Below are 288358 nucleotides of genomic sequence, written 5' to 3'. Positions count from 1 at the left end.
ACGCAGTTACCTACACATGGCAGATGCCGCACACCCTGATCGGAGGGTCTACCTTACTAAGGCTGCACCCGACTAAAAATAACCACACTAAATTAATTAATACTTGTTCAAAGAATCTCGTTGAGTTTCTCGCTGACGAGACACGAATTAATGAGATGAACTAATGCAATTGAAGGGTTTTCTCTCATTTGTAAGTTTCCTTTACATATCAGCAGGAAAAAATTTATGAGACACCAATAGGTTAGAATGCAAATTTATTTAACCAAGGCGCAAGGATCTTCTACCCACACAACGGTTCTGCACCAGATTTATATAAGTATTAGCGATCTGAACTATCAGAACCCCTAAAATGTATGCAACTCACCAAACGTAACTGTAAAGCGTCTAACTGATACTTGCGCCTTGTTCAAATACCTTTGCATCGTACATATTCTTGCCCAGAAATCCTGTCCCTGCATATCAGTTAAAGATAAGAAGCTATAATTTATTGCGTTGGAAACTGTATGTTCAGTAAGTGATTAAGATATAATAGAGAAATATAACTGTGTAAGAGAGGACCTCAACACTAACATCGTCTCTAATAAAGAGGTTATCTATCTATCTATCTATCTATCTATCTATCTATCTATCTATCTATCTATCTATCTATCTATCTATCTATCTATCTATCTATCTATCTATCTATCTATCTATCTATCTACCTTTCTTCCTTTCTTCTACTGGAGTTCATGAACGCGTGATGCAGCCCATAGCAAGAAAGGAATTGTCATTTTCTTTTGCATATCCGAAGAATTTCATTACCCTTCAATTGGAAACACCAGCCTTTGGACACGTAATTATGGGGTCTTAAGGTAGTTAGGGAACAAAAAACACAAAATACATATAAAAATATATATTTTAAATGCAGAATGTACAATGATGAAGAATGTCAAGATATGATTATGCAGTATGGTATGATGTAATGTGTAGGAAAGTGAAAGTTGTGATGCCTGTGTTGTGGACTAGTTGGACCCCTAAGGCCTCCTGTTAGAGGACTGCCGAGGGCTTCCAGAGGTTTCCATAACGGGTTAGTGGTGATATCCTCCATAGCTGCTCAGCTCCAGACCTCCACCATGACCTCCAAGACTGTAGCCACCGCTGTATGATCCTTCATGGCCTCCAAGACTCAGGCTGCTGCCATATGATCCTCCATGGCCGCCTAGACTGTAGCCACTACCGTATGATCCTCCATGGCCGCCTAGACTGTAACCACTACCGTATGATCCTCCAAGGCCGCCTAGACTCAGACCTTCATGGCCTCCAAGACTGTAGCCACCGCCGTAAGATCCTCCGTAGCTGCTACCGTAGTCGTGTCCCTTGACGTACACTGGTACGGGCTTCTTAACGATCACTGGATGTGGTACCGGTACTGGTACTGGTTTGTGAACAGGGACTGGGTATGGCTTGGGAACATGCACTGGGTATGGTGCTGGTACAGGGACCTTGACTGGAACCTTGACGGGGTAAGGCACTTTCTTTTCAACTGGGTAAGGTACTGGCTTCTCCACGGGAACTGGGTATGGTTTTGGTACATGAACTGGGTATGGCCTGTCTACGTGGACAGGTACGGGAACCTTGACAGGTACAGGGACTTTTTTCTCAACATGGACTGGGTAGGGATGAGGAACAGGGACTTTGACTTCCTTAGTAATGGTGATGGCCTTGATGTGACTCTCGTGGTGACCTCCAAGACCACCGCTTAACTCTAATCCTCCTCCATAACCTCCTCCGTAGCCTCCTCCATAACCTCCTCCATAGCTTCCTCCGTAACTTCCTCCATAGCTACCTCCAAGCTCGTGTCCGCCGCCAAGACCTCCGTATCCATAGCCACCACTCAGCTCCAAACCATGTCCTCCTCCTAATTCGAGTCCCCCTCCGTATCCAAGCCCATGGATACCTCTCTTTTCAGTCTTGGAGTCTTTCTTCTCTTCCGCTGCGCATAGCACCGCTCCCGATATCACCAGCACCACCTGTTGGAATGAAATCAGAATTAAGACATGGTTCTGGATCATTCTTATATTGATGTGCGTGTTAATAACATGTTTGATTATTTAAAGGAAATAAAAAATGATGCAAGGGAAAATAAAACTCTTTATTCATTAAGAGAATTAAAGTAAGCGTTTTACTTCCAGGTGCCGAGTTTTATTGGTGACACTAGGATCCAATGGGTCGTTATTGTAATAGGACAGAAAGTATCACAGATACATTTTATTAGGACACCAAGGATATTGGCAAGATTCGTCTAGGGGGGTCTTGATTATAACATTGAACCTTAAGACAGTCTTATCATCCGGGAGATAGTAGGTTCGAATCCCACTATCGGCAGCCCTGAAAATGGTTTTCCGTGGTTTCCCATTTTCACACCAGGCAAATGCTGGGGCTGTACCTTAATTAAGGCCACGGCCGCTTCCTTCCAACTCCTAGGCCTTTCCTATCCCATCGTCGCCATAAGACATATCTGTGTCGGTGCGACGTAAAGCCCCTAGCAAAAAAAAAAAGACAGTCTTATTGAAGCAAATAATGATAGTTTATAGCATAGCGAGAGCTCGTATTATTCACTTCTCGACAACTACACTGTGTATTTGTACTCCACGTTCACCATTCTTCTACTCAGACATATCTGTTCCTATCTCAGAGTGTATACCTACATAGATGTACATTAAACCTGCTTAATCCCTAGATAATCGAACAATCTCAGATTTGTAGCTTAAAGTCATATAACGGCGAGTATATTAAAATCCTAAAGGGATCTTTATTACATTTATTTAATTGCCAAATTATTTTCTGTGTTTTCGGCAAAGAATTTATACTAATATATACGATGTTTTTTTACTTCAGTTGATAAAAATGACCTGTAAAAAATGCGATTGATGCTATTGAATGCCGTGTGCATTTCCTTTTTCCAGATGTTGGACTTATATAGTTACTATAATTGTATGTTTGAATTATTTATTTTAGGTATGGATACCTTTTATATTATGGAGCACAAGGTGACTTATAAAATTAGTATTTTAAAATATAGTTTGTTAGAGGGAAAGTAAGTCATAAAAAAATCTGAAAAATTCAATATTAATCAGAAATGTTTCAATAATATTAAGAAGTAATATGAAGCGGGTGAAGTTTGATAGTCAACAGCGTATACGTGACAAGGTTTTGAAACTTATAAGGGTACTTTTTGACTTAATTAACTTGTATTTAATTATTTATGTAATATGACCCGAGCTGTTTTTTGCAACTGGCACAGAATAATTGACAGTATATTTGTTTACAGAATAATATTACACTTCCTACTTGTACGAAGGAGATTCCCATGCAATCCATAAACATTATTTATGAGTATGACTACGCGATATTTTATACTGTGATCACAATAAGACCGGCCCATTGGTCTATCAACAACGAGCCTTCCCTTTACTGAGGGAGCCGTGTTCTATTCCGGGTGAGAACAGGAATTCTTACCTGGTTTCAGATCCATTCAGCCTAATTTCCAGCTGACAGTGAAAAGCCAAGAATAATATCTGAGAGGGTTGGTTGCGCTGAACACGCATCTCCTTGTAATATGGAGCACTCTATCCATAGTACAAGGCCCATCATACCTGTAGCCCCATGGTTTTATGTATTGGTTACGATAATGTATTGGACATTTTCCCTAATTTATAGGATTATTTACAGTTAACAAAACAAACATATTTCTTTCCCTCGAGACAAAAATAGATCATTACTCAAAACCTCTGCGGAGGTTCGGACCTGCCTTCGGGCAGAATACACCCTTACCTTATTACTCAATAATATCTAGACTCCGGCAGTCATGCGTTAGAATGCAAACTTATTGGAGCGCGTAACAAGTATAGTCCACCCTACACAACGGCTGTGTTATGAGTCTTGCGGAAACGTTGGGGGTATGGCCCATCAGAACCCCAAGAATTTATGTTACTCCCGCTACTTAATGGAAGAATGGTCAAGACGACACTTCCTAATAAAAAAAAGTTTGCATTTTGACCTTTTACTGCCTAAAAATCCGGAGGTTATTAATATCTTTGATTTAATATTTATCTAAAAGTTATGTTATACTTGGATTATAAATCTTTGTCAACGTATTCTGCTTGAGCAATGATTTCTCTTACAAAAATAATGATCGAAAGGATTCGTCGAACTGACACGCGTCTAAAAGGAATGGCACAATCACACTACGTATTTATATTTGATCACGTCTGTGTAAAGAAAATGTGGACTAAATTGTAAGTATCGTCATCGTATTCTAGAGGTTAAATGTTTCTGCCATTTGATCGGCTTCTCTAGGCACAACATATTGTACCACCACGAATGTATACAATAAAACTATTTTTCATTGTTTCAAAATTCAAATTAGCATTTTATGCTAAAGATTTTACAGACGGCAGTTTCCCATAGCAAGATGTCCTTTGACTTGCGCGTAAATACACCGATACGCATTTGAGTGATTTAATTACTCTTATTCTCCAACAGGAATAACCGAGATTCGAACCCATATCCAAGGTTATAGAAGGCAATTTTAGATAGTTCCAGCTTAAAAATAGAAAGAAATGTGGATTTAGCTACAGAAGAATGCCACGATAATTCCTAATTAATGACTACAGCAGCTTGTTTATCAAACCTAATCTTAGTACATAAGTATATCTTTATTATAGAATATGCCTTTCAGCGTTCAGTCTGCAAGCCTCTGTGAATTAACTAAGCTCTTCCACAACCCTCTATTTGCAACTAACTCTATGTATTCAAACAGTTCAACCCTTCCTATAATTACATTTTGATAACCGAGTCTAACCATCATCGGGTTTGTCTTCCTCTACTTCTCTTATCATATGGTCGAGGAGATTATTCTCCTCCTCCATTCGCCTCACATGACTGCATAACCGATACTGATACTTGTGTTTGTGTACAACTTAGTTTTTATCTCTTCATTCCACACACGACCTGTTTGTGCCAGTAATCAATCATTCTCGCCACTTTCATGTATGTTAATTCTAACTTATGAATCCTGACTCCGCCCAAATTTCACTCCCGTACAGAAAAGTAGGTTTGAAGACAGGCCTATGTAAAGATAGCTTCATCTGAGAGCTAATTTCTTTCCTACAGAGTACTGTTTGTCGGAACTACAAGCTCACTTTATTAGTTTAGCTATATCCTCATGCAATTTCACTCAGTATAGTACCGTCTCCCCTAACGGCAGGGGCGGTAGAATAACACCCACAATATACCCAGCCTGTATAAGAGGTGACTAAAAGGGGCCCGTGGATGCGTACTGGTATTGCTTCCACTTACTTGTGCCAGGCACCTCACTTACATATATCCTATCCAGTCTTCCTTGATCAACTCTTGTTCTTTTCAGAGCCCGACAGTATTAGGTATCGAAGCCTAGGGAGTGTTTCATTTTCACGCCTTTCATGTCCCTTGTCTTTCTTTGGATGATAATTTCATTCTTCGAAGTGTCGGACACCTTCCATTTTTATCCTCTGATTTATGTTAATAGAGGATGGTTACCTAGTTGTCTTTCCTCTTAAGACAATAATCACCCCCAACACCACTATACTCGTACTACCATCCTGGAAGAGTAATCATTCAAAATACTAGGAATGATTCACCAGTTTCGTTTATTTATCCCTGACTTGATACTCAACCCTAAATATTGAAAGTAGTACACAAATTAGCAAACAGACTTTACTCGAAGGGAGCCTAGCGTTAGGTTAGTATGTCCTAAATCCTTGAGGAAGAATCTGTGTTATGTACTTACTAGGAACCTCATGTTGCCGAGAGAAGATTGGTCACAACACTGAGTGAGGTCTGCAAGTAGAGGAGCATTTTTATACTCTCACTCATGGCCCCCTCCAGGCGTGGGGGAACTGAAGCGTGTCGCCTTAATTAGGAGAGCACAGGTCCCGACCATTATTACATACCGTCTTCCTGATCACCGCCGTTGATTTATTGATTGACTAAAAGTGATGCTATTATATAGAGCTTAGTTTTAGGAATCCTCCTGACATTGTGCTCGATATATCTCGCAGTTAATGTGTATTATGGGGACATGGTAGCACGTGGAGTCTTGCAATTTAAATGATAATCATTTCCTAGTAACCTCAGATATAGCACAGGTTACGACAGTTATCAGTAGGGCTCGGATGTTTAAGACCTAAAATTAGCCCAAATAAGCAAGCAAATATGACCTCAAAAGTGACGAAATATGACGTCAAAATTACCAAATATGACCCAGAAAATCAATCTGAATATGGTAATTTAAAAATTAAGTAGATGTCTTTCGAAAGATTGTGGTAGGGTGGCGGGTGGTATTGAAGTGTACGACAAGATTCATCTTCAAAGCATCAGGCGCGAAAGACCTCCGATTATCACTTAACACATTGTTGTAAGAAGAGAAGCTCCTTTCTACGTCACAAGACGTTATTGGTGGATATTTAAATAATATTAAATCACTACTATAGAGTATGCACTCGTCTTGAAATGCACTGGTACCTTCTCCTCTACGAATATCATTTCTCTTGCACACACTGCGAAAACCGTCACTTCGATTAAGCACGTTTTAAAGTTTTCTTTTTACACTGACGCCACCTATTCCATGTGATTGTTGTGCTGAAAGTTCAACACTTCTCATAGTTTCAATACTTGCATGAATTTCTAAGCTAGCAGCTTCTAAAGGAGTAATTGCACTCGATATAATTCCAAAGTTCGACTTAATATATGCCAGACTTTCTAACAAACTGTTGGAAAGCAATTCCTGCGCAATCTTGATAGAAGAGGCCGAGTATTCCACTTGCATTAACTACAGATGTAATAAGGAAAAGCAGTTTTGTGAATACCAGTTCTCATTCGGAAAGTTTACGATGATTTTGCACAGCGACAGCTGTCGTCAAACCGCCGAAATATGACCGAAATATGACGTTTCAACGAATATAGTTCAAAATATGACCTTATGACAAAAAAAAATAGCCACAATATGTGTTTATATGACAAATAAAAATCACTTAATTGTGACGATAATCATCTGATTTGCACCAAAATCCACTCAGGCAAGAAAATAGAGACAAAGAAAAAATATGACTTTTCCTAAACATCCGAGCCCTAGTTATCAGTCACTAAGATTTCTCATCCATCTGATGAAATGCAAGTGACTAGTGTTTACGTAGTGGTTGAGACAATAGCAAGCCAGAGAACTCTACTCGAGGCATGCCCTAGACAACGTTCAATACAACCATGATCATCATCATCATCGCCATGTCCGGCTCCAAGGCTAAATGATTAGCGTGCTGGCCTTTGGTCACATGAGTCCCAGGTTTGATTCCCGACCTTCCCGGGAATTATTATCATTGTTGGTTAATTTCGCTGGAAAGGGAGCTGGGTGTATATGCCGTCTTCATAATCATGTCATCCCCATCAAGACGCGCAGGTCGCCTACGGGTGTCATATCAAAAGACCTGCATTTGGTGGGTCGAACATGTCCTCGGACACTTGCGACTCTAAAAGCTATACGACAATTTCATTTATCATCGCCATCATCATCTTCATCATCATCATCATCATCATCATCATCATCATCATCTTCATCAAGCCACGAAATTTTTCCATAACACCCAATCGATGACCTTTCTTTGCATAATTTCCTACTCCATACGCCATTTTCTTTATCATCATCATCACCATCATCATCATCATCATCATCATCATCATCATCATCAAGTCACGAAATTCTTCAATAACACCCAATCGATGACCATTCTTTGCATAATTTTCTACTGCATTGTCACATAAGAATTTCTTGTTGATGTTTATTGTTGCTAAAATGGATCTATCATGTGCGTCATCAGCCTTAGGTATGTTATATGAATGCATTCCTAGGTCTTCTCCGAGAAATTTCTCCAGAAATATTGCCTTCTATTTCAGAAAGTTCTAAAGAAAATATATACATCTCTTCACATGGTTACGAGGGAATTTAAGGTTTGTTGTAAGGTTTTAAAAAGAGGGGGCGTATGAATTCCAGCAAGGATATGATTCCAGTGTATGGGATCCTCACCAGAATACGAGAACTGGAAATTACCCGAAGGAAAGCAGCACGGTTTGTTCTGGATGATTCCCGACAAAAGAATAGTGTTAGGAAACTGTTGTAAACTTTGAACTGCGTGGACTTGGGAGTAAGAAGAGTTGGCGTGGAATGACATTAGTAGACGAACAAGCTTGAACGGAAAGATTAAAATATGAAGATAAAAGTTGGATTTGAAGAGGAAGAATTGAGAAAAGTATTCATTTGTAGGACGAGGAGTATGGCGTATGGATTTTTTGTGCCGGGAGTGTCCGAGGACATGTTCGGCTCGTCAAATGCAGGTCTTTTCTATTTGACACCCGTAGGCGTCCTGCGCATCGTGATGAGTATAAAATGATGTTGAAGACGACACATACACCCAGCCCACGTGCCAGTGAAATTATGGTTAAAATTCCCGACCCTGCCGGGAATCGAACCCGGGACCCGTGTGACCAAAGTCCAGCACGCTAACCATTCAGCCATGGAGCCGTACAGGACGAGGAGTATAAGACTGGAATAAATTATCAAGGGAAATGTTCGGAAAATTTCCAAGTTCTTTGACATAATTTAGGAAAAGGCTTGGCAAATAATTGATAAGAAATCTTCCACGTGTGTGATAGTCCTAAATACAGATCATTGATAACTGATTCAACAACTGACAATAGACGTTATCCCAGACTGGGATAATCTGCCCCAAACAAGACAGATACTAAAGCCTGTTGCACACGATCAAATGTTTGTCAAATTCAAGAATTCACAAAACTTTCAGTACTTCACAAGTTTACTTGAAAAATCGCTTGCAAAACTTGTCAAGTCTTCAAAAGTATTGAAAGTCAATTAGAACATGTTTTAATCAATCAAAAATCTGCCAAGTCTGTGAAATAATTGGCCAGTGGAATTCGAGTATTAACAGTGCGCGCTTTGCCGCAAGGCATGCTGGCATTTCCGCGATGAGAATGATCAAAACAACAAAAATGGCTTCATCTTTATGACCGAGGGATGTTGTGTGTCTATGAATTACTAAGTATGAGGCGTATCCCTTTCTATATTCAGTGGACTCTGTAGAGTAGCACAATAAAATGAATAAAACAGAAGCGTACGAGGAGATTGCAAGGGAAGTGGACATTTTTAATCTTTATTACTGTACGCTAAACTATAAGAAAACGCTATCAACAAAGATAGATTTATGACGATCGTCACATATTATTATTATTATTATTGTACCGGGCGGTACACCTCCACGCCGCTAATTTAAAAATTGCGCCAGGTGAAACTCCTCTGCTGGAGGAAGTCTGAACTTTATCTACGCTGTTAATTCTTTACCTTCTCAGAAGATGTCACCACGCGGAAAATTTTGAGTTTTTGAACTGTGTCATTTTTGATGTGTTTTTGGTTCGCTTGAAGTAAGAAGTGTAAACTTTCTCTCCTAGAGGACACTACTGAAGATCAACAATAGTGCAACCTAGTGCGGAGTCAAAGAACTATTTTGTTGGAGAAAATTTAATTTCAAGAGTTTGTTCTTTGTTAAATTTCTTTCAGTCATTGTTTAAGTTGGCAATATTCACCCCTTCTTTCCCCTTGTGTTGAACCTAACCAATCCCGAATTTCTTAAATTAATTTCTATCCAATCAGATGTATCTTCCCCCAACTTGAATATGTTGCTGTGTCCTACCCAATAAAGTGTTTGTGGGAGGGTGTTTTCATTCCCCTAACGCCTAGAAACTTCCGCGAGAGTATTTAAACTGCTGATTTTTGGGTCTCTCGGCCACTTCTGTTCCATCTTTCAGTGTATTAAGTACATAGCAGGAGGCGGGAAGCGCCTCTTTCCTCGGCAGCGGTCAGCAACAAGGTAATGGCCGATTAATAAATTCTTTCTTTGCTAGCTCAGCAGTTTAACTTTCGGGGCGGGTTCTAAGCGTTCCACTATGTAACCTTTTCCTAAAATGTAACTTCTCTTTTCATCTATTCTCTTGTAAAGCTACATACTGGGATAGAGAGTGCTAACCCTCTCGAGCTCCCACTCACATTGTCTGGAGGTGAACTTATTTTCTCAACCAATTCTTCCGTAATGTAATGTAAATTGTTATTTTCTTAAGTCACCTCTGTAGTATGGGATTAGCCCTTGCACTAACGGCCTAAGGCCAAGTAGGTCTTGAACAAAGTGTATTAGGAGTGCAAGTTCGCCTCCCCTCAAATCGTATTTTAGAGGTCATGTATTAACCTTCTTGTCATTTAATAGACCTCAGTAGGTTGGGTATTTTACCCCTGTGTATATGTCCTTTGAGGACAGCTTAAAAGTGGAGTTTGGTGTGGCCTGGGAGAGGCTTAAAATTGAGAGCGAGTGGCTCTTTTGAAAATGGTATATTGTATGCCTCGAGGAGGCTTTTCAGTGTAATTTGGAGCAAGGGCTCCTAGGTATGAATGGGGTTTTCTGCCCCTCTGTTAAAATTGTGTTTGAGGTAAAACTGAGCTGATTGCCCAAGAATTATGTTTCTGACTTTTGAAGCTCCAAATGGGGTACCTATGTAAATGTATTTTTCAATTGTGTTTCGGCTACTAAGTACCTGTTCTATTTGTTGTTACCTAATTTTGAAAAGAAAATATAACCTTGTTAAATTTTTAAAATTAATTTCACTTTAGTAGCTTGAGACCTATTCACCACCCAGCACCTTCTTTCATGCATAACTACCACCAAAACACGGTAACAATTATTATTATTATTATTATTATTATTATTATTATTATTATTATTATTATTCGTTGTGCCCAACTGTGGAGCGCGTTTGAACTTATTTTGCACAATGTTTCTTCTTCTTTTCTTCCCAATATCTCTTCATACTTTCACTGTGTTCCTTTCTGCGTGTTTCTGCCCAGCCTGTATTTTTTCTTGTTGGTTTCTCTGCAAATTTATGTTTGTTTACTAAGCTTCTAAATTTCATTCTATCTTGAATGGTTTCATCCTCAATACACATTTCTTGTAGATCTTCATGAATTTTTGCTAAACAATTGTTGCGGATTTTCAGGTTTAGAGCTAGATTTAGAATTTTCTTTGTCAGCCTGTTGTTATCCATTCTGTGTAGGTGTCCGTAGAATTTTAGTCGTCTCTTTCTGATGTCATCTGTGATTTTTTCTGTGAATTGAAAAATTTCGTGTGGTTTCTTTTTCATCCAAATTCCATTTTCTAACTTTGGTCCTAGGATTTTTTCTGAGAATTTTCCTCTCTTGTTTCTCAATGCTTTTCATTTGTGACCTGCCGCCAATGATCAGTGTTTCAGATGCATAAAGTGCCTCTGGTTTGATGACTGTATTGTAGTGTCGTAATTTTGCATTTTTTTTTATGTACCTTTTTCGTTGTATCTGCTCCATGTGATTTTGTAAGACCTTTGCAGTTTAGAAGTTCTTTCTTTGTTAGCTTCCTGATTTAACCCTGCTGCCTGAATAATTTCACCTAGATACTTGAATTTGTCTACTTGGGAAATTATTCCACATTTGGTGATTAATGGTTAATTGTCGAATCTTGATTTAGTTCCTTCCATAAACTGCGTCTTTTCAAATGAAATTTGAAGTCCGGTTTTTGCGGCTATTTCATGCAATTTTTCTATGGAGTGGATTGCTTCTTGTCTGTTGTTCGAAAGGATCGCAAGGTCATCTGCGAAAGCTAAGCAGTCAAGGTGAATTTTGTCTTTAAGAAGTCTGCCAATGTTTATACCTTTAGTTTCTTTTCTCCATTCACGAATCACTTTTTCGAAAACTAAATTGAATAGTAGTGGGGATATTATTATTATTATTATTATTATTATTGTTTAATTCCAATATGTTTTCATATAATAAGGTATGAATTTCCGTTGCATTGCTATAATTTTTATTCAGGTAATGTGAGTAAATGCAATGCAACATAACCACCGCAAAAATGTTGTGGCAGTTATGTAAAAGTTCCGTTGAAGATAACATCATCAATATTTACCCCCTGTAAATTGTGGCGCATTGTGCAATTCTCTTCTTTAGAAGAATATATTCCACGGCTAGTCCAACAATCGCAACTCCTGTTTGCCTTTATTTCATGTAAAAAAAAAAAAAGCTATCAAACTTTGCCAAATCTTTTCAAATCTTGTCAAAGCTTCAACAATGTTGAACAATCCTTGGCAAGATTTGACAAGTTTTCTTGTGAAGTGTTGAACAAAAAAGTTGATGGTGTACAACACGCTAAAGGTCCAGACTTTGCCTCGTCATATTCAAGCATACGTCAGAGCTATAGATGGCTGTACAATGTATTTTATTGTCACGCAATGAACGATAATATGTGCCCAAAATCCTACAAAAATAACATCGTGCTTTTGTTGTATATCTATTACGTTTGATCACCGAAATGCATGTTATTTATATTTGTATATACCCTTTGTAATGTATAAAGTGCACACATATATCTTTTAGGTAATCAGCCGAGAGGCCAGGCAGTTATAGGGAAATCGCAAATACTGATGACGGCGCCAAAATGAGGTCTACTGGGCAAGATGAGGGGAGAGGTAGTTTGCCATTGTTTTCTTCACTGGGCCATACAGTGCTATTGCAGCTTGACTGACCGATGAGCAACACCTTTCATGACACTCAGGTCCTTTAGTTATGCTCCGAATGTCATTACTCAGCACCACTCACATCCCAGCAGCTGTCATAGTGTCACAGACATGGATGAGACTGAGAATTCAGTGTAAGATACATTTTCCTCTGGCCTGTGCCAAGTGAAAGGTACAAAAGTACAGCAGCCATCAAGAAATGACAGTAGTTGCAACATACACTTACAGCAAAATATAAAGCGCACTAAACTAGAACGTGCAAAACATTTTTCAGCACTATACCTGAGCCACAATGATGAGTTCCTGATTTTACTGATTAGTTTTTTATGACATATGAATTCATATTAGTCCTTGCTTCAAGTGTTGGTCAGATTCCCATCGTATTTGTGTTTTAACATCATTTGGTGGGAAATCATATGCACTTGCAAAATACATAAAGACAATGAATTAAGAGAAAGATCCTTTTTTTTTTTTTTTTGCAAGTTGCTTTACGTCGCAACGAGACAGATAGGTCTTATTACGACGATGGGACAGGAAAGGACTTGGAGTGGGAAGGAAGCGGTCGTGGCCTTAATTAAGGTACAGCCCCAGCAGCATTTGCCTGGTATGAAATAGGGAAACCATGGAAAACCATCTTCAGGGCTGCCGACAGTGGGGTTCGAACCCACTATCTCTCGAATACTGGATACTGGCCGCACTTAAGCGACTGCAGCTATCGAGCTCGATAGAGATAGAATTGCAACAACTATCAAGGTGTCTCTTTGATCAGTATACCAGGCAAGGTGTTCACTGATATCTTGGAAGGGAGGGTGCGATCATTCGTTGAGGGGAAGTTGAATGAAAACCAGTGTGTTTACAGACCACAGCGAGGCTGTCAGGATTAGAGTTTCAGCATGCGCCAGGTTGAAGGTACCTACACTACATGGATCAGGCAAGGCTGTAATAGTTTAGCTTTGTTGTTTCTTGCTCATGGTTAACATGAATCATCTGACGAAACGTATAAAGTGGTAGGGAGGGATTCAGTTCAGTGGCAATGTAGTAACCAGTTTGGCCTTAATGGCGGACTGGGCTGAAAGACTCCAATTTAATAATTTGTAACTTGAAAGTAGGTACAATGAGTATGATGATATGAAAATTAGCCTGTCCAAGATTAATGTGATGTCAGTATGGAGAAATACGAATAGAAGAACGCGGATTCGATTTCCTTTCAGTAAATCAAAAGAAACGTGATTTTCAATAATGGAGACCGACATGGCTATGAGATATACTCAGCCTAGTGGAGCACGTGATCCCGGTAGGAAATCCCGAATTATCAGAAAACTTTCAGTCACGAATTATATCTAAGCGGGGTATCTTACATGGTTGGATGTCAAATAATCCTAAAGGCTTAAGAAATTCTTAATGACTGCCAGCGATGTTTGTAAATTTATGGCCATGCAAAATATCTGTGATTTGGTTAAACTATGATCAAGTGACATATCTCGTTGTGATTCAATTAGCTTGTAATATATCTTTGGTCTTATTGCGACGATGGGACAGGAAAGGGCTAGGAGTTGGAAGGAAGCGGCCGTGCTCTTAATTAAGGTACAGCCCCAGCATTTGCCTGGTGTGAGAATGGTAAACCACGGAAAAAATCTTCAGGGCTGCCGACAGTGGGGTTCGAACCCACTATCTCCCGGATGCAAGCTCACAGCCGCGCGCCCCTAACCGCACGGCCAACTGGTCCGGTTCTATTTTTTTTTTGCAAGTTGTTTGATGTCGTACGGACACAGATGGGTTTTGCTGCGACGATGGGATAGGAAAGGGCTAGGAGTGGGAACGAAGTGGCCATGGCCTTAATTAAGGTGTGAAAATGGGAGAAAACGGAAAACCATCTTCAGGGCTGCCAACAGTGGGGTTCGAACCCACTATCTCCCGAGTACTGTATACTGACCGCACTTAAGCGACTGCAGCAATCGATCTCAGTAACTTACAGTATTTACCGTTCTGTAATATAAAATGGCCTGCTAATGTTCTTACGTGTTTTACCATACTCTTAAGCTTTATCACATATTGTAAATGAGTTACATTCAAAGCAGAGAAAATATGCTCCAAAGTTTGCGGAATATCACGAAGCCATAACATCTCTGATCTCCTTAATTAATACATTTCTCAACTAAGTCACTTTTACGACGTTATTTGCTTCTGTTCTGCATACTTTCACTCGCAGTCTCTGAACACGTTGAATAAGATATCTAGCGCTTTTATTGTCCAGCACTTGAACTTCTCCAAGTTCACTTTCATTAAAGGACAATTAAGCATCAATTATCCCCGGTTTCAGTTTGTAAGATGCTACAAACAAGAAGTTAGTATAAATAACCACCTAATCGATGCAAAATTGAATATAAATTAGCACTTACAGGACATGTTTCGACCACTTAGTGGTCCTCTTCAGCTGTATAAAGAAAGAATTGAGAAGAAAAAACATTAGGACAATAAGCACAAATTTATTATTATTATTTTTATTATTTGTGATTATTGTCCTAATGTTTTTTCTTCTCAATTCTTTCTTTATACAGCTGAAGAGGACCACTAAGTGGTCGAAACATGTCCTGTAAGTGCTAATTTATATTCAATTTTGCCTGAGGCAATAATAAAGTATCGATTAGGTGGTTATTTATACTAACTTCTTGATTATACTCATCGATACAGTCATGAAATGGACAACTTGTAAGATGCTACAAACACAGTCTCTTACTTAAATTGTTTGCTCTAGGGAGGATGAAAGTGATCAACGGATTACAAAGAGATAAAATCGGACTGAATAAACCAGAATAAAGAGAAAATGGTCAAAGATTATCACTCAAGCCGCAAACTACACAATAAACAGAGCCAACGGCCGTAGCCGTGCTGAAACACCGGATCCCGTGATATCTCCGAAGTTAAGCAACAGTGGGCATGGCCAAGATTTGGACGGGTTGCCAAGCACTGTTGGTAGGGGTAAGGGAATGGAGGAGTGCGAAGGAACTGGCCACAATACCGTACGTAAACTCCGGCTCAGGCACACTTCTGCGGAGGTTCGGAGGACCTGTCTTCGGGCAGAATACACCCTTACCTTTAAAAAAAAACAGAAGGCATTCAGATAAATTTGAAAAATGAAATGGTTCATTCTGCCGTAAGGTGAAACTCCATAATTAAAAGCAGGCGCAAAGAGTAGGACTACAAGATGGAAGTAAATAAGTCCAAAACTAAAAAAATGGAGTGCAGTCAAATGACGTCCGTTGATGCAGGTAATATTATATTGGGAAATGAAGTCTTAAAGGAGGTAGATGAATATTGCTAGATGGGTAGTATATAGGTAACGATGGCAGAAGTAAGGAGGACTTAAAATGCAGACTAGCACAAGCAAGAAGACCTTTCTTTAGAAAAGAAATTTAGTCACTTCGAACATTGATATAGAAATTAGAAAGATGTTTTTGAAGACTTTCGTCGTGAGCGTGGCATTGTATGGTAGTGAAACGTGGACGATAACTAGCTCAGAATGACAGATAATAGAAGCTTTTGAAATGTGGTGTTACAGAAGAATGCTGAAGGTGAGATGGGTAAATCAAATCACGAAAGAAGAGATTCCGAATCGAATTGGTGAGAGGAAATCAATTCGGCTCACTTTGACGAAAAGAAGAGAAATAATGGTAAGACACATCTGAAGACACGCAGGACTTGTTCAGTACCTTCTTGAGGGATGTGTAGGGGTAAGGTCGGTAAGGGTCGACCTATGTATGAATATGACAAACAGATTAGAGCAGATGTAGGATGTAGCAGTTACTGCCCGTAGGAATGAAAATATTGGCAAAGAATAGGATTGCACAGAGGGCTGCATCAAACATGTCTATGGACTGATGATTCAAACAAAAAAACAATAACATCAATTAGATTTGAGTAGGTCCGCCTCTGTGGTGTAGTGGTCAGTGTGATTAGCTGTTACCTTCGTAGGCCCGGGTTCGATTCCCGGCTCTGCCACGAAATTTAAAAAGTGATACGTGGGCCGGAACGAGGTCCACTCAGCCTCGTGAGGTCAACTGAGTAGAGGTGGGTTCGATTCCCACCTCAGCCATCCTGGAAGTGTTTTATCGCGATTTACCACTTCTCCCCCAGACAAATGCCGGGATGGTACCTAACTTGAGGCTACGGTCGCTTCCTTCCCTCTTCCTTGTCTGCCCCTTCCAATCATCCCATCCCTCCGCAAGGCCCTTGTTCAGCCTAGCAGGTGAGGCCGCCTCCTCAGTTGTGTCCCCGACCCCGAGTCTGAAGCTCCAGGACACTACCCTTGAGGTGGTAGACGTGGGATCCCTCACTGAGTCCGAGGGAAAACCCGGCCCTGGGGGGTAAACAGATAAAGAAAAAGAAGAAGAGGAAGCAGAAGAAGAAGAAGAAGAAGATTTGAGTAGTCAACATGTTGAGGTATTATGATGAAACATCTGGACGTGGAAAGAAGAAACGTTAAAATGACTGTTTCCATTGAGCTGAAACATGCTTTTTGCAGAATTGTAATTTTTTTTGCTATGTGTTTTACGTCACCCCGGCGTAGATAGGTCTTATGGAGAGGATGGGACAGGAAAGCCCTAGGAATGAGAAGGAAGCGGCCGTGGCCTTAATTAAGGTACATCCCCAGCATTTGCCTGGTGTGAAAATTGGAAACCGCCGGGCTGAGTGGCTCAGACGGTTAAGGCGCTGGCCTTCTAACCCCAACTTGGCAGGTTCGATCCTGGCTCAGTCCGGTGGTATTTGAATGTGCTCAAATACGACAGCCTCGTGTCGGTAGATTTACTGGCACGTAAACGAACTCCTGTGGGACTAAATTCCGGCACCTCGGCGTCTCCGAAGACCTTAAAAAGTAGTTAGTGGGACGTAAAACAAATAACATTATTATTATTATTATTAAAATTGGAAGCCACGGAGAAATATCTGCAGGGCTGCCAACAGTGGGGTTCGAACCCACTATCTCCCGGATGCGAGCTCACAGCTGCGCACTCCTAACCGCACGGCCAAATTTCCCGGTAGAATTGTAATTAACTCTTGCACACCAAGTATTGTGACGCGAATACATGACATGAAATACTGACTCGGGGGGAAAATCCTATCCTTCGTCTCATCAAGTGGTACAGGATGAGCTGGGTAAATACTGTAGTTGATGATTAAGAGGAAAGAATACCTGCACAGTTAGTTAACTACCTAGCTGGAACGGATGTTTAGATAAATCAAGTGGTATGGAATGTTCGTGGTACGAAATGTCGGAATTCCAGCCCACCTGACACTTACCCGGACTTCGATTCCTGGCACAGATCAAGGATATACATGAGGACTGCTTCGAGGTACACACAGATTACGATTGAGCAGATATCTGAGAGTGAGGTAGTGGCCCCGGTTTAGACAGCCAAGATTAAATAACGGAGGGGATTTGTCGCGCTGGCCACACTTCACCTCGTAATCTGCAGACCTTCCAGCGGAGCAGTGATCTTGTAGTTGGCCAAGGCTCCTCACGGTTCTACTGTCATGGGGAAAGTGGGCGGAATTACCTGCATTAAAAGAATATATATATATATACTTTGTTTGCAACTAAGTAGTATTTCCTCTTATGCAGTACGATTCATTCAATAATACAGGATTATTTTCTTGAAAATATACCGGATGTTGGGAGTTATTGTAAACTTTTTGTGGCATCAATGGTTTAATAATATTTTCTCGCGCAAACGGCTGCTGACACTGTTGTTATATTTTACTGCCAATAGTGTTGACGATTTAGAAAGTCCATGTCGATTAAGTTTTTGAATAGTTAACTTGTTGAGGTATTATGATAAAAACATCTGGACGTGATTCTAGAACAGTTAAAGCTATATGTTTATGATGAGCGGAACATGAATGAAACCGGCTTTTTACCGAATTGTAATTAACTCCTGTATACCAAGTTTTGTGAGGCGAATACATGGCGTACACAGCTGACTGACTGCGAGGAATTCTTATCTTACGTTTTACATTAATCATCTGACATTAAGTTGTAGAAATTATTGTTCTGGCGAAAATATTTGGGGATTAAGAGAAATCCCCCCGCAGGTAATTAACGACCGGGTGGTTTGAGATGTTCAAATTGGTAGGGAATGTATGGACACCAGCCCGCCTGCTTGTAAACCGGAGGCTCCGGGTTGGATTTCCGGCCAACTCAGAGATTTTTCTAACACGTGAGGTTTAGTCCAATGTCCACTCAGTGTACTGTACATGATTACAACGGAGGAGCTATCTGACAGTGAGATAGTGGTCCCGGTCTAGAAATCCAAGAATAATGGCCGAGAGGGTTTGTCGCGTTGATCACACGTCGTCTCGTAACCTGCAGGTTTTTTCGCTGAACACTGGTAGCTTTGTTCGCGAAGGCCCGTCACGAAACTGTTCAATATATGTTTTAAATTTGTACATTCATTGTCTACAACTAAGTAGGATTTTCTCCTTAAGAAATACGATTCATTCAATATATACATTCATTACTTGGAAAGATGTCCGACTCGTTGGCTGAATGGTCAGCGTACTGCCCTTCGGTTCAGACGGTCCCGGGTTCGATTCCCGGCCGGGTCGGGGATTTTAACCTTCATTGGTTAATTCCAATGGCCCGGGGGTTGCGTGTTTGTGCTGTCCCCAACATCCCTGCAACTCACACACCACACATAACACTATCCTCCACCACAATAACACGCAGTTACCTACAAATGGCAGATGCCGCCTCCTCTCATCGGAGGGTCTATCTTACAAGGGCTACACTCAGCTAGAAATAGCCACACGAAATTAAATTAAACTTGAAAAGATATCGCATGTTCAGAGTAGACCGAATAAAAATGGAAGGACATTGAAAGGGAATCTCGCGGGAAGTAATTTGTAGGTAGGGGCCAGTGAGGTGCGAGCAAGACATACTTGGATATAGCGAAACATTGTTGTTTGGAGTGAATCTCTTGGGTATTTCTTTACGGGAAGGGAACTGACATTTTCAGTAATGAAAAGAAGCACTATGTAGGAGGTGAGAAGACAAACGAAAATATTAGGTTAGCGTTTGTAAATAATTATGAGTTAAATGATATAGATCCTGGATGTTCAGGCTCAGGTTAGAATGCAAACTTACTGAAGCGAGTAAGAAGCATACACTAGCCCCAACAACAGTTTGTTATGTGATTTGCATAAACATTGGGGGCCCGTTCTATTAGAACCCCTACAAGTTATGTTACCCTCGCTACACTACGGAACGGCGGGCTAGTCGACACTTCCTACTGACCACATTACTTTCCATTCCAACCTTTCACTGCATAAACATCCGGACTCTCACTGCAGCGTTCTTCTGCCCGATTTATCCGCAGTGAAGAACGTGGCAATTGATAATTTCATTTCTATCTTAATTATGCCTTTTTCAATGCAAGATTCCGCACCTTGGTTAAATTGTTAAATTGATCTGTCCTCTCTGACCAGCCTCTCTATCAACAGTGCAGCCTGGAACTTCTTCGATATTCGTTCAGAAAACCTACTGAATCTTCACCTTTCACCTCAATTTTTATGTGTCTTGGATTGATTATTTTTCATAATTTTATTTAAATTATCTGTTTCAAAGAAGCCTCCGTGGTTCACCGCTGGGTTCTGTGGTTTAAATCCCGGTCACTCCATGTGAGATTTGTGCTGGACAAAACGGAGGCGGGACAGGTTTTTCTCCGAGTACTCCGGTTTCCTCTGTCATCTTTCATTCCAGAAACACTCTCTAGTATCATTTCATTTCATCTGTCAGTCATTAATCATTGCCACAGTGGAGGGCGACAGGCTTCGGCAGCCGGCACAATTCCTATCCTCGCCGCAAGATGGGTTCATTCATTCCATCCCTGAACCGGTCAATGACTGGAAAACAGGTTGTAGGTGTACATTTTCGTCTGTATCAAAGGAGAGAGCGTAGAATATTTCGCTTCTGAAATAAAATCCACTATCATCAAAATCCCGTTACATTCAATAAGTTTGAAATTTGTGAAAAACCCATACAAAAATTCACAAACATGTATATTGAATTAATGAAGGATAAAAGTGGAAAATTGTAATTTTTGACCCATAGAAATGGACTTCGTCCCATGAATACTTCTCTAATGTGTGCCCAGTTCGACTTAGAGTGAAAGTGTAATGGCAGTTCCGTTACTACTATGACGCTAGATTACTCAAGTAACACACGACAGTAACGAGAAGCTGTAATGGAGTGTGAAAATCTGCATGAAAAAATTAATATATAATGCCTTCTCGTGCTCAGGATACTGTTAGTAACTGTCAAAGTGTCAAGAGCAACAGCTCTGTAAATTCTGCACGTTATCTCTTCAGCGCAGAAAGAAGAAATCTACACATACTCTCAACTTTCACTTTTCATCCTTTCCTTATATCTCGTTCTACCATGGTCATAACATACGATCTGTTTCCCGTTTTACTTCATCCATAAATCACAGTCTTTCTTACAATGGATCTCGCGTTATTACCGGATCCACATCATAGAATTCACTCCCTGAGAACGTTTGGGATGTTGCTTCTAAGTAAAAATTTAAGTGGCTTCCCATGATCACTTGTTAAAAGAATGCCGTTGACTTTCTCGATGATGATACACGAATTAATGAGGAGAACGAATGTACTTAGAGTGTTTTCTTTTCTTGTAGATTTTCATGAGATATCAGTTAAATTTAATGAAACTATGATTTTGTCTTATAGCTTTGGAAATCATATATAGTAAGTCATTAAATTACAATAAAGCAATGCAGCTGTGTAAGAGAGGAACTTCAGCACTAAAATCACAATTAAAAAGGACATTTTATATCTATTTATCATCTATCGATCTATCTATCTATCTATCTATCTATCTATCTATCTATCTATCTATCTATCTATCTATCTATCTATCTATCTATCTAACCAATTACCTACGTACCCACCTATCTATATTCCTCTCTTTCTTCCGCTAGAGTCAACGAACGCTTCATGCAACCAGTATCCAAAAGGTTGTTGGCGTATTCTTTTGCGTCTTCAAAAGAATTTATGACCCTTCAATTACTGGAAAAACTTATTCATTGGTCACGTTGTGATTTCTTAAGGTACTTAGGGAACAAAAAAAAAACAAAGAATACGTATAAAAATATATTTTATATGCAGAATATACAATGATGAAGAATGTTAAGATATGATTATGCAGTATGGTATGATGTAATGTGTAGGAAAATGAAAAGTTGTGATGCCGGTGTTGTGGACTAATTGGACCCCTAAGGCCTCCTGTTAGAGGACTGCCGAGGGCTTCCAGAGGTCTCCGGGACGGGTTAGTGGTGATATCCTCCATAGCTGCTCAGCTCCAGACCTCCACCATAACCTCCAAGACTGTAGCCACCGCCGTATGATCCTTCATGGCCTCCAAGACTGAGACTGCCGCCGTATGATCCTCCATGGCCGCCTAGACTGTAACCACTACCGTATGATCCTCCAAGGCTGCCTAGACTCAGACCTTCATGACCTCCAAGACTGTAGCCACCGCCGTAAGATCCTCCGTAGCTGCTACCATAGTCGTGTCCCTTGACGTACACTGGTACGGGCTTCTTGACGATCACTGGATGTGGTACCGGTACTGGTACTGGTTTGTGAACAGGGACTGGGTATGGCTTGGGGACATGCACTGGGTATGGTGCTGGTACAGGGACCTTGACTGGAACCTTGACAGGATAAGGTACTTTCTTCTCAACTGGGTAAGGTACTGGCTTCTCCACAGGAACTGGGTATGGTTTTGGTACATGAACTGGGTATGGCCTGTCTACATGGACGGGTACGGGAACCTTGACAGGTACAGGAACTTTCTTCTCAACATGGACTGGGTAGGGATGAGGAACAGGGACTTTGACTTCCTTAGTGATAGTGATGGCCTTGATGTGACTCTCGTGGTGACCTCCAAGACCACCGCTCAACTCCAGTCCTCCACCATAACCTCCTCCGTAGCCTCCTCCATAGCCTCCACCATAGCCTCCTCCATAACTTCCTCCATAGCTACCTCCAAGCTCGTGTCCGCCGCCAAGACCTCCGTATCCATAGCCACCACTCAGTTCCAAACCATGTCCTCCTCCTAATTCGAGTCCTCCTCCGTATCCAAGCCCATGGATACCTCTCTTTTCAGTCTTGGAGTCTTTCTTCTCTTCTGCTGCGCATAGCACCGCTCCCGATAACACCAGCACCACCTGTTGTATTGAAATCAGAGTTAGGACAGATTCTGGTTCGTTCTTATCTTGAAATACGTATCAATGACATGTTTGATTATTCCAAGAAAATCACCATTTGATGTACATTCATAACCAAAGTGCAAATAGGCCTACGATTTTTCATCTAACTCCCGGTTGTACATGTGACAAAAGGACGTAATTCATGATTAATGTAATAAGACAGCAAGTATCATAGATTCATTTTCTGAGGAATTCGAAGATATTGGTGAGACTCATTCATGTACAGTGGAGGATGGGTTTCATATAGGTCTCGATTATAACCTTAAATCTTAAGGCAGTCCTATTCAGGCAAATAATGATAGAGTGTAGCATAGTGAGAGCTCAGATTATTCACTTATCGACTGCTACGCTGTGTGCTTTTACACCACTTTCACGATCCTTCTACTCATACCTCAGAGTGTCTATCAACTTAGATGAACTTAAAACCTGTTTAGATAATTGAACAATCTCATCTTTGTTTAACGTCATATAATGTGGTGGTGACCGCATTATAAATCTAAAATGTGATTTATTATATTAATTTTATTCCAATGTATTTTAAAGTATTTTCGAAGAACTGATTAGTGTTTGTTCTTTATCGTCGATGATAAATTTATACTGATGAAGATTTTTTACATCGGATGGTGAAAATGGCCTGCAAAATATTGGGCTATTTACCGCTAATTCCTTTGATTGCAGTGTCTATTTCCTTTTCCTAATTTTGGACTTGTACTTAAATTTTAATTCTGGGGCTGGCTAACGTTTTAAATTAAGGCTCACAAAGAAGACTTATTATTATTAGCATTTTAAAATACGTTTTGTTAGAGAAAAAGCACCACATGAAAAATATCAAAAGGGTTCAGCATTAGTCATAAATGTATCGGTAAAGTCTAATATGAAATTAGTAAAATTTATTAGTGAAACAAAGTTTACTTGACAAGGTTTTGAAATTTGTAAGGGTACTGTTTGATTTAAGTAATTTGTAGTTACTTATTTATAGAAGATTACTCGAAGTGTGTTTTCCAAGTCACAGAATATAATCGACAGGATACTTGCTTTACACTTCCTACTATAGCAGTAATAAAAAATAAGAGTTCCATGGAGTCCATACAGAGATTTCTTAGGATGACTACGGGATATTTTAATGTGTGTTCACAATAATGGCGGCCCTTTGTATAGCAATAGCGAGCCCTCTTTACACTGAGGGATCCAGGTTCTATTTGGGGTGAAGACAAAGAATTTTACTTGGATCTCAAGGCTGGTTCCAAATCCACTCAGTCTAACTGCGAACGTTTAAGGAGCTACCTGACAGTGAGATAGTGACCCTCGTATAGGAAGCCAAGAATAATGATCGAGAAGGTTGGTTGTCCTGACCATGCATCGCCTCGTAATATGCATGCTTTCAGTTAAGTCTATCATACCTGTAACTCCGTGCTTTTGTGAACTAATTTCGATAATGTATTGAACACGTGTCCCTAATTTATACGATGTTTCCCTGTTAATGAAACAAATATATTTCCTCCCTTCGAGCCAAAAATAGATCATTACTCATTAATATCTAGAGTCCAGACTTCTATGCAGTAATTGGTTACAATGCAGCGGATAACAAGTATAGCCTACCCAATGTTTCAGTTATGTTATGAGTCCTGCATAAACATTAGGGGTACGGCCCATCAGAACCCCTAGAATTTATGTTACTCTTGCTACATAAAGGAAGAACGGGCTAGTCGATACTTTGCATTCGAACTTGTTACCGCATAAAAGACCTCAGTCTATTTATATTTTTGAATTAAGATGTATCTAAAATTTATGGTATTCTTGGATTATAAACATTTGTCAACGTCTTCTGGTTGAGCAATAATTTATCTCACAAAAATAATGATCGACAGGATTCGTCGGATGGTCCGCACGCTTAAAATGATTGTCATAATCACATGGAGTACTTATATTTGATCAATTCTGTTTAAATAAAATATGGATCAATTTGCAAGTATCGTCAATGAATTTTAAAGGTTAGATAAAGCTGTCATTCGATCAGTTTCTCTGCGCTCGGTTCATTGGTCCACCACGAATTAAGACAACTTTTTTACATTGCTTCGAAATTGAAATTAGCATTTAATGCTAAGTACTTTTAAGACGGCAGTTTGCCAGAATAAGATGTCCTTTGGACTTGCACTCCCTGTGGGTGGGGGCAGTAGAATAACACCCACGGGATTCCCTGCCTGTCGTAAGAGGCAAATAACCGGGATCTCAGGGGATATCAACTTGGGAGCGTGATTTGGCAACCACGAGACCCTTAGCTGAATCCTGGAATTGCTTTCACTTACTTGTGCCAGGCTTCTCACCTTCACCTATCCTATCCCACCCTCGTTGGACAACTCTTGTTCTTTTCCGACCCCGACGGTATTAGAGCACTTGATGTCTAGGGAGTTATTCTATTTCACGCCCTTCGTGGCCCTTGTATTCCTTTGGCCGAAGCCTTCATTCTTCGAAGAGTCCGATCCCATCCATTTTTTTTCTATCTGATTAGTGTTATATATAGGATGGTTGCCTAGTTGTAATTTCTCTAACAATAATCACCACCACCAAATCTGACTTGCTCGTAAACCCACTGATAGAGATTTGTGTTATGTAATTACTCTTATTTGTCAAACTAGAGCCCAGCTTATAGAAAGCAATTGCAGATAGTTCCAGTATAATAATAACTTAAAGTGTGGATTTAGCTGCATAAGAATGCTGTGATAATTCCTAATTCAAATCTAGAGAAACTAATCATAGTACACAAATACATCATTATAGACTATGCGTTTCAGTGTCAGTCTGCAAGCTTCTGTTAATTAACTAAGCTCTTCTACAACCTTCTATTTGTAACTAACTCTATGGATTCAAACAGTTCAACCCTTCCTATAATTAAATTTTAATAACTGAGTCTAACCACCATCGGTTTTTCTGCCTCTACCTCTCTTATCATCTACGGCCGAGGCCAATATTCTCCTACGTAACCTGCCCTCCTCCATTCGCCAAACATGGCTTCACAACCGATGGTGGTGTATGTGTACAAGTTAGCGTCTATCTCCTTACTCCCAGTTTCCTCTTCCCATTGTTCCCACTTGTTAGTACCAGCGATCAATAATTCTGGCCACTTTCAAGTGTGTTAATTGTAACTTAGGAATAAGATATCCTGACTCCACCCAGCCTTCACTTCTGTACAGTAAAGTCTATTTCAAAACTTGCCGATGTAAAGATCACTTCATCTGAGAACTGACTTGATCGCAACTCCAATCCCAATGCATTACCTTACTTAGTATATTACCATCCGGGGAGAATACTCATACAAAATACTAGGAATGATCCACCAGTTCCATTTTCGTATCTCTGACTTGATATTCAAGCCTAAATATTCACAGTAGTACAGAAATTAGAAAATATATTTTACTCAAGGGGAATCTAACTTTTGGTTAGTACGTCTTAAACCCTTCAATATTTATGCTATGTACTTACTAGAAACCTCATGTTGCCGAGAGAAGATTGGTCACAACACTGAGTGATGGCTGCAGGTAGAGGAGCACTTTTATACTCTCACTCATGGGCGCCTCCAGGCGTGGGAGAACTGAAGCGTGTCGCCTTAATTAGGAGAGCACAGGTCCCGACCATTATTACATACCGTCTTCCTGATCACCGCCGTTGATTTGTTCATTGACTAAAAGTGATGCTATTACATAGAGCTTAGTTTTAGGAGTCGTCCTGACATTGTGCTCGATATATCTCACAGATGATGTGTATTTGAGTGATTATCGCTTCCTGGCAACCTCATGTATTATACAGGCTCTACAACTCGTAGCAGATATTGCATCCAGTCGATGAAATTCAAGTGATTGGTGCGTACGAAGCAATTTAGAGAATATAACATTAGATAACTCTCCTCGTGTTGTGCCCTAGACAACATTCAATATCACTATAATCATTAGCAATATCAGCAAGTATTCGGTTTAATGACTGGTCTATTGCCACCAAATTTTCCATAACAAAGAACTGACGACTTTTCTCTCCACAGATGCATAGTTTTCTTCTCGAATGTCACTCAGGTCCGTTTGTTGATTATGATTAAAGCCCGGATTTTTTATGCAGTAACAGTTTAGACTGCAAACTAATTTGGTTAGTAGGAAGTGTCGGCCACCCGCTCTTCTATAATGTAGCAAGAGTTACATAAATTATAGGGGTTCTGATGGGCCGTACCCCTAATGTTTATACAAACCCCATATCAGAGAGGTTGTGAAAGTAGACTACACTTGCTACTCGCTTCAGTACGTTTGCATTCTAACCTATTAATGCACAAAAATCCGGGCTCTAATTATGATTGTTGCTTGAAAGGGCCTCGGCACTAAGGACTGTTTTATGAATATATTTCAAGATCTTCTTCGAGAAATTTCCCCAGTAATATTGCCTTCTACTTAACAAGGTTATTGTGGAAGGTTACAGATCTGTACACATGGTTATGGGGGTATTTAATGGTTGTAGTAAGGTTGTAAAGTAGAGAGCGTACAATATTGTTCCAGTGTACGTGACCCACACCAGATTACCTGACACGAGAACTGGAAACGATCCAACAAAGCAGCACGATTTGTTGTTGATGATTTCCGGAGATAAAGAGGAGATGAAGGTTAATTTAGGAATGAACTCAACTAACGAAGCTGTACAATTTTTTTTTGCTAGTTGCTTTACGTCGCACCGACACAGATAGGTCTTATGGCGACGATGGGACAGGAAAGGCCTAGAAATGGGAAGGAAGCGGCCGTGGCCTTAATTATGGTACAGGCCCAGCATTTGACTAGTGTGAAAATGGGAAACCACGGAGAACCATATTCAGGGCTGCCGACAGTGGGGTTAGAACCCACTATCTCCCGGATGCGAGCCCACAGCTGCGCGTCCATAACCGCACGGCCAACTCGCCCGGTGCTGTAGAAATTAACCGTCTTTGGTGGCGAGGTCATGTGAGGCGAATGAAGGATGATAGGTTACTTAGGGTATTAATGGACTAGGTCATGGTGGGTAAGAGAAGTAGAGGTGTGCCAAAATGTGCTTAGACTCAATTTCTAACGATAAAAAGACAAGAGGTATGGAAGTAAACGATCCAAAGAGCTAGTTACAAATAGAGGATTGTGGCGGCATTTAGTGAATTCAAAGATGCCTGCAGACTCAACGCTCGAAGGTGTATAGTTTTTGTTGTTTTTTCTGTCTGAACCATCAGTCCATAGACGGGTTTGATACAGCTGTCCATGCCACCTTATCTTATGCTAACCTTTTCATTTCTATCTATATGTTGCATCCTACATCTGCTCTAATCTGTTCGTCATATTCATACCTTGGTCTACCCCTACCGTTCTTACCACCTACACTTCCCTCAAAAACCTACTGCACCAGTCCTGGGTGTTTTAAGATGTGTCCTATAATTCTATCTCTTCTTCTAGTCAAATTTAGCCTAATCGATCACCTGTCACCAATTATTTTCAGTACCTCTTCATTCGTGATTTGATCCGTCCATATCATCTTCAGCATTCTTCTGTAACACCATATTTCGAAAGCTGCTATTGTCTTTCCTTCTGAGCTAGTTATAGTTCATGTTTCACTTCCATACAATGCCACACTATAGAAGAAACTCTTTAAAAATGTTTTCCTAATTCCTATATCAGTGTTCGAACTGAGCAAATTTCGTTTCTTAAGAAAGGCCTTCTTTGCTTGTGCTAGTCCGCATTTTATGTCTTCCTTACTTCTGTCACCGTTAGTTATTTTACTACCTTAGTAACAATATTCATCTACTTCCTTTAAGACTTCATTTCCTAATATAATGTTTCCTGCATCGCCTGACTTCGTTCGACTGCACTCCATTAATTTTGTTTTAGACTTATTTATTTTCATCTTGTACACTTTTCTCAAGACTCTGTCCATACCATTCAGCAATTTCTCCAAAACTTCTGCAGTCTCAGTTAAAATAACAAAATCATCACCAAATCTCAGGGTTTTGATTTCTTCTTCTTGGATTGTGATTCCCTTCCCAAATTCCTCTTTGATTTCCCTCAAAGGCATAACAGTCTACAATGAAGATGTATGATACATGTACATTAAAATGAAATACGGTAAATTTGAGAAACTTAGAATGTGACCACTACAAAACTAATAATACAGGCAGTCTGTCTTCTGACCTCGGTTGTCTACACCTAGGCGACCGGTGGACACCGACATTTCCCTTCAACTACTTCAAGGAGCTGAATTATGAAAATTAGAAATATATTCTCTCTCTTTTCTTTCCTTGTCCCAGAGGTAAATACTTTTGAAAACAGACAGCTGTTAAGACTTTCACTCCAGTACTCAGTAGTAAACTTGCAGTGACTAAGTTGGGACCATCATGCCAAAAAACAAGTTTTGTGAAAGTGAGGAACAGTTTGGAGAGAAATATTTCAGTACGGATGCAAAAATTCGCTTCTGAAAGTTAAGTGAAACTATGGTGACACGAACAAAGTGATTCAATGTACAACAGCACTGCGATATAATAATTGTATCTCATTATGCAGCTCCATAAAACAGAAGAAAACGATCGAGGAGAAGGAAAATAATTATCTAGCAGAAAGGAACTTTTACTAACTGATACATTCTTAATAGACGTCTTTTTTGCCACTAGAATATTATCCTCGAAGACACATAGGACTTTAACTGGTAATGACGATATATCAGTGTCCAAGATATTTAGAAGTGCATGCGCAAAATATCTGATTGAATGATACAAACTTTTTCTACATCCTCGTCCTCTTTTCTCTTAAATTCTCTTCCACCTGTCTACTTTATCCTTCACCTGTATCGTTCTTATCTTGGGTGGATAGTCACAGGACAAGAGTTATATTTCACAAATGATTCTATTTTGTTTAATAATCCTCTTTTTGTTTTATAACTTTATGGTTTATGTACATCTTAGAAACTAAACACTTTTTTTGTATTATTGTGCTCCATTCACTTGACATTTGTAATTTTAATATACAAGTAGTCAGCTATATTTCAATAGTTATACATACTTTAAGGTGGGGACCAACTGCTTTGACTGACCAAAAATGCTATATTTCAATTTTTTTTATTATTTTAAATTGAACTCTTCTCTTTATAACAGTGCAGAAGTTTTGTTAATATCTCCAATACTTTCGAAGTTATGACCAAATACACGAAGCTCTGTCACCCAAGCTAGCCCTTTATCAGTATGTTCGTTGCTCGTATCCGGCAATTTTTGTATTTCAGAACCGTTTCACTATTCAGGAAGCATTTAAGATATTAAGATGAAATTTTGCATGGATGTATATTTCATACATAAGAAGAAATTATGATAGAATTATTGAAATAGCTTCATTGGTTAAATTTTAAAAGCATTTTCAAGCGCAAATTAAGGAAAAATTGACTACTTGAAAATAATTTCATGAAAAAATATTTATACTTAATGGAATTCACTGATTCTAGTACAGGTTGTAGCTATAACATTACAAATCATAATAAAAAGGATCATAGAAAAATATTAATGTGTTTTAAAGTTATCAGGGAAACAGCAAAAGAGGGGCCATGATACACCGCCATTTTTATAATTAATTATGTATAATGGCATAGGCTTATATAATTTATAAATATGTAGGCATATTATTAAAGAATAATGTCTTTGTCATACATAGTTTCCTCTTATTATCCATTTCTATTGCTGCGGATTTTTATAACACACCCAATTCCTCTATGTTCAAAGGTGCAAGTCCCCCTTAAGTTTATGATAGGTTACTTTTTAATAATATGTAATTAGTTAGGTATCAACCTTATTTTGATACTGGTTAAGTGTAAAGCAGGGAAAGCTATCCCTAACTTTGCTAGGATAAATAAATAACCTATCTATCTATCTATCTATCTATCTATCTATCTATCTATCTATCTATCTATCTATCTATCTATCTATCTATCTATCTATCTATCTATCTATCTATCTATCTATCTATCTATCTATCTATCTATCTATCTATCTATCTACCTATCTATCTATCTATCTATCTATCTATCTATCTATCTATCTATCTATCTATCTATCTATCTATCTATCTATCTATCTATCTATCTATCTATCTACCAGTGATGAGTAACAGCACGTCCCTTTACGGATTCACGAGGAATTTGTCCGGTTAAACATCATATGTGCCACTAGAGATACTTTAAATGCCGACATCGTACGATATGCAGTGCCGAATGGAACTGTCTCGGTCCTTGCAAAATACGACTACGTGCCGGGTTTGAACGTGCGGAAATTTTGCCGCTGATCCTGATAGGAACTAGCTGATAAGATGTTATCCATCTCTCAATATCTCAAAAACCACAGATCAGGGCAGAGAGAATTGTTTATTGTAATAGTTTCTTTGGATACGTGCAAAGTAAAAAAGAAAACAAAGTCAGCTCTATACAGGCCATGAAGGGGAGGAAGGAAAAGGCTTCCACTATCCGTAACCTCGGTACTTGTTGGTGTAGAGTTGTTAGATCTACGCCAGAGCGCATTTTCCCCCAGGAATTAACCTGTACTTATTTTTGGTGTAGGCTGAGTAAACCTCCGAAGGTGGAAAACTCGTTTCTTAAATTTTTTTTACTCCCTGACGGGGAATCGAACCCACGTCCTTGCGGGTGAACCGAGCACACCTTTATTGCATCGGCCTCTCAGCGCTTTTTGATACATGCAGTTGTACCAAGATATCTACTCTATAACCTATAGCATAGTGGAATAACATGCAGGAGAAAAGCAATCAAAGTATAAAATGTAGGAAAAATGCTTTAGAGTTATAACCAAAACTCAACACTTGTGAGTTCTAAGATCGGTAATGTTTTGCTACGGAAGGGGTGGCAAGTGCACGAAGAAATCCTCAGATGGTTCTAGTAGAAGAGATATTGTTGCATATTCTAAAACCTCTAGGCATGGCATAATAATTGAACCTTCCGTTCTATTCGGTCTTCAACATGCTGAGGAGGTGAATAGTATATACTTGGAAGTGTATATAAATGGGGGGGGGGGGGGTTGACTGGCTTCAGGAGAGAGTGTTAAGACTGGTGCGTTCCTTCTGGTCGAGGCACGTTAGGAAATATTCTCTCCTAATTATCAGAGCTCTATATTGTGTTCTTGCACATATCGTGTAAACACAAGACTCACAGGTATAAATCCTTTCCTTAGCCTTTCTTAGTCAGTAATAATTACTGGTCAGTTTGCTTGTTTTTGAAAGATATTTAGCAATTTTAATCATTTGTAAGAAACATTTATAATTTGTGATGTTGTCACTTGAAGACTTGTATAAGTCTGGCAATACGGAATACGTGCATAAATTAAAAGGAACATTTTAAATTGATCAAACAATTCATCAAAATGCTATGTATTGAACTAAAAACCTTGTTGAAAGTAGAAATAATGACTGAGCATCCCTAATCGACAAAAGAAAGGCAAAAATAAAAATGTGTTATAATCCTTTGTTATATCGCGGAATGAATTTCTACACTACTGAGCAATATTCCAATGGGATGGGAAGAAATACATTACAACAATATCCGCCCCTTAGTTATTAGGAAGTGTCGTCTAGCCCGTTTTTCAGTTAATTAGTAAGAGTAACATAAATTCTATGGGGTTTTAATAGGCCGTACTCCTTATGTTTATGCAAATCCCATAGCATAACCATTATGCAGCATAGACTATACTTGTTTCTCCTTTCAATAAGATTGCATTCTAATCAAGTACTGCCTGAAAATCCGGAGTCTAGTGACTAGAAAGTGAACAGAAGAGGAATGGCCTGAAGAGAATATTAAGGGGAGTGTTGCGATTTTCGACCAAAATTCGAATATTCGATTTTAACCTTAAAACTACCAAGATTATTCCTCTTTAAAATCGCGTTATCAGTTTCCGTAACGGCATTTTTAAAGCACTAAATGCCGGATTTAAAAGGTAGCGCTACGGTACATACAGACCAAGCCCTCCCCGTTTCCTCTCCCGCTGTCAGACTACCTGCTATGTTCCTACGGACTTGTTTCAGAGTTTTTATCGGATTCATCTGAAATTTTCAGAGAATGCTTCAGTATATACAGGAATTAAAAGTAGTTCCGCATTTTATGATCTGTTGAATATTACCGTCATATTTTTTCTCCTAAAGCAGCACGGAACTAAAATTGTTTCTATTTAATGAATAATGAAGGATTTAAAAAATACGATATCTCCAATAGTTCACAACTGACTGCAAAACCTGGAGTTATTATTAAATATAGAAATATTTTTGGTAAGTCTGCCGAATTATAGCTCATAAAACTGAAAACTCTGCCTCATGGAGTACCTTCCATTCAATATACAAAATAAAATAGTTAATAATTTTATAACCAATAAATTAATCAATTCAAATTTTTGTGGGGTTTTACGTTATTAATATGTGAATATATTCTTAATATGGTTTTGATAAGTGTTAAATTGTAGATGTTCAAAATTTCGGTCAAGACTCCCCTTAAAGGATTATTGTAATGAAAACAAACTTATAGGACATAATATAGAGGTCCATCAGATACCAGGAAAAGTGAATGTCACCAGAGTAGCTATCATCAGCAGTGCGGGAGCTACTGTATTGATTGAGGCATTGGTATGGCAAAGGTAGTAAGTCATAAACAGTGAATTTTACAGCAAAAAAAACCCAGACTTTCCAGCATTGTGAATCAGGTAACATTGAAAAAATATAATGCAAAATGAAGGATTTTATATGTTTGACACACAATGTTATGCTAATTATGATTCCAGCACAAATCATGCGATGAAACACATTGTGAAAAATGTCTAATCAGTTCGTCAGTTGACGTGTATGATTCAAGCACAAATTTCACGGTAAAACGGAAGATACTTTTCATCGAAAAAATTCAGCGTGTTAGAAAGTCCTTTTCTTTCGGTTCGCTGATGGTTAGACTCCTTCCGAGAGGTTTTAAGGATTGCGTGTTGTTGAACGCGTGATAGGAGCGCCTTCTTTTGAAGATGTACTCCTTCCACGGTTCTCTTTCAATGATTTCCTTGTCTTGACTGATGGAAGTTCAGATTTTGAAATCCTTATCGAGCTCACAGTGTTAATCTTAATGTGGTGTGTATTTAAATATCTCTTACAGTCCATGAAGAAGTCACAAAAAACCCCAGGCGTCATCATGATTACAAGAAATAGTTGAAAATGTTTAGCTTCTCAGATCATTTTCGCCACTTCTTCTGGACGCACGTAATATCTATTTCTCAAAACAAAGAACTAGTATGAACGCCATGTCAGAATCCTGGCAATAACCATTTGGCAACTAAAATATAGCTATGACGAACTGTAATAGCTATAAAGAAGGTTTACAAGCGGTTGAGTTGCTGCCTGTAACGATTCACAAAATATTAGAAGAGTTCGCCTGCTCGTTCTTGCAACCTGGGCTGATGACTGCGATGTACGGCTCGTGACCGGTTTTGGACACTGAGCGCCGGAATATGCGGAAGAAAGGAAGGAAGTGGGTGAGCTGCGTCCACTTTTTGTGAAACTCCAACCTTGAGGGGTATCAACAAGCTGTGCACTCCGTTCAACAATAAACAGCTTTCTAAAGCAAATTATCGTCTCAAGTGTCCACTTTACTTCCCGATTCCACTCGCTTCTTAAGGAGGCAGTTTTGTGGTGACTGAGAGATTTAAACTGACAAACCAAAGTCTGTCTGCGCTTTCACAAAAGAGATTAAAGCATACCAGTTGCGAAATAATAAATATTTGCATTCGTATATGGATATGTTTAGGGTTTAGAAGTCAAGAGAGTGAATACCGATGTATCTATTTCCCCCTCGGCAGCTTCTTGCGACATGCAGGGGTACAGATAATGCATTTTTGTTATTATGATTAATTTGCGAATAAACCTATTATGACTATGCACAGTACTTTCAGGCTTGCGTTTGCCTTCTTTGTGCCCACATTTCTTTCCTTCTTTTACTGTGGACTTCATTTCTGTCTTCAGACAAAGTTGTTTCGGGATCAGTTTGGATTTCGCGAATCCATTTCATTGTGCCTGTTTTGGCTTTATTCCTCCTTTCATAGAATTCGACTATTTGTTTTGTAAGTCTGTCTGGGTGCATTCTTTCAATGTGTCCATAGAACATTAACCTGAGTTTTCAAACGCCACTGTGAGTATTTGTGTATTAATTGATTTCCTGTCTGCCTCTGAGTCGGTATTGTCGGTCGGCGAGTTTTGGACCTAGAATTTTTTCTTATGGTTTTGGGTCCCTTTCTCAGTGTTTTCAATATCTACTTTCCTGTTCAAAATTAGCATTCTGATCCATAAAGACATTCTAGTTTAAGGACTGTATTGTAATGTCATAGTTTTATGTGCTTGGAGATATAGAATTGTTGCAGATATTTTGGGGTTAGTTGAAATTCAGTTTCCTTCTTTTGGCATCTAATTTCATTGGCTTTTATTTAAAGTCTATTTTCATGAATTGTTACACCAATATATTTTGATATTCGTTTAATTTTGCCATATTTTGTCTTTATAAGTTTTAGTGCTTGTTTTCTCCAGGTCATGTATTCTTCCTTTTCAAAAGATATCTGGAGGCCGAATTTTTCCGCAGTGCCTTTCAGTTGTTCAATCTGATTTTGGGCTGTTGAAATGTCTCGGGTTAAGATTGCTAGGTCGCCTGCAAATACTAGACAATCTATTGGTAGTTCTCCTCTGGCTAAAGTAATTGGTTGGAGAATTTTGAGGATTAGTTTCTGTTTGCGCTTTTCTTCCATCATTTTTCAAGCACGCAGTTGAGGAGTAGGGCAGAGAGTCCACCTCCTTGTCTTACTCCGATTTTAATTTGAAAGGGATCTTAGATACCCCCCTCGAATTTAACCTTGAACTTTGTGTCTGTCAGTGTCTGTTTCATGATTTCAATGTTTTCATGTCTAAACCGCATTCCTTCAATATTTGGAAGAGTGATTAGGGAACAACTGACTCATAACCTTTTTTTGAAACCAACAACTGGGCAGACTAAATTTTTGCTGCAAATTCTCTAAAGTATTATTATTATTATTATTATTATTATTATTATTATTATTATTATTATTATTATTATTATTATTATTATTATTATTATTAGCCAGCCCTATGGCGTGGAGGTAGCTTTCCGGTCTCTCATTCTAAGTCCCTGGTTTCGTTTTCCGCCCACTTCAAAGATTTTAATTCTGGACTGAGAAGTAGAACGGGGTTCAATTGATACGAGATGTTCTCAAGCTCGTAGTTACAGGAAGAAAACGCACAGTGAGAAGATGGCGCCACTGACCTAGTATACATAGACGAACAGTGGTTACCATGGTTACAATGGTGTCGGAAAACTGATTACGCTAATTACAGATAGACACCCAAGACTATAAACATATTTACGTTAAAGGCCTATAGATGGCATTTGTCCTTAATATATCGATTGTATTGCTGGCCGTGGAGTCTTTCATGGTTTCCTGGCAGCGACAACTAATACAATAGACTATACGATCCATCCGATGTTTGTAGAGTAAAATCTGTCTTAAACGGAATCGCAAGGGACCAGGATATTTTCCCCTCAAAAATAGCTTTCATTCTGATGAAGTTTTATTTATTTATTTAATTAATTAATGAATTAATCAATTTATTTATTTATTTATTTATTTATTTATTTATTTATTTATTTATTTATTACGATCAACAGTATTCTGTAAGAAGGAAGTCAGCTCCCAGAAGAAACTATCTTTACATCGGTCTGTTTTCAGACCAACTTTGCTTTACGGGAGCGAAAGCTGGGTGGACTCAGGATATCTTATTCATAAGTTAGCAGTAACAGACATGAAAGTAGCAAGAATGATTGCTGGTACAAACAGGTGGGAACAATGTCAGGAGGGTAGTCGGAATGAGGAGATAAAGGCTAATTTAGGAATGAACTCGGTGGATGAAGCTGTACGCATAAACCGATTTCGGTGGTGGGGTCATGTGAGGCGAATGGAGGAGGATAGGTTTCCTAGGAGAATAATGGACTCTGTTATGGAGGGTAATAGAAGTAGAGGTAGACCAAGACGACGATGGTTAGACTCGGTTTCTATCGATTTAAAGATAAGTGGTATAGAACTAAATGAGGCCACAACACTAGTTGCAAATCGAGGATTGTGGCGTCATTTAGTAAATTCACAGAGGCTTGCAGACTGAACGCTGAAAAGCATAACAGTCTATAATGATAATGTATGTGTATGTATTATTTATTTATTTATTTATCTATCTATCTATCTATCTTTTTATTTATTTATTTATTTATTTATTTATTTATTTATTTATTTATTTATTTATTTATTTATTTATTTATTTATTTATTTATTTGAGCAGTGGTGAAGTTAGGGCTCGTGGCCCTCTCTCACACTTAATAATGAAAATTACAGGGTAATAAATACATACATACATACATTTATATATATACTATGCTATCATAAAATCAAAGATAACTAAGATAAATAACATATTTCTAAAACATATGACTAAGGAAGAAAGCGAAGATCAACAAATAAAATAGAATATAAAGACATTCGGAGCATAAAAGAAAAAAGGAAAAGTCATAATGAAAAATAACATACTCGTATAAACTGAAAAATAAAAGCCAATGCATAACGGAACACAGTACATAATAAGGTAATGGAAATACAAGTATGACAATAAACAGTGATCTATGTACACGAGTTAGACGCTAGATATTATGTACATGTGCACTATAAATATAATGACGACCTAATATTAGTCATAATAAACAACAGTGTTCTCCAGGTGTACAGTAAAATGATATTGTTACTAGCCTACCTACCACACTCTCACAACCTCCCATACGTCACTAGTCACACGAAATAATCAGCGGTATTCAACAGGTAATCTCTGCTTGCAGTCTTAAATTTAGATTTTAGAAACAAAAAAGTGTACATTCTCCATTGATTCTCATTAGACACGTCAAACATTATCAGAAATCATCTAGCTGATGAGAAATCTGATAACTTTTCTTACCTGTAGAGTAGACACCTGAATGCACGTTAAACAATATCAGAATAGTCTACATAACATCAGTAACTTTTCTTAGCGGTACAGAACAGCGTTTTCTCAATTGTGCAGTGGTCTTGCTTTTGATTGCCTGACGTTACACTGGACATTTCGCCTCGGAAATTACAATGAACATATCGGAATAATTCCGCCGTAGAGCGATTTTTTGTAACTTCTTTAAACATATAACGGCATCTTGATAAGTCTTCAATCTGAACTCAACCTTTCGCTTATTGAACCATAGGTGATGAATTCCAGATATGATAATTATTTATAAAGTACGGCATCTTAAGGAAGGTGGATTTTTTAGACGGCCCAGGTGGTCGAAGGAAATAGTATAGATTACTTTCTTTGTAGGTAATATTGGAGACGCGTGATAATTAGTAGAGCCTGGACTTTACACAGTATTAGGTTAGAATACAAAGTTACTGAAGTGAGTAATATGTGTACTCTATACCGCAAAACGGTTAAGCGACGACTTTTCCATAGTGTTCAGGAGTATGGGTTTTTAAACCCCCAGAATGTATGTTACTCTCGCTACACTGGGGAAGAGCAGGCTATACGACACTTCTTACTGGAAAAATTAGTTTGCATTCTAAGCTCTATTGTCTAAAAATCCGATGAATTATAATAATAATAATAATATTAATAATACTGTAATCAAGACTGTAGCATTATATGCATCTGAAACATTGATCGCTGGGGAAATTGAATAAATATGTATTAAAGCAAGAATAAAAAATCTTAAGGGAAATTTCTTGGCTAGATCATACAGCGATGGCAAGGAAATGTCATGACTTGTATCAACACTCAGAAAAAATCTCGGACCCATTTGGAAAAGGGCGTTTGAAATTTTACGGACATATCCTCAGAACGAGTTATTAGAGATTGAAGAAAATAATTCGGAACCTTGCCCTTCAATTAAAGTAAAAAATAAAACAAATTAGCCGCTCGAAGTTAGAAAAGATCTTCAGAAAATAGGCATCACAGATGACATTGTATCAGACAGATCTAAGTTCAGAAAATTAGTTTACAATCACAGCTTTGCAGACCATCCAAGAACTACCACTATCAAAATCTGGTCATAAGATTGTAAGAAAAGCCACAGAGAGAAGATGAAGAGATGTTGGGAGAAGGGAAAGGCAGCGACATCAGCTAAATGAGTTCAAACGCTCTCATTAGTCGGGCATAACGAATAATGAAGATAATAATAATCATAATCATATATTTGGAACACGGAGTCAACAACAACCTGCATTCATCAAGTAAATAAAGATTTGGAAACAAACTATATAGGAGAAGAAGCAACAGAGAGGAAAGTTTTTAGAAATAAAGTGTTAAAAATGGAAGTATTCTTGGTGAGACTGTCCAGATGGAAACTAATGAAAATCAAGGACAGTAGGCGAGAGAAGATGGTCACTGCCTTCCCTAGAAAACACATCCTGTACAAGGAACGTGCCAGTTCAACACATGATCAGCTCAGACATTACGACATAGTAATTAAAACGGAGTGTCCTTCATTTTTTAAACATCTTCTAATAGATTCCGCTATTAATAAAATGTTTTTCTCTGTCAGTAATACAATTTTGATTTTCGTCTATTTTATAATAGATTCTGTTATTAATACGTATCTTTTTCCTGGTACATTCTAGTCTGAACTAAATAGAAAATACCTTCCACTTCAGCAAGTATGTCGTTTTCCCTGGGTGGATCCGAACAGTTATAATTTAAATCCTAAGCAACACTCAAGTTTTCAGTTTCTTTTTTTTATCGAAATAGAACGTGCTATTACTTATACGTGTGTCGAACTCGCTGATATGCAAACACGAACCGACCACATGAGCGAAACCTCCATCACACCAATCGTAACACTGCCTGGCTGCATAAGGAGTGGCATTACTTGCATAGCTTTCACATAATGGAAGTCGTGAATGAGCATGATACAGATGAATCAAAGTAACAACAATTATAATTATATGAATCGTGTTTATAATTAAAACAACTATCACAAATGTTCTTTCTATACCGAAAAACATTTTAATTAAGCCATATACTGTAAAGAATTCTCAGATTTGCATGACACACCTTCTGTTTTCCTTCTATATTGACGCAAAAAGTACGTGCATTTTAAACCAAGTGAAAAACCACCATCAGTAAACAATATATAATCAAGCATACACAGTGAAATAGACATTACACATTCCTTTACAATAACTAGAAATTGCATTACATAATTTATGTTTTAACACTTTCTGAACCACTTTCACTATATCTATTAACACCCTTCATTGAGAACTTCAAGAGCAGTGCCTTCTAGTCTCAATGATTACATAATGTACTAGAAATATCCACATCCAAAAGTTGTTTCATGTAGAAAGGAACTCAGCCATTTCTCTCCGGAAACTAACGCTGTCCTACCAGAAGAATACAATCTCTCTGATTTGAACGGAATATGTAATTGTGGTGGAGACTAAAAGTAGAAATTCTAACTATCACGCCGAGAAAACATGATTATTTATATCCTGTCATGTGCAGAATGTTAATACAGGTCGTAAAAAGGCTTACTCTGTATTACAGCCTTGTTACAGTTTACACATTGCTGCCCGTAGCATGATGTATCATTCGCTTCAAGGAATATTCTATATTTCCCTTCCTCTTTCGTTTCACCCTCTTTGGGATACGGTGAGTCAATCCTTTATCTGTGTGTTGTTATTTTCTTGGTGCCCATTATTGACCTTTAATATAGAGTTCTCTTGGAACCTTATACTTTTATCTTTTGTTGTTACCTTAGCTGTTCGATCGAATAGTGAATTTTCTGTAAATTTTAATTCTACAAGTTCTTTTTCAGTTTCCTTAAACCAGTTGGGTTTTGTTTTGCGGTTACGAACAAAAGTCAAAGATTTGTTTGGTTAACCTATTAGAGGTCATTCTAAGAAAATGGCCGTGAAAATTTATCCTCCTTTTCCGCATAGCATCTGAGAGTTTTTGAATTTTCTTGTAGAGTGCTTCATTATTTATGTATATGATCCTTTTTCCTGAAATGTTGGTTCTATGATCTTTCTTAAAGTTTTTCTTTCTTTTAGCTCCAGGTTATCCGTCTGGCCTTCAAAATTCATGTTTAGTAATTCTGCTGCGTATAATTTTTCTAATGATATCAATTGCAAAGTTTTGACACCTTATGTGCTTACTTCTTTTCTGTTAGCTTTCAGCCTACAAAATCATTTCAATTGTTGCACGGAACTGTTGCATTAATTATTATACTGATATCAGTATTATTGTAATCTCCGATTTGTGTTGTAAAAACATGTATATTTCAAGGTTTTCAGTGCTCATATTCTAAATCTACGAACTCCGGCGTTTAGGCAGTAATACGTTAGAATACAAAACAATAAAGATTCGGAAATTTTTGTCATCCCGTATTCTCAGTACCTTTATGATAATTATTATATTTCACATTCTTATAGTCCATTAATATTTTTCTTTCAGCATATATTTTACCATAACATAGGCACTGCTGATATCACTTTATTTTCTCTTTCTAGGCTATTTGAGTTCACAGATTGTCCGCTTTCTTGGCTGGCTCTAACGTGGCCACGTTATAAAGTGTAAGCTCCTAAGAAATAATTAGTTGTCCGGATGGCATAATACATCACAACATAGAACGATTAGTAGCATTTCAAATGTCGCTGCACTTACTGTAGAAAATGTATTCAATTTTATTGCACTAAATCGGTCGACATCCTGATAAATGATTCCGGAAGATCCCTACAAAATGGGTTATACGTATATACGTGCTGTTTTCACGTTGCTGAAATCAGTGTTATTGTATTATCCGATTTGGGTTATGAAGAACATACGTGTATATTTCGAGGTTTTCAATGCCCATGTTCTGAATCTACGAGCTCGGACGTTTAGGCAGTAATAAGTTAAAATGTAAAATAAGAAATAAGAAGTGTCGTGACATAACTTCCAGGGGTTCTACTAGGCAGGGCCCCTAATATTTATGCAAATCTCCTAGCAGAGATATTGTCCGGGCAAGGCTATACTTGTTACTCACTTCATTATTCACCCTTTCGCTCTCAGGCTCTCAGCTGATGGATGTGTGAAAACTATGCACACATTTAAAAAATGCATGTAAGGCACACCAATAACGATATCAATATGAAAGTTTGTAAACATATAGAGTATATATCAATTATTATCACTGCATGTAAGTCATGTCCATAAAGCAGAAAGGTTCAATTTAAGAAGTAACAAATGCGTAAACAAAGTTACAAGTTTCAGATTTTGATAGATTTAGAAGTGATTCTGAAAAAAAGGTATTCAATGAACAAATTTGTCATTAGTGTTTGTGGAAAGGTCATATTATTGTTTACTAGGATGGTAAATATCAAGAGTCTATGTGCATCAGATTCAAGGATAGATTAAATTGTGTAAAGTGATGAATCAATTAAAAAGTCGGCAATTTTGTATAAAATACACATTTATTACTGAAGGTACTGGATTATTATCATCGTCATCTACACTTTTTGATGGTGACATAGAAACATCATCACTTGAATAATTGTTAAGATATTCAGTGATATCGTCAGCTAAATGAACTGTCTTCGCCATGTCGAACGCGATAAATAACTAGGCCTAACCCAAATGAACTATATTCGACTTGGCTATATCTAACACTCCGCTTACAATTTGCACCTAATTACCTATGAAATCTATTTAATTAATGAACTAGCAAGTAAACTAAATATAATGCATATGCTACTGCTTAATTCCACTATATAATCAGTATCATCAACAAAAAGAGAAATGCTCGCATGTTTGAAGTAAACCAGACACCGAACTCCAGTGAGCAGATGTTTTAAACTCTAAGAATATCGATAAATACTGATAGTTGGCAGTTCTCGTGGAGTATTTGTACAACATGAGGTAAAATTGTGCTCTTCTTATTCCATGCAAAACTGCTGCTATCTGGCGTGTAAATATTGAAATAATAATAATAAAGTTGGGTAACGACGGAGTTCCAAAGGGTTAATTTCAGTTTTATGTAATCTAAAATATACGATCACATTTTTCTCCCTGGGTATTCATTGGTAAATGTAATAATGTGAGCTTTTCAGTCAGAAAAATCTACTTTAATGTTTTACGAAACAACTTTGTATCTCGCTCTTTCTCGGTCATTTTCCTCGTTTTTTAGCGGAGTCGTATCACATCGCGAATGAAATGTGGCGAAAAGGAAAAGCAGCAGGAGTTGTTCTGGTTGATTTCCGGCAAGAGAGAAGTATTAGGAAAATGTTGCAAACTTTGGCTGTGAAGGCCTGGAAGAAAGAAGACGAGTTTCTCGACTAAGCGGCATCTTCCGAGCTGTCAGTGGAGAATATGGCGTGGAATGATATTAGTTACAAGTGATAAGCTTTAACAGCTTCATTTCAAGTAATACTAATCCCGTATTGACTATAATCAATCAATGAATATTCAAGATAAACTTAAATATTATAATTAAGTAAGTTTATTTATTTCCAACTTTAATAATATTTATTTCTGATATATTAATGTTAATTTATTATTAGCTGAAGATGTCCCTTAGGGGACGAAACATGTACTAGATATAATAAATTATATATTGTATTGAATAGGCGGACCACTTAATTATAATATTTAAGTTTATCTTGAGTATTCATTGAATGATATTAGTTGACAAAGAAGTTTCAGTATTGGTGTTTAAAAGTAGGAAGGATCACAATTTGAAGATACAGTTGCAATTAAACAAGATAAATACAGGCAAATATTCGTTTATAGGAAGAGGACTTAGGGATTGGAATTATTTACCAATAGGAATATACGATAATTTTCCTAATTTTTCGAAAGTACTTAAGAAAAGTCTAGGTCGACAACTGACAGAGCGATATGTCACCTGGGCGAAAATAAAAACCCATTCAGTCAACATCCCATTCCGTGAACTTGCGAAGATCACGGGTGTATTCGTAGATACGAAAGCGAATGAAGTGAACTTGCGTAAATAATGGAGTGACACAGAAAATGACAGTGCAGTGGTGGGAAAGAAATGGAAAAGAGAAGGTAAAAACTGGGAGGATGGTACTTTTCGAAATCAAATCAACGAGGTATTCGTATCAGTGGTCCAGTGTTGTAATTAAATTCTGAGGAATTTGCAATAAAATGGCTGATGAAGACTTTGGATTGTCAGCTCGGTAGAAAGGTAAGATATCAAGTTCAAGAAAGCACACGGATAAATGCGAGTGCCAATTTCACCGGAACGGAACAGTCAACAACAAGCAGAATTCCGAAATAGCTGGAGAGTTACGGTCTGGATGACATTTAATACGCAGAAGAGGCCGGATTATTTTTATCGAGCCTCTCCAGATGGATCGTTAGCCTGACAACGTGAAGAACCTCGCGCGCTCAAAGAAAGTCATGCATCCTGTCCACCGTTCTATGCTTCTTCTTCTTCTTATTCTTCTTCTTCCTCTCCATGTGCCATGTCCTCGCAGAACGTTGGTGATCACTAGAGGCCGGAATGTTATGCATTAGTAGGTTAGAATGCAAACCTACTGAAGCGAGTAGCAAATATAGTCTACCTTCACAACGATTATGCTATGGGGTTTGCATAAAAATTAGGGGTACGGCCCATCAGAACCCCTGTAATTTATGTTACTCTTGTTAGATTATGGAAGAGCGGGTGGCCGACACTTCTTACTAACCAAATTAGTTTGCAGTCTAGCGTGTTACTGCATACAAATCTGGGATTTAGTGATCACTACAATGATCTGTTATATGTTGACAGCTGTTCTGAATAGAATAAGCTTCGTCAGCCAAAACCACTGGCTCAAGTTCCTGAGCCACGATGTTCTACTTCGTCCCGAACCACGTTTTATATTAATTTTCCCTTGCAAACTTGTAGAAGGTGGTATTTGCTTTTCAGCATCATATATCTCAATATTTTCTTAATATATATATATATTTAAACTTTCCTTGAAGTAGTGTATCCAGTACTCATTATTCATATATTATTAATGTACTCTACGTACGAGGTGTATTATATAGATGATATGATTTGTTTTTTTATATGATATGATTCTTCCTTAATTTCACTACGCGTGATCAGTTTTGTTAATATTATTACTATTATTGTAATGTTTTTCATAATGTCATCAGTAGTTATTATTAACAGTGTTCTAGGTTACGTGTAATATAGGAAGTAAGTCCCTAACTTTACCAGAACAAATAAAACATATTGTAATAATTATTATAATAGCACCATATCATCAGCAAATCGAATACATTCTATCCTTCTACCACCAGCCCGTACTCCTCTTTTGCCCTCCGTACATTTCTGAATACGTGCTAAACAGTATTCGCTAGACAACGGCATATATCGCCTGGTATCTTTTAATTTTGAAAGAGACCAAGAGAACAAGAAGAAGAATAAGCTCTTCATGAAATTTGTTTACTTTGCAAAATTCTTTGTATTTTTGTATTTGTAAAACATTTCACTATGCCTTTGTTGGCGAGATGTAGTGTTTACCGTGCACTATGTCTTCAGGTATTGGTTAGAACAAATTTGTTACTCTCATTGACCTGTCTCAATCTCAGCCTTGGCTTTGACAATATGAAAGTGACAGAGGTATGAGCGATGCTAATAATGCCATACGTTATGCAGCGAGGCCCTGTTGTGAATGGTGTGAAAATATCGCTCATAGGGTCAGTTGGTGCATATATTTCAGTGGGCTTGGCAGACTAATATGCAACAGCAACTTCTGGCTCTGCGAGGAAAGACATGAATGAATGCTACGGGCTTTACGTCGCACCGACACAGATAGGTCTTATGGCGACTGCGAGGAAAGGAACGGGAAACTACTTCCGTCCTCATTTCCCTAGTATTCCTCTTCATAGACACATAGGCCACCTATGACAGCTATTAGTGGAGCTGTGGAGGATAAAACCAGCCTTCGGGCTGAATACCCAACATAAAAAACATCTTTTCACCGTCATAAATAAATTGTTCTTAGGAATAATTTTAATTTCATTAGGTTAATAAAGCTATCACGCGCTAAATTTCCTTTCCAACCCACTCACTGCCATGTTTTGATGAATTTTCGGGATTCTTTATTCGATGGGTTGAAGACGTACTCAGATGGTTGAGGCGCTGGCCTTCTGACCCCAAGTTAGCGGGTTCCATCCTGACTCAGTTCGGTGTTATTTGAAGGTATTCAAATATGTCAGCCTCGTATCGGTAAATTTTCTGGCACGCAAAGGAATTCCCATGGGAAAAAATTCCTGCACCTTGGCGTCTTCGAAAACCGTAAAAGTAGTTAATGGGACATAAACAAATAACAATATTATTATTATTACTTGTACATTTTCTAAAGTATTAATTGAAGAATGGTCATGAAATGGAACACTAATGAGTATTACATACGAAATGAGCTCTACTTCCTTTTCACATTTCACGTTCGTCCTTAGGAAGAAATGATTAGAGTAGGCGAAGATTTATCTGCCCCTGTAATAATTAAGAGGGGATTCGTCAAGGCAGTATTATTGGACCTTTATGTTTTCATATATACATAAATGATTTGAGTAAAGAAGTGAAAACAGAGGTAAGGCTTTTTGCGGATGATGTTATTCTGTATAGAGTAATAAATCAGTTACAAGATTGTAAGCAACTGCAACATGACCTCGATAATGTTGTGATATGGACAGTAGGCAATGGTACGATGATAAACGGGGCTAAAAGTCAGGTTGTGAGTTTCACAAATAGGAAACGTCCTCTCAGGTTTAATTACTGCGTTGATGGGGTGAAAGTTCCCTTTGAGGATCATTGTAAGTAAGTATCTAGGTGTAAATACAAAGGGTACAGATCTCTTCACATGGTTATGAGGACGTTTAGGGGTTGTAGTAAGGATGTAAAGGATAGGGCATGTAAGTCTCTGGTAAGACCCAACTAGAGCATGGTTCCAGTGTATGGGACCCTCGCCATAATTACTTGATTCAGGAAGTGGAACAAATACAAAGAAAAGCAGCTCGATTTGTTCTGGGCGATTTCCGACAAAAGAGTAGCGTTACAAAAATGTTGCATAGTTAGGGCTGGGATGAAATAGCAGAAAGAAGACGAGCTTCTCGACTAAGTAGTATGTTCCAAGCTGTCAGCGGAGGGATGGCATGGAATTACATTAGTAGACGGATAAGTATAAATGTCGTCTTTAAAAGTAGGAAAGATCACAATATGAAGATAAAGTTGGAAATCAATAGGACAAATTGGGGCAAATATTCATTTATACGAAGAGGAGTTAGGGATTGGAATAAATTACCAAGGGAGATGTTCAATAAATTTCCAATTTCTTTGAAATCGTTTAAGAACAGAATAGGAAAACAACAGATAGGGAATCTGCCACTTGGGCGTCTGCCCTAAATGCAGGTCAGTATTGATTGATTGATTGATTGATTGATTGATTGATTGATTGATTGATTGGTTGATTGATTTAATTTTTAGATGCTATACAGTAAAATAGGTTATTACAGTCCAGCAAAGGGTGAGTAATATCAGTTTCCATTTCAAACGTGGACAGAGGAGTAGTACATCTACAAATCTGAACATCTTTGAAAATTCACGTCTAAATTCAAATCAGGAAAGTTCTTCCCATCCTTACATGGCTTTCATAAAATGAGTGCTGTACCAAAAATATGTGTAAAGGTTTGTTGGTAATTATGTTATATGCGAAATCTCCTTCAGCTGGGATCATGTAGGACTGAAAAGGTTTGCACGCTTCAACAAACCGGTCCGTGAACTGATGACTTGAACAAACAAGTTCCATTTGGGCAACGAGACACTGTTTTCAGCCCAAGATAGGCGCGCCGCTACCGGACATAAGAGGAGGGAAAGGAGATCAAGGAATTAAAAAAAAAAGAAACAGCGCTTGAGTTAGCAGAAGTTGATCTGAAAGTTAAATGGTAAGTGCTGCAATTAACTTCTCGTCAAGACTAGACAGGAAGAGCAAGAGAAATGAGTCTTACGTAACTACTTTGGGATGTAAGGAACGTGCGTGCTTCCGCACGCTCCGGAGACTTTAATGACCGACATTCTTAGGCCACGAACATCGCCACAGCAGGAAGAAAATATTGCTTAGTTCCATTGTCAAAAATCCTTAAGCAAGTTGCAATCCTGCCCCAAGGCATGCTATTATGTACACCATAATACATTATGTGGTAACGAATACCAGTTACGATATGAATGTACGCTTACAAGACCACACTGTGAAGAATTTCTAGCCGCGGGACCTGTCCAATTGAAGACGTATAGTCTGTAGAGATGATATTGTTGTTTTCAGTAGAGTGAAGATTAAACGTAGAAAAGTGGTGGTCAAGAAAACGAGTTAAGATTTAAGAGAAAAATGAATGAAGTGAACAACGACTGCATAGATACTCATCGTTTCCAAGCACGCAAGACCAGCATTTGGGAAGACAGCACTCAAAGTAATTATCTCTAAAGTACATATGGCTCACGCAGTTCTGGTCATGTAGATGGCACCTTGCATTGAGTAAATACTGGATTCTAATAACTCTGTCGGCATTCCTGAGGATGATTTTCCGTGGTTTCCCTATTTTCACATAAGGCAAATGTACCTTAATTAAGGCCACGGGCGCCTTATTCCCAATCCTAACCCTTCCCTATTCTTCCCTATTCCATCGTCGCCGTACGACTTGCTTTGTATAGGCGCTACGTAATGTATCGAACAAACTAATACATGTAGTATAGTTCATAAGTTATGAACTTCATAAGTATGAACTCTGGTGTTGGTATCCGTACCAAGTGCGCGTAACTTACGAACAACATAGGGACATTCACCTCCAAATTAATTAAACAATAGATCACTACATTGATAATAAGGAAAACTTATTCAAAGTACCAATGTTCCCCTTAAAGCTACATAAGTCCTGACCCATTTTACTATGAACAAATCAAGTTGCTCGTCTACACAGAAAAGGATACCAACTCCCAGATCAACTAAAGAAATGGCTGTTGTAAAAACGGCAAAATAGTTCGCCATCAACCACAGCATTCTTGCTGTGTTATTTAGTTTAAAGTGTAGACATGTTATTTCAGACTTCATCAATAGTTTAAATTAAGACTATAAATTGTGTCATATCCGTGATTATATTATTAGTCGTTATATATGCTGCTTATGTCTTCTAATTGGAGTGTGGCTGAAGGTGACTCAATATATATGGGGTCGAAACTAGTCCCAGTTTTATAAGACAATATACAAACTAATAGTATTGAACAGGTGGACCCTTCCTACCCTTTGATAGTAGGCCACATAATAGGCCACAACATAATATAGTTGAAAATCCACAGCCTGTTTCCAGTCATTTGACTGGGTCAGGAATGGAATGAATGATGGCTCCATCTAGTGGTGAGGATAGGAACTGTGCCGGCTGCCGAAACCCGTCGCACTCCTCTCGGGCAGTGGTAAATGGCTGACAGGTGAAATGATACTGAAGAGTGTTGCTGGAATGAAAGATAAGAAGTAAATGTTGAGTACCAGGAAAAACCCTGTCCTGCCACCGCTTTGTCCAGCACAAATCACACATGGAGTAACCGGGATTTGAACCACGGAACCCAATGACTAGTGGAAGCCTGAGCCACGAAGTCTTAAACCAATCCATGTATTTATTTGTTAATGATACAAATAACTAAAGATGTTTCTACTAAGAAATTAATTATTCATTCCTTTGAAAACTGCCTTCCATTGGAGATAGTCGCATAAGACTCGGTGCACGCTGAAAAATAATTTACAGTAGATCATGTACAAGAAAAATGTACAAGGTGTGCTGCAACAAATTATTTCAAGAACCAAATGACGAACGTGTGTGTGAGTTGTGCTTGGAATTATGTGATAGATACCATGTAGTAAAATGCAGGAATAGACAGCAAATAAAAGTAATGTAAATGTAATGTAATGGTATTCTGCACGGCATGTGCGCGTTTTCAATAATAATAAATCATGTACAATCAATTCATTTACTATGTGTGTGGTACATTAATATTTGGCACGATTTTTTGTACACTACTGTGATCATTTCTTCTCGTAAAAATTGAGAGAATCCGATTTTTTTCGAATTAGGAATCACAAGGCGAAACTCTGTTAGAAGTGTATTACTCCTAAATGTTTCAGATGATGAATCATGGATTGATGTCTAGAGACTTGCAACATACAGGTTTGACACTAAGGTACATTCCTCACACACAGAAGAAGAAAATTTATTATATGTACATGGGTCCAGAAATGCTTCACGTCCATGTTAGAAGACATTTTCTACAACTCTACTTAGCACACTTGAGCAGTGTTATGCATCATGCGGCTATGCGTCAAACCTTAGATTTGAGGAAAATGCATTCTAAGGATTTCATACTCAAAACCATCCTAGAAGTGATATTTTATTCAAAATAAATCAATATTTGGTACGGTTGCGCAATGCGATTCTTCAAAAAATCCATAGTTCTATTCCTTCAGCCAAGCAACTCCAAGTTTAAAGCATCCTACGGATATGTGCTACGAATTTTAAGAAAATATAATGAAGTATGAGAATATATTCTTTATTTATTCCTAAAAAATACAGTCCTTTTAGTAATCATAGTTATGCGGTTGATTAGATTAGTAATTTGCCTTTTTCTACCATTACGAGCCCTAATGTGAGTCAATGCAGACTTTCACTTAAATCCTTATAAGTACATTCGGTTTGGATATTTTTTGAAAAATAAAAAAAACACCTGAGGGTATAGAACCAGGGAAAACATACAGAAATAATTATATAAATAAGTTAATTTGCCTAGGATTTGAATAAAACAGAAAGCGAGTAAATAAACAAGCGATTTAAGGCTGTTTTTCAGGAACTGCAATTTTTCCGGGAGTGAGTTTTAGTTTGATAGAGCTGTCCAAGACATAATTGAGAAAATTGCAAAATTTAACGTTTTTTATAGCATGGGAACCCCTACTTTGTCTGATAAGAAATGTTTTCAGTATTAAAAGGAAAACCTCATTCAGTGCAACATTTTCCTTGTTTTATTCAAATTTAACTTAGCCGTGTTTGTGGACCGAAGGTACGCATCGAGCGGCTAATCACCAAACTGTGGTTGTTGACTTCTTGATGCTCAAGGCTACGGAACATGTAGTTATGTAACAGCATGTTAAGCGCCACTACATTACATTTTCTAGTTAATATAGAGCCGGGAAGTTCAGGCATTTATTTTGGCTAAAATAGGCAGGGAAATAAGCACGTAAAATTCAGAAAATAGGTGATAAAATAATTTAAAAGTACCTTTATAATAAAATAGGCCTTATGAAGATGACTTAATGTAAGTTACGTCATGCACGTCTGCATTCCATTTTACTACTTAACCTTACGTCCTGCTGGGGTGGGGGTGATAGAATAACATCAACGGTATCCCCTGCTGTGGTAACAGGCGACTAGAAGGAGGACGAGTGGCTCTCAACTTGGGAGTGGGTTAGCGACCATTGTTCCCCTAGTCGAGTCTGGTTCCTCGCCCTTATCTTTCATACCCGAACTCCTTTGGTCATGTACTGTTCTTCTCCGACCCCGATGATATTAAGTTTTCGAGGCTTAGGGAGTTTTCATTTTCACGCCCTTCGTGGCCTCTCCCTTTCTTTAGCCGATATCTTCATTTTTCGAAGTGTCAGACCGCTTCCATTTTCCTTCCGATAACTGTTAATAGAAGGTACCAAGTTGTTGTTCCTCTTAAAAGAATAATCACCACAACTTAATCTTACGTACCAGGAACTGAACCTGAGAGCCCTCTCGACCATTTGGCTTGTGGAGTGAGTTTTGAGTAGATTTTTGTCTAATATTAAAATATTCTTTGTCTAGATGTTATTGTTTTACCTAATAAGTTAAAATTTATTATTAACACAGTACATTGGAACCATATTTCCTTTCCTTTCCATTGATTAATTTTAATATCCGACTCGTTGGCTGAATGGTCAGCGTACTGGCCTTCGGTTCGGAGGGTGCCGGGTTCGATTCCCGGCCGGGTCGGGGATTTTAACCTTCATTGGTTAATTCCAATGGCTCGGGGGCTGGGTGTTTGTGCTGTCCCCAACATCCCTGCAACTCACACACCACACGTAATACTATCCTGCACTAAAATAACACGCAGTTACCTACAGATCGGAGGGTCTGCCTTACAAGAGCTGCACTCGGCTAGAAATAGCCACACGAAATTATTATTATGATTAATTAAAATTAATTTTAATTAATTTTAAATTCTTAGAATTATGGATACAATAAATAACAGCAAAAAAAGTATCCATAACAACTCGAAGGGAAGCAAAAAAAGCATTACGATACAAATAGGCAATGAAAGCTAAGGCAACAAAGGCAAAATAAAACTGGTCCTACCATTCCCAGACGTACGGAAACATGTTTGTCTAAACTTCCGGGCTATGTTAATAACCAAGATCCGAAAAAAAACTGTTAAGTTGTCGATACCTAATACTATTTTATTGTAAAAGAATTCTGCAGAAACATACAGACAAATAAATGTCGAACTCGTAAAACAAAATTTCTTAATTCTGACTACCTGATGAGGAATCGAACCGACATCCTTCTAGGTACACCTTTACCACCTGTGCTAGCACACCTACTCAAAGGTCTTAGTGAATAACTAATTATTAAGTTTATGACCTTTCTAAACTAATAAATTACTTGGTGAAATTAAGTTACTTATATTCAAACAGGCAACTGTACACTTATAGTGTGATACAGTAAAAAAAGCATACACTAATGATAACGCACTGTAGCTCTATAGCAACAACTCGTACTAGATACCTGTGATAAATGGGACATGTCCCTTTCAGTTCTACTTTCTATCTCCTCCAGCTGTTCCACGGAAAATAACGCTACATTTTTTGCGATCTCATTGTTATCATGCGAGGTTAATAGAGCCGAGCCCACAACACGACAAACAGTGTATCCAACATTGTTGTTTAAGTTATCAGTCCATAGACTAGTTTGATGCAGCTCTACATATTACTCTATCCTGTGCTAACCTTTTCATTTCTACATAAATACTACAACCCATATCTGCTCTAATTTGCTTGTCATATTCGTACCTTGGTCTATCCTTACCGCTCTTGCAACATGCACTCCCCACAAAAACCAGCTGTACAAGTCCTGGGTGTCTTAAGAAGTGTCCTATCGTTCTATACCTTCTTCTGGTCAAATTTAGCCAAATCGATCTCCTCTCACCAATTCAGTTCAATATCTCTTCATTCGTCATTCCATCTACCCATTTCACCTTCAGGATTCTTCTGTAACACCACATTTCAAAAGCTTTTATTGCGGCCAGTATCCAGTAATCGGGAGATTGTGGGTTCGAGCCCCACTGTCGGCAGCCCTGAAGATGGTTTTCCGTTGTTTCCCATTTTCACACCAGGGAAATGCCGGGGCTGTACCTTACTTAAGGCCACGGCCGCTTACTTCCAATTCCTCGGCCTTTCCTATCCCATCGTCGCCGTAAGACATATCTGTGTCGGTGCGACGTAAAGCAAATAGCAAAAAAAAATGCTTTTATTATCTTTCTCTCTGAGCTATTTATCGTCCATATTTCAGTTTCATACAAGCCACAATCCAGACGAAAGTATTCAGAAATATCTTTATAATTCCTATATCAATTTTCGAGGTGAACAAATTTATTTTCTTAATAAAGGTCTTCTTTGTGTGTTAGTCCGCATTTTAATCCTCTTTACTTTTACCACTAGTTATTTTACTACCAAAATAATAAGATTCATATTATTCCTCTATGACTTCATTTCCTAATCTAATATTTTCTGTATCATTTGTCTTTGTTCAACCGCACTCCATTACTTTTGTTTTGGACTTAATTTATTTTCAACTTGTTTTCCTTCCCCAAGACTCTGTCCGTACCACTCAACAATTTATAGGGATCTTTTGCAGAGTGAGATAAAATAACAATATCATCGGCTGATCTCAAGGTTTTGATGTCTACTACTTGGATTGTGATTCCCTTTCCAAATTCTTCTTTAAATTCCTTTATCGCCTTTCCTATGTGAGTATAGGGTAGTAATCAGCTTGCAAGCTAACATTCAGGGACAGTAAAGCGGAGTGCGTGGCGCTTAGCCGGATGTTACAGAACGCCATATACCACTTGGCGAATCAATTCTTCGAAAAAGATGGATAGAAGGTCGATGCATAACTTGCAACCCCCGTCAAACCAAACCCCATGGCGCTACAGCCCTTGAAGGGCTTTGGCCTACCAAGCGACCGCTGCTCAGCTCGAAGGCCTGCAGATTACGAGGTGTCGTGTGGTCAGCACGATGAATCCTCTCGGCCGTTATTCTTGGCTTTCTAGACCGGGGCCGCTATCGCACCGTCAGATAGCTCCTCAATTCTAATCACGCGGGCTGAGTGGACCTCGAACCAGCCCTCAGGTCCAGGTAAAAATCCCTGACCTGGCCGGGAATCGAATCCGGGGCCTCCGGGTAAGAGGCACGCTACCCCTACCCCTTGTAACCCCGCATTATGAAATTGGAGTTTACGTTTTTTTCTTTCGTTACAGCTATTTATATTCAAATAGAGCTCCGTGAGTATTCGAGCAGTTAGATCAACTACTCCGATTTTCTTAAATTATCGCTAAGCCGGTTGATGCGTGACAACGTACAGAGACAGAACATACCAGCATACCACATCAAACACTTTCTACATGGAATGTTGAAAATACCCTCGGTTAGCACTATAATGCTCATAGTGCTGATTCAAGTTTAATAATTTGAGATCGGGGAAGATTTTTATTGTACTGTAGGACCATGTATCAATGCTAACGAAGGGTGTTTTGAAGAGTTTTATGTCGTATTCTGATACGTTATGTTCCTGTGTGTTTCCCATGATTAATTAACTATGCAGAGTTGTGTAAAATGAATTATAACATGGAAATGAAGCGTTTTCGGGATCCATATCCATAAAATATTTAGTTCATCCCAGGGAATAACATGATATGTAAAAAAAAAAAGTTTTCATGGAAAGCATTTTTATTTGTTTTTGAACAATAGAAAATAACATATTCGCTAAATGTAAAACAATTCTGCTGATAATCCTAACCGTAATAGGTATTCGTATTTGTTCCTGTTATGACTTGTCTAAACCTATTAAAAACCAGATGACAACCCGTTGTATAAACTTGCGTTTAATCATTTAAGGAAGAAAAGGAAAAAAACCGAAGAAACATTTTTTATATAAGTATTCTCATTCGACTACTATAAATTTTATGTAATGGAATGTGGACAGCCAGAAGAAGTCATCTTCAAACATGGACAAAACCAGCTGAATGCTTACAAACCGGACTCAACTTGGACTGGATCACATGGAGATCACTGAACAGGTTAAGAACAGGTGTTGGAAAGTCTAAGGACAACCTAGTGAAATGGGGATATTTGGATGTATCACCACTATGTAAATGCGGAAAGGTGCAGAGTACCAAGCATCTGTGTCAGTGCACGTGTTGCCCTGATTCTTGCAGTGAGAAGGATTTGCTCAAAGCACAAGGAAATGCTGTCGCAGTTGCTCGCTTATGGGCAAAAACTATTTAATACCATTTTGGTATATATGTGTATAATGAAGTTGCGTATGGCTTTTAGTGCCTGGAGTGTCCAAGGACATGTTCGGCTCGCCAGGTGCAGGTCTTTGGATTTGACGCCCGTAGGTGATGTGGGCTTCACGATGAGGATGAAATGATGATGAAGATGACACATACATCCAGTCCCCGTCCCAACGAAACTAACCAATGAAGGTTAAAATTCCCGACCCTGCCGGGAATCAAACCCGGGACCCTTGTGACCAAAGGCCAGCACGCTAACCATTTAGCCACGGAGTCGGCCGTATGTGTATAAATTTATTCTCTTTCATTGTTACAAAATTGTAATTTGAAAACGAAAACAAAATGAGTTCTATTGTATGCTTCTGACTCGAGTAAATAAATAATAGTTACTATAATAATACATCACTAATGTTTATTCATTGATATCGTGAATTATGATATAACGAAAGAAAATGTTATATTGTTTTTATTATTTTATTGGACTTCATTGATGAAGGAAATGTACTTTCTTCCTGAAAAATGAATGAGTAAATATTTAATTATAAAAGTGTATTGACTAGGTGGACAAGGCACAAACTATTTTAAACATTTTTAATAGCTTTAAACTATTCTGTGTTGCATGAAGGAGCTTATGAAATAACTAGCGAACCCATGCCAGAAATATCGCATGTTCGTAAACTCGTTTTCCCGAATATGTTTATAAAGAGAGACTTAAGGAAACTTGTGTTGATGTCTCTGATGAAGATGGTGGGGCAAGCTGTGCATGCGTTGGTGGTGCAGAAGGCTGTGACGATTGCTCTTCATAGATCTGAGTTCTCCTGTTTTGTCGCAAGGTGACCGTCTCCGCTGTCTGTCACATGACTCTTCATTCCTTGCGTCTTCTCTCAGTAATTGCACTGAGTGACTTCTTTCGGGGCATATTAACAAACCTGCAATGTAATAAATCCATTGTTTAGACGAATGAGTTTAAATCATTTGTGTTCTGTGTCCATTGAATGACAGTTAAGAATTAACACTCACCGATTATACGATTTGAGTACTCACACCATTGATTTACATTGTCTCAAATCCGTGTGAAATGACAGAAGAAAAACCTGTAAAAGAATTAACGTTTAATAGTTTAAAGGAATAGACGGCAACTGATAATTACAGCATGTTATAATGGCATAAAAAAAGACGTCCCAGCGGTAAAAATGTGAACTGGACATCAATGATGACGTGAATTTTCCTACAGCAGCCGTATTTGCAAATCGCACACTTCGTACAAGTTTTTAAAGAAATTATCGATATTTATGAAATTAGAGTACAATTCGTCACTGGTAATGTCTATTTTTCTTTTGAATGCTCATTTGTCACGGTCGGTTACTCGTGAGCGCCTCAAAAGGAATCTATACTGCTGAAACAATATATATGATGGTTTTGGTTGGATGTTTTTAAATTCAAATCTTCTTTGGATCGGCAATGAAACTGACTTTGTCCTATATTGATCAAGTATTATTTTCTTATGTGGACCAGTCAAAACGAAAGCGTGTAAGTCACGTTTGTGTACTGTTAGCAGTAAGATGCAATAGTTCTCTTTAACGGAAGCAGCTGTGTAAATTCACCGGCAATAATTCATTTACAAGACAATAATGTCCCCATCCACATTAATCACAGAAAGACAAGACAAACAAACTTATCTGGTTGAAGCCACTTTTATCAACAACATTCAGAATATTAACAAGATATCTCAATTTATCTGGTTCTTACCGGGGACTGTTTTGTGTTCTTAAATAATATGGAGGTAAAATTTACCTATTCTTTCAATACTATTGAGGAAAGCAACGGGAAACTACCTCACTCCTCATTTCCCTAGTACGCCTCTTCAGTGACGCCTAGGCTATTTATGACAGCTGTTGGCGGAGATGCAGAGGATCAAACCAGCCTTCGGGCTGAATACCCAACATACATCAATACTATGACGAAATGACTTATCTTGTTAGTGTCAAAGGAGAGAGAGCATTCACCTTAGTACGTTACTAAAAAAATAAAAAAACGAAGAACTTGACTTTTCTGTCTTGTTTCCAGATGAGCGGGCTTTTCTTCTCCTACCGGGTGAGCAACATAAAACGGAACCATTCCCGCAGCCGGCAGCGCAATCTGCATATGGGAGGTGCGCGCGTGACCTGAAGTCCGCAGTAAATACGTTACTTTGTGTATCAATATACCCGCTTATGTGAAGCCACGATTCGTAGGAAAAGAACAGTAGATTAGGATCAATTTCTCCGTCATGTATTTTTTTTTGTTTTTTGTATTTTATTTTTTGTTATTTTTATTTTTATTTTTGTATCGCATTCAAAACGCATTCAAAAAATAGCATTCGTAATGGAGGGTCACCCGGTTTAAGGTTTTGCACTGCAGTGACTTTATACGGCTTTAACTTCAGTAACTTTGTACCCGTTCGAACAGAACCATAGGAAATTACCATTCCCTGAGCAAGTCGTCGAAGTGATTTTGTAGGAGAAATTTCTAGAGCGTTACCAATATTACCTACAGTTTCATGTGTGAGTAATGTACGTGGTTTATTACGTTTCCAATCAAGAAAACTTCCTGTCTTCCGTGATTTATTTACTAATCTATGAATCGAAGTCCGACCTGGAATTTGAACATCAGGAAACTTCTCTTGAAACAATCTCCTTATGGCCCTCGCACTTTCTGGACGGGCGTATGAATCGTAAATGAATATTATTTGCGGAAAAGAATACCGATTCCCGACTCGAGCCACCTGAGCCATTTCAATGAATTCACACTCTGTACCAATGTCACCAACGAAACAGTTGCCAAGTTTACAAACGTTCAACAAAGACTGAAACCTGGTGCGGTAGCGCGGCCTTGAGTACATCCGGCACTGTATTTCGTCACCGGCCGACTCACTCACTCAGGGATTCCCGTGCACAGGATGGAGCGGTTCCGCTTTATTCTGCTCACCCCGTATATGTGAGGAATGTGTCCTGAAAGTTTGACCGTATATTTCTTTTACACGACCGGGAGGGAAGCGAGGGGGTTCAGTGCCCCCTCCACTTTGTGGAGAAAACATTAAACTGTTTTATTCCCTTTTAGCTTCTGAAATTAGGAATTCTTAAAGTAAGAGCAATTTGTAGAAGCTCTGTTGATTTATCAACTAATTCTTTTCTTTATTTTGTTTAATTATTAACAAATTTTTAGCGGAAATACGCAAAAAATGTCGTTCGTCGCGGCTAACCGATTTGTATAGCGCCACAGCAAGTAGTGGACACTTTTCGTGCGCTGTGAGGAAGGTAGCAGGGGAATATTTTCTGCCAAGGTCATGGACACTGGGGTAGGATTCACCCGCTTGCCGCACGCATTCGTCAGTTTGGCAGTCTCTTCAGAGTCTCTTAATTTCTTAGAGTGTGGTCAATTACTAAAAGATTTTTAATTGTGTAATCACGCCGTACGTGTGTATATTGTTCCTTTGGTGAAAGTTTTATTGTGGAGCAGTGGTATGTTCCGAGCTGTCAGTGGAAAGATGGCGTGGAGTTACAAGTAGACGAATAAGTTTGAGTGGTGTCTTCAAAAGTAGGAAAGATCACAATATGAAGATAAAGTTGGAACTGAAGAGGAAAAATTCGACAAATAGGAAGGGTGGTTAGGGATTGGAATAACTTAGCAAGGGAGATATTCAGTAAATTTCAAATTTCTTTGAAATCATTTAACAACAGGGAACAAAACCAAGTGATAGGGCATCTGGCTCCTGGCCGACTGCGCTAAATGCAGATCAGGAGGGAATGATTGATCGATACAGCAGTTTAAAATAAATGTTTCTATTCAAAATTCATACTTGTTTCAAATTCTCCGTACATACACGTGTTACGAACAATAACCTGACTTGGATAGATTAAAACCCGTTGAAGAAACATTGGGTGTGTCCAGGTTAGCTGGAGCAGCCAGTATTTAGTATCACAGATTTCTTTGCCGATTCGGGATATATAGGCCACCATTCTTCATTACAGCCATAAATAAATTTGGTCAACCTGTTGCAGATCTGATGCCATTGATCTGGCTAATTTGAAACCAGATCAGGAGAAAAGAACAGTCACGGATATCAGTTCCGTTGTCCTTTCGTCGAACCGGTTGCGGGACATTCTTCCTTCTCCTCTTGGGCGCAAACGCAAGCAAACTCTCCCCTACTTTCTAATAAATTATCTCTTTCGATCATCTTGTAAGTTTAGGCGACTCTCTGTAACGAAACATGATATTCTGTAATTATAGTTGACATTCTGAAGACAGTAAGAGGAAGGAGAAACGTCTTTATAGGTTAGTAACCTCGTCACTAGTTTCTTTACCAGGAAGGTCGGTGTTTGAATCCACTCCAATACATAAGAGATTTTTTTTCGAAATGAAAGTTATACCTCTGAAATTGCTTTCGCTCCTCCCCCAAACTGTATGTTGTATAGCTTCCGATCAGTCCTGTAGAGCTCGAAAGTTTTACTCCCGGGTTTAAAGTGACAGAAATGCGATTACACAACATTTAATACCATCATTTCCTAACAACTTACATGTATAAATAAGATACATACATACACACACACACACGCATACATACATACATACATACATACATACATACATACATACATACATACATACATACATACATACATACATACATACATACATACATACATACACTGACTGACAATGATAATGCAACACCAAGAAGGAGTGGTTCGAAAGGGATGAAAGTTGGGAAAAAAACAGAGACGGCGCGGACGAATAATTGATGTTTATTTCAAACCGATATGCAGGTTACACAATGCGCACGGCATCGACTCAGTAGGATGTAGGACCACCGCGAGCGGCGATGCACGCAGAAACACGTCGAGGTACAGAGTCAATAAGAGTGCGGATGGTGTCCTGAGGGATGGTTCTCCTTTCTCTGTCAACCATTTGCCACAGTTGGTCGTCCGTACGAGGCTGGGGCAGAGTTTGCAAACGGCGTCCAATGAGATCCCACACGTGTTCGATTGGTGAGAGATCCGGAGAGTACGCTGGCCACGGAAGCATCTGTACACCTCGTAGAGCCTGTTGGGAGATGAGAGCAGTGTGTGGGCGGGCATTATCCTGCTGAAACAGAGCATTGGGCAGCCCCTGAAGGTACGGGAGTGCCACCGGCCGCAGCACATGCTGCACGTAGCGGTGGGCATTTAACGTGCCTTGAATACGCACTAGAGGTGACGTGGAATCATACGCAATAGCGCCCCAAACCACGATGCCGCGTTTTGTAGCGGTAGGGCACTCCACAGTTACTGCCGGATTTGACCTTTCTCCACGCCGACGCCACACTCGTCTGCGGTGACTATCACTGACAGAACAGAAGCGTGACTCATCGGAGAACACGACGTTCCGCCATTCCCTCATCCAAGTCGCTCTAGCCCGGCACCATGCCAGGCGTGCACGTCTATGCTCTGGAGTCAATGGTAGTCTTCTGAGCGAACGCCGGGAGTGCAGGCCTCCTTCAACCAATCGACGGGAAATTGTTCTGGTCGATATTGGAACAGCCAGGGTGTCTTGCACATGCTGAAGAATGGCGGTTGACGTGGCGTGCGGGGCTGCCACCGCTTGGCGGCGGATGCGCCGATCCTCGCGTGCTGACGTCACTCGGGCTGCGCCTGGACCCCTCGCACGTGCCACATGTCCCTGCGCCAACCATCTTCGCCACAGGCGCTGCACCGTGGACACATCCCTATGGGTATCGGCTGCGATTTGACGAAACGACCAACGTGCCCTTCTCAGCCCGATCACCATACCCCTCGTAAAGTCGTCTGTCTGCTGGAAATGCCTCCGTTGACGGCGGCCTGGCATTCTTAGCTATACACGTGTCCTGTGGCACACGACAACACGTTCTACAATGACTGTCGGCTGAGAAATCACGGTACGAAGTGGGCCATTCGCCAACGCCGTGTCCCATTTATCGTTCGCTACGTGCGCAGCACAGCGGCGCATTTCATATCATGAGCATACCTCAGTGACGTCAGTCAACCCTGCAATTGGCATAAAGTTCTGACCACTCCTTCTTGGTGTTGCATTTGCTCTGTCAGTCAGTGTACATTCATACAACCTCATTATAGACTGTTACACATTTCAATGTTCAGTCTGCAATCCTCTATTAATTAACTAATCGCCGGCACAATCTTATTTTTGTAACTAGTTCTGTGACCTCGTTTCGTTCTATATCTCATATCTTTAAATCGTTAGAGACTAAGTCTAACTATCGTCGTCTTGGTCTCCCTAGACTTCTCTTACCCTCCATTAGAGAGTCCATTATTTTCCTAGATAACCTATTCTCCTCCATTCGCCTCATATGGCCCCACTACCTAAGCCGGTTTATGCGTACTTCATCCATCGAGTGCATTCCTAACTTAGCCTTTACCTCCTCATTCCGAGTATCATCCTGCCATTGTTCCCACCTGTTTCTACCAGCCATCATTCTCGCTGCTCTCATGTCTGTTACTTCTAACTCATGAATAAGATATCCTGAGTCCACCCAGCTTTCACTCCCGTAAAGCAAAAAACAAAACTGTTCTGAAAATACACCGATATAAGGATAGTTTCGCCTGGGAGCTGACTTCCTTCTTACAGAATACTGTTGATCGCAACTATGAGCTCAATGCTTTAGCCTTACTGCACCTTGTATAAATAAATAAATAAATAAATAAATAAATAAATAAATAAATAAATAAATAAATAAATAAATAAATAAATAAATAAATAAATAAATACATAAATACCTATACTGAGAAATCACGAAAATGGTCGAATCTTGGAGAAGAGTTGTAGCTTTCGGAACACTTCGGTGGTGCTTGCTATAAATAGCGTTTTACTTACTTATGCTGACTGCATGGTCTTGGGGCGTGGATCGATCCTCTTACCTGGGGATCCTAGGTTCGATTCCAGACCAGTTCAGGGTTTCTTACCTTGATCTGAGGGCTTTTTGGTACTCCTCTCAGTACACGTGGGAAAAAACATCGATGAACTACCTGACGAAGGTATAGAAACCGCGATCTAGAAAATCCAGAAAATACGACTAAAATATTCGTCACGGTGACCACGCATCACCACGTAATCTGCAGGCCTTCGGACTGAGCAGTGGCCATGAGATATGCTAAAAACCGATAGCTTCTCAATTGTAATCACGAAGGAAGTGTGGTCTACGAACCAGCCTTTGGATCCAGGTAAAAATCTCTTACCTGGTCAAGAATCGAACCAAAAGCCTCTGAGTGAGAGGCAGGAGCGCTACTTCTAGACCGCGGAGTCGGCGTATCTGTCAACGTCAGAAAAAACATAAACACAGAAGGCCGTTAACTTCAGAAATAAGACGTGAATACGTCTCCGAAATTTTTCGACTGTATTACAAGCAGCCCTGTATCACCTATGAATGATGAATTAATATATATTGCTAATTCTACCCTTTTATCACACCTTGTGGGGTCTCGGGTGCGTCTAACATATTGATTTGGCACTGTTTTTTGGGCAGATGCCCTTCCTGACGCCCACCCTGTATGTGGAGGAATGTAATCACTCTTGCGTGTTTCTGTGGTGATTGATAGTGCAGTGTGTTGTTTGAATATGAAGAGGCGAGAGTTGGAACAAACACAAACATCCAGTTCATGATCCAAAGCAATTAATCAAAAGTGATTCAAATACGAAATCAGGCCGGGAATCGAACCCAGGCCTTCCCTGAACCGAAGACCCCAACGCTGACCATTCAGCCAAGGAGTCGAACCATAATGTGTTTCATTTTATTATGTCGATGGATACGATTACAGCACATTAAATCAGTGGGCTTCTAAGATCTCCTCGCGCTGGTATTGCTAAATTCAATCCCACCTGACACGCGGGGTAGTTTTTTTCTTTAAAATCTGGTGCACTAATGAATATCTTTTGTCACGTCATCCCGCACTGCAATTTTTATGCGAGTGTTTGCAGGGTATTTTTACATTATTTCTAATACTGTAGTTACCCAGCAAGTGCCAGGTCAAGAATTTGTCGATGTAGAAGCGGAACCAAAACTCGGTGTGCAAAATTGTGATACCTATCTGTGCCTCCCGAAGGGAAATAACTGTCGTGTATAACGTTGACAAATCACCTATTAGTAACAGGTGTCTTTCATATAAATTCCTCCAAATGTGCTTTTAGAAAATACATGAATTCTATTGACTGGGAGATTCAGATTTCGTCCGCCTCTGTGGTGTAGTGGGTAGTGTGATTAGCTGCCACCCCCGGAGGTCCGAGTTCGATTCCCGGCTCTGCCACGAAATTTAAAAAGTGGTACGAGGGCTGGAAAGGGGTCCCACTCAGCCATCCTAGAAGTGGTTTTCCGTGGTCTCTCACTTCTCCTCCAGGCAAATGCCGGGATGGTACCTAACTTAAGGCTACGGCCGCTTCCTTCCCTCTTCCTTGTCTAACCCTTCCCATTTTCCCATCACCCACCAAGGCCCCTGCTCGTCATAGCAGGTGAGGCCGCCTGGGCGAGGTACTTGTCATCCTCCCTAGTTGTATCCCCGACGCAATGTCTCACGCTCCAGGAGGTGATAGAGGTGGGATCCCTCGCTGAGTCCGAGAGAAAAACCAACCCTGGAGGGTAAGCAGATTAAGAAAGAAGGAAAGAAAGAAAGAAAGAAAGAAAGAAAGAAAGAAAGAAAGAAGATTCAGATTTCTCGCAACATAAAGTAGTCGATAAAAGGAGGTAAGAGGAATTAAAAGTCATTCTAGGTTTTCATTGGTAGTTAATGCTCACATAATTAAAAAAGGAATGGATTAAGTGGACTGGGACAATAATAATAATAATAATAATAATAATAATAATAATAATAATAATAATAATAGTAATAAGTTTATTGTTTCTGCGTTCCACTAACTACTTTTTCGGTTTTTGGAGACACCGAGGTGCCGTAATTTTGTCCCTCAGGTGTTCCTTTACGTTGCACTAAATCTAGTGACACAAAGCTTCACCTTCACATACCATCGGACTGAGCCAGGATCGAACCTGGCAAGTTGTGCTCAGAAGGCCAGAGAGCTACCGTCTGAGCTACTCAGTCTGGCAAAAAGTTATGTTGAAAAGTGTATACTGCAGAAAATTGCGTTAAACGTTCCCTGCAGTACATTGCAAAGTATTGTCATTATCCGCTATTAGCCCCAAAGAATCATTTAAAATGCTTTTTTTTGTCGCTCCTTTGTATCAAATAATGGAAAATGTCGTTGAGTAAAAGTCTAACCAGGGCAGTTCTGTTGGTATATTTCCAGAACATGTACAACCTGTGACGATAAAGTTCGGTGAATAGTCCTGTACTATCAACATAGATAAACAATGCACGACAGTGACCTTACTGTACTTCGAAATAGTCCCCTCCCATAAGTATGCACTGCTGAGAACGGCGATACATGTCCTGGAAACTTTGCAAGAAGGCTTCCTTTCGGACGATTTTCAAAAGACCCGTCTCGTTTCGTTGGATGTCATGAATATAGTCAAATCTCTCTCCTTGACTGAGATCTGCCGTTTCGTTTCAGAGTCGTACCTAAGACACCAGGTTTCATCCTCAGTGACGACACAGTTCAAGAAATTTGGTGTCGCATCCGCCGTTTCGACAAAATCCTGTGAAGCTTCTAAACGTGCCTGCTCCTGATCGTCAGTCAAGTGATGTGGCACAAGACGAGAACACGGTTTCCTCTTCCCTAACTTCTGGGTAACGATTTGTCGCACGGATTCACGAGTAATCTGCAATTCATCGGCTATCATGCGCACAGTTAATCGCCGATCATTCGTGATTAATTTCCTCACCTTCTCAATGTTTTCGTCACCGACGGCGGTCACCAGTCTTCCGCTACGGCGGTTGTCGGAAACACTTTCCCGGCCTCCTCGAAAACGGCGAACCACTCGTACACACACTTCAAGGAGAGTGCTTGATCTTCATCGCATACGTTTCTTTCGGTGTGTTGCCAAGCTTAAAACAAGACTGTACGTTGATCTTTTGGTCGTTTATGTTCCAGTTCGCGGTTCAGAACCAGCGCACTAAACACGCACTGTGTCAAATAGGTCTTACACGGCACATACACGATGCTCAACTGAAGAATGTTGGGAGCAGGAGGTCAAAACCTGCTGCTACGCAGGTGCAGCTTTGTGTGTCGCCAGTGTTGCCGGATCGACCGTTCTGACTTCATTCACCGAACTTTATTGTCACAGGTTGTATGACAGAAAAAAAATTCTCTTTTCCTAATCTTATTCACATCCCAAAAATATATTTTTGAATACCAAAGAGTTTGAACAAGCTGAAAACCTACTACGCAACTTACGTGGAAAGCAGCGATGTACTGTGTGTTCTCCCAGTTATGGAGTGGGGACATAAATCCTTACCAAAGAGACAACTGGCGGAATTCAAGAGGAGAAATTGGGGCAAATATTGATTTATACGACGAGGGGAAGGGGATTGGAATAAATTATCAAGGGAAAGACAAGGTGGCCAAAATAAAACTGGCCGGGAAAATACCGTATTTACGCGAATAATCCCCGCCACCGAATAATCCCCGCATCCAATTTTAGGAAGGCTGATTTTGAAAAAATGCCAACATTGACTCAAATAAAACCGGCACCCCAGTTTCGTGCCTCAATTTTTTCAAAAATATGCGGGTATTATTCACGTAAATACGGCGTATTTACGCGAATAATACCAGCACCCTAACTTTAGGAAGGCTGATTTTGAAAAAAAATCCAACAATGACTCAAATAAAATCCGCACCCCAATTTTGTGTTTCAATTTTTTTTTAAATACGCGGGTATTATTCGCGTAAATACGGTATTTATAAGACTGACGCGGAACTGACCCTTGCTAATGAACAGGAGAACTTCCCAGCACAGGAAATGCTGGAAATCGTGATTTCGATGCACCAGTCGGTTGCTATCACATGTCTGAGCGTGCGCATCTCCCGAGTACGTCTGAGTGAGTGATTGAGAGGAACAGACCTGTTTAGTGACCAGCTGCACGCAATACAAAATGGTGCTCACTAAAAAACACCACGTGTTCATTTTCGAGTGTTACGCGAAGCACGAATCGTGGAAAACCTGTGCCCGACTGTTTGCACAAGAGTTTAACTGGAAGTGTTTTGGCAAAATCTCCAGCAAAGTCTGCAGTGCAAAACGTAGTAGCAAAATGACGTGAATAAAAATCGTAACCATGCGAAAAGAGTTTGAATACCAGTAAATGTTGCTCGAGTGAAGGAAAGCTTGGAACGAAGTCCAACGAAATCTCAACTCCGTTTATCTGTACAAGTGTGAATTAAGAGATTATCGTGTCTAAACGTTATCAAAAATGTCCTACAGCTGTATCCTTACATATTTTCTGTTTTACATGCGTTAAAGTGTTCAGATGACCCTTCAAGTGTTGAGTTCTGCCGGTGGTTTCTGTGTGACGTAGGGTCAGAACTTTATGAGACCATTTCCATCATCTCTGTGATGTTCATTAACAAGCTTCATTTTCACGTCAGTCCTATCGTAAATAATTTGCGGGAGAGTTTTGTCTCTCTCTCTCCTAGTGTTTGATAGATTCCGACGTTCGTTGAAAACGTTTAAGAAAAATCTAGGTAAAAAACTGCTAGGGAATCTGCCACCGAGGCGACAGCACTAAATGCAGATCATTGATGACTGACTGATTTATAGTGCCATCATTCCACGCTTCAAATATTATGGAAATTAAGTTTCTGGAATAGGACCATACTGTAATGTACGAACATAGTAAAGAATCTATACTAATGTAATAGAGAGAGTGAGAGTGCAAATTTTGTGATTTTGTGTATATCTGAAGTAATCTCAGGAACAACTGGTCCGATTCTAAAAATTCTTTCACTAATATACGGATACATTATCTCTGAGTGCTATAGGTTATATTTCATATTGTTAAATATAAGTTTTCACAGACTGCAAAAGGTGTTTAAGGTGTGTGACAGAAAAAAAACAATTCATTGATACATTAATCAGGGAAACTCCTCAACCATTAAACCTAAAGATTTGAAATTTGGAATGCATTTTACTTTTTCCGATTACAGATTTCCTAGGAACAGGTTTTTTTGGAAATTGTCCTCCAGGGGTTAGGGGGCAGGGTTAAAAATTGAAACTTAGGAAAAACGGCAGAGTGGGCTATCAAATGAATGAAAGAGCTTTATTTTTACATTACTAAATTAATGTGGAATTTCATTAGAATCGGAGATAGAATTACCGAGACAGGGGAGTATGATGGGGGAGATGAAAAATCGAAACTTAGGAAATATGGCCGAGTGGAATATCATACGAAGGAGATTCATTGATTAATTAATTAAAGTACTTCATCAATTTACCCATACGCATCATTGTTAATTAATATTATGTGTGCCGCGTATTATTACCACGGGCGAAGCTTTAACGGGTGTGCTAGTACTTAATAAAATAGTAGAAAAAGAAACGTCATTTTGAGCACATGATATAGCTTGAGAAACTCCTCTTGCTTAGCATTCGAGGGTAATTCCTAGGTGAAAGGGAACGCAAAAGAATGCGCACTTTAAGGCTTAGGAACGCACGACAGTGGTTTGACAAGATATCAGATGAGCTGCTTAGAACAAGTTCGGAGAAAGTTTTGTGGAGCAAGTTGTCCGCCAATATCAACTGAAAAAAAAAAATGTTGATATAAATCAGAGCGAAATGGATATTTCCTTTTTATGTCTATCAGTATGTGAGCAATCCACCCAATTAGCAAAACCTGAACCCTCCTTCCACTCACAAACAAGAAATGACTTCTTATGCAATTGTTTGTGTGGTAAAGTGAAAATATAAACATGTCTTGATAATGGCCAAAGTAATTAAAAAAGTAGTTTCGTTGCTGATATTTTGCGCTATCTAGACTCGTTTTATTAACAAACACAGGGAAAGAACCTTTCTTTATCGAATTGATTCTTGATTTATTGAAGGAAAATTTAAACCTACAGAACTTAATATATCGTTCTGTAATGTTCATATTTCTCTTTCCTTAGGAGCTATGCGTTCAGCTCAGATTCGTTTAGTGTGAGATCTAATATTTGCAATGCACTTTGTCTAATCCTTGACTTTCAGTTATCAAAGCGAGTGAGGCGTAACTAATGCTTAGAGTCCGAATTTTTAGGCAGTAACAGGTTAGATTTCAAACTTACTGAAGCGAGTAACAAGTGTAGTCTACCCTACACAACGGTTATGTTATGAGTCTTCAATAATCAATAGGGTTCGGCCCATCAGAACCACTAGAATGTATGTTACTCTCACCACATCACGGAAGAACAGGCTAGTCGACACTTCCTGATAATTAAATTAGTTTGAATTTTAACCTATTACCCCACCCCATGCTACAACAGCCCTTGAAGTGCCTTGGCCTATCAAGCGACCGCTGCTTAGCCCGAAGGCCTGCAGATTACGAGATGTCGTGTGGTCATCACGACGAATCCTCTCGGCCGTTATAGTTGGCTTTCTAGACCGGGCCGCTATCTCACCGTCAGATAGCTCCTCAATTCTAACCACGTAGGCTGAGCGGACCTCGAAACAGCCCAGAGGTCCAGGTAAAAATTCCCTGACCTGGCCGGGAATCGAACTCGGGGCCTCCGGAAAAGAGTCAAGCACGCTACCCCTACACCATGGGGCCGGCATTTTAACCTATTACTGCCTAAAAATCCGGGATCTAGTGATGTATGTAATGCCATTATCTACACAAGCAGTCCTTAATGTAAAATTGTTGCACTTTGAATCAGACTGGTATGCAATATCACATTTAGGGCAGTGACGAAAGGAACAGGGACTTTGTGAAATCGAATTTCTTCTTCTTCTTCTTCTTCTGCTCCTTTATCTGTTTACCCCTCCATGGTCGGTTTTTCCGTCGGACTCAGCGAGGGATCGCACCTCTACTGCCTCAAGGGCAGTGTCCTGGAGCTTCAGACTCTGGGTGGGGGATAAAACTGGGGAGGATGAACAGTATCTGGCCCAGGCGGCCTCACCTGCTATGCTGAACAGGGGCCTTGCGGGGGATGGGAAGATTGGAAGGGATAGACAAGGAAGAGGGAAGGAAGCGACCGTGGCCTTAAGTTAGGTACAATCCCGGCATTTGCCTGGAGGAGAAGTGGGGAAACCACGGAAAACCACTTTCAGAATGGCTGAGGTGGAATCGAACCCACCTCTACTCAGTTGACCTCCCGAGGCTGAATGGACCCCGTTCCAGGCCTCGTACCACTTTTCAAATTTCGTTGTAGAGCAGAGAATCGAACCCGGGCCTCCGGGGGTGGCAGCTAATCACACTAACCACTCCATCACAGAAGCGGACTAAATCGAATTTCAATTGTAACATTAAAAATTTGAGTTTCCTCCGAACTTGGCCCTTGAGCTCATCAGAAGCTAATCTTTATAAATTCAACTTATGTTTGAATGTTGAAGACATTTCTTAGCAGACAAAGTAGATGTCCCCCATATTACAAAAAACGTAAAATTAAGCAATTTCCTCAATTGTGCCGAAAGTTTAAGGGCTAAGGGGTCCGAAAATATTTCAAAGTGTGAGTCTGGATAGCTCTATCAAACTAAAAAAATATTCAAAAATCACTTGAAGTCTAAAAGCAGTTTCGGAAAAACAGCCTAAAATCGCTTATCTCTTTACTCCTTACTTTTTTTTATTCAAATCCTGGCCAAATTAACTTATTTAAATAATTATTTCTATAATGGTTTCCCTCAAGCAGTTTTTAAATTTTAGAAAAATATCTGCACCGAATGTAGTTATAAGGGCTTTAGTGAAACAATGCATTGACTGACATTAGGCTCGTAGAGGTAGAAAAGGCTAAATGATTATCTAATCAACCGGATAACAATGATTAAGAAAATGATTACAATTTTTAGCAATAAGTAAAGAATATTCCCAAATTTTATAATATTTTATTTACCTGAAATTTGTAGCTCATATCCCTAGGATGTTTTCAACACTGAGTTGTTTGCCTGAAGGGCTAGAACTGTGGTTTTTGTATTTACTTTATGAAAAATATATATTTGTTCGACTAATAAGGATCATAAGTGGCTCTGTTTTTATCTGTCGGTATATTCGCATGTACAGTCATTGGAAACAAGAACGAACGCATTGTATTGTATATGTTCCTCGCAGGTCAGAAGCAATTAAAACTATAAATATAACTTGAGTTGTGGATATCCACATGGTTTTAAAATCCGTACGAGATAAATTATATTTTGATAATAATTAAAATTATGTCTGATAAAGATTAAATGCGATCAACGTACAACACGTACGTTCATTAATTCTTGAGCAACTATATGTATGTATGCTATTTTCTGTGTTTGTTTGTTTGTTTCTTTGTTTGTTTGTTTCTTTGTTTGTTTGTTTGTTTGTTTGTTTTTTGTTTGTTTGTTTGAGTATTATATGAAACTGACTTGGGGTAATTTTACGAAACTCGGCATATACAATTATGTTACCGTACATTATGTATGGGCAAACATGGAACACTTGATAAATAATGCGCAAAATCTGCAAACAACACGCAGTTCGGAACAAAGCGATAGACTAAGGTGCAATCGGATAAAAAGCGCAGTGGTGGTTGTTGATTCTTAGACAAATACTGCTTATGGTTTACATGTATCTTAGAATAATGTAAACCATTACTAAATTAAATTATTCATGTTTGTGTTACGAAGGAGTGCCAGATGAATTAAAGTCTGCACTATTGATATCTTATATATATAAAACCACAAGGCTAACTGACTGACATAAATGTTTACATCTCTTGTAACAGAGCGAAGATCAAGAATCATGTATGTTTCGCGAAATAGTAAATGCTCGTTAATTACATACATCAAGGGCTAATTGGTATTGCGATGATCGAAGAAGGGCTAAAAAGTGGGCTTTGAAATGGTTTCTTGTTAATATTTCGAACAAACTTCAACTTAGTATTTTAAAAACGCTTCAGATAAATGTTACTTTAAATTTAATTTTGAAATTCCTTACAGCATGGTAGCAGAAGATACAGGTATACAGGCATTCTGCTATGGCAAAACTATAGAAGATCTGGAAATGTAGAGCAATTACATTGAATAACAAGAAGAGGCTATCCGTTCGTCTTCTCAGTATTTCTGTATGGATGCGGAACTTGGACCATAAGGACAAAATATAGAAACCAAATCAACGCCTTTGAAATGTGGTGGTGGAGAAGGATGTTTCGAATTCCATTGGACAGCCAGGCGAACAAATGATTCTGTCATCCAGGTAATTGAAATACGAAGCAAGTTGTGTACCAAAGAATCCTGTATTTCTTTGGTCACGTCATGGGTAGAAAGGATGAAAACTAACTTACCATGGCGAACTACTGTCCGGAAGATGAAAGATGGCACAGAATGGCATCAAATATGAGAGAAGCAACAAAGTCCTTGGTTCACGATACTTAGCCATGGGTGTAACCCTGGAAGGGTACACCGGGGTACTGATTGCCCCAGGGATATTTAATTCGCAGTAATTTGTTGCTCGCAACCCCTATAGACTCCTACCTGTATTAACTTTACTTTCATCTTCGTACTGTCTCAGCTCGTCCACTAATTCTAACGAGTGACGACTGCTTTGATATCAAAATTTATGTTTGGGTGCGTACAGTTCCCCGGTGTATCCTAAATGAAACTTTATTTCTTTGTAGCCAGTTTGGGTTTTCATAGATTTTTAACATGTACCTTTGTACTTTGTGTTAACGGTGTTTGAAATCCATTGCCTTGAAAGAGGTGAACAGATTTTATCAGAACCATAGAATTCTGAGCTTGATATTCTTGATGATTTCGTCGATGCTCTAGATGCTTAAATGTTGTTTAAGGTGATGATGTGATAGAATATATAGACCTATGCTTTCCGTACGTGCATTAGTTGAACTTATTTTCACGTTAACAGAATAATCAGTGAGATCCTGGGTATGACGAAGACTTTAAATCCCACCATTACGCCGAATAATCCGTCTTTCTATTGCGCAAACAATGTTTTTTCGATACTTTTGTCAGCCGAAACCAATCTGTCTCAGGTCTTGAATATGTAAGTAATATCCAAAGAGTCTAAAATCACTATTATTTGCAATGCACGAAAGCTATTCGTATGCAAAAACAATTTTCTGGAGTTGTTGCACAAGTATTGCAAAGTGAATCTTATAGTAGCACCAAAAACCAAAAGGTAGATTTTTAACTATGACCAATTCATTTTATTTCATTGCCAGCGATTACATAGCTATTGTAATTTGCAAATATATAATATTCGGGTTTGTAAATATTCCATTTAAGTAATTTCATGAGATTTAAAAATAAATCTCAAGCCTGAATGTATAAAATACATTTTTCTTTCGTGAGATGCCCCGTGCCACGGTGTACGGTAATATCTTAATGCTCTTCTGTAACTGTATAAACAGAAACTCGCCAAAGAATCGCTGTAATCATCTTAGGGTGTCAAAAGGTTCACAGGTGTCTGATCGTCAGGAAGTCTTTCCTTCAAGCCTTCTCTAATTTTATTTCAAAATAACTTATCAACATTTTATTTATAGTTAAGAGATTCTCACTCCAGTTGCTACATAAGGCCGTGGAGCTGTGAGTGTGTAATGAGGAAAGCAAGCAAAGGAGAGATATAATGAAGTAGGACCATGAAAAGAGAAGAGGGATCAAAAAATGTTTCAGTATTTTTTTGAAGGGTAATTGTTATAATAAATGACCACATACATATTAATTATAAAAATATATTTAACAATATAATACAACATGCTCTCAACATGACAAGCGAATGATGAAGTTTTCGTGATTATGGTGGTGTTGTGGACTAGTTGGATCCCTGAACCTCCTGTCAAGGACTGTGCAGGGTTTCCAGGTATGTCAGGAACTCAGTGATAACTGCTTCCATATCCATAGCCTCTTCCTAAGCTATACCCACTTCCATATCCGTGACTTCCTAGACTGATGCTGCTTCCGTATCCGTGGCCTCCTAGACTGATGCCGCTTCCATACCCGTAGCCTCCTCCTGAGCTATACCCACTTCCATATCCGTGGCCTCCTAGACTGATGCCGCTTCCATACCCATAGCCTCCTCCTGAGCTATACCCACTTCCATATCCATGTCCTCCTAGACTGATGCCGCTTCCATACCCATAGCCTCCTCCTGAGCTATACCCACTTCCATATCCATGTCCTCCTAGGCTGAGACCGCTTCCGTATCCGTAGCTTCCTAGGCCGCTGCTGTAAGATCCACCATAGCTGCCCCCGTAACCGTGTCCCTTGATGAACACCGGAACAGGTTTCTTGACGATTACGGGATGGGGAACTGGTACTGGCACAGGCTTGTGGACTGGCACAGGAACAGGTTTGGGAACGTGAACTGGGTATGGATGTGGTACTGGTACCTTAATGGGAATATGTACGGGGTAAGGAACCTTCTTCTCTACTGGGTATGGGACTGGTTTCTCTACGGGTACTGGTACAGGTTTTGGCACGTGCACTGGGTATGGTTTTTCCACGTGAACTGGTACAGGGACTTTTACTGGTACGGGGACAGGTTTCTCGACAGGAACAGGATAAGGATGAGGAACGGGGACCTTAACTTCTTTAGTGATAGTGACGGCCTTGATGTGACTTTCATGGTGACCTCCTCCATAGCTTGAAAGTCCATAACCACCACCAAGACTGAGAGATCCGAGGCCTCCTCCATAGCTCGAATAACCAAGGCCTCCTCCATAGCTTGAGTAACCATGGCCTCCTCCGTAACCCGAGTAACCAAGGCCTCCTCCATAGCTAGAAAGTCCATGACCTCCTCCGTAACCCGAGTAACCGAGGCCTCCTCCATAGCTCGAGTAACCAAGGCCTCCTCCGTAACCTGAGTAACCAAGGCCTCCTCCATAGCTAGAAAGTCCATGACCTCCTCCATAACCCGAGTAACCAAGGCCTCCTCCATAGCTCGAGTAACCAAGGCCGCCTCCATATCCTAGTCCATGGATACCTCGCTTCTCAGTTTTGGAATTCTTCTTCTCTTCCTCGGCGGAACATAACACTGCTCCAGTCACCAACAACACCACCTGAAAACATGTACATATTTACCTTATTATATAACTGATGGTCATTTCCTTTCCAATCAGAGAATTTGATATAAATGATTTTTATCAACCCTTTTTCCCTACTTGTTTAATGTCGCACTAACGCACCTAAAGTTTTCGGTGACGGAACAATGGTAAAGGGCTACATTTGGAAAGACAGTGGCCATGGCTTTAATTAAGGAACAGCCCAAGAAAATAGGAAACCAGAAAACAACTTCAGAGCTGCCGACGGTGGGATTAGAACCGGGTACAACGCGCAGCAATTAAAGAATTACGAATAATAAATAAAACTTGCTTTATTATTGGCATAATTTTCTACAGAATACGTAATTGTGAATTATTTAAAATTTTGCTTTCTGCTTCATTTTGATCATGGATTAAATATACACATGTCAAAATTAGACTCAGTTGAATTTTTGTCTGTCCGCCTGTTTATATATCAATCTGTTCGCTTGTTTGTTTGTTTGTTTGTTTGTTTGTTTGTTTGTTTGTTTGTTTGTGTGTGTGTTTGTTTGTTTGTTTGTTCGCTTCTTTGTTGAAGAAGGAACAGATTAGTGTACTAAGATACACACAGTAAAGAATCTATCACTTGAATTTTCTATATCCCGAATAAATTTTCGTTTCCGTATGAAATAAAACATACGTGTAAAATATTTTCCGTAACTCGAACTTCTGTTGCTCGAATTTTTCGATATATCCAAGGATATTTTCAAGCCCAGATATAAAACAGTTATCTGTAATTTATTAAGAAGAAACCTGTTCTTTTTTCAGTCTCGTCCCAGCTGACATAAGTTTAATGTTAACGAGCGAGTTAGTAGTGCGGTTTGGGTCACGTAGCTTGCATTCTATAGATAGTGGGTTCGAACCTCACTGTCAGAACCCGTGAATATCGTTTTCCGTAGTTTCCTATTTTCACACCAGGCAAATGCTCAGGCCATGGTTGCTTTTTCGCAACCCTAGCCCTTTCCTGTCCCACCGACACCATAAAACTTATCTGTGTCGGCGCAACGTAAAGCAGAGTGTAAAAAGAAAAAGGAAAGTTCCATGTTTTTAATTCTGTCAAAACACGAATTGTAATACTCATAACTGTATAACATTTGTGTAAAATAAATAATAATATCACCGATTTACAGTCAATGTAAAGCTTACGCATAGTTAAACGTGATTTAATGGATTTACTTGTAGAACGAAACAAGTCAGTTACAGATTAAGATGGTGCCTTACTAAACACAAGACAAGGCTGATCTTCTAGATAAAACGAATTAATTTTAAAACACGAAATAAGTAAACTCGTGTCCTCATACCGAGGTAGTGCAGCTCTTTTTAGGCACACCCCCGTTGGAGGTGAGCTGCAAGTACAATTTCAATCACATAGCAGCTCTCCTGCCATTTTTAAATTTATGGCAGTACCGGGAATCGAACCCAGGCCCCCAAGGACGGCAGCTAATAACAGTAACCGTTACGATACGGAGGCGGACAAAACACGAAATGAGAAGTACTGTATAACCAAACTGTCAATGCTGTTTGCAACACCATTCAGTGTTGTCAAACTGAGAAAAATTTCTCAGAGACAAGGGAAGAATAGACGTGTTTGAGGAATCGTGAGGAAGAAGAGGACATTGAAGACAAACTGAAAAACGTGCGGATTTTAATATCACGCGATCTAATTCCATAAAATATTATACAATGTGTTACATGTTCAGAGAAATGAACTGCTCTCTTAAAATGAGAGCTATATTTTCCTTTTGGATAGTATAATTTTTGATGCACTTGATTTTTACTCAAACCCTGACACTATCTAGTCCGATTTGTTGTAATTAAATGTTTAAAATGTTGAATGATTTTTTTATTATTCTACTTATAATATATTTTAAAGTAGCATGTTTAATAGCACAACGAATCCCAAATATGAGCAATAATAAAATTTTCAATTTTAGTGATGTTATCAACCAGAAACTTTGGGTATTAAAATAAAGATCATAGGGGCTGTTGGAGTGAAATGTCTCGTTAGTTAGTGATTCGTAATGTCAATTTTAGCAGTGTAAATGTTAAGAATGAAATTTTGTAACTAGTATAATTACTATTACGTATGAATTACTATTTCCGCTTAAGAAAGGAGAAAGGGGAAGGCGAGAACAATTGGTAAATTAGATAAATGTATAGCAGTCTCTTCAATCATCAGTGGTATGCATTAAGGAACATTGCCCAGGTGGCACATTCCCTATCAATTGTTTATCCAGCCCTTTCTTAAATGTTTTCTAAAAAGTTTGAAATTTATCGAACATTTACCTTGATAAATTATTCCAATCCCTTGCTCCTTGTCTTACGAAAGAATCTTTCCCCCGATTTGTCCTCGTGAATTCCAACTGTATCTTCATACTATGATCATTTCTGTTTTTAAAAGCTACTCTCAAGTTCATACTTTTACTAATGTTATTCCACGCCATCCCTTGACTGCTAGGTTGGAACATACCACTTAGTCGAGCATCTCTTCTCCCTACCCCCAAGTCTACCCAGCCCAACGTTTGCACTATTTTTGTAACCCTACTCCCTTGTCGCAAATCACACATAACAAATCGTGCTGATTTCCTTTGGATCTTTTCTAGTTTTCGCATCAATAATCCTGAAGTGGGCTCCATAAACTGGTAGCACACTCTATTTTATCGTACCAGACACTTATACGCCCTCTCCCTTAAATCCTTACTGCAACCCATAAGTACTCTTAAAACCATTTGAAAGTATCCGTAACCTCTCTTTACAACCTCCTTAATGTGCCATTTCTGTTTAGTTTTCATTGACATTTATCTTATCGCTACATTTTGTTTAAATGTGTTCCAACACTGTGAAGCTTGGTTTGATATTTTGGATTATAAACAGACTCAGGATTTTTAGTCGCTAGTAGTTTAGAATGCAAACCGGTAAGAAGTATATTCCACCCTACACAACGGAAGTGTTATTATTATTGCATAACCTTTAGGGGTACGGCATATCAGAACCCCTAGTATTTATATTACTCTTGCTACTTAACGGAAGAAAGGACTAGACGACACTTCCTATTAACCAAATTAGTTTGCTTTCTGACATATTATTGCCTAAGCAGCCGAAGTCTAATTATAAACATCAGACTTATAAGGAAAACAAGATAGCTGAGGGAAATTTGGGCAAGATAATTGGAATTTAAACTCTGAAAGGCTGACAACACCGCTTCAGCCAGTTCTGTATAAAGTATGAATATTCTAAGACACTACTATGTACTGAGTATGTTTTACTCACCAGAAACTTCATGTTGCTCTGTGAGATGAAGAGAGAATGCGCTGCACTGATTGATGTCGCAGTGTATCGCAGCCCCTTTATAGCAGCCTGCATCCTTTCTCTTCTTGCCTGTTAATTATGGGAGTAGCCAGTTCCGTTCGCCCCTCGTCCGCATTTCCTATGCAATTGTTACTTCACAACATTGTATTGCCTGTGGCATTAAAAATGCTAAAACTCGTCCGGGGACTTCACCCAGTAAGTGATGCATGCATTCGTTTTTATCTGCAAATGAAAATAAAAGTTTATACTAGTTTCTCCTCGCTGAAAGTTTCTAGTTCGCTGTCTTAAGATCAATCCCTTTCACGGTTATCTACCCATATTCCTATTTACTACCGAAACTTCATTACATGCCTTTCAGTGTTGAGTCTTCAAACGTCTGTATTTGGATTAAAATAATTAGTATTCTTATATTTGCAAGTGACATTGTTGCATTATACTTTTTGATATTAACCCTTTCACTCCCAAGTTAATTTAACTTTGTGCATTTCTCCTGTCAGGTTTTATTATTGTGTCTTTTGATTACTGCTGAAACAAGCTAACGAATTTTATATTTGGAAATATTTACAACGTTACTGGATAGATATGGGAAAAATCATTAACTTTAGTTGACTCTCGGTTCTTTTACCAGAATATAACAACTGTGCGCTTAATTGCCACAGATTCATTCACTGTAAAGTCATCGTCAAAAATGTCATACCCTCACTCACCCCTAAAACAATTAAAACATAACGCCCCTTTAAGGATTATCTGCACCCTGACTCGTACCTATTGGAAAACAAATGACAAAGATAAACATGAAGACAGGAGTCAAGTACGCCGCAGTGGTGTAACGAATTGCTTATCGCTTTCAAAGGAAATTGTCAAATCCCATCACAATGTGTTAACTCTTATGCAGTCGCTCAGGTTGTTAGGGACCCCTTTGCTCTTTCAGATTTTTCACTTGCTTTTAGTGATCTTGATTGGCTAGCTGTAAGCTGCAGTACCTTTCAAAGAGACGTTCATCTAGCGGTGTATCTGACTATGTTTGAATAGATCCATTGTTACTTTAAGAAAGAGCTTTCTTACCAGGTTGAGCGCCAGAGTAGCCCATCGGGACTGCCGGCCAAATTTCCCATCAGGCCATGATGATCCCTAGGGACCACTGACAATGAACTTATTGTTTCTTGGAGACCAGATGACCGCCGCTAAATGTAAATTACTTAAGTTAAGGACCACTGCAGAAAGCTCGGTACGTCTGGGGCGGGAATAAGAACATTGCGCGGACCACTGGTCCCAGTGGAACATTTTTTTTTGACGGATCCGTGGCGACCCCTATCCACACCTAGTAAAATTTCCTTTGCCATTAACTTTACCATTTCAACTATGCTCTTGTAACACTCAGACATTTTTACGATCACAATATCACTAAATACCTGCTATACACAGAAATTCCACCCTACAACAATGATGACCGGGCAAGTGGCCACCCAGCTTGGATCACGTAACTATCGACTTGCATTCGAGAGATAGTGGGTTCGAACTCCACTGTCGGCAGCCCTGAAGATGGTTTTCCCTGGTTTCCTATTTTAACACTAGACAAATGCTGAGGCTGTACCTTAATTAAGGCCACGACTGCTTCCTTCTCACTCCTAGGCCTTTCATATCCCATCGTCGCCTAAATTTATCTGTGTCGGTGCGACGTAAAGCAAATTCTTAAAAAAAATATGAAATAAAGGCACGCGGTTGTTTACGATATAAAATAATAACATCGATTTTATCCAGCGCGGATATTGACTTGGCAACTGTTCAAGCACGAATCAGCTCTGATCACTACGCGAGACCACTGGTCCCAGCGGAACTCATTTATTAGGGAAAGATGTCGGTCCCCACGGATTTCATTTGTACGTGTTTATATTTTAGCCCACGATTTCATCCATTTAAGAATAAATTAATACAAATATATGGTATGGTCCAACGGTAAGGTTCAAGAAACTCGTCTGGTGCTGAACGTCGAGGATGTTGCCACACTTCAACGCGATGACTAAAGTAAGTTCTAGTAACTTTTAGATTTCGCAACTCGGTTCTTGAAAGTAACATTTTCCTCCTTTGAATGATTTTATCAGAACCTTGAGAGCAGTGTACATTGTGGATGGGTAAAGTTATAGATATTTCTATTTGTCTAATTATTTTTAGTGTTCGTGAAAATAATTTAGTCCATTAATTTAATTTCCTTGATTTATTTAGTGTATTTGTTCAATGTTTTTTGTTCTTTATGGCGCAACAGCACCGAAGGGCCATGGCCTACCAAGTGGCCACCGCTCATCCCGAAGGCCTGCAGATTATGAGATGTCGTGTGTTATTCTTGGTTTCCTCACCGTCAAATGGCTCTTCAGCTGTAACAACCTAGGCTGAGTGGAGCTCGAACCAGCCCTCACTGAACTAGGCACTGTCAGAGAAATGATGTTTGAAAGCCTAGGTATCTTGGGTGCAAGATGGTACTAGAGAGAGACGCAAAAGGAAACCAAGGCTGCTAGCGATACGAGAACAATCTTTATGATTTGCAGTGCGTGGGATTCAATTTGTGCAAAATTTTCTTCAAAATTGTAACATTTAAAATGTTAATTTTTCAAAAATAGAGACATATTGTTCTTTGCTTTCTCCCTCCGTTACGATTTTTATTAGTAATGAACTGAGATTTCAAGACACTGTTTTTGTTATTATTATCAAAGACTAATACGGTGTTAGTGATATTGTTTATAAAAATACAACATTTAAGATTATTAATACATTAGTAAGAGCCTCCTTGGTTCAGAAGATTTCCGTGGTTGAAATCCCGGTCACTCGATGTGAGATTTGTGCTGGAAAAAGCGGTTTTCCTGTCATACTTCATTCCTGAAACACTCGCCAAAATCATTTCATTTCTTCTTTCATTCATTAATCATTGCCCCAGAGAAGTGCGACAAGCTTCGGCAGCCGGCACAATTCCTATCTTCGCCGCTAGATGGTGGCTCCATTCATTCCATTTCTGGCCCGGTCGAATGACTGGAAACAGGCTGTGGATTTCCATTTTCCAAACATTAGTAGAACAAAAAAACTGTATAAGAATATTCTCTAAGAAACGGATAAAAGCTGAAGTGCTGTTTCACAAATATATCAGAAACTGGCAGGAAAATTTACATTGCAGTAACTGAAGTGTCCTAACAAATTGTTTCTTTTGATAGCGTGTAGTGGAAAATATCTTCTAGAGTAGAAAAGCTACTGTTTGTTCTGATTAACACTCACAAAATTACACTTCTGGTGATTGTATTTCAAACCGTCAAAAATATATTCTAAATTTACCAAGTCCAGTCATAAACTGTGTAAGTATAATAGTAGGTTCGAACAATTTTGAGATTAAACGTAAATGAACGGTTGGAAAGAACAATTCTTGCGTGACATATTCCTTGCTATTTGTCCATTCAGAGTTCAAACTCTCTAAATATATTCTTCACATAAGATACGAGACACATGGAGAAGCTAAAATCTATATTCCATTGAGCTGAGGATCTTGCTAATGTGTCTACCCTCTCATTTGCAACACTTCGAGCATGAGCTTTCATCCAGTTAAAACAGATATGCAAGTCGCTGGATAAGATTAAATTCTTAATGTTTGAGGCCAGTGGATGTAGATCTAGTGGGCTGCAATCACTAAAAAATAATATGCTAACATTGTTCATATCTGCTTGTATAACCCACTTATATCAGTATTACATCCTGTTTATAAATAAAAAGGATATTTCGCGATAGATTTGAACATTTTTCAATAATTTATGGGTGCTTAAAGTGAATATGTTGTCAGTTCTTCGCCATCACTTCACATTGTTCTGAAAAATAAGTCCTGACTTCAGCTAAGATGGCCTGAAAATACTGCGACGTGAACAAAAATTAGCTCACAAACTCACTGCGAACTTACTTCATTAGCATTTCTACTACATATTTATTCCTGAATTGATTTTCTAATTTAAGGATATCATCGAAAAAATTCCCGTAGTCAGGATAAGCCAAAAAGCCGGCCCCGTGGTGTAGGAGCAGCGTGCTTGCCTCTTACCCGGAGGCCCCGGGTTCGATTCCCGGCCAGGTCAGGGATTTTTACCTGGACCTGAGGGCTGGTTTGAGGTCCACTCAGCCTACGTGATTAGAATTGAGGAGCTATCTGACGGTGAGATAGCGACCCCGGTCTCGAAAGCCAAGAATAATGGCCGAGAGAATTCGTCGTGCTGACCACACGACACCTCGCAATCTGCAGGCCTTCGGGCTGAGCAGCGGTCGCTTGGTAGGCCAAGGCTCTTCAAGGGCTGTAGTGCCATGGGTTTTTTGTTTAGGATAAGCCAATCTGCTCGATGATTTACAACATAATCCGGTCTTTTGCGTATCTTAACGAGGTTCGAACCCACTATATCCCGAATGTAAGCTCGCAGTTTTGTTACCCAAACCGCGTAGCCAACTCTCTCGGTCATTATTATAACAATATTACTAGCAAGTACGGTGAGTTCTTAACGTCCTGCTCCTTGCTGGATAGTCAAATATTGGCTTCGGTTCATAAGCCTCGGAATAGATCCCTAGGGTTTTTAACTCTATATGGCTAATTCCTCTGACGGGCTGTTCGTCCCTGATACAAGTCTCTTCATGTACACACAAGATACAGCACACTGCACACCACCACTACAGGAACACCTAATAGTGAACGCATCTCCCTAAATAGGAATGGTGTCAGAAAGGGCGCCAAATCCAGATCAAACGCCGACTCAAAACAATTGGAATCATCCAGAAAGAAGAATAAAATATAGAATTCTCACCCTAGCTCTACTCGTAAATTTAAGTATGATCAAATAAATTGAAGTATATTTATTAAAATATTACATTTTCTTACCTGGGTGTGTCCACAGTTATTTATTGCTGTCACTGAATATATCGCCTAATACCACGTTAAAGAACACCACCTTGATCACATTGGAATTTCTAAAACCAACCGGTCTGCAGATACTCTAAACCATTGTTGGGATAGGTTCAACCCATTCCTGGTGGGACTCGTTTGAGGTATGGGTAAAGGAAAGCAGAAGGCTGTTAACATCCACTTCATGTCCAAAATTTTCGGCGTAACTGCTCAGATCAGATCTCTAGCCTTGGCGGGAAGAGAAGATGTAATCGAATCGCCAAATGAGGCGTAGTGCGTACAACCTGTTCACTCAGGCTCAACTGAAGTAGATCCTGACAGCGACCACCAGTAGTGCGATGGAACGCAGTATAATCCAAATTTGACGTTTAAATATCGAATTTGACTTTAAATTTCCAAATTTGACTTCGGTTTGACCTTGAAGTAGCTCAGATGTTGGGGTAGATTGAAGTAAAATTTGGAACCTCAAAGTCAAATTTGAAAATTCGAAGTCTAATTTGAAAAATTCAAAAGTCAAATTTGGATTCTTCCCCTCGAAGACCCCATTCTAATACCTGTAAATAATCTGGAGTACATCAATAGTATCGGAGTTAGAGTACTCAGAACATGCAAAAGGGAGGCTTAATACATCGGAGGAAAGGGTTCAGTCCGAGTGCTGTACTACCCAGGAAGTACAGCAATTGTTAATCTGGCCTCTAATTGATCATTCTCATTTAAAGGGAGACATTCTGTTAGCTAATGATAAGGTCATCTCTGTTATAAGTCAATGGATATCAAATATAGGGAAAGATGTCCAAATAGAAAAGTAAGGGACAGTATCATCAGCCACATTCAGTTTCTGCCCGAGAAACATTCAACGAAATGAATTTAATTGTACCTTAAAGGAAGCGTATTTTTAACATAAATTGATTTATTATTTCTATATAAAAGAACTGTACAATATTAGTAATGCTCCTCTGTGGATTAAAACGTGTACTTTTCTAGAAAGAAATTCCTTAAAACTTTGGATTTTTATGTGTTTGCCGACCGGAGAGGCCGCTATGGAGCCAAGCTCTGCAGTCGGGAGCCTCGCCGCCAGCTGTCCTGAGAATAGTTTTCCGTGGTTCCCCATTTCCACTTCCACGCAAATTCCGCGATAGTTCCTATTCATAGGCCACAGTAGATTCCTTCCACCTTCTTACCCACTTCCATTCATCATCATTTATTTCATCTTCATTAGCTCCCCAACTGAGGTTGGCGATAGGAAGGAAATCCGGCCATAAAACCTGCAATAATAAAACCATCTCATCTCTTATCCGAGCCCGCATCAGGGAACGGGACCAAAGCCTAGAAATATATTGGATTTGTATGTTAATATACGAACTCGTGAAAGAAACTCTACGAATAAGATTCTCGCTCCCTTGGGCAAAGGTTGTGAAAGACAGACAAGAGAAGAGGGAAAAAATACGGCCGGAGTTTAACACCACAAATGCAACGCTATATCGGTCATGGGCAGGACCCAAACAAGACCTTCGTCATTTAACGACGGAATTACCGGTGCATGATTACCACCACAAAATATGTAAAAAACAAAACATTCGATGCTATATCGGTCATGACCAGGACCCGAACAAGACCTTCGTCATTTGACGACGGGATTACCGGTGCATGGTTACCACCACAAAGTATGTAAAAACAAAACATTCCATGAACCTCGCTGTGTATGTGATCTTTGCAATATGTAGTGTGAAAGTTACCGTATTTACAACCGTAAACAATAAATAATCTCCCATAGTACGATGTGACATTCACTCTTTATGCATACTTGTTCGCATTTCTTACATTATTATTGACTTTTCTTCTTTCTTTCTTTCTTTCTTTCTTTCTTGATCTCTTTACCTTCCAGGGTTGGTTTTTCCTTCGGGCTCAGCGAGCGATCGCACCTCTAACACCTTAAGGGCAGTGTCCTGGAGGGTGAGACATTGGGTCAGGAAGACAACTGGTGATGAGGACCAGTACCTCGACCATGCGGACTCACCTGCTATGCTCAACAGAGGCCTTGTAAGGGGATGGGAAGATTGTAAATGATAGACAAGGAAGAGGGAAGGAAGCGGCCGTGGCCTTAAGTTAGATACCATCCAGCATATGCCTGGAGGAGAAGTGGGAAACCACGAAAAACCACTTCTAGGATGGCTGAGGAAGGAATCGAACCCCCTCTACTCATTTGACCTGCCGAGGTTGAGTAGACCCCGTTCCAGCCCTTGTACCACGTTTCAAATTTCCTGACAGGGCCGAGAATCGAAACCGGACCTCCGGGGGTGGCAGCTAATCACACTAAAGACTACACCACAGAGGCGGTACCTCCTATTGTAAGATGTGATACTCTCTCTTTGTGCACACTAGTGCGCAATTCTTACATTATTATTGATTTTTCTATCTGCAGGTAGTTTTGTGATTATTGTAATTACTTGCCGTTATATATTAATTTTTTAAAGTTTCTTTTTCCAGTTCATATTGTACATTAGTTTTATCATTTTAAAGTGGACTTTAATATTTATTCACTTTTGCATCTGCAGTTACTTAATGTTACTTTTGGAATTGTTTATTACTTTTCAAAACTATGTAGCTATTATGTTTAGTTTTGTACTTACCTCTACTTGTAGTGTTTCAAGTAGAAGTCACGTGGAACACTTGCTTTACTGTAGAAGGGCCTCAGTAAAACTGTATTATAGATTTTATTATTCGGAGAGTACTTCAAACTTATCAAACGAGTATCACAAACAATTTTTTTTTTGGTAGGGGCTTTACGTCGCACCGACACAGAGAGGTCTTATGGCGACGATGGGATAGGAAAGGCCTAGGAGTTGGAAGGAAGCGGCCGTGGCCTTAATTAAGGTACAGCCCCAGCATTTGCCTGGTGTGAAAATGGGAAACCACGGAAAACCATCTTCAGGGCTGCCGATAGTGGGATTCGAACCTACTATCTCCCGGATGCAAGCTCACAGCCGCGCGCCTCTACGCGCACGGCCAACTCGCCCGGTATATCACAAAAAGGGCAGTGAAACAATATACAGGCTGTAACAATGAGGTATGATGAAACTTTTGAGACATTATTCCTCGCATGTAGAAGAAGAAAACACTGTATGTTACACTAGGGGACCCGTGCGAGAAATCTCGCATGTTCATAAAGTATGTGGTGGAGTAATGTGGCGGACGAATGTTTCGAAAGTAATTTTTGGTTTTACTATAATTGCTTTCTTAACTGATAATTACAGCATGTTATAATGACATAAAACAGGCGTCCCAGTGGCTAAAATATGAAGTGGGCAGCAATGATGGCGCGCATTTTCTTACAGCAAAGGTATTTGCAAATCGCACACTTCGTACAATTTCAAAAAATTCATTTTAAAAGAAAATATCGATATTTATGAAATGAGAGTGTAATTCGTCAGTGCCCCGTGGTCACCAACCCACGCTCATATGTTAACAGACACTGGGGCCCCTTTTAGTCCCTCTTACGACAGCCAGGAAATATCGTGAGTGTGAGGGCCCTGGCACAAGTGGGAATAATTCCAGGACCAGCTAAGGGACCCATGGTCGCCAAACCACGCTCCAAAGATAAGAGCCCCTGAGGTCCATATTAATCGCTTCTTACTTTAAGAAAGGTCTACCGTAGGTGTTATTCTACCGCCCCTACCCACAGGGGAATGTAGTAGTGTGTCACTTTAAATAATTCAGGGCGGAACAAAGTTAGTTTCTCACGTTTCTTAAGAACAGAGATAATGATAATAATATAATGTTATTTGCTTTACGTCCCAATAAATACTTTTACGATTTTCGGAGGCGCCGAGGTGCCGGAATTTAGTTCCGCAGGAGTTCTTTTAGGTGCCAGTAAATACACCGACACGAGGCTGTCATATTTGAGCACCTTCAAATACCACCAGACTGAGCCAGGATCGAGCCTGCGAAGTTGGGGTAAGAAGACCAGTGCCTCAACCGTCTGAGCCACTGATCCCGCCTAAGAAAAGATAAAAATGGTTTTCCCTATGTCAGTGAAATTTTACTCGCCGATTCGACAAATCTTGTCTCATTAATTCGATTTCTCAGTACACGGGCACTAGTTTACTGGTTGAAAATATTATGCAGAATCAATGCTTGCCATTGCCATACCCATCCTTGCAAGAGCAAACCAAAATCTACACATATTGGAAATACTGTAACATTATTATCCGTCAACTTTGAGTTTCCCAAGTTTCCATTTTCACACTGAGATAGATTTTGGCTAATTCTGAAATTTATTTGTTCGAAAGTTTCAAATATGGGACAATTTAAAAGATTAATATTTCTCACATTACTTTATAAATGTTTAACATATTTTAGCATGTCGAAAGTGGTCTCATATCATTTTAATTTATCCTGATAAAAGTTTAAAGGGAGTATAAAATGTGGTATTGGTAAAACACATTATGTTTTCTATTTTTATGGGAAAATTTAATTTGAAGTTACTTATTTAATTTTATCTATGATTCATTGATTTTAGATGACTGCATTATTCATAAATTGTTAAAATATACGTTACTGCATAAGCCATTGCTCCAGATTTCGTGAGAACTTGTTCAGTTAAGACAAGATATCTCGGTAATTTATGTTGATTTATATCCTGCTGTATAACTTGACTATATTTGTTGCTATGATATTACTTTCTATCTTGTGTTTATGCGATAAGAAACGTTTTGTAAGTGGCATTCCATTTTTAAGTGTGATTTCTGGAAAAAGTACGTTTTTCTGCGAATGTTTCAAATTTTCTCAGAAACTACTTACAAGCTAGAGCTCTGAAAATTTTATCTCTCATAAACAAAATTATTGTTATTATATGAATCTACAATGTTAATCAGACATAGCTTGACTATAAATAATTTTGAAAACTGAATAAATTTTAAAAATTAAGGATTTGATTTCTAAAAGTCCATATCTTGAGTTATAATAAAGGCAGAACCAATGAAATAGATCAGTAAATGTATTCGAATGAATTTATATCCTGTCAAAATTTCATTTTACTACCTTGAACGATTTCACAGAAACTGGGATGAAAATATGTTAAATTTAACGTAACCAGGATAGCACTTTGGTACTCCTCTTGAAAAATGTAAGGTAGGTGTTTATACAAGAACATAAATACTATATAATAATATTTATTTAAAACATAAATCAACCAGAAATAACATTTTTAAAAGTACATTTCTTCACTCCTCATCAATTTCAAAGGAATAATAGGGCAATATTTTTATTTCAACATGAATTGTTGTGAGTTAATACGATGGGACATGTTGAGGGAAGAAATAATGGTATAGACAAAAAATATGCCTATCAAGGCCGGAATAGAATACGTAGCGAAGTGAGAATTAAGCTACCGAACTACGCCGGCCTGTGATAGAGTGAGGAGTGTGAAAAGAATAGTACAGTGATAATACGATGAAGATGGTGATGCTGCAGACTAGTTAGACCTCCTCTTCAAGGACTGTCCCGGGGTTTGGAACAACGGTATATTTAATGTCCATATCCACCATAGCCTCCTAGACTGATACCACTTCCATATCCACGGCCTCCTAGACCGATACCACTTCCAAAACCGTGACTGCCATAGGACCCTCCATAGCTGCTTCCATAGTGGTGTCCCTTGATGAATACTGGCACGGGTTTCTTGATAATTACTGGGTGAGGAACCGGTACTGGTACGGGTTTATGGACTGGTACTGGCACAGGCTTTGGTACGTGGACTGGATATGGGTGTGGAACAGGCACTTTAACAGGGACATGTACCGGGTAAGGTACTTTCTTCACCACAGGGTAAGGGACTGGCTTCTCCACGGGAACTGGGTATGGTTTGGGTACATGTACTGGATATGGCTTTTCTACGTGGACTGGTACGGGAACCTTGACAGGTACAGGGACGTGTTTCTCGACAGGGACTGGGTATGGATGAGGAACAGGAACCTTGACTTCTTTAGTGATAGTAATGGCCTTGATGTGGCTGTCATGGCCTCCTCCGTAACCTGAATATCCTTGACCACCACCAAGATAGCTGAAGCCTCCTCCGAACTCAAAGCCTCCTCCATATCCCAGTCCGTAGATACCTCTCTTCTCAGTCTTGGAGTCCTTCTTCTGGACATCCTCGGCGGAACACAGCGCTGCCCCAACACCCAGCAGCACCACCTGTAGACGGAGAAATTGATCTTGAAGCACCTTATTGAAACCATACATAGGGAATCAAAATGCTTTAAGGGGAACTGGAATAGGATTTTGGGTGAAAAAACGACCGATGTTGAAAACATCCTAGGGTTATGAGCTACAAATTTTAGGTAATTTAAATATTAAAATGTTTGAGAATATATTCCTTTTATATTGCTAAAAATTACAATCCTTTTCTTAATCATCGTTATCCGGTCGATTAGGTTAGGAGTTTGAATTTTTCTACTACTACGAGCGCTAATGTGAGTCATTGCATTGTTTCACTTAAGCAACACTACGAGAGCTAATGTGAGTCACTGCATTGTTTCACTTAAGCACCACTACGAGCGCTAATGTGTGTCAATGCATTGTTTCACTTAAGCAACACTACGAGAGCTAATGTGAGTCAATGCATTGTTTCACTTAAGCAACACTACGAGCGCTAATGTGAGTCAATGCATTGTTTCACTTAAGCAACACTACGAGCGCTAATGTGTGTCAATGCATTGTTTCACTTAAGCAACACTACGAGCGCTAATGTGAGTCACTGCATTGTTTCACTTAAGCAACACTACGAGCGCTGATGTGAGTCACTGCATTGTTTCACTTAAGCAACACTACGAGCGCTAATGTGAGTCAATGCATTGTTTCACTTAAGCAGCACTACGAGCGCTAATATGATCAGTGCAGAATTTCACTTAAGTCCTTATAACTACATTCTGTATGGAAATCTTAAAAAAAAACACTTGAGGGTATTGAACCAAGGAGCACATTACAGAAAGAATTATGTAAATAAGTTAATTTGGCAAGAATTTGATTCAATAAGGAAACGAATAAGGAAACACGCGATTTTTGACTGCTTTACCAGGAACTGTATTTAGACCGGAAGTGATCTTCGAAATTTGTTTTTTGTCTTTATTTAGATAGAGCTATCCAAGACTCACAATTTGAAACCTTTCCTGGCACTTTATAGCACTTCAACATTAGGCATAATTGAGGACATTGAATTTTACGTTTTTGGTAGGATAGAGACCCCTACTTTGTATGTTTTCAACATTAAACATTATTATTTCTGTACAGACAACATTGCATGCAATGTCAAAAATTTATATTTGTGGCTGCAGTTGTTTATGAGAAAACGTTCCCTATATTAGGCATAATTTAACATTGTGAGGGTAGGCGATTCCATTTCCCCTTAATAATGATATAGAATCCTCACCAAAAAATGTTGTTAAGTGAGGATACAGCGTGGTTCTCAAAAACTGACCATCATCATACAAAGCTTCTCGCTGAAAGTTTTTGAAAGGAAATTACTACACAAACTTGGATGATATTTGAGGAGTGTCTGTTCTTAGGGCACGATTTCCACCATAAGCAAATTGTAGGAATACTCAAGAAATGTATAATAATAAAGACGAAAATATAATGTTCCAAGAAAAATCTACATTAAAAGCCATGCAAATTATCTCGGAAGACAAGAGAAAACAAAGATGAAAAAGAATGAATAAATACTGGGCATTAAGAAAAGAACAACACAGAGAGAAATGATTGATTTAACGTAGCTCAAAGAGAGTAAACGAAAGGAAAAAGGAATAGGTACATGGAACATACTCATGACTGGGTATGGTACAACTTGTATGGAATTACAGTAGAATTCGACAGTAATTATTGAAATGTGCTGTTTTTGTTGTTGTTGTTTGAGTCATCAGTCCATAGACTGGTTTGATGGAGCTCTCCCTATCCTGTGCTAAACTTTTCGTTTCTACACAAGTAATACATCCTACATCTGCTCTAACCGGCTTGTCATATTCATACCTTGGTCTACCCCTGACGTTCTTACAAAACACAACTGAACAAATCCCCGCTGCCTTAAAATGTATCCTATCGTTCTATCTCTTCTTCTCGTCAAATCTAGCCAAATCGATCTCCTCTCACCAATTTGATTCAGTATATCTTCCATTCCTGATTTGATCTGCCCATCTCACCTTCAACTAAAATGTTGTCCACGTCTTGAACATTAAACTTTTTCTCAGTCAAACAGATCATAGATCATAATAATTGATCAGTAAAAAAAAGACAAATACTGCGCTCATATGCTAGTCCTTGAAAAATCTGCTTCCTGAAGTTAAGTTGCGTTCCTTGTGTTAGCAATATTATTAAATATTAATGCGTTAGAAACGTTCATGGAGTCCGTAAGGAAGCTTTAAATAAAAATGTGTACGACTACGGGGAACATGTATTGGGTTCTGCCGTAATTGTGACCTTGTGAAGAGGATATAGTTGGCTGTCAATATGGTTGTTCATTTTCGGCTAAGAGATATGCATTGGAGATAAATGAGGTGGTCCTCGATGCCAAGCAGAATGAATAGTCCCTTAAAGCGATTATACATAATACTTATTGTAAAAAATTACTATTAATATCTAAAAATATTGCTGACATAAAGAACGCAACTTAACATCAAGAACCACTTTGATCAGGTACTTGTCTATCTCTTATTTTCGTCTATTATATTTTTTACTGATAATTTAATATTTAAGACGCGGAAAGTATTTTTCATATACTAATGTTTGTCATTCTCAGAATATTCTATTTTTCAATTTGCTTTACGTCGCACCTCACAGGCAGCTTTATGGCGACAATGGGTGGGAAGGGGCTAATGGTGGAAAGGAAGCATCCTTAGCCTTAATTAAGGCACATTCTCAGAATTTTCCTGGTGTGAAAATGGGAAACCAAGGAAAACCACGTTCAGGGCTGCCGATGGTTAGATTCGAACCTCCTATCTCCCGAATGCAAGGTTCCATCTGCACGCTCCTAACCGCACGGCTAACTCGCTCACTCATAATTAATATTTTTAATTATGTCAACATATATCTCACAAACACATAGTCATGTTTAAATATTTTTAATTAATTGCTTTTATTGAAGATGACCCAAACATAGGACCGAAACATGTATACATATTAGATGCAATAATATTGAATTCAACAGGAGGAAATATGTATGCATTCAATAATAAGCTGTCAATACGGACTGTATTGGAATATCTATCTTGTGAAAAGAAATCAAGTTTAAAATCCGTGCGTGAAGTGCGTATGTTCTTTATAAATCAGTTTTCGTTAATTAGTTTGCCATCAAGGGCATCAAATTATGTGAAGGTATTTCTGATAGAGATTCTCAATAGTTATCCTGAATAAGATCCACTTATAGGACAATTCACTCACCATGAACTTCATGTTGTGAAGATAGAAGAAGTCACTGCACTGGTTGAACTGCGTTGCACTTGCATCTCATTTATAGCAAGTAGAATTCTTTCATTTACCACTCCCACCTCCTGCACCAGGCTGAGTAGTTATGAAAGTTGTAGTTTCCGTTCGTCTTTTCCCCCAAGACTTCCTAATGCATTACTTCGCCTGGAGCACTGAAACTATCAATGCATCAAACTACTGTACAACTCGTTCAGTGATAAATTCGCGCTCGTGATGAACACAGCACGTACACATTGAAGATACAGACATAATTGATAGGCAAACAAAGAGTGGAAAAAAATCGGAAAGAGCGTAAATCAAGGATCCCAAGTGCCAACAGTCTCCTTGAGGGAGGATGAGCGGGTAGAGGTTAGAGCACTCTGTTGTCCTTGGGACAGGAAATGGACCCAAAAGACGGAAGAACCTACAACTGGTCAACGGCATTAGGATGCGGAAGTCAACGGGAAACCACTGCATTAAAGATCCTGAAGGATGTGGCTGTGTTTAACGTAAAATTATTATCCGGATTTCTATTCCCCATTCGGATCTCCGGGGGGGGGGGGGGGAGGGAATTCTTTCAACGTTGTTATGAAGGACATCCGAAGATGGCACAACTGCACTTCAGAAGATGCTTTCCATGCTGAAAAATCACGTTCGGAGCTGGCTATGTGGACCACCAACCTCTACTAGGAGAAGGCGCCTCAAGAAGAAGATAGAATAAGCCATAAACGAATGTTTAGCTACCATCAATCTTTGCATACATGTCCATGGCAGACTGTACAGTACCATACGATTTGCAGATGATACAGCACTGATAACTGAAATTTTTAAAAATGTATGGGAAAAGGCATTAAATAACACGAACGAATTGCTAAAAGAGAGGTGTAGTATGAGAATAAACAAATTGAAGACCAAGATAATGACCTGTAAAAGGGATAATGACCAAATTACCAATCTGTTGACGGATGGAAAGAAACTAGATGAAGTAAAGGAAATGTTTGAACAAGAAATCACACACTTGAGAAAAAAATATCAACTAAAAGAAAAAATATGAAATTATGGATTATAGAAAGTAAAATCACAGACTTATCTATTTTCAATGATACCTTGAGGGATTGATAAAAATCCATCCCACAGGATGAAATGATCATTCTTATTAGGCCAATGTAATTTTACAAACCTTATTAATATTGTAAACAGTAAGGATTGCAACAATGTATAAAAATATGAAAACCGAGCAAGTAGCCGTGCAGTTAGGGTCGCGCAGCTGTGAGCTTGCATTCGGGAGATAGTGGGTTCGAACCCCACTGTCGGCTGCCTTAAAGATGGTTTTCCGTGGTTTCCCATTTTCACACCAGGCAAATGCTGGGGCTGTACTTTAATTCAGGCCACGGCCGCTTCCTTCCCATTCCTAGCCCTTCCTTGTGCCATCGTCGCCGTAAGACCTATCTGTGTCGGTGCGACGTAAAGCAACTAGCAAGAAAAAAAGCAAAAGAAATTAAATGAAACAACTTCACCGGCAGATAAGCACATGAAGTGCTTTGCAGGCGTACATAATTCCAACATAATGTATAGGCCTAATATCCTACTACAAATTTGCGAATGTATTTCAGATAAGTTATAAATAAATAAAATTCAGATATCTAGAATGTGTGATCACATCTGACGGAAAATTTATGAGAGAAGTAAACTCCGGAATTGCACAGCAGAAAGAAGCTTTCTCGAGAAAGAAAAGAAAGATATGTCCACTAACATCTACAGTCATCGGCATTGAGATACGAAAGCACTTCGTGAAAGCTTTTGAATGGATTGTTGTAAACTGTGGGACTGAAACATAGGCCATGAAAAAACGTGTAAGTACTGAAACTCAAGGCCTTTGAGATGTGGTGCTGACATCAACTGCTGATAATACTTTGGACTGATAGATTCACAGACGAGAACGTCGTCAAGAGAAGAAATGAGACACACACCTTAGTAGAAAGCTTAGGGTGGGGACCTACACACTTGAACATAGGAAAATGGGGGTGTATTTAACTTGTTTAACCGCAGCAATAGAAATGAATACTAAAAGGAAATTTAGTATAACGTTATTCCTTAATAATATGCTTACATGTTTAGAAACTTATGCCATTATATATAATTCATTATTCAAAACGGCGCTGTATCATAGCCATTGTCTTGCAGTTTCCCTGATAATTTACAAACAAGTGAATATTTTTAATTATTATTTTCTCATTATGTAATGTTATAGCTACAACATATTCCGGAAATCAGTGACTTCCAACAAAAACAAATACTTTTATCATGCTAAAAACATTTCTTAACAAACAAACTAGGGTATAGTTCTATCAAACAAAACCAAAAAAAAAAAAAAGAATTTGAAAATCACTTCCGTCCTAAATGCAGTTCGTGAAAAACGGCCTGAAATCGCTTGGTTTTTACTCGTTTTCTTTTTGATTCAAATTCTATCCAAATTAACTTATTTACATAATTATTTCTGAGGCATTTTTTGATGTTTTGAAAAAATGTCCAAACTCCGCATTGACTCACGTTAGCGCTCGTAGTGGTAGAAAACGGTAAATTGCTAATCTGATCGACGGGATAATCATGATTAAGACAAGGATTGTAATTTTTAGGAATAAATAAAGTATATATTATCATACTTTATTTTATTGTATTCACCTAAAAAAAATCGTAGTTCATATCTCCCCACGATGTTTTTCACATTGAGTCGCTTGCCTGAAAGTTTTACAACCCAAGCAATGAAACTAGGTCAATAATTCTAGTAAATCTTCTTCTCCCTCCAGTATTCGGGAGATAGTAGGTTCGAACCCCACTGTCGGCAGCCCTGAAAATGGTTTTCCGTGGTTTCCCCATTTTCACAGCAGGCAAATGCTGGGGCTGTACCTTAATTAAGGCCACGGCCGCATCCTTCCCACTCCTAGCCCTTTCCTGTCCCATCATCGCCATAAGACCTATCTGTGTCGGTGCGACGTAAAGCAACTAGCAAAAAAAGAAACTTCTCCCTCTTCTCTATGAAGTATACATGCATGCTACATTTCATCTTAATATCTTTAAAACTTTCTTAGATATCAGGAAACGGTTCTGAAAAACGAAAGTTATGGTATACGAGCAACAAACTTACTCGGGTGACGGGGCTTCACGTTCTTGGTCCTAACTCCTAATATATTAGAGATATTAACAAAAGCGTGCATTGTTATAAAGAGAAAAATTCAATTTTAAAGGAAAATTTTTAAAATCTCATTTTTCGTCCGTTAAAGGGAAGAATTAGCTTCCTTTCCCACTTGATTTGTCATTCTGGCTGGTGCGCCGCCCTGTTTGAGGGGAAAATGGAAGATAGATGGAGCGTAGGAAGACCTAGAGTGTAATTTAGAGACAATATTAAAGACAATCTCACCTCTTGCCACTTGAAGGTGCTGGCCAGAGAAAGGAGAGACTCGGAAGACATGCATGTTACCCACCAACCTTAGGGTTGAGGAGAATGTGTCATAAACGTAATCTCGCACAATAATGGTGATTTTGGCTATGATTATGGCTATGATAATTGCAATGTTTCTAGAAAATAGAACTCAGAGAATTAGAGTAGGCGAAGCTCTATCTGTCCCTGTAATAATTAAGAGGGAAATTTCTCAGCGCAGTATTATTGGACCTTTATGTTTTCTTATGTATGTCAATGATATGTGTAAAGAAGTGGAATCAGAGATAAGGCTTTTTTCAGACGATGTTATTCTGTACAAAGTAATAAATAAGTTACAAGATTGTGAGCAACTGCAAAATGACCTCGATAATGTTGTGAGGTGGACAGAAGGCAATGTATGATGATAAACGGGGTTAAAAGTCAGGTTGTGAGTTTCACAAATAGGAAAAATCCTCCCAGTTTTAATCACTGCATTGGTGGGTGTGAAAGTTCCTTTTGGGGATCATTGTAAGTACCTAGGTGTTAATATAACGAAAGATCTTCATTGGGATAATCACACAAATGTGATTCTACAGGGTACAGATATCTGCACATGGTTATGAGGGTATTTAGGGGTTGTAGTAAGGATGTTAAGGAGACGGATTTTAAGTCTCTGGTAAGAACCCAACTATAATATGGTTCCAGTGTATGGGACCCTCACCATGTTTACTTGATTCAAGAACTGGAAAAAATCAAAGAAATGCAGCTCGATTTTTTCCGGGTGATTTCCGACAAAAGAGTAGCGTTACAAAAATGTTGCAAAGTTTGGGCTGGGAAGACTTGGGAGAAAGGAGACGAGCTTGACTAAGTGGTATGTTCCGAGCTGTCAGTAGAGTGGTCGCGTGAAGTGGCATCAGTAGATGAATAAGTTTTAGTAGTGCTTTTAAAAGTAGAAAAGATCACAATATGAAGATAAAGTTGGAATTCAAGAGGACAAACTGGGGCAAATATTCGTATATAGGAAGCGGAGTTAAGGATTGGAGTAACTTACCAAGGGAGATGTTCAATAATTTTTCCGATTTCTTTGCGATCATTTAAGATAAGGCTAGGAAAACAACAGGTAGGGAATCTGTCACCTGGTCGACTCCCCTAAATGCAGATCAGTAATGATTGAGAATTATCCGAAAACCGAATGTCTTAAAATTCACCAGTTTGGTAGCAAGTGATGTCTATCGACTTCTTGTAAGTATGTTTTTTTTATTTTTCTCTTGCCAGAGGCCAGAATAACATTGAGTTTCTATCGGTCTTAGACAGAACTCTCCTCGTTTACTGTACTATTCAATTACAAATTGAATGTTGTACATCTCGTTCTCTCAAATTTGGGTATTGATGTTTTCTCCTTACTTGTGTGCTCTCGGAAATCATTTGTTTCTTCACAATCTCAGAGGTGCACCGGGTGCCTCAGACACATAACGCGCAATATACAGTGTCTGTCATATAAACTCAGACCGGACGCACACTGTTTGTACTCTGCGCTATGGCAGCTGCTTCACCCGAACAAACGTCGCGCGCGGCCGCCCTGCTTTAAGCGTGTATACAATCTGATATGAAATCTTACCTTATAAAAGATGCTGAAGTGTCGTCCTTCCTGGGTTATACAGGAATTGTATCCGGCAACCACATTCTGGCTGATGCGAGGAAGTTCTGCCACTGCAATATTTCTGACTTTATTTGTAGTAATTTTATTCAGTTCCTCCATTGTGTGAGGATTTGTTCGATACCGTTTTTCGTTCAGTTTACCCCACAAGTAAAAATTCGGAGAACGAGGGGTAGGGGGTGGGGGTCGGGAAGACCATTACTGATCACTCTGTCCGCAAACACTTCCCAGATCCTAAGAAGGGAATCTTCTGTTGTATGAGCAGAGGGCTGAATCTTGTTCAAACCACCCACGTGATGTTTCTTCCCCGTTAACTGGAGGAAGAATAGCGTCAAAATGTCATCTTGGTACCTCTCTGCATTTACTGTCATCTCGGAAAAAATAGGCACTAACAGCGCAATGAGTGACTTCATAAACACAATTAGGATTTTCTGCACACACCAGTAGTGCGAGTCATGACCGTTCACATGACCATTAAGAATAAACCAGAACTTTTACATACGAAAATACGGTGTGACAATGATAAAAGCTGAGATTGATATTGGCGACTGATGCTTGCAAGGTCTCTCATACTGCAGCCGCCGTAGTGTAGACTAAAAACACAGTGCGTTCGGCCTGGATTAATATGAGAGACCTTGTATTGGGTTGCCGGATATGTCAGGCGCATTAATATGCAAAGGAAAGCGAATGGAAAATCACAATTGGTATGAACTCTGTTACATGTTCCATCACCAAATATGTTCAAATTAATGTCAACTCTGTTCCCCACACAATTATACTCTTCTCATATTCTTGATAACGTTGCCGGTATGATACCTGCTGTTGCGCAAGGTAAGCCCTGTTTGCAGGCAATGATGAATACATTTGATCGCGCAAATAGAACCATGAAGTTAAAATGCATGGGGATTTAATCGGTCGAACTTTGAGGCCTACCCTGGTAAATGGAAACAGCAAGACACACTAGCATATATAAGTAAGTATTTTATGATATTAAAGTAATGATATAATTTATGCTCAGGAATGTGCTAGTAATTTTTTCAGTGATCTACACGCCCCTGATGATATTGTAAGTCCGTTTCTAGACCATTCGGTTAGCTGTCGATGTTCAAATTCTAGAAGCTGGGTTCAGATATCGGTGACTCCATACTAAATTGTCATGAAAATTGTTACTTGTACGTGTATGTGTTGGGTATTCAGCCTAAAGGCTGCTTTGGCCCTCCATAGCTCCGCTAACAGCTGTCATAAATAGCCTAGGCGTCACTGAAGAGGCGTACTAGGGAAATGAGAAGTGAGGTAGTTACCCGCTGCTTTCCTCATTGTTACTTGGGCAGTAGAATAACTAATGATGGCAGAAGTAAGGAGGACATACAATGCAGACTAGCACAAGCAAGAAAGGCCTTTTTTGAGAACAGAAATTTGCTCACTTCGAACATTGATATAGGAATTAGAAAGATGTTTTTAGAAAACTTACGTCTGGAGCGTGGCATTGTATGGAAGTAAAACATGAACGGTAACTAGCTCACAAAGAAGGAAAAAATAAGCTTTTGAAACGTGGTGTTACAGAAGAATGTAGAGCTAACCACGAATGAGGATATACTGAATCGAATTGTTGAGAGGAGATCAGTTTGGGTAAATTTGACCAGAGGAAGAGAGAGAATGATAGGAAACATCTTAAGGCACCCAGGACCTGTTCAGTTTGTGTTTAAGGGAAGTGTATGTGGTAAGAACTGTAGAGGCAGACCAAGGTATGAATATGGCAATCAGATTAAAGCGGATGTAGTAGTTACGTAGAAAAGAATAAGTTAGCACAAGGTAGGGCGGCATGGAGGGCTGCATCAAACCAGTCTGTGGACTGGTGACCAAAACAACAACAACAACAACATATTTCTTAAAGTGAGCGTATTCCTGCGAATCATTCAATACGTACGCTTTTAAAAACGTATTACTTACTTACCAATATTTCCCTTCACTCTCGTGAAAGGAGAGCTAACTTGCTATCGTGTAATAAATTCCCTTTCTCGTATTTCGTCTGCAAAAACGTTGAATACTGCACTCTCTTAACGGGAAGACTTTATCAAAGAGAGGATGAAGTAAAAGTTCACAGTTCAAAATTAAGAAATATGACATCAAGAGTTGTTTCAGAATAACGAAGAGTCTGTCGTTTAATAAATGTTGGTGCCAGTATCTCATATATATTAATCCTAATTAGCCAGATTTCCATTAATTTAAAGCTTTATCTTTACAAATCAACACAACAAGAATAAATATACACATATATTTATTTAGCGATATATTACAGGTGAGAAATATGAAGGATGCTGCGTGAATGTTGTGATGAAGTTGGTGGTGATGAGGACTAGTTGGACCCCAGTGGCCTCCTGATCAAGGACTGCCGAGGGCTTCCTGAGACGTCATGTGCGAGTGAATATCGACTGCTTCAGTATTCATGGCTGTCTAAACTGATGCCACTGCCATACCCATGGCCTCCTAGGCTGCTACTGCTTCCATATCCATAGCCGCTAAGACTGCTGTAACCATGGTCTCCCAGACTGAGGCTGCTACCGTATTCATGGCCTCCTAAGCTTAGACTGGTTCCATAAGAATCTCCAAGTCCACTTGAGTAGGATCCTCCGTAGCTGCTACCATAGTCGTGTCCCTTGACGTACACTGGTACGGGCTTCTTAACGATCACTGGATGTGGTACTGGTACTGGTACTGGTTTGTGAACAGGGACTGGGTATGGCTTGGGCACATGAACTGGGTATGGTGCTGGTACAGGTACCTTAACGGGCACATTTACTGGATAAGGCACCTTCTTCTCTACTGGGTAAGGTACTGGCTTCTCTACGGGAACTGGGTATGGTTTGGGTACATGAACTGGGTATGGCTTGTCTACGTGGACTGGTACGGGAACCTTGACAGGTACAGGGACATGTTTCTCGACAGGGACAGGATAGGGATGAGGAACAGGGACCTTGACTTCTTTAGTGATGGTGATGGCCTTGACGTGACTCTCATGGTGACCTTCTCCGTAACCTAGACTTCCTCCAAGGTCATATCCTTCACCGGCACTGAGATATTCATGACCTCCTCCCAGCTCCAAACCGTGACCGCCACTAAGTTCATAGCCTCCGCCGTACCCTAACCCGAACAGACCTCGCTTCTCAGTCTTGGAATTCTTCTTATCATCCTCGGCAGAACACAGCACACCCGTCACCAACAGCACCACCTGTAGGAAAAAAAATGACAATAATGAATACTGACACCACATTTTGAAGATGATTCCTTAAAACGCCAGATACCAAAATAATGCGATATGGAGATCGACAACGATTTCTCATCGCCATGTACGTATCCAAACCAAACCCCATGGCGCAACACTCACGAAGGCTCTTCGCCTGTCAAAAGACCATTGCTCATCCCGAAGGCCTGCAAATTGCGAGGTGCTGTGTGGTCAGCGTGACGAATCCATTCGGCCGTTTTTCTTGGTTTTCTAGACCGGGGCCGCCATCTTACTTTCAGATAGCTTTTCAACTGTGATCACGTAGGCAGAGTGGACCACGAACCAGCCCACAGATCCAGGTAAAATCCCTGGCCTGGCTGGAAACCGAACCCGGGACCTCCAGGTAAGAGGCAGCCACGCTACCCCTACACCACGGGGACGGCCTTTACGTATACTTGTATTTATTTTATTTATTTATTTATTTATTTATTTATTTATTTATTTATTTATTTATTTATTTATTTATTTATTTTCTTATTTATTTATTTATTTATTTATTTATTTATTTATTTATTTATTTAATCCGTTTACCATCCAAGCTCGGCCTATTTACCCCGGACTCAGCGAAGGATCCCCCTCTACCGCCTCAAGGGCAGTGCCCTGGAACATGAAACAGGTGGTCGGGGATACAACTGTGGAGGGGGACCAGTACCTTACCTAGGCGGCCTCACCTGCTATGCTGAACAGGGGGAAGGGAAGATTCGAAGGGATAGACATGGAAGAGGGAATGAAGCGACCATGGCCTTAAGTTAGGTACCGTCCCAGCATTTGCCTGCCGGAGAAGTGGGAAAACACGGGAAAACACTTAGAGGTTGGTTGAGGTGGGAGTCGAACGTCCCTCTACTTAGTTGTTCTCCCATGGCTGAGTGAACCCCGTTCCAGTCCTCGGACAACTTTACAAATTTCTGGCAGAGCCGGGAATCGAACCCGGGCCTCGGGTGGTGGCTGCTAATCACACTAATTACTTCACCACAGAGGCGTACTTATTTATATATACATGTTATAATTAAAGAAATGAAAGGTTGTTGGGGGGAAAATAACAGAGTCAAACAATTTCAAATTTATTACTGATTTCACTTCATGCGTCTACGTCAGTTACCGAACGACTTGGCTGTGCGGATAGGGGCGCACAGCTGTGAGTTCGCATTCGGGAGATGGTGGTTTCGAACCTCACTGTCGGCAGCCCTGAAGATGGTTTTCCCTGTTTTCCCATTTTAACGCCTTGCAAATGCTGGGGCTGTATCTTATTTAAGGGCACGGCCGTTTTCTTCCCACTCCTCTTTCCTGTGCCATCGTCACCATAAGACCTACCTTCGTCAGCTGTTCCGTCATTTGAAATCATTGCAGTGGAATACGTAACCCAATAGCTCCTTGTGTGGATAAATGGTAGAGTGTCGGTCTCCAGATCCCACGATAGCGGGTTCAAACCCGGCAGAGTTAGTCGGATTTTCGAAGGGCGGTAAAGGCCCACCCGACACTCCAAATTCGTTAAATAATCTCAGCCATAGACGCCACCCAAGAGAGATTCGATTTTCTCTGCCATCTAGTGGGCCTAGAGTAAAACGGAACGTCGAAATTGATGAGCAAGCAGCCAGATGGCGTCAAATTAAAATGCTTGTGAAATATTGCTTATCATAACGTAATAGAGATGAGAGAAGCATTGGAAGACCCCAGAAGATATGACTCCATGACATAAAGTTGTTGGCTGGAACACGCTGGTTTCAAGTGGCTCAAGACCGAAGACGATGGAAGCATATGGAAGAGGCCTATATCCAGCTGTGGATTGAAATAGGCTAGAAAAGAAGAAGAAGAGTAGAGATGACTGAAGAAACTACATACAATGCAAAAACCATGAGAGTCCTTCTTGCTCAGTAACAACCAGAGCCCGGATTTTTATGCATTAATTGGTTAGTTTGCAAACTTACAGAAGCGAGCAGCAAGTACAGTCTACTTTCACTACGATTATGCTCCGGGGTTTTCATAAATATTAGGGGTAAGGCCCATCAGAACCCCAATAATTTATCTTACTCTTCCTACATTATTGAAGAGCGGGTGGCCGACACTTTTTACTAAATTACAGTAGTTTGCAATCCAACCTGTTACTACATAAAAATCCGGGCTTTAAAGAACCAACACAGCCGATTTGTCGTCAAGAAAAGCTGAGTTTTATTATCGGCGTCATAGTCGCCCTATGCTTTTCTTACCCTTCACGATCAAGTCCTTCATTAAATGTTGCCACTGCATCAAGGGTATAAACATTGTCTTGTAAATCCGACTCCAGACGACATTGTTTACACTCTCGTTTGGAATATGTGTCCGTCCGTGCAGACATTTCTTCAGCAGATCAGGTTATGTTAAGTCCCTAAGAACTGCCTTTGTTCTATCCATCACAAAAAGAGTTAGACTGTGTGGATGGTTTTACTTTCTCCCAGTCATCAGACCACCGACTTCATTACAGAAGTGCTACATTTGAAATTGTAGAAATAACTCCGTCGATCAGGATGGCTACCAGCTGACTACTTTTCATGCATGAGCTATTTCAAATATATCATTCTAACACCGAGATTCAAAAGTTAACTTTATATTACAAATAAGAAAATTGACTTTGTGGCCCTAAATCTCCATGGATGTTGAACTGCCAAGATGAGTATTGACTAGCCAAATGGCCTTAAAATAGACTCACGTGGTCATTGTTACGACTAGGTTAGTTCTAATGAAGGCATTTTTGATTGAACTTAAAATAAACATCATGCCAGGATAAGTAAGAAGATAATTCTATAATGGAATTAGATGTTACCCAGCGAACCTTAGGCTAATGATGGTCCATGGAAAGTGGACAGATGATAAAAGAGAATTTAGTCTCGTTGTTTGAAGAACTACTTGCACTGATAGTAGCCAGTGTCACAAACTGAAAGAAGTGATCTATCATGGTTAGTGATATAACGATCGTAATTACGTAGAAGACCATTGTTTTGCTCAAGAAATTCTCTGGCCTTACAACTTACCAGAAACTTCATGTTGCTACGGGTAGAGAAAGCACACAACTCACTGCCATGTGCCAGTCTGGCCCCAGTTTTATACTCTGCACTCATTGGTTTCTCCTCAATTTCCCCCCTCTGAAGGCCTACCTTAATTAAAAGACCAGCAAAACCGGACTTCCTATTAATTTAGCACCCACTGAAGTTACAGAATTTGGAGTGTTAAACAATCAAGAGAATATATGACTCAACATTAAGACTTCACTGGCGCTTTGAAGTTCATTATCAGTTACCTATTGTCAAATAATAATCCATGATTGCCGGTTCATATCCGACACAGGCACTCGGATTTTTTAAGGACGGATAAATTCAATTCGACGCCCTGTGCCGTAAGTTTTCGTCACGTAGAAATCTCTGATGACACAGTCGGTGTTTCGCTCTTTATTAATCCGCTTACTCTCCAGGGTTAGTTATTTCCCTCGGACTCAGCGAGGGATCCCACCACTACCACCTCAAGGGCAGTGTTCTGGAGCGTGAGACTTTGGGTCGCGAGTACAACTGGGAGGAGGACCAGTCCCTCGTCCAGGCGGCCTCATCTGCTATGCTGAACAGGGGCCTTGTGAGGGGATGGGAAGATTAGAAGGGATAGACAAGGAAAAGGGAAGGATGCGGATGTGGCCTTAAGTTAGGTACCATCCCGGCATTTACCTAGAGGAGAAGTGGGAAACCACGACGGAAAACCACTTCGAGGACAGCTGAGGTGGGAATCGAACCCACCTCTACCCAGTTGACCTCCCAGAACTAACCAGAACACGTTCCAGACCTCGTAACACTTTTAAAATTTTGTAGCAGAGTCGGGAATCGAACCCGGGTCTCTGGGGATGGCGGCTAATCACACGAACCACTACACCACAGAGGCGGACCAGTCACTGTTTACCAGACAAAATTAATTAAAACTCAGTCATAGTTCAAACATCAGAGATCCGGTTTATTCTGACATCTCGTAAAGTGAAACCCAACGTCTACATTGACATAAAATCAGCGTAAATTATGCCAAATTAGAATGGTAGCTGAGGTCGTATTGTTATTATTATTATTATTATTATTATTATTATTATTATTATTATTATTATTATTATTATTGGCACTAACAGGTTGTTTACGAAGATACACCTTATAGGACTTCCTGGTTATAGATAACGAGGAATTGTTTAGGAATGTGCTTCATATGAGAGAACTTCTTAAAAGGTGTAGACTAGTCTACAAGAAGACAAGGAGCATAGTTCGATTCCCGGCAGGGTCGGGAATTTTAACCATGATTGAGTTGGATGTATGTGTCATTTTCATCATCATTCACTCCTCATCAGGACGCGCAGGTCGCCTACGGGAGTCAAATCAAAAGATCTGCATCTGGCGAGCCTAACTTGTTCTCGGACACTCCCGGCAATAAAAGCCATACGCCATTTCATTTCATTTCATTTCATTTCATTTCATTTCATTTCATTTCATTTCATTTCATTACCGCGATGAACTCAAATTAACAGATATGGTTACTGTTTTGTTTCCGCAACTGTGGGTCACTACATTTATTGACACAGAATGCCGCTTAGTTGCGTTGATATGCTAAATCAACTTTCTTCTAGACATTCACAACAGTTGTAAAGGGACCTGGATGTCAGAAAATTACCAGAATTCTCATTCTTCAATTTTATCATAATGTAGAAGAAACATTCCGGGATAAGAATGCATATGCTTGCAACATACTTTGTTCCTCTCCAACTCTTCGTAATAACTCCTCATCACTTACCTGGTCGTCCCATTTCACTTGTTCTGTTTTCCTCCATACCCAGATTTCTAGGGCCTCCAATCTTCTCTCATCTTCCTTTCGCAATGTCCAAGTCTCTGCGCCGTACAGCGCTAGTCTCCAAATATAACAATTAACAAATCTTTGTTTAGTGGTCCAAAAAGTCATTTCGATTTTCTCTGAAAACCTTATTTTGCTATGGCAATTCTTTTCTATTTCTGACGTGCAATACATATCGTCTCTGATACAGTCTCAAAGGGGGTGGTTTTGCTGTGACCTACAAGAAACTCCAGTCAAAGACAGTGGAAACTCGCTTAAAACACGGAGCCATTTGTACCTGCTGTATGTAGAAGGCAGTGTTCTGGCACGCGGTAATAACGTGGGGAAGAAAATGGGGAAGAATTCGTATAGACAGATGACGAACACTGGTTGTCTAGTTACCACTTCCATGTTAAAGCCATGATGAGCCTTGAAAACAGTTCAAGGTATACATTAGAAAAGAACTAAACTATGCTGTTATATCCACTGACGGATAAAGGGCTTCTCACTTCATCATGAAGAATTACTGTCATGAATCCTCCGGATCCATGACTGAAAGGTTAACGTACAGCCTTTGGTCAAAGGGGTCACGGCTTCGATTTCCGGCAGGGTCGGAAATTTTAACCATAATTGGTTAATTTCGCAGGCGCGGGGACTGGGTGTATGTGTCGTGTTCATCATCATTTAATCCTCATTACGACGCGCAGGTCGCCTACGGGAGTCAAATCAAAAGATCTGCATCTGGCGAGCCTAACTTGTTCTCGGACACTCCCGGCACTAAAAGCCATACGCAGTTTCATTTCGTTACTGACATCAAGTCCCAGTAACAGATCTGATTACTGTTTCCGAAACTTTGGGTCACTACATTAATTGACACAGAATTCCGCTTAGTTGCCTTGATGTGCTAAGTCAACTTTCTTCTAGACATTCACAACAATTGTCAAGGGACCTGGATGTCAGAAAATTAGCAGAATTATCATTCTTCAATTTTATCATAATGTAGTTGAAACATTCCGAGATAAGAATGCATATTCAGAGTGTTCCAGGAGAAATTATCAATATTCAGGGATGTGACAGCAAGGACAATTTGAAGCGAAAAATCTTCGTATGGACATATACCCTACCCCGAATGGTTCCGAGCGCACGTGTGTGTGTCTCCCACCCAACCTCTTTGAAGTTATATTATAGCCCAAGCTATCTCTTTTCTTTTCTTTGCTCGGGATGTATTTCTGCAATTCAACTATTGTCGCGGCCACCAAATTAGGCGGGTGAGGAAAACTGCGCTGTCGTCAGATATGGGAAGGGCTAAGCGACAGATGGTGGAGAGTCGCTTACCTCCGAGCACGGACTAGCAACGCTGATCGTGCAGTGCTGTCTAGTTGAAGCCCATCCGCTTCGGGCCACCTTACCCGAGTCATTCCCTGTCATGCAGCTGTTATGCTTGCACCGTAAGTGCAGTTAAAATGAATAGTGAATGTGAATTGATTTGGGCTCAAGTCAAGAGAGAAGTGGCAGAGAGGACCAAGACATTCAAAATAAAGGACGTAGAAAAACTCACGTCAGAAGCTATCGACCGTGTGACTGCTGCAGATTGGGAAAAGTGTTTCAATCGCGCGTGAAATCTTCAAACAGACGATTGGGCCGAGGAAATAGAAAGGGACGAAAGACTGGAGCCATTCATCATCAGTGTAAATGACGACTCGACAGATAGTGAGATGTGTGATGACAGTGACTAAGAAATCTTAGACTGCCTTGAAGCTAGAATCCGATTCTTAATTCATTGTAAATTAATGTTAACCTATTCTTTAAAGTAGTTCTTTTTCCATATTACTCAGTACAATATACAGTATTCAAATATTTAAAGTTTTAATGTAATAAAATTGATACGGATTAATATGTAATCCGAAAATATTTACGGCGTCCTGCAGACTGTGCTGGCGCGCGCGCCCCGAACTGCCTCAGCCAGCGACATTTACAAGATCGCTTTCCGGGCCATTTTCCAGGAAAATTACAAGACTAACGGAAAAATGTTTCAGATAAAAAATATAAGTCAGGCATTTTTTTACATTTTTCCCGCAGACAAAATTTTATTGGCTGAAGAAATAAAAACTTGGCCGCTTACTGAAATTTTCAATAGATGATTCTACGGATTTAAATTTACTCCTTCAATATTTTATTTTTAATAATTATTTGAAGTGGTTTATATGGAAAGTAGTTATACCACTGAAGGTTGTAGTATAATTTGTTTTGAAACATTATATGAAGTAACACCAGGAGCTTGAGAGAGAACAACTTGCCTCGCGCTCCGAAATGATGTGTTCAGTTAGACATTTCTTCGCCTGTTGCTACATAACCTTGGCAAGAGCGTAATTTCTCTGACCCGCCTAATTTCGTGGCCGCGACAATAGCCCTTTCAACACGCAGTTATCCATGGTGGATTGTGAGTGAAGTAGTGCAAGGGACTGAGAGAGAGAAGCATCGGTTTACTGTGTTTGTATTCGCGCTGACTGAAATGCTACACATCTACGCTAATGAATAATATGTAGATATGGTGTATCTTTACGGCTTCTGCTCCTGCTGCTGTCGAGGAATACCGTAGGCGCTTTACGACACGTCGAATCCCTGATCGTACAGTGTTTAGTAGAATTTTCAGCACGTTGCGTGAAACAGTTCCCATTTTTCTTCTGAACGTGCAGTTGAACAACCTGTGCAAGAACAGCAACACAATGTTGAAATAGTGCAGTGTAGTTCTACTTCAAGCACACGGTGAGTTTCTGCTCGTATCAATGTCTCACTAACACGTGTATGGCCTACAAACAAATGTACATTAAATGTCTTCTATCTTGACCCCCTGCGGGTTGGGGACGCACATGTAGAATACACCCGCGGTATCCCCTGCCTGTCGTAAGAGGCGACTACAAGGGGAGACCAAGGGATGATTGAATTAGAACCATGAAACTACTCTTGATTCGTACCATCATGCGGGGAACACCATGGGTTGCATATACTTGCGAGTAGTATCACTAACTTGGTACGAAATAGGTTTGTGATTAGTTGCAGTAAAAAGCCTGGCATGGTGGATTCCAGTACCCATGTGAGCAACACCGCGGGTCTGGGCGTAGCCTGTGAGTTGTACCACTGTATGAGCGACACCGTGGGTCTGCGTTGCCTGTGATTAGTACTCACTATGTGAGGAACACCACGGGGCCCTTGGGACCGGCACCCGTGACTAGTACACCTAGGTGAGGAAACTCATCGGTTTGCGTTGGCTGTAAGTGGCGCCATTGTGTGCGAAACACCATAGGTCTGCGTTACCTGTACGAAGTAAAATACTTGTGAGTAGTACCATCATGTGTGGAACACCGGGAGTCTTCGCTACTTCTGATTAATACCCCAAAATGACAAATACCATGGTTCTACTTTACTCGCGACATGTACCATTCTGTCGGGCCTTAGTCGTGGATTTTGCACCCCTATTGACATCAAGCATCATCGTGCTTTATAAGTGGTCCCTTGGTCAGTAATACTGTTATTCACGATCTTTTTTTTGTGTCTGATCCACTGTTTTTGTTTGTATGTTTGTTTGTTTTTGTTTTTTGTAGGGTTCATGTCCATCCATTCATTCTTCATGACATTTTTTATTTCATTTTGGTCAGTGGATGAATCTGAATTTTTTGTTATTTCATTTCGTACCATTAGGGGCCGATGACCTCGATGTTAAGCCCCTTTAAACAACAATCATCATCATCATCATCTTCTATCTTGCAAACCATTCGGAATAGGGAATATGTCCATGTGAAGAGTTTTGCTTCGAAAGATCGTTCCTGCGATATCCCTGAATATTAACCACTCTTCCTGGGACTTCCTGTATATGAATAGTTTACATTAAATATATTGGTCTCATATCCGTTTCAAAGTAGTTCCGTGTTATGTCAATTACTGATACGTGCCTTAAATTTTCTTTTCACTTTTCTAAGGGTTCGAAGGGAGCGACCGTGGCCTTAATTAAGATGCAGCCCCAAAATTCGCCTAGTGTGAAAATGGGAAACTACGGAAAACCATCTTCAGGGCTGCCGATAGTGGGGTTCGAACCCACTATCTCCCGAATACTGGGCACTGGCCACACTTAAGTGACTGAAGCTATCGAGCTCGGTAGTCTATATTTTAATAACTCAGGCAAGTTCTTCCGAAGTTCTTGAATAAATAATAGAATTTTACAGGAAGATGTATATAGTAACGTTATATTTCCTGTACCAAAATTAATTCTTCCTCTACCGCTTTTCCGACGCCTGTGGGGCCGCACGTGCGAACTGTGGATTTGACCTTGTTTTACGGACGTATGCCCGACCTGTGTAAGGCTTAGTGCTAAAGGAATAATAATAAGAAGAAGAATTTGTTGGAAAGTGAAATCCACTCATTAAGATATTGTTGGGTGGCAAATGAAAAATCCATCAAAATTTGTTGTACTATTATAATGTAGTGGTCAGCCACTCTAATGGAATATGCATTTAGTAAGGAACTGGACATAGCGTGTCTGCGTAGACTAGTGGGCATTCTCGGTTGTGGCAGAGGAACAGGAATGTTAGTTTTATAACGTGGTGATGGTCTCGATTTGGGTCCCATGGCCTTATATAGGCTATAGATACTGGCTACAAATCAAATACGATGGTAAATTTAACTGTAATCAATGCATATTTTAACAATTTTAGCTACTACCGCTAAATATCCACATTTATTAGCTTAGATTGATATTGGTCAGCTAAACATACAATTATTTTACTAATTTCAGCTATCAATATATGTACTTAGACAATCGGTCTGAGCAATTACGATGGTAGAGCGCTGGCCTTCTGAGCCCAACTTGGCAGTTTGGACCCTAGCTCAGCCCGGTGGTATTTTAAGGTGCCGAAATACGGCAGCGTCATGTCGGTAGAGTTACTGGCATGTAAAACAACTCCTGTTTGACAAAATTCCGGTTCTTCGGATTCTCCCAAAACCATAAAAAGTAGTTGGTGGACAGTAGGCAATGCTATGACGATAAATGAGGTTAAAAGTCAGGTTATGAGTTTCACAAATGGAAAAAGTCCTCTCACTTTTAATTACTGCGTTGATGGGGTGAAAGTTCCTTTTGGGGATCATGGTAAGTACATGTGTGTTAATATAAGGAAAGATCTTCATTGCGGTAATCACATAAATATGATTGTAAATAAAGGGTACAGATCTCTGCACATGGTTATGAGGGTGTTTAGGGTTTGTAGTAAGGATGTAAAGGAGAGGGCATATAAGTCTCTGGTAAGACCCCCAACTAGAGTATGGTTCCAATGTATGGGACCCTCACCAGGATTACTTGATTCAAGAACTCGAAAGAAATCCAAAGATTATCAGCTCGATTTGTTCTGGGTGGTTTCCGACAAAAGAGTAGCGTTACAAAAACGTTGCAAAGTTTGGGCTGGGAAGACTTGGGAGAAAGGAGACGAGCTGCTCGACTAAGTGGTATGTTCCGAGCTGTCAGTGGAGAGAGGGCGTTGAATGATATTAGTGGACGAATAAATTTGAGTGGCGTCTTTAAAAGTAGGAAAGATCGCAATATGAAGATAAAGATGGAATTTAATAGGAAAAATTGAAGCAAATATTCGTTTATAGGAAGGGGATTTAGGGATTGGAATAACTTACCAAGGGAGATGTTCAATACATTTCTTTGCAATCATGTAAGAAAAGGCTAGGCAAATAACAGATAGAGAATCTGCCACCTGGACGACTGCGCTAAATGCAAATCAGTATTGATTGATTGATTGATTGATTGATTGATTGATTGATTGATTGATTGATTGATTGATTGATTGATTGATTGATTGATTGATTGATTGATTGATTGATTGATTGATTGATTGATTGATTGATTGAAACAATAACAATATTTTTTATTATTAGTATTGTTTAGTATTTAAACATGTTTGTGGATCCTAACGTAGATATCTGTTAATCAGAACTGTAAATGACAATAAGCACAGTGGATAAAAGAAACTGTGTGTAGTTGGGAGTTGAGCTACTGGAATTTTCAGTTTCCTAGATAACATTATCAGGACCATGAGGGGCATCCCATTCCACTGGAAATTTTAACTTTCTGCCAGGCATGCTTTGTTACTGAATATGGAGGCAATGAACTGATTATGGTTAGGTGTATGAAGTTCTTTATTTGCTGTTTTGCTTTACGTCGCATCATCACAGACAGGTCTTATGGCGACGATGGACTAGGAATGGCCTCTGAATGGGAAGGAAGTGGCCGTGGTCTTAATTAAGGTACAGCCCGAGTATCTGGCTGATGTAAAATTGGGAAACCACGAAAAACCATCTTCAGGGCTGCCGACAGTGGGGTTCGAACCCCCTATCTCCTGGATGCGAGCTCACAGCTGCGCGCCCCTGACTACGCGACCAACTCCCCCGGTGTATATGAAGTTTGAAGGTAGGTTTTATGTCTATGGAGTTCATTAACGAGGCTGCCGAGGAAACCTCACTTTCAAAGTCTTTTGAAGAACTTTTTCCACTGACGAAAAAAAGATTCATCCAAAAATTGAACTAGGGAAATTCCAATAGGTGAAATGATTGCTACATGTATTTGTTTATTCGGAATTACCGACATATTTCATTGATGGAAGGAAAATGGACGAGTTGCGAGTCTAGTAGGCTTTTCTGTCAGCCGTAACTTTCTCGTAGTAGAGCTCCAAGGCTGTGAATTATGGCGCCCTGCCTGTGTCCGCCTGCTAATTCAAAGCCTCCTGTACGTGTCAGATCACAGGTTCTTCACTCCCATGTTTCGAAATCTTTGTTTTTATCTTTACTGGCCCTGGCACTAACAGCATAACACGGGGAATGAATGGAGTGATATGCATCACAGAAGTTTTAGATATGTAAAGAACAATTTGGCTGTAGGTATGCAATTAGATACGGTTTCGCTCATTATACAACTAATTACAGAGAGAGGAGGAACATTATATGTTCCCTGTATTAATTCGTTCCGCTCTTTTAGTAATTAAATAAATGCCTTGTCTTTGACAATTATTCGAAAACCAATATCATGAATGAAGTAAATAATGAATGAATGAATTAATTAATTAATGAAGGCGTCCCCCTAAAGAGGAAGCTCTGTTCGATCTCGCACGGTTAGCTAGATAGGTGATATTATTGTTTTATACGCACTTTTAACATTTTAACTTCCCTTGTGTGAGATTTTTAGTTTCTAATTCTGTATTTAGCATTTATTTGAACATTATTAACCACACTCATATACGTTTTCTGTCTATAAAACTATTTTATAACTGTTATTTGATCACTTTTCGTATTTTCCCTTTCACTTTCCACATTTTACTTGAACCACCTCTCGGGCGAGTTCGTCGTACGGTTGGGGGCGAGCGGCTGTGAGCTTGCGTCCGAGAGATAGTGGGCTCGAATCCCACTATCGGAAGACCTGAAGATGGTTCTCCGGGGTTTTCCATTCTCACACCAGGCAAATGCTGGGGCTGTACCTTAATTAAGGCCTGCCCCATCGTCGCCATAAGACCTTTCTCTGTTGGTGCGACGTAAAGCCACTAGCAAAAGAAAAACTTGAACCACCGTCTTCCCATCCCTTTTCCTGGTCCAGTGTGGTCCTAGTAGCTGCCTGTGTCTTATACGGAGGCGTCGGGTTTGAATCCCGTCCACGATATTGATTTTACCTGGAACTGCGGACTGGTTCGAGATCCACTCAGCCTACGTGATTATAATTGAATAGCTATTCAAGAGTGAGATAGTGGCCCCCGTCTACAAAGCCAACAATAACAACCGAGAGGATTCGTCGTGCTGACCATATGACACCTCGTAATCTGCAGGTCTTTGGGCTGAGCAGAGGTCGCTTGGTAGCCCATGGCCCTTCGGGGCCGTTGCGCCATGGGGTTTGATTTGTCCGTCCTGTGTCAGCTTTAATCCGCATGTTAACAGTATGCTATAAATCTGTATTTGGTTACATTTATACTTCTTGTTACTGAAAAAGAAAGGAAAATGTCCGAATTCCTTTTAACACTGAAACACGAGTCTATTTTCACGACAAACGATAACTTTATAGATGCCATTAATGCATATTTCTGTACCTCAGTGGACATATGATAACGTTGAAGGCAATGAAAGTCTGGAACTTAATTCTCTTTAACACTGAACAGTAAATTCAGCTGTCGGTTTTACCATTATAAAATAGCAGATTTTTCTTCAAGTTGCTTTAACCTCACAGATAGATCTTATGGCGACGATGGAATAGGAAAGGACTAGAAGTGGGAAGGAAGCAGTCGTGTCCTCAATTAATTACAGCCCCGCATTTTCCTGGTGTGAAGCTGGGAAACCACGGAAAACCATATTCGGGGCTGCTAATAGTGAGAGTACCAAGCTCGATAGCTGCAGTCGCTTAAGTGCGGCAAGTACCCAGTATTCGGGAGATAGTGGGTTCGAACCCCACTGTCGGCAGCCCTGAAGTTGGTTTTCCGTGGTTTCCTATTTTCACACCAGGCAAATGCTGGGGCTGTACCTTAATTAAGGCCACGGCCGCTTCGTTCCCAGTCCTAGGAGCTTCCTATCCCATCGTCGCCATAAGACCTATCTGTGTCGGTGCGACGTAAAGCAACTAGCCAAAAAAAAAAAAAAAGCCAACAGTGCGGTTCGAGCCCAATAACTCCCGAATACAAGCTGACAGGTGCGCGCCCCTAACCGCACGTGCAAGTTGCTCTCTAACGTAACGTCACCAGATGCGTTTAACTTCGTAAAACGAGTACCAAAGTACCAACCAAATTTAAAAAGTATATATTTCAGTCGAAGATCGACTTAATGCCTTCCAACAATAACCAATTCAATTGAAATGAAATTAAGTCAGCGTCCTCTTTTCCAAGCATGAAATTAGTTGGCATTTCAGAAAATTAAGATCAGGAATATGTGCGTTTCAAAATACAGTACACAAGAACCTCTTCTATCCGGATTAAGTGGGACCGGAACTGATCCGGATTATTGAAAATCTGGGTAACCCGGAAAACTAAAAAATACATACAGTACACGCTATATAATCTATTAACATAAGTTGTAAAGTAATACTCTTTTAAAATTGTACAAAAAGCATAACAACACTTTTCGTGCATTTACCACTTTGTTTTATAGTCTGTGAGTTTTTCTGTTTTATATTTGTGTAGCGTTTGCGCGTAGCGCGATCACCAACACCTATTTTGTTTACGTCCCACTAACTACTTTTACGGTTTTCAGAGACGCCTAGGTGCCAGAATTTTGTCCCGCAGGTGATCTTTCACGTGCCAGTAAACTACCGACAAGAGGCTGAGCACCTTCAAATACCACCGAACTGAGCCAGCATCGAACCTGCCAAGTTGGGGCCAGAAGGCCAGCGCCTCAACCGTCTGAGCCACTCAGCCCGGCACCAAGACCTCTTACACAATAGTTCTGCCGATGTGGTTTCAGTCAAGGATTCTATATAGGCCATCAGTTTGTCCAACTGCACTCTTTCCTCTCCATGAGTCATTGTTTCTTCTGATGGAGCCGCGGTTTAATTTTCGAATTCACCATCAGTGAATTAATAGTGCTTTGCATTCATAAGAGCGTGGGTTCGGATTCCATCTCGGCCGTCTTGCGAATGGTTTTCCACGGTTCCCCATTCTCAATTCCGGGGGAAAACCAAGAAGGTACCTGTGATAGACCGTAGCCGAATTACTTCCAATTCCTGTCCTTAACTATCCTAGCCGGGATGGGTGGCTCAGACGGTTGAGGCGCTAGCTTTCTGGCCTCAACTTGGCAGGTTCAACCCTGGCTCAGTCCGGTGGTATTTGAAGGTGCTCAGATACGTCAACCTCGTGTCGGTAGATTTACTGGCACGTAAAAGTACTCCTGCGGGAGACTGAATTCAGGCACCTCACCGTCTCCGAAAACCGTAAAATTAGTTAGTGGGACGTAAAGCAAATAACATTATTATTATTATAGGGCCCGGATATTTATGCAGTAATAGGTTAGAATGCAAACTTATTGAAGCGAGTAATAAGTAGAGTCTACCCGCACGACGGTAATGCTATAAGATTTGCATAAACATTAGGGGCTCGGCCCATTAGAACCCCTAGAATTTATGTTACTCACATAACATTACGTTAGAGCGGGCTAGTCGACATTTCCTACTATGTAATTTTGTTACTAAATAATTTTGTTAGTAGGAAATATCAACTAGCCCGCTGTAACGTAATGTACTGGGAGTAACATAGATTCTAAAGGTTCTAATGGGCCTAACTCCTAATGTTTATGCAAATTCATAGCATTACCGTCGTGCGGGTAGACTCTACTTATTACTCGCTTCAATAAGCTTGCAATCTAACCTATTACAGCATAAATATCCGGGCCCTAATTATTAATTATCCTTGGCGGAAGACATTCAAGAAGAGTCGACGCCGTAAAAGAAATACTGTACAAGCAAAAATATGTTTTTATTATTTTTGATCCGCATTAATGAGGGCCGCATAAACAAGGTTCTTGTTTACCAATATCTTCTTTTTAACAAGTTCCTTGACAGGTGTTATGGCGACGATGGAATAGGAAAGAACTAGAATTAGGAAGGAAGCAGTCTTGGCTTTAATTAAGGTACAGCTCCAGTCTAATATCCCTTCATTATTCCATTCATTAGCGTTTACTCCTTCATTATACAAATATACTTCAGATGTCTGATTTCTATCAGTGACTGTTTTCTTTACTTTGACACGTACCCCTGTCCTTCCTGTTGGTTAGTCAGGTAACCCGAGACCACCCAACTTTCACCATGGCACAGACAAATTGATCTGGACGCTGATCGATGGAGAGAGTGAATTTTGTGTTGAAAATAACTTTGTTTTAAACAAGTTCAGGTTGTGTTTTAGCATACCTACTTGTCCGCGACATAGAAAGTGGATATATCAAATTCAAGAGTGTGATTTTTATATTTTAGCACTTCTCATGCACTCTACTTCAGCTTGAATTAAAACCTAAATCTCTAGAACTGAGCGAGATGGCTGCCCGGTTCAGGCCGAGAATCTGGTAGCTTTCATTTGAGAGACAGAGTTCAAAGCCCGCTGTAGGCAGCCATAAGGATGGTTTTCCATAGTTTCCCACTTTTATATCAGGCAATTTCAGGGTATGCACCTGGCATGGTCGCTTCCTTTCAAGTCCCATCCCATCTTTACCATAAAGGAGTCAGTAGGAAACACAAGTTAATACCAAAAGAACAAATTTATGGCAGGATCATCAGTTCGTCGTCCGAAGGAGCTGGAAACGAAGTAGGCTAATTCATTTAGAGTTGTTTTTTCCTATTTCCTCATAGCCTGAACGAAATGTCTCTTCATGTATATTTGCCTCATTCCACATCCTGACGCCAACATTATGTGAAACAGAACTTAGAGAATTGGTGTCGATAAAGCATTATCTGATCCTGTAATCACTAAGAGGGGAATCTCTCACGGCAGTATTATGGGGCTTTTGCTTTCTTATATGATATGATATGATATGATATGATATGATATGATATGATATGATATGATATGATATGATATGATATGATATGATATGATATGATATGATATGATATGATATGATATGATACGATACGATACGATACGATACGATACGATACGATACGATACGATACGATACGATACGATACGATACGATACGATACGATACGATACGATACGATACGATACGATACGATATGATATGATATGATATGATATGATATGATATGATATGATATGATATGATATGATATGATATGATATGATATGATATGATATGATATGATATGATATGATATGATATGATATGATATGATATGATATGATATGATATGATATGATATGATATGATATGATATGATATGATATGATATGATATGATATGATATGATATGATATGATATGATATGATATGATATGATATGATATGATATGATATGATATGATATGACTGGGAGAGAACTTCATCATCCAATAAATAAATAACGTGAAATGCATGGGGAATTTCATCATTTATATGGAGAACTGAAATGAATTGATTTCCTGATAAGAATTTTCAATTATATTTGTATGTCCATTCAAACTTTTGACTTCTTACTAAAACTTAAGGCGTGACTACATTAGCAAGTCACCAACTTCCAGAGACCCATAAAAGTCAGGTGAAATGCCGAACACAAGTTCTCATCTCGGAATTATATTAAAAAGGATGATAATATTAATTAAACAATAATAATAGGACGTACAGAATAATGGTGATAATAACAATATTATGCATAAAAGACAATATTGTCAATGTCCATTACCGTGTTTGATTTTAAACTGAATTTATCTGGTATATTTAAAACCATTTAAACCTCTTTCCAAGCTTCCCTTGTCACTATTAGGTTTTCGAAGCTCTTCACTCTGTCGTTCGATAGGAATTTCGTGTTTGAACTTCAGAAATTAGCACTTTCATCTCTTCTCTTGTTAATTCACTAACAGCCATTGCGAGATGGCACAGCTGAAATCTCCAACAGGAGTGAGTGGCTAGCGGCAGATAGCGTTGTTCTTGAACCAGCTTCCCCTCCAAAATGACACGCCGCTGGCACTGTGGCCACATACATTTGCTTACGCCGGTTTCAGTTTCATCTATGCCGCTACACAACGCAACGCTCCGCTCGCCGCTTGCACTGTGGCCGAAGCCAAATTGTTACGACGCTTGCTGAGGATGGCGAACTGATCGGTTTTCAAGAAGGAGCCCACCTAACATACTGCTGGGCCTTGTCGGCGTTTTGGAGGACACTCTGTATATTACTCCAAATTAGAGGAGAAAATGGGCATGAGGTGACCGCGGAAGTTGACGTAATGCACATGGCGTCATCACAACATTCCTGGCGGTCAAAAGAAACTTAACACGCGGTGTAACATGGTGTATTGATGTTCAAAGATGGGAGATGTTTATTTCGATTCGTTAATTTGCCTGTAGTCATGTATGAGTAATTAAAGCCCGGATATTTAGGCATTAATAGGTTAGAACAGGAAATAAAGTGCCTGTAGTCGTAATACTGAAAGATGCTAACTGACATTTCTTAGCGGGTGGTCTCTAACTCCCTGCCTGGGGGGAGGGGGAAGAAAGGGAGCAGTGGGTATGGTTGCCATGGAAACGTAGGCGGATTCACTGCCGTTGTCATGGGCATAAGCCTGCTGGCAGGCTTGCGTTGGTTGGACTTGCCAAACCTCTCACTTTTGAGTTACGTACAACAGAACACAGTGTTCTGTGCCTACGAACAAGTGAGCCGGAAGCGAAGGGAAGGATAAAGGAATGCCGGAATGTGGCAACACCGTGCAATGCTTCTCCCTCCCGCGGTTAAAACGCTCTTTTTAATATTACGGATATAGTAAGACGTGTCGTAACACAACTTACAGAGGGGTTCTAATAGGTCAGGCACCTAATGTTTATGCAAATCTCACACCAGATTTGTTGTCCGGGATAGGCTACACTTGTTATTCACTTCAATAAGTTAGCAATGTAATCTATTACTGCCTAAACATCCAGGCTCTATAATGATCTTGAAAATCAGTCACTGACACACAGACAATTCCTTTTTACTATGTAGTTGTTACAGTCAACTATCATAGGAATAAATGTAATTAAAACCAGGTATTGAGAGGAAGTTCGAGCAGATAATTCCCATGTTTAGTACCAAAGAAGCCAATAATATATCCCATGTGGAGCAACATGTGGTTAGCTCAAGTGCCATTCTCTTGATTTTTGCGATGGATTTTTTTTCGTATGTAAGAAAACTAATGTTAAAATTAATTACAGTTTCTTACACTAGGATGCGTTTGAATTTATATATGCTTGCACTTTGATTTAAAATGAGGCAAAAATGTATATATATATATATATATATATATATAACAATATATTTTATTTAGAAATATTTTACAAGACATCAAAGCAGCATTGTGAGAGTAGAATGAACATGAAGATGGTGGTACTGTGGACTAGTTGGACCCCTGCGACCTCCTTCTCGAGGACTGCCCAGGGCTTCCAGGCACGTAGACTGTGCTCCTTAATGATGAAATCCACCAAGACTACCGAGTTCCAGACCATGACCTCCTTGACCGAAACTGCTTCCAAATCCATGGCCTCCGAAGCTGAGACCTCCATGACCTCCAAGTCCTCCATAGCCTCCTAGATCCCCTCCGAAGTCATGTCCCTTGACAAGCACTGGTACAGGTTTCTTGACGATCACTGGATGTGGTACCGGTACTGGTACTGGCTTATGGACAGCGACTGGGTATGGCTTGGGAACATGTACTGGGTATGGTGCTGGTACGGGTACCTTAACAGGAGCATGTACTGGGTAAGGTACCTTCTTCTCAACTGGGTAAGGTACTGGCTTCTCAACAGGAACTGGGTATGGTTTGGGTACATGAACTGGGTATGGCTTGTCTACGTGGACCGGTACGGGAACCTTGACAGGTACAGGGATATGTTTCTCGACAGGGACAGGGTATGGATGAGGAACAGGAACCTTGACTTCCTTAGTGATGGTGATGGACTTGACGTGACTATCATGGCCTCCTAAAGCATGTCCTCCTCCGAGTCCAGCTCCAAAGTCAAGGCCACCTCCCAGCTCCAAACCGTGTCCACTTCCAAATCCAAAGCCTCCTCCATAACCCAATCCATGGATACCTCGCTTCTCTGTTTTAGAGTCTTTCTTCTTATCTTCTTCAGCTGAACACAGAACTGCTCCAGCAACCAACAGCACCACCTAGTGAATAATGTTGATAACATAAATTAAATATTATTTCTCACTTATTTTACCGTAACAATTATGTGCAAATAATGGTTAGATAAAGAAATTCACTGTGCATATTATATGGAGTGTTTGGGAATAATTCTTCAGTGAATTTGATATTATTATCAGAATAATAATAATTGGATTATTTTTGCTATGTAGTCCTTCGTACTCCCACCTGTACTCACAACATGTAAGTGTGGTTTGTCGACTCTCATTGAATCTTTAATTGATTTTTGTATCAAATTTCTCTATTATCTGACCTCACTCTGCCAATCCTAGTTCTCCTAGGATAGCGACAGTGTTTTCCTTTGGATGTCAAAGGGGGGGGGGGGCGTACGTGAATATTTTTTAAATATTCTTCTATGCTGAGGCATTACAGAAAATCCAATATACGAATTCAGAGGAGAGAATTTCACATTGCAGTTCAAAAACCAGCATTCATATTTAAAAAAATTATACCATATGACAATTGAAGAATCAAAACTTATTTCGCCATGTGATGTCACAAGCCGGAAGTAGTAACGTTCGCCGATATTTAGTTATCGACTCGTGGCAATTGGAATTGTACATACAGTGCAACATCTACTCAATGAACGTATTTTATTCTTTAAGGCTTAATTTGAATGAGGCGAATGATGCAAGGGTAAGGAATTGAATTTCAAAATGTCGAAGATTGTCACTGAAGAAGGCGAGATGAGATTGATGAAAGGGCATCACGATGATGAAGTACATCAGCACAAATTGATTATCACCTCGATCATTGAAATACATGCACTCTGTCGCAACCGATACTAAAACAAAACAGTACTGCAGTCGGCACAAATTTTTCTCCTCGCTATGGTGTGATGATGTCAAGGCAATCGTTACGTAAGCTCGTGCAAATTTATGTCCTTACACGGTGGTTTATGTTACTTATTTTTAGGTGGTAAGGTGCTTTCGAAAATAAAAAAATATAATTATTTTAGCCCGGATGTTTACGTACTTACAGATTAGAATGCAAACTTACTGAAGCGAAATGAAGAATGCCTGCCCACACAACGGTTCTGCTTTTAGCTTTGCATAAAAATTAAGGACCCGGCTTATTAAAACCCCTAGATATTATGTTACTCTCACTACATTGTGGAAGAGCAGGCTGTTCGACAATTCCTGCTGGCCAAATTTGTTTACATTCTAATCTATTACTGGTTAAATATCCGGGCCCTTCTAATTAAAATTAAAACTACGGATAACTGATAAAATATAGAGATTCATTTCACATCCTGCTGACTTTTGGGATTTTCACAGACTCTTCGCATGTCTTGTTAACAACTGGAAGTTCACTTTCCTCGATCGGTAAAACTCATCCGTCACTACACACCAAACAGCTGCGACACAGCTGATAATTCGTACTGAAACTTTACGAATATTTGTGCTCACCAGAAACTTCATGTTGTAAGGAGAGAAGAGACTACACTGACTGAGGATTGAACGGTACTCTTCTCTTTTATAATAAGCCATATACTTTCATTTGTTCCCACTTCAGTGCGGACCACTCAGCCGTGTGTATGAACACTCCTAATTAGCCCAAGTGTACTTTAATATCCTTATGTAACATAGACAAACAGAAATGAGCAGTCTACCTATCGAGCCACACATTCTCCTGACAATTGTGTGTGTATTGAACAAACAAACGAAAGCACATAGCTATGTGCTTGCCCCATGCACTAATGGTTACGTGTTCGAATATCAGTGCCGATATTTGTAATGCCAATTAAATGACTTCTTCTTCGAAGGAAATAATTTTACCACTCTGGCATGTTTTAGTTAAGGATTTATTACGTATATTATTATTATTATTATTATTATTATTATTATTATTATTATTATTATTATTATTATTATTATTATTATTATTAAGATTCATCAAGGAAACACTCACGGACACGAAGTCAAAAGTGAAATTTGTGGGTGAAATATTCCGAGGGTGAAATATTCGGAGCCCTTTGCGATTAAGACCGGCGTGCGACAGGGTGACGGTTTGTCACCACTGCCTTTCAACCTTGTTCTAGATAAAGTCATTCCAGAATGGGAGAAGGAATTGAAAGGTCAGAATCAATAGAAACCCATTCAACTTGTACGAAAGAACGATGACATAAAGGGCAGTGGTTTAGCTTTTGCAGACGAAATTTCATTCGAGAAGACCGAGTTTATTTGCACTAAATTTGACATTAAGGAATTACAAACAAAGTATTGCCAGATCAAACGAGTTCCTTACTTTAAATATCTCGGTGAGATCCTAAAACCAAGAGTGTTGGACACGGAAGGACAGAAAGTCCGATTACAAAATCTCAAAAGAGCATATTGGAGAACCCGTGACATCTATAACAAGAAATGCATACAAAATACAAAAATCAAACATACGGTGATTAAACCTGAAGTGCTGTATGCAAGTGAAATCTTGGTACTTAATAATAAAGGTGATATGGATAACATCTTGGAGGGGGAAAGAAAGATCTTGAGGAAAATTCTGGGCCCAGAGGAAAAATAACAAGGGTATAGGCTCAAATCACGCAAAGCTACGGAAAGACTGTCCGACCTTGCCGCAGACATCAGGAAACGAAGACTGAAATTCTATGGACATAGACTATCGTCTTGAAGGCTAACCCACAAGATTTTGACATATACTGAAAAACTGAAGAACGTACCATGGATGCAAGATGTTAAAAATGATCTGGAAAAGGGCCAGATAGAAACATCAGAAATGCTTGACAGAAATATTTACCATCAGAGGATAAATAGATGGGTAGAAAAGCCTGAGATTGAAGTCCTTAAAAGATCGGGGACTAAGTTGAATTTCTTTAACTAATAGCCTGAGGAAATCTCGTATCAAGTGAATCATGTTCTACTCCTATGTCCAGGATTAAAAACCTTGAATTGTCCAGAAAACGATCCCAGGGCCTTGGAATAAGAGACATCTCGTGACTGACGGATAATAATAATAATTAGAGTAATATTATATTTACGAAGTCTAAAATGTCTTTCATTTGCTCACAATTCATGGGCCTTTTGTGGATACACTCAATTTTCGATTTATTAGAACTCTTTACCTCCCCCTGTGGCTGGAGTCAAAGGATGCATTATCTGTACCACCTGCATGTCGTAAGAGGCTACTGAGAAGGGAAAATCCCCAAAATATATCCATGATTCTATGCTTCATTATGTAGTTGAGAAGATGTACTACTACTACTCTGCTTCACACTCATAATTCTTATTTCACTACCCTTGACCACCCTCTCTTCTCCTTATGACCTCAAAAGTATTAGAATTTCGAGGATGAGATGACTTTTCACATTCACACCTTTGATATTTTCTATCTTATTTTAGCCGGCACTTTCATCCTTGAACGGTTAGAACTCCAGAATATTTCCCCTGTGGTTAGAATTATATGGTAATAATTATTTCCTTACCACATGTCTCCATCTCCTGGGATGTCGGCATTATAAGACCTCTGGTGTTTACCTGACAGAATATGAGCTCAGAAGTAGGATTCCTAACAGACTTCTACAACTTGTGACAATAAATTTCGGTGAATAGTCCTGTAATATCAACATAGATGAACAATGCACGACAGTGACCTTACTGTCCTTAGTCCCTTCCCAAAACTATGCACTGCTGAAATCGGCGATTTATGTCCTGGAAACTTTGCAAGAAGACTTCCTTTTGGGATGGTGTTCAAAAGGCTCGTCTCCTTTCGTTGGATGTCAGGAATATCGTCAAATGTCTTTCTTTTCAAAGCGAGCTTGATGCGTGACTTTTCGGCTCTGACCTTTTTCCGACGAGGGATCCCGGAGAACGCCATTCCATGCTTTGCCGTTTCGTTTCAGGGTCGTACCTGAGACACTACGTTTCATCCTCAGTGACAATACAGTTCAAGAAATTTGCTGTCGCATACGCCATTTCGACAAAATCCTGTGAAGTCTCTAAACGTGCCTGCTTCTGATCGTCAGTCAAGTGATATGGCACAATACGAGAACATGTTCTCCTCTTCCCTAACTTCTGGGTAACGATTTGTCGCACGGATTCACGGTTAATCTGCAGTTCATCCGCTATCATGCGCACAGTTAATCGCCGATCGTTCGTGATTAATGTCCTCACCTTCTCAATGTTTTCGTCACTGACGACGGTCACCTGTCTTCCGCTACGGGGGTTGTCAGAAACACTTTCCCGGCCTCCTCGAAAACGGGCGAACCACTCGTACACACACTTCAAGGACAGTGCTTGATCTTTATTGACACGTACCAGCATCGCATGCGTTTATTTCGGTGTCTTGCCAAGCTTAAAACAGAACTGTACATTGATCTTTTGGTCGTTCATGTTCCTGTTCGCAGTTCAGAACCAACGCACTAAACACGCACTGTATCAAACAGGTCTTACACGGCACACACACGATGCTCAACTGAACAACGTTGGGAGCAGGTGGTCAAAACCTGCTGCTACGCAGGTGCAGCGTTGTGTATCGCCAGTGTTGCCGGTTCGACAGTTCTGACTTCATTCACCGAACTTTATTGTCACAGGTTGTAGTTAGTCTGCCGTTTAAGGGAGCAAAATGGAACTTAGAAATTAAAGATCTGGGAGCCTAAATAATACCAAATTAGAATATTAGCGTACGGTAGCTGATCCCATACAATTATGGTTATTATTTTAAAGAAATAATTAATAGAATCACAGGTAAAGCTTTTTTCGGATCCTGCTGTAATCTATAGAGTGAAAAAGAATTTTACAGGACTGTCAGCGACTTCAAAAATGAATTGACGTAGACAACTTTATGAGATGGACAGCAGACAATTGTATGATGGTAAACGGGGTAAAAAGTCAGGTTGTATGTTTTTTCAAGGGGCAAAGTCCTCTCAGTTTTAATTACTGTTTCGAAGAGAATTAAATAACCTAATTGGCATCACTTTAAGTACCTACGTATTGAAATAAGTAATGATCATCACTGGGGTAATAATATTAACCAGGTTGTAAAGAAAAGTTGGTATTTAGGAGTTTAGTAAGAATGTAAAGGAGAGAATGTATCTCTCGCAACATCCCAACTAGGATATGATTCCAGTGTATAGAAACCACACAGGGATTACTTGATTCAAGAACTTGAAAAGATCCAAATAACAGCAGCACGATTTGCTCTGGATGATGTTCGGCAAAGGAGTAGTGTTACGAAAACGTTGCAAAGTTTGGCCTTTGAGTACATAGGAGAAAGGAGACGAGCTGCGCTACTAAGTGGTATATTCCGAGCTGTCGGTGGAGAGATGGCGTGTAATGGCATTAGTAGACGAATAAAGTTGGGTGGAGTTCTTGAAATTAGAAAATACATTATAAAGTTGGAACTGAAGAGGACAAATAAGGGTAAATATTCCGTTTTAGGAAGAATAATTAGGGATTGCAATAATTTTCCAAGGGTGATGTTCGACAAATGCCCAAATTCTTTGAAAATTTTCAAAAACGCTATGAAAATAATTCATAGGAAATATGACACCTGGGAGACAGCCCTAAATACAGATCATTGACTGATTGATGATGGTGATGGCGATGACGATGACGAAGCAGCTGTGACCTTTATTACAGTCCTGACATATGACTCGACAAATGATTGGACATTTCAGGATTGTTGAGTGCAAGCGAGCTCAAAGCACCTGCAGTCAATCCCTGCACATTTTCTAGGTCATCTTGTGGTTTTGGTCAAAGGATTATCTAGGAATGCCCTTGCACGCGTCACATATTTTGTGGAGAAAAGTCATTCAAATTTGAGTTGGGGGCTCTCCGGTGAAAAATTGATGTGATGCTTCTCATATAACAAAAAAAGAAAGTAATTATACCCCCAGAATACATTACACATACGAGAATGGTTTTTATATTACTCTAATGTAGAGAGGTGAAGAGGTAACCACGGTGCTGAAGTAATGCACATGACGTCATCGCAAGACGGTCGCCCATTTAAGACATATTTTTGGCGGTCAAAATTTACTTACAAAGCGGTGAGGTTCGACGTTGTACATGTGCAGAGACGAGAGAGATTTATTTACATTATTGTTCATTTGTCTGTCGTCATGTATGAGTAGAGATCGGATCTTCAGGCAGAATGCGAAATATATACGTATATGATTTCACAATCAATTTCACCAAAACATTGCACATGATCTTCAGAAAAGGCGGAAAAGCCTCAGCAGAAGACAAATTCACCCTAGCAAAAAATACTGAGACTGTAAATTCACATAAATATCTTGGCATTACCCTACAGACCTCATGTAATTCATTCCTTCTCCACATAAAGGACAGAGCTACACCTGCTATCAGTAGGATATGCACTATTAAAAGCATTACAGTGGAACCTTGGGTTGCGAGCATAATTCGTTCTGGCAACATGCTCGTAATCCAAATCGCTCGTATATCAAAGCAAATTTTCCCATAAGAAACTATTGAAACTCGGATGATTCGTCCACAACATAAAAACATTTATTCTCATAGCATTTCTAAAACAAAATATAACGTAAAACAATTAAACTGCACTTTACCTTACAGTAGAATCATTGTTGGTATGAGAGAGACGAGAGATGACATGAGAAGAATTAGTGTGTAACACGAATTTCACTAACGGAATCACTGCTATCGGTTGGCTCATTGGAAGTGTTTTCTTTTCGTGCAGCTGTAACGAGGAACGTGTCCAATGATTGTTGCTTTTGCCTCTTTTCGAGGATTTCACGAAAATGTGACATTGCATTGTTATTGAACAGATTCATCCACTGTAATAATCTCCTTCTTCCGACCGAATTCCTTTTTAGCCTTCTTTTCGTTCAGAGGGCCCATCGTTGCAGAACAATTATATCACAAATGACAGAAACAAAACATGTACACTCGTACGGTGTTGACTATGCGAGTGAGGCACACCAACTGAAGTCCAGCGCGGGAAATGATTACACACACTTTCCCAGGAAAGAGAGTGGCAGGGGGAGGGGAAAACAAAGGCACAGGGGAGATGGGAACGTACGTACACGTAACGCTCGTATTGCGAAACCTCACTCGCTTATCAAGTCACAATTTATTTAAAATATTTGCTCGTCTTGCAAAACACTCGTAAACCAAGTTACTCGCAATCCGAGGTTCCACTGTACTAGATTTTCTTTATAAACAGCCTACGCTCAGCCGCGCAAAAAACAATTCTATTTATAAGATCTACGACTGAATCTACCAATACCTGCTACTAATTTTGCAACTAAAGTGATCCGGAAAAGAAAAGAAAAACGTGCAGAAATACCTCAAGACTTCTATGCTACTGCCACAATGATTGACAGGAGATGGACGAACGAAAACCAACCATTAAGATCTGTTTTGACAAGACTTGCAATTCACAGCTTTAAGTGCGTGTGTGTATTATGTGAAAAATACTGTGACAAGTATCATATAACTGTTTGCAGCAAAAGAGTGTGATCGATAGCCGATTACAGTAAAGACTGAATTCCATAATTTGTACTTGCACAGTTGTGCGCAATTCCAAATATATATAATGCGAAATAAAGTGGCTATAGTCATAATATTGAAAGATAAGTTCTGACAGTTCTTAGAGGGGAGTCCGATTACTACCTGAATGGGTGGGGAGAAAGGAGTAGGGGGAATGGTTGCCATGGACACGTAGGCGAATCTAATGTGGTTGGCATGGAGAAAATCCTGCTGCCGAACCTCTCACTTCTGAGCTACGTACAACAGACCACAGCTGTCTGAACGAACGAACAATTGAACCGCAAGCGAGGGGAAGGAGAAAGGAATGCAGGAATGTGTTGTGCTCCTCCTCGCTCCAGCCCTATCTGTCAAAACGCTTCTTTAAAGATTGCGGGTGTAGTAAGAAGTGTCGTAACATAACTTCCAGGTGTTCTAAAAAGTCGGGCCCCTAATGTTTATACAAATCTCATATCAGAGTTGTTGTCCGGGCTAGGCTGTATTTGTCATTCACTTCATTAAGTCTGCAGTCTAATCTGTTAAGGGCCCTTTACACGCTCAGACATTTACACAGATCTGTCTGTACAGACCGTCTTTGTGCAGACAAGTCGTTGCGTGTAAATGAATCGCCGACCGTAATTTTGGTCTGTACTGCGGTCTGTGTTCGGCCTGTGCAAAGTCTGGCGGAGTTTGAATTAACACAGACCACGCGCAGACAAGTCTGAGCGTGTAAAGCTTACGCAGACAACGCTGCAGACAGATAGCACAGTCCTTCGTCTGGGAGCGTGTATGTAGTGTTGTACTGTAGCCTAGTGTTTGCTCTCAATACAGGAACACCTATGATTGAGTTTACTCGAGATTCGCATAATTGTACCCGTACATTTATGATTGAATTCATAGAACTCTATAAATCATTGCCATGTGTTTGGAAGATCAAGAGCAAAGAATACAGTGTCCGGAATGAAGAAAACGCGGCATATGATGTATTAGTTTCTAAACTAGCATTTCCTTATCACAACTTGTCCACATATCACGACATAAAATATTAAAATTAAGCCTAGTAACTATTTACACCCAATCTTGAAATTGTATTTTAATTAATTAATTAATTGATTCATTCATTCATTTTGTCCTACATGTTAAGAGTGTTATATGATCTAGGACAACATGCAGGCCTATCTTAACACTTCCTGAGTTCAATTAGTGCTTCATGTCACAATTCTGTATCTGATCCAGTTATACTACAATTACAACACACATTGTGAATGACTGCATGAATAGATAAATGAATGAATGATTGCACGATTGAACTGTATTCATGCATATTTACATGACCCAATAAATACCGCTACTGTTCTCTCCCTGTCACGGATAACTACCAGATGAAAAGAGAGCCCTTATTATTGATGGATGGATGAATAAATGAATGAATGAATGAATGAATGAATGAATGAATGAATGAATGAATGAATGAATGAATGAATGAATGCACTGAACTTACAGCTACGGAACTCCAGCAGCTGAGGAAGGAACACGCAATTTATTTTACCTAAGCAAAATAATGTCTTTTAATTCTCATCTTTAAATATTCCTCTCTTAGAACTTCATACATAGCACGGCATGTTTCCGGAATGATGTGGCTTAAAGATGAAGGAGACACTATGCCAGAAAATTTAAGGTCCGCATAGCTTTTTCCCGTTTCCAGAAACCTCAATGTTACTACAAGTCTTTCTAAAGTGCTTATCGATTCTCTCATTACACTGTCTTCTCTCCTTATATACGGTGTGACATACTGCAACAGCACTAAGAATTTCTCTTCGTCCATTCTCAAGTAGTTAAACGAATCATCTTTTTCCAATTTTAACTTCTTCAGAAGATCAACGTGAGAAAGCGAAACGTGTTGTAGAAGCCAGTTTTTTGTCCACGTTCTACGTTGTGATTTCTTCTTTTTAACTTCCGAAATAACAACACTAGACAGAAGTACCACTTTGTAAGTTAATTGACTTAATGTGGCCATGGTCAGGAAATACTACCTGCGCTCGTCTCGATTAGAAATACAGGACTGTGCGAAAGCTGTACAAATGGTCGGAACGTGTAAACGCAGCGTGAACAGTGCAGACCAGATGTTCAGACGGTCGTTGCAAACGTGGTCTGTGCAGACTAGTCTGAACGTGTAAAGGGCCTTTTAGAGCCTAAACAACCAGACTCTACTAATGATCTTACAAAACACTCACTGACAAACAGACATTTACTTTTGAACTATGTAGTGGTTAGAGTCAACTAACATAGGAGTAAATATAATTAAACTCAGGTATTGACAGGACATTCGAGGAGATAATTCGCATGAATAGCATTAGTGAAGCCAAATATTCCATGTGGAGCAACACGAACTTAGCCTAAGTGCCATTCTTTTGATTTTGGCGATGGAAATTTTGCGTAAGTAACAAGACTAAGGTTTAAGATAAATTAAAGTTTCCTACATTAGGGTGACTTTGAATTTATTTCTGATTGTACTTTGTTTGATTTAAAATGAGACAAGAATTTGTAAATATAACAATATATTTTATTTAGAAATATTTTACAAGAAATCAAAGCAGCGATGTGAGAGTAGAATGAACATGAAGATGGTGGTACTGTGGACTAGTTGGACCCCTGCGGCCTCCTTCTCGAGGACTGCCCAGGGCTTCCAGGGACGTAGACTGTACTCCTTAATGATGAAATCCACCAAGACTGCCGAGTTCCAGACCATGACCTCCTTGACCGAAACTGCTTCCAAATCCATGGCCTCCGAAGCTGAGACCTCCATGACCTCCAAGTCCTCCATAGCCTCCTAGATCCCCTCCGAAGTCATGTCCCTTGACAAACACTGGTACAGGTTTCTTGACGATCACTGGATGTGGTACCGGTACTGGTACTGGCTTATGGACAGCAACTGGGTATGGCTTGGGAACATGTACTGGGTATGGTGCTGGTACGGGTACCTTAACAGGAACATGTACTGGGTAAGGTACCTTCTTCTCAACTGGATAAGGTACTGGCTTCTCAACAGGAACTGGGTATGGTTTGGGTACATGAACTGGGTATGGCTTGTCTACATGGACTGGTACGGGAACCTTGACAGGTACAGGGACATGTTTCTCGACATGGACTGGGTATGGATGAGGAACAGGAACCTTGACTTCCTTAGTGATGGTGATGGACTTGACATGACTATCATGGCCTCCTAAAGCATGTCCTCCTCCGAGTCCAGCTCCAAAGCCAAGGCCACCTCCCAGTTCCAAACCGTGTCCACTTCCAAATCCATAGCCTCCTCCATATCCCAGTCCATGGATCCCGCGCTTCTCTGTCTTAGAGTCCTTCTTCTTATCTTCTTCAGCTGAACACAGAACTGCCCCAGCAACCAACAGCACCACCTATTGAAGAAAGTTGATATATAAATTAAATTACTTTTCTCCTTTATTTTGCGTAAAGATTATGTGCCAATAATTTTTAGATGAACAAATTCTTGTGCATACTTTATGAAGAACTTGGAAAGAATCTTTCAGTGTTTTTTTCTATCACTCACATTTTCAAAATCCCGTTATATGGAAGGGAGAGTAATAATAATAATAATAATAATAATAATAATAATATTAATAATAATAATAATAATAATAATAATATGATTATTTTATTGTTCAGTACTTCGTTCTTCGTCTGGACTCATAACATATGAGTGTGATTTGGTGACCATGGGACTGTAACTGAATCTGTAAATGATTCAATTTTTTGTACCAAATTTCTCTATTATCTGACCTCACTTGGCCACTGTTAGTTCTTTTACAGTATGAGGTTTCCGTGGTCTAGGGAGTCTTCCATTTTCATACCTCTTTTGGTCATTCTCTTTTGGCGTGAATACCGTTTTAAATTTAAGCTCCTACAGAATACTCGGGAAATATAAAAGAAACCGTATCATAACGAAACAGAGGATACAGTTTCACAGTGCAGTTTAAAAGCTACCATATATATTATACCATATGAAAATCAAATTTGGAATGGAGACAATCCACCGGAAAGTTGGCAGGAATTAATAGTTATCCCTCTTCAAAAAAAAACTGTGAAAATTTGAGGGGAATTAGCATTTTTAACTCAGGTTATAAAATATATGCAAATATCATTAAAGGTAAGTTGCAGCAACATTGTGAAGATACATTGGGGAATGAACAACAAGGTTTGGCACTGATGCATATTTCACTATGGATATTAATAGGAAAACGTAGTCAATTCAATTTGGAAACACACATTGCATTTGTGGATTTTGAAAAGGCCTTCGACAGCGTTAACGGAAACAAATTACTTGAAATTATAAAACAAGGCAATGTCTCTCAACAGATTATTATCAATATCTACAACATCTATAAATCCAATCTCATTTCTGTAAAACTGAACAAGAACCAGGCCGAGTGGGGATCAATAAATGGTAGTGTAAGACAAGGCTGCGGACTCTCCCCTCTACTTTTTATAATATATATGAATGCAATAATTGAAACAAGGATGCCATGGATCAATATCAAGAAATAGACGCCTCGAACACCTAGACGCCATATTACATGCTGATGAAGTTGCATTGCTTGCTACGACGGAAATGACCTACAAAGATCAGTTTTCAATCTAAGAAACGGTTCCTCAAGGTTTTAAAATGATTATTTCAACAGAAAAGACAAGAATAATGGCCCTCAACTGAAGAGAACAGATGCCTAGTAAAATATGTTTACATAATATAACATTGGAAAGAGTAAATGTGTTCGGTTATCCCGGGTACAACTTATTATACGAATCAGAATTAGATATACCAGCAACAATTAATAAATTCACAAAACTACAGGAATAATAAAAAAATCATGAAACCATTACTTGTTGGGAAACATACTCGAATACGCCTTTATAATAACCTTGGTAAACCAACACTTTGCTATGGATGTGAAGCATGGGCGTTAAGATCTCAACACTTGTCTCGAACTACAGCACAAGAAATGGCATTCATGCGTTGCACAGCAGGGTATACAAAATGAATGAAGAGATGCTAAAATAGCTGAAAGTACAACCGATACCTGACTACGTCTTCAGTTATCAGGAAATCTAGAAACGTCATATACAAACGATGGAACCTGGTAGACTTCCAAAAGAGATTCCTCGATACCAACCCAGAGGGAAAAGATCTGTAGGACGTCCGATGAACAGATGGAGGGAAAATGCAAGACCGAAACGGGTCACAGGGTCCAATACTTGGAAGGATGATGATGATGATTATGATGATGATGATGATGATGACAATTAAAGAATCAGCAATTTATTTCGCCTAGTGAGGACTATACATCCTACGCCGAATTAACTAGGGCACGCCAACATTGTATATATCGAGTATTGGCTCTGAAATAGTTCACTCAGTAGAACTTCTGACTCAGTGAACGTATTTTAGTCGTCAATCCGTCAGTTGAAAGGGAATAACAAATTTTTAAAAGACACGCCGTAATAGACTGCTTAATTCACTTTAAAATTTCGGAGATTGTTACTCAACAAGTAGTGATAATATTGATGAAAGACATCGGTACAAATCGATTTTCACCTCGATCTTACATCCACTCGATTTTCACCTCGATCTTACACCCACTCTTTCCGAAGTCGCAGCCGATACTGAAACAAAACGGTACTGCATGTCGCACAGTTTCTTCCTTACCTATGGTGTGATGATATCAATGTATTTGTTATGTTATCTAGTGAACAATTATGTCCTCTACACGATGGATTATGTCACATATCTTTAGGTTGTAAAGGAGCTTTAAAAATGCTAATTATTAGATCCCAGTTGTTTAGGCATTTATGGGTTAGAATGTAAACTTACTGAAAGTGAGTAACAAGTATAGCCTAGCCCCGACAACAGTCATGCTGTCAGATTTGCACGAAAATTATGGAACCGTCAGTAGTATAATAAGCGGGTTCTGCGGCACCTCCGCCGCCGCCTCCGCCTCCGCCGCCGCCGCCCGCGGGAAATTTGAATTTTGGTGGGAAATTTGAATTTTGGCGAGAGATTTGAATTTGTAAACAAAGCCACGTGCTTTTTGACAGCTGTCATCGACAACAACGCATCGCTAACCTCACTGCTGCCATCATGACGGGCCTAAACCTCACTAGTACCAACTTAACCTAACTAGCGTGAGGTAAACAAAGCCACGTGTTTTTTGACAGCCACGTGCTTTTTGACAGACAACAACGCATCGCTAACCTCAGTACTACCATCTTGACGGGCCTAAACCTCAGTAGTGCCAACTTAACCTCACTAGCGCGAGGTAAACAAAGCCACGTGCTTTTTGACAGCCACGTGCTTTTTGACAGATTTGTAAACAAAGCCACGTGCTTTTTGACAGACAACAACGCATCGCAAACCTCAGTACTACCATCTTGACGGGCCTAAACCTTAGTGGTACCAACTTAACCTAACTAGCATGAGGTAAACAAAGCCACGTGTTTTTTTGACAGCCACGTGCTTTTCGACAGATTTGTAAACAAAGCCACGTGCTTTTTGACAGCTGTCATCGACAACAACGCATCGCTAACCTCACTGCTGCCATCTTGACGGGCCTAAACCTCACTAGTGCCAACTTAACCTAACTAGCATGAGGTAAACAAACCCACGTGCTTTTTGACAGCCACGTGCTTTTTGACAGACAACAACGCATCGCTAACCTCAGTACTGCCATCTTGACGGGCCTAAACCTCAGTAGTGCCAACTTAACCTAACTAGCGCGAGGTAAACAAAGCCACGTGCTTTTTGACAACCACGTGCATTTTGACAGATTTGTAAACAAAGCCACGTGCTTTTTGACAGCTGTCATCGACAACAACGCATCGCAAACCTCAGTACTACCATCTTGACGGGCCTAAACCTCAGTAGTGCCAACTTAACCTAACTAGCATGAGGTAAACAAAGCCACGTGTTTTTTGACAGCCACGTGCTTTTTGACAGCTGTCATCCGCCATCTTTAAACTACAGAGCGCTGTGCTGCCCTCTTTCGTCACCTGTCATCGGCAGTGCTGCCATCTTGGCGGGCCTAAACCTTAGTGCTACCAACTTAACCTCACTAGCTCGAGATAAAAAAATCCACGTGCTTTTTGACAGCCACGTGCTTTTTTGACAGCTGTCATCCGCCATATTTAATCCATAGAGCACAGTGCTGCCCTCTTTAGCTACTTACCTTTGAAATGTGGTGGCGGCAATTTGAAAAATTCTATGCGCTCTTGTTGGGAAACAAAGCCACGTGCTTTTTTGACAGCTGTCATCCGCCATCTTTAATCAATAGAGCACTGTGCTGCTATCATGCGGGCAATTTCGTCAGCTGTCATCCGCCATCTTTAATCCAGAGAGAACAGTGCTGCACTCTATGTGGTGGCGGTAAATTCCACGTGCTTTACAAACCCATGTGCTTTTCTGACAACTGTCATCCGCCATCTTTAATCTAGAGAGAACAGTGCTGCACTCTATGTGGTGGCGGCAAATTGAAAAATTCTACATGCTCTTGTTTGGAAACAAACTCACGCGCTTTTTTGACAGCCGTCATCCGCCATCTTTAATCAACAGAGCACAGTGCTGTACTCTTTAGCTAGATACCTTTGAAATGTGGTGGCGGCAATTTGAAAAATTCTATGTGCTCTTGTTGGGAAACAAAGCCACGTGCTTTTTTGACAGCTGTCATCCGCCATCTTTAATCAATAGAGCACTGTGCTGCTATCATGCGGGCAATTTCGTCAGCTGTCATCCGCCATCTTTGAGAACAGTGCTGCACTCTATGTGGTGGCGGTAAATTCCACGTGCTTTACAAACCCATGTGCTTTTCTGACAGCTGTCATCCGCCATCTTTAATCTAGAGAGAACAGTGCTGCACTCTATGTGGTGGCGGCAAATTCCACGTGCTTTACAAACCTATGCGCTTTTCTGTCATCCACCATCTTTAATCTAGAGAGAACAGTGCTGCACTCTATGTGGTGGCGGCAAATTCCACGTGCTTTACAAACCTATGCGCTTTTCTGTCATCCACCATCTTTAATCTAGAGAGAACAGTGCTGCACTCTATGTGGTGGCGGCAAATTCTACGTGCTCTTATTTGGAAACAAATTCTACTCGCTATTCAGCTGTCATCCACCATCTTTAATCAAGAGAGCACCGTGCTGCCCTCTTTGTGGTGGCGGATAATTTGAAAAAAATTCAGCAGCCATCTTTAATCCAGAGAGAACAGTGCTGCCCTCTTTAGCTACTTACCTTTGAGGCGGTTAATTTGAAAAATTCTTTTCGACAAGCTGCCATCTTTAATCCAGAGAGAACAGTGCTGCCCTCTTTAGCTACTTACCTTTGAGGCGGTTAATTTGAAAAATTCTAGCTGCCATCTTTAATGAAAAGAGCATCGTGGTGCTATCTTGCGGGTAATATTTTACGTCACAGCTGTCATCCACCATCTTGCATTGCTAACCTTAGTGCTGCCCTCTTTAGCTACTTACATTTGAAACAAAAAATCTATTTGACAAGCTGTCATCCGCCATCTTTAATCCAGAGAGAACAGTGCTGCACTCTATGTGGTGGCGGATAACTTGAAAAAATCTTTTTGACAAGCAGCCATCTTTAATCAACAGAGCACCGTGCTGACATCTTTAGCTACCGCCATCTTACATCGCTTACCTCGCTGCTGCACTCTATGTGGTGGCGGTAAATTCGAACAAGTTTAATCACGCATTGGGGAAGCTAGAGTAAGGACGCGCTGCAGTGATGACGTCATCATGCATGTTTAGACTTGTCCGTTTTCTTAAGAGTAAGTTGGTGTAAAGGAATGTCGTGGCGGTAAATTCGAACAAGTTTAAACATGCATCGGGAAAGCTAGAGTAAGCACGTGCTGTTGTCATGACGTCATTGTGCATGTTTAGACCTGATCGTTTTTCTTAAGAGTAAGTCGGTGCAAAGCAATGCAATAAGTACAACATTTTTTGAATGCGATCAAATATTTATTTACAAATGTACTACAACAGTGTTCGTTTTTGCTGCTGACAAGGTTGGTGTGCTTCTTAACAACGTACGCTTCTGAAATGCCTCCTGCAACATTCAAATTAAACAAAGCATTTAGAAATATATTATACTAAGTATGTTATGCTTTACAGAGAAGATCATATACTTCTTACCTTGCTGTTATTCCTTTTCGGAATCATCATCATCATCATCATGAGGTACTAGAGAAAGTTCATTCATACACTGTGTACAGTGTTCAATCCTCGGATTTGGTCCATCCCAATCATCATCACCATTTTCTCCTCGATGCTTGTAATGTCGTTCACAAGTTCTGCATAAAGCTACTTCGATTGACATCTTACTGTGTAGAGGAAGGATGTCCCAAAAATTATGCACGTAAGAGGCAGCGTACGTATATAAAAATCCTGGTGGTAAGTATTGAATAAGATGTTTCGGCATCGACGATCTACGTTTATAGAACATCTTAATAGCCTCACTCACTCGTGAAACATAAATAAGATGTTGCGTATGAGCATGCAAACAGCATGCACATTTACAGTTTTGTTCCATAGCGTACGATGTCGAAGCACACACTAATGAAAATGATAAAGATCTATTCTTATTTATAGTCTCGTAACAATATTCGTTAGCGGATGGTAAGTAACATCACTCATATGAATAATAAGACAATAGGCTGCTGTGTTAGCAGGAATGTTTTCAGATGTTTCAAATTCTAAACGAATATCAACTGGAGATTCTTTTATAGATTCTTCATGATAAGAGCAGTCTATAACTACAATCGGTGCTTTATTTTTAAATTCTTGAGGTGTAAATAGCGGACGATCTTCTTTCTGATAATACGATGATTGAAATTTACAAAACATGTCATAGAGCATCCCAAACTTATTTTTCTCAAAGTTAATGTCGATGTTTTCGTAGGGATACGTAATTCCGTTGAGATATAGTCTAACGTGTCTTAATTTGCAGTGATCAAACAGTGAGCTATCTTTTTCGTGATTGAATTTACGATTAGTTTGAAATCCAAAAATAATGTACAAGGGCTTCTCAGTAAAACGTGATGTTTTAACAGCCCAGCTATGCTTGTTTGTAGGTGGTAACACAGGATATTCATGCAGCTCCCAACTTCTAAAACGTATAGGTAATGGAGTATCATTTTCTACAATCTTGAGCAATCGAAGTTTTTCACGATCAGATAAGGTTACATGTGGAATCCGCCACAGTATACGATGCAGTGTTATTTTCGATTCTACAGGTGTTTCTACTGCTTTAAGAGAATTGTAATCACTTCGATCACGGATTAGAATAAGCTCTTGTTTTGCGTTGATTATAATACGTGTAAAGTCTTCTGCGAATCCAAAAATATGTTTCAGTGATAACATACCCGTAAAAGTTCCATCCTCATTAATCATCCAGTTGTTAGTAGCTTTTGGACACCATCCAGCCATCCGCAAAAGATTACTTTCTTCATCACAGAAAGAAGGGTAGAGTTTCATTGCACTTGTAATACCAACATTCTTCGTTCGATCTATCTCAACATTATTTACTTCATATCGCGCTTCAGAAAAGAGAAAAGCTAGAGCATGGTTGTTTAGTTGTGAAGTGCTTGGTCCACTTCCATCAGACTTTTCTAATCGTCCTTCAATATAGAGGTAGCTTTCGTGTGGTAAGGTGTAAACATCTTGTTGATTAATAATAAAATGAATTTCATCATTGTTATTTAATCCAAACGTAAAAGGTTGATAGGAATGAAGCTCACTTCGTACTACACCTTCACGACTTTCTACTGTATTCGTAATGTCTAGCATTTCTTCCATTCTGTTGTAGTAGTGTATATCCTAAATCTTGGAGTATCTGCTTATGGGTATCTGTTAACTCGATGAGTCTCTGCGCACATGTAGTATGTCTTCGGAATGTACACCGTGTTTTATAGATGGTTTTCATACTGGTTTAAGATGTAGTTTGTAAGCTACGTACGCGTGCTGATCTAAATGAATAAGCTGATTATGTTTATTTACAAGTCTAAGAGTAATGTTGCTAATGTGTTTTACAGACACAGGATGATAAAGAACTACTGCTGGTTTCTCACAGATAGTATATCCACGTTCCTCTGTAACAATGAAGTCATGCAGGACGTGCGAAGGTTGTAGATTACTATTCAAGTCTGTAATAATATTACAAGTAATGTTCACATTATAATCATCGAAGAGTTTTATAGGTTGATCAGACTCGTAACGTACGTTCGGTAGGAGCTCCCTCGATGAAAATCCAAGCAGTGATCCAATCGAATCAGGTTGTGATTTGAAGTCAATCTTAAATGATGATTCAATAACACATTTATGTGTAATGTTGCTTATAGTGATTGAGAACTTGTAATTATGATTACTAAAACTATCTTCCCCAAACTGATCAATTAACGTACTTTCAATATAGTCGTGAATATCATCTACTGTATAACTACCTGAGGGTAGTGTTAGCACATACTCATCGTAATAGAACTTTTTTAAACCATCACGCACATTATAGATTTTATTGTAGCTTTCAAACGATACTAGTCCAAGACTATGCAGCTGATAACCAAGTTCGATTGGTGGATTAAAATAGACGGTTGTTTCAGGTCCTTCTCCACGTACAGCAAACGTTCTTTCACTGTTCGTCATCACGCAGACACTAATGCACTTTCTCTACTGTCTGGGTTTGATATAAGAACATAAGACATAATCGTCCGCACATGCGTGTATTAAAGTTTTGCACGCGGTTTTTATTGTAAACAATGTCTGCACTGCTTCCGAAATAACGTATGAGCTCAAAAGGAGGAGGTAAATCTCCATAGCTATCAAAATACCATACTTTAGATTTACGTTTTACATAAGCAACGTAATGAGTTCCAGGTCCACGACTGTCGTCCAAGTTAATTACGGCACTTTCACGTTCACGTGGACGTGCTGGTAGTTGATCGCGCATATACACTCCTCGAAAATAATGAATTCCTAGTTGTTTAGCAAACGTAAAAACTTCATCATGCGTTAGAGCTCGATATGGTAGTGCATTCAGTAGACGTTTTTTGGAGAAATGTAGATACCAAGCCCTTTCTTGTATGGCGCTAGCTTCATGTTCACACCTTTGCCTCGTAACGCAATTGCCTCCATCGTCTTGTTATGACGTTCACTCTCTTTCAACTGTTGTTTCGCTTCTTCTACAGCTTTGACAGTTCTCGCTACAGCACTAGCACCACCTAGCAATGACCCTAAAGCTGCTAAGCCAGCAAACAGCGCAGGAAGAAATCCTCCTCGTTTTGGTACAGGAATAATTCGCGCACGTTTACTAAATATTGCTCTACACTTTGGAGAAATTCTCGCTCTTGCTGCGCGTAACGCCTTAGTAATAGCTACACGAGGATTGTATTCCCCTCGAATAGCTTTTTGCGCAGCCTTTATAACATCTTTCCATCCAACAGTTTTTACTTTCTTCTTCTTCTTCATGTCGTTTGGATATCGTTGTTTCACCATGCTGGACACGACTTTACTAGTCAAGAGCAAATCATAAACTAACCGTTGCCTCTTGTTTCGTTTAATATATATATTACTATTACATACTTTATGATTCAGTTATCATGAAGATTATAAAGCAGCAAGACACGCTACCTGTTACCGACATTGTACCACATCTCTTACCTAGTTCTAGTACAACTACAAGAAAACGTCATGGAACGTTGTTTCCTTTTACTGTTCGATGTATTATATCAGGTCCGTCGGGATGCGGTAAAACAAATCTTTTACTCACACTTATTACTTCTGTAAATGGTGTACGCTTCGAGAATATTTACGTTTTCGCAAAGTCACTCTATCAGCCGCTATATACTATTCTACAAACTGTAATGCACGATCTAGTTAAAGATGGAATAAGATATTTTAAATTTAATTCACATGAGCAAGTACCATCACCAGACGATGTGCTTCCTAATTCTCTTATGATCTTTGATGATGTTGCAACAGAACAGCAAAACGTTATTCGTGCATTCTTTAGTATGGGTCGGCATAAATATGTTGATTGCATCTATTTGTGCCAAACCTATTCTCGTGTGCCTAAGCAGTTGATACGCGACAACGCAAATGTTATTGTGCTTTTTCGGCAAGATGAGCGCAACATGCGACATGTGTATAACGATCATGTTAACACTGATATGACATTCGATGACTTTAAACGTATGTGTGCTAAATGTTGGTCATTACACCGTTACAGCTTTTTAGTTATTGATAAAGAAAGTGATGTACAGCATGGACGATATCGCATGGGTTTCGATCATTTTATATGCATTAACACAGAATTACAGTAACTACTTGATTAAAAACCACCATCATGTTAACATCTAGCAAGGAGATCACAAAACATATCATCCAAGCTCGAAACAATATTCGACGGAAATTTAAAGAGCTTAAACGTATTCAAGCAGACACGGATTTATTTTTAAAAACACAACTAAGTACACCACTCAAAGAAATTTTTAATTCTACTTCATTACCGCAGTCTACTTCAAGTTTTGCTTCTATGCAAACATCATATCATAAAGAGAAGCATGAAGAAGAAAAGCATGAAGAAGATACTGAAGAGAAGAAGCAGGATGTAGATCAAGAAGAGGAAGATAAGGAAGAAGAAGAAGAAGAACTTAATGATACATCACCATCTAAGCGTGTTGAGTTTTTAACTACAGATGTTATTGCAGAAACACCTACTACATCGACGCAAAATCTACCATCTTTGTCTGAGGTTATGATTACACCAGAGTATCGCAATCAGTTTAGAACTTTTATTCAAGATACCTACGGATCTCTCTTTGCACCTTATATAGAAAAACTTTTTACAGGACAAACTGACACTACCTATGGTATTCGCTACGAAGATGACTGTTTCCGGATAGGAAATTCAAATGTTAAGATTAATAGCAACAAACTCATTGTAAAAGGTGTTACCTATAAACCTACGAAAGGACTCTTAGAACTTCTTTTCTCACGAATACCTGACAAGGATATAATTTTACAAGATGATCTTAAAAAGTATAAAACAATACTTTTTGCTACTGATGCAACACGACGTAATTACAAGAGAACAGAAGCTGTAAATGCGAATAAGAGTTACAAGTATCGTGAGTTTATTTCTAAGCTGTTTCCGACTGCACGTAGTCTAGACGTTATCTACAAGCCTTTGTTGCCGTATGTGGATGTAAGATACTGGAATGACCCAAACTTACTCGTTGAACGATTACAACTTTTAAGAGCATCGCAAGAGGCTGGTCACACCGGTCACGGATCAGAAATTCTAGAAATAGAAAGAGAACTACGTTATGCCGGTATTATTTTGTAACGGCTCGTCAAGAGAAGATCTCACCTGTAAAGGTAAACATCGCGCATGAGTTACATAAACCAGCACGTCGCACCTACTGTCGCAGACGCGTTATTACACGAGGAAAAGATGATCTCTGGCAAGCAAACTTAGTAGAAATGATTCCATATGCTTCTAGTAATAAGGGCTATAAGTATCTGCTTACTGTTATCGATGTGTACTCAAAGTTTGCTTTTGCACAACCCGTGCGTTCTAAAACGGCAGCTCAAGTTAAAGAAGCATTTAAACATATTGTTAAAGAATCGAAACGCTGCCCAAGGCTTCTTCAAACTGATCAAGGTAAAGAGTTTTACAACAAGGATTTTTCTTCTTACCTCAAGTTACTTGGCATTCAACACTACTCTACGTTCAGCAATCTCAAGGCGAGTGTTGTAGAACGCTTTAATCGTACACTCAAAACAATGATGTGGCGAGAATTTACAGCGCAAGGTTCATATCGTTGGATTGATCTGCTACCGAGACTTTTATCTACCTACAACGATACACCTCATCGCACTATCGAAACAAAGCCACGTCTTGTTACAAAGAATACACCTCGTCTAGATGCTATTCATCTTGTAATCAAAACAGCTGATCCACGTCGCCATCGCTTTAAAGAAGGTGATTTCGTTCGCATCAGCAAACACAAGTCTATCTTTGCAAAAGGATACACACCTAACTGGAGCACTGAAATTTTTCAAATCAGAAGTGTTAAGCTTTCTAATCCAGTTACGTATTTACTTCGCGATCTCAGAGGACAGCCTATTGAAGGAGGATTCTACATCGAAGAACTGCAGAAAACAAAATATCCTGATCACTATTTAGTTGAACGTGTTATTCGACGTCGTGGCAATAAACTGTATGTTAAATGGCTTGGTTTTAATAACAGCTGTAATTCATGGATTAATAAATAGGATGTACTTTAAATCTTATGTGTGTTTTCTTTTAATCCTCTACGTTTCCTTTCTTCTAATTCACTAGGACATGCTGTAGGATTAAACAACACCTGTAATATGTTTTGACAATTCATATTTATTTTAGACTATATACATACATTTTTATCCTTTGTTCATGTTACGGTCTTTGACACTCAGTTTTCGTTTTATTACACCAACAACGACAAGTGCTGCTATATTCAGCTAAAGCACTAGGTAATAACACATACACACACAGCATAACTTTACGAAGCAGATTTTAACAGCTACACGACATACTCTATGCAGGCAGCATGTAACTACATGTCAGGCGAACGTGTTCTAGGGCCGCAGGGGAGATGAAGCACGAAGAAAAGAAGATCAATCACTCTATTGATGAGTCCACGCCCAACATGCTTCCTCATCTTTCTCCCAGCACGTTTCTTCACCTTTTCCTTGTTTACTCTCTCCACAGCCATGATAAGTGTTTATAAGCGAAGACAACTCGTTAGTTTTAGGTCCGTGATACAGTTTAATTAGTTGACATGTACGGCACTGTCTCACAGAAGGTCTTCTAGCTAAACTCACGTGTTCATGATGTAAACTACACGTTTGAAGCTCTGACAAAACAGGATCTTGAGTCCACTCACGAGGCACCTTATCCCAAATCTTCTTTACAGCATTCGCAGCTACATTGACCAAAAATGCCTTTGGTAATGCATTTAACTCTTCTTCAGTAAAAGTGTTTAGTTTCTTTTTGCATGCATAAAACTTTACGATCGCCTTTTCAACTGCGTTACACTTAGTATCTGTTAGAAATGACATGATGTCTTTACTCTACAAATGTTTCTTTTACACTAAGGTTATTTCGACACTGCAGTTTACATATGTTGTTCACTTCCCGGCATGCACTGCGACACAACCAATCAAAGAGCATGCATACATGTTGTAAAGACTGTTTAGTTATTTCTCTACTATGCTCTTTCGGAAGAGTTTTAAATGATGGGCACCCCAATTCATGCATGTCGATAACTTCACATGATGATGGTAGAAAATCACGCAACCATTCTTTCTTTTCACAACCCTTTAAAAGAACAAGATCTGCTCTTGACAAATGTGCATTCATCATTAAAGGTAGAAAACGATAAGGTATTCCTTTTTCTTCCCACTTCAAACCTAAATTGTTTTCAATCCACTGAGTCTGCTTTTTATCTTCATCTGTTTGCAAACAGTAAGGGAACGGTGGACTAAATACTAAACTAACAAGTTTTGGTGCCCACAACACACAGCAATCTAACACAGCCACCTCTTTAAACACAAACTTGTTTCCGTTTACTTTAAAGCCTTGCACATCAACTATTAATGTTTTCGTCATGTTTGCACTCCACACTCTATCACTGTTTCCCGAAGACTAAAGCTTTTAGTCAACGAACGGGTTTAAACATGCATGATGACGTCATCACTGCAGCACGTGCTTACTCTAGCTTTCCCGATGCGTGATTAAACTTGTTCGAATTTACCGCCACCACATAGAGTACAGCAGCGAGGTAAGCGATGTAAGATGGCGGTAGCTAAAGATGTCAGCACGGTGCTCTGTTGATTAAAGATGGCTGCTTGTCAAAAAGATTTTTTCAAGTTATCCGCCACCACATAGAGTGCAGCACTGTTCTCTCTGGATTAAAGATGGCGGATGACAGCTTGTCAAATAGATTTTTTGTTTCAAAGGTAAGTAGCTAAAGAGGGCAGCACTAAGGTTAGCAATGCAAGATGGTGGATGACAGCTGTGACGTAAAATATTACCCGCAAGATAGCACCACGATGCTCTTTTCATTAAAGATGGCAGCTAGAATTTTTCAAATTAACCGCCTCAAAGGTAAGTAGCTAAAGAGGGCAGCACTGTTCTCTCTGGATTAAAGATGGCAGCTTGTCGAAAAGAATTTTTCAAATTAACCGCCTCAAAGGTAAGTAGCTAAAGAGGGCAGCACTGTTCTCTCTGGATTAAAGATGGCTGCTGAATTTTTTTCAAATTATCCGCCACCACAAAGAGGGCAGCACGGTGCTCTCTTGATTAAAGATGGTGGATGACAGCTGAATAGCGAGTAGAATTTGTTTCCAAATAAGAGCACGTAGAATTTGCCGCCACCACATAGAGTGCAGCACTGTTCTCTCTAGATTAAAGATGGTGGATGACAGAAAAGCGCATAGGTTTGTAAAGCACGTGGAATTTGCCGCCACCGCATAGAGTGCAGCACTGTTCTCTCTAGATTAAAGATGGTGGATGACAGAAAAGCGCATAGGTTTGTAAAGCACGTGGAATTTGCCGCCACCACATAGAGTGCAGCACTGTTCTCTCTAGATTAAAGATGGCGGATGACAGCTGTCAGAAAAGCACATGGGTTTGTAAAGCACGTGGAATTTACCGCCACCACATAGAGTGCAGCACTGTTCTCAAAGATGGCGGATGACAGCTGACGAAATTGCCCGCATGATAGCAGCACAGTGCTCTATTGATTAAAGATGGCGGATGACAGCTGTCAAAAAAGCACGTGGCTTTGTTTCCCAACAAGAGCACATAGAATTTTTCAAATTGCCGCCACCACATTTCAAAGGTATCTAGCTAAAGAGTACAGCACTGTGCTCTGTTGATTAAAGATGGCGGATGACGGCTGTCAAAAAAGCGCGTGAGCTTGTTTCCAAACAAGAGCATGTAGAATTTTTCAATTTGCCGCCACCACATAGAGGGCAGCACGGTGCTCTCTTGATTAAAGATGACTGCTGTCATGTGGAATTGCCTGCCACCACATTTCAAAGGTAACTAGCTAAAGAGTGTAGCACGGCGCTCAAAGATGGCTGCTGTCAAAAAAGCATTTTTTTCAAATTATCCGCCACCACATTTCAAAGGTAAGTAGCTAAAGAGGGCAGCACTGTGCTCTATGGATTAAAGATGGCGGATGACAGCTGTCAAATAAGCACGTGGCTGTCAAAAAGCATGTGGATTTGTTTATCTCGAGCTAGTGAGGTTAAGTTGGTAGCACTAAGGTTTAGGCCCGCCAAGATGGCAGCACTGCCGATGACAGGTGATGAAAGAGGGCAGCACAGCGCTCTGTAGTTTAAAGATGGCGGATGACAGCTGTCAAAAAGCACGTGGCTGTCAAAAAGCACGTGGCTTTGTTTATCTCGAGCTAGTTAGGTTAAGTTGGTACCACCGAGGTTTATTCCCGTCAAGATGGCAGTACTGAGGTTAGCGATGCGTTGTTGTCTGTCAAAAAGCACGTGGCTTTGTTTACAAATCTGTCAAAAAGCACGTGGCTGTCAAAAAACACGTGGCTTTGTTTACCTCATGCTAGTTAGGTTAAGTTGGCACTACTGAGGTTTAGGCCCGTCAAGATGGTAGTACTGAGGTTTGCGATGCGTTGTTGTCTGTCAAGAAGCACGTGGCTTTGTTTACAAATCTGTCAAAAAGCACGTGGTTGTCAAAAAGCACGTGGCTTTGTTTACCTCGCGCTAGTTAGGTTAAGTTGGCACTACTGAGGTTTAGGCCCGTCAAGATGGCAGTACTGAGGTTAGCGATGCGTTGTTGTCTGTCAAAAAGCACGTGGTTGTCAAAAAGCACGTGGGTTTGTTTACCTCATGCTAGTTAGGTTAAGTTGGCACTAGTGAGGTTTAGGCCCGTCAAGATGGCAGCAGTGAGGTTAGCGATGCGTTGTTGTCGATGACAGCTGTCAAAAAGCACGTGGCTTTGTTTACAAATTCAAATCTCGCGCCAAAATTCAAATTTCCCGCCAAAATTCAAATTTCCCGCGGGCGGCGGCGGAGGCGGAGGCGGCGGCGGAGGAGGAGGCGGAGGAGGCGGCGGGAGGAGGAGGAGGCGGCCGAACTGTCCAATTATACTACTACCGTCTTGTTGGAGATTCATAATAAACAGTAACGGCCGTATTGTCGTCTTCTACGCTGGCAGTGAACTCATCCATAAATGTGCAAGCATCTAGGAGAGGCGCTGCCGTGGGATAAGTGTTGTAGTGTAGGGTAGCTAGTTCACTGAGAGTGGCTGCGAGGAGGAACGGGCTACAGGTGAGGCCAAAGGGTAAGCGGGTGAATCGGTACGTTACGACGTCCTCTGTTGTCCTGTAGGTTCCATCTGTGGTAGTTTCGATGCGGTACCAAAGAAATCTGGTGAGATCTCTATCTTGTTCGTCGAGGGCTAGCTGGAGGAATGCCTGGGTACCGTCACATGCGATGGCCTTTCGATGCAATCGAAACCTTAAGAGGGTGGCAAAAATTTCGGGTAGGAGATTTGGACCCATGTGGAGGGTATCGTTGAGGGATGGGAATCCTGGTTCGTGAGAGGAAGCGTCGTACACTATCCTCCATTTAGTGGCATCTCGTTTCTCCTTCTTGACGGCATGGTGTGGCAGATAAAACATATTTCCAGAGATTGTGGTATCGGGGGCTAGTTCCACTTGCTCTCGAAGCACGTAGTCCAACATTAGCGTCTGATACATGTTCTTGAAAGTTGCGTCTTGACGTAGCCGTCTCTTTAGTGTTCGAAACCTTGCCTCGGTTGTTGCCAAATTATCGGATAAGACTATATCTTATTAATACCCCTAGACCTTATGCTACTCTCACTACTTTACGGAAGAGCGGACAAGCCTAATGTATTTACATTGTAACCTACAGTATTGCTGCCTAAACATCAGAGCTCTTTTAATTAAAATTAAAAGTGTGAATAACTAATAAAAATCCATGTTCATTTGAATTAAGAACGACAAGCACAGATTTGCTGGTCGGTGACATTTGCAATGTTGACCTTTCTCTTCCTTCTCACTTCAGACTTGTGTTTGCTTCGGCATAGATTCATCCAGGAGTCTCGCTCACAAATGTCATCATGGCACAGGTGCTTCTGCCGTGGGCAGTCTATGTAGCCGAACTTGGCAACAGACTTTGCTCTAATGTACCCATACTCCTATGCTAGAATTTCACATTTTCTTCCCTCAAAACAAAAGATTTTCCAACATTCACGAATAACCGCTTTAGTTTAAATTTCGTGGTTGAAAATGACTACTCTTGGAATTATATTTGTCAGCATTGCTCTATCATATTTATGATAGGATTATTCTTCATAATCTTTCAACGAGCGTTGATCCAGTATCTGAATAAACAAAGCTCAAAATTAATCGTAAAATTTTATTTCGCCAGATCAGACAGATGTACTCCCGCCTAAAAAGTTTGAGCTGTATCCGATGCAGATTAACCCCGAGTTATTTCATCCGATACCATCCTTTCTTTAAAGATTGTAATTATTTGCGCTATTAGTGTTAAACACCTTTAAAGACATAGATTACAAACTCTTCGAACAATTAATGATACTGAATGGGCAGGATCCATCTGTCATGGAATACAAGGCCAGAATTCTAATCCTTGAGTATGTCCTGAAAGAGTGCGAAGATTTGATGAATCTTCGCATGCCTCAAGCCCAGATTTACGGCTGAATGCCCTTTCAGAGACCACTGCTATCTGAAAGGATAATTTCATTATTTGTTTCTGTGATGGTTGGCAGTTCAATGTGTGTGAGTAAATGAAAAGGAAATACAAACACACAATCTGCGAGATAAAAAAATAAATTTTCTCGGCCGAGAATTGAATCTGAGCCCCCCTGAAAAAAGCCAGTAAGCGGAAAATTGAGCTAAAGAACCGGGACATTTTTAACACCCTAGTCAAAAGTTAAAAAAATGCTTGTTTAATCTTTGATCCTGTTGAATGATATTATTATAGGCTTTACGTTCAACTACAAAACTCTACACTGTGCACTTGCATCCGGGAGGTAATGGGTTCGAACCCCTCTGTCGGCAGCCCTGAAGATGGTTTTCCGTGGTTTTCTATTTTCGCACCAGGCAAATGATGGCTGGGGCTGTATCTTACTTAAGGCCACGGCTGCTTCCTTCCCACTCCCAGGCCTTTCCTTTTCCATCGTCGATATAAGGCCTATCTGTGTCGGTGCGACGTAAAGCAAAACAAATCTACAGTTGGCAAACACGCTGAGGTACGGGAATTTTGTCCCCCAGAAACTCTTTTACTTGCCCGGCTAGCGTGTTTGAGCATCTCCAATTGCCCCTGGACTATGAGTCGGTATGTAACGCGCGATCCTGGTCTCTAGAAAGTCAATCAATCAATCAATCAATCAATCAATCAATGATATGCATTTAGAGTTGTCACCCATTTGGGAGATTCCGTGTCAGTTATTCACTTAGCTTTTTCTAATAATAATGTTTTACGTCCCAAAAACTACTCTTACTGTTTTCGGAGTCGCCGAGTTGCCGAAATTTTGCCCCGCGTTGGGAGTTCCTTTACGTGCTGGTAAATCTATCGATACGGGGTTGACGCACTTGAGCACCTTCAATAACACCGTCTGAACCAGAATCGAACCTGAGGCACTCAATCCGGCACAACCTGCTGACTTTTGGGATTGACTTCACAGACTCTTCGCATATGTTATTATGAACTGAATGTTTGCATTCCTCGATCAGTAAAACTCAACCATCACTATAACATACCAAACGTCTGATAATTCGTACTGAAACTTTCTGAACATTTGTGCTCACCAGAAACTTCATGTTGTAAGAAGAGAAGGCTCTACACTGGCTGAGGACTCAGAGGTACTCTTCTCCTTTATAATAAGCCAGATACTTTCATTTTATTCCACTTGAGTGCAGACCACTCGGCCGTGTGTCAGAACACTCCTAATTAGCACGAGGATACTCTAATATCCTCATGTAATATTGACATAAAGAAATGAGGACGTATCGAGTCACACATTCTCCAGAAAACGATATGTGTGCTGAACAAATCCACGAGAGAACATAGTTACGTGCTTGCCGCATGTGCTCAAGGTTACGGGTTGGAATACTACTGCCAGTACTTTCATAGCCAATTAAATGACTTCCTCTATAAAGGGAATAATTATACCACTCCAGTATGTTTTAGTTGAGGATATATCACACATTCTTATTCTTATTTTTATTATTATTCTTATTATTCTTATTCTTATTCTTATTCTTATTCTTATTCTTATTCTTATTCTTATTCTTATTCTTATTCTTATTCTTATTCTTATTCTCATCTATTTATTATTTTTTTTACTAGAAACAGCTTTGGCAAATCCGTCCGTCCGTTATACTGGACCGATTTGCTCCATTTCCTTTCGATTCTCTCCTGAATTACTTGCCGGTGAATCATGAGACATTTATGTGTAGAGCCCGGATTTTTATGCATTAATAGGTTAGTATGCAAACTTACAGAAGTGAGCAGTAAGTATAGTCTACCTTCACAACGACTATGTTATGGGGTTTGCATAAACATTACGGGTACGGCCACCAGAACCCCTATAATTTATGTTACTCTTGCTACATTGTGGAAGAGCGGGTGGCCGAAACATTTTACTAAATTAAAGTAGTTTGCAATCTAACCTGTTTCTGCATAAAAATCCAGGCTTTATTTATGTGTCTTTAAGTTCAGCCAGCTTTGAGTAATCATACAATCAAATCATTAAATGATCACTTCAACAAGTTGCAGGCGAAGGCTTACCCTAACCCGCAATACATTCTGTACTTAGAAGGTTGCTAAGCGACTAACACTTTCATTCATATTCTGATCTAATTACATGATTTTCATCCTTAGTAATGTCATTGCATGCAGCCGTGTTTGATTACAACCTGCCAAGCCAGAGAGTATATGCTTCCGCTGATGATGGAAGAATACTATTCTCTGGTAAGTTCTCTTTGATCCTCTGACCGTCCCCAGCTTCTGAATATACTCAACAGGTAGCAGAACGTTCATCTCATGCCAGACGGTAGATACAGCCTTCAATGAAACCTATAAGTTGATTACTGGTTGCTTAAAGCCTATTCCGACAGGTAAGCTCTATTACCTGGCTGGAATAGCGCCATTTTGTGTACATAGAGAAGTAGCTGCCAACAGCGAGAGACTTAAAGTGTAACAGAATAGCGTCCACCCGCTACATGGACATAGTCCTTTTCAGCAACGGATAAGAACCCGGAAGAGCTTTCTGAGGATATCTGATGTTCGTACCGTCTCAATAGCGGCGATTGGGGGCACCGATGGAGGGGCCGCCGCTCCCACACTTTCTGGAGAAAATATTACATTTGTATTCCATTTTAGCCTGCTGAAAATTAAAAAAAAAAATTGTACAAGCCCTGTTGTCTTATCAGCTAATGCTTTCCTTTATTTTCTTTAATTTTTAACAAAATGATTCGTGGAAATACGCACAAAATATCGTTGGTCGCATTTAACCGATTTGTATAGCACCACAGTAAGTAGTGGAGACTTTGCATGTGCTGCAAGGAAAGGTAGCGGGGGTATATTTTCTTGCCAAGATCATGGACACTTACGTATGATTCACCCGCTTACCGCGCGCCTTCGTCAGTTTCTCAGCCTTACTATTTTGACTACAACTCATGGACACCTCCACTGTTCAAGAAGGGGAAGGAGATTGCAGGCTAAGAGCTACATTCAGGATCAGAATAATTCAGGACAGGTGTCTGAGAAATCAGTACGAGTCACTGCAGGTAGAACAACTGAGGGATGATGAGGAACAGGGAACTGTTGCTGAGAAGTGTGGAAGTAGGAGAAAGGGAAAAGTAGGAAAGGGAAATGTGGAGTAGTGGATAGGAAAAGACAGGTTGAACAGGATCATGCGATGGAGAAAAGGCAGGAGGAACTAGTTTCTGCAGCTATCAGGAAAGATTGGACTGACCAGGGGGGGAGGGGATCAAATGAGGTGAGTAGGGTTGAGGCTCTGGTCATGGGGAATTCCACTGTTACACATGTGTGGAAAGTGTGTGGAGGAAAGAGAACCAGGGTAGAGTGTTATCCAGGAATTAGATTAAGGCAGATGTTGAAGAAAGTCGAAGAGAAGGAGGAGGGAAAGGAGAAGGTGGTAGTGTTTCACGTTGGTATTAACAATGTAAGAGAGGCAGGTATACGTACCAACATAGTTGGGGATGTGTGCGACATTGTAAATGCAGCACGCGTGAAGTTTTAAGGAAGCGAAGATTGTTAACACTGTAGTACTTTGTAGGAGGGATACTGACTGGAATGTGATTGGGGATTTAAATGAGATTATGGAGTGGGTATGTGGGAAACTGGCAGTGACATTTCTAGATCCTAATGGGTGGGTAGGGTTCTGCGCTCAGATTATCTTCACTTAACCAGCAGTGGTACATATAAGTAAGGAAATTTGTTTAGAAGGGTTATAGAGAGGTACATTCAGGGAAACGGAGTGGCCTAGGGAGCGGTGATAAGGGAACAGGGAACTGGAAGTCAAGTAGGGATAACATAAAAACCTTAGTGCTCAACTGTACAAGTATTGTAAAGAAAGGAATATAATTAATTAATTTAATAGATACATACTTACCACTTATTGTAATAGGAGTTGAATCATGGCTGAGAAATATACAATGGATGTAGAAATGTTCTCACGGAACTGGAGTGTGTATCGTAGAGATGGGATAGGAATGGTAGAAGAGGGAGTATTAATTCTGCTGAAAGAAGAATTTGTAAGCTATGAAAACGTCAAAGATGACAAACATGAAATTCTAGGTGTTAGGCTCATCTCTAAAGATAATAGGGAACTTGATATCTTTGGAGTGTAGAGATCGGGGAAGGGTAGAGCTGATGCTGATTCAGAATTATTTGATAAGATAATAAGCTATGTGGGAAACGATAAGGAAAGGAACGGGATTGTAGTGGGTGATCTCAATTTACCAAATGTCAATTGGGAAGGTAATGCGAACGACAGGAAGCATGAACAACAAACGGCAAATAAGTTAATATGGGAAAGGCATCTGATTCAGAAAGTTATGGAACCAACTAGAGGGAAGAAAATTGTAGATGTGGTGCTGATAAAACCAGATGAGCTGTACAGAGAACCCGAAGTAATACATGGTATTAGTGATCACGAAGCTGTTTTTGTGGAAATTAAAAATAAATGTAAAAGAAACGAAGGCATTAAAATTAGGTCTATTAAGCAGTATCATATGGCTGATATATCAGGCATGAGGAAATTTTGAAAAAGTAACTATGATCGATGGAAAACGGTAAATAAAAATGCAAACAGACTCTGGAATGGATTTAAAGCAATTGCTGAGGAATGTGAAAATAGGTTTGTACCTTTAAAGGTGGTAAGAGATGGTAAAGTTCCACTATATTATAACAGGGAAGTAAAGAGACTAAGAAGTAGGTGCAGGTTGGAAAGAAATAGAGTTAAAAATGGGTGCGGAAGTAAGGAGAAATTGAAGGAACTTACTAGGAAATTGAATCTAGCAAAGAAGTCAGCTAAGGATAACATTATGGCAAGCATAATTGGTGGCCATACAAATTTTAATGAAAAATGGAAGAGTATGTATAGGTACTTTAAGGCAGAAACAGGTTCAAAGAAGGACACTCCAGGAATCATTAATGAACAAGGGGAGTGTGATATGCGAGGATCTTCAAAAGGCAGAAGTATTCAGTCAGCAGTATGTAAAGATTGTTGGTTACAAGGATAATGTCCAGATAGAGGATATTACGATCGCCGTATCTACAGCACATTTCCCTACCTTACTTACTGCTGTTCGCCTCGAACTCGTCCTCGCAGCATCAAGCATTCCGCTCACCTGTACTCTACCAGCGCTATTACGTCATCCTCGCTGCACTTCGCCGTTGCTTGTGCGCTGTGTGAACACGTGATGTCATGTTTCTCGATCACACTAGCTTGTCGCCTTCTCTCCTTTTCTGGAATATTCTACACCAATATATACTGCTCCACATTTGAGTCGGGTTTCGTGGCGGAGTGGTGGAGTACCAAGAATCCTGTGCCTCTTGTGATCATGTCAATTCCATCTGGACTCTATCTTCAAGCTATTTCGTGAGCAAGACTTATCGTAATTTATCTTCGCTTGGATTTTAAATTTTCATTCGGGCTATTGCCTGCTGAAATTTTCTTCCGTCGAGTTGGTACGCTGCATTTTTAAAAGATCATAACATAGACTGCATCTCTACGCGAACTGCACTACGGACGATAATGAAATACTTATAATCATTTCTGATGTCTTCCTAGACCTAATGCAATTGGTAAATTCTGCAATACCCGCTGAAGAAAATCCTTTCCCCGTCCTAATCCTTATCCCACTTCCCTTCCTCTTCCCTTTCGTGCTTCTTCTCTTTCAGGGCTTTACTCCCACTTTTTTTACTCGGTTTCTATATATATATATATATATATATTGTATGCTTAACATTTATTTAATAGGCTCTCCTTTTATGCATTTTTCGATATTCAATTTGTAAATGTGGCACACTTTTCGGATTTTTTCTACTCTGGTATATTTATCTTTCATCATTTGTAAAAAATTTATCTTCGATTTATTTATCTCGTTGTTATGTTTTATTGGTAATATATTCTATTCACATTGTTATTTTTTGGTCTTCCTTTTGGCCTAGCCCCCTTCTTACTGCGCGTTTCCTTGGTTTAAATCATTCATTATTATTATTATTATTCACATTATCTATTTCACTACTATACTTTGGTACACTGAGCTTTCCACGGTATTGCTAATATCATATTATACTCCGCTGTACAAACTTGATCACTTATCACTATTGAATGATAGTACACCACCCACGACAGTATGATAGGAGTACCACTCATTACAAGGAGGTGACTAAAACTAAAGATGTAACTTATTCAAATTTACCTATGACAACAATGACATTTGTGAAGCTTATTTCCAAACGGTACCAATTCCAAGAAGTAATATTTTACAGGAGAGAGGAAAAACTCTCAGAGTGTAAAATTTCAACTGAAAATTAATTTGATCACTTTTATTATGTTCAGATAGAATAAATGCATTGTCATACAAATTATTTCTGTTTAAGCTTTTGTGGTTTAGAAAAGAATCAAAGAAAATTATGAATTTTGTACTTTTTGGCACTGAAACTCTAAATACCTTCACTTGAAAGACATAAATTTCACTGCAGTTATCAGAATCTTCAATAAAACTGACTGTATTTAGTTATACAATAATTAGATTTAAGGTATTTACAGTGATGGCATAGATTATTCAGATAATATTAAATAAAATTGAACTAAACTATGAAAATAATCCAAAGTTTGTGTCTAAAGAACATGAATTTAGTAAATAACTTGTGAAATAGACAATGGATAATATTCTCCAGTACTAAAAGTTAAATAAATAATAAAAATGCTAATATATGACAACAAAACCATGCAAAATTCTTGAACCTCCTCTAGTTTCTTTGCCTATATCGCCGTTCTCTCTCTTCTCCTTAGCAGCATTCTCAATTTTCCTTCGACCGACATTCAACAGGCTTAAAATGTATCCCTACACACACTGACAACACCACTATCACTTTTAGCTTTATATTTAAACGTCATTTCCTTCGAAACACTTGTACATTGTATCTTTTGATTAGGCCTATTCCGTTCTGGTGATACAACATCAATATACGAAGCAATACTTTTTTTCTGAGAAACAGCATCTTTATTCTCCCAGGAGGCACCATGAAACGCTACTATTTCTTGTTCTGTTAAATCACGGGCTCTACAAAACTCACCGACATTTGGTTTTTGGTTTAACACTCGCTTTACTCTCGTATGTGTCTTTTACTCTTAAGAAAATGCAATATTGCAACACCATAAAAGCATTGGTCGTTTGTGTTGATTTTCAAGATATGGAACGATGCCATGTAGGTATGTAAACGATCAAAGTTCAGACCCATTGGATTGTTGCTACAGGTCTCCCCACGTGATTGGTCGCGGAGGAATCAACTCCAGTATACGGACTCTGGTGTAGCGTAACTTGCAGTCTGTGCAGTGAAGTGTTCCCCGTCAAACATGCCTCGACGACAGAGAAGAGCACGCTATGAACAAATGTCGCCGTTTGAGAGGGCTCGGATAATTGGGCTGTGTGAGGCTGGATTATCACCAAGGACTGTCGCTGCACGTGGTGGCCAACAGGCATCTACGGTACAACGTGTATGGCAGCAGTGGTCAAATGAAGGTACCCACACTCGTAGACCTGGCACAGGCCCAGTGCGACGGACAACTGTGAGAGAGGATCGCCGCATCATTCGGATGGCCCGGATGGAACCCCATGCAACAGCAGTTCAAATTCGAGCAGCTGTGGCACCCCACGTTACACAACAAACAGTTCGTAATCGCCTGCGTGCAGCTGGCTTACGGGCCCGTGTCCCTGCAGAAGGTGTTCCATTGACCCCACAACAGCGACGTGTAAGGCTGGCCTGGTGTCGAGAAAGATCAACGTGGGTCGACGAATGGCATAGGGTCGTCTTTAGCGATGAATTGCGCTTCTGTCTTGCCCGCAGTGATCGCCAAATTCGTGTGCGCCGACGTACTGGGGAGAGGGGCCACCCAGATCTTATTGTCGAGAGGCACACAGGGCCAACACCAAGCATTATGGTCTGGGGAGTTATTGGCTTTAATGTGAAATCACAATTAGTGCTTGTTGAGGGCACTATGACTGTTCGACAATACGTTGATAGGGTACTCAATCCATTGGTTGTCCCTATGATGGCGAACATTGCTAATGGGATGTTTCAGCAGGACAATGCCCGGCTTCACACAGCACGCATCTCCAGAGAAGCTCTCCACGACATCACAACCTTAGAATGGCCCACCAAATCCCCGGACCTCAGTCCTATTGAGCATGTGTGGAACATGTTGGGTCGACAACTGGCCAACCGTCCTCAGCCACCCACAACTCTGAAACAACTGACCCGTGCAGTGCAGCAAGCATGGGCCACAATTCCTCAGGAAGCGATCCAAGGCCTTATTGACTCCATGCCGTGACGAATTAATCAATGTATTGTAGCTCGTGGTGGGCACATCTTGTATTGATTGTTGTCCAAACTTGCGGTCAGAGGGAGCTGAAAGTGTAATCATCGAATCACAAATGAACACTCGTCCTGCATGTTCAATTGCAGCAATGTAACGCCACTCCTTCTGGGTACTGCAATTTCCACTTTCTTCAGTGTATTTGGAGATAATACCCTCTTTCTTGCTTTACTTACTTCTTCAGGAGTATCACAGTACTCATCTGAGGAGACGAGCTGTTCGAGTAAGTGTTAGCCTATGTTCCGGGCTGTCCGTGCAGAGATCGCGTAGAATGACATCAATAAACGAATAAGTTTGAGTGGTGTCTTTAAAAGTAGGAAACATCACAATATGAAGATAAAGCTGGAATTAAAGGGGACAAATTGGGGCAAATATTCCTTTATAAGAGGGGGAGTTAGGGATTGGAATAACTTACCAAGGGAGACATCCTGTATAATTTTCCTTGTTACCCACTTCTAATCGTTGAGAACGACAGAAACATGTTCATTCACTAGTCCTAGTTAACTGTGGTTCGACGTGTCCAGGGTGATTAAATTCTTCCGGTGTTCACGTAAAACACTGCCTGTACTGTTGTGTAGCCTATTACGTTTAGCTCTTTACATTAATACCTTCCATTATACTCATGGAATCTTCCTGAATGTGTTATATGACAGCATATCATTAATTCGTCTTTCATAAAACGCAGTATATTTCGTATTAATTATATTTAAATAAAATTGGTAACGATAATGAGAATAATAACTAAGCATAAGAAATGATGCATGGATACGGTATTCCAAGGTACTATTATGGGGTCAGGATAAATGAAGTGTTTACGGGAAAAACGATCAAAGCCCCCCAAATAAAAAAATCGATTTTAGGCTCCATTCGTTACAGGGCATCATTTTACATATTTTACTGTGAAAATATTGTCAGACTCCCAAGGAATGAGGGTTTGAAATATTTAATCAAATGATAGAAATATTAAAATTCATGCGTTATATGATAGAACGATCATAGTGCGCAGTCCTCCTTTCTGTGCGTATTTGTTTATTTACTAAACTTCCCTCAGTTGAAGGTTGCTACAACAGAAGAAGCGTAAAGAAATAAATGGAATTATAATGTTGGTATACAGTAATTTTGTTGATTACATTAATCTCATAATGTTTTTAAACTCTGAGAGTTATAACACGTAGCAGTGATTTCTCAGTAATGAAAGGTAACTTCGTAAAGCTAACAAAGACATGGATTGTAGTTCAGGAACCTCTAAATTAAACTGCTTCCAAAAATTCACAATGAATCGAGGAACAGTCTCTCGAGCTCCGATCATTAATCCTATCACTTTAATGTCTTTAAATACAAATTTGTCTTTATAATAAGCTATGGTCGGTTCGTAGGTAGGTTTCAGTGTCCTCTAGACAGAAAATATGGCAATCAACAATGAATCAAACATAATATATTAATATAAATCTTCACTACGTTGTTGGAGTATACGCCAGCTTTGTTCCCATAATACATTACCTCTTGTTTTAATAGTACGGTATCAAATCAGATTCCATTATGAACAATAAAGGATGTAGCAGTAGTGACTGTGATAACATTGTGGGCAACAGCTTTAAGGAAACCCCTAGAACTTGGAGAATCAGCGATGCATCGTGACTGAAATGATGTTCTCTCGTGAGCACCCAATAACAATAAATCTGAGAATATGGCAGAGCTATGACGTAATAGACAAGAAATTGAAGGAAGATGGCCTGCAGATTATCTAAAAAGTTGCTGGACCAGAAGATTCATTTGGATACCGAATCCAAATTCCTAAGCCAAAATTCAATGACTTACAACTTCTCAAGAGATTCTGCAGTGAATCCGTCCAGAAATTCTATGACGAGTTACCCGCGTGAAATACTGCAGAAGATGGGTTTGGTGTTTATTGAACAGTAACATCTTGAAGAAACGCCTTTTCACTGTGTTGTGTGCATTTCCAATAATGTTGTGGACCTTTATATTAATTCGTACTATGGAAATCGATCGTTCTTTCATCCCAAAGAATGTAGTAAGCAGAATAATGTGACTATTGTAATCGCAGGAAACTATGGTAAATATTCGTTTGTACATCGGGGAATCGATGATTGCAATGCATTACCTGCAGCTGTCCTAGAGCCTTTTCCCAAAAATGTAAGATTCTTCAAGAATAGGCGGCATTCTGTAAAATATGTGCAAATTTGTAAGTTATGGTGTTATATTTTAATGCAAGGCTCAACCCACTTTCAATTGTAGTATTAAGGCATCTGAATTGTTAAAGGTATGTGTGAATCGGTATATGAACGTGTTGTATTTACAATGCTAAGATAATAGCTAGTATTTGTAGCGCACAATCTACTGTTAAGTCATTGTCTTTTTGAAATACTTAAGGTACTTGTGAATTTGTATATGACGGTCATGTAATATTAAGCTAGTTGAAGCTCAACCTATAGTATTGTAAGCCGTGATGTTAAGCACTGGGAATACATAAGTTGTGTGTGTGAAATTGTATATGATGATGTTGGATTTAGAATGTTTAACTAGTAGTGTTTCTTGTAATATTTTCTTTCGATAGAATTCTTTGTTGTACGCGTGTTGTTATTGTTGTTGAGTAATTATGTTTTAACTTTACTTTATTATCACACTACTGTAAAGTGATCATTGCAACGGCTGTATTTTCCAATTGCGATGTATTTGTTAATAATAATAATAACTTCATAACACTATACACCAAGTGTTGAATATAACCTTAACAGAAAGTAATTTGTATAATCCTCAGAAATGTGTGTGTCCAATTCCAAGATTCCATAATGCATAGTTTTGTTTAAAGGGAGTTTACAATCTGTTTATTAAATAACTCGTTTGTTAGAAAATTTGACTTTGATCGTTTTTCCCTGGACCTTTCAAATGGAAATCTAAGGAAAATGAGACATATATATTTAATAATATGGAAAACACACTGCCCTTATTGGATGATCCAGTAACTACGGAGGAATATTATAGGCAAAGAAAAAGGAAAAGAGGGATCATCAGGTGCTATTAGTGGATAAATTACGAATTTTGGAATGAAATAGGTATGAACAATCATATGCTGGGAATTATAACATAAATATTTAACATAATTTTTGTTGGTAGGAATTTCCCAACATTTTGGCAAAAAAAAGCGTGAAATGTCACATACACAAAATGAAGGAAGAGAAATCTAACACAAATGATTTTAGAGACATAAATCTATTTGTCACACTCAGCAAGATTTATTAATTATATTTATATCATAACACTGTTAACCTAAACTGCTAATATCATAAGCAAAGATATGTTTGAACTTGGACAACCACTATTCAATTCAAGAGACAAGTATAGGAAGAAAATAGACATAGGCACTATGATATATCCCATTTGTAATAAATAACAATAATCAGAATTACATGTTCCTACACTACAATGATAATAGGATTATGCAGTACAAGTAGATATTTACATTATGCTTCCGTAGACAAAGGTGCTTGATTTCCAAAGAAATTGTAGGGTCCAATGCAGATTTACATTAAGACCACAGTTTAGAAAAATGACTTTTTGAACGATGTTTGCAAAGCGTGTTCAGTGGGAAACTGCTGGTGTTCTAATTTCATATCTTAAGCTCCCACAAGTTCGTGTCTGAACCATTGACAAATTGTGATATGTCAGCATTTTCAATACAAGAAGTAAACAAGTCAAATTTACCAATCAACAAATGTAGGTAAAGTACAATGGATTCAATTTTAAGGTTGATAATTCCAATAACGAATTCGCCCAGCCTCATGTTTAAAAGAGTATGTTAGAGTGCCTGAAACTGCACGTCAGCTATCCTTCAAAGATCGACTTTTTTAAATTCATGCTGTCTGTCATTAGATAATTACACTCCATTGTTGAAATCATCTGTACCAGTAATCTGTTGCCAAACGTTACTGCAATCTTGGACATATAGGACTTCAAAAATACATTTACATACAAGGGAAGAGTAAGCCAAAATTGCACCAAAGGCTATCCTAAGCAGGAACTCTTCGGGTTTTATAGAACAATTTCACCTCCATCATTAAACTCTGAAGATGATAATGAGAAATATGGGTGAATGAAACTTGAGATGCATTACCCAATTCAATTGACCACTATTGCTTGATGGCACTTTTGAAAATAATTTATTAAAATTATTAAATATCCTAATCCAAAGATAAAAGCAAACACGTCCAAAATCATACGGTTTAAAATAAACCGTGCAGCACAAATGATAAGTTTCTTTTTATTGCGTTGTCTATCTTCTACCTGTATTTTCGTTTTGTTAATGCAATGTGATTGCAGAAATAAAAAGTTGCAGAGTGTGTTAAGCATGTTTCTTATTTCCTGAAACATGTGGGGAATGGACGTAACCCTCATCTTGCATTGGAACCTCCAATTAGTAAATATAAACATGAAAGCATACTTTATTTTATATGGTGGAGAATAAAACCGTTCGCATTTGAAACCACACACCAGGAATGCTCAGCATGGGGATGCCACAACCCGCTCTACAGCAGCGATAACACAGGCACCTAGGAGTTAATCCAGCAACTTGTCCGTCTGCGGAGTTAAGTGGTTATGTATAGCTATGCATAACTTCCAGGCGTTCTAAATGGCAACACGAACAGATTTTTTCCCCACCAGATACAATCGTATACAATAAATTTCAGTAGCAATGAAAGAGTAGAGCGAACATGAAGATGGTAGTACTGGAGAGTAGTTGGACCCCTGCGGCCTCCTTCTAGAGGACTGCCCACGGTCTTCAGGGACGTAGGCCCTGATCCTTAATGATGATATCCTCCAAGACTGCCGTGTTCCAGACCATGACCTGCATGAACGAAACTGTTTCCGTACCCATGGCCTTTATAGCTGAGACCTCCATGAACTCCAGATTCTCCATAGCCTCCTACGAAGTCGTGTCCCTTTACGTACACTGGATGTGGTACCTTTACTACTACTGGTTTGGGGATTGGGATTAGCTTGGGGATGTAAACTGGGTGTAGCTGTTTTACCAGGACTTTGACCGGAACCTTGACAGGGTAAAGTACTTTCTTCTCAATCGGGTAAGGTACAAGCTTCTCAACATGTACTGCGATTGGCTTAGGTACAATAACTGGCTTTTCTACTTTGAAAAATACGGGAACCGGGAAAGAAATAGGGACATGTTTCTCTACAGTGAAAGGCACCTTGATTTCTTTAGTGACAGTAATGGCCTTGACCTGGCTGTCATGGCCTTCTAGACCATAGCCTCCATCGTTACCATGACTACCTCCGAAGCCATGGCCTCCCCCTTGCTCCAAACCGTGTCCAATTCCATATCCAGATATTCCTCCAGACTCCAGTTCGTGAATACCTCTCTTCATTGTCTTGGGGTCCTTCTTCTTATCTGCTTCGGCTGAACACAGCACTGCCCCAGCAACAAAGAGCACCACCTGGTGGAATAATTTGACACGCATATCAGAAAACAGCTTTGTTGAAAAAAAATGTTCCTCCCTCCACAGGGTAATATACAGGACCTCACTTTACAGACCTCCTGTTGAAGGAGGTGATATTTATCTCCAATTAGTGATCAGTTTTCACAATAGTCTAAAGTATTTATGTAAGACTAGTGGGCCCGCACTGCTCCGCAACATTCGTTATAAATAGGTGAGAAAATTCGTCTTGATATGTCTGTCGTACTCCTATTATTTTGTTTCTCCCCTTTTAAATAGTTTTGTGAACATTTAATACCGGTACTTAATAAGTGAATCATTAGTAATGTATAAAGCCCTGATTTTTATGCAGTAATAGGTTAGATTGCAAACTAATTTGCTTAGTAGGAAGTGTCGGCCACTCGCTCTGCCATAGCGTAGTAAGAGTAACATAAATTACAGGGGTTTTGTTGGATCTTACCCCTAATATCCATGCAATCCCCATAGCACAACGGTTGTGAAGGTAGACTATACTTGCAACTCGCTTCAGTAAGTTTGCATTCTAACCTATTACTGCATAAAAATCCGGGCTCTAGTAATGTAGTTTATAAGACTTCTTTGCAAACAATTTTCACTATCATTCGACCATTCAGGCCATTCAAGCCATACCTATTATATTGGAAGACGAGAGGAAATGAAGATCAAAAAGAATGAAGAAATACTGGGCACTAAGAAAAGAATAACGTACAGGGAAATGATTGATTCAATGTATCCCAAAGAGGGTGAAACGAAAGCAGAAGTAAACTTGTCAGTATAGTAAAATATTTGTAGTTAAAATAGTATCTATATATTAAAAGAGTTTACTAAAAACAGCTCTGTCCTGTCCGCCCAGCCGTTCTAGTAGGCTGATGTGCTTCATTCTTTTTTATTCTATCCGAAATATAGTGTATAAACACCGCATTAAAATAATCGTATAGTACGACATTGCTTATTGCGACATATCATATAAAACGGCGTACTTTTTTTATCACATTTTCCGAGAAATGTATCGACTATAACGTTCAAATTTGATTTTTGTCTGTTACGTGTTTGAGTATTGCTGACAACAGTATATACTGTATGTTGGGTATTCAGCGCGAAGGCTGATTTGATCCTTCACAGCTGTCAATCGGCCATTCTGCGGGATATTGGCGGAATATCGTTCGAGGTTATAACTTTCCCCGAATAGCTTAAGTAATATCACCATAAGTCATCTTCTTATCCCTTTATCTAAGAATCCCTGCACCTAAGTTTCTCCTCTGTTACCGCTTTCTTATATCCGTAACTCATACATCATAATATATTGAGGAGCATTTGATTTTTCATTTCATCCAATTGGTATTTACATATTTGTCCTATCCGGCTGTCCTCAGTTATAATTCTATTTTCTATTAATTTCAACTTTCTCAACTGTATTAATTTCTTCCTTAATTACTACGTATTTATGCGAGTGCTAATCACGAAACCTGGACACCCTTTCCTTTGAGGAAAAATTCCAAGCTACTCAAATGTATAAATTTTCGCCCCGGAATATATCGAAGTATGGATGCAATTTTAATGACGGTGCAGACCTTCGTTTCGGGATAATTGGTGACTAAACGGTAAGTCGTATCACAAAACAGAAAGCAAAATCGCCTTTCAGTTGGAGAGATCTACAACAATGGTCCTATGCTAGGGAAATGAAGAGTGAGGTTGCTTTCCTCACCGAATCAGAATTTGCTATTACACATCAGTCCGTCAAGCCCACTGAAATGTATGCACCAACCGACCCTGTGAGTGATATTTTCACACCATTCATAACAGAGACTGGCTGCATAAGGAATGGTATTAATAGCATCGCACATGCCTCGGTCACTTTCATATTGTCAAGCCCAACAATGGGACTGAGACAGGTCAATGAAAGTAACAAATTTTTCTAGCCCATACCAGAAGACATAGTGTGCACTGTAAACACTAAATCTCACCAGCAAAGGCATACTGACAACAACGTAAAGCTTATTTTTAAACCCTTGTTTTCAATAGATTGTAGATTTTTAAGAAATGTCTGTGAAGGTGCCGCAAAAGAATGGGGAAGTGATTAATTTTGAAGAAAAGTACAAATACTATGGTGACTACAAAATGGAGAAACAGACGTGAGCGTCACTAAGGAAGTGGGTGTAACGCACTCAACGACCTCTACAATTTGGAAGGACAGAGAGAACATCTCATTTATCAGCCAAGACCGTATGTGACATTAATGATCAATTTATATTGTTGCTATTTTTTTCCTCACTTACTACTTCATATCATTTGCTTACATGTTATTCCTGTGCGTACTTTGTAAACATAAGAAGAAGAATTACGCTCAGTTCTAGTCTACAAATACAATATGGCAAATCTGTTGCGTGCACTGAACCCCCATCTACTCCAGCGCTGCTAGGGTAAAGAACTTTGTATTTTCTCGTTATTCCTTAGAACGCTTTTTATAATGTTTAAAAAATTGCGAACATCTAAGCCAAGCCAAGTACAATTGTCTCGACAGTCCGCCCGCACTACCGCAGTTCAGCTTCTCCAGCGAGCTGGGTTTCCTTGCCGGTGCGGTAGAGAGCTACTCCCAGCGAAATTTAAGGCCGCTTGGGTGACGCATGCACTTGAAGTTTCCTCGAGGCGGAGCTGTGCTCCCTCAACCGACAGTAATTTACGGCGACAGCACAGCTAGCTTAGGTAAGGGGTGTTAGTTTTAATACTTGGCACTCGAAGTCTTCAGCGCCACACACTAGAGACTGCAAGAAAAATAGCAACATCTTAACAATATAGCCATTGTCAGTGTATGAAATCAATTGTAATATAGAAAAATATATTTCAGTCTTGGGTTTCGGCATGTATACAGTTTTTCGACCAATTTATTGATGGCACGTGCAGAATATGTGTTCCGATAGCCGCAGAAAAAAATTATTTTGCCCAGCATGTACATAGAGTTATGCGCGAATAGTTGTCTGTGATTGTGGTATATAGTGAATCTTTGTAGTGTTCCTCTTGGATTATAGGTGAAGGTTTCGCGATCTCTGTGGCATTCTTCATGAATATAACGTGTGTTATACGTCGTGATAAATATTTCCCCTCGTTTGTCGTTGATGCACAGGTGTGTGACAAGCGGTAGAAAAGGAAGAGACATTAATTAATTTCAAGAGATTCAGTACAGATTTTGCCTTTTGAATAGACGAATCGTCCGGCTCCTTAGCTGATCAACATAGTGGCTCTAGCTTCACAGGGTCCCGGGATTGATTCCCGGGTGAGTCGGAGATTTTAACCTTCAATGGCTAATTCCTCTGGCTTGGAGACTGGGTATTTGTTATGTTCTCAATACCACTAAAATTTATACACCACACACAACACTATCCTCCACTACAATAACACGCAGTTTCCTATATATGGCACATGCCACCCAACTTTCTTGGAGGGTCTGCCTCACAAGGGCTGCACCAGACTAGCAATAACCACACGAAATCGAAATGCAATGCGGAATAAATGATTAGTGACAGAAATAACCACTTGAATAAAAAGATCACCATTTTGAAACCTCTCACTGAACGTGCTGGCTACATATTCACGGATAAATGCATTTGATCTCACTGTTGGCAAAACTCTGGTTTCCCATTTGCACAACAGGCTTATGTCATTTCCGTAAGATCTTTATAAAGCCACAAGGTTTGCGTCAAAGATTTCCCTAATTTAATCACCCTTAAATGCCCAACACTTCAGCCAGGAGACAGACCATAGCCACAAAACATCAGGTGAACGACTGATAGACTACATACATTGCTTTGGTTGGTAGACCTTGAGATTAAGTTCAGGAGAGAGTGTAGGCCGTTTATAGTTTTCAGTTTTAAAAGTAATTAGAAAGTACGTCAGTCTTTTAAATCTCACTTCAACATTTAAATATAAAATGAAAATTATCATTTTGTATCTATTATGTATTACTAGACTCCGGATTTTAGGCAACAATAGTTTATAATGCAAACTAATTTGGTTATAAGGATGTGTAGTCTAGCCCGTTATTCCGTTAAGTAGCAAGTTTAACATAAATTCTATTGGTTCTGATGGGCCTTACCCCTAAAGTTTATGCTAGACTCATAACATAACCGTTGTGCAGCATAGGCTATACATGTTACCCGCTTCAATGAGAGTGAATTCTAACCCATTACTGTCTAAAAACTTTGAGTGTGTTTATTATATTTATCTAATTTTATTCACTCTTCTACCCTTTTCATTGAAATGAAACATTAAAATCAGTCCTACGAAACACATTTTATTTTTTCCCTTCACAGTCACATTGGACTTATCTAGTTGTCAACATTTGTGTTACCATTTCTATTTCCCAACATTGGATGTTAGTGATCTTTCGGCGTTAGGTCAGTTAAAACCTGTTATCACAGAAAAGACTAGCATACTCTCTACTTCTACTTATTTTTCAGCCCAACTTCATGCCTTGTTCTCATACAAATGTCGCTTTCCTATGCCAATACATTCCAAAAACCTGCTGCACTTCTGCTAATTAGTTGTGAATGTCTACAAAAGTTTGTACTCACCAAGAACTTCATGTTGTAAGTAGACAAACCTCTGCACTGACTGAGGACTGAACTAAGATCTTCTCTTTTATAATAAACCAGATACTTTCTCGTTTTTCCACTTCAGTGCGGATCACTCGACGATCTGCCATAATATTCAGTTCCAGGAATTTTTAAAATCATAACGTAATTGTGCTGTAAATAATAGGTGCCTTTAATTGCATACATTCTCAAGATATTATGTTATATTTATTACTATTATTATACGTATTTTCATTGACATTTAATACAGTAAAGCTGAATGTCCACGCTTTCGTTCCGGTTTAGACCGACTGAAAAAGCTGTTGGCAACTTTCTCGCATTCTGCATTGGGGCATTTATCTAATTTTATTCACTCTTCTACCTCCCGTAGGGAGTAATTCCGACACTCGAGTATCATCTAAAACCAATAGTACATTGCAGGTACAGTACACACGCATATTATTTTGTTGTTAGTGGTTCCTTGATTGGCGTACTAATGCACCGAAGGTTTTCAGTGATGTTAGGATGGGAAAGGGGTAGGATTGCGATGTTGATAGCCGCGGTCTTATTTTTTCAGGTATAAGCCAAGCATTTCTCTGGTGTGAAAATGGTAAACCATAGAAAACCATCTTTAGCGTTGCTGACACTGGGATTCAAACGCATCATCTCCCGAATTCAACCTCACAGCCACGCGAGCCTAACCGCCCGGCCAACATGCTCAGTTAGTACACACAATTTTATTATTATTATTATTATTATTATTATTATTATTATTATTATTATTAGTAGTAGTAGTAGTAGTAGTAGTAGTAGTAGTAGTATATCATTCTGTTTTATCCGGCTCCATGACTTTGGTCACAGGGTCCCCGGTTCGATTCCCGGCATGGCCGGGAATTTTAACGATAATTCATTAATTTTGCTGACACGGGGGCTAGGTGTTTGTGTCGTCTTCATCATTATTTCATCATCACGAAGCGCAGGTCGCCTACGGGAGTCAAATCAAAAGATCTGTCTCTGGCGAGCCGAACCTCTCCTCGGATATTCCCGGCACTAAAAGCAATACGTCATTTCATTTTTTCATTCTCTCTTTTCTTACATTTTGAAGGGATCGAGGTCTATTCCTAGACATTCAGCATCTCGGCGTTCGAATTCTCCGCCCCCCATGCAAGCTTTAATCGTACGAAATATTCTACTGCAATTTCTGGCAGGTGATCTGCTTTCATTTGGACTGCCCCTAACACCAGGCGGCTCGGAGTGCCGTACTTTCTACTTATAAATGTCCCGCATGCACAAATGATGAATGGGATGTCTACTAACTGATTTTCACAGAGGCACTTCTGCAAGCAGGCAGGTTACGTCAGAATAGGAACATGTTCCTCAGCGCTACCCTTCTAATGCAACCCCTTGCATTACTAACCTCGTTTACGACCGCACAGTACTAGGCTGGTGTATGTACTAGTGTACAGCAGCACTACATTTGCTGTCAGAATGTCGGCAAAAGCTAGAGTGTTCAGAAACGACGAATACACAGACGTCGTATTAATCTGTGAAGAATCTGGTGAGAATGCAGCCGAAACTCCAAACGAATGTCTGCCTCCTACACACGTATTTCACCGAACAGTATTAGTTTTTGTTTCATACAAACAACTCTTTTTATATACTGCAATGTCTACACGTGTATAAATTAATAAGTTATTACATTTTTTTCCGCACCTTTGGCGTATTTACAAATGCATCCTGTTATGGAACGTGTGCAGTACAACGACTGCTATTTGTTTCATAACGTGCACAATACAGCAGGTTGTACAACTCTTTAGAAAACAAGTGACTAGGCAACCCATGCAACCCCACTAGTGCATTGTAAGTAGGAAGAACGGCGCTGGCGAGCCACCTGGTATATTTAGCGTTATAGAAGAAATTAAACACTGACAATGGACATAACACACGAAGTTATTAGTTGGGACAGGTTCGAACAACATCCCTGTCCAGGACGTCTGTGCTTACACTATTCACTGCTACTTTTGAGACCTCAACTGAACTTTATTCATATACTAATGCCATTTCATTTGATTTCTCCTTGTAGTTTAGCATTCTTGATAATGAAATGTCCTGATTCAGTTGTTCAACACTTATATAGTTATACATCGAATATCCCTGCATAAGTGTTGTATTTATTTATTGCTAACAAACGTGGTGTACGCAAATTACTACCTTACTGTTTATATATACTCGTTCCGAGTCGTAGAAATCCTTTGCAGCAGTTCACTGACGTATTTCGTCATATTCACCGCCTGTATGATCGCTCTTGCTGGTTATCTAGAAGCAAAAACATTCTAGAAAACGCGTGGTAGCACAAATAGAATGGAATGTTCGAATGAACAAGAACAGAACAGCAATAATCATATTTCAGCCGTATATTAACCTCGCAGCTATTAATAATTATTATGCTCAATGTAATGACCGTAGTGCTGTGAGAACTTGAAGTTTGCAATGTATAGACCTTTCGTCAGATCATTTGTGACTCTCTTATGACAATTCCAGAATACTCCTTCGTGAATCTTCATTTCATGTTCAAACTTTCATTATCCACTAGAAATAGGTCACTTCGTCTCTTAAAGTGTTTTATGGTAAGAATATTTCCAGCCTCCACAAGCTTCAAATGGTCTGTTTTCTATGTTTAAAAAATATTGTGGAAACCACTGGCGTTGTTTCCATTCTTTCAATGTGTGCTTAATGGAAAGGTCGGATATATTTATCACTATTATATTACTGTAGACTATAAAATAAAATGATCACTCGTTCTTTTTTTTGTCGCTCGCTGCTATACAACGCTTATACAAGGGTCCTTGTCTGTAAAAAAGCAATTCAGTGAATATAATAGATGTATATGCAGGAGGTTTATACACGCTTTATTAGTAACAAATTCCATATCAACGGTGTATAACCCTAGAACTGGCAACTGTCGAATATTAAACACTTTGGTCCCTGCTGTGGTGGTACTGTCGAATATTCGACATGTTCGTATTACTTCTCGTAATTTCCCCATTCTTCGACAGATGGCATGACGGTCTACTTTTTGTCGCAAGGTCTGTCTAGGGAGGTCAAGTCACGAATGCTACTTATGGAGCCGCCATATTGGGTCTTTAAGCGAGCGTAACCAAAGGCAAGTGTATTCGAATTTAGAGGATTTCCGTATCGTCCATTGAAATAAAAACAAAATACCAACTGTTTTTCATAAAAAATTTAATTGGGCATCTACTGGTCATGTATATATAACTGTATATACATTCACAGCTATTTGAATAGGAAGATAATTAACAGAGCCTGAAATTCTTTTTTGAGAAACAAGAATCAACAGAAAAGCTCATGTTCTTCTCTTTTACTTCCTTACAACTTGGTCTTACTGTGTTTCTTATTAATATCATCTGTCAAATACGTAATTTTATTGACAGAAACATAGAAATCTGTACAGTACCTGTGTCATATTATGATTACCGGTACATGAAATACTGAACTTGAAGTACTGTACTTAAAGTACTAAACGACGGTTGTAATAAATTACCTTCAGCGTTTTCTTTATTAAGAAAGTAATTTCCAATACCTACTGCGTTTCTAAAAGGTTACCCCAGTATGTTGACAAACACTGAATGCCTCTTGAGTCGAGTGCATTAAGGTATGTATGGTAACTGTTGTTATCCATTCATGTGGTATTTCTTTGGGTTCTAAGGCAAAAATATTCTGCACATATGCAACAATAGTGATGTTCTTAGCCACTCTTAACTAGTTTATTGATAACCCATGCAGCTATATAGTACAAAGTGGTGGTGGTGGTTATTGTTTTAAGGGGAACTACAACTGGACAACCATCCTCTATAAATACTAATCAGAAGAAAACAAATGGAAGGGGACCAACACTTCGAAAAATGAAGGTATCGGCAAAAGAAAGATCAAGGCCACGAAGTGCGTGGAAATGAAAAACTTCCTAGGCCTCGAATGCACTAATGCCGTCGCAGTCGGAAAAGAACAAGTGTTGACCAGGGGAGGTCGGATGGGCTAGAATAGTGAAAGCCATGTCAAGACTCAGCTAAGGGCCTCGTAGTCACAACCCAAAACAGATTTCCCCCCGTGGGTGGGGCAATAGAACAACACCCACGGTCTCCCCTGCCTGTCATAAGAGGCGACTGAAAGGGGCGTCAGGCGCTCCTAACCAGGGAGCGTAGGTTGTCGACCACGGGGCTCTTAGCTGAGTCCTAATATTCATGCATATAATAATAATAATAATAATAATAATAATAATAATAATAATAATAATAATAATAATAATAATAATAATAATAATAATAATAATAATAATAATGGTTAAGAAAATTAAAGCCATTGCTAGACACGATTCCATAAGAAATAGAAATTCAGTCGCTATTAAGTTGAGTTAAACTAGGTTAGGCAATTTTAGGGATTGCATTAGGATAGTATGTTAGGCTACGGTACATTAAATTACAGTAGTTGGTTAGTGCGAGTGAAGTGAGTGTTGTGATCTGTAAGTATTTGTCCAGTCATATAATGTACTCTATAGAGCATTTAAGATGAATGAAATTTAGGTGTAAATAATAACTACAGTACAGTATAAGACTGCTATTATCAATAAAATTGTTGTAATGATGGCCAGCTGGACATAAATTGTTGGTTTGAAGTGATAGGCTTATTCTTTGTTGTGATTATAATTGGTAAATAAACAGGAACAAGCATTTCAAATATCTGTGAAACATTTCTACGTTGCATGTAGGGTTAGAATGATACTGTCTATAGTTTACATGAAATGGAGTGGAATGAAATGGCGTTTACCTTTTAGTGCCAGGAGCGTCTGAGGACAAGTTTGGCTCGCCAAGTGCAGATCTTTTGATCTGACTCCCGTAGGCGACCTGCGCGTCGTGATGAGGATGAAATGATGAAGACGACACATACACCCAGCCCCGTGCCAGCGACATTGACCAATTATGGTTAAAATTTCTGAACCTGCCGGGAATCGAGACTGGGACCCCCTATGACCAAAGGCCAGCACACTAACCATTTAGCCATGGAGCCGGACACATGAAAAGGAAATTTTCATAAACATCAATACTACTATTACACACTTCCTGTTACTTTCCTTGCTTGTTTGGAAAGACAATTCTCTTTCTTTGGGAGGTTTTCTATTATATGTCAAAGATGTAGGTGGATTAGGGACGTTGAAAATTGTTGGGATGGAATTCCACTTGAGTAGTTTCCGTCCATCTGCCCTCTTTAGTTCAAATTGCGATTCTTCAAAATGATGCTAGAAGAAAATACATAATAAGACCTATAAATATAAAACATCGTTCATATAAATTGTAGGTTGACATTTGTCACGCCTACAGTTTTGTACCCACTGAGCTCTTCTTTGCTTATCTCTTGGGAAGCGAAACACTCTAATTCCGTCAGTTGTCTTATTTTGACAATTTGTTGCGGCGCAGTATCCCATTTTCCTTCAAAATACAAGTAATAACTCTCATCATTACATCGCGCACGCCCACATAATAACGGTATTTGAGACCCAATATGGCCGCCATCGCAAAGGATTGTGGTAGCGTGACCAGACCTCCCTAGACAGACCTTCTTTGTCATTCTCGATGTCCGCAACAGCCTCCAGCTCAGGTTCATTCATATTTAAAACCTCTTTGGGCGCAATTTTTCACAGAAATAAGTGAGCGCAGTTTTTCGACCATCTGTTTCGTTTCTGTAGTGTTTGTAAACAAACCTCGACTGGCTCTGCTTTGCTATTCTATTTCATTGTATTTCGTAGTTTTCCGTTAGGTGCAAATTATTTACGTATATTTTTAGTACAGTGTGTGTATTAATTTGGCATTTTCACTTCAATGCGGAAAATTAGAAAAGAAGTAGCACGAAATTTGTTGCAAGATGAAAGTGACGGATATGACATTGATGTTATTGAGAATTAACCGACAGATTAAGAGACAGATTGGGATGTTTATCAGTTATTTTTTCGCATCAAATATTGGAAAGTGAAATTGATGACGAGCCTGCCATAAAGCAACCAACCTATCTTAACAACATGGTCTAACATCACGCCTCCAAGTGATTGCATGCCAATAAATTTTCCCTAATATTTTCAAGAATATACTTCTCAGAGTAATGAAACTTTTATTGCATTACAGATACATTATTGACAATCTGTATATCTCAGTTTGAATTTTGCTTATATATGAGCAAAATTCTTATTATTTTTTAAATGTAGGAATTTCACTTTTTGAACAGACTGTACAGTTTTCTTGTCAAAATATTTATGAAATTTCTTGCGACTGTGGCAACCCTTTATGTATTACCTTTACGTAGATATAGAACACTTGGTATATTTATTTCGTATCTTGCGGATATTTTGTATTTTATTAAGACAAATATGGCTGCTACCACATGATTTAATATTGCCAGTTCTAGGAATAAACCTGGTATAAAAGTTGTACATCGTTTATTAGTAAGACTAGACACGAAATGTACTAGAAAGTGTAATGAGAGAGACGAATCATTCTTCACCGTAAACAAACAGAATTTTTTGGACATTTTAAACTCTGAATCTAAATATGATGAATGTAACATGAGATCGCAAGATATGCCCCATTAGTAATACATTTTTCAAGGTAGGGGTTATTGTATCAGTACAGATAGTGAGCGCTACCTCACCATTGTTTCATCTTGTCACTCACGCCTGTGTCCTGATGTTTTGGTTTTAATAAGTTAGAATACAAACCTTCTGAAGCGAATAACAAGTATACACTACCGCGGACAACAGTTCTGCTATAAGATGTGCATAATCATCAGGGGCACGGCCTATTATAACCCCTAGAAGTTATGTTACTCTCGCAACATTAAAGAAGAGTGGACCAGGAGTCACTTCCTACTTGTAAATTAGTTTTTATTCTAACACTTTACTGCCTAAACATACTGACTCTGAAGATGTCCGCCTCCGCGGTGTAGTGATTATTGTAGTTCGATTCCCGGCTCTGACACGAAATTTGAAAAGTGTTACGAGGACTGAAAATTTTTTTTTTTTTTTTTTGTAGATTTATTGATCAAGTAAATTACAGATTTTTTAATGTTACATCTTCAAAGAAATACTGTAATTCTGGTACGGACTGGATTGTCTTTTTACAAATGCTGTTTACGTGTTACATGTTAGACACACCTAAGAAGTGATACAAACTAGTTTCACAGAGTATTCTAGACAAAGACATTACTGTACTGTGTTCAAATTTCTCTCTATTGAGGTTTTAGAGTCCGTAATGTATCCGAAATTCCTGTGGCACTTTCGTAATTCCTGTAACAAAACCAATAAAGACGTCAACAACAAAGTACTACTTATCACAAATCACTTAGATAATGTCCACACACGTCGTTGACTCGGGGAGCAACAAACTTCCATCTTGTTCGCTTCAGGTATGCACCGTAAAGTTCCTTGTCCAGCTGTCCATCAGTAGTCAGTATAAAATGGATAGTGTGTCCAATTATCCATAGTGAAGAATTGTGCTTTGTCCTTGGGGTAAGGAGGTAATCTGGTCTTATGAATTGGTCATCTCTATTGATTGTGAAGTTCAGTTGGTGAAGAAACACTTTGGCTTGCATATACACCGGTCTGACCCTCATACAAGTGGTCAGTCTGTGAAGTATTGAGTCATGTTGAGTACAATATGAGCAGGAGTCCGAATCAGTCATTCGTATTCGATATAGCCGTTCTTTTGTGGGTACAATGTCATGGACTACCATATACCATGTAGATCGCACTTTAGCAGGGAGATGAGGGGCACTAATGTTTTTCCAAAGTTGTTTAAAGTCGGTGTTTGAAGGCACTTGTTGAAATAAACGCATAAGTGGTGTAGGTGTTAGACGAAATAAAGCAGTATAAACCCGACGTGTTAATTGTACTTCTGATACGAACTTGGCTTCCGTCAAATAGCACCATTCTTGCAAATAAATTCGGAGATACTTCAGGGCAGACGGGACAATCCGAAGATCAGGTGGATTGCGCAAGTCCGTCACAGTAGACCAGTGTTTCAGCCAAGCAGATGAGAAGCTCCGTTGGTTCATTTCTATTTTTCTTCCACGACTCAAGAAGAGGGCTTGACATTTAATGATGACGTTTACCAACCCAAGTCCACCAGCTGTTGGTGGAAGACACAAGGTAGTTATTGGTACTCGGAAGATATTGCCACGCCATATGTACCAGGAACTAGCACATATTATCTGTCTAGCAAACGTTGCAGGCAGTGGTAGTACTTGTGCAAGATACCAGCATTGTGATAGAAGGTATGTGTGGACAGTCCAGATCCTTTGGATTAGAGAGAGGTCTCGGCAGTAGAGTTCTTTTGCATAGACTTTTATCTTGTTGACAACAGGTCCCCAGTTTTGTTGATTCATGTCACTGGTCTTTCGAGTGTAATGTATTCCAAGTATCTTGTGTGATTCTACCGTTTGTAGCGGTGGGAGTTGAGGTAATGATGCCCAGTCTCCTAGCGGAATCACTTTCGATTTACGATAGTTAATAGACAACCCAGATACTGCACTGAACTGTGCGAGAGCATTTCGCATGTGGAGTATATCGTTATCCGATGATAATATTACACTGACGTCATCCGCGTAAGCAGCTACCGCGAGCTTTGCACTTCCTTGTGTTATTCCTCCTATTTCTTTATGCAGCTTGCAAATGAGAGGATTTATGGCCAAGGTAAACAGCACCATCGAAGCCGGACATCCTTGTTTTACTGACCTCTTAATGGGAATGGTTTTAGTGTGAAAGCCATTAATTTGCAAAATCGCAGATACGTTTGTGTATAGGCACTGAATGTAAGAGATAAATGTGGGACTAAGACCATGCCACTTTAAGCAGTTTAGCAGATACTGATGATTCACACTGTCAAACGCACGCTGGTAGTCTAAGGACACTAGTAAGCTCTGTGAATGAGTGCGTTCCGTGGACGCCACGTAATCACGCAGCGAACAGGTAACATCAAAAATTGTTCGTCCAGGCACTCCACAGTGTTGTGCAGGGTGAATGATGGAGGATAATAATGGTCGTAATCTGTTGACGAGAATTCTGGCTAATATTTTGTAGTCGTAAGTAAGGAGGGTAATTGGGCGATAGTCATTGACAGTGATAGCTGTAGAGAACTTCTTTATCAGTACAACAATCCCTCGACGATGTGATTCACAGAGTTGTTTCCTCTGTAACACAGTGTTCAGGACGCAGGTGAGGTCTTCTCCAATTATCGGCCAGCAGGTAGAGTAGAATTCCTGAGGTATTCCATCAATCCCAGGTGTTCTTGAGCTCTTCCCTTGTCGTATCGCTTTTAAAACCTCTTCCTTGGTTATGGGTCCTTCAAGGCTTGAGTTATCCTCTTCTCTGAGCGGTGGAGGCTTACAGTCAGCAAAAAAATTAATTTCATTGTCGTGGGTGGGCTCGGCATCAAACAGTTGTCGATAAAAGGAATCGAAAGCCTTACTTATAGTCGGTTGTGTTATGTACTCTTGTCCTTCTGGGTCCTGAACTTTCAATATGAGAGATGATCTGCGGCGCTTGAAGTCCTTCATTAAATGATAAAGATTGATCCGTTCATTTTCGATTGGTTCGTTGACCCGACTGCGTATTTTGAGTCCCTGCAGTCGTTTGTGATATATAGAAAGTATTTTTGCTTTATAGCGGCTGATTTTACTTCTTCTCTCTGGTGATGGCTGGTAGTTTTCTTGTAAGTCATAAATACACCTAAAATAAAGGTTTATTAGACGTTCTTCGTCTTGATAAAGTTCGTAAGATTTTCGCTTAAAGAAATACTTTATTTGCGGCTTTACATACCGATCCCACCAATCAGCACAATCTTGATATCTAATCTTTCTTTTACTCCATTCTGACCAAAGCAATTTCAGCTCTTCAAGGATACTAGAATTTTGAAGACAGGTTACATTCATCTTCCAGTAAGAGCGTCCTCTAGGTATAAAATTTATATTTAATCTTATACGTAGGATAACAGCTTCATGATCAGAAAATGTGACTGGTACTACTTCTACACGACTTATGTCATTAGCTAAATTTTGAGGAACATAAAATCGATCCAGTCTTGCTGCTGAATTTGAAGAAAAGAAAGTAAATCCTGGGGTATTATGTTTTAGCACCCAAGGATCACACATTTGGAGATTTGTAACTAAAGTCTGTAAGCTGCTCCTCGGCTTAAAGGGACCTGTACAATCTACTGCACGCAGTACACAGTTAAAATCACCCCCCATCACATAATGCGTAGGCAAGGAGCGAAGTAAATATGTTAAGTCCGACTGGAAGAATTCGTTCCTTTCCTGGCGTTTATTACTCCCAGATGGTGCATAAACATTGTAAAACAGGTAATCTTGAAATCTGCCACTCATTCCACGACCAGAGGGAAGCTTCTCTATGGATTGCAGTTCAATACCTGACTTAGTAAGGATAGCAGTACCTAGGTTATCACTACCAGTATTTACATAGGCATTATAGTTTAATACCGAAGAAAAATCATTGATGGAGACCTCCTGGAGCATTACAAGATCTATATCATGACACTGTAGAAATTTCAGCAGAGCATGCATTTTAGTTGGGGATGAATTATTGTTGAAGTTGACTGTCCCCACTGTTAGTGTGAGGGTCATGACACTACAACAGAGAGAAAAATAGAATGCAGTCCACATATTGATATTCTGTCAAACTATTTCTTCGTAGTCGGGGGAGGTAATCCTTGCTTACTCGTTCCTGTCTTATACGGATGGTTTCGTTGTTTACTAGCTAACTTGCTTACTTTTTGCTGACCGGGGTTACATTTTGTTACATCAAGCGATATTTCTGCTACTGGGTCCTCACTCCGCAATACTTCCTCCTCCAGGTCCATCTGACTGTTCCACGATCCGAGAGTGGGAGGATGTTGTTCAGTGATCACAGACCTATCCATATCAGACGAAGATAATGTACTTTCCGGAGGGCGCTGGCTCTCAGTTTCAGACCTTGTCAAAGGTTGAAGAGTGATGGGCATTGTATCAAGATGTTGGTCTTCCTGTCTCAGCGTGTTTGTGATCGCGTTATTTTCTTCTATGATTCTTTTATCTGATACGTGCATGTCCCTGATATCTAATGTTTCTTCTACTGATACGGTATCTGAGTCTGTACTGTCATTTGAAGATAATGGAAATTGGTTCCCTGCAGGTGCGTTAGCTATATCCTGTGAATCGGCTGTTAACACTAGTGTGTTTACTATGTCCATATGTTCTAACTTATTGTCATGACTTGAGCCAGGTGTTGTAGGGTTGACGTTGCTATCTGTGCTACTTTCCACTGCACCGTTCGCTACCCTGCTCTGCACGGACGTTGGTTTGTTTACATCCGTGAGAGCGGGTTCTCTATCTGACCGCGCACTGTCAAATGAGGGAGGTTTGAATAGGTCGCTCAATGTTAAGCGTGATCTAGATGCCGTCGATGGTTTGCTGTTAGTAAATCTAGTGGGACAATTAGTCCGAATATGAGAACAACTTCCACATGAAAAACAATGTTGCTCCTGTCCGGGATAGGTTACATATGCCTCATAACCCGCTACATTGAGGGTTGAAGGAATAGGCTTTTCAATTGACATCTGAACTACCCTTATTCCTGTATCGACTTGATAGCGGTATCTGTTTGACCACTTCTCGTTTTCTATCTGTTGTACCTTGCCATAATTCTGCAATACGTACTGTACCCGCTCGTTTGGTACTTCCGGCGGTATATTCATTAAGCGTACAGTGATAAGTTCTATTTCACCGGGCATGATTGTAACTGTTACTGAATCGCCATTCATTAATGTAAGAGAATTTGTACCTCTCAAGGAATGTAAGTACTTCTGGTAGCTTCTGTCATTATTAAATTTGAGATAGGCTGCATTCTGTTTTCCAACTAGTTGAATTGTTTGTAGTTCATCATCACATACCTTTAGAACGTCTTCTATCCACTGGTGAATTTCGTGGGCTGTTGGTCTTTGTTGCTCCTTGCCAAATACAACTTTCAGGGTGTTTTGCCGTGTAATTTTGGATGCCATGTTTCCTAACTGTTCAATAACTACAACTTCAAATGAACAAACACTCACACTACCGTCCTCGTCAAGTTAGCAGGGCCCGGCCAGACAACCTGCTTGGCCGGCTGTACAAGCAAGACTGGAAATGGGGTCCGCTCAACCTCGGGAGGTCAACTGAGCAGAGATTCCCGCTTCAGCCGTCCTCGAAGTGGTTTCCCGTGGTATCCCCCTTCTCCAGCAGATGAGGCCGTCTGGCCGAGGTCCTGCCCTCCTCCCTAATTGTATCCCCAACCAAATGTCTCACTGCCCTTATGGTGATAGAGCTGGAATCGCTCGCTGAGATGGTAGGAAAAACTAATCATAGAGGTAACAAGGGCTAAATAAATAAATAAAAAAGAGCCGAATAAAATAGCATAATCGGAATCTAGAATATAAGGGAATTTTACCTCGTCGCTTGATACATTTCGTAGGCATGATGGGTTATATACATCGACGTTAGCGTGGCTGCATTTTTTGTTTCTAAAAATGGTGGAAGAAAGCAGTATAATGCTGGCAATTACGTTATGTGCCCTGTTAACTTAGACACTGAATGGTGAGTCAATTTATTGTTTTTCAGTAGCATGTTTGTTATATTGACATTGATGCATTTATTGTATATTTAACTTTTCAACTAAAACAATCGAGTACATAGAGTTCCGGTAAGGTAGGGCTATATAGTATGCCTATGAATAATAGCACGTTTTAGCAGGTAAATCAATGTCACTACTGATCTGCATTTAGGGTAGTCGCCCAGGCGGCAGATTCACTATTTGTTGTTTTTCTAGCCTTTTCTTAAATTATTTCCCAGAAATTGGAAATTATTGAAACATCCCTTGGTAACTTATTCCAATCCCTAACTTCTCTTCCTATAAACGAATATTTGCCCCAATTTGTCTAACTTTATCTTCATATTGTGATCTTTCCTACTTTTAAAGACACCACTCCAGCCTATTCGTCTACTGATGCCATTCCAGGCCATCTTTCCACTGATAGCTCGGCGCATACCACTTAGTCCAGCAGCTCGTCTCCTTTCGCCCAAGTCTTTCTAGCCATAACTTTTCAACATTTTTGTAGCGCTACTCTTTTGTCGAAAATCACCCAGAACAAGTCGAGGTGCTTTTTTTTTTTTGGATTTTTTCCAGTTCTTGAATCAAGTAAGTTACGGTAACTACTTAAAAATGAAAACTGTGCCTCGCGGTCAAAAAATAACTTCTACACTCAACCAGACAATAATTGACTGTTGGTGATTATGTAGAAAAATAGATAAATGTGCAAAATTTAAACTGATGTAAATGTTATAGGGTAGGAAAAAAAACGCTTCTTTGTTTTTATAAAAAAATTAGTAGATATTATTTTTGGGATTTCCCTCCTAAGAACGAGTTCAACAATTCTGCAATTCCCATATATTAACGCAGATTTCCCCTGTAAGAAATTAGATGTTTGTCCATCAGGGACCAGAATATACATGGTGTAGTCCGGAAACTTTCGAGTCAAAAGTTATTAAGAAGAATTCTCGCTGCTGTTCAAACGACACCGGGGATATTCGAACAGATACGACAGAACTTTTTGCGACGATGCCCTGCCTGCATTGACGCAGGGGGTCGCCATTTCGAACATTTGTTGTAAATAAAACAGTTTGTCAAACTTGCGCAGGTCAACGGACTTAAATGAGTAGAATTTTGCTTAACTTTTGACTCGATCGTTTCCGGAATATGGTTCCTTATCTCAAATTGATCCCTTTGTCGTCATCCATCGTCTCTGGAAGTTTGTAACATCATTACGGATACACACTGTATGAGTACACACTGCACCTCTTTTTGATATTTACACGTGAAAGGACCACTTTCTGTTAACCATGTCTAATATACTGACGATTTGAATGAATTAGAGCAAGAGAGAGGGTTCCCCTTTATAACTTATTAATTGTCAAATAAAACCAGCTTCTTACGGGAAATTCGAACGTTTAAAACTTTATTTTTTAATGGTTTCTGTACTAAATGATAAGAGTTGACACTTGAGGATTTGGACGAGTTTGAATAATAATAATAATAATAATAATAATAATAATAATAATAATAATAATAATAATAGTAATAATAATAATAATAATAATAATAATATAGACTGACTAAAATATCTGCAGCAAAAAATGCATCTCATGGAATGCCAAGATAAGACATTACAACACTATAGTAAAAACAGAATATCTGTATGCCAGCGAATGCCTCACGATGAATTAAAAATTGGAGAAGCTGGAGATCCTTGAAAGAAGAAGAATACGGAAATTATTGGGCCCAATCCAGACTGAAATCGGCTGGGAACTTCGGAACAACAATGAAGTCCATAAAAATGTAGAGAAAATCTCAGAGACTATGAAAAAGATGATTATTATTATTATTATTATTATTTATTACTTAGCGTATGACATACAAATACATTATTACAAATGAACAAAAATGACCAATGAACCAATCTACAAACAAATATCTAGATCTTGTATGTACTCAATACATTTTGGGGTTGCCATCAAGAAGTCTTCATATGGCCCTCCATATGCTCTGATGCTGCATTCCTCCCTGACGTGTTTAATAGTTTGTCGCGGTGCACCACAGTCGCATAGCGGCGAGGAGAGCATTCGCCATTTAAAAAGTGAATCCCCACATCTTCCGTGTCCCGTCCTGAGTCGGTTGAGCATTGACCATACCTTGCGGGGTTGATCAAACTCTGGAACTGTCTTATCGATGCATGGCATTTCCAGGCATCTAGCTGGAGCATTTTGCATCCATTCTTCCCTCCAGGAATCGGTGATGTTGAACCCGATGTGATTGATCTCGGCTGCAAGAGGTGGATGTCTCGAACGAAGTCGTTTGATTTTGAGGTCTGAGATGTCAGAGTGTACCGGTAGTCCAGGGTTTGCTAGGTTCTTGTTGTATTCTCTGATCAAAGCTACTTTCCTTCGCAGAAAAGATGATGATGCCTGTTGTTTAAAGGGGCCTGACATCTAAGGTCATCGGTCCCACCGTGAAAAAGAGGAGGTTATCATTTCTCGGACATTTGTACAGAATGGACCAAATCAAATTACAAAAAGTTATTCGACTCCCTGTGGAACAAGAAGAAAACGACGACCTGGATTAAGATAGTTCGTAAAGGCCTAGAAAAGTCCAACAATCAGGAAGTTTAGAAGTTACACGGGAATATATTTCGGACCATGATTCCAAATTTGGAAGGGTTTCAATTCGAAAGAACTACAAAGTCGGGAAGAGCTTGGACGGATGAACATAAGAAACAGCATTGCGCCTATATGAAGGAGTACTGGAGAAAGAGGAAACTTCAGACAAAGAAAAAATGAAATTGTAGTGTAATCCTCAGTGGTCAATTCGGAAATAATAATAATAATAATAATAATAATAATAATAATAATAATAATAATAATAATAATAATAATAATAATAATAATAATAATAATATTATTGGCTTTACATCTCACTAATTACTTTTACGGTTTTCGGAGACGCCGAGGTGCCGAAATTTAGTCCCGCAGTTCTTTTACGTGCCTGTAAATCTACCGACACGAGGCTGGCTTATTTGAGCACATTCAAGTACCACCGGACGGAGCCAGGATCGAACCTGTCGAGTTGGTGTCAGAAGCCCAGCGCCTCAACCGTCTGAGCCACTCAACCCGCCTGTGGGACGAGTTTTATGGTCGGGTGCCCTATCTGACTTCAAGCCTATCTGGGGGTATGTAATTGTTATTGCGTGTGGTGGTAAGGTGTGCAGTATGTGGGTGAAAATAAATGTTTTAAGGGGCACATAAACACCCAATCCCAGAGCCACAGAAAATAACCAGTTAAAATTCATGACTTGTCCTGGTGCCAATTGAACCGAAGGCCACCACGCTGATCAAGTGCGGGACTAACTCGTCAAAACACGATTTCTTGAAACATTTTTATTTGTTTGGGTGTTAATAAAAATGACTGCATTGTTTCTGCGAGATTTGAGATAAAAATTTAGTAAAAAATGAGGCATGAGGCAGTTGAAAAGATGAGATGAATGCTGGCCTTTCTGCTGGATTGTCCAGATTACTGTGATGTTTCGTCTGGATTCATTCAACTGCAGATATGTTTACATTACTGGAGGGGTATTTACTGAAATGAAGAGATTAGAAAAGTGCGCAAATTGTAACTTATTCCTTTGATCAGTCAGTGTTAAATTCATGCCAGTAAACGCCTTCTCACATCGGCTGAAAAAATCGGAACCATTTCGACCAAATTTATAAAGTGTTGCATAGAGTGTGGAGTGGAATTTGAATTTTCTTTGTAGATACGAAAATCTTTTACAAGTGATGGATGCGCACATGTTTTTATTTATAGTGAATTTCACCTTCGTACATAAGCGAACTATTGTTGACGTATCACCATAAAACATACGTTCACCTTCATCTCAGGGCTATGTAGGAAAATTTATAACAGGTGCATGCGAGAAAACTCCGTGTGTCTTCGAAACAGCTCTTAATACTGCCCAACTGAGAAAGTGGCCGTGCGGTTACAGCTGTGAGCTTGCATTTGAGAAACAGTGCGCTCGGACACCCCTGTCCGCTGCCTTGATGATGAATTTCCATTGTTTTTCATTTTCACAGAGGGCTGTGACCACAGCCGATTCCTTCTTACTCCTAGACTCTTCCTATTCCGTCGCCGCCATACGACCTATGTGTCGGTGCTACGTAAAGCTAATTGTAAATAAATAAATAAATAAATAAATAAATAAATAAATAAATAAATAAATAAATAAATAAATAAATAAATAAATAAATAAATAAATAAATAAATAAATAAATAAATAAATAAATAAGATTTTAAGTTTATTTCCAAATTTTCAAAATTCATTAAGATATTAATTTATGCCAATTTAAAATATCCCGTGGTTTAGATATAATTATCCCTGAAAGGAATAATTCTTTCATGTCCAGTGGTTGGATTGGTCCAAGGCAATGGGGCGAGAGAGGAGGGGTAAATTCCCCACCCCCTACAATTCCCAAATTGCCGAACCTTACGTCTGTCAGTCTTTAAAGTCATCAACGTGGAGGCAGCTTGGTCCTCAAATAGCACCACGATAGCTTCTGTAGTTATACCGAAATAGCAAATACCAATAGCTGCGCTATAATAAAGTGTTCTAGGCAAGATAAGGATATTTACCCCTGAACCAGAAACTCCTATTGCAGCACAACTGATCCTACGGACAGCACATTTCGAAACATCCAGATGTGCTAGCCGTGTTCTGTAAGTCACTACTCAGCACCACATATACTTCATTAACTTCCATACTGTCACAGCAATACATGAGGCTCAGACATCAGTGGAAGCTGCATTTTTTGCTATGTCAAGAGGCGGATGCAGAAGTACTGCGTCTATAAAGAAATATTCAGAAGCGCACTGAACCATGTATTTGTAATTTCAGTTATGATACATTATTCGAAACTTTACGCTACGTATTGATCTTATTTATATTTTGCTTGATATTTTCCTTTGTTATCCAGATTTCTATTGCTGGAAACAGACATTTTACAGCCATAAACCTAGCTCCTGAAATGCATTGAAAATGGTGAAAACCATACCAAAGTATGTTGACAGATTTTTAAAATCATTGCACTCATATAGACAGACAAACGGACAATTCCTTCTGTAATATGTAGTGATCCATATAATTAACCTCAGATATTGACAGGAAGTTCAGGAAGATTATTTTTATTATTTGTACCAGTGAAATAATAATATTCCATGAGGGGCAACACGTACTTAGGCTTAAGTACCATTCTCTTGACTTTGGCGATTGAATTTTTACGTAAGTAATAAAATTGGAGTTACAGATAAATTAAAGTTTCCTACACTCGAGTGCGTATGAATTAATGCTTATACTTTACTTGAATTAAAATGACACAAGAAATTACAAATATAAAAATATATTTTATTTAACAATATTTTACAAGAAATCAAAGCAGCGATATGAGAGTAGAATGAACATGAAGATGGTGGTATTGTGGACTAGTTGGACCCCTGCGGCCTCCTTCTCGAGGACTGCCCAGGGCTTCCAGGGACGTGAACTGTGTTCCTTACTGATGATATCCTCCGAAACTGCCGAGTTCCAGACCATGACCTCCAAGACCGTAACTGCTACCGTATTCATGGCCTCCATAGCTGAGACCTTCATGACCTCCAAGTCCTCCATAGCCTCCTAGATCTCCTCCGAAGTCGTGTCCCTTGACGAACACTGGTACAGGTTTCTTGACGATCACTGGATGTGGTACCGATACTGCTACTGGCTTATAGACAGGGACTGGGTATGGCTTGGCAATATGAACTGGGTATAGTGCTGGTACGGGTACCTTAACAGGAACATGTACGGGGTAAGGTACCTTCTTCTCTACTGGGTAAGGTACTGGCTTCTCCACGGGAACTGGGTATGGTTTGGGTACATGAACTGGGTATGGCCTGTCTACATGGACTGGTACGGGAACTTTGACAGGATAAGGGACGTGTTTCTCGACATGGACTGGGTAGGGATGAGGGACAGGGACGTTAACTTCCTTATTGATGGTGATGGACTTGATGTGGCTGTCATGGCCTCCTGCACCATAGCCTCCACCGTAACTGAGACCACCATAACTGAGACCACCTCCAAAGTCATGGCCACCTCCCAGCACCAGACCATGTCCGCCGCTCAGGCCACCGCCTCCCAATTCTAAGCCGTGACCACCTCCATAGCCAAGACCTCCTCCATACCCAAATCCATAGATACCTCGCTTTTCAGTCTTGGAATCCTTCTTCTTTTCCTCCTCGGCAGCACAGAACACTGCCCCGGCAACCAGCAATACCACCTGGAATAAGGAAAACATTGCAAAATGTAACTTATATACTATTTACATTTCCAGTAAACATTGTTTATGTTATCTGGACTCGTTCATTCCTTCATGGTCTTTAATTCCTGCTGCCCCTCTTGAAACACAGGGGAACAACAGAATATCTGGTTGGGTTGATGCCCAACCTGTCTTAATTATCCCAGGTATTCCCTTCCTCCAGAACTTCAGCCTGGACAGTTATTCATTGAGGGTGCCTAGATCTTTAAATTATTTAATGAATCAACAACACTTGTTCAGTAATTCACTAGCTTTGTAAGGAGTTAATTAGAATATGCCCCTGTAATTTTCCACCAAGTGTTCAAATGAATAAATATGTTGCGTGCAAATGACGTTGTTGAAATTTTTTTTTAAGTGTTTGAATTACAAATCGAATCATGTATTTTGCCCTTTTGATACACAAAGAAAAATTTTAACCTCACATACTCAAGTGGCAGAAGAGCGACAGCTTCGTTAAGAACGTTAAAAGAAATTGTAACCAATAAATTTGATTCCCTACTACGTCTAAGTTCCATGAAAGAATTCATTATTTCAGTTCAAAAATCCAGAATTTCACATCACTTGAATTCACCATTTATTAACAGTAGGTTCGAACCTATAATCTACTGACTGCAAGCTGACAATGATGTTGCACAAACTGCGTAGCCAACTGGCTCTGTTTTAAATCTGGGTGACTCTAGACACAATTAAGCTCCACCAGAGATAATTAATAATATTTTTGGAATGATAACTCAGTTACAATGAAGTCAAGAAGTACGTTTATTTTTGTACAGAGGCCTGATAGGAAAGTGGGTTCCTCATCTAAGCCGACAACGGTTCGAATCTCGTCCTATGCACGTAGCAGTTTTGAAATAAAAACTTGTATCCCTGCGGTTCGGATCACACATAATACTGGAGGTCCAGTGTCCAAGATCTAGATATAAATAGCCCCGGAGAACTGAACAGGTTAGCTCAGTGCCTTATGGTTGTTATTTCCGCACTCGGTAGGCAGGTGAGTTTTAATGCCCTTTTCCAAGGTTTCCCATTTTCTCCTCCAAGCTAATATCGGGATGGTACCTTTCTGAAAGTCATGACTGCTTCCTTTCTATTCCTAGCCCGTACAGTTACACCTATAATAAACTTACATAGCGGTATATGAGACTCAGCTCCTATGGGGTGTACCGGGAAAGGAAGCTACAGAATTCCCGAACCAAAAATGTCCTTGGACACTCCCGGCACTAAAATGTGCCAGTTCCATGGACCCTATGCTAAGAAGAAGTTACGAGAAACTACACATTTGATTATAATTAAATATAATTTGGAATGATTCTTAAAATGCTAAAATACTGACTAGGGTGTGCATCCACAATCATCATAACTCATTAGACTGTTGTCCTACTTCGAAACTCATACGTTCTATAATATTTTTTTAGCGTTCAAATGTTGTTTGCCAATTTTCACGCAAGTCAAATGCTGGGGCTGTACCTTAACTAAAGCCATGGTTACGTCCTTCCCGTTCCTAGCCGTTTCCAATCCTTCTGTCGTCGAAAACATTCAATGTGTGACATTAAACAAGTAGAGAAAAGAATGTTTCTTGTATGTTCTGGAGAAAGACTGAGCTTTACATACTATACTCGGTGAAGAAGGTATGAATTATGACAGTGGTTCTGGTAAGTGAACAAGTAGCAGGTAGTTAAGTGGTTATAAAGCCATAAGAAGCTCTACTCACAGCAATTACGAATTAAACAACACACTTCCAGCTTTATAATAATAGTCCGCTGGAAGAATGGTCAATTTATGTAACTTTCGTTTCATTTCAGCATTTTATATACCACCACGTTTGACCAGATGTAGAGTGTTCGATTCCTAATAGCAAAATTACGGCTTCAACCACGGCTGAAATTAGCTTAGGCGGCATCTAAATGACAGCATTTAAGAAGGCTTCGAACGCAATAGCTGAGACTGTATTATTATTATTATTATTATTATTATTATTATTATTATTATTATTATTATTATTGATGTTATTTGCTTTACGTCCCACTAATTACTTTTACGGTCCTCGGAGACGCCGAGGTGCGGGAATTTAGTCTCTCATGAGTTATTTTATGTACCAGTAAATCTACCTATGCGAGGCTGTCGTATTTGAGCACCTTCAATTACCACCCAACTGAACCAGGATCGAATCTGCGAAGTTAGGTTCAGAAGGCCAGCGCCTCAACCGTCTGAGCCACTCACCCGACATTATTATTATTATTATTATTATTATTATTATTATTATTATTATCAAACAGCCATATAAGTTTAGAAGCAAGAAAGACTTTTGTAAAAACCTTCGTCTGGAGTGTACTACTTTACGGTTTTGAGAGCTGGCCTGTTGGAATAAAGGAAAGAGATTAATTGGAAGTAACTGAAGCGAGGATTTTAAGGAAAATGACGAGGAGATGCTCGACAAAAAAAAAACGAATACAGATCTTCTAAAGGAAATCAATGAATAACGGAGACTGATAATGGATATGGAAAAAAGGAAAATAAAACTTGTAGGTAATATCCTCAAAACATAACGACTTTCTAGTAAACGTCATTGGAGGAAAAATATTAGGAGAGAAAGGAAGAGGAAGACCAAGGCAGACATACTTGATGGGATGTATAAACTACAAGGAAGTGAAGAGAACAGCAGAAATGAGAGGATAATGTTTGCAAGGAAAACGTTTAGCCTTTAATGTATGATGGTGATGATTATTATTAATAATAATAATAATATTATTGCTTTTGTTTCCCACCACATTTTCCACAACCTGGGGTGCGACATGCATCATACATGTGAACTTTACCAAGTTTTATAGTCGGATATCCTTGTTAATGCTAGAGGGGGCAAAATTCTTGAACAGGCAGGGAATCGAACCCAGTTCCCTCTGAAAGCAAGGCTTCTATTCTGACTGTATGCCTAAGGATATGGACTAATAATAATAATAATAAAACTCTTAAACTTACAAGAATTGGGGATCTTGAAAAATTATTAAAAGCTGAAAGAGCAATTTTGAGAAACATACTAGAACCTATAGGAAACAAAAATGCTGAATTTAGACTACGATTAAACAGAGAGCTATGCTTAAAAGCTGAAGAACTGGCAACTGTAAAGAGGAAAAGAAGACTCCAGTTTTTGACGCATTTATAGAATGAATAACAATAGACAAACTAAAAAGATCTTCAACTTATTGAACAGTTACAAATCCAAATCAACGTGGTTCAATGAAATAGAAAACGATATGGAAAACTCTGGAATTAAAATAGATACAATAGACAACAGAACACGTTTCAGAGAAGTAACGCAAAAGGCAAGATTTCAGGAGAGAAAGAAATTAAGAACTGGAAGAAAATGGACTCAAGAGGAAAAGGAACATCATTCTCAGAAAAGGAAGGAACTTTTTTAAAAAAATAGAAAGTTATGTGCAAAGAAAAGTAACCAAAGTTGATTTATCGTACCCTCAAAAGGGTTATTTGAATTATAATAATAATTGGTTTTATGACCCACTGACTAATTTTACAGTTTTCGGAGACGCCGAGCTGCCACAATTTTGTTCCGTAGGAGTTCTGTTACTTACCAGTAAATCTACTGACAGGAGGCTCACGTATTTCAGCACCTTCAAATAGCACCGGGCTGAGGTGGGATCTAACCCGCCAACATGAGCACAGAAGGCAGCGCTCTGCCGTCTGAGCTATTCAGACTGGGGTTATTATTATTATTATTATTATTATTATTATTATTATTATTATTATTAGAGCACGGATATTTAGGCATTAATAGGTCAGAATGCAAACTAGTTTGTCTAGTAGAAAGGGTGGCGCCTTGGCCGCTCTTCAGTAATGTAATGAGAAAACTGAAATGGCGTATGACTCTCAGTGACGGGAGGGTCCGAGGACTTGTTCGGCTCGCCAGGTGCAGGTCTTTTGAATTGACCCCGTAGGCAACCTGCGCGTCGTGATGAGGATGAAACGATGATGATGATTCCGTGCCAGTGGAATTAACCAATTATAGTTAAAATGTCTGACCCTGCCTGGAATCGAACTTGGGACCCCTGCGACCAAAGACCATCACGCTAACCATTTAGATGTAGTGAGAGTAAAATTACTTCTAGGGGGTTCTAATACGCCAGTCCCCTAATGTTTATGCAAATCTCAAAATAGAACTGTTGACCTGGCTAGGACATACGTGTTACTCGTTTCAGGAATTTTGCATTCTAACCTATAAGAGCCTAAACTCTCGGGATCTATTTATTATTATTATTATTATTATTATTATTATTATTATTATTATTATTATTATTATTATTATTATTATTATTATTATTCAAATTCAATTCTTTGTAGGTAGCTTCACATCCTAAAGACGCTCATACGAATTTAAAAAAAACTGCACCAGGGCTCTCTGTAGTCCACACCCTCTTAATTAAACAAACAAATCAAATCTCCTGTACAGTATAACAACAACGGGGGAACATTACAGCTTTGTCTAAACCCTTTAATTACGTTGAGCCAAAAACTCATTGTACAATCATTTATTCTCAATTCAACCCGGTTGTCATCATAAGCGATTATAATAACCTATCCCTGATAGGAGTAATTTTAAGTCTAGTCTTCTTTCCAGTTTTCCTCCAACTGAACATCAAAGTCCCAGCAATCATTCCATTGGATTAGGCGCAGTCATTCCACAAAAATCGGGCGAGTTGGCCGTGCGGTTAGGGCGCGCAGCTGTGAGCTGGCATCCGGGAGACCGAGCTCGATAGCTGCAGACGCTTAAGTGCGGCCAGAATCCAGTATTCGGGAGATAGTGGGTTCGAACCCCACTGGCGGTAGCCCCAAAGATGGTTTTCCGTGGTTTCCCATTTTCACACCTTACGTTAATTAAGACCACGGCAGCTGCCTTCCCATTCTTAGCCCTTTCCTGTCTCATCGTCACCATAAGATATATCTATGTCGGCGTGACGTAAAACAAATGGTAAAAAAAAACTCCACAAAAAAGCGAAATTGGCACAAGCCAAATTATTGCTAAAATTTCAGCCAAGGATCCCCACCTGTTATTGTATAACTTTCAGTGAATTATCCACTGAAACTATGGAAATAAAGAATGGTTGATTAAACACCCCTACAAGCGCTGCGAACCAAGAACTCATTATACCTTAGATAATTTATGTTTGAACTCTCCCCCCATTGGTATATCCAACGCGTGGTATTCTACACTTCGCCTTCTGTAAGCCAACGTAACATTAGTAGAACAGCCAATTCGAGTAGCGAAGAAAGAGCAGTTGTAGTTATTTGAACTTAAGAACCAGAAATGCCGATTTCTAGAGCCATCTGATCTTTTGAGTGACCTGACCATGTTAAAGGTACGGTAAAATAGCCCCTGTCCTCACACCTCCTCCCCTCTTCTTGTCCTTACCACTCCAGTGATTGCTATGCAAGCTACTGTAACCCACCAAACCATATGTAACTCTCAGACCAGCTGGAGAAAAAAGAAAGTTTTTTGTTTGACTACTTTCACCTTTGTACTCACCATGAACTTCATATTGTCACAAGTGTTGGAGCTACACTGACTGAAGATTGTGAGGTGCTGATCTGTTTTATACCGGGCCCGGTCCTTTCTCCAACCCCCACTCCAAACACATCCACTGGACTGTGTCTCCACACTACCTAATTAAATCCTCATATCGTTATGTAACACGACAATACAGAAGCAACGTCTTCCTTCCTCTGGGAAGGAGACTAACTTCCGGATTGGTATGAGCGGTTCTCCCAACAGGTTCCAAGTAGAAATCACTGAACTGACAGCAGTTTGAATCTCGAATCCCCGAAAATGTGTCAGAATTTCATGAAAATTAAGATCATGTATCCCTCGTCTGACTTCTTGGCTGCAGCTTTGTCGGTCTCAAGTTCAATCCCCAGAAGGGACGAGAAATTCAACCAAGTTAATACTGTTAATTATTCTGATATGGGGTCTGGGTGTTTGTGTTTGTAAATCAGGCCGGTATATCAGAGCTAAATCAGCATTGGCATCAAGTGTAGAACCCTCAACCTAACCAGGATTAGTCATTTATCATTGATCTACACGTACGACTGCCACCCTGTGGCAGATATCCTATCAGTTACTTCCCTACTATTTTCTTAAACGCTTTCAAAGATGAAAATTTTTCGAACATTTCCCTTTATAAATTATTCCAGTCCATAACTCCTCTTCCTATAAATTAACATTTTCCCCTTTATCTTCCAACTTTATCTTCATATTATTATCTTTTCTGCCTTAGAAAGGTCCACTGAAGCTTATACTTCTACTAATGTCATTCTACGCCATCTTTCCCGTCAAAGCCTGAAACATACCACTTAGTCCAGCAGCTCGTCTCCTTACTCGAAAGTCTTCCTAGCCCAAACTTTGCAACATATTCGTAACGCTATTCTTTGGTCGGAAATCGCCTAGAACAAACCGAGCTGCTTGTTTTGGATATTGTCGAGTTCTCGTATCAAGTAGTCCCATATACTGGAACCATACTCTTATTGGGGTCTTACCAGAGCCTTATATGCCCTCTCCCTCACATCTTCACTACAACCCCTAAATGCCCTCATAACCATGTGAATATATCTGTAACCTGTATTTATAATCCCGTTTATGTAATTACCTCCCTGAAGATTATTCCTGGTACCTACAGTGTTCTCCATGAGGTACTTCCACCCCATGAAATTTACAACCTGACTTTGAGGTCTTTTTGCAGTTGCTCACAATATTGTAACTTACCTGTTACTCTACACAGTATAGCATCATCCACAAAAGTCGTATCTGTTATTCGAATTCTTTACGCATATCATTTTTATACATAAGAAAATATTCTTTCTTTTTTAATCTGTTTACCCTCCAGGGTTGGTTTTTCCCTCGGACTCAGCGTGGGATCCCACCTCTACCGCCTCAAGGGCAGTGTCCTGGAGCGTGAGACATTGGGTTGGGGGATACAACTGGAGAGTATGACCAGTACCTCGCCCAGGCGCCCTCACCTGCCATGCTGTGGGATGGTAAGATTGTAAGGGTTAGTCAAGGAAGAGGGTAGGAAACGGCTGTGGCATTAAGTTAGGTGCCATCCCGATATTTGCAAAGAGGAGAAGTGGGAAATCATGGAAAACCGCTTTGAGGATGGCTGAGGTGGGATCCGAACCCCCGTCTACTCAGTTGATCTCTCGAGGCTGAGCGGACCCCGTTCCATCCTCTTACCAGTTTTCAAATTTCGTGGCAGAGTCGGAAATCGAACCCGTGTTCCGGGAATGGCATAGCAGGTGAGGCTACCTGGGCAAGGTGCTGGTCCTCCTCCCCAGTTATATCCACGACCCCAAACCTCACTCTCAAGGATACTGCCATTGATGCCGTAGACGTTGGATCCTCGCTGAGTCAGACGGAAAAGCCAACCCTGGAGGGTAACAGATTAAGAAACAAAGAAAGAAAGAAAGAAAGAAAGAAAGAAAGAAAGGAAGAAAGAATTCACTTATTGAAACTAAACTGTAATCGTTACTTGCTGATAAATCGAACGAGTGGCCCATGCGGTTAGGGTCGCATAGCTTTGAGCTTGCATTCTGGAAATAGTTGGGTCCGAACCCCACTGTCGGCATCCCTGAGGTGTTTTATTTCTTCCGATTTTCACAATGGAAAAATGCTGGGGTTGTACCTAAAGTAAGGCCACGGCTGCTTCTTTCCCACTCCTAGGCCCTTCCTATCCCATAGTCGCCGCAAGACCTTCGGTGCACCGTAACGCAAATTGTAAACAAAAAAATAGAAAGAAAGCAGAAATAGGAAAAATTGTGATGAAGAGATTTTCCAGTCATATTACAGCAACAAAATCAATTGCTTCACCAGTTCTGGGTGAGATATTTTCTTACTTCCAGTTACGTCAAACTTAACCCAACCAGGTTCTTAAAATTAAACACAAGTATCCCTTCATGTGCCGGCGTAAAGCGTCTTTTCAGTAAATAGAAAAGTGTACTTTTCCCAAAGCGGTTGGTAAAAATCAAAATGAAATGGTGTATGGCTTTTAGTGCCGGAAGTGTCCGAGGACAAGTTCGGCTCGTCAAATGCGGGTCTTTTGATTTGACTCCCGTAGGTGACCCACACGTCGTGATGAGGATGAAATGATGATGAAGACGACACATACACCCAGTCCCAGTGCCAACAGAATTAACCAATGATGGTTAAAATTCCCGACCCTGCCGGGAATCGAACCCAGGTCCCCCTATGACCAAAGGCGAGCACGCTACCCATTTTTCCATGGAGCCGGACAAAGCGGTCGGTGCTTAGTGGTGAGTACCTTACGAGCCAATTATTCTATTATTTGTTAAGTATTGGTAATTTGTTTGAAACGCTACAAGTCATTAACTAATACACAAATGATGGTAAAATATAATTGTGGAAGATCCAAGGTATCATGTTTAATCTCACCTAGTGGCGATGGCCACCTAATGTCTCTATGCTTACAAGTACAAAATTAATAATATTTTTTCCTTGCAAACTTTGGTATTTTTACAGTCCCAGGCAAAGAAATGTCAGTGATTTCCGTAAGACTAGACTTCTGTAAAGTAATTGTAATTGTAATTAAATAAATTACTTCTCAGGTAACTATAATTCACCCTAATTATTTTTTCTTGTACTCTTCCCATCACTAATATAAAACATTACAAATACTCAAACTAAGAAAAGTTACAAAAATATACAAGGACAGGAAACCAAATCTCTGAGATTTGCTGATGATATTGTTATTTTATCTCAGCCTGCAGAAGATCCGGAAAAATTGCTGAATGGTATAGACAGTATAGACAGTAAATGATAAACATAAATAAATCTTAAACAAAAGTAATGGAGTGCAGTCGAACGAAGTCATGTAATGCAAGAAAATGAAGTTTTAAAGGAAGTAGATGAATATTGTTACTTGGGTAGTAAAATAACGAACGGTGGCAGGAGTAAGAAGGACATAGAATGCTGACTAGTACAAGCCTTTCTTAAGAAAATAAATTTGCTCACTTTGACATTGATATAGGAATTATAAAGGTGTTTTTGAACACTTTCATCTGGAGCGTTGCACTGTATGGAAGCACGATGACTAGCTCAGAGAAAATGAGAATATAAGCTTTTGAAATGTAGTGTTACAGGAGAATGTTGAAGGTGAGATACGCAGATAGAACCATGAATGAGAATATACTGAATCGAATTAGTGAGATGAGGTAGATTTGGCTAAATTTGACGACAAGAGGAGAGAGAATGATAGCACACGTGTTAGGACACCCAGGACTTTAGGGGAGTTTAAGCTGTAAAAAGGCAGGGTTGACCAAGGTATGAATATGTAAGCTCAAACTATAGTATCGTAAGCCGTAGTATTAAGCACTGGAAATAAAGTTGCGTGTGTATTTGTATACAATAATGCTGGATTTAGAGTGTTGAAAAACTAGTACTCTTGGTGTAGTAGTAGTTGTTGTTGTTGTTGTTCTTGCTGTTGTTGGGTAATTACGTTTTTACTTTATCATCACACTACTGTATGTGATTATTGGCACCGGAATATTTCAAATTGCGATGCATACGTTAATAATAATAATAATAATAATAATAATAATAATAATAATAATAATATGACAAGCAGATTAGAGCAGATCTAGCAAGAAGCATTTATTCAGAAATGTAAAGATTAGCAAAGGATAGGGTGACATGGATGGCTGCATCAAACCAGAATATGGAATGATGACTCAAACACACAATATGTCTTATACATACTCTTCGGACATATCTTGAATAGTAAAAGAAATTAACCTTTTAGATAATTTTTGGACTTCAACTAGGCCATAGAATCTAGGATACGTCCAAATGTATCCTTCCTGTTAGTTGCATGCATCTCCTCTGTTTACATCTTCTTTGGACTTCTTTTCCCAAACAACTCTAATAACATTACACAGTTTGCTGATCTGTTCCGCTGGTGTCTTTCATACTCTGTTTAATAACTTAACAAGAGTATAAAGTGCAGGTTCATTTTCTGTTTTAGGTATCTCCTTCTCATCCACATATTTTCTCTGTTTCGTTTTCCTTTACAGACTTTTATGGTGGTTTGTAACTCCATTGTCTTTAAAACATAAAATGCATAAATTTTCCTTTTTATACTTCTTCTTCTTCTTAATCTGTTTACCCTCCAGGTTCGGTTTTTCCCTCGGACTCAGCGAGGGATCCCACCTCTACCGCCTCAAGGGCAGTGTCCTGGAGCTTCAGACTTTTGGGTCTGGGGATACAACTGGGGAGAATGACCAGTAGACTACCTCGCCCAGGCGGCCTCACCTGCTATGCTGAACAGGGGCCTTGTGGAGGGATGGGAAGATTGGATGGGACAGGCAAGGAAGGGGGAAGGAAGTGACCGTGGCCTTAAGTTAGGTACCATCCCGGCATTTGCCTGGAGGAGACGTGGGAAACCACGGAAAACCACTTCCAGGATGGCTGAGGTGGGAATAGAACCCACCTCTACTCAGTTGACCTCCCGAGGCTGAGTGGACCCCGTTCCAGCTCTCGTACCACTTTTCAAATTTCGTGGCAGAGCCGGGAATCGAACCCGGACTTCCGGGGGTGGCAGCTAATCACGCTAACCACTACACCACAGAGGCGGACCCTTTTTATACTTACTTCACTTTATGTTAACATTTCAATCCATATTGCCTTATTTTTACTGATTTTTAAAATTTATTCTTGTGTTGTTTTCTTTTTTGCTGTTATATCCTCTCCTTGTTGTTTGTTTTTCCATATCTTTCCATGCTATATCACTGTATGCCCAATCCGTGTCGCGTTTATCTACCGGCACATAGACCACTCCTGTCAAATAGCACCGACGAGTTCTGCTCAAGGCTTAACATCTCCATCCGACAGACGAATCACCATCAACTGCGACAATTTCGTGCTCGCTTCTTCCAGTATTCAAGCTCCAAGATATACTGCAGGATTTCAGCACAGTCTGGCATTAACACCTAAGCGTCCGCATATGCAAAGCTGCTTACTACATTTCTACTCAACTGAATCTCTCCTTGAAATTTCATACTTTTCAGAAAATAGTTGATTTATTGAATTATATCACACATATGATTTGGCCCTCTTTTACGTCCGGATGCCCCTGCTGACACCAACCCAAAATGGAGGGATGTAATCACTATTTCGTGTTTCTGTGGTGAAGTTTCTGTGCTAGTTGGCAGTGTGCTGTCTTGTCTGAATATGAAGAGAAGAGTGTTGGGGCAAACACAAACACCCAGTCCCCGAGCCAGAAAAAATAATCAGGTGCGATTGATATCACTTACCAAGTCGGGAATTGAATCGGGGAAGCTCTGAACCGAAGGCCCGAACGCTGACCATTCAGTCAATGAGTCGCACTCAGAACAAAATCGATGCATTCCATGAAAACAAATAGGAGAGATTACAGTCTTGGCTAACCGCTGAAACTGCTATGAAACAAGAACTCATTATTCCCACAATCCCCGCTACAGCACGATTGTCACAGAAACACATTTGATTGCCTGTCTGTATATATACAAAATAAGAATTTTGTCTGTACATTGCTCAGAACTTTAAAGAAAATGGTATTTCTGTATCGGTCGTGTCCACAGTAACAAGGAAATGCACGTTTTAACTGTCCTCATGTCTGTCTGTCTGTCTGTCTGTCTGTCTGTCTGTCTGTCTGTCTGTCTGTCTGTCTGTCTGTCTGTCTGTCTGTCTGTCTGTCTGTCTGTCTGTCTGTCTGTCTGTCTGTCTGTCTGTCTGTCTGTCTGTCTTTCTGTCTGTCTGTCTGTCTGTCTGTCTGTACGAGCATCATGAGGAAATCGCTGCAGAGACTTCAACGAAAATCGGTATGTAAAGTCGGGGAATAAGTCTGGGCTATAAATATTTTTATTCAAGCTGGACGAAATGGTTGCTTAGGGGAATGCACCTAATATTAATTTTTAAATACCTATGTTATTGGTGTTTTCGAAAAATAAATTAAAAGTTATAGGCAACACAATTTCCAATCATTTATGTCATACGGTTCTACCGTACCGACTATGATGATGGAATTCATGATTTTAGACCTTTGTTGCGTAGTCCATATCAACGCCGAGCATTGGTAACATAGAGATCTTGTTCAACTGGCGACGGATTTCGTGATGATTGTCTTAAAACCGTGTGATCATCAGTCGATGTCGACAAGGAAAATTGTGAAGATGATTACAGAAATTAGAAAAAATAGTAATGCAACGATCACTTGAAGATTAAGACTAGAGGGAGTCACGAGAGAAGAACTCCCTTTACATTAGGTGCCCTAATGTCACAGAGTTGGAAGGAAAGTAAATGTGAAGGGTTACAATATTGAAGAAATCATGTTATGTTTTTTGTCTCTTCTGCTGCCACTCATCTCTGATAGAGGGGATTACTGCTGCGTTCCGAGTAAAACAGTATGCTTGTAAGTACCTGGACACATGTTATGTGATTTTCCCCTGGATGACGGGTACTATAGATGGTAATAAAACTAAACCTAATCACATCATTTCAATTGTGCCAGGATTCTAGCAAATAACCGTGTCAGAAGATACTTCTTCTTTAGAATTTGCTTTACGTCGCATCGACGATAGGATAGAATAGTATAGGGAAGGGTTAGGAGCGGGAAGGAAGCTTGATGATGTTGATGATAATGATGATGATCGTTGTTTAAAGAGGCCTTCTCGTTTCCGGTTTCACTAAGAGATGACGCCAGCAAACAGTACGCAGCGTATGAATCTGACACATACGTCAGTTTGTTCTTCTGACATGAACCTACCAACACGCACAAGTTGAGTCCGCCAAACACTAGCGTCTGTGTTGTATCGTTCAGTGATGATGTCATTACATTACATTTCTTATTTAATCAAAAGAAAAAGACAGTGGAAAGTCATCGTTTGCTGGTAGAAACGTATGGTTAACACGCTCCATCGATTAGAACATGTGAGACATGGTTTTCACAATTTAAACGTAGTGATTTCAATGTGAAAGACCAGAGCGGTATTGCGTATAATGAACTCTTGAAGCCCGGCACAACGCTATCGCCAACAAATGATTAATTTAAATCACGCATTGATCGAAAGACGACCGGAATGGGCCAGAAGACACGGCAAAGTGACTTTGTTACACGACAATGCGCCGTCTCACACAGCAAAACCAATGACAGATACCTTGAAATCGCTTGGATGGGACATCCTTTCGCACCCGCCGTACTGCCCCAACCTGGCCCCATCGGACTATCACCTCTTCGCATCAATGGGGCACGCGCTCGCAGAGCAGCACTTCAGCAATTTCGAGGAAGTTGGAAAATGGCTCGACGAATAGCTTGCCGCAAGAGACAAGCAGTTTTTCTATCATGGTATTAATAACTTACCTGAACGATTGGCAAAGTGTTGTAGAAGCCGATGGTCAATAGTTTGAATAAACAAAATATGAATTCCCCTTGAAAATTACGCGGTTTCTTTACCACAGTAACAGGCAAAAACTTACGCATACAACTCGTAGGTCATCGGCCTCGGGAAGAGAGGAGGCGTGCCCTTAATTAGGATACAGTCCCAGGATTTACCTGGTGTGAACATAGAAAACCACGGGAAATCATCTTCAGGGCTGCTGACAGTGGGATTCAAACCCACTTTCTCCCGAATGCAAGCTGACAGCTACCTACCCCAAACCATGCGGTCATTCAGTCGGTATACTTTTCTGCAGTAGATGATCAGATCACTCGTATAGCCAAACCTAGCGGGGTCTTTCTCTTTATCCTGCTCTGCAGACACCAATCAATTAGCTACAGGAATTATTATTATTATTTTATTTTCTTTATTTCTTTCCAGGTTGCTTGACGTCGCACCGGTACACACAGGTCTTATGGCGCCGATGGGATAGGAAGGGGCTATGAGTAGGAAGGAAGCGGCCGTGGCCTTAATTAAGGTACAGCCCCAGCATTTGCCTGACGTGAAAATGGGAAACCACGGAAAACCATCTTCAGAGCTGCCGACAGCGGGGTCTACAGGAAGTTAACTGGAGCAATTTTAGGCTCACTGTAGCAGGTGTCAAGGATCTTATTCAGATCTCCGATCACCACACAGAATAGCTTCCCAGCTTTACTGAGCTTCGTGAGTTAAGGGAGTGGAGCGCGGAAGTGAGTTCATTTTTCCGCCTTATTTTCATGATGTTATAACTAATATAAAACTGTAGTGAATTGGCTATTCTCAGCTCCTAAAACTTTCACAATATTATGCGTAACAAATTATCAATAAGGTTATCAGGAACATAGCATGAAATTGTATTTAAATGTGTTCTCCAAATCTCCACCCAGGTTCAGGGTAACTGAAAGCAAGTTTTCTCCCAAAACTGGTTTCGGAAGCTGTGAATAACGAGGTGGTCCCGGCTTAGATATCCATCAAGAATGCCTTTTCTCTTTACTTCCTCCTGACACAATCCGTGTGGGAGGTTCAGATGTCTTGCTCCACTAACCACAGCCCTGCTATCTTCATAACATTAAGCTTTATAAAACAGTTCATAACAGTATTTACTTTGATCAAGAAGATATAACAAAAATACGTGATAAAATTTAAAGGATGGATTCCTTATCTGCAGAGAGAAAGGATGGATTGTATAAATATAGGTCCTAAAGTGCTTAGTCTCTGTGTTATCAACCTTGTAAATAAGATGTTTGTGTATTCTGATGTGGTGGTTTACCAGAGTTATGCGACACTTTGAGACACTTTGGAGTTTGGGTCAGGTAGCTATCACATTGTATTCGGGAGATAGTGGGTTCGAACCTCACTGACAGCAGTCCTGAAGATGGTTTTGCGTGTTTTCCCTTTTAACGTTCCACCACAACGGGTACATGGAAAGGAAAATATTAGGACGCTTTTAGTGTTTGGGTGGAACGCGTATAACACTGAGAGTATTTACATATGAGTATGTTTAATGTCTCAATTGACAGATACAAGAAGAGGCTACCTGTTGGAAAAATAAATTGAAAATCTGAAACGTACTTTTCATGAAGTAGCGCTTCAAAGTAAGGCAAAATTTGCGCTAAATATGAGACGTCACACGCATACTCTGTTGTAAGATGACGCTGTGTTCACTCGCGCGCTTAGTTGGAGGTTAGCTGTCGTTGTGAATACATCGTGATCAAAATACCAGTAATTGGGCAATTCATTTATTAATTATACTTTAAGTCCTAAAACGGCCATAGCCGTGTTGAAACACCAGATCCCGTGAGATCTCCGAAGTTAAGCAACATTGGGCGTGGTCAAGATTTGGATGGGTTGCCACGCGTTGTTGGTGGGGGTAAGGGAATGGAGGAGCAAAAGGAACTGACCGCCCTACCGTACGTAAACTCCGGCTCAGGCACACCTCTGCGGAGGTTCGGACCTGCCTTCGGGCAGAATACACCCTTACCTTACCTTGCTCCTAATATTACTCCCAAACTCTTAAATTATGTATCTTATTTCTCACATCGCAGGCCCATACTACACGGAGTTATTACCTACATTTTAAGTTCTTCTTCTTCTTCTTCTTGCTTCCGAATTTGGCCAACTGTGGACCGCGTGAAACTTAATGCTTTCCGGTCAGTCTTCTTCTTTTCTCTTCCCAGAACTTCTTCATTCGTTCACTCCTTATTTTTCTCTGCTCCTCAGATATTACAAATTTGGACCTGTTCTTCCGCTGCTCTTCGTGGAATTTTTGGTCAACTACTCCAGTTCTGAACTTCTTTCTGTTGAGGATCAATTCTGGTGTTATTTTAATTTCTTCTGCGTCCTTCTTAACCTCCTCCACCCACTTCATTATCCTCCTCAATCCAATTATATATTTAAATATCCTTTTAGTCAGGCGGTTGTCATCCATTCTGACGAGATGTCCGTAAAATTTCAGTCTTCGTTTTCGCATTGTGTCCGTGATCTTTTCGGAATACTCATTTCTCCTTTTCCTCCATGTACCATCCGTCGTTTTCTGAGGTCCAAGAATTTTCCTCAGAATTTTCCTTTCCTTCTCTATTCCTTTCAGTTCCCCTTTTTTTAATTTAAGATAAGGCATTCTGAACCGTACAGCCCCTCTGGTTTTATAACAACGTTGTAGTGTTTAATTTTGGCTTTGTAGGATATTGCCCGTTTATTGTACCTGTTCTGTGTCAGTCTGTAGGCCAGTTCCAATTTTCTAGCTCTTTCTTTGCTTTCCCCCTTGTCTAGTCCATTGGGATGGATCAGTTCTCCCAAATACTTAATTTTTTTTACTCTTCTAACCTTTCCGCACTTCACTTCCATGCTTTTCTCTCCCTGATGTCGGTACTCCATGTACTTCGTCTTTTCGTAGGAAACGTTTAGACCTGTTTTCTTCGGAATGTCATGAAGAAGCTCCAGCATCCTTTGGGCACCCTCTCTGTTTTGAGCTAAGAGAGCAAGATCATTAGCAAAAGCCAGACATGTAATTTCCAATTTTGTTCCTTGCGCCCAAGATGAATTCCATGTATGCCTTCTACTTTGAGAGAGTTTTCCCAGGTTCTTATGACTTCTCCAATACAATGTTAAACTGGATGGGTGATAATCCGTCTATTTAAAGTTCTATTGAATAAAATTTACATACATTAACATTATAGACCGTTATACCCTTCAGCCTTCAGTCTGCAAACATCTGTTAATTTACTAAATGTCGCCACAATCCCCTATTTGCAACTAGTGCTGTGGCCTCATTTAGTTCTATACCTGTTATCTTTAAACCATTATAAACTGAATCCAACCATCGTCGTCTTAGTCTCCCTCTACTTCTCTTACCCTCCATAATAGAGTCCATTATACTCCTACATAACATATCCGCCTCCATTCGTCTGATATGACTCCACCACCGAAGCCGGTTTATGCGTACAACTTCATCCATCGAGTTCATTCCTAACTTAGCCTTTATATCCTCATTCCGAGTATCCTCCTGACATTGTTTCCACCTGTTTGTACCAGCAATCATTCTCGCTATTTTCATGTCGGTTACTTCTAACTTATGAATAAGGTATCCTGAGTCCACCCAGCTTTCACTGGAAGTGGAAAAGGAAAATTTATTATCCACTAAATATTTGTATTTTATTTCTAATAAATAACTGAACGAACCCCTAAAAACCCTGCAGTCGTTACAATAATGACAGGCTACTACCAATTTTTCACACCAGGAAAATGCTGGGGTTGTACCTTAATTAAGGCCATGGTCGCTTTCTTCCAACTCCTAGCCCTTTCCTATCCCATCGTCGCCATTAGAGTGAATACATCGTGATCGGTATCCCAGTAATTGGGCAATTCATTTATTAATCTTACTTTTACTCCTAATATTACTCCCGAACTCGTCGGTGCGACGTGAAGCAGTTTGTGTGTGAAACTGTTGACACGATGTCTGAATACAGACATCTGGTTTTCGTCTTCTTCTTCTTCTGCGAACATTATGTGGATTTGGTCCTGTTTTATGTCCGGACACCCTCCCTGACTCCAACCCTGTATGGAGGGAAGTAATCACTATTGCGTGTTACTTTGGTCGTTCGTATTGTAGTGCGTTGTTTGAACATGAAGAGGAAACGGTTGGGAAGAACACAATCACCTAGTCCCCTAGCCAAAAAATTAATCGAACGCGATTAATATCCCCGAGTCGGCCGGGAATCGAATGCAGGACCCTCTGAACCGAAGGCCTCATCGCTGACCATTGAACAAATGTATCGGTCCAGTTTGTAACTTTCTGGAGTCCCGAATAATACCGGTATACCCAGTCTCTCACTTGGCTCATAGAAGAGCAATATATAGCTGTAACAGTATTGAAGTTGCTAAAGTGCTGAAATAGCACCTTATGGCCCAGTGAGGAAAGCAATGGCCAACTAGCTTGCTCCTCTCCATTACTTGAATACCTTGTTACATCCCCGCTATCGGCTCTTTCGGAGGACGACTAGCGCGTCCCTATGTCAGAGAGATCTTCTTCTTCTCTCTCTTCTTCGTCTTCTCCTTCTTAGGACACCGTTTCCTTACGGATGTTGGCGATCCAATTGATTATGATAACTTGTGAACGAGTGGCTGGAAAGACTGGAATGGACGTTCGTCCAGGTTCGGCTCAGGTCTTTATGCCAGGAATTTATTCTACTACCCACTGATCCTTTTCCTTCAATTTTCCCCCGGATGATGAGCTGGAGAAGTTCATATCGTTCACCTCTCATGATGCACCTGAGCTTTTGTTCCTTGATGGTTGTTAGAAGCTCTTTATTTATTATTTAACAAGTTGAAGACTTCCTCATTGGTCTTCCTTTCTACTCAGGATATTCGAAGCATTCTTCTGTACAAGTATATTTTGAAAGCCTCTCCATCAAAGGGATGAGCATTCAGAAAGACAGGGAAAACGTAGCAAGGCAACATCCGAACTCGGAGCTGAAGTTGAGATCTTTACTGGTGAAGATGATACTCATAGAATCAGTTGTGCGTCAATAGCACTTTCTGGCCCTGCGAAGAAAGCAATAGAAAACTAGTTCATTACTCACCATTCCTTTATCGCCTTATTATATCTCCGTAATCAGTTTATTCGGTGTCCACATAACCGCATAGCACTTGGTGGTACTGACTGACGAACCAACTAGCCTTCAGGATGATAACCTAACAAACAGACAGACAATATAAATTCTGTGAAAGATTTTACAATTCCATCACAGAAGATGGACGCAGCACGGACACGTAGATTGTGCTTGACAACGTGATAATAGTCCAGATGGTTAGAAAGAGTGGATGATGTTATTCTGTACAGAGTAACTAATAACTTACAAGATTGTCAACAACTGCAAAGTGTCCTCGATAATGTTGTGAAATGGACAGCAGGCAATGGTATGTTGATAAATGGGGTTAAAAGTCAGGTTGTGAGTTTCACAAATCGGAAAAGTCCTCTCAGTTTTAATTACTGCGTTGATGGGGTGAAAGTTCCTTTTGGGGATCATTGTAAGTGTCTGGGTGTTAATATAAGGAAAGATCTTCTTTGGGGTAATCACATAAATGGGATTGTAAATGAAGGATACAGATCTCTGCACATGGTTATGAGGGTATTTAGGTGTTGTAGTAAGGGTGTAAAGGAGAGGGCATATAAGTCTCTGGTAAGACCCCAACGAGGATTACTTGATTCAAGAACTGGAAAAATCCAAAGAAAAGCAGCTCGATTTGTTCTGGGTGATTTCCGAGAAAAGAGTAGCGTTACGAAAATGTTGCACAGTTTGGGCTGGGAAGACTTGGGAGAAAGGAGACGAGCTGCTCGACTAAGTGGTATGTTCCGAGCTCTCAGCGGAGAGATGGCGTGGAATGACATTAGTAAACGAATAAGTTTGAGGAGTCTTTAAAAGTAGGAAAGATCACAATATGAAGGTAAAGTTGGAATTCAAGAGGACAAATTGGGGCAAATATTAATTTATAGGAAGGGAATTTAGGAATTGGAATAACTTAGCAAGGAAGATGTTCAATAAGTTTCCAATCTCATTGAAATCATTTAAGAAAAGGCTAGGAACACAACAGATGGGAAATCTGCCACCTGGGCGACTGCCCTAAATGCAGATCAGGATTGATTGATTGATTGATTGATTGATTGATTGATTGATTGATTGATTGATTGATTGATTGATTGATTGATTGATTGATTGATTGATTGATTGATTGATTGATTGATTGATTGATTGATTGATTGATTGATTGATTGATTGATTGATTGATTGATTGATTGATTGATTGTACTGTGTTATATTGCAAAATAATTTGGACAAGCAATTAGACGATTGTAGAGTTGTGCCACTTGGTTACGTCAGAGAGGCGTTTTAGGTTCCTATATATTGCCTAATGTCCATCGTTAATTGATTTTATATCAATAAATTAGATTCAATAATTTATATTCATCATTTCAAAATGTCCTAAAATTAATTAAACTTGGGATAGCATAATTGCCTCAGAAACGTAATGGCGTCTCTCAGATGCCACGTCATGTCCTTCTATGACCACTGAAGGGTTATATCACCCCTCGGACTCTTCTTTAACGTGAAACAAACTAGGCCCTTTCGAGAAACACTGATAAGGGGATTTTGTAGGGTTAAAAGTGAAAATTCGGTTTTGGCCAAAAATCGCAGCATTTTAGTCACCACTCCTCTTGAATAACACTTGTTTTGCCGCATTATATCATGGTTACTCGTAAGTTTCATTTAACTATCACAGTCTACACATACTAATATTCGGGGCAGGAAGAAGTTCACTGAAGCGTATCATAGCAATATTGAGGTGTTACACAATCCCATAAGCTAAGTAGAGCGACAGTGACTTAAGATCTTGATATCTCAGCGGAAGTGTACACTCATGCTAATGAAATAACTTCGTACCACAACAAAGACCCCCTTCTCTTCTCACGCGTAACTTCTCGCCTGTGATGGTGGGGAAAGAAAAAGTTATGTACCTGTAATGTATTATCTAAGGTCACTTTCGTAATTTCTCTTCAATGTATTCTTGCCTCTCGAATTTCTCTCATTACAGTACCATTCTGAGTGAATGGATGTATCAATGATCCAATTTAGAACTCCCTATCTGGCATTCAGAGGCTGCATAACTGATGCAATTCATCTGGAATGAAGGACGTGGTTTCGGTTCCCTGTCAGAAAATACACTGACTGACAGAGCAAATGCAACACCAAGAAGGAGTGGTTCGAAAAGGATGAAAGTTGGGGAAAAAAACAGAGACGGCACGGACGAATAATTGATGTTTATTTCAAACCGATATGCAGGTTACACAATGCGCACGGCATCGACTCAGTAGGATGTAGGACCACCGCGAGCGGCGATGCACGCAGAAACGTCGAGGTACAGAGTCAATAAGAGTGCGGATGGTGTCCTGAGGGATGGTTCTCCATTCTCTGTCAACCATTTGCCACAGTTGGTCGTCCGTACGAGGCTGGGGCAGAGTTTGCAAACGGCGTCCAATGAGATCCCACACGTGTTCGATTGGTGAGAGATCCGGAGAGTACGCTGGCCACGGAAGCATCTGTACACCTCGTAGAGCCTGTTGGGAGATGCGAGCAGTGTGTGGGCGGGCATTATCCTGCTGAAACAGGGCATTGGGCAGCCCCTGAAGGTACGGGAGTGCCACCGGCCGCAGCACATGCTGCACGTAGCGGTGGGCATTTAACGTGCCTTGAATACGCACTAGAGGTGACGTGGAATCATACGCAGTAGCGCCCCAAACCATGATGCCGCGTTGTCTAGCGGTAGGGCGCTCCACAGTTACTGCTGGATTTGACCTTTCTCCACGCCGACGCCACACTCGTCTGCGGTGACTATCACTGACAGAACAGAAGCGTGACTCATCGGAGAACACGACGTTCCGCCATTCCCTCATCCAAGTCGCTCTAGCCTGGCACCATGCCAGGCGTGCACGTCTATGCTGTGGAGTCAATGGTAGTCTTCTGAGCGGACGCCGGGAGTGCAGGCCTCCTTCAACCAATCGACGGGAAATTGTTCTGGTCGATATTGGAACAGCCAGGGTGTCCTGCACATGCTGAAGAATGGCGGTTGACGTGGCGTGCGGGGCTGCCACCGCTTGGCGGCGGATGCGCCGATCCTCGCGAGCTGACGTCACTCGGGCTGCGCCTGGACCCCTCGCACGTGCCACGTGTCCCTGCGCAACCATCTTCGCCACAGGCGCTGCACCGTGGACACATCCCTATGGGTATCGGCTGCGATTTGACGAAGCGACTAACCTGCCCTTCTCAGCCCGATCACCATACCCCTCGTAAAGTCGTCTGTCTGCTGGAAATGCCTATGTTGAAGGCGGCCTGGCATTCTTAGCTATACACGTGTCCTGTGGCACACGACAACACGTTCTACAATGACTGTCGGCTGAGAAATCACGGTACGAAGTGGGCCATTCGCCAACGCCGTGTCCCATTTATCGTTCGCTACGTGCGCAGCACAGCGGCGCATTTCATATCATGAGCATACCTCAGTGACGTCAGTCTACCCTGCAATTGGCATAAAGTTCTGACCACTCCTTCTTGGTGTTGCATTTGCTCTGTCAGTCAGTGTACTTATAAACTAGATTCGCACTTATGGAGATACACGTGGACCGGAGTTTTAGTTAGTCCACTTCAAACATGAATACCAGGTTAATTACGAAGAGCAAAGGCAGCAGGCTTTCCAGGTGTATGTATAAGTCTTTTCCGGTTTCACTAAAAGATCGCGCCAGCAAACACATGACACATGCATCACTTTGTTCGTCTGACATTAACCTACCAACACACACAATTTGAGTCCGCCAAATACTAGCGTCTGTGTTGTATCACTGAGTGATCATCTTGAAGTTTGTGCCTGAAAAATAACATTTGGGGCACGCATTGCCTTTCTTATTTAATCAAAAGGAAAAATCTGTGGAAAGTCATTGTTTGCTGGTAGAAACATATGGTGAACACACTGCATCAATTAGAACATGTGAGAAATGGTTTCGACAATTTAAACGTGGGGATTTCAATGTGAAAGACACCTTGAAATCTCTTGGATGGGACATCTTTCCGCACCTGCCGTACTGCCCCGACCTGGCGCCATCTGATTATCACTTATTCGATAATGGGGTACGCGCTCGCAGAGCAGCACCTCAGCAATTTCTAGGAAGTTAGAAAATGGCTCAATGAATGTTTTGCCACAAAATACAAGCAGTTTTTTTTGCATGGTATTCATAACTTACCTGAAAGATGGGCGAAGTGTGTAGAAGCCGAAGCTCAATATTCTGAAGAAACAAAAACATAATTTCTCTTAAAGGTTACGCGTTTTCTTTACCACAAAAACTGGCAAAAACTTATGCATACACCTGGTACAACTGAACTGACAATGAGCTGATACCTAAACCTACCTTGAAATTTTGCTAAAAGAAAAAGCCATCATTCTATAGGAAGTTAACTTACCAAAATATTACTCGTACATTTCCTCTGTTGCATGGAAAAGACTAGATTTCTGGATATATTTTTGCGCTTATAAGGCGATAGAGGGAGTTTATGTCCATAATTCTATGTTTTACCGTGTAACACACGGGTTTGAAGTGCGATTGTCTGTAATAGAGTACAGGAGTTTAGAGGTTCAATTAAGTATTTTTCGCGATGAAGAAAGTACAACACTGATGATATGAAACAAAAGTTTATTTGCACATTAATGTGCAGATATATTAAATAGTAAAAGAATACAAATATGTCGGAGAATTGATTAGTTGGAATGCTGTGCAATGCAAAGTAATGGAATCCAGGGAAAATATACTAACAACTAACAGAAGTTGGACACAACAACTGAGGGTTTGTCTGGAATTGGAGTCATAAATTTCCCTACACCATTGTAACCATGGCAACAAGTGTCCGTCTATGTACACTAGGTCAGTAGCGTCATCTTCTCACTGTGTGCTTTCTTCCTGTAACTAAGAGGTTCAGAAAGTCTCGTATATGTGAACTTAGTTCTACTCCTCAGTCCGGAATTGAAATCCTGGTCCTGGCCGGAAAAAGAACCCAGAACCTTGTTATACAGGCAAGCTACTTCTACACCAAAGGGCAGGATAATAATAATAAGAATAAAACTTGAATTACCATATGAAGAAACTAAATGTATGTCTTATAATTGATAACATTGCCAGAGTAAAGGAATTTAAGTACACTGACTGACAGAGCAAATGCAACACCAAGAAGGAGTGGTTCGAAAGGGATGAAAGTTGGGGAAAAAACAGAGACGGCACGGACGAATAATTGATGTGTATTTCAAACCGATATGCAGGTTACACAATGCGCACGGCATCGACTCAGTAGGATGTAGGACCACCGCGAGCGGCGATGCACGCACAAACACGTCGAGGTACAGAGTCAATAAGAGTGCGGATGGTGTCCTGAGGGATGGTTCTCCATTCTCTGTCAACCATTTGCCACAGTTGGTCGTCCGTACGAGGCTGGGGCAGAGTTTGCAAACGGCGTCCAATGAGATCCCACACGTGTTCGATTGGTGAGAGATCCGGAGAGTACGCTGGCCACGGAAGCATCTGTACACCTCGTAGAGCCTGTTGGGAGATGCGAGCAGTGTGTGGGCGGGCATTATCCTGCTGAAACAGAGCATTGGGCAGCCCCTGAAGGTACGGGAGTGCCACCGGCCGCAGCACATGCTGCACGTAGCGGTGGGCATTTAACGTGCCTTGAATACGCACTAGAGGTGACGTGGAATCATACGCAATAGCGCCCCAAACCATGATGCCGCGTTGTCTAGCGGTAGGGCGCTCCACAGTTACTGCCGGATTTGACCTTTCTCCACGCCGACGCCACACTCGTCTGCGGTGACTATCACTGACAGAACAGAAGCGTGACTCATCGGAGAACACGACGTTCCGCCATTCCCTCATCCAAGTCGCTCTAGCCCGGCACCATGCCAGGCGTGCACGTCTATGCTGTGGAGTCAATGGTAGTCTTCTGAGCGGACGCCGGGAGTGCAGGCCTCCTTCAACCAATCGACGGGAAATTGTTCTGGTCGATATTGGAACAGCCAGGGTGTCTTGCACATGCTGAAGAATGGCGGTTGACGTGGCGTGCGGGGCTGCCACCGCTTGGCGGCGGATGCGCCGATCCTCGCGTGCTGACGTCACTCGGGCTGCGCCTGGACCCCTCGCACGTGCCACATGTCCCTGCGCCAACCATCTTCGCCACAGGCGCTGCACCGTGGACACATCCCTATGGGTATCGGCTGCGATTTGACGAAGCGACCAACCTGCCCTTCTCAGCCCGATCACCATACCCCTCGTAAAGTCGTCTGTCTGCTGGAAATGCCTCCGTTGACGGCGGCCTGGCATTCTTAGCTATACACGTGTCCTGTGGCACACGACAACACGTTCTACAATGACTGTCGGCTGAGAAATCACGGTACGAAGTGGGCCATTCGCCAACGCCGTGTCCCATTTATCGTTCGCTACGTGCGCAGCACAGCGGCGCATTTCACATCATGAGCATACCTCAGTGACGTCAGTCTACCCTGCAATTGGCATAAAGTTCTGACCACTCCTTCTTGGTGTTGCATTTGCTCTGTCAGTCAGTGTACTTATGAGAATGGATCACTGAAAATGGTAAAGAAAAGAAATCAGTGGCTTCAAGAATTCAGAAAATGGAAATTGCTTTTCAACACACAAAGACTGTTTGTAACAAAAAATGCTTGTCCTGGAACAGCAAATTCGTCATTGTTTAAGAGACATCAAACCTGTAACTATTTATGCTTCATGAACGCTCAATTTACATAATAAAAGTTTAAAGTAACGATTAGAAATTAAAGAAAGGAAACTTATGAGAGAAATCTTAGGTCCCAGAATTAAAAACAGAATGCACTACCCAACCCTAACTCGGAAATATATTTTAAAAGTTTTAAACTTACTGATGCAGTGAGACTGCGACGAATTCAATTCAATTCAATTCAATTCAATTCAATTCAATTCAATTCAATTCAATTTTTAAGCCATTTGCAAAGAATGAATAACAACAGACTTACCTATCGAATACACAAATTTCTGCATATCAAACATAGATATCAAAATGGTATAAACAAGGAGAGAAAGACCTCACTGAATTAAGATCACTAAATCTTCAGGAAAATTTTTCACACAAGGGGATTTGAGGATGATGAGAAGAACTCAACACGACGTAGCTGGTTTGAGGAACAGAAATCACAACAATCGATGAAAATGAAGAACTATTGGGCAAAGGGGAAAGCTCAACAATTGTTGATTCCGCGTGGTAATAAGAGACGGATTCGCGCAGAATAATAATAATAATAATAATAATAATAATAATAATAATAATAATAATAATAATTAATGCACAGTAATAATAATATTTATGTCCAAATTTAAAAAATGGAATAAGGAGACACAAATCTAACAAGTAATTGTGGAGTGGTTGAACTGATGAAGAAGTGAAAGTTACAGTTCTATGGACACTTGTTGAGCATGGACAGTAACAGACTAACGAATACAATTTTTGAATTCTTCAACAAGAGAAAGACAGAGTTGAAACTGTTTCGAAAAGTGAGGTTGGACTTGACGAAGATGGGGGTTCCGGAAGATAACATTACATCATGGACAGAAATCGACTTGGGCAACTCCACAAAGAGATCCTCGATTTCCAGAAGACTGGAGGAAACACTGGTGAGAAAATGTAGATCCTATACAGAAGAACGGAAGAAGGACGTAGCAGAAAGAATGAAAATATACTGGCGGCGAGGGAAGGCAGAAAAAGGCCACAAATACCACACAGGTTGTAATACATGGTCCATAGACGTCCCAAACGAAGGAGATAATAATAATAATAATAACAATAATAATTATAGTAGTATTACATTTAGACATGATACTGTTTAGGCTTTTGGGCTTATGCTGTGTCAAGAAAATAAGGTGAAATTCTTTACGTTTCGCAGAGAACTGTGCTCTGCGTCATCAGAAGAAATCTCGACTGTCCACGAGAAAGGCTTCTTAAACAAGGACTCTTTAAATTTAGACGTTATAATAAAAGTGGAAATGGTACGTTCATTCGCCACCAGATGGTTCCCAGGACGTGGCACAGCGCTAGCGTTTGAAGCGGAAGCTTCACGAACCATCAGAATCAGTCTAAGAGGTTCACATAAGATGTGTACGTAACATATGACATTGACAGGTGTGTGACATTGACACAAGCCTGGAATGAAACATGTGGCGATGAAGAACGTACGAATTTAGGAAAAACACCGAGAAGAAATAACAATAGTGAAGGGAGTATTACATTTATTCGACTAGTTGACTGAATGGTCAACGTACTGGCCTTCGGTTCGGAGGGTCCCGGGTCAGGGATTTTAATCGCTTCTGATTAATTCTTCTGGCTCGCGGACTGGGTGTAAGTGTCCGTCCCAACACCCTCCTCAGCATATTGAGGCAACATAGCACACTACCAACCACCACAGAAGCACGTAATAATTATTCCATCCTTCCATATAGGGTTGCCGTCAGGAAGGGCATCCGGCAGTAAAACAAGGCCAAATCCACATGTACGACCCAGTTCGCACCCGCGACCCCACTGGTGTGGGAAAAAGCGGCAGAGCAAGACGAAGATAGTAGTATTACATTTACGATGTTTAGAATGTATTTTATTCTCTCACAGTTCATGAGCCTTAGTGGTGGTGATTACTGTTTTAAGTAGAAGTACAACTAGGCAACCATCCTCTATATAACACTAATCTGAGAAAAAAATTGGAAGGGATCCGACACTTTGAAAAATGAAGATATCGCGCAAAGGAAGACAAGGGCCATGAAGGGCGTGAAATGAAAGACTCCCTAGCTCTCGCAAACCTAATAGCGTCGGGGTCGGAAAAGAACAAGAGTTGACCAAGAGAGGTCGCATAGGACAGATGAAAGTGAGGAGCCCGACACAAGTAAGTGGAAGCAATGTTAGGACTCAGCTAAGGGCCCCGTGGTCGCCAACCCACTCTCCAAAATTCAGGGGGGCCCTTTCAATCGCCTCTTACGACAGGCAGGGAATACCGAGGGTGTTATTCTACCGCCTCCACCCACAGGGGGATCATGAGCCTTACCATTTTTTTAGAGACACTGTACACTCATTTTTCTCTCGATTTATCGCAGCACTTTATTTCCACTGTGGGGGTGGGGGTGGAGTCAATGGATGCATTTTCTGTACCATCTTCATGTCGTAAAAGGCTACTAAGAAGGGAACAACAAATGAACCTGTTCTCGCTCTTCGTAGCGGATTTTTACGACCGGATGCCCTTCCGGACGTCAGCCTCATCAGAAGAGTTTACAACATGAAATGAATAACGTGATATGTGATAGTAGGAAGGGGGCGGGTGATTCCCGCTGCAGGCACCAAGGGATCTGCTGAGGGCTTGACGTCTCCATCCAACGGACGAATCAGCATCAACGGCGTCGTATGTTCTCACTCCATATGAACTGAATCAAGGCACGCAATCTAGTGGTTGGAAATTGTACACCTCCCCTATCCTGGCGGCCAACATTCTGACAGTGAAGCTTTTCCTCCAACGGGACTCGAACCGACTAATCACGGTGCCAGACTTGACGCTTTAACAATCATGACCACCAGGCGATCTCAAGGAGATGATTATATAACTCTTAATATAAATGTCTGACAAGTTGTTCCATACCATTGGTGCTTAAGGTGCGTAACACAAACTCCTAAGTCGACATTTCAGTACGTCATGAATGTGCTTTCTAGCTTGCGGCGCAAATATGTACATACTTTTCTCTTCTTTCGTCATCATTCTTTTTACGTTAATCTTTACCATGAATCAAGTTATTTTCTCCTTAAATTTATTCCACTCTCGTACAAGCTAGGAATTTGCCGTAAGGGAAACATGCAATTGCTTGTGCCGCTTTCTAGGAGCTTATCAATAGTTTAGTTCACTTTTGTTTGCTAGTGGCTTTACGTCGCACCGACACGGATAGGTCTTTTAGCGACGATGGGATAGGAAAGACCTAGGAGTGGGAAGTAAGCGGCCGTGGCGTTAATTAAGGTACAGTCCCAGGATCTACCTGGTGTGAAAATGCGAAACCACGGAAAACATATTCAGAGCTGCCGACAGTGCTATTCGAACCCACTATCTCCCGGGTGCAAGCTCACAGCCGCACGCACCTAACCGCACGGCCAACTCGCCCGGTAGTTTACTTTAAGGGGGGACCGGCACCTGTGACCGACCAAAACTCCCATAATTCAATTTATATTATTTATTTAAAGCTGAACTTTTCTTTTTATAACAGTGCAAATGTTTTGTTAATATCACCAATACCTTCGTAGTATAATAATAATAATAATAATAATAATAATAATAATAATAATAATAATAATAATAATAATAATAATAATCGTATGGCCTCAGCTACCGTGTGCAGACATTTCAATTTGACGCCATCTGGCTGTCTGCTCGTCGATTTCGACGTTCCGTTTTACTCTAGACCCACTAGATGGCAGACAGAGTAAACCGGATCTCTCTTGGGCGTTTAAGGCTGAGATTTAATGAATGTTGTCGGGTAAATACCAAATGTATTACCAGAGATCTTTTACATGCTGACATCGTACGACATGGAGTGTCGAATAGACTTTTTCCGCCATTCAAAAATCCGACTACCTCTGCCGGGTTTGAATCCGCTATCTTGGGATACGGAGGCCGACACTCTACCACAGATCCACAGAGGCAGCTTACCTTCGTAGTTATGACCAACAACGTGAAGGTCTCTCACCCAAGCGGTCCCTTTATCGGTAGGTTTGTTGCCCGTTTCCCTCATAACTGAACGTTTTTATGATTCAATATGAAATTTTTCATGCATGTATATTTCATAGAGAAGAAGATGATATACTAGAATTATTGAACTATCTTCACAGGTTAAGTTTCAAAAAATATTTGCAAAGGGAAATTAATGAAGAAATGTACTACTTGAAAATAACTTCGTGAAGGAAATATTTGTACTTGATGGATTTCACTGATTCTAGTATATGTTGTACCTATAACATTACTAATTATAATAAACAAGGAATCATACGAAAATATTCATGTGTTTTGAAATTATCAGGGAAACGGCAAAATAGTGGCCACGATACACCGCCAATTTGAATAATTATTTGTTATATAATGCCATAGGTGGATATGATTTCTAAATATGTAGGCATATTATTAAGGAATAATGTGTTTGTTATACAAAGGTTCATTTTAGTGTTCATTTCTATTGCTTCGGAAAAAAAGGTTAGATAATCCCCATTTTTTTCTATGTTCAAAAGTGTAGGAACCCCCTTAAGTATAGTCCTAATATTGAAAGAAATGTTATGACAGCTGGCGCAGGGATGGTTCCTTTACTGGTTGCCTGGCAGAACAGAAGGGAGTAAGGATATGGTTGCCATGGGAACGTGGGCGGACTCGCAGCTGTTGCCATGGAAGCGAACTTTCTGCCCACTTGAAGTTGCAAGATCTTTCACTTCTCAGCAACGGCACTGCAGTAGCCCAACCCTCATGCACTAGCTTACACAACGCTTTGTTTAATATTAGGGCCATAGTTATGTCAGGGGATGCCAAACCAAGCCGGTAAAGGCGTGCACAGTTCACTTGCAAGTACAACAGTTCAATACCCCTTCAGAAAGTAACAAAGAAAGATAGAAACGGGAATTCGAGTTGTGAGGTTCACTAAGCCTGCAACAAGAATGAGTGCCTGGGAGCAAAGACTCCGGGCATAAATCTAACCACTCCATCCCACTTAGACCCCCCATACGCATACAGTTTGGCCTCCCATTTCGCCTGCACTGTTCGAGACAGAACTCACATGTGTGGTGAGGTTTACCGGTCAATTATTAGAACTTTAGGACTGAAGGAAATCCATCAGTAACAATTTAATGTTATTGATTTAGCCACCCCTGCGGTGTAGCGGTAGCATGCCTGCCTCTTGGAGGGCCCGAGTTCGATTCCCTGCCAGGTCAGGGATTTTTACCTGCATCTGAGGGCTGGTTCGAGGTCCACTCGCCCTACGTGATTGCAATTGAGAAGCTGTCTGACTCTGAGTTAATGGCCCCGGTCTAGAAAGCTAACAATAACTGCCGAGAGGATTCGTTGTGCTGACCACGCGACATCTCGTAATCTGCAGGCCTTCGGACTGACCAGCGATAGCGATCGCTAGGCAGGCTAAGGCCCTTCGGGACTCTTGCGACATGGGGTTTTACGGTTTTACTCTGCCGGAATTTTGTTCCGCGTGAATCTCTTCACGTGCCGGTAAATCTACCGACCCGGGGCTGACTTATTTGAGCACCTTCAAATACCACCGGACTGAGCCAGGATCGAACCTGCCAACGTTGACTCAGAAAGCCAATGCCTTAAACGTCTGAGCCACTCAGACCGGCTGGATATCCATCAGTTCGACCTGAAGTTCGTTGCATGTGAGAAGCGAAACTGTTACTACTATTCCTCCTCAATGTTTTCATTCCTCCCCTGAAGGGGGGAGGCGGGCCTCCTAGACGGTGACGCCGTCTCTCAGGTCAGGAGATTTGTGGTGAAGGTGAGAGGGTTGTCGGCCGTGGCCTATAGTAGGAAATTTTCAGGCATTCGCTTTAATGCAAGAGATTGAAAAACCAAGGAAGACCATTCTCAGGACCAGCCTCTCCCCGTCTCCCGAATACAGAAGCGTAGCGCCACGGTACAGCCGCGACCACAGCTCCTCCGCTCGGTCGGACCACGGACTAGCCGTTCAGCCTACCCAATTGCGTACCCAGGCGAAATGCATTTGTGAGACGATATCGACTGGCTAATCGTTTAATTGCTGCTCTTATCTCGTGCTCTTTCAGTACCTTTTCGCGTTGTGTCTCCTCTTTTTCTTTTTCTTCAAGAATGTGGTATTTTGAAACTTGTGCCGTACGTGTTATGGCGACGTAGTCGAAGAAATTTATATTGAAATGTAGTGAAAAACGTCCTTACCATCTTCCTATTTGGAAGGTCAAGAATAAACAATACCACAGCCGCCAGACAAAGGAGAATGCTTATTTAGCACTGACAGAAAAAGTTAAAACAATTGTTCCCAAAGCTAACGAAGAAACTGTATTGAAAAATGATCAAGGAACAGAAGAAAGTATTGATGCCTAAGAAATCTGTTATGAGCAGCGAAGACCTGTGTGTCCGGAGATTGTAGTGCTAAAATGATTTGTTGTTCTTGACAGAGCAAGAAACGGCCTTGTACGTGTTTACAAGTCTTTTTAGTGGTACAGAGATAAGTTGTGTTTATGTTTCTTCTTTTTTGCAATACACGTACGATTCTTGCATATGCAAACTAAATCAACTGTAGATATTATGTTTTTACAACTCAACATGCTGACACAGGCTTAGTATTTAAGTCGGTGAAACCACACACACAACGACGATACCCATCCCGCCGTGCTCGTACTGACTCTGTACATCGTACTAACGATCAGCAGCTAGCTACTTTTTTACTCCAAATGGTTTCTTCGCCCATAATGAGTTCAATACCACTCATAATTAACACCCGGATTTTATGCAATATCAACGACCGAAATACGTACATAAAATGTATTTTAAATTAGTGAAATATGTAATATTCTTGCTAGCTCCATGGTGTAGGGGTAGTGTGCCTGCCTCTCGCCCGAAGGCCCCGGGTTCGATTCCCGGCCAGGTCAGGGATTTTTATCTCGACTTGAGGGCTGGTTCGAGGTCCACTCAGCCTACGTGATTAGAATTGAGGAGCTATGTGAAGGTGAGATGGCGGCCCCATTCTCGAAAGCCCAGAATAATGGCCGAGAGGATGCGTCGTGCTGACCACACGACACCTCGTAATCTGCAGGCCTTCGGGCTGAGCAGCGGTCGCTGGGCAGGCCAAAGCCCTTTCAAGGGCGTTAAGTGCCGTGGGGTTTCTTGGGGTGTTGGGGGTAATATTCATAAAATATGTATTCGAATTAATGCATTCAATTTACAAAAGTCTTCCTGTATTCCTGTTATTATGACATGGATATCATATGAGACAAAAATGTTTTTAATGCTCCATATATTACAAAATGTCATCGTATTTGCTTTAGATAAATAATGTATATAGCCTGCTGTTTCCTCATTTTTACTGTAAGTGTAGTTAATTACTAAATAATCAAATAAGGGACATAATCAAAATACTTCGGACACACCGTGTTAGTAAAAAAATTTCTTATACAGTTGTTAACACTTGTATAGTCAGATACTGAATAAACCTCTTATAAGCGTTGCATATTTTTCTTACTAATAAACGTGTACACATTGTATTACTATACTGCACATATACACTCGTTCCAAGCCGTAGGAATCTCTTCCTGCAGTTCACCGTCTTATGATCGCTTTTGCTAGTTATCTAGGAGCAAAACCCTTAAAGAAGCCGCGTGGTAACACGAATAGAATACAACGGAATAGAGTGCTCGAATAAACAAGAAGAAAACAGTACAACACATGTTTCAGCGGTATATTATTCTCTCTAGAAGTAATTATGCCACTGTTAATGAATACTGACCTCATTCCGCGCTCATGTCCGTAGTGCTGTAAGAACGTGAAGTTCGCACGATATAGAGCCACATCTTGGGTCTTTCATTAGATCATTTCTGTCTGTGGTAATGACAATTCAAGCATACTCTTTCGTAAATATATACTTCATTTTAAAACTTTCGTCATCCAGGAGAAATGGATCACTCCGTCTCTTAAAGTGTTTTATTTTACGAACATGTCCAGTCTCCATAACCTCTACACCTTCTGTGTTACAAGTATCGTGGAGATCAATAACGTTATTTTCCATTCTTTCAATGTGTAATTAATAAATCAGATATTTTACCACGATTATATTATGTAGAAAGTAAATACCACTCGCTGCTATACAACGCTTATACATATTGTTACGGAGATATCCATGGAGCAGAAAGAGAATGGTTTTCCATGGTTTTCCATTCTCCTGCGCTAAGGCGAATGCCGGGACAGTTCGTAGTATAGGCCACGGCCGCCTACCCCCTTACCTTATCCGCAAATCTCCTTCAACGTAACAAATCTCCCGGCCTGAGAGACGGCGTCACCGTCTAAGAGGCCCGCCTCCCCCTTCAGGGGAGGAATGAAAACGTTTAGTAGTAGTAGCAGTAGTAGTAGTAGTAGTGGAGCAGAAAGAAGTGAAAGAAGGTGCAATGAGTCTAACTACGATATCAGAAATTGAGTTAACACTTTAAATAACGGTTATACTTCTTTCAGAATTTCAAACTTAACAAATTTTTCACTCAGTGAAATAATGAGGTTACATGTATAATGACAATTTCAAACATTGGAAAATTCAAGATTCAGAACTTTAACAATTGTGGGCTTCAAGTCCCTAGGTTACAAATTTACAATTTCTAAGTGGTGTTATTTGGGCAAGGGCAGAAATCCCCCAATTCAAGAGCACTTTGCTCCAAAATATTTACAGCCTTACAGAGGGACTCCTCAATATTACAGTAAACTAGAAAAGAGTTAACGTGCTCTCCAACACTAATCCTATTTTAACCGCCCGCTTATGGCAACATTACACAAAACTTTATCATCTCTGGCCTCTCAAGGCACAATTTACACTTAACAAAGATAGTACACAGGGGTGTCCAGTACCCAACCTACTGGGCCTTAGTAGAAAAAGAACAGGTTAAATTAATGGCCTGAAACACAAACTGAATGGAGGCGTACATTTGTATTAAAACCCTAACAGGGCTCTCGGCCCGATGGTACAGGGGCTAATCCCAAGCTACTGAGGTGACTCGAATGAAAGTTATTTTAATACATTACAGGAAAGGAAACAGTACTAAATCGTAGTCACCTCAAACGAAGTTGAAGGGGAACTCGAGAGGGTAACGCACTCTCTATCCCCGATTTACAGTTTTAAGATTTTATGAAATTTTTAATGAAAAGGAAGAGGTTTACATCAAACGGTTTACATAGTCAGAAATTCGGACCTTCCCCTCGGATACGTTTGTGGAGACAGCTAGAAAGAAAGAATGTATTTGTCCATTAACTGGCTGATGTTCTGCCTGCCGAAGAATGAGGCATCTCGTCTCCTGCCTTAACACACACATTCAGAAAGACGACGATCAATGAGACAAGATTACCTGAAAAGCCTCAGCTTATATACCCGAAGGGAAGGTTAGAGAGGATTCTGGACTAATACGGACACACCCTCTCAATTTTTATTGGACAATTCCAACAGCGACAAGAAGCTGATAGGCTGCAAAATAATATTACAAAAATTTTGAATTGGCCAAATTCAAAACTGGCGAAAAAAAAGAAGTGTTGCCAACCCGAAAATAAATATACATTGATTCAGTTATGAAAACCCAGAAATACAAAACTTCTTTAAATTATAAGTTCTTCCACCTTGCACCAGAGTGCATGAACAGAGTTTTTGAAATGACATCTATGGAGCAAAATTTTAAACTTCTTGAAGTAAACAAACACAAAGCAAATAAATCCAGTCAGTTTAGGCGACTTCACAATAACACAATTACTCAATACTTCAGTAATGACTAAAGCCCGAATTTTAATGTAGTAACATGTTAGATTGCAAGCCACTGTAATTTAGTAAAAAGTGTCGGCCACCCGCTCTTCCATAACGTAGCAAGAGTAACATAAATTATAGGGGTTCTGATGGGCAGTACCCCTATGTTTATGCAAACCCCATAGCCTAATCATTTGTGAAGGTAGACTATACTTGCTGCTCGCTTCTGTAAGTTTGCATTCTAACCTATTAATGCATAAAAATCCGGGCTGTAGTAATGACATCTTCTGACTAATGTTCCAACTTCATGCCGTAGCAGTTTCACGTTTGGTTACATAGATAAGGTTCTTTAAGGCGCATCTTTTGAATGTGCAGATTTGAGGTGTACCTCCCGGTACCAATATATACAAGGGCCCTGGTCTGTATAACCAATTCAGTGTATAACTATGACAGAAGTATAGACAGGATGCTTATAGACGGTTTATTAGTTAGAAATTGCACATAAACGTCGTATAAACCTTGTATAAAACCTATACATCGTTTATTAGTAAGACTGAGAAAGTATTTTTTTAAATGGTATGCACAGTATATCGTGGAGTGTATGCCCACCCCTTCTCCCGGTATTTCACTCGTTCAGTGCTCTCATGCCAGGGGAGTATCCCAAACAAAAACATATCTGATCATATGCATTGTCGATATTATATTGAATTATCTTGTAAAGACATTGGCACTCTTGTAACAGAAGATTAGAGATCTGAGTCGGACATAAAAAGAAATAATGTAATGGTAAGGGAATCTTTTAGAGGGTGTTCAGGGGTTTTAGTAAGGATGTATACCAGGGCTAGTTGGCCGTGCGCTTTGGGCGCGCATCTGTGAGCATTCATCCGGGAGATAGTAGGTTCGAACCTCACTGTCGGTAGCCCTGAAGATTGTTTTTCCCTAGTTTTCTATTTTCACACCCGGCAAATGCCGAGGCTGTACCTTCATTAAGGCTACGGTGACTTCCTTCCCACTCCTAGCCCTTTCCTATCCCATCGTCGCCATAAGACGTATCTGTGTTGGTGCGACGTAAAGCAAAGTGTAAATAAAGGATGTATACTGTAAGGCAGGGCCCCTCAGGGTGCTTGCGCCTGGTGCATGCACTGTGCACGGCGCAAGAGACGTCTTCGCTTGGTTGACCAGATTGCAGATCCCCACTCCTCGATTTGGAGCAATAGCGCTGTCTCTCTCTTTCCCCACGCCTGTCTCGCTCGCTCCCCCTTTCTCCCTCTTCCTCACATGCTCCGTAGCGCTCCAAATCCGAGCCGAGTTGAGCCGTGTTGAGCCGAGTAGCCCAGAGACGAAGCGTTGGTCCAAGCCGAGCCGAGCGGGACCGATGCACTGTGCACAGGAACTCTGCGCCGCTGTCTGCACGCGTGAGATGTTGGGCGTTTGAGATGCCCTGCTTTAAGTCACTGGCAAGAGCACAGTTGGAATATGGTTCCTGTGTATGAGACCCCATACCAGGTCTACTTGACACGAGAAGTGGAAAAGATCCACAGGAAAGCAGCATAGTTAGTGATTTACGGTACAAGAACTGTGTAAGTAGTCCGTCTCTGTGGTGTAGTGGTTAGTGTGATTAGCTGCCACCCCCGGAGGCCCAGGTTCGATTCCCGGCTCTGCCACGAAATTTGAAAAGTGTTATGAGGGCTGGAACGGGGTCCACTCAGACTCGGGTTGTCAAATGGGTAGAGGTGGGTCCGATTCCCACCTCAGCCATCATGGAAGTGGTTTTCCGTGGTTTCCCACTTCTCCTCCAGGCAAATGGCGGGATGTTACCTAACTTAAAGCCACGGCCACTTCCTTCCCTCTTCCTTGTTTATCTCTTCCGATCTTCCTCCCACCCCCAAAAGCCCCTGTTCAGCATAGCAGGTGAGGATGCCTGGGCGAGGTACTGGTCATCCTCCCCAGTTGTATCCCCGACCCAAAGTCTGAGATCCAGGACACTGCCCTTGAGGCGGTTGAGGTGGTATCCCTCGCTGAGTCCGAGGGAAAAACCGACCCTGGAGGTTAAACAGATAAAGAAGAAGAAGAATAGTGTAAGTAAAAATATTACGATATTTGGGCTGGGAAGACTTGGAAGTAAGGAGAAGAACAGCTCGACTGAGTTGTCAGAGGAGATGTGGCATGGAATGACATTAACAGACCGAGAAGTTAGATTAGTGTTTTTAAAAGTAGAAAAGATCGTAATATTAAGATAAATTTGGAGTTTAACAGGACAATTTGAGGCACATGTTTGTTTATGGATGAAATGAAAATCCACAGCCTGTTTCCAGTCATTCAACCGGGTCAGGAATGAAATGAATGAAGCCCCATCTAGCGGCGACGATAGGAATTGTGCCGGCTGCCGAAGTCTGAGGCACTCCTCTGGGGCAATGATTAATGAATGACAGATGAAATGATAATGGAGAGTGTTGCTGAAATGAAATATGACAGGGTAAACCGGACTACCCGGAGAAAAACCTGCCCCGCGAGCACAAATCTCACATGGAGTGACCGGGATTTGAACCACGGAACCCAGCGATGAGAGGCTGGCACTCTTCCGCCTGATCCACGCAGGCTCTTACATATTTGTTTATAGGAAAATGAATTATGGATTGGAATAATTTATCAAGGGAATGGTTCCATAAATTTCCAACTGCTTTGAAATGATATAAGAAAAGACAAGGAAAACAATTCATAGTGAATCTGCTACCTGCCCTAAGTACCGAACAGCGGTAAATAAAGATGAATAAGTGAAGAAAACGAAATTTGCTTACTAACTACAGGATGAACACGGCTAGCTAAATGTTCTATTCGGAGTGTCTTCTTGTACCTGAAAGCCACAAGGAACAACATTCTTCAAATTATCCCACTTATTTCTAGGATTGGTGGAGCCATACAGACTCATTTTGGTTTTGACTGCGTTTTTAAGACCGGATGACCTTCCTGACTTCTCGTGATTTTTGAGATGAAAATCTCAACCCAGGTTTGACCGGGATTTGAACCCCAGCCTTCCAGGTGCGAAGACATCTGCGTTATTGTACATGGAAGCATCAAGCAAATTGAAATACAGAAACCGGAACTCTTGAAAATATGGATATGGACCAGAAGAATGGAGTGATCCGCTTCTGTGGTGTGGTGGTTAGTGTGATTAGCTGCCACCCCCGGAGGCCCCGGTTCAATTCCCGGCTCTGTCACGAAATTTCAAAAGTGGTATGAGGACTGGGACGGGGTCCACTCAGCCTCGGCAGGTCAAATGAGTAGAGGTGGGTTCGATTCCCACCTCAGCCATCCTGGAAGTGGTTTTCCGTGGTTTCCCATTCTCCTTCAGGCAAATGCCGGGATTGTGCCTAACTTAAAGGCCACGGCCGCTTCCTTCCCTCTTATTTGTCTATCACTTCCGATATTTCCCCCACCCCCACAAGGCCCCTGTTCAGCATAGCAGGTTAGGCCGCCTGGAAGAGGTACTGGTCCATCTCCCCTGTTGTATCCCCCAACAGAATCCCTCAAGCTCCAGGACGCTGCTCTTGAGGCGGTAGCAGCGGGATCCCTCGCTAAGTCCAAGGAAAAACTAACCCTGGAGGGTAAACGGATCATTATTATTATTATTATTATTATTATTATTATTATTATTATTATTATTATTATTATTATTATTATTATTATTATTATTATTATTATTGAATATCCAGTTACAAACCTCATTTTACAGGCAGTATATTAGGGCTGTAGATAGTGAGACTAAGTTAATACATGACAATTGCGTTGAAAATGGAGATGACTTGTAAATGAGGTGGAAAAATTTAACAAACACTTTATAACAGCATCTTCTCTGAAATACCATAGTGAAAGGTGCTTGATATTCAATATTGCACATGTTTAAATTCATTAATATTTCATATCTACTCTTGTCAAAAATTGTACACTCAAATAAAGGATGAGGAACACTTTGTGGAATTTCACAGGTACAGCTATAGGACTTCTGAATACGTATTTTAAACCCCTCGAAGTACGATCGACACATTCCATGCCCTGTCAGAGACCGAGTTATAATATGTTCATGTTGCAATAACCTACTTTGTAGTCTGTCTAGAATATTTGGAGAGAAGATGTCCCTTGTTAGCCAGCCGTTTGTGCTGGTGATCTGTTGGTTGCTTCCAAATATCTTATGTATACTCTCTCAGGTCCTTTTCCACAAGAGACACAGGACAATTTTCATACATCAACAAAGTGTCAGGTCCGCCTCTGTGGTGTAGCGGTTAGCGTGATTAGCTGCTACCCCCGGAGGCCCGGGTTCGATTCCCGGCTCTGCCACGAAATTTGAAATGTGGTATGAGGGCTGGAACGGGGTCCACTCAGCCTCGGGAGGTCAACTGAGTAGAAGTGGGTTCGATTCCCACCTCAGCCAGCCTGGAAGTGGTTTTCCATGATTTCTCACTTCTCCTCCAGGCGAATGCCGGGATGGTACCTAACATAAGGCCACGGCCGCTTCCTTCCCTCTTCCTTGCCTATCCCTTCCAATCTTCCTATCCCTCCACAAGGCCCCTGTTCAGCATAGCAGGTGAAGCCGCCTGGGCGAGGTACTCCTGTCATGACCTTGGACGTATGTCATGCAGATATTTCACTCTAGCCTAACATATGCGATCATACATTAACAGCTACCGGATGAAAATTATGTTTTTCTTGGATTGCTTTCAAAGCTGCCTGAGAATCACTCAATATTCGCAGAGCATAATTTTCTTTTTTAATCTACATAACTGCCTGTTGTATAGCGCACAGTTCTGTTTGAAAGACTAAACATGAGGGAGATAGTCTACATTTTTCTGCATACACCTCACTGTTATCATTTATCACTACCAAAGCACATCCTACAAACCAACCACCTTTTTCTTTGCTAATCCGGGACCCATCCGTATAAATATTGTAATGATGTTGTGTGTTGCACATTTCTTGCACAAGAGTATTGACAAATTTACTTGGGTGACCTGCTGCTTGCAGCTCAGGATACAAAACACCTTTTTTTGTTAATGTGAGCTCAGCTTTGGCAATAGTTGTTAAATGTAGAGGTAGGATTCCGCCACAACAAGGGCTGCTTCCGTGGATTTTGTACGGTATGCACGAATAATTCTGAGTACAAACGTCCGGCTCCATGGTTAAATGATTAGCGTGCTGGCCGTTGGTCACAGGGGTCCCGGGTTCGATTCCCGGAAGGATCGGGAATTTTAACCATCATTGGTTAATTTCGCTGGCAAGGGAGCTGGGTGTATGTGTCGTCTTCATCATCATTTCATCCTCATCATGACGTGCAGGTTGCCTGCGGGAGTCAAATCATAAGACCTGCACCTGGCGAGCCGAACTTGTCCTCGGACACTCCCTCGATCCCCGCCATTTCTCTTTTTTCTGAGTACAAAACCTCTTTGAATTTGGGCTAGTTCGGCTTGAACCCACGTCCTTTTTAATACATTACGATAAGCAGATGCACCATACAGTACTAACGGTTCAACTCCTCCATGATACAATGTCTTTAAGACCCCATGTCTGTCCGGTAGCAATAGTGAAGCCACACAGCAATTTGCTACCATTGGTAGACACAGCGTTGAAGTGAGCTCTAAATGCCAGTTTTGTGTCTAAAACAACACCTAGGTATGACATTTGATCCACCAGTTTTATAGTTTGTCCATTCATGTTAACTACAGGTGTTTCATCATTCGAATGGTCAGCGTACTGGCCTTCGGTTCAGAGGGTCCCGGGTTCGATTCCCTTGTTCTTTAATCGCTTCTGATTAATTATTCTGGCTCGGGGACTGGGTGTTTGTGTCCGTCCCAACACTCTCCTCTTCATATACAGACAACATACCACATTACCAATCACCACAGAAACACGCAATAGTGATTATATCCCTCTTTATAGGGTTGCGTCAGAAAGGGAATCCGGCCGTAAAACAGGGCCAAATTCAAATGTGCGACGCCGTTTGCACCCGCGACCCCACAGGAGTGTGAAAAACCGGTAAGAAGAATAAGAAGAAAACAGGTGTTTCAGCTTTCTTGTTCATCGTAATGAAAAGAAAGAAAGAAAGAAAGAAAGAAAGAAGAATGGGGTGATAAGGAGGTTCGCGGAAGAGAGTTGTTTGATAAGAACAGCAACCAAAGGAAGAAGATCTCGGTAGGACATAACTTGATAAAAGACCTTTTGTTGCAGGAATTGCTGTAGGACGGAAGAGAAAAAAAGTGCGGAGAACTAAATTCATAGACGACCTGACAGAAAGAAATTACGAGAAAATGAAGAGCACAAGAGAGCGAACAATGGAACTACAATTCTACAGCACACCTATGATGATGATGATGATGATGATGATGATTACGATGATATTAAAAACAATTTTCATGTAATATAACTTTTAAGTCATTGTGTTTACGTCCCATTAACTACTTTTACGGTTTTCGGAGACGCCGAGGTGCCGGAATTTTGTCCCGTTGGATTCCTTTTAGTTTTTTTCAGTCTCTCTTTGCACATAATATAACAATTAGAAGAATAGACTTCTGAAGAGCAGGCAAAGATCTTGGCACTCGATGCCACTGTTCTCGACATGTTAATGAACTCTAGGTGACACACTCAGCGTGACACAGAAAAATTAACTACTTAGTCTCGGACACAATTCAGATGGCTTCCGCTTTGTTTGCTGGAAAGCAGCGCAGTCAGGACGTTGATAAATGGTAGGTAGGTCAACTAAATGGCACTGTTTAACATGCTTTGAAAACAGGTAGCTAAGCTACACGGGCATAGTGTGATAGTAATCAGTTTTACAGTTATTGCGATTATTGGTATCGAATTGAGCCTCTATTTTAAGTGTCTAGACCTTGTTCTTGACATTCTCGCAGTATTTCTTGAGCCTACAAGCCAGCGCCTTCTTTCGCTCTTGAGGTAGAAGTTCTCTCCGTCCTTTAGGTTTCGATTCCATCTAAAAGTTTTGGTACTTCTTTATCATCTGTCAAAAGTTGATCCTGTCTGTAATTCTTTTGTGGGATATCCATCTGTCTCAGACCCTAAATAAAATTCACGAAACTCAATCGTCAAAATTACCAGTGTTTCGCCCCAGTGCGGTATCGGCTCATCAGTTGGATACCGCATCTTCCCAAGACACTGGCCGGCTAGCGACAATGCAGTGCCGACATACTAGGGGAGAATTGCTTCTCCACTTGCTATAGCAAGTGCGGTATCAAACTGATGAGCCCATGACGCACTGGTGATTTTTGACGATTGAGTTTTATGAATGTTATGTAGCTATCTCAATCGGAGCCATATATTTGGTCATGGTAGCCCGTGCCCCACTTTTCCAGTTCACGGACTTGTCCCTGTCTACTCATGGTCAAGGTTTCCGTTGTATATAATCCCTCGTTTTAACAACTGCGTTGTAGTGTCGCAATTTTCTCCTATACTCATTGTCCCCTTCTTGAACATGTTCTTTGTGAGATGGTATGTCCGGTCTACCAACCGTATCTTGAAGTTAAAACTTCATCTTCTAATCCATTCTGCTGGATAAATTCACCCATATATATGATCCCATAATCATTAGAAGAGGAATTCTACCTTTATGTTTTCTTATATATATTGAAATGATATGAGAGAAGTACTGCTATCAGAGAATTTGTGGATGATGTTACACTGCATAGAGTAATAAATAAGTTGCAAGATTTTAAACAACTGCAAAAATACCTCGACAATCTTACGAGATGCAGAGCACGCAATGGTATGATGATAAACTGGGTTAAAAGTCAGGTTGTGAGTTTCACTAACGTGAAATGTCCCACTAGTTTTAATTACTGCGTTGATGGGGTGAAAGTTCCCTTTGGTGATCAATGTAAGAACCTAGGTGTTAATATAAGGACAGGTAATCACCTAAACAGCCCTGAAAATGAAGGTTACAGATCTCTGCACATGGTTTTGGGAGTATTTAGGGGCTGTAGTATGGATGTAAAGGAGAGGTCATACAAGTCACTGGGAAGACCTCAACTAGAGTATGGTTCCATTGTATGGGATCCTCACCAGGATTACTTGTTTCGAGATCTGGAAAAAAAATCCACAAAAAGCAGCTCGATTTCTTCCGGGTGGTTTTCAACAAAAGAGTAGCGTTACGAAAATTTTGCAAATTTTGGGCTGGGAAGACTTGAGAGTAAGGAGAGGAGCTGCTCGACAAAGAGGTATGTTCCGAGCTGTCAATGGAGAGATGGCATGGAATGACATTAGTAAGCGAATAATTCTGAGTGGTGTTTATAAAAGTAGGATAATAATAATAATAATAATAATAATAATAATAATAATAATAATAATAATAATAATGTTACTTTGCTTTACTTCTCACAAGCTACTTTTACGGTTTTCAGAGATGCCGATGTGCTTGAATTTAGTCTCCCGCAGGAATTCTTTCACGTGTCAGTAAATCTACCGACAGGAGGCTGACGTATTTGAGTACCTTCAAATACCACCGGACTGAGCCAGGATCGAATTTGCCAAGTTGAGGTCAGAAAGCCACTTAGCCCGTCTTTAAAAGTAGGAAAGATCGTTAGTTGGAATTCAAGAAGACAAATTGGCGTAAATATTCGTTTATAGGAGGAGCAGTTAGGGATTGACATCATTTACCAAGGGAGATGTTCAATAAATTTCCAATATTTTTGCTATTTAAGAAAAGACTAGGTAAACCACAGATACGATAGGAAACCTGCCAACTGGGTGACTGCCGTAAATGGAGATCTGTGTTGATTGATTGATTGATTGATTGATTGATTGATTGATTGATTGATTGATTGATTGATTGATTGATTGATTGATTGATTGATTGATTGATTGATTGATTGATTGATTGATTGATTGATTGATTGATTGATTGATTGATTGATTGATTGATTGATTGATTGATTGATTGATTGATTGATTGATTGATTGATTGATTGATTGATTGATTGATTGATTGATTGATTGATTGATTGATTGATTGATTGATTGATTGATTGATATATCTGAAATTTATTAACATCACAATATTGCGGCACGGAAGCAGAAAAATGGAAGACATGTGGTGCAATATAAAGTACAAAATAATTATTTACGATACGAATATCGCTCAACAGTTTTGGCTGCTTTGGTGAGAAATGGATTTAAACTAAAATGTTCAAGTTATTAGAAGAACTCCGATGTTTAAGCATTAATAGGTTAGTGGTGGTGCTGATTGTTATTTCAAAACTGGGCAACCATAGTCTATCAGTAAGAAGTTTGAATGCAAACTAACTTAAGTAGTAGGAAGTATCGACTAGCCTGCTCTTCGGTAATGTAGCAAAAGTAGCATAACTTCCGGGAGTTGTATTAGGCTGGGCCCCTAATATGTATGCAAATCTCATAGCAGAATTCTTGTCCGGGCTAGAGGACTCTTACAATTTGCTATACGTCGCACCGACACAGGTAGATCTTATGGTGACGATGGGACAGGAAAGGGTTATGATTTGGAAGGAAACAACCGTAGCTTTGATTAAGATGGTGTAAAAACTGTGAACCACGAAAAATCATCTTCATGCATGCCGGCAGTGGGATTCGAACCCATCATTTCCCCACTGCAAGTTGAGAGCTACGTGATCCTAGCCACGCAACCACTCACTTGGTAAAAGTGATGTTAATAAGGGAGGCACTCATATTCGGATAAAGTTCGAAATGTACAGTTACGTCCTGAAAATATTTATTAGATGAATGTAAAGTATTTACCTAGAAAGTAACATTTCTTTGTCCTATAGTGGCACAACACCTTATGCTCAGTAAGATTCTCAACAACATTGCTACGGTGTTAGCTGGCACCCACTTGTAATCGTCATTGTTCAACTAGAAAGTGTCTTGTTTTGCAATATTTCTCAAGTCACCGTTATGTTGTGTGATATGCAATGAATACACCTTCCTGTGAAGCTTCCAACAAAGGATGACTTGTCCTCGTACGCAAGAGAACTCCGTTCATTGTCTAGGTTGTCTCGTCAGTGTTAGGTAGGCAACAAGCGGAATCAGTGCTCAGTAGATACGGTATCACGAATATTTTGTTCTCGAACACAGGAAGTACGAAATATTTCCTCCAATAATCACAGGACATGATAAAGGGAGTGATAGGAACCAACTCTTAACCTAGCAGTTCCCATCCCCATTGAGCTGACTCCATCTCCCATCATTTTGGAATGCCAGCACTATCAAATGTCAAGGTCAAGTGCCTTTTGTTGGCATGCACTACATTTTCTTTTACTGCATGTAACTTGTTTCAGTTATCTATAGCAAGGGGAGAGTCTCTGTAGTTCAGGCTTCAGCGCGCCGGCCTCACACCGCTTCGTTCCGTGGTTCAAATCCCGGTAAGTTTTATGTTGGATAAAGCGGAGGCGGGGCAGGTATTACCTCCGGGTACTTTGGATTTCCCTGTCATCCTTCATTCCAGCAACACTCTCCATTATCATTTAATCTGTCAGTCTTTAATCATTGCCCAGGAGGAGTGCTACAGGCTTTGTCAGCCAGGACAGTTCCTATTCCCGCCGCTAGATGGGAGCTTTATTCATTTCATTCCTGAGCCGCTCGAAAATGGAAACATGCCCTGGTTTTATTTATTTATTTATTTATTTATTTATTTATTTATTTATTTATTTATTTATTTATTTATTTATTTATTTATTTATTTATTTATTTATTTATTTATTTATTTATTTATTTATTGTATATCAAGGAAGGCTTCTCAAAAGGCTTGCGAGTTTTTACAAACCCTCAGTTTTGACATGGAAATCGATGGCTTTCTTTAAAAACCTCGTAAGTCCGAATACTCTTCCTATCCATTATATTCCTTAAGACTGGTCACGCCTCCCAGTCCCATATTTATATGCAGTCCAAAAGAATAATTTTCGTTATGGTCATTTTCCTCTGCCATTTTGTAAAGGAAAATGAACCTTAAATACATTATACTGTAGGAGTGTGTAAATTTGCCATGCAATCAACATCGCTACAATACGGTACGTTAAGGTCCATTTTCCTTTACATATTAGCATAGGAAAATGAACACAGCGAAAATTATTCTGATGGACTGCATACAAATATATGACCGGGAGGCGTGGCCAGTCTTAAGGGATATAATAGGTAGGAAGAACATTTGGACATACGAGGTTTTAAAAGAAAGCCATCGATATGTTTTTGGGCTGGGAGTCTATCTAGAAGTAGCGTCAACAATTTCCCAACAACCAGTGTTCGTTTATGTACACTCGGTCAGTAACGTCATCTTCTCATTGTGCGCTTTCTTCCTGTAACAAAGAGCTTGAGGAAATCTCCCAACAAGTAAACTCCGTTTTTCTACTCCTCAGTCCAGAGTTAAAATCCTTGAATTCACCGGAAAATGAACCCAGGACCTTGGAATAAGAAACAGACACTTTACCCCTGCACCACAAGGCTGGCTAATAATAGCAACTAGACAAGTATTTTATTTACGAGGTCTAAAATGTCTTTCGTTTTCTCACAGTTAATGGGTTTTACCGTTCTTTTCTGAATATGTACATTTTTATTTCGATTTATCAGGGCTCTTTATCTGCCCTCTGAATGGAATCAGAGGATGCATTATCTGAACCGCTGCATGTCATAAAAGGCTACTAAGATGAAAGCATTTTTGTAATGAATTTGCCATATTCTTATGTGTCTTAGTGTGCTGAATACAATGACAATAAAAATCTGTATCAACCACCATATTTTTTACGTTTCAGTACTAAATACTTAAAAATATTTGTAGCAAATTCCAGGGTATTTTATACACTACTGAAATAGGTAAACATGGGTTTAAATTAAGTTGGCAGTGGTTGCAATGGTCTATAGTTAGATCGCGGTCCTCTTGACTCTTATTTATCTTCTGTTTGCGCAACAACCTCGTGGGTGCGGAAGACATTCTGCTGCCACCTCAACACATCAAATCACGTCTAATGAATCAGTTCGTTAAACATTTACACAAAGATGGGCAATGTTTCAAGAAGTTTCCCCATTTTTCAGAAGAAAAATTGAAAGAATGCGTGTTTGTTGGACCTGATATCCGAAAAATGATCTTGGAATCAAAAATGAAAGTCAACGAGAGGGAGGCTAGGATAACATTCAAGCAGGTTGTTACCAAATTCCTGGATAACGAAAAGAACCCACATTATATTTTTATTGTAGCCGATCTGCTGGATAAGTTTAGAAGTTTAGGATGTTTGTTGAGCCTAAAGATTCACTTTTTGAACTGTTTTTGTCAGCCACTTTGGAGCAAGGTGAGCGTTTCCATTGAGATACCAAAGTGATGGAAAGAAGGTGTGAGGGCCACTGGGAGACTATTGCTGGTCTCTTCACCGAGAAGTTCAGCAAGCGACTCACAGGAGGAAAATCTGTACAAGAAGCTTTAAGGAGAATAGGCTATAAATAATAGAGATACTTTCTTATCTAGACTTAAATAAAATTCTTGTACATATTGTAACATTAATTTAGTTTTCATTCCTATAGTATGTTCCGCAAATTTTCTGGTTTGTTACGAAGTCGCACTGTGATGAAACTATGGCTGATAGAAAACAATTGATCTCAGATCTGGAATCAGTAACAACAAAACCATAAGAATCCCATATTAACGTTAAAGAAGTATTTTAAAAGGTTTTTTGCTGTCATGTGTTTTCAGTAAGATGCTCTCTCGTTTTCTAAGGTCAAAAATATATCCCATTATTCTATGTTTTTTCCGTGTAGCGGAGGAAATTTGCGAGTACGACTATTTCCAGAGTGTGCAGTTACAGCAAAGGTTCTCTAAATATTGTGTCCATAAAAAGGCAAGTTTATTATTATTATTATTATTATTATTATTATTATTATTATTATTATTATTATTATTATTATTATTATTGCTAGTTGCTTTACGTCGCACCGACACAGATAGGTCTTATGGCGACGATGGGATAGGGAAGGGCTAGGAGTGGGAAGGAAGCGGCCGTGGCCTTAATTAAGGCACAGCCCCGGCATTTGCCTGGTGTGAAAATGGGAAACCACGGAAAACCATTTTCAGGCCTGCCGACAGTGGGGTTCGAACCTACTATCTCCCGAATACTGGATACTGGCCGCACTTAAGCGACTGCAGCTATCCAGCTCGGTATTATTATTATTATTATTATTATTATTATTATTATTATTATTATTATTATTATTATTATTATTATTATTATTATTATTTACCTTCGAATTGACCCCTTAGGATCACGCTACAATTTCACTCTTTCTTTGTCTGAAGTTTCCTCTTCAAGTGGGCGCTGTGCTGTTTCTGCTGTTCATCCGTCCAGGCTCTTCACGTGTTTGCTGTTCTTTCTGCTTGAAACCCTTCGAAATTTTGAATTATGGTCAGAAATGTTTTCCTGTCTAACGTCTGAATTTCCTGGATGTTGGACTTCTGCAGATCGTTACGAATTTTCTTAATCCATACCGTCGTTGTCTTCCTGTTCCACAGGTAGTCGAATAACTTTTCGGTTAGTCTGGTTTTGTCCATTCTGTACAAATATCCGAGAAATTATAGCCTCCCATTTTTCATGCTCTGAAAGCTTCACCACATTTTTGTGGACTTCATTGTTGTTCCGAATTTTCCAGCCGGTTCCAGTCTGGATTGGGCCCAAGATTTTCTGTTGTATTCTTCTTTCTTCTTTCTAGGATCTCCAGCTTCTCCAACTTGTAATTCATCGAGAGGCCTTTGCTGGCATACAGGCATTCTGTTTTTACTGCAGTGTTGTAATGCCTTATTTTGGCATTTCCCGCGACATGTATTTCTTGTTTTTGATGTTTTTAGTTATTCTATAGACTATCCCAGCACTTGGCTGGAGTGAGAGTGGGGAAACCACGGAAGACCATCTTCAGTGCTGCCGACGGTGGAATTAAAACGCACCATGCAAGCTCACAGCTAGGTGATACAAACCTCGCAGCAAACTCACTCGGTGCCAAGATTTTTAATGAGGTTTTTGTACCTCAGTGTGTGGATTTGGAAGAATTAATCCTCAAATTCTTAATTAGTTTAGTCCAGGGATGACGAACCTGGGGCACGCGTGCCTGTAGGTGACACGTGAACACGACTTTCGTGGCACGCAACACAACACATGTTTAAACATGTAATAAATAGGTTGAAAATTTACCAACATAGCATATTTTAACATTACGCGTTAGTAAAGGAGTATGTCTCAATTAAATTTTCAGCCGTATTTTGTACACATTTTATTAGGTTAAAGAAATAAATAAAACTTATAAAAAAAGGTATTAGATTTCATTACGTATAAATCCATTCAACTGAAGGTTTTGCAAATATCATTGAAAATTACAAGTTTTTCTTTACGTCGCACCGACACAGATAGGTTTTCGGCGACGATGGGACAGGAAAGGGCTAGGAATGGGAAGGAAGCAGCCGTGGCCTTAATTAATGTACAGCCCCAGAATTTACTTGGTGTGAAAATGGGAAACCACGGGAAACCATCTTCAGGGCTGCCGACAGTGAAATTCGAACCAATTTAATACCTAAACGAAATCAAATGAGGGGGTTTCATTATGATTTTAAAGGAATATAACCGGTGGCAGACTTGACAGTAAAAAAATAACAAACAAGACCTTAATTGACGCAGTAGTGGGAACCCTGCTTTAATCCAATGAGTAGGTCATTTAATAATATTGTTATTTGTTTTACGTCCCACTAACTACTCTTTTACGGTTTTCGGAGACGCCGAGGTGCCGGAATTTAGTCCCGCAGGAGTTCTTCTACGTGCCAGTAAATCTACCGACACGAGGCTGACGTATTTGAGCACCTTCAAATACCACCGGACTGAGCCAGGATCGAACCTGCCAAGTTGGGGTCAGAAGGCCAGCGCCTTAACCGTCTGAGCCACTCAGCCCGGCGGTAGGTCATTTAAAAAGCAACAGAATTGTTTTTAAGCTGCTAGTATTCCGTGAGGGATTATTAGGTCCTATGAGAGGCACTCATCAACATAACTATATATTGAACTATTTTTCAATTAACTTGACACAAGTGTGTTCATGTAGAACAATTAATGGGGAGAGAAAGCTAACCACTTGATAAAGGGCAACTTTTAGCAATTACTGCCACGTTAGTTACGAGATGAAAGTTAATAACCGCCCATTAAGCTATCAACATTTCACAAGCAAATAAACGAGAATGTCCAATGATATCCTCATTAACATGACGAACTGCTTTCTTTTATAAGATGTTGTCACCTGGGAATGAATGACTTAATTAGCGATAGTCTGGCTTTCACACAGTTCGTCGTCTTCGAGGGCCATAAAATATCTCCTTGGTTAAGTTTCAATGGCACTGTAATCTCAAAGTTTCAAGGAAAAGTCGGCAGTAGGTTGGATAGCCTACAGAGAATGGCATGCATTGCCATAACTGGGGCTATGAGAACTACACCGACAGAAGGCTTGAGTACTTGACTAGACCTCCCATCACTATGCAATTCCATAAAAGGACAGGCTGGAATGAGTTCATATAGACTGGCACAATCAGAGTGCTGGAATGCGCAAAGACCTAATCTAGGACACTGTAAAATTAACAGAGTAATAACAGAGGAATTTCTACACATGCCTTCTGATCATATGATACCAAAGTACAACTTTGAAAAACTGTTTGAGACCCAGATAATGAAAAAGAAGACTGGGTGGATTGATGGCTCAAAGACTGTGGATGGCACAGGAGAAGGGATCAACGGGGGAAGACCTGAGAGATCAATCCAGATGAGCCTGGCCAAACACACTACAGTCTTTCAAGCTGAAATTATAGCTATCACAACATTCCTTGAAGAAAATACGAAAATGAACTATAGGAATAAGAACATTTTTACGGACAACCAAGTGGCCATTAAGGCATTAGAGGCAGTCCGGAAAATCTCAACAATTATCTGGTATTGTCACTCACTTCTCCTGAAGCTCTCAAAGTACAATATTGTCCAAATAATATAGGTACCAGGGCATGTAGGTATAGAAGAAAATGAAAAGGCAGATAAACTGGCCAGAAAAGGGGCAAATACACATTTCGTAGGCCCGGAACCTGTATGCGGGATTTCCTATCGACAAGCCCGACACTACATAGAAAAATGGGTACAATAGAAACAAATCGAAAACTGGAAAAATACTCCAGGATGCAGGCTTGCAAAGGAACTGATAAAAGGACCAAACAAGATGCCTACTGTTGAAACTCGGCAGAGAAAATATAAGATGGGTAGTAGGATCGTTGACAGGACACTGACATCTGAAAAAGCACCTACATAGAATCGGAGTAATAAGAGACAATATATGTAGGAAATACAATGAAGCAGAGGAATCAGCTGAACACATACTTTTCGAATGTGAGGCTCTGGGTAGAATCAGACTCTCCACTCTAGGACTACCAGGTGAAGAGAGAGAAAAAATCCAAGAAGACCGAATAAGAACAACCTGCAGCTTTGTGAAGGTAGCAGGTATATCTAGGTGGGAATGAAGGTAAAAAAGGCAGCAAAAATCTTAGAATTCGACGGTAATTAGGAACTAATATATGGAGGCCCCATGAAGAAAAGAAGAATCTCAAAGTTACTTGGATCATCCTGAAATACTTCCATTATGGACTAGGGTAGGTTATTCTTCGCTAGTGGATTAACCTATCCCAGGGGCGTAATATTAGTGCTTGCAGGGCCTGCGATGGAGGCGGGGCCGGGCCTTTAAGGGGCCCCGCAGACTACTCGCAAACAAATTAAAGATATCTCACTGTGTACGGAAATGATCATGTAGAGTCAGTCGAAGTAGGTTTTTCTTTTACAATTTGTAGGTAAAGGAATTGTCATTTGGTTGTATCTAGCAACAGTTTACTGCGGTTGAGCCTAACACAGCACAGCTGTGAAAAATTGCCGTCTCTCGCAACTAATGATGGGATAATCGAATACTTTTAATAATCGAATATCCCCATCCGATTATTTAAATAATCGAATAGAATAAAATAATCGAATGAGTTTCAAATATCATTCAGTTCAATAATCGAATACTTTTTGTTACGGAGTTTCCGTGGAGCAGAAAGAGGTGAAAGAAGGTGCTGGGTGGAATGGGTCTATCTCCTATATCAAATATTAAGTTAAAACTTTAACGTAGGTTATATTTCTTTTCCAATCACAGACTTAACAAATTTTTCACCTAGTGAAATAACAGGGTTACAGGTACAAATAGCGATCTTGAAACAAGAATTGGAAAACCCAAGATTAGAGAATTTAACAGATTTGGGCTTCAAGCCCCTAATTTCCAACTTTACAATATCGCCAATTAGTGTTTACATAGACAAGGAGAAATCTCACAAAACAAGAGCACTTTGCTCCAACCGATACAAATTTACAGCCTTCCAGAGACACCCCTCAATATTACAGTTGAATTAGAAATCACAGAAAAGAGCTTACATGCTCTCCCACTTTAACCAAGGAGACAGTGCTCCTAATTTCTTACAGCCCACTTAACGCAACATTACACCCAAAATCTTACAAATTTCTGGCCTCTCTAGGCCCAACCTACAATTTTACAATTTTGTACACAGGGACAACTAGTAACCAAACTACTGGGTCTACGTAGAAGAGAAAAACAGGTTAGATTATTGGCCCGACCACAAAATGAATGGAGGCGTACACTTGCACTCCTAGAAAATTAAATATAATACCCTAATTGGGCTCTCATCCCGATGATATAGAGGCTAATCCCAAGCTACTGAAGTGACTAGAATGAAGATTACTTAAACGATTTACAGAAAAGGGAAACAGTTACAAAATCGTAGTCACCTCGAACTAAGTTGAAGGGTAACTCGAGAGGGTAACGCACTCTCTATCCTTGATTTACAGGTTAAGATTTTTATGAAATTTTACATTAGCCGAAAGAAAGTTTGCATTTTAGAAAACAGGAGGTTACATAGTTAGGAATAAGAACCTTCCCCTCGTTTAAGTCTGCGGAGGTAGCTACAGAGAGATATGACTGGTGGCAATTACCTGGGCTGATGAATTGCCTAGCGAAGAGCGAGGCGCCCCACCTCCTGTCTTAACGCACACACTCTCAGAAATTCGGTGATCCAAAGACAAGGAAAGGCCGCAGCTTATATACGCGAGGGGACGGTTCGAGGGGGTTCTGGACTAAATCCGGACACACCCTCACATTTTCATTGGAGAATTCAAAATATAAAAGAAAAGTGTAATTGGTTGAAGAATAATTACAGAAAATTCCTGATTGGCCAGATTCAAAAACTGCCGGAATGAGAAAGAAGTGTTGCAAACCTTGAAATAACAAAATAAAATGAAAGTTAATTTAGTTGAGAAAACATAATAACACAAAACTTCCTTAATTCATTAATTCTTTTACCTTGCACCAGAGTGCATTACCAAAGTTTTTTTGTAATTACATATGGAGAAAAGTTCAAACTTCTTGACGTAAATCAAAACTAAACCAATAAATACAGACAGTTTGGGCAACTTTACAATAACACAATTACTCCATAATTCAATTGAGACATCTTCTGGTCAATGTCCCAACTTCATGCCGTAGCTTTTTCACGTTTTGTTTGAGATACAGCGTTCCTTAAGGCGCTTCTTTTAAATGTGCGGAGTTGAAGTGTACCTCCCGGTGCACTTTTTTTATAATGTTATTTGCTTTACGTCCCTCTAACTACTTTTTCGGTCTTCGGAGACGCCGAGGTGCCGGAATTTATTCCCGCAGGAGTTCTTATACGTGCCAGTAAATCTACGGACACGAGGCTGTCGTATTTGAGCACTTTCAAATACCACCGGACTGAAGCAGGATCGAACCTGCCAAGTTAGGGTCAGAAGGCCAGCGCCTCAACCGTCTGAGCCACTCAGCCCGGCCGGTGCACTTTTAATAATAGAATAACTTTCATCCGATTAACTGAATAATCGAAAAAATAATCGAAGGAATAAATTCACTATTCGATTGCCTCATTGATTGGAATGGATTTTCGAATAGATAATCGAAAAATCGAAAAATAATCGAATAGAAAAGTATTCATTATTCGATTGCCTCATTCATTTCAATGAATAATCGAACAATAATGAATGGAAAAATAATTGAAGGGCTGAGAATGATAAAGACCAAAGTCACATACTCTTCAAATGTTGTTTTTGATGTAGTTAAGATTTGAAACGCAAGGAGGAGATACTGGTAAAATAGTGGAAGATAACAGTCATAGATGGCAGCACAGTGAGGTCATGCTTGTTTCATAATATCTTACCTTCTCCTTGCTCATGTGAGATGGTCCAATGCCACAATAAAATGGCTGCCAGTAAGAAGATTATGTTTACCGCAGAGAAGAGTAATGATACATTTGGGAGTACATACGATTCTCAGGATGAATATTTTGATTCAAATGGATCATCTGCTAGTTCAACTGATGCTACATCATAAGAAAGCGATGCGGTAAGCTTATTTAAATGTTATATTGTAATGTTTATGTGATAGTGGCATAGGACTATATCATTTTCAGTGAAAATATAAAATTGTTATTTCTCTTCTTTCTTTGGATTTCTTTTTATTTCACTGTAGATGACTTTAATTTCACTTCTAATAATATAAACTTACACCATAATATATGATATGTTCTGTAGTTCTAAAACGAACGGGATTGTCGCTTAACTGTTTTAAATACTCTGTTTATCACCTTTATAGAATGTTCGTCCTATTCAAAGATCACCTGAGGAATCGCTAAAAAAAGTTCCTAAGAGCAGAAAGAGAGCAAGAAATGTTAAAGAAAGAATGGAAGAGAATGAAGTGCAATCGACGACGAAATAGCGGAAGATAGTACAAATCCGACAAGACTGGAAAAGCCGGCGAAGAAGACACAGAGGATGTTGATTTAGGCTCCATTATGTGATTTTCACAGTCTTTCCTTTTTTACATGTATCAATAAATCTAACAATGAATATAAACAAACTCTCCTGAGGGCTGCCGACAGTGGGGTTCTAAGCCACCATCTCCTAGCTCGGAGTCTGCTTGTTTACGTTCGTTTCAGGTGACGAGCTGCTCGACTAGGCGGTATGTTCCGAGCTGTCAGTGGAGAGATGGCGTGGTATGACATTAGTAGACGAATAAGTTTGAGTGATGTCTTTAAAAGTAGGAAAGATCACAATAAGAAGATAAAGTTGGAATTCAAGAGGACAAATTGGGGCAAATATTCGTTTATAAGAAGGAAAGTTAGGGACTGGGATAACTTACCAAGGGAGATGTTCAATAAACTTCCACTTTCTTTGCAATCATTTAAGAAAAGCCTAGGGAAACAACAGATAGGGAATCCGCCATCTGGGCGACTGCCCTAAATGCAGATTAGAAGTGAATGGTTTATGATTATTTTTTTTACTGTGAACATTTTTCTCATATATATTTATTAAAAAACTCAACCACTTTCGAGACATTCTGGATTGCCACAAGGACAAAGTTTAACTACATCAAAAAATAAAAAAAAGAATTTGAATAATTAATAACACAATATGTCCGCCTCTGTGATGTAGTGGTTAGCGTGATTAGCTGCCACCCCCGGAGGCCCGGGTTCGATTCCCGGCTCTGCCACGAAATTTGAAAAAGTGGTACGAGGGCTGGAACGGGGTCCACTCAGCCTCGGGAGGTCAACTGAGTAGGCGAATGCCGGGATGGTACCTAACTTAAGGCCACGGCCGCTTCCTTCCCTCTTCCTTGTCTGTCCCATCCAATCTTCCCATCCCTCCACAAGGCCCCTGTTCAGCATAGCAGGTGAGGCCGCCTGGGCGAGGTACTGGTCATTCTCCCCAGTTGTATCCCCCGACCAAGAGTCTGAAGCTCCAGGACACTGCACTTGAGGCGGTAGAGGTGGGATCCCTCGCTAAGTCCGAGGGAAAAACCGAACCTGGAGGGTAAACAGATGATGATGATGAATAACACAATATACCATGTACAGCATTAAACATTTGGGAATGCAAACAAAAAAAAAGAAAGAACAGTTTATTTAATACTGTCCCCGTGAAAATTGGCGATTTTACGAATATTCTAACAAGTGGAAAGCAAAGATTTTATTGTCTGCTTGAAGCTGCAACACATCACTTGGGAACTTGTGGCGAGCCGTGAACGAGTTTTTTTTTGTCGTTCAGAGGGGTGCGATACGTCACCGGCAAGACTGTGTCAAGGTTATAGCTAACCACGTGACTACCTTCGCACGCGCGACCCAGCTTGTTTCTAGAATAGTCTGCGCAAATTAAAGGTGATCATCAGCCAATTACCGTACTCGCTGAAGAACACGCCTCCTTGGGCTAATTAGATATATAAGGCCTTGCTTCGAGTGAATCGCTCTCTTAATGCTTAATGCTCTTCTCTTTACGCTCTTCTTAATGCTTGTTCGCTGCGAGAGACATCACATCACCGGACCACGTGGAAGGAGAAATTTCAAGACAAGTCGACGCCCGTTCTACCAGAATTTAGTCTGATAATTAGTGAATTCTGTGGAATAAAAACATCTAGGAGCCAAGTTAAGTGTGACAGTGTAGACGAGCTGTTTATATTCTGCGTGTGCTTGTGCAAAATACTTAATTTTGTCATCTCAGTTACAGCTTGTGACCAGCAATCAACGAAGACGTCTTGGAATTGGAGATCTCAAGATGAAGAATTCCGCAACTACCAACATCATTTCATCGAGGGACATCCATCACAGAGCCTCCATGGAGCTGTAAAAATGTAAGGCGTCTCTGGTAATTGGAAGAAGACTGGCCGGAGTATGCTGAAATAACTGACTGTCGACGGGAATCGAACTCTACAAAAACTTGAGTACCTTTTTAATTTAATTTATCTGTCCTATCCTTTGTACAACTAGAGATCTTTCTTCTTAAGTCGTAGATCTATCAGTTTGCTGTAGTTAGAAATATTTCATTTTCCTACTTCTTAAGGTGTCATGGTAGACTAGGTACGTGTGAGTGAGATTTTGGAATCTATTAGAGTAGACATGTAGGTTGTCTTTGACTGACTTCCCATGCTTAAGGAGCTTAAGTTTAATAATCACTGACCACACGATAAACCTACTTTATTTGTAATATTGAAAGTTACCGGACGGAAAATTTGCGTGTACATTTTGAGTGAATAGGGTCGAACCTAGTGTCTTTTAAAATCACTTGTTGTTTTTTATGATGAAGTCATCTAATTTTACGACATTCCAGGAGAATCAGTAGATGTAATAATCACTTAAATAATAATAATATTGATTAAAGATCGGGTAAAACAGAAGTAAACGCTCGTGAGCCATAAAACTACTGTAGAATTCCTAAATGTGAGATAGAATGTGCTCTGTTCATGAAGGGTCTGGAATATGGCCTATCCTGAGGGATATTTGTTGCATAATTGAGTAAATGATGAATTAGTGGTGATATTGATTTATTCTTGTGTATTTGGAGCGCAAGATAGATTATAATTAGTGGAGCACGTGTTTGTGAGTGTATTTCACAGGTAGGAAGTAAAAATAATGCGAGTAAGGCTCACGCTTGCGGTAAATTCAACCTGTAGCCCACATGATGGTAGTGCTTATGGATTTTACTAGAATCTTCCATTATGATCTCATGAATTAGATGAACTTGCGCTGATATGTGAAATGTATTTCTATCAAGTGATACTCATGACTTCGATCACTAGCCACCATTAATGTAAGAGAATTTCTGTGCACGGATTATTTTTGCGAGACATTACGCGTCCCGATCATCGATAAAAATCATAACTAAAATTGCCAAGTCAGGATTCGTTGTAAATAGTGTACATAAAACGTGTTTCCCTAGTGTGAATGTGTGTGTAAATGTGTATATTTCTCTTGTGCCATGTTTATTTCATTTAATTTTGATCTGGTCGCGCACTCGCCGTGACGCGGATCACATTCATCGTTGTGTGTTGCCTTAAGAAATAATTTCATGCCCTTAACGGAAAGTTTAATTAAATTAAGTCAAGGAAGACTAGGAAGGAATTTAATTTTTTATTTACGAGATTTAAAAGGAAAGATCATCTCGTTACTTTGTAAAGGCACTCGATTTGTAACAAAATTTATTTAACTAGCTCACACGTTGGCAATGTAAATTTCTAAAAATCTGAAATACTTTAAGATTAATTTGAATAGAGATGAAATGCAAAGATTAAAGGTAGAAATTTTGTCAGCCGCATGATTGCTTTAAAACATTGTGAAAATAAGTCATTAATAATTAATAAAAATCATTACTCTGAAATATTAATGATGAACATTAGATAAATGATGCGGTGGAGAAGTAGTAAGAACACGATCGTGTTACAATGAAACAGGTTAACTGTATGACAAAATAATAATAATAATAATAATAATAATAATAATCGAGATAATAATTAATTAATTTAAGAATTTTGGAAACAGTTTTTCTTTGCTACTGAAGTTCATGTTAGTGTCATTAACCATTATTAAATATTGTAAATGACTAATTCAGCTGTGTACATCGTAAATACCACGTGTTGAGGCAACTTTAAATTGGTGAAACTTTGAACACATGTTTATTTAGTTCTTTCAGTCAAATGTTTGGTTTAAAAAGGCAAGTGGCCTAATTACTTCTTTGGTTTCATTTACAGCACAGTAGAGCTGGAGATATGAACACAAGTCACTCTAAATCGAGGAAGAAGCCCGATATTATGAAAGCTCTGTTATGTAAAAAGGAAATATTAGCAAGAATATTTTGTTGTTTAATTGCTTATGTGAATAAATGTCAGAGTGTTGTTTTAATATTTCTTTTTATCCTGCTTGGTCATCAATCCTTACAACCCTTAAATGCCTCTAGAAAGTGATAGCCAACGATCGAACGGTCCACCTTGGGACTCATCGCTCGATGGCTGGGCTTAGCTCGGGAAAAATGGGGGCATTTAAGATGGCTTAATCCAAGCGTGGGGCTCGAGATTGGCTTATCCAAGCTCGAAAATGATCTTGTGCTGTCCAGTGTTTATGACATTGACAAGATCAGATGACCAATTAAATTAGGCTGACTCTGACACATTTATTCGCCCAAATTCTTGTGGCTAACATAAGCACATGTTAAATGTAACTTGTATGAATATTGTTAAAAACAAATTCTTGCTGGTAATTAGAAATTTGAATTTGCTGCGATGATAATTAATTAAAGTTAGACTCATAATTGTGACCGATATTGGTGAAAATTTGGAACTTTCATGATATCGACAAATCGGTGCCTTCACAAATTTGATGGAGTTCGATTCCCAATATTTCAGTAGTCCGGTTAGAATCCTTCCAATACCAGAATAGCCATTTAATGAATAATTGTAACTATGGAGGACTTAAGGCAGATGTTGTTGGCAATGGAGGAGAGGATCAATGCCAGCTTAGAGAAAAAACTTAATGAAAATCAGACTAACTTAGAGAAAGGACTCTTTGAACTCAATAATAGTCAAACTAACTTAGAGAAAAACTTAGAGAAAGGACTCTCTGAACTCCACAATAGTCAGGTACACTTAGAAAAAGGACTTAGTGATCTCAGTGACGCACAAATAAACCTCGAAAAATCTCTCGGGGAAGCTATTGAAGAAAAGTTGACGGACATTAAAAACCAAACTGAAGAAGGTTTAGGAAAAATATGTTCGGACATTAAACTTTTTAACGGCAAGCTAGCCTCAATGCAGAGCGAGCTCGTAATAGTCAAAAATGATTTCGCTACTATGAAAAAGGAGGTAAACGAAAACATTGCCAAGTCTATGGCGGGCATGTCCAATGAATTCAGTGAACGACTGGCAAACGTTCAGCAGGACATATTAACTGGAATCGACAAATACAAGGGCGAAGTTGAACAATCATTCCTGAATATTGAGGAAAAGATTGACACAAATTCAGAGGACCTTAAGGTTACGAAAACGGCTTGGGCGAAGAAATTCATTGGATTAAACGAGAAACTACAACAAGTCGAAAAGGGCATTCTCGACAAAATCGAGACATCCCAAGTCGATACCTCGGAACGGATGGATTATATCCACGAGTCGCTTGAGGATAGTTGGGGCGAAATAAAAACCATCAAAACCACCCTGATGAATGCCATACATAAGGTCACGACTGAGTCAAAAACTGAAACCGAAGGGATTCGAAAGGAGTACACGGATGGAATTAAGGAGCTTGTACATGAAATGCATCTCCTGAAAATCCAGAACGAGAACACTAGCAAGGTCACCAACTCATTGCTAGAGAAGCAGGCATTACTGGAGCAACGTGTAACCGGCACGGGTCTAACGTCAACTCCACTTGCAACTGCAGGGACAGGCGCTGCGAATACAATCGACATTTCTTCAGAGCCGACAGTAAATGCGTCTCAAATGAATACAACCGGCCAGACGCAAATAGTAAATATAATTCGTCTTCACGAAGACCAACCCAAGAAGTTCAATAACGTTAGAGGAAACGTGACTCCGAAAGGCTTTATTCGGGAACTGCAGGATTACTTTCGCGATGCGAAAATTCCACCAGAAAGGCAGCTAAGAGTCACCGAAAAATTCCTGGAAGACTCAGTTCATACCTGGTTTGTCGCATTTCGATTTTCGTTTGACGATTTCGAAAGCTTCAAGAAAGCATTCCTGGAGAAGTACTGGAATAGCGACGTCCAATACAACCTTAGGACGGAGTTATACGCCAGGAAATATGCATCATCTACGCCCACGAGATATGCGGACTTCCTGTCCAGCCAATTAAGAAAATTAAGGGAATTAGACTCACCGCCATCAGAACCTGAGTTGGTTAAGTTGATCACCCGACAGTTACCACCAGATGTGCAGAGGATCATGATAGCCTCAAATACGCAATCTGCAATTCAGGCTGAGGCGTTGTTAAGACAATTAGACATGACGTCCAAAGAACCAGTTCGTCAGGGACGAAACTCGGAACCTCAGATCCATCAGGTAACAACGAATAAGGAGGAAGAATCGAAATCAGTCAACCAAGGGAGAACGTGGAAACGTAACCCTGGAGGGCAAGATTCACCTCGTGATCGATCGCCCGTACGCAGAAATAGACCCATTAGAAACTGGGAATATTCCAGACGTAACGAGAGGAAGCGTCCATACTCAGATTACCGAAGGAGCTGGAACCGAAACCAGGACTTCCGCCACTCAAGAGGAAGGAGAGACTGGCGAGAAGAAGAAAAGGAAAAATATCTAAAAGACCTTCAAAACTCGACGCAGGAAAACGAACGATGGCGAAGAGCAATCCAAACCCAGGATACCAACCCTGATATCGTGGGAGCGGAAAGCCTTCAATACCAAGAGGCCAAGGCTCGGGGAAGCCAACATAACAACTCGAGTCAGGAGCACAGCCAAGGTGCCATTAAGAAAAGACCTCATCTCCAATGAGAAGAGATAGAACGAATCCTGAAGGCAAAATCACTAAACTTCAAGAAGGAAGTGCGATACAGGTCGACGCATAGACTCTACCGAACACCTACACCACTAGCTGACACCGTGTAACCATCTGTTAAAAGGGAAAAATAAGTTACCGAAGATAGAAATAAAACTTGAGGAACACCCTGTATGGAGAGACTAGGCTACTGGATGCCAGGAGCGGAACGAAGAACTCCGAGTCTCACACCTATCGCGAGCTCAACTAAGTTACTACCAGGTGATTCAACAACCAATTTTCCGGAACAATAGTAATGGACACTGTTATGTAATAATTTCATCTACAAATGAAATTATATTCCAACCAAGGGAGAGATGTCCCCGTGAAAATTGGCGATTTTACGAATATTCTAACAAGTGGAAAGCAAAGATTTTATTGTCTGCTTGAAGCTGCAACACATCACTTGGGAACTTGTGGCGAGCCGTGAACGAGTTTTTTTTTGTCGTTCAGAGGGGTGCGATACGTCACCGGCAAGACTGTGTCAAGGTTATAGCTAACCACGTGACTACCTTCGCACGCGCGACCCAGCTTGTTTCTAGAATAGTCTGCGCAAATTAAAGGTGATCATCAGCCAATTACCGTACTCGCTGAAGAACACGCCTCCTTGGGCTAATTAGATATATAAGGCCTTGCTTCGAGTGAATCGCTCTCTTAATGCTTAATGCTCTTCTCTTTACGCTCTTCTTAATGCTTGTTCGCTGCGAGAGACATCACATCACCGGACCACGTGGAAGGAGAAATTTCAAGACAAGTCGACGCCCGTTCTACCAGAATTTAGTCTGATAATTAGTGAATTCTGTGGAATAAAAACATCTAGGAGCCAAGTTAAGTGTGACAGTGTAGACGAGCTGTTTATATTCTGCGTGTGCTTGTGCAAAATACTTAATTTTGTCATCTCAGTTACAGCTTGTGACCAGCAATCAACGAAGACGTCTTGGAATTGGAGATCTCAAGATGAAGAATTCCGCAACTACCAACATCATTTCATCGAGGGACATCCATCACAGAGCCTCCATGGAGCTGTAAAAATGTAAGGCGTCTCTGGTAATTGGAAGAAGACTGGCCGGAGTATGCTGAAATAACTGACTGTCGACGGGAATCGAACTCTACAAAAACTTGAGTACCTTTTTAATTTAATTTATCTGTCCTATCCTTTGTACAACTAGAGATCTTTCTTCTTAAGTCGTAGATCTATCAGTTTGCTGTAGTTAGAAATATTTCATTTTCCTACTTCTTAAGGTGTCATGGTAGACTAGGTACGTGTGAGTGAGATTTTGGAATCTATTAGAGTAGACATGTAGGTTGTCTTTGACTGACTTCCCATGCTTAAGGAGCTTAAGTTTAATAATCACTGACCACACGATAAACCTACTTTATTTGTAATATTGAAAGTTACCGGACGGAAAATTTGCGTGTACATTTTGAGTGAATAGGGTCGAACCTAGTGTCTTTTAAAATCACTTGTTGTTTTTTATGATGAAGTCATCTAATTTTACGACATTCCAGGAGAATCAGTAGATGTAATAATCACTTAAATAATAATAATATTGATTAAAGATCGGGTAAAACAGAAGTAAACGCTCGTGAGCCATAAAACTACTGTAGAATTCCTAAATGTGAGATAGAATGTGCTCTGTTCATGAAGGGTCTGGAATATGGCCTATCCTGAGGGATATTTGTTGCATAATTGAGTAAATGATGAATTAGTGGTGATATTGATTTATTCTTGTGTATTTGGAGCGCAAGATAGATTATAATTAGTGGAGCACGTGTTTGTGAGTGTATTTCACAGGTAGGAAGTAAAAATAATGCGAGTAAGGCTCACGCTTGCGGTAAATTCAACCTGTAGCCCACATGATGGTAGTGCTTATGGATTTTACTAGAATCTTCCATTATGATCTCATGAATTAGATGAACTTGCGCTGATATGTGAAATGTATTTCTATCAAGTGATACTCATGACTTCGATCACTAGCCACCATTAATGTAAGAGAATTTCTGTGCACGGATTATTTTTGCGAGACATTACGCGTCCCGATCATCGATAAAAATCATAACTAAAATTGCCAAGTCAGGATTCGTTGTAAATAGTGTACATAAAACGTGTTTCCCTAGTGTGAATGTGTGTGTAAATGTGTATATTTCTCTTGTGCCATGTTTATTTCATTTAATTTTGATCTGGTCGCGCACTCGCCGTGACGCGGATCACATTCATCGTTGTGTGTTGCCTTAAGAAATAATTTCATGCCCTTAACGGAAAGTTTAATTAAATTAAGTCAAGGAAGACTAGGAAGGAATTTAATTTTTTATTTACGAGATTTAAAAGGAAAGATCATCTCGTTACTTTGTAAAGGCACTCGATTTGTAACAAAATTTATTTAACTAGCTCACACGTTGGCAATGTAAATTTCTAAAAATCTGAAATACTTTAAGATTAATTTGAATAGAGATGAAATGCAAAGATTAAAGGTAGAAATTTTGTCAGCCGCATGATTGCTTTAAAACATTGTGAAAATAAGTCATTAATAATTAATCAAAAATCATTACTCTGAAATATTAATGATGAACATTAGATAAATGATGCGGTGGAGAAGTAGTAAGAACACGATCGTGTTACAATGAAACAGGTTAACTGTATGACAAAATAATAATAATAATAATAATAATAATAATCGAGATAATAATTAATTAATTTAAGAATTTTGGAAACAGTTTTTCTTTGCTACTGAAGTTCATGTTAGTGTCATTAACCATTATTAAATATTGTAAATGACTAATTCAGCTGTGTACATCGTAAATACCACGTGTTGAGGCAACTTTAAATTGGTGAAACTTTGAACACATGTTTATTTAGTTCTTTCAGTCAAATGTTTGGTTTAAAAAGGCAAGTGGCCTAATTACTTCTTTGGTTTCATTTACAGCACAGTAGAGCTGGAGATATGAACACAAGTCACTCTAAATCGAGGAAGAAGCCCGATATTATGAAAGCTCTGTTATGTAAAAAGGAAATATTAGCAAGAATATTTTGTTGTTTAATTGCTTATGTGAATAAATGTCAGAGTGTTGTTTTAATATTTCTTTTTATCCTGCTTGGTCATCAATCCTTACAACCCTTAAATGCCTCTAGAAAGTGATAGCCAACGATCGAACGGTCCACCTTGGGACTCATCGCTCGATGGCTGGGCTTAGCTCGGGAAAAATGGGGGCAATACATTAAAGAACTACTGTGAATATAGGTGTGATTTTAAAATTGATAAACATCCATATGAAGTGGCGATTACCAGAAGATACATTCTGGACTTCTGTTCCAGAAATTCATAAAAAAGAAACTTCATATAGTGCCACGTACCCCTACCATTAAACCCAATCATTCCAGCTCTTCTAAATGGTACTTTCCCCTGTAAAATTCGATTGTAGGTGTGTAGAAGTTCCTCTTTAAAGCTTTAACCTCCTCTGGCTGATCGGTGCGATGCTCTGTTCTGAACGTGCGATCAATTATACGTATAACCTTTCTTGCTATCATGTTTAAAGGCTCTCATTTCAGTTCTTTCTAGTGCTCCCGTTTATTGATACTCCGTGAACCTCTTCGTAAACGGTGTAACCATTTCCACAAAGCTCTTCGGCAATGAATTATCGTTTCTCATTGTATCACCATAAAGGCAGTTTCCCAAGACGTGAGGCAGTATTCCATTCTCATCGCCATACCTCCGACAAAGACTGCCGTCTTGGTTAAGTGCAAGAAAGTACCATGAATCCTAAGTTCACCACTACGAATAAAGGCAAGTATTATAGTAATACCGGTAATAAAGATAATAATAATAATACAAAATTACTTGGGACAGATACAATAAAAGAATGATGCATGTGTGTAATGGATTAGTACAACTTACAAACAATTCTCTAAACACGTGGGTAAATAGTAAAAATATCGAGCTGAGGGTAGGTATTATTATTATTATTATTATTATTATTATTATTATCATCTGCGTAGTTGTGTACGACAGGTTGTCAGTACGGACTTTGTTTGGCATAAATCGTGGTCGTATAATTTATTATTTGTGTGTTGTATGATCTGTCTTGTGTAACAGAACATGTGAGGTTATGTCGTGATACTTCTGCTGTATGTTTATTAATACGACTTTATTTATTGTAAGAACACGTAATTAATAGTTTTTTCTACAGGCTTTACGTCGCACCGACACAGATGGGTCTTATGGCGAAGATGGGATAGGAAAGGCCTAGGAGTTGGAAGGAAGCGGCCGTGGCCTTAATTAAGGTACATCCCCAGTATTTGCCTGGTGTGAAAATGGGAAACCACGGAAAACCATCTTCAGGGCTGCCGACAGTGGGATTCGAACCCACGATCTCCCGGATGCAAGCTCACAGCCGCACGCCTCTACGCGCACGGCCAACTCGCCCGGTAATTAATAGTATATAATTTATTATTGCCTGTAAACATGATGTATAAATCCGATGTAATATTGTCCAGAACAACGCACCTTTGTCACTCGAGGTTTATAGAATGTTCTATTCATTTGTATATAGGTTATTGTAGACTCGAGAAGATACGAGAAAGCCTGTTGTGTCATACTTTTCTGGAATCCTGGCCAGGCAAGGTATATCAAACAGCAGAGTTGAGCTGAGATGAGCGGAGTTGTTAGTGAGACCCGATAGTCGATTTAAGTGTGTGAATTCATGTTGTGATTTTATGTGTTAGTAGTTGGTTGACATGTTCATGTGACAGTCGAGTTCAAGATGTTGGTTCATGAATGTGTGTGTATAATTTGTGAATGAAAAAGTGTACACGAGTGACAGCATCTCGTGTGTGCGTCTCTGTGATTACGCTAAGAACTATATCAAAAAAGGCAAAAGTACGATATTATAACACAGCAGTTAAAACAGAAGCATTTTATGCATCTGAAACTATTGTAATTGTTAGCAGATCTCGAATAAAGATGACCTAAAAACAAGAATGAAAAATCTTCAGGAAAATCTTAGGACCAAAGTGCGAATATGGAATTTGGATGAAAAAGAAATCATATGAAATCCATCAAGTTACGAAAAAATCGCAGATACAATCAGGAGACGGCGATTTCAATGTTATGGTCACTTATGTAGAATGGATAAAAGGAGGCTCTCAAAGAAAATTTTTAACTTAGCCGTGTCAATGAAAATTCACAATAATGGGCTTAAAAATCAGTGAAGACCTGAATGATTTTGGCATTACCGAATAAACCATTCAAGATAGAATAAACTTCAGAATTTTAATTCACAAGTACAACTTTTCCGTAAAGCCACTCGACTAAGTACAGGATGGACTGAACAACGTAAAAATGAACACAGCGAGAAGATGAAGAAATATTGGGAAGAGAAGAAGAAAAAACAACAAAGTGTTAATAAGTTCAAACGCGCTCCTTAGTTGGGCATGACGAATCAATAATAATTGTTACCGTGGTTTGTTGGACCATCAGAGGTGAAAGAAGGTGCCGGGATGAATGGGTCTAACTACAAGGTCAAAGTTAATTTAAAATTTTAACAAAGGTTATATTTTCCACAAAAAAAAAAAAAAAAAAAACACGACAAAATTTTAACAACTTTTCACTTAGAGAAATTACAGTGACATATCAATTAGAAACAAGACTTAGAAAGATCCAAGATTTCAGAACCTTAACACTCTTGGGCTAGCTCAACTTTTACAGGCGAGCACAAATCCCTGAAGCCTCCAACTTCAAATATCAAGCCTCACAGAGGCACAGTTACCACACTAGAAAAGAGCTGACACGCTCTCAGTTTTTCAAGCCTATTTAAGGCAATAGCAGAAACTTACAATTATTTGCCATCAAGGCCTTAGCAGAAAAGAACAGGTTAAGTAAATGGCCCGAAACACCAAATTGAATGGAGGCATGTAATTGCACTCCTAAATATGCATTCTTAAAACCTAAAAGGCACTAGGCCGATGAAACAGGGGCTATTCCCAAACTATGGGGGTGACTCATATAAGAATAATTTAATACATTACGGAAAGGAAGAAAACCAGTTACAAAACGTTGTCACCTCAAACCAATATGAAGGAGAGCTCGAGAGGGTAAATCACTCTCTATCCCCGAATTACAGTTACAGATTTTATGAAATGTTCACATTAGCTGGCAGAATTTATATTTTAGAGAAGTTGATTACATATTAAAGTTTCGGACCTATCCCTCGGATTAAACTGCGGAGCTAGCAAGAAATAAATATGTTAAACGGCCATTACCTTGCTGAAGAACTGCTGCCTGCTGAAAGAGGCACCTCCCACCTCCTGCTTCACATACACACACTTAGTTAGATGTCGATCAAGTGGCCAAGAGACGTGAAAATCCGCAGTTTATAAACCCTCGGGGAAGGTTCGAGACCTTTCATGAATAATCAAGCCACACCCTCTCAATTTTATTGGACCATACAAAATTTACACTCAAAGTCGAAGAAGAAATCCAGAATTGGTCGTAAATTAATTACAAAAATTAGTGATTGGCTGTTTCAAAACTGGCGAAAAGAAAAGATAAATATTGCCAACCCACGAATGAATGAACGAAATTTAGTAAAGAAAAAACTTATGAATACAAAATTTCTTCAAAAAAAGTTCTTTCACTTCGCACCAGGGTGCATGATCATAATTTTTGTAGTGACATCTGTTGTAGAAAGTACAAACTTCTTGATAAATGGTAACCAAAAGACGTTGAAATTCACACAGTCCTGGAGACTTCACAATCACAAAATTAAGGTAGTTACATCTTCTGAGTAAAAGTTTAACGAGGTCTAGTTCCAAGTTCACTGTTCCTCCAGTAGAGGAGGTTTTATTGGCGCAAGATTTAAATGTGCGGCGTAGAGGTGTACCCTCGGTATAATAATAATAATAATAATAATAATAATAATAATAATAATAATAATAATAATAGTTGTAACTATAATAATAAAACCGGCCACTTCGTATGCATGCCCTTATTTCTTCTTATTTTTTGAAATTTGCTTTACGTTGCACTGACACAGAATGGTCTTACGGCGACGAGGGGGTAGGAAATGACTAGGAGTGGGAAGGAAGCGGCCGTGGCCTTAATTTAGGTACAACCCCAGCATTTGCCTGGTGTGAAAATAGGAAACCACGGAAAGCCATCATGGCTGCTGACAGTGGGGTTCGAACTGAATATCTCTCGGATGCAAGCTCACAGCTGCGCGGCCCTAACTGCATGGCCAACTCGTCCGGTTGCTCGTATTTCAACTTTCAGTAAGTTTATTCCTTAAAAAAGGCACATTTCCGTTCGCAAAAGAAACTATCGTGAATATATCTGTTGGCCATGGCCATCCACCAACGGCTGCTCTTTTCAGTTGACGGTCAGCCATAAGATGTAGCCTATTCAGCAGGCTGTGGATTTACTTCTACAGTGTGTACCATGGCCGACTTGATGCAGCGTAGATCTAGTTGGCCGTGGTACTATACGACGTGTCTTAAACTAGTGCCTTCTATTTCAACACATTCTATTTATACAAATCTACAGCCCGTACACCGCTCAAGGTGAGTGTTGCTAGGAAAATATTTTGTGACATCACTTCCGTTACAGATGTTGTCGTGTCAATTCACGTCATGATATAGGTCATGCACAATACTATTGCTTTTACGTCGCACTAACTCCTTTTACGGTTTTCGGAGATGCCAAGGTGCTAGAATATTGTCCCGCAGGAGTTCTTTTACATGCCAGTAAATCTCGTAAATCTACCGGCACGAGGCTGACTTATTTGAGCACTTTCAAATATCACCGGACTGAGCCAGGATTGAACCTGCCAAGTTGCGGCATGAAGGCCAGCGCCTCATCCGTCTCGGCCACACAGCCCGGCAAACAATAAATCCAGCCCACCCAGAGGGCGTCGTTCTTAAATGGGGTCACAATAAATAATCTCCATGTGCAGATGATACTGTTCTGCTTGCAGCAAGTGCTGCAGATTATGAAGACATTACTAAATTGTGTGATTGAACACAGTGTTAAAAATTAAAAATAATTGAAGTTCAACCAATTCAATACATAAAAGAAAGAAATGTAGTAATTACATTCTTATTTAAATGGGACCGGTTTCGACCCTAGTCCAGGTCATCGTCAGCCGTAAAAACAAGTAGGCGAAATCACACAATGTTTATGAATATTGGAGAAATAGCTCAGTTTCACATAAACATTGTGTGATTTCGCCTACTTGTTTTTACGGCTGACGATGACCTGGACTAGGGTCGAAACCGGTCCCATTTAAATAAGAATGTAATTACTACATTTCTTTCTTTTATGTATTGAATTGGTTGAACTTCAATTATTTTTAATTTTTAATGTTAATAATTTCAATACGGAACAATGAAATTTTTTTCTTTAAATGAACACAGTGTTGCAGCAGGTCTGCGTTTAAACACGAAAAAGACCAAAATAAAGGTCATAAGCAAATGTTTCATTCAACATGTTAACTTCGCTCGGCAGCGTACTCGATCACAGCTGGAACAATGCTATTGAAATCAGATCCCGAATTGAACAGGCAAGGACTGCATTCTAGAAAATCAGCAAAGTTCTCTGTAACAGGGACTTTAAGATCAATCTCCGTCTTCATTTACTTCGTTGTTATGTATTTTCTGTCTTATTTTATGGTGCCAGTACTTGGGCCCTAAGAGAGAACACCACCAAACAAACTTCGATCTTTTAAAATGTGGTGCTACCGGCGTCTGCTGAGATTATCACGGGTTTACAGAATACGTAACGCTGAAGTACTCCATCGCCAGAACAAAGAGCTAGATGTCATGCATAATATCAAAAAGAAGAAACCTGAGTATTTTGTCCACGAAAATGAAAACCTACAACCTGTTTTCCAGTCGTTGACCGGGTCAGGGATGTAATGAGTGAAGCCCCATCTTGCGGCGAGGATAGGAATTGTGCCGGCTGTCGAGGCCTGTCGCACTCCTCTGGGGCAATGATTAATGACTGACATGAAATGAAATGATATTGGAGAGTGTTACTGGAATGAAAGATGACAGGGAAGACCGGAGTACGCGGAGAAAAACCTGTCCCGCCTCCGCTTTGTTCAGCACAAATCTCACATGGAGTAACCGGGATTTGAACTACGGAACCCAGCGGTGAGAGGCCGATGTACTGCTGTCTGAGCCATGGAGGCCATATCATTCGAAATTATTAATACAGATTCCTTCAGATTATCTTCGAAGGTGAAATTGAAGGAAGGAGAAGTAAAGGAAGAAGGAGAATATCTTGGCTACGGAATCTACGACAATGGTATGGTCTCAGTACCCCCCAAGCTGCCTCTGTGGGTCAGTGGTGGAGAGTCGGCCTCCCGATCCCAAGATAGCGGGTTCAAACCCGGCAGAGGTAGTCGGATTTTTGAAGGGTGGAAAAAAGTCCATTCGACACTCCATGTCGTACGATGTCGGCATGTAAAAGATCTCTGGTGACACGTTTGGTGTTTACCCGACAAAATTAATTAAATCTTAGCCATAGACGCCCAAGAGAGTTTCGGTTTACTCGGTCTGCCATCTAGTGGGGGCCTAGAGTAAAACGGAACGTCGAAATTGACGAGCAGACAGCCAGATGGCGTCAAATTGAAATGTCTGCACACGGTAGCTGGGGCCATACGATTATTATTATTAGTACCCCCCCCCCACTCCTTTCGGAGTTGCTGAGAACAAAAACCAGATTGCACTGATGACAGCCCAAGCAGATGATGAAGGAGAAGAAGCCTGCCCGGGAATCAAATCGAAGGCCACTACGCTAGCCGTTCAGCCAGGAAATCGGAATGAATATTGAATAAAAAGGAATTCCACCCCAGGCCACCTATGACAAGTGAAAAATGGGGACAATTTTCGAGGGCTGATGTTTGTGTACCGGAAGTATAATTGTGGATCTGAGGGGAAAATGAATCCAGTTCCGAGAGAGAAAGTGGAGGAAACCTGCTACACATCAACACCTGCAGGTTGTAGTGAAATTGTATGACTCACCACGCTCATACGACCCAGCACATGAGTGTAGAGACCACTGTTAAAGTTGAGTGGTTCCAAACCGGACCACAACAAGCATTGTGGATGCTTATTTTAACATTTTCAGTCCTTATCATTCTTAATCTTATAACCTAAAGTTCAAGCTCCATAGCTGAGAGGAGAGCGACACTACCTTCGGTCCTCAGAGGCCTGAGGTAGATTCCCGGTGAGGTCAAGGGATTGTAATCGTAAACAATTCATTCAACTCGTTCGAATACTGTGCGTTTGTGCTCTCCCTAACATACACACCACACACTTTACAATCCTCCAGCACACAGTTTGTTACCTATACACGGCAAACGTCACCCTCTCTTGTCGGAGGGTCTGTCTTACAAAGGCTGCACGAGGCTATCAATGGCATTAAAAATGATTATTGTTATTATTATTATTATTATTATTATTATTATTATTATTATTATTATTATTATTATTGTTACCGTGTTTTTGTGGTAGTTATGCGTGAAAGAAGGTGCGGGTGTGAACGGGTCTCAAGCTACGAAATTAGAGTTGAGGTAAAATTAACAAGGTTATATTTTCTTTTTAAAATAAGGAAATAACAAGCATGACAGGTACAGAGTAGCAAGTCAACAAAATGTAGTTACACAATTTACTGGATTTGGGCTTCGCGCCCCGACTTCACAACGCTTGGGCAATCAGCCCAACCTTACTTCAAAATAAGTTTTAACAGAGGGGCAGAAAACCCCATTCATGCTCAGGAGCACTTGCTCCAAATTACACAGAAAAGCCTCCTCGAGGCATACAACACTCAATTTTCAAGAAAGAGCTACTCGCTCTCAAACTTTAAGACTCTGAAAGACCACACCAAACTCCACCTTCAAGTTGTCCTCTCAGGACATAGACACAGGGGTAAAATACCCAACCTACTGAGGTCTATTAAGTGAGAAAAGATTAATTACATGACCTCTAAAATAACAATTTGAGAAGAGGCGAACTTGCGCTCCTAATACTCTTTGTTTAAAACCTACTTGGCACTAGGCCGTTAATACAAGGGCTAATCCCATACTAAAGAGGTGACTTAAGAAAGAAACAATTTACATTACGTTAAAGAAGAATAGGTTGAGAAAAATAAGTTCACCTCAAAACAATATGAGTGGGAACTCGAGAGGGTTAAGCACTCTCTATCCCGATATGTAGTTTAAAGATAGAATAGATACCAAAGGTCTTTACATTTTAAGGAAGGTTACATTGTGGAAAAACTTCGGACCCGCCCCGAGAGTTAAACTGCTGAGCTAGCAAGGGAAGAAGTTATTAATCGGCCATTACCTTGTTGTTGACCGCTGCCGAAGAAAGAGGCGCTACCCGCCCCCTGCTATGTACTTTACACACTGAGAGATGGTACAGAAGTGGCGCAGAGACCCAAAAATCAGCAGTTTATATACTCTCGCGGAAAGTTCGAGGCGTTTTAGGGAAGAAAACACCCGCCCACAATCACTTTATTGGGTAGGATACAGCAACATATTCAAGTTGGGGGAAGATACATCAGATTGGTCAGAAATTAATTAAAGAAATTCGGGATTGGCTAAATACAAAATAAGGGGAAAGAGAGGGGTATACAGCCAACTTAAACAATAACAGAAAGAAATTTAACAAGAAACAAACTTTTGAAATAAAAATTTCTCCAAGAAAATAGTTCTTTCACATCGCACTAGGGTGCACCATTGTAGTTTTTCAGTAGTGTCCTCTAGAAGAGAAAGTTCACACTTCTTACTACAAGCAAAACAAAAATACGTCGTAAATGACACAGTTCAAAAACTCCAAAATTTCCAGGTAGTGACATCTTCTGAGAAAGTAGAAAATTAATACCGTAGATAAAGTTCAGACTTCCTCCAGCAGAGGATTTTCAACTGGCGCTCATTTTAAATTAGCGGCGTGGAGGTGTACCGCCCGGTACAATTATTATTATTATTATTATCTCGTTTCCAGTTCTTCTTCATCCTTTCACTCTGCAATCTCCTCCTGTTGCTAATTTCAGTTCCTTGTATTATCTGCGCAGTTTTTATCGATAGATTTGTGTGCGAGTTTGAGGAGTAAGGAGGGAGCAATTCCGATTCCAGTAGTACTGCCAACTGAATGGAAATTAAATCAGAATTGAATTGATAATATGATCGATGGATATGAATTTTGCTAAACCTTTGTTATCTTCAGCCAACAACTGTGTCACACACACATTATATAACATTTCTCGATGCGAATCTTATTCCTAGAGTGAATTCTATAGTTTGGCTTTGCTGCGTAAATAACAACAGTACTAGTGCGTAAAGGGTACGCCAGATGTCGCACAGCGATGCATAAGCGATTCATAGTTTGTGTTTCAAATGTTGCCAGTACGAATCTCGAAGATTGCCGAGGTCGACCAATTCAGCACTAGGATGTAAATCTATCCAGAAAAGGTGCGCAGATAATATTCCCATTTCTTGTAGGTCCTTCTTCACCTCCCGATACCAGAGCACCGTAGTTTTCTGATTGGTCAGTCTTCCCGGATTCATTCTGCAAACATGTCCGAAGAACATGGCTCTCCTCTTCCGGAGGGTATATGAGATCTTTTCCATCTTGAGATACAATTCTTGGTTTCCTTTCTTTCTATATGATCCATTCTCTGTTCTTTGTGGTCCCAGTAACTTCTTCAGAATCTTTCTCTTCACCGGTTCCAACTTATTGACCAATCCTGTTTTTATATCCTGTTTTTTGTCAGGTTCAAATATTCAACTGCATATAAAGCCTACGGGCGGATCACTGTCACTATTATTCGTATATTATTATTTCTTATGCCCAATTAAAGAGTTCGTTTGAACTCGTTAACTTGGTCTGGCGGCTTCTTTTTCTTCTCCTCCCAAAATCTTTTCATGAATTCCCTGTGGTGATTTTTCCGTTCTTCTGCCCACTGTTTTGCAGCGGTCCTTTTAGATTTTTCCATGAATGTCCGATTTGCAGTCAGAATTCCAAAGATGTGTTTTTATTGTGTCGTCTGTAGCGTTCATTTCTTGTAAATCTTCCTCTATTTCTTCCAACTTACGTGATCTTGACCTTCTTTGAATTCATTATAGTTAATAGTTTTTCAGTAAATATATTATTGCCCATTCTACAAATGTGACCATAGATTTTCAAGCTTCTCCTACGTACGGCTCAGTAAACTTATCTGTGCGCTGTGTACAGGTCTGTAACAATTCTTTTAATCCACATACCATTTACATGAGTAATTTATTATTGTTATTTGCTTTACGTCGCACGGACACAGATAGGTCCTATGGCGACGATGGGATTGGAAAGGCCTAGGATTGGGCAGGAAGCGGCCGTGTCCTTAATTAAGGTACAGCCCCAGCATTTGCCTGGCGTGAAAATGGGAAACCACGGAAAACCATCTCCAGGGCTGCCGACAGAAGGGTTCGAACCCATTATCTCCCGGATGCGAGCTCACAGCCGCGCGCCTCTAACCACACGGCCAACTCGCCCGGTATTTACATGAGTAGGACCATATAATTTCGTAAGGATTTTTCGTCTTTGCCTTCCAATTTCATCAACTTTAGAGTGGCCCTCTAGGGATGTACAGTAGTTTTTGATCCATATAATGCCTCCGGCAAATCAACTGTCCTATAACGAGAAATATGGAGAATTCCAGACTTCAACATCTGCAAGGCCATCTGTATCCAGCCTTCTGTACTCAAGGAGACCTTCTTAACTCCGCACTATATGCACTGGAAGTGGCCCATATCTGGTCACAAAGAATATAATATTTGAACAGTGTATGTATATTTTTCTGACACGAGAATAAATAAAAATGAATTTATTATTATTATTATTATTATTATTATTATTATTATTATTATTATTAATATTATTATTATTATTATTAGGTCTTTTCCCGGATCTGCCACAAAATTCAGAAAGTGGTACGAGGACTTGAACGGGGTCCACTCAGATTCAGGAGGTCTACCGGCTCGATGAGGTTCGATTCCCACCTCAACCATCCATGAAGTGGTTTTCCGTGATATCCCACTTCCTCTCCACGCAAACGCCAGGATGGTACTTAACTTCAGGCCACGGCCGCTTCCTTCCTTCTTCCCTGCCTATCCTTTCCCGTCTCCACATATCCCTCGAGGCAAATGTCCAACATAGCAGGTGAGGCTGCCTGGGTGAGGTCCTGGGTCACCTCCACAGTTGTATACCCGATCGAATGTCTCACGCTCCAAGACACTGACTTTGAGGCAGTAGAGGTGGAATCCCTCACCGAGTCCAGGGGAAAAACTAAACGTGCAGATCAAACGGATTGAATAAAAAATGCAATAAGTAAATAACATTAATTAAATCATGTCAGATGTGTTCGTACCGGGCGAGTTAGCAGTGCGGTCAGGGGCACGCGGCTGTGATCTTGCATCCGGGAGATAGAGGGTTCGAATCCCACTGTCGGCAGCCCTGAAGATGGCTTTTCGTGGTGTCCCATTTTCACACCAGGCGAATGCTGGGGCTGCACCTTAATTAAGACCACGGCCGCTTCATTCTAACTCCTAATTCCTTTCCTATCCCGTCGTCGCCATAAGACCTATCTGTGTCGGTGCGACGTAACGCAATTAGCAATTAGCAAGAAGTGTTCGTAAAATCCAATGCTAAAAACATTTCGTTTTACATGGTCCCTGAGTACATACGTAACGTGGAACAATTACACTTTTACCACTTCATTTTGTTTTTGTTTTTTGGTGTCACACTGACACACATAGGTCTTATGGTGACGGTGTGATAGGGAAGGCCTAGGAGTGGAACTGAAGCGGCCGAGGCTTTAATCAAGGTAGAGCGCCAGCATTTGCCTGGTGTGAAAATGGGGAAACCACGGAAAACCATCTTTAGGGATGCTGACAGTGGGGTTCAAACCCACTATCTCCCGGATGCATGCTCACAGCTGCGCACCCCTAACCGCTAAGCCAACTCACCTGGTGGTACTACTACTACTACTACTGGTTTGTCTATAATCGGATTTTTGTTTCTCTTTTAAAAATTCCATTCGTTAAGGAAAGCCCGCCTGGTGGCCATGATCGTTAAGGCGCTGAAGTCTAAAACGGTCTAACACCGAGGTTAGCCGGTTCGAGTCCCGTTGGTCGAAAAAATTTTCACCATCAGAATGTTGGCCGGCAGGGTAGGGGAGGTGGTGGTATACAATTTCTAATCACTAGATTGCGTGCCAAGAGCCTGGATTAAATTCCAAACCCCTCCGCAGTGCTCATATGGAGTGAGGGCATATGACGCTGTTGATGGTGATTCGTCCGTCGGATGGGGACGTTAAGCCTTGAGCAGACCCCTTGGTGCTATTCGACAGGAGTAGGCTATGTGCCGGCACCGGGTTTCACCCTCTCCCTACTATCATATATCACGTCATTCATTTCATCTCTCATTAACTCCTCTGATGAGGTTGACGTCAGGAAGGGCATCCGGTCATAAAAAAACCGCCACGACAAATTCATCTCACCTCATACCCGACCCCGTAGGGAAACGGGACAAGGGTTGGACAAACAAAAACAAACAAACATTCGTTAAGAATAATGATTAGCAACGATACTCCTAAATAATATCTCGGTTTTGGAATTCTGACACATCGACCTCATTTGTAAAGGAAGGGCGTCATTTTCATTCCAAATTACTTAAGAGATTAATTAAATATTGGTTTAGGTTAAACAGAGGATGAGTAGAAATTCTAGATGTAGGTTACCGACACCAAATGAGGTACCAAGGCGGGTATTGGGCTGGTAATGTAAAGAAATTGAAATCGGGAGCTATTGTGACACAAATCTAGAGGAAAGAAAAGTCTGTAGGAAAGTGGCACAGGGATTAGCAGATACAGAAATCAAAATGCTAAGAAAGAGAACACTGGAGCAATTTATGATTATACGTACAGGCAAGAGAATAACAAATCATAAAATAGCAAGAAGAGAATGAAGGGGAATTATATAGTGGTGGGAGTTTATAATGAAAATGAGGCATTTCAGAAGGTGGGAAGGAAAATATACATTTATTACGTCAGTAGGAGATAACAGAAGCACTTTTTTTTTAGAAAATTTGAAATTACAGGGTCATTATGCATGGAGGAGCTGTACGAAATACTAGGCATCATAAAATATTATCTGCCTAAGGGACTCAGGCGTTACAGTCTTCGGGGAGGTTTACGCTCTCTCTATTAGAGGCAGCACCCGGCGAATTGACATGATCGCCTTCAAAGACCACCGAGAGGGCTTTATAATACGACCGACGATCAAATTCGAGACATCCGAAACACAACTCAGTGAGGTACAACATATGAAACAACCATCCCATTCTGTCAACAAGAATACCAGCTGGATGATATCGAAGTCATAGGATTAATGGTTGGCGCTAGAGGAAGCATTCCGCACTTTTTCGTCCAGTTCCACAAATTATTTAACCTCAATCAATCATTAATAAAAGAAAATGCAGTCATTGCCTTGAAACATTCCATCCAAATCATTAAGAACCATATCTCCCAAAATTTATAATGCAATGACATAGACTACAGTATATCAAATGTGCTAAACAACTCACAATTACTTTTAATATTCTCCAGTTGGGGAAAGTCGAAATAAATAAATAAATAAATAAAATAGAAAGGCTATTTGAATATCATGCTAATGTTAAAATCAAGAACAGGGAATGCAGAAGGCCAGGGAATCCATAGAAATTATTCACATTAGTAAAAGACGTTTGAGAGAAAGAAAGAAGGACATGAATGCGAGAATGGTACAAGCAGTCGAAGGTGCGAATAATTAGAGACTGAAAACAGTGGAAACAACAAGAATATTCATGGTCAAATACAATAGAGAATGGTTGTACGAAGCATGTTCTTAAAGTAAGTACCGTTTTTAAATATGGCCACTGTAGCGCTTCGATCGTCATTCAGAGCATGCGCGCTCAGTACATACACCTGCAGGCTAGCTACAAACGTCATTACGGAAGCATTCGCCCGTATTTACGTTTGTTGAGTGTATTAAAATGCCTCTGACAATTAACGGTCCCTCCGAGTGTGAAGTACGCGCTGTGATTTGATTTTTAAATGGAAAAGCCGTAAAAGCTGTTGAAATTCAACGGCAGATTAGTGAAGTGTATGGAGAACACACTATGAGCGAAGTAATGGTAAGATAATTGGTTGGAGCATTTAAAGAAGGCCGTACTAATGTCCACGACGAGAAGCGTAGTGGGCGACCGTCTGTCATTACTCAAGATTTGGTGCAAAAAATGTTAATGCAAAGGTTCGAGAAAACAGATGTTTATGAAATTGTGTCAGGATGCTTAGATTATCGGAAGTTTTGCTCATGTAATCCAAAACAAATGGCTTGTTATGCTCACAAATGGGATTCTTTTGCTTCATGACAATATGTGATCTCACACGACTAATCGAACCCGAGATCTCATCACTTCAAATGGTTGGGGACAATTTTATTATCATCCTCCGTTTAGTCGTGACCGAGCTCGATAGCTGCAGTCGCTTAAGTGCGGCCAGTATCCAGTATTCGGAAGATAGCAGGTTCGAACCCCCACTGTCGGCAGCCCTGAAAATGGTTTTCCGTGGTTTCCCATTTTCACACCAGGCAAATGCTGGGGCTGTACCTTAATTAAGGCCACGGCCGCTTCCTTCCCACTCCTAGTCCTTCCCTGTCCCATCGTCGCCATAAGACCTATCTGTGTTGGTGCGACGTAAAGCAACTAGCAAAAAAAAAAAAGCGTATAGTCGTGACCTAGTGCCTAGTGACTACCACTTGTTTCTACGACTGAAAAAGCATTTAGGAAGTCAAAGGCACGACGACGACGACGACGACGACGATGATGATGATGATGATGATGATGATGATGATGATGATCATGACTTTAAAAGGATCGCGTGGCAGTGGCTGCCATATCAGGCGGCAGATTACTAGGCGGATGGAATTCAGAAGCTGGCTTCACGATGTGACATGTGCCTTAATGAAAATGAAAGTTCACAGCCTGTTTCCAGTCATTCGACCGGGTCGGGAATGGTATGAATGAAGCTCTCATCTTGCGGCGAGGATAGGAATCGTGCCGGCTGCCGAAGCCTGTCGCACTCCTCTGGGTCAATGATTAATGACTGACAGATGAAATGAAATGATGTTGGAGAGTGTCGCTGTAATGAAAGATGACAGGGAAAACCGGAGTACCCGGAGAAAAACCTGTCCCACCTCCGCTTTGTCCAGCACAAATCTCACATGGAGTGAACGGGATTTGAACCAAGGAACCCAGCGGTGTGAGGTCAGCGCGCTGTCGCCTGAGCCACGGAGGCTCTGACAGGTGCCTTAATATGCCTTGAATTTACGATGAGAAGTATTTAAAGATACAGTCTTGCACGTAAAAAGAAAAAGAATTGTTTTAAAAATTGCATTACGTTTTTTCTATGTCAAAATGGTATTTACTTTTAAAAACACTATAACCGGTCGAGTTGGCCGTGCGGTTAGGGTCACGCAACTGTGAGCTTGCATCCGGGAGATAGTGGATTCGAGCCCCACTGTTGGCAGCCCTGAAGATGGTTTTCCGTGGTTTCCCATTTTCACACCAGGGGCTGTACCTTAATTAAGGCCACTGCCACTTTCTTCCAACTCCCAGGTCTTTCCTATCCCATCGTTGCCATAAGACCTATCTGTGTCGATGCAACGTAAAGCCACTAGCAAAAAAACTTTATAGCACAAACTACGTCATACCAATTTACAATCACTCAACGATCTCTGAAGTAGAAATTCTTTAATTACTCTAAGCTCGGTTCATTAATGACATTATCCAGTACACAGTTACTGTCAGATAACATATTTTAAAGTCTAATGAGGTTTTATAAAAAGGTTTTGCAGGCCTTGAGGGAACCAATTCTTTATTGTGCAGTAGAAAGCTCCTCACTGAAAAAGGGAAACTAAATGATCGACATTATAGGTGATCGGTGGCCTGCAGCGAGCAGTTATGGCGTGCAGCTGGTGAAACTCCACCAACTAGAATATTCGCTGAGAGTGAAAATATGCTGCATTAGGTTCAGAATGGTGTATTAACGAGCTCTTTTACACGTAATTAAAGATGCTGAACTATGTTTATAAAGAGTAATGTTGACATTAATGAACGGTGAAATTATAACCGTAATACCGACCATCATGGGAAACTGTTCACTTCCAGATATGGGAGCTGTTAGGTAGATCAAGATATCGTCTTAAATGTTTGTCACTTTTCGGACTTGCTCCTATATGAGCAGTTAATTGACTTGAATTATTTATTGCGCAATGTCACTTGATTAAAGTGTTATGCTCGTTTGCTTTACCCGTACTTCAGGGGCTGGGAGTTTGTGGCAAAATCTATCCCACAATTCATCAACGTCACTTTATTATTCCGTTCATCAATGAAACTCAAGAAAGAAAATCATAATACACCTACCTCAGAGAAGTGAGCATAGGATCACATAAAAAGAGATCTCTTAGGTAAAGACTGCAGAAGACAAATACCTTCCTGTATGGCTTACGTCATTACCAATATCACTACCACTAATAATAATAATAATAATAATAATAATAATAATAATAATAATAATAATAATCATCTTCCTTTTTCTTAATCCGTTTACCCTCCAGGTTTGGTTTTTCCCTCGGACTTGACCAGGGATCCCACTTCTACTGCCTCAAGGGCAGTGTCCTGTAGCGTGAGACTTTGGGTCAGGGACACAACTGGCAATTGTTCATTCCCGACGACCGCCAGCCATAAGACATAGTCTGCACGGTTGCTAAGTAACATTACCTGGCTATCCATCCATACTTTAAATCACAGGCTGCACGCTTCCTAGGTAAAAATACCTTACATCACAGCCTTCATGTTTGCTAGGTAAAAATACCTTAGGCCTACATCACAGCCTGGATGTTTGCTAGGTAACAATACTTTACATCACAGCCTGCATGATTGCTATGTAAAAATACCTTACATCACAGCATGCATGTTTCCTAGGTAACAATACCTTACATTACAGCCTGCACAGTTGGTAGGTAAACATTGTCTGGCTATCCATTCATACTTTAAATCACAGCCTGCACGGTTGCTACGTAACAATACTTTTCACCGTTTGCTAGGTAACAGTACCTTACATCACAGCCTTCATGGTTGCTAGGAAACAATACCTTACATCACAGCCTTCATGGTTGCTAGGAAACAATACCTTACATTACAACCTGCACGGTTGGTACGTAAGCATTGTCTGGCCATCCATCCATACTTTAAATCACAGCCTACACGGTTACTAGGTAACAATACCTTATATTACAACCTGCACGGTTGCTAGGTACCGCAACAGTACTTTTCATCACAGCCTGCACGGTTGCTAGGTAACAATACCTTACATCAGAGCTTGCATGACTGCTAGGTAACAATACCTTACATTAGAGCCTGCACGGTCGGTAGGTAAACATTGTCTGGCCATCCATAAATACTTTACATCACAGCCTGCACGGTTGCTAGTAAACAATACCTTACATCACAGCCTGCATGGTTGCTAGGTAACAATACCTTATATTACAACCTGCACGGTTGGTAGATAACCACAGTCTGGCCATCCATCCATACTTTAAATCACAGCCTGCACAGTTACTAGGTAACAATTCTTTTCATCACAGCCTGCACGGTTGCTAGTAAACAATACCTTACATCACAGCCTGCATGGTTGCTAGGTAACAATACCTTATATTACAACCTGCACGGTTGGTAGGTAAGCACAGTCTGGCCATCCATCCATACTTTAAATCACAGCCTGCACAGTTACTAGGTAACTATTCTTTTCATCACAGCGTGCGCGGTTGCTAGTAAACAATACTTTACATCACAGCCTGCACGGTTGCCAGTTGGCAATACTTTACATCACAGCCTGCACGGTTGCCAGTTAACAATACTTTACATCACAGCCTGCACGGTTGCCAGTTGGCAATACTTTACATCACAGCCTGCACGGTTGCCAGTTAACAATACTTTACATCACAGCCTGCACGGTTGCCAATTGGCAATACTTTACATCACAGCCTGCACGGTTGCTAGTAAACAATACTTTACATCACAGCCTGCACGGTTGCCAATTGGCAATACTTTACATCACAGCCTGCACGGTTGCTAGTAAACAATACTTTACATCACAGCCTGCACGGTTGCCAGTTAACAATACTTTACATCACAGCCTGCACGGTTGCTAGTAAACAATACTTTACATCACAGCCTGCACGGTTGCTAGTAAACAATACTTTACATCACAGCCTGCACGGTTGCCAGTTAACAATACTTTACATCACAGCCTGCACGGTTGCCAATTGGCAATACTTTACATCACAGCCTGCACGGTTGCTAGTAAACAATACTTTACATCACAGCCTGCACGGTTGCTAGTAAACAATACTTTACATCACAGCCTGCACGGTTGATAAGGTTAGACTTCCGTCTCACACATTGTTACATGACACTATTTCGTTACAATAATTTTCGGATGACCCCCTGCTCGAAGACATATTTATGTCAAAATATGAGAAAGTCTTCCAAGGTCTCGCGAAGGTAATAGGGGGAGAGGAGGAAACGAACTCAAGGCGGGGAACAGATAGGAAATGCGAAAATCAGGAGCCTGAAAGTGAAAGAAAAATTAGAATGAGAAATTTTGAAACAACGAAAAAGTTCCTTAATAGGTGCATTCTTAGCTTGTTGGCCAAGCACGGACGTCCTTGTCACGCGTTCCAGTTCTCACTAATGTGTCAGCAATACTCGAGACGGTCTTCCTGGCGAAGATGAGCAAGGCAATGCATTCTTGAAGCTCACGCGCCAGAGAAGTAGCACGCCTCAAGACATCTCAACCGGTTTAGAAGTACCACTGCGAAGGTCGGGTCGCTGACATTGTTACATCATACGAACAGCAGTGAGTTGTGCAAGGTCATAGGCCTACCACCTGCATCGCTAGGTGCATGGAGTTCAGAGAAGAGTGAAGAATACAGCGTACACATTCCCCTCCCAGCATCCTAACCAGGCACCTCAGTTCTCAGAACATCCAGGTCATGAAGCACTCATTGATGCAAACACTTTACAGAGTCACTGAACCTCTGTCTTGACAATGTCAAAACATATTTTGGGGTAAATGAAATGGCTCTTAGTGCCGGCAGTGTCCAAGGAGATGTTCGGCTCGCTAGGTACAGGTCTTTCGATTTAACTCCCGTAGGCGGCCTGCGTGACATGATGAGGATGAAATGGTGATGAACACAACACATACACCCAGCCCCGTGCCAGCGAAATTAACCAATGATGGTTAAAATTCCCGACCCTGCCGGGAATCGAACACGGAACCCCTGTGACCAAAGGCCAGCATGCTAACCATTTAGCCGTGGAGCCGGACAATGTTTTGGGGTGATATTTGAAGACATTTTTGTTCAGTTTCGGCCCTGTCAATTTATCGTTGTTAGCTAATTTACAGTAAAAATAAATGTATAAACCACGTGAGAAAAATAATAATAATAATAATAATAATAATAATAATAATAATAATGTTATTTGCTTTACGTCTCACTAACTACTTTTTACGGTTTTCTGAGACGCCGAGCAAGAATTTTATCCCACAGCAGTTCTTTTACGTGTCAATAAATTTAGAAATGCCAACGGAGTGAGCCAGGATCGAACCTGCCAAGTTGAGGTGAGAAGGCCAGCGCCTCAATCGTCTCAGCCGCTCAGCCTGGTACATATTTGTCCGCCAAGTTCGCTGAAAATCTCATAGTAGCCGATCGTACGTACCTCAGTAACTTTTATATTGTCAGAGCCAAGTTTGAGACTGAGACAAGCCAATGAAAGTACCGAACTAATAAGAGGTACAGCGCACTTCAAATATTATACCTCACTAGAAATTTATCTGGGTCATATAGCGGGTATAGACAGAGATTTTGACCAATGATAATGAAGCCAGTTCAAAAGCGAGCGTGTAATTTTAGGATAATATCGATATAAGGATCATAAATTGAAACCATAAGGATGGGACCTTCAAATATTGATATCGGAATTAGAAAGATGTTTTTGAAGACTTTCGTGTGGATCGTGGCATTGTATGGAAGTGAAACATGGACGATAACTAGCTCAGAAAGAAAGAGAATAGAAGCTTTTGAAATGTGGTGTTACAGAAGAATGCTGAAGGTGAGATGGATAGATCGAATCACGAATGAAGAGATACTGAATCGAATTGGTGAGAGGAGATCGATTTGGCTAAATTTGACGAGAAGAAGAGATAGAATGATAGGACACATCTTGAGACACCCAGGACTTGTTCAGTTGGTTTTTGAAGGAAGTGTAGGTGGTAAGAATGGTAGGGGTAGACCAAGGTATGAATATGACAAGCAGATTAGAGCAGATGTAGGATGCAATAGTTACGTAGAAATGAAAAGGTTAGCACAGGATAGGGTGGCATGGAGAGCTGCATCAAACCAGTCTATGGCCTGATGACTCAAACAACAACAAGGATGGGACATTTCATTTCAAAAATTCGGCATGATTTGACAAGGACTCGAGCCTTAGCAATTAACCAATCATGATGATGTCACTCAGGTTACGGAGGCGTTGAACTTCCGGGATTTACGTGCTGTTAAATCTACCGACACGAGGATGGCTTGTTGGAACTCCTTCAAATACCACCGGAATGAAATGGGACCAAAATAAACAATACATAGCTTCCGTTGAAAATGGCGTATGGCTTTTTGTGCCGGGAGTTTTCGAGGACAAGTTCGGCTCGCCAGATGCAGGTTTTTCGATTTGACTCCCGTAGGTGACCTTCGTGTCGTGATGAGGATGAAATGATGATGAAGAAGATACATAAACCCAGTCCCCGTGCCAGCGAAATTAACCAATTATGGTTAAAATTCCCAACCCTGCTGGGAATCGAACCCGCGACCCCTGTGACCAAAGGCAAGCACGCTAACCATTTAGCCATGGAGCCGGACATAGCTTCCGTTACAGTTAAAGGAAACGCTGTACCTATTTATCAATGAAATGATCTCCACAGGGGAAAAGCTATTCAGACATGGACGATCAGAATCCACTAATTGTCATCTTTGTCATCAAGCATCACTTCTTGTGTTGGTGCAGCGGACATATATATGTGGTCTTTTGCTAAAGTATGCAGCATTCTATAAATGACCCCAAATTCCGCGTTACAAGATAAATTACTGAACTTAGAACAGAATTTCGTTCCAGTTATGGTTAATAATTAAGTTTTCTGGATAACGACCACAACCAATTACTTACTATGTCCTACAAAGCGGAGAAACTCCATTCAACTGAATGTTAACAAATTTAAAAGTTACATCAGAAGAAAACATTGGACATACGCATGCAGCAAGTGCTTGGCTGCAGCCTTTGAAATACACCTCAATATGATCTACTGTTAACGTACTACATATGTGATGTTTACATTGTTGTGTTCAGAATATTTAAGCTAGGTTTACCAGAGGAACTGAAGTGTATATTGCTAATTTTTTTTTTCTCTCTATAGGAATGACTTGACACTTCTTCGTTCCTTTACATTAATTAACTTGACCTACTACTTTCTTAAATTGTTAAGTGGTTTTCTGTATTTAAAGAAAAAGTGACTATGGTGCCTGAACTGGTGTTTGAAGACGTAATCATCTGCTTGTTAGTGTGTCTTGAGTTTTTATATATGATTATGTACAATATTTTTGCGTGAGTTTTTCATTGTAATACTATTCTTCTTGATTCGTTATGCCCAACTAAGGAGTGCGTCTGAACTTATTAGCACATTTTTTCTTTTTCTTCTTCTCTTCCTAATATCTCTTCGTCCTCTCGCTGTGACCCTTTCTTACGTTGTTCAGTCCATCCTTTATCTAGTCGGGTGGGCTTTACAGCAAATTTGTGTTTGTGAATTAAGGTTATGAATTTTATTCTATCTTGAATAGTTTCTTCATTAATGCTAATTTCATTCAGGTCCTCACTGTTTTTTTTGGACAATAATTGTGATTTTTCATTGATAAGGCTAAGTTTAACATTTTCTTTGTGAGCCTGTTATTATCCATTCTATGTAAGTGACCATTAAATATTAACCGCCATTTACTGATTGTACCTGTGATTTTTTCTTTAACTTGATAGATTTCATGTGATTTGTTTTTTAACCCAAATTACATTTTCGCATTTTGGTCCTAAGATTTTTCTCAGGATTTTTCTTTATTATTTTTCGATCATCTTTATACGAAATTTGCCACCAATTATAATAGTTTCAGATGCATGAACTGCTTCTCTTTTAAGTATATTATAATGTAGTAATTTTACGTTCTTTGATATAGTTCTTTTATTGTACCTGTTCGAAGTTCTTGCCCCTAATGGATATACAAACCTCATAGCAGAACTATTGGCCGGGCTAGTTGTTTTGTTTAGTTTAGTTTATTGCCTTTCTTACATGGCGGGGCTCAGGCTATGAAGCCTGATATTATGCCAAACCATATTATACAACAGCTTTATACAATTTACAGAATAATGTACATAATTTTTTTAGATATATTTCTAAAAATCACTAAAGTTAATTTGCATAACCTCTATAATTTTGTATCCTTATTGATAATTAAGAGCTAATTATTAAGTTTTACGTTAGTGAAATCTACGTTTTGCATATTTGAGTACCACATTAAACATTTCCGTTTAAATAGCCTCGGATTGCCTATGCCTCTAATTTCAGCTGGGATTGAGTTCCAGGAACGTATGGTAACAGGTATGAATGAGTTGTTGTACGAGTTGCTGTGGTGAGTGGGAATGGACAAGAGGGAACGTGTGGATGACCTTGAGGGAGCTTTATTGGAAGGGGAGAGGTATTTAAAGTCTGTTCTAAGATAGTCTGGTTTGCTTGTTTGCAGAATACTGTGGAGAAGGGAAAAAGCGTGGTATTTACGTCGTTCTGTCAATCTTAGCCATGACAGATGAGAGAGGAAAGGGCTAATATGAGTTTGGATTGGGATATTTAATACGAATCGAGCACAAGCATTGTAGGCTCGCTGTAGTCGACATGAAAGTGTTTTGCTCATACTATTATAAACTACATCTCCGTAGTCAAATACTGGAAATATTAGACTCTGTACTAATAATTTTCTTGTGTTACTTGGAAGGAAGTCGCTCATCCTTTTTGTAGAATGTAATGAGTAGAATACTCTTTGACAAATTTTTGTGACGTGTTCCGACCAACTTAAATATTTATCGAATACTAGTCCAAGGTTCTTTACATGATCGCTAAATGTTACTGGTATTCCACTGAGCATAACACTGGGTATAGATGAGTTTTGTATTTTAGCATGAGATTTATACGTGCCAATTATGATAGCCTGTGATTTTTATGGGTTCACTTTCAGGCCATGTCTGCTGGTCCAGTCATTAACATTCGCTAGGTCTTCGTTTAACTTAGTGATTGAATTGTTTAAGTCATTAGGCTTTGTGTGAATATATAATTGAATATCATCTGCATACAGGTGATATGTACAATTGGTCAGCGTCTCAGATAAGCCGTTCATGTACAATGAGAACAGAAGTGGTGACAATACTCCTTCCTGAGCCACGCCCATCTTAGTGGTTTGTCACGAAGATGTATCGTTTCCCACTGATACACGCTGCTGACGATCACTAAGATAGGACTGTACCCAGGTTAAAGTGCTGTAAGAAAATTTCAGCGCCATAAGTTTAGCGAGTAGTATGTCTCTATCTACACAGTCGAAGGCTTTGCTTAAATCCAAGAGAACAAGTATAGTCATTTGTCCTGTATCTATCGCTAGTTGCATGTCATTTGTCACTTTAACTAATGCAGTGGCAGTACTGTGGTCTTGTCTGAATCCCGATTGATATTTGTCAAGTAAGTTGTACTGTACAAGATATTCAGTCATTTGCTTATGTACTATTTTCTCCAACAATTTTTCTAATATAGGAAGGATACTTACAGGACGATAATCTTCGGGACTGTTGGGGTTGTTGCTTTTAGGGAAAGGTCGGATGATTGCATGTTTCCAATTCGAAGGAAAGACTCCGGTAATGAGTGAGTTATTTATGATATGCGTGACCGTTGGAAGTATGATGTCTATGATTCTTTTTAAAAGAGACAGGTTGATTCCATCATGGCCAGTGGACCCTGACTTTATTTCACTGGAGACTTCCCTAACGTCACTGGGGATCACATAAGAAAAGTAGAACTGCTCGCCATTATACTTTTTTTTGCTCTTTGCTTTACGTCGCACCGACACAGTTTGAAATTCTTTCTTTGTTAGCTTGCTGATTTAATCCTGTTTGCTCAATAATTTCACCTAGACATAGTACTTAAATTTGTCTATTTGAGCGATATTTCCATATTTGGCGATTAATGTTTGACTGTCGAAACCTGATCTAGTCCCTTCAATATACTTTGCCTTTCATAAGAAATTTGGAGTGCTGTTTTAGCTGCTACTTCATGGAGTTCTTCTACAGACTGGATTGCTTCCTACCTGTTGTTGGATAGAATATAAATGTCATCAACAAATTTTAGGCAATAAAGATGAATTTTATTTTGAAGATATCTACCAATTTTTTTTGTGATACTACCGTTAACCATAATATTACACATTAGGTATTCAGTGTTGAAAAATATCCTGCGTAGAACGTCTTTTTCAACATGGTGTGGTAACAACTTCTGTTTGTTTAAGTCCATTTTGTATGTAATATTGATAAAACTGTGTGTCGTCAAGGTAAATGTATATTTTAAGAAATTGTTCGGAAAAATCCTATGAAGGACAACACTCCATCGTCTGAGCTATCGATCCCGGCAGCTATACTGTTATTGCCGTATACTGCATAGATCATGAATACATCATGTCTCAAGGAAACCGTAACATGTCATATAAATAAAGGAAAAGGAAGCTATAAAATCTATCAAGAAAGGGAAAGTGGCATACTTTGGTCATAAAATGCAGAATGAGAAATACTACCTCATCAAACTGATTAGTATTGAAGGGGAAATAAAAGGCAACAGGTGACCTGGAATACGACGAACTTCATGACTGAAAAACGTACGCCAAAACAGAAGTTAACTGATTCACTTAGAAGCAGCACCAAGAAAGTGTTATGAATAGAGTCCAAATGTTTAGGCAATAATAAGTTACAATGCAAACCAATTTGACCAGTAGGAAGTGCCGTCACTCTCTTCAGTAATGTAGCGAGAGTAACATAACTATTAGGGGTTACAATAGTTCGGGCCCCTAATGGTTATACAAACCTCATAGCAGAACTGTTGACCGGGCTAGTCTATATACTTTTTTTTTTTTTGCTATTTGCTTTACGTCGCACCGACACAGATAGGTCTTATGGCGACGATAGGACAGTAAAGGCCTAGGAATGGGAAGGAAGTGGCCGTGGCCTTAATTAAGGTACAGCTCCAGCATTTGCGTGGTGTGAAAATGGGAAACCACGGAAATCCATCTTCAGGGCTTCCGACAGTGGGATTCGAACCCACTATCTCCCGGACGCGAGCTCACAGCTGCGCGATCCTAACCGCATGGCCAACTCACCCGGTATATATATATATACGTATTACTCGCATTAGTAAGTTTGCATTCTAACTGATAAATGCCTGAATTATAGACGTCCATTGAAGAAAAGGCTTTGGAAGAAATAATACTTCTGTCCAGCCTGCATCATTACTGGTGTAGCTCCGTTACATGTTAGCGTAGTCATAACAGTTATTCAGAACGTATAAAGAACAAGCTTCTGTTTCCGTCTGATCAGGTAGCAGTTCAACTTCTGAAGGCTGTCTCCAGACATCTCGCGGTCGAATACAAGTGTACTTGCACTTTCCTCCTCAAGGTCTATGCTACTCACATGAGACCACGCCCACCTTCTTCACGTTTTCACTTCTCCCTCGGGCTCTCCAAGACCTAAAATGACCGTGATTATCTTTAACGAGCTCGAGAATCTCGTGCCACACACAATTCGGAAGTGGTTTGTCGTCTTCGTGGAAGGAACTCGTTTTTCAGCTCGATGTAAACAAGGCGAAAGTTCTAGAGTGTATAAAAGCTTTGACAGGTTCTAAATAGTTGTCAGCTTGCTTCTAGCTCTTTTACGACACACACACACGACGCAATGAAACTACTGGTAAGAATTTATGAACAGTATTCAATATCATGTTACATTTTGGGGACCTATATCTCACGGAAAATATTTAGAGAATTTTGACAAATATTTATTTTTAAGTTTTCATTTATTTATTTATTTATTTATTTATTTATTTATTTATTTATTTATTTATTTATTTATTTATTTATTTATTTATTTATTTATTACTGTATATCAATATCCTTTACCCCCAACGTATTAGGTCATATTTCTTTGACGAATATTTGAGCTGAGGTCAAAGACACCATTGGTGCATTATTCTTACTGACAGTCATACAAAACAAATGTCTGAGGAAAATTATAATTTTAAGTACGTGGTATTTTGCTCTCAGGTTGCATAGATTTGAATTTCATCTACTGAACCAAAAAGACACAGTGTGGGATTAATAGGTGCTAAGTGCTGTGCAAATTACGGTGCTTCGTTGTGGACAAGGCCTTATATTTCTTTCCATGAACACCGGAGTGATGTACAATGCCACTGTACTGATATTAACTCTTTACCGGTTGTGTTTGATGTTTATACGTAGTGGACTGCTTGATTTTTTATTTAAATGTATATAACCCTCAGTAAGATATTGGAAAATAGATTGAAATATATATTGTGTCGTTGCATCATCATCATCATCATCATCATCATCATCATCAACTTCTCTTCTTCTTTTTCGTCTTCATCTCTGCTGTAATTCCCAGCAGATATCGGGACGGCGTTTCCCTCCTTAATCATTTTATTTCGCATCCCCCTATATGGAGCTTTCTCTTTTGTCCAAGCTTTCTCTCTCAGATTCTCAGCTACTTCGTCCTTGCATCTCATATTGAGTCTTTCCCTTTTCCTCTTTCCAGCAACTGTTATCACCTTCACTCGGTTTCCCATCTGATCTTTCGTTCCTCTATATTCTTGCCCCTGAATCCTATATTTACCGTGATGCTGTCCGACTCGTTGGCTGAATGGTCAGCGTACTGGCCTTCGGTTCAGAGGGTCCCGGGTTCGATTCCCGGCCGGGTCGGGGATTTGAACCTTAATTGGTTAATTCCAGCGGCACGGGGGCTGGGTGTATGTGTTGTCCTCATCATCATTTCATCCTCATCACGACGCGCAGGTCGCCTACGGGAGTCAAATAGAACCCGTCCTGGGATATCCCGGCACTAAAAGCCATACGACATTTCATTTTTTACTGTGATGCTGATGCAGACATTTGTGATTTTATTACACCACATTCAGTCCCATGTAACATCATCATGACACTGTACACTGGGGTCCAATAGACACCAGCAGATTCTTAATTACTTTAATGTTGAAAGCATTTCTTAGCAGAAAAAGTACGGGTCCCTCTACTACGAAAAACGTAAAATTAAGCAATTTTCCAAGGGCTAAAGGGCCCCAAAAAGTTTCAAATTGTGAGTCTTTTAAAGCACTATCAATTTTTTTTTAAACTGAAAATCCCTTCATCTAAATGCATTTCCGGAAAAACAGCTTAAAATTGCGTGTTTCTTTGCTCGTTTTCTCTCTGACTCAAATCCTGGCCAAATAACTTATTTACATAATTATTCATATAATTTGTTCCTTGGTTCAATAACCTCAGGCGTTTTTTTTTCAATGTCCACACCGGATGTAGTTATAAGGGCTTAAATGAAACTCTGCACTGACTCACATCAGCGCTCGTAGTGCTGGGCTGAGTGGCTCGGACGGTTGAGGCTCTGGCCTTCTGACCCCAACATGGCAGGTTCGATCCTGGCTCAGTCCGGTGGTATTTGAAGGTGCTCAAATATGTCAGCCTCGTGTCGGTAGATTTGCGGGCACGTAAGAGAACTCCTGCGGAACAAAATTCCGGCACCTCGGCGTCTCCGAAAACCGAAAAAGAAGTTAGTGGGACGTAAAGCCAATAACATTATTATCAGCGCTCGTAGTGGTATAAAAGGGCGAAGTGCTAATCTAATTGACCGAATAACGATGATAAAGGAAAGGGTTGTAAGTTCAGGAATAAATAAGTAATATATTCTCATACTTTATAATATTTTATTTACCTAAAATTCGTATATCATATCCCTAGTATGTTTTCAACATAGAGTTGTGGAATTTTTAAAAACGTAGGAAAAATCATCCGATCTAGAAAGCCAAGAATAACGAACAAGAGAATTCGTTGTGCTGACTACAGGACACCTCGTAATCTGCAGGCCTTCGGGCTGAGTAGCGGTCGCTTGGTAGGCCAAGGCTCTTCAGGCTGTAGTGCTATGGGGTTAGACTTGTCAGGAAAGATCATAATATGGAGTTGAAATTGGAGTTCAAAAGAACAAATTGGAACAAATATTCGTTTACAGAGAGAGAAATTGCGGATTGGAATAATTTACCCAGAGATAAGTTTCGATAATTAACTTCCTTTGAAATAATTTAAGAAAACACTAGGTAGACCATTGATAGGGAATCTGTCTCCTGAGTGACAGTCCAAGTTCAGATGAGTATTGATTGATTGATTGATTGATTGATTGATTGATTGATTGATTGATTGATTGATGAGTCGTTTATTTATCTATCTATTTATTTATTTATTTATTTATTTATTTATTTATTTATTTATTTATTTATTTATTTATTTATTTATTTATTTATTTATTTATTTATTTATTTATTTTGCTACTTGTTTAAAGTCACATTAACGCATCGAAGGTTTCGGCGATGGAAGGATGAGGAAGCGCTAGGGTTTGGAAAGTAACGGTCGTGGCTTTAATTAAAGTACAGACCCAGCATTTGCATTGCGTGAAAATAGGAAACCACGGGAAGCCATCTCCAGGTCCACGAACAATGAGTTTCGAACGCAATCTAAGCTGACAACCTCACGTCTCAAACCACATAACCAACTCCCTTTTCGTCTCTTCTCAGTACTTCTTTATTCTTTCGTTGAGCTTCCCTATTTCTTTTCTCGAGACGTTCTTCAATTTTGTACTTGTTACTTTTTAATTTACCTTGAATCCCTTAAAGAACCTCAATCTTTGTTCAAAATACTTCTAAATCTTCGTGTCTGATCTTGCTCCTTCAGCCCATTTTGTTACCATCTTTATGTTGATGTTGTAATTGAATTTTCTTTTGTCAGTCTACATTCACTCATTTTGAAGATGAGCCCATAAAACTTCATTCATCTCTTTCGTATTACATCAGTATTCTTCTATTTTTGTCTTCATACATCTTCAGTTTCTTTCTCCCTCCAGGTATTTCTCTTAAAACTGTTAGGTCCTTCAATCGTCCGAAACAAATTTTGAGTATTAAATTTACAAAATAGAATTAAGTTGTTTATTTCTCAGGTATTTCATAAGTGTATTTACTCAAAGTTAGTTTCGCCAGACTGAAGAGGCTCAGAGTTAAATATTAACTGAGTCAAAATTGAAAAGAGATGACGTCAGATTTACAAAAATGTCCCTCTCTATGTACCATTTACTCTTTCTACACTCCGAGGATCTTCCTTAAGATGTATTTCCTTCTTTTTCTTCTTCCTCTTCTTGTCTGGTTCTTCCATTTCCAATTTCTTGTTCAGTATTATGCATTCTGAACTAAACTCCTTCTAAATTAACTACCGTGATATATTGCCTGATGTTCGCTGTCTAGGAGATTTTTATATACTTATACCTATTCTGTATTAACGTGTACGCCAGTTCTATCTTTCCGGTAGCCCCTCTCCATGGCTAAATGGTATTTAACAAGCTGGGCTTTGGTCCAAGTGGTCGAGGGTTTGATTCATGGCCAAGTCGAGGATTTTAACCTTCGTTGGTTAATTCCTCTGCTTCGACGGTCGAGCGCTTGTGCTGTCTTGAACACTAAAATTCATCTTTGGTAGGGCCCCAACCTCACAGATGCGCAGGTCGCCTGAAAGGAGCTGATCCAGGCCTCTTAGTAGGTCACATGCCATTATTATTATTATTATTATTATTATTATTATTATTATTATTATTATTTTATGTAATGCCTTAACTGAAGTCCATATGGCTTGTTTTCCACACACAATTCATGTTCGGGTCCCACTCGCCTACTTCATCAAAGACGAACATTTGGTGAGTGACATAAGTAAACAGTTACAAGTTCTGCCCACGTGGCTAATCACACAAAGATGTTATACAACCTTTTACCTGAGACTTGTTTCCCAGTCTCTTTCTCCCAAAGAAAGTTTAGGTTGAACCTCCTAAATGGTCCTTCACAGAAAGTAATTTATGCTGTAGACCTCGACATGTGTTACTGTCGCTTTCTCCCTGATCCAGTTCTATACTACAGGGAGTTAAAAAGTGAGAATAATATTACAGTAACTAGTTTAAAATCCGTAGAAAAATCAATGGCTGCAACACTTGTCTGTGAGTTTTGACTACACACCACAGTATATCGTTAATGTCTAAGCGCAAATGATCTTAAATATTGCAGTGACCTAGGTATGTTTTCCCTGACTATTTCACTTTCGTTCACAGTTGTAATTGTTATATATTTACGGAACGAATTGGCTATGCGGTTAGGATCAGTTAGGTGTAAAGTTGCATTCGGCAGATAGCGGGTTCGAATCCCATCCTGAAGATGGTTTTCCGTGGTTCCCCATTTTCACACTAAGCAAATGCTGGGGCTGAACTTTAATTAAGGCCATGGCTGCTTCCTTCCCCACTCCAAGCACTTTCTTACCCTTCCGTCGCCGTGTTATTGCGACGTTAACCAACTAGCGAAAAAATTTATACCAGGTGGCTCGCGAGCGCCGTACTTCCTACTTATAATTGTCCAACATGCACGAATGATTAATGGGATGTCTACTAACTGATTTTCACAGGGGCACTATTGCCAACGGGCAGGTTACGTCAGAATATAAAGAGATAATAACCGGACGGTCGCTCGCAGCATGTTACTCAGCGCTACCCGTTTAATGCGACCCCTTGGATTAGCAAACCTCGTTTACGACCCCATAGTACTAGGCTGCTGTATGTACTAGTGTACAGGAGCACTACATTTACTGTTTGCATATCGGCAATGGCTAGTGTGTTCAGCAACGGCGAATATATAGACATCATTTTAATCTCCAGCCGAAGCTCGCAGACAGTATGCACAGGAGTTTCCAAGCAGACGTCTGTCTTCTACTCACGTATTTCGCCAAACAGTTTTTGTGTCATACAAACAACTCTTTTATAGAGTGGAATGTCTACATGTGTATAAATTAATAAGTTATTAAAACAATTTCTGCACCTTTGGCGTATTTACAAACGCACCCTTGTCATGGAATGTGTGCAGTTAAACGTCTGCTATGTGTTTCACAACACCCACAATACAGCACGTTGTAGCACTCCTACGAAAACAAGGGATCAGGCAACCCATGCATCACTAGAGCATGCGGGACATTTGTAAGTAGAAAGTACGGCGCTCGCGAACCGCCTGGTGTAATGAATATTGTTTTCCACATTTATTGCTAGGGGTCTTGGATGACTCCTAGTATAGTATCGTCGTTGCCCTTGAGAAAAAAACACTACAGGATGGGAAATAATTCAGCCTAGAACTTTGGTTGGTAAGTTCAATATTATGCGAGTTACATCAAAAAAACTTTATTTTTGATGACAAGTGCTGCGGTTCGGTATTCCTCTGAAAATATCGTTACAAAAATTATTTTTATTTGTTCTGACCATTTTCAATTTCCACTTAATATCATTCCAATTAATCTGTTTTCTTGATGATTTCTAATTTGTTCTCACTCATCCACAATGTTTCATTCCTTTTATCATTTATATCCTTTCCTACTGTATATACCACTAGCGATAATACTCGTCGCTGCCCGAACACTTTATTTATTGTGGCGTTGACTGGTACTTCACCCCCCTTTCCACCCTCGCCCAAAGGGGTGCGCACACATAATTCCATAATCAGGTCCATTTTGGACATTTTCACCCCATCTCACCCCCCCCCCCCATGCCGATGGCGGTTGAACTTGGACTAAAACAACATGCGGGGTGTCACTGTTCATCTCAGCGACCCCGAAACCTATGGATTCGACAATATTTTCGATTATTTTATATGCTATCCCCTCCCCACCTTCACCCATAGGGGTGGTTTACCCCCACAGTGCTTTTATACAGACAGTCATATGTGTAGCAGAATCTCTCCTTGGTCTATCCTACATTTAAACACGTGCCTACTTCGAACCGCAGGCCTGTATTCTACTGTAGAATTCTCGAGCTGACGGTCACGGCTGGTCATTTCTTCATCCGATTCCTAGAGCGGGATAGTGTGATGGAATATCTCCATAATGCTTGGTTGTGGGCCCTTACCGAGTTTTGTTCTTCGCGTCGTGAGGCTTAAAATGAGCTTTTTCTCGTCCTTGTGCGACAAGTTTGATATTTCGTCTATATTGGCCTACAACGACTTTTATAGGCATATTCTTGATACCTTTCTATTATCGTAGGGATTAATAATCGTTATGAAAATAAAATACAACCAGTGTTACTCGCTGATAATGTAGCTTTCTGTAAGTGCAAAAATTTTTAAAATCGGTTCATAAGTTTTTGAGTTTATCCATTACAAACAAATGTACAAACATGCAAATCTTAAAAAAAACATTTAATATACGTATTTTCAATCGATGAAATTAAATTATGGTTTCCTTCTGGAACCTTATTTTGTGATATAGGCTAAAAGCAGGCATTTATACAAGTGGAGGCACATGATTCCCCTAGTGCACGGTCACTGCATTGTCCTACATAGGAGGCTTTCAGTGGTGCCTCAGTGGCGCGCTAACGCCAGCATCTTTGAAACGTGTAGCATTCCAACTGAATAGCTGACTGCTACATTGCAGGAAACGTTGGTAATTTCATGACTTATGAAGCCTAAATGACTCAAAGAGCTTAAAAGGTTTTATACAAATATTAGTATATTACCTTTGCTGACAGGAGACTCACATTAGTTGTGTACTAAAGTCTACATTACTTTTGTAGGGTTAAGGGCCCCTTGATTAAGGCTTCTTTTCAAAAATTATTTGTATGCAGATTCTAATTTGAAGTGAACATTTAGTTTTCACACCCGCATTGTACTTGAAACAGCCAGGCTGAGGGGCTCAGACAGTTGAGACTCTGGCCTTCTGGCCCCAAAACTTATATAGGTTCGATCTGGGTTCAGTCGGGTGGTTTTTAAATGTGCTCAAATACGACAGCCTGCTGACGGTAGATTTTCTGGCACGTAAATGAACTCCTGCGGGACAAAATTCCGATACGCCGGGGTCCCCAAAAGCCGTCAAATGGGACTTAAAAACAATGACATTATTAATGAATATTGAATTTTCACGACCGCATTGTAATCGAAACCGTCTTTCAACCTATTAGGTCGTGTTTCGTACATTTAGTACATGTTGAAGAGATGATAAGTACAGAACAAAAATGGCCAACCAGACACCAGTGGGATCCCCCCACTTGCACTTGAAATATACCTTCAGTTCATTAGGTTGTTTTGAGTACTCACGGTTAAGTCATCATCACCTACTGAAGGCAATGCTCTGTCGCTGAGCCACATGTGACAATCTTCTGCTGGCCTCTTCATGTTGCTATATGAACCACATGTCAGTTCATATGGTTTGGAGAAGAGAGTCATGTCTCAGTACGTGCCCAAAGAAATTTGTTTTCCTCTTCTTTATTGTATTTCATAAACATCGGTCCTCTTTTACGTTTGTTCTTATCAATACAACATTTTAAAAAAAAATTATTCTCCAAAACACTTCAGCAGCCTCACGTTTTGTTTCTTTCTGTTTCCCTAATGTCCAGGTTTCGCATCCATACAGTAGCACACTCCAAGCAAAGGTCTTGAGAAATGATTTCCTGATTTCCAAACTGAGATGGTTATTTAGCAATACGTTTTCCTTATTTTGGAAGACTTGTTTGGCTACCATTATTATTTTCTTGATTTCTGAAAGGAATCTCTTATCACAGGTAATTAAACTACCCAAATAGGAGAAATCTGCTATTTGTTCTATCGGTGTGTTATTTACTTTTAAGTGTTTTGTACTTGTAGGCTTCTTTTTGTCTACTATCATTTATTTTTAATTTAAATTTTTCGAATGTTCTTAGCAAAGACAAAGACACCTCCGTACAGGCCATGAAGGCCCTTGGAGGAGTGGAAGGTAAAGGCTTCCACCATTTTAACCGCGGCACGTGATGGGGTAGAGGGGTTACCTCTACGCCCGGCCGCCTTTGCCGCCAACAATTAACCTGGTACTCATTTTTGGTGTAGGCTGAGTGAACCTCAGGGCCATATGCACCTCTGGAAGTGGAAAGCTCGTTTCTTAAATTTTACGACTAACTGACGAGGATTCCAACACACGTCCTTCCTGGCGAACCGAGCACGCCTTTACCGCCGCCTCGGCCAGGAAGACCCTAATGTTCTTACCATCTTACTCATATCCTTTAAAGAATTAGGTAAGAGAGCAATATCATCTGCAAAGCGGATACTGTGCACCTGAATACCATTAAAATTCACCCCAATGAGCTTAATAGCTGCAGTCGCTTAAAGTGCGGCCAGTATCCAGTATCCGGGAGATAGTGGGTTCGAACCCCACTGTCGGCAGCCCTGAAGATGGTTTTCCGTGGTTTCACATTTTCACACCAGGCAAATGCTGGGGCTGTACCTTATTAAGGCCACGGCCGATTACTTCCCACTCCTAAACCTTTCCTGTCCTATCGTCGCCATAAGACCTATCTGTGTCGGTGCAACGTAAAGCAAATAGCAACTTAGAAACTTTTAAGAATAATCCTGCCATGCTCTGGATCGGTGAGAATTCTTTCTTTACCTTTCTCTTTTCCAGTATAAACTCTAAAATTTCTGTCACACTGAAAGTATAAATAGCGTCTTATTCTTTACTGGAACGTTAGAGCTGAATAAAAGTAAGACGTGGTAATTGTCACATTCGTAATTTAGTGACACGAATTATTAATTAAGATAAAATTGTGGTTTATGTGCCGGGACTGTCCTGTTCAGCTCACATGGTGCAGATCATTCTATTTGACGCCCATTGGTAAACTGCGGTCTGGACGTGAGATGATGACGGTAATAATGTATTGAGAGGGTAAAACTCAGTGTTGGCACATAGCCTACTCCTGTATAATAACACCAAAGAGTCTTCTCAAAGATTAAGGTTCACATCTGATGGACGGATCACCATCAACAGCATCATATGCCTTCAATCCATGTGAACACTACGGAGAGGATCGTAATTGTCTTCAGGCTTCTGGCACGCATTCTACGTGGGCAAGTCAGTAGGTATCTGCAATATTTTCCTGTCTTTAGGTTGGCTCTATGGCGCTGTGTGCTCACCAGTCGCTAGATGGCACCGTTATCTACGTCTGTAGTAGGTTTCAGCGTTATCAGATCAGTACAGCTTCCGCCGTTGCGACATAAAAATGGCCGCGTCACTCTCTCTTTGCACCAAGGAAGAACAGTGTTCCGTAATCCTTTTTTTTTATTTTACTTTTTTGTTTTCTGAGGATGTACCACGAGCGTAAATTCATAGAAGAATTTCATCACAATACGGGGACAATGTTTCAACACAGCGAACTGTTTACCAGTCATTCATAAGGGGAACGCACGAGCGTGAAGAATGAGGAAAGATCCGGGCGTTTTAGCAAATGCGCGACATGATCCTGAATAACAGACGAGTGACTGTTCTATGAAATTCCGCTCCTGGTTCACCCTCATACCACAAATACGGATTACGGAACGCTGTTGTTTCTTAGTTGAAACAGAGATTGGGCCGGCCATCTTTACGTCTCAACAGCGAAAGCTGATAACGATGAAACCTACCACGGTGCCATCTAGTGGCTGGTGAGCACGCAACGCCATAGAACCAACCTAAAGACAATTAGAGCAAAATTGCAGATACTTATTGACTAGCCCTCGTAGTAATTAGAAATTGTATACCACCACCTATTTTCCCGAATTGCTTTTACGTCCGACAGACACAGACAGGTTTTATGGCCACGATGGGGCAGGAAAGAGTTAGAAGTGGGAAGGAAGCGGTCGTGGCCTTAATTAAGGTAAAAACCCCAGCATTTGCCTGGTGTGAAAATGGGAAACCACGGAAAACCATCTTCAGGGCTGCCGACAGTGGGGTTCGAACCCACCTAATACCCAGTACTGGTTACTGGCCGCACTTAAGTGAATGCAGCTGTCGAGATCGGACTAATTTTCCGCCCAACATTCTGAAAGTGAGAGAAAGTGTTCCACCAACGGGGTTCAAACAGAAAACCGCGGTGTCATACTATATTATAAACCTGACGCCTTGACGATTAAGGTAACTATATTACAGTCGCCCGTCCGTGTGGCAAAAACACGAATGCTGTTGATGGATTGTCTTTGCGCTTTATTGTTGGCAATAATCATATCCTCGAATGTTGGAAAAGGTCGCCTTCTGATTGTAGAAAGTAGGTCGTTGTAAAATGCAAAGTATTGCTGTTGTGATTTCAGACTTCTTCGAAAACCCCCATTATTGGGATCCCAGTGAGTATTTTCGTCCAAAAAACACTTCCGCATCGTTCAAGTTTAGACTACTTGCATACAAACTCAGGGAATTTCCTAGTCTGAAAATGGTAAACCACGGAAAATTATCGTCTGGCTGCCAACGACTCAGTACAAGCATGCAGCTATATGAACCGTGCCAAGCAAGCAACAACATCCGCTCCGCTTGAATAACACACTCGTTTAAATTACTTAAGAAACTGTCACCTCCTTATAAAAACTATTCATAAATATTTGTCAGTTCTGACATACAATGCATATCCTTCCCCGTAACGTTCTATTTCTCGCGTATATCCGTTCGTTTCCGTGAGTACAGGCTAACACAGGAAGTATGAGGGGCTGTTGATCAGGTTGTCGTGAAAAGTGAAATTTCGACCTAGTTTATCATTAGTACTGACTCATGTCCTCACACAGAACCTCATCTGAGATTTCTGACAGCATAGAAGATACAATAAACCGGATATTTTAGTTGCATTTTTCTTTGCCTTTTCTGTATTGTACATATCTACATTTCGTCGTTGCGCCTGCGAAAACTACTATGTGATAATATTGTGGGAGAAATACTGACCCGCAGCACATATATCATGCTGTTTGAGTCATCAGTCCATAGACTGGTTTAATGCAGCTCTCCATGTCACCCTATCCTGTGCCACTGCCTTCGCGATATACAGGCCGTACTGTAGCTCTGATGACATCACGCTTTGGGTGGGACTTGGAGGCGATACGCAC

General features: G+C 40.0%; 3 protein-coding genes across 3 annotated transcripts; all 3 read right to left on the bottom strand.

Moving 5' to 3' along the window:
• Window positions 1–1063: 1063 nt before the first annotated feature.
• Window positions 1064–5821, bottom strand: LOC137502668 (uncharacterized). Its single transcript, XM_068229592.1, has 3 exons — window positions 5810–5821; window positions 1853–2009; window positions 1064–1789 (listed from the first exon to the last, which is right to left on the bottom strand). The coding sequence occupies exons 1-3, from the start codon at window positions 5819–5821 to the stop codon at window positions 1068–1070; spliced, it is 891 nt and encodes a 296-aa protein (XP_068085693.1). The 3' UTR covers window positions 1064–1067.
• A 16195-nt stretch (window positions 5822–22016) lies between these two features.
• Window positions 22017–26465, bottom strand: LOC136883397 (keratin, type I cytoskeletal 9-like). Its single transcript, XM_068229591.1, has 3 exons — window positions 26442–26465; window positions 22667–22919; window positions 22017–22633 (listed from the first exon to the last, which is right to left on the bottom strand). Exons 1-3 carry the CDS (start codon window positions 26451–26453, stop codon window positions 22017–22019), a joined length of 882 nt encoding a protein of 293 aa, XP_068085692.1. The 5' UTR covers window positions 26454–26465.
• Window positions 26466–73625: 47160 nt separating this feature from the next.
• LOC136883396 (uncharacterized) lies at window positions 73626–284713 on the bottom strand. Its single transcript, XM_068229590.1, has 12 exons — window positions 284585–284713; window positions 185543–186303; window positions 178152–178842; window positions 162144–162721; window positions 149926–149965; window positions 130702–131400; window positions 119812–120490; window positions 105649–105758; window positions 100692–100809; window positions 100243–100640; window positions 88762–89025; window positions 73626–74333 (listed from the first exon to the last, which is right to left on the bottom strand). Exons 1-12 carry the CDS (start codon window positions 284711–284713, stop codon window positions 73626–73628), a joined length of 5175 nt encoding a protein of 1724 aa, XP_068085691.1.
• Between the last annotated feature and the right edge of the window lie 3645 nt (window positions 284714–288358).

The sequence above is a fragment of the Anabrus simplex genome, chromosome 11 (assembly GCF_040414725.1).
Source record: "Anabrus simplex isolate iqAnaSimp1 chromosome 11, ASM4041472v1, whole genome shotgun sequence".
Taxonomy (NCBI): Eukaryota; Metazoa; Arthropoda; class Insecta; order Orthoptera; family Tettigoniidae; genus Anabrus; species Anabrus simplex.
This window is presented reverse-complemented; position numbering and strand designations above follow the sequence as displayed.

Coding starts and splice junctions, on each gene's coding strand:
- LOC137502668 (XM_068229592.1), bottom strand. Junction 1,790..1,852: donor TGGTGGCTATGGATACGGAG/GTCTTGGCGGCG, acceptor GAAGCTATGGAG/GAGGTTATGGAGGAGGCTAC.
- LOC136883397 (XM_068229591.1), bottom strand. Junction 22,634..22,666: donor AGGCTACGGAGGAGGTTATG/GTGGAGGACTGG, acceptor GTGGTCTTGGAG/GTCACCACGAGAGTCACATC.
- LOC136883396 (XM_068229590.1), bottom strand. CDS start 284,713: ATGACTCTCTTCTCCAAACCATATGAACTGACATGTGGTTCATATAGC. Junction 162,722..178,151: donor GTAACCCCGGTCAGCAAAAA/GTAAGCAAGTTA, acceptor TTATTCCACCAG/GTGGTGCTCTTTGTTGCTGG. Junction 120,491..130,701: donor GCAGTCTTGGTGGATTTCAT/CATTAAGGAGTA, acceptor ATTATTCACTAG/GTGGTGCTGTTGGTTGCTGG.